Source organism: Silurus meridionalis, chromosome 2 (assembly GCF_014805685.1).
Source record: "Silurus meridionalis isolate SWU-2019-XX chromosome 2, ASM1480568v1, whole genome shotgun sequence".
NCBI classification, from domain to species: domain Eukaryota; kingdom Metazoa; phylum Chordata; class Actinopteri; order Siluriformes; family Siluridae; genus Silurus; species Silurus meridionalis.
In genome coordinates, this window is record NC_060885.1 from 12,275,734 (window position 1) to 12,564,091 (window position 288,358).

Below are 288,358 nucleotides of genomic sequence, written 5' to 3' on the forward strand. Positions count from 1 at the left end.
TTCCTCTATAACATTATCCTTGTCTTGAATACCAAAAGTGTTCTGTTTTTTTTTTTTTCCCACCCCACATTGGATTGTTGTTCAGCTGAATCCAAAAATTCAATGTTCCCATCAACTAAAGTTAATTTTAATTCTCTGTACTTGTATGCAAGGAGCTAGCTTTACCTGTATAGATCTCTCCATGTTAAACATTTCTGTTGTATTTATTCATCTTTGAAAAATGTCGCAAAGAAAGATACATTTTGTTACTTGTATTTATTTTATGAAGTCACAGTTTGGGCAGATTGCGATGGTGATTATTAATGGTAGCACCTAATTATTTATATGAATGTGATCACTGCGTTTTGCATGTCAGGTCCTACTCACACCTATACCTCTTTGATGCAAAAGCGTTTTCCTGAGTTTAAAAAGAATGCTTGGGGAAAAAAAAAAAAGAATATTCCCAAACAACAAAATACATGATCAAGTGCCTTTCGTTAAGACTCTGTAACATCCTGTGTTTTGTGCTGCGTGGAGCTGTGATGCTGTTTCAGTTACAAGAGAAAGAAATTGGACTCTGAAACGCTGTATGCTTTGAGTACAAATGCAAGTTTACAAACCTGTAACATGAGAAATGTATATACGTGTACACTAGAAATAAGGTCATTCCGTTTCCACTTCATCCCGAGCCTCAGTAAATAGATTGTAATTAAAAATGTTGCAAATTGTTTCAAAACTTTGATTGAATTGTTTTGTCTGGAGTTGAAAATACACTGTATAACAGAAGTGCATTAAATACAGCTTATGCATGAATACTTTACACACTTTTACAAGCCAGTTGTCAGTATAAGCAACACTTTGCTTTTTGATCAGTGTTAAATTTTTTCCCCTCCTTCTTCACCAGACTGACGGTGTGAAGAGTCGTGACAGGAAGTTGTTCAAATGGAATCGAGTCACGGCTTTATGGCGTGCTTCAGAGTAGTGGAGTCTTTTGTGTTGCTTTGCATGTCCACCAACACGAGCGTGTTTTTCTGATGGTTCTCGATGATTTCCGAGACAGTTTTAAACCGCTAAAAGAGAAGAAGCGAGGAGAGATTTCACTAATGGAATCTAAACAAAAGAACTTTCACGTCATTAAAAAGCTTAAAACGTGAGGAGGTGAATAACAGAGAAGGTGTATTGTGAGCAAATTGGTCACACTTATTAAAGTGTCTTACATAAAAAAAAAAAAAAAATCATACTTTACCTCTTCCCTGTTCTTCTGCTTGCCCAGTGCGTACTGTTTTGTGGCGAGAATGTAGCGCACTGGTATGTTGTAAACCCGCCCATTGTAGAACACAACTAAAGTGTAGGGCTGCAGGGCATCTACACCTGAGCTCTTTCTCACCATGTAGGAACCATCCTGAGGCACAACACACAACACCGAGGTGACATGAAAGGACGTCTTCACTGTTTCTTCACTGTATATGTGAAGACATATGCTTTATATATCTCTCTAAACTTTATGGTATGTTTTAGTAAAGAATACACATTTTTTAAATGTTTCTGAACATAAATAAAATCCAAAATGATAACGTTTGTACAACATACCAAAGCAAAAATGTCAAGTTAGATTCCAATTTTGGAAAGAGAAGATTTTGGGGCATTTTTTGTCTACAGCTTTTCATACATAAACATGCACAAATAAGCTACTGAGGGTTTCAACCTGATTTACAACACTTTCTCTTTAGAATCAGGGAATCTCTTTGGAATCTCTTTATAGTAAATGATATATTTTTAGAGTATATTTTAAAAACAATGGCAAAAATGTACAGTCATTTCCTTAGAAGACGTCATGCTGAAAGATGAACTGTTTCCTGGTATTCTGCTGGTTGCTTATACTACATTTACTAGCTTTTTAAAATGTATTAATCTTTCCTTATGAGCTAAATCATTATCCACAGAAGTAATATCATATATAATAAGATAAGTAGGTTAAATAGGCTCCTTTACGAATCTGAACATTGGTGATGAATTATCTGTAACTGCATGGATTTGACTCTGGGGCTCGATTCCATTTAAATGGCAGCTTTATATTGACAGCCTCCTTTTAATACTGTACTTTGTTTATCGTGTAAAAACAAATCGTTTACAGGAACTTGTATGGCAGATACGCCGTGCCGTTTAATCGTTGCTATGGAAGGAGTCTCCAGTGTCTGCGTTTTAACAACTGGTGAGGGGGGGGGAAAGCTGTTGTGACTGTTTATAGTCATTTAATGTTAAATATATAACTAATAAGATGAAAATTTTGGCAAATCTGTACCAGAGAAACAGTACATTTTGGGATGTAAACCACACCCATCGTGGACTATTGTTCTGTAGCAGCGTAGCCTGAACATTCCTTATTCCTTATACAAATAAGTTATTAGTGCTATTTAACACAGCTGAAGTCCCATTCTTTATATGAGTAAAGACACTGCAGCTTGCGATATATGGCCTTATTGCGTTCGGCTCTATTATTATCTTAAGGATTCATAAATAATCACTTTGACCTGACTAATAATATGACATGACATGCTAGAAAATACTCTTGTTATTAATATATAATATTAAATATTCGATTACTATATGTGGAATCAATGAGTTATTATATATTTAAAATAGATTTAATATATAACCATAAATTAAAAGTCAAAAACATGAGAATATAATTAATACAAGTTAATATAAAGTATTATGTGTGTGTGATAGAAAGGCTTTTGGGTTTTGCGTAAGCGTAACACACCTTGGCTGATCGGGTAAGTGTGTCCTCTGCTGTTTTACGGTCACAGTTACTGGCATACCATGGCTTCTTATACACACCAGCCTCCTGCACGAAACAATTATGTGATGTGATCTTCATAGAAAGAATTACAGTAAACACCTACACAATAGCTTACTGTAGACCTTCACTCTATAGACAAAGGTTTCTGGACACCTGACCTTAGAATTTGTGCGCTTTTTTTGAATGCTCATTCCATATTTACTTTGCATTTGCTATTATAACCTTCACTCTTCAGGGAAGATGTTTTATTAGATGTCTCTAGAGATTTGTATTCATTCAACCATAAGGGTTAATAAAGTCAGGTACTGATGTAGAGTGAGGAGACCTGGGGTGCAGTCAGTGTTTAATAGAACTGTCAGAGTTCTTTATCATTTGAATCTCTTCTACTTCAACCCATGTAAAGTATATCTTCCTGGAGCTCACTTAGAGCACAGGGGCAATGTCATGCTGGTGTGGTTTGGGTCTGTTTCAAGTGAAGGGAAATTTAAAGCTACCTCATCTGAAGACATCCTATACAATTGTGTGCCTCCTACAACTTTGTAGTAGCCGTTTGGAGACGAACTGCTGGAAAATTCAGGTGACCCAATACATTTGTCCATATATATTTTATATTTTTGCTTTTCTACTTAATAATGACATCAGCTGTAGTACTTTATTTGTGTATTGTTTTCAAAGCAAAATGAAAATGTGGAAACACTTAAATGAACAAGAGGATACATGAAGCAGTTAAAGGAAAGGTTAATGTAGGTTGATATATTGAAGAAGTACGAGCAGACATGTTTTTCACCTCCTCTTGCTGCCTAGTGGCACTGTCCTCCTGAGGTAAGCTTCCTCTCCCTGGTGGAGACATTGCACAAACACATAACTGACAAATTACCAAGAGAACCAATCGACAAAACTGAAGCAGAGAGTGAGAGAGAGTGAGTATGTGGGTGTGTGTGTGGGTGTTTGGGTGTGCCAAAAATCTATTTTAGATCTACTTACTCTTGCAGAGGTTGTCACGCTGCAGAGACCTGCTGAATTCCACCAGTAATGAAAAAGGATTTCAATCAGGAACTACACACAGTGAATATTTGCTGGATTTGACAATTGTGCTTGGTCTTTTTAATTACTTACTTTACAAGAAAAAAGGAAGAGGATGTAGTGGGGGGAGAGACCACAGCAGAAGCCGGATCCCGAACTGTAGAGCATCAGATACGTACAACAATATAAAGGTCAAGATCAAAGCAAACTTTACTTTTTCACTTGGAGCTAAAGGGCATTAGACTCATACACCATTGTTCAAACACATCACCGTGTACCTTTAAAGGTCCTGTTTGTAATGTTTAAATGTGTTTCTGGCCTTAAAGAGTCCTCTAACTTCAAAGATATGACATATTTCTATGATTTACATCAAATTTTGAAATTCTGCTAGTTTTCATCAGTTTAGTTCATTTTTGTTGACTTTTTTTTGATGACAAAAAAAATAAAAACAAGGTTTGGTGTTGGTTGGGGGAGTACAAGATAGCTTGATATTTAACTTTCTTTTGGCTTCTCCCATTAGGGGTCGCCACAGCGGATCATCCGCATGTTTGATTTGGCACGTTTTTACGCTGGATGCCCTGCCTAACACAACCCTCCCGGACCGGCACTAAGAGTGGCTGGGGTTGGTGCCCTGACCCGGGATCGAACCCGGGCCGCAGCGGGGAGCGTGCCGCATCCTAACCACTAGACCACCAGGGGTCCTACAGGATAGCTTGATATTGATTTATTTAAACACAACAGAGCAAAAAATTACACACCACTACATTAATATTATTATTGCTGCTGTTATTATATTTATAATCCCATAATGCACTTTGTTTAAATTATACCACAAACTGTTATATAATGATCATGATAGACAAATGTCAGAGTTTAAAAGTGAAATACAATGTGGTTCAGATTGTTCTAATAAATAATAACACTCATTAAACTAGACCAGCTGCCCACACATGACTATAGAATGATGCAGTATTATATACACCAATCAGGCATAACATCATGACCACCTGCCTAATATTGTGTTGGTCCCCCTTTTTTCTCCCAAAACATCCCTGACCCATCAAAGCATGGACTCCACTAGACCCTTGAAGGTGTGCTGTGGTATCTGGCACCAAGATGTTAGCAGCAGATCCTTTAAGTCCTGTAAGTTGCAAGGTGGGGCATCCATGTATTGTACTTATTTGTCCAACACATCCCCAGATGCTCGATTGGATTGAGATCTGGGAAATTTGGAGGCCAAGTCAACAGCTCAAACTTGTGCTCCTCAAACCGTCCCCAAACCATTTTTGCTTTTTGGCAGGGTGCATTATTCTGCTAAATGCGGCCACAGCCATCATGGAATACCGTTTCCATGAAAGGGTGTAGTTGGTTAGGTATTTGGTAGGTGTCAAAGTAACACTTAGTCAGGACTTAGTCAGGACTTGTTGATTGGACTTTAAGCCCAGATAATAGAAGTCAAATATTGTAAAAAAAATTTTTTTAGGAAAATTCTCAGATTGTGTTCCTACAAGAAACACATCTTACCCCAGTGGACCATGAAAAATTAAAAAGGAGGGGATTTTCAAAGGTGTATTATTCAGTGGACGTAGATGATGTGTAGCAATTTTAATATCGTGGACGTAGAAGATGTGTAGCAATTTTAATATCACAAAAAGTGATATTCAAACAACTTTCAGAGATCTCGGACAAGGATGGAAGATAGATAATAGTCTGAGGGAAAATAGATGACACAAACATAACAATATATATTGTCTATGTCCCACCTGGGAATGAGTTTTTGTTTTATAGGAAAATATTTTTGACTTCATGATAGAGGGTAAAGGAATTGTTATATGTGGTGGAGACTGGAATATTCGTCTTAACCCAAAAGTCGATTCATCAAAAACCCAGTAAAACAGTAAAATTCATGATCTAATGGTGGAGTTGGGCACACAAGATCTTTGGAGGGACTTTTATCCATCAGGTCATGATTACACATTTTATTCAAATTCTCATGACCTTTACTCAAGGATAGATTTTTAATTTTTAATTTTAAAGAGATATGGTCATAGAATACATAGTTGTGATATTGGATCTATAGACCTTTCTGATCATGCACCTCTCTCTCTTGCACCATACATATTCACAATATATTAAATATGCAATATGTTGAAAGCGATATACACAGATGGAACTCTCTCTCTTTCCTGGGTCTTAATCATAGAATTGAATTTGTAAGGATAAATATCCTTCCACGATATCTCTATCTAATTCGGGCAATCCCTGTAGAGATTACTTCAAAACAATGGTCTGAATAAAAAATTAAATAAATAAAAAACGGGAAAAAACCCAGGGTCAAATTTAAAACATTACATCTCCCAAGGGAGAAAGGAGGTATGGCATTACCCAATTTTAGGGATTACTTTGCAGCTCAAAGTAAACCTCTAATTAATGTATGTAATATAACCTAACCCTAACCCAACATATCTTGCTAGGTGGAAATATATTGAACTCTCAGTAATCAATGACCCCCCCAATTCAAGCAATATTAATACATAAACACTTAAGACAATTTAAAGATATGGTGCAAAACCCATGGATAAAAGCTCAATTACAAAACTGGAATATGATGAGAGAAGAATATAGACGGAGCCCTAAACTACACATATTTTCGATGGTATGAATACGACCCTGAATTCAAGCCTAACAAAATGGACTACAGATTAAAATCCTGGGTTTCAAAAGGAATAACTTTTTTCACTCTATTACAGAAAAGGGACACTTAAAAGACTTTGGCAGTTTGAAGGATTACTCACTTGAGAAATCTGACTTTTATAGATACCTTCGAATACATAATTATTTTGAACAAAACAGATCTTGACGACCCAGTAGCAAGGATATTTGTGGGCGCTTACCAAGATTATCTAAAAAAGGAGGTCATATCCAAATTTTATAAAGGCCTAAGAACAAATGAATCTCACTCTACAGACTATATTAGAAGATTATACAAGAGAAATGGGGAAAGGGGTAATTTCCTAATAATCACATGAGAAATCAACTCATATATGGTGGGAATTCACGTGGAAGTGCCTTGTTAGATTTTTTTATCACACCAGAAACAGAAAGCTCATATAGTTGGGGTGACACCAAATGTTGGAGACAGTGTGGGTTTCAGGAAACTGATCATTGGAATATACTTTGGGAATGCCCAGTGACCTTTTTTGGACAGAGATTCATAAAGCAGTGGAAAGCATATTTAACACAGTCTATCCTTTTTACTTTTCTACACTATTTCTAGTGAAAGCTGATTTTTTTTTAGGCAAGACGACCTGATGAATTTTTATTTGCCATTCTAATATCTGCAGGTAAAAAAGCACTCACAAGGTGCTGTTTGCTTCCTGAACCCCCCACAATACAAGATTGGATGAATATTGTAAACGACATCTATATAATGAAAAGGATTACTTTTTCCCTACGTCTTAAGAAAATGATTAAAATGTTTTTATTAAATTCTAAGTGGGTTGAATATGTAAGAAAACTTTGCCAAGATTTTATAGAAGTATAGAACAAATGGCCTTTACTTTTTGAATGGAAACTGTTTTTGCAAATGTCCTTGCTCACTTCTCCTCTATTACATATTGGAAATTAGTATGCTTTTTCCTAAAGACTATACTATATACTGAGAACCATTAATTAACTTTTATTAAGGAGTTGAAGTACAAAGAATATATCAGACCTCCCCCAAGTAGTAATTGTTCCTTTTTTTCTTCTTTTTTTAATTCCATTTGTATTATGTATACATTCTAGAATTTTTTAAATGCATTGAAAGTTATTAATAATAAAAAGTTCACTTGCTGCCTAATATATCCCACCTACTAACAGGTGCCATGATGAAGAGATCAGTTTTATTCACTTGGTCATAATGTTTTGCCTGATCACTGTATTACTGCCTAAATAAGAATGAGAGCAATATTTCACTGACCAAAGTTACCTTCATTGTCTCTAGATGGAATGCTCGGTTTCTGAAAACGAAGAATTGTCATTATAAAATACATATAAAACAAACAAAAAACAAGTCATGAAACATCTGATTTCATATTTTAGATTTACATACCTGTAAGGCTAGTGGTTTTGGGTTCTTCCTAATAATCATCAGATAAATGTATTTAGATACAATTTTGTGTTGTATATCTAACATTATTCACCGTAATCATACAGACATAGTAAACATAATGTTGTAGAAACGTACACTTCTCTTGGCAGAGGGACAGGTATAGATGGCCGTCTTTCTTCTACGCACTTCCTCTCCTCTCGATCTTCTTTTGAACCTGCAGGGGAAAAACCTGTTAGGTAGACATGAAGGCCATGATATCAGTAATGTTTAAAATGTGTACATGTGTTTTGGTGAATTATTATATTAGTTTATTACATTCATTACTAGTGAAGAAATAAAAGATATTACATAATATTAAATCATTAACATACCCAGTGTTCTCTTGTCCATTATATTTAACACAACCTATACTTTAAATATTGGTCATTATATAATAAAGTATTTTTTAATACTCACTGCCATCAAAATGAATATCATATCCATTCTTATCCTCTGGCTCCTGTAAATCACATGAAAATTACTATGATAATTGTTGCAATTCATATTTACACACAAACACAAGACACATTTCTGATCTTCTATTTTTACATTTTTTTACTTTCTTATAAAAAATAAAAAAAAATCTGAAATGCTTACTGGACAGATAGATGGTTTCTTCATATGAAGTCTGAAAGTATAAAATAGAAAGTATTATAACAATGTAATTACTCTTAAGTATAAATGAGTTCTATTGATTTAATAAATGGGAATGTTTTTTTCACAAAACCGTGACAGTACACTACATCGCCATATATACACACAGTTTAACCATAAGATTCATATGTGCTTTCTGAACATCCCATTCCACATTTAGTATCCATTTGCTGTTATTATATCTTCTGGGAAGGTGTTCCACTACATTTTGGAGTGTGATTGTGGAGATTTGGTCTCATTCAGCCACAAGGGCAGCGCTCCAATTCATCCTAAAGGTGTTCAATCACATTGAGGACTAAGCTCTATACCAGGCCACTCAAGATCTTCCACTCCAACTTATGTAAACCATATGTTCATGGAGCTGTGTGTGCACAGGTGCATTATCATGCTGGAACAGGTTTGGGTGAAGGGGAAGTTTAATGCTACTGCATTAAGGACATCCTACACAATTGTGTGCAACTTTGTGGTGACAATTTGTGGAAGAACCACATATGGCTGGAAAAATGAAGTTTCCCAATACTTTAGTTCACATAGTGTATCTTTTCTGGGGCTTTTTTTTATGTGTCAAATGATATAGACATGTTAATTGAAAAAATATGATAAAGTTCACTCTTTCTAGACCCAGTCTGATCCCATGAAAATTGTATAATAAATCTAATCAAAGTGTAAGGATGAAATGTTTTTTTACTATTACATAAATAAATTAAGACTTTAAGGGAATTTTTACAAAAGTATACAAATTTAAGTAGTCATTGCACGAAAACTATATAACATTTTCTCAAATTTAAGATTAATCTTAAATGATCTTAATAATCTTATTATGTTGTTCATTTTGTACACCACAGCAATGATAATCCTGATGATTCATTTTCTATAACAGCAGCTCAGACAGTAATTCGGGCTGCCAGGCAAATCGCAGGCTTATATTAATGTGCTCGGTCAAATACGTCCTCGTTTCTATAGTAACAGCTCATTCACAGGCCCTTGTATAATGGATGCTCTAAATAATCCAGAACCTAATAATAAGTGTGTTGTTATTAAATAGAGAAAACATGTCATTAATGACATGGTGATGAAGCTTTCCATAAGAAAACATTTATGTAACGTTTCTAAAATGAGTTTCGGTGGTCAGTGCTTGAAGGTCAGTAAGTTTTCTGACCCAGGAAAGTCTTCAGGGCAGAGGGCTTTGTGATTTCTTTGTAACACAATGAAGAGAGTAGGAGGGAGTAGGAGGTTGGTAAGAGGAATACAGGGATGCAGTATTAACAAGAACTAACTTGTTGCAGGTTCAACATATTGATATAATGTCTTTTTTAGGTTTAAACACAACTTTTCAGGTAGGTAGAGGTAATAGTAAGATAACTGATTATTTTCCTATAATTGCAAACCGTGTCATTTACTTATGTATATTTATTTTTGCTTTTTTTTTTATTGGTGCCAATACTTGTAGAGAATATGGTTAATTGGTGATACTTTTGCTTCAATTTTGAACTAGGCGTGTTATTTTTTCTTACTTGACACCATCTACATAAACATGCAGAGCAAATATGATAATCGTCATGATAATATATACGTTGCTATGTTTTGGGATGGTTTGAGGAGCATGCTCTCAACATAATCAAGTATCTTTGGGGAGCACACCTTCAGAGGTCTTCTGGGGTCCTTGATTTAACCAGACAGAGCAGGTTTGGTGGCACAAAAGGGACCTAAACTACATTAGGTAGGGGGGTTTACTGTTAGAGTAGACGTGATTCAATAAAATGTCTCTGTTGCCCTCTAGTGGCTGTATGCGTACCATATTTATCCTACATGTTGTTATGCTCTAGCAACACTACCTGGTACGTTATTTTCCGAGCCACACTCACTATTACATGCAAGTATAGCAGACTATAGTGAATCAGATGATACCACCATCCAAAATATGTAGAGGGTGGATTAGGTCATAAATCATTTCATGGTGATTGATACAGGTGATGCATTTGGTTTAAGACTTGATAAAATGTGAATACAAGGTAATAAAGTTGTCATTTATCTCCCTGTATATCACAATGTTCTTGTTCACAGTCGAAACATTTAGTTGCATGTGTATTATAATAGTTAGATATTAGGATGTAGCTAATGAGGTGATCCATTGGTAAAATGCGAACTGATAGTGCCAGAGAATAAGCTGTATACTTTATTGAAAGATTACTGAAAGACAGAGTGCCATCTTAGTGCTTCTGGCAAAAGTTATAAATAATAAAAAAATATATAACAAAACTAAAAAAACTTTCTACAACACATCTGACTTTAAAGTTTTGCATGAGTTTCTCTGTGTTCACCAGTTTCCTTGTATGTATTTTTGACTATGCTAATTATTCTTCCTCTAAAAGCACACCGAATAAATAATGATTAATTCAAAGACCAGCCACTAGAATCCTGACTAGTGCAAGAACAAGTGATCATTACTTCACTGTAGGTTTCAATCTGATTTAAAACAAGCTCATAACAGCTTGCAACCCAAGATAGAACCTCTTCTCAAGAAGTTTTTTGTTTGTCTGAGCTCAGACTCATTTACATTTCATGGGTGACTGGGCTTTCCTTTCTTCTGCTTCTGAACTATTCACTTTTAGGATTTAATTACATTTGTATTATTATTTATTATTCTTTTTTTGGCTTAGGCTTTACTTTACTGCTAAATACATGTTGATACATAAGCAATGGGGCCACTACAATCTTGACCAGGAGAAAGATCATACTAAAGATGAACCAGTCAATTAATCGGGCTTAAAAAGTTCCTCGGGCTCAAACTCTAGTTCTGATTTAATTTAATTTATTACCAATTATCCTGCTTTACTGTGAATGCAGGCACATGGTGGTGGGTTTAAATTTGGCCAAATGTAATTCATTGAGTCAGCAGCATCATGTCCCAGCAGAGGAGGGTAAAATTCTTAGGTCAGGACTTTTCTTAACATTTACCTGAAAGACAAAAACACACTGTTGTGTAAAACAGTGGTTTTGAAACTGGCAGGAGTAAAGTTTGCCATTCGCATTAAAACATGTTCAAAGTGTAATCTCATTTAACAACCGCAAACTTACACACAGTTCATATCTGAAAAACTTTGCCATGCCAACTAGTTCTCACTTTTTCAGGACCACATCATGATCAATGTCTTTATTTTCTCAGGTGTAAAAACATGCACACCTATTTGCTGCTTTAAAATATATCAAATATTGCATTAGTTTCTTCTTCATACAGTCCAACACTAATAAAAAGAGGATTATATAACTCACATTGTGTGGACACAAAGTCCAATATTTTCAGTTATTATCAGTGTAATACCTGGGACTTGGTTTAGGGGGCAGCTGTAGTGCTGGGGATTGGAGCTTTGAGCTGCACCTGTGGACCAGAAAGAGGAACCGTGACATATTTTGAAAAAATAGCACAAAAATATATTGATGAAGCTAAGAATTTGTGGTGTTTAGGAAAGTGGTAGATTTAGCAGGTGCAACAAAATTAATTTCACCAGACGCACATCAAAAATAACATGCGGAAATGAAAGTCAGAGTCCCCAAAACAATTCAGTTTTTTATATCTACAGATGCTCAGAGACAATGCTAGACTCACCTACTGATGGATGGAGAATTGTCCTTAAAAAAAAATAAAAAAATGACATTTATATATAAAGTATAAGTATATATATATATATATATATATATATATGCAAGTCATTACATAAACATGTGCAGTAAAAAATTGATTAAAGTCCTGCAAATTAAAAGCAGATTAGATCTGATCATTAAAACTCACCTGGTCAGGAACCTCATAGACATCTGAAAACAAGAGGAAAACATTAGCACAGTGCAGTACTCACAATATACCCTTTCTTTCTGTAAAATGATCATCTGATTGCAATTATTTTAACTGAATTGAGTCACATATCTACAAGTTTGACAAGGAAATCATGAGATCATGTATATGTATGTAATTGTAGAAGTAAATGGCAATAATTGCTCAATATAGTCAGATCAATGCCCCTTTATAGATTAATCAGAATTCTTGCTTATTGACCGATAAATGACCTATTAGTAACTGTGGATTTCATGCAACAGACAATATTTTATAGCATATCACAAAAACTTGCAAAACAATGGCAAATAATGACAATTACAAAAGCTAAAAATGTATTTTTAGTAACATTTTTGTATTATTTCATTAGTACTCTTTTTATATATATATTTATATTTAAGTATGTGCATTCATCTACTACTACTAACGTAAATACTGTATACTAAAGTATTAGAAAAGTGGCATAAAATCAACATTTGTTATTTCTAGTTGAATGTCCAAGGCAATCTGCTGTTTTATCTCAAATTGCTTCAAACAATGACCACAATTTTCTTATTTCATTTGTAATTCAAGTTTCAATTTGTCCACTTTGAATGTTTGGGCTAGTAATGATTACATTTGATGACCTTATGTATAGCGCTTCCATTTTACTGCACCTAATGTAACGAGTCTGTTTTAGAAAATCATAAGCAGAGTATAAATGTCTGAAGTCTGCACTTTGTAGCCCTTGAAAACAACCACTAAAACATTATTTAGATACATGCAGCTATGTGCTTTTGGCCATTTTCCATCTACGGAGGGTTTTTTTGTTCTACTGAATGGGGTGTCATTTGGCTCGATAAGAACATTAAAGTTGCTCATGAATCCACTTTTCTCCTGACACATCATCAATACACACAAGTAAATCAGTTCCACAAGCACATAAGTGCGTCAGCATGTTTTACAGTTGAGCTGTTCTGCTGTTTTTTTTTTTTTTTTATAATCCCCATTCTCCTTTTCAGTCTAGTGCAAGCTGATTTTCAACTCAAGTTTTTTCAGGAGACTTTTGTACCATAATGGTTGAACAGCCACCTGTTCTTCCTGATCATAATGCTTAGCACTGGTTTTTGATAAATCCTCTGAGGTCATGCTGTTTTTATCATTTTCTTAATGCTGACCACAACAAAATTAAAAGTGCAACTTGGAATAGCCAATGCTTCTGTAACGTCATTAACAGGCTGGTTTCCATTGCTAAGCACGATAGTGCATTCTTGCTTTCCCAACTCCTGGATTACAAATAACAGCATACCTGGACTGTATGAGCGTCCTGATTGCATTCCTTGGTGATCTATAAAGGAAAAGAAAAACAATGATTCATGTTTTTTGAAGTTGTATTATATGTACACCTTAATACACAGTATTTTGAGGTTGAATACTGTCATTATAAGCAAACTGGCTATTAAATCAATGAATTTACAGCAGTAAACTGTACCAACCAGCATGTCTAATGCCATTTAGTGGAAAAATCCATATTTTATATGTGATGAAATTGGAAAATATTTAGTATTCACTCTTCTGACTGTCCCATGTAGGCCAGAATTAGATGGTTTAGATGGAATTTAAATATGGGTGTATTTTGTAGATTTAGCAATTTTGTAGAATTCTGTAAAAAAAATTGACTTTTTATTGTTTCTGCTGATATATTAGTTGAAATATATGTTTTTTTGCAGAACCTTTTTCAGAAGGGTCAATATAGTTATCATCCATGTCTTCCTCAGGATCAATATAGTCCTCCTTCAAAGAAATAAAGATTAAAGATTTAAGCATTATTCCAGGATGAGTTAATATTACTACATACATAAGATCAGTGTCTGTAAACAGAACAAAAGTCAGCATTAATATTTTTACTTACATCATAATTTGCTGCTTGTTTAGGCTTTTCTGGAATTGGAGGTTTGTTTGGTAGGAAGGGCATCATCGGTTTAGTTTGCATTTGTCGACCAGGGCGTGCATCTGAAAGAAGCGACAGAAGGTTATTTTTTTTTGGTGACTGACTACATACTGATGATGGGGTTAATTTGTGATATGGCAACATTTGCATGCTAAAGTTCTTATAGCAAACAGCTGACTAAATCGATGTATATACAGCAACACAGGCGTTCACATGAGCAACAAGTGTATTCTGTATGTGTGTTCTGTGGTTTCAGGATTTGTATGTAAAAAAAGAAGCTCAACACTTTAACCAGATTAATATTTACCCTAAAAATACAGTTTTGTCTATGTTCCATTAACTGTATGATTCTATCAAGGAAGTTTGTTTTATTCCTGGTAGAATTGAAAGATGTTTGTACTTTCAAAGATCTACAGTTTCAACCTACCTACCAAAATACAATTTATACAATTATTATGCAGGGTTATTCAAAAAGAATGAACTGATATCATGACGCATTGCTTCAGTTCTCAAGCATAGTCATGGAATGATTCAGTGACCATTTAAAAGATTTTAGAAGATTGTCACTGCTCAGTTATGTTCCCACTTGCAAGAGAACAACATCTTTGAAAATATTTCAGTCAGGTTTTAGGCCCCATCATAGCACAGAAACTGCCCTAGTTAAAATCACTAATGACCTGTTTTTAGCTTCAGACCAAGGCTTTATCTTGCTGTTAGTTTTACTAGATCTTAGTGCTGCATTCTACACTATAGACCATGATCTCCTCCTAGATCGCTTACAGAATTACATCGGCATTCAGGGACAGGCATTAAGCTGGTTCAAATCCTACCTGTCCGATCGTTAAATGAAGAGCTACTCAGGCTAATGCTAGTAAATTATGGCATGCCACAAGGTTCAGTTCTAGACCCCTGCTCTTCACAATATACATGCTTCCCTTAGGAAATATTATTAGAAGGCATGGAATTAACTTCCATTGTTATGCTGATGATACCCAGCTATATATCTTAACAAAACCAGGTGATACAGCTCAATTAGCTCAAATAACTGAGTGTGTTAAAGAAATAAGAGATTGGATGACCCATAACTTTCTACTATTAAATTCTGATAAGATGGAGATTTTGCTCATCGGCCCAAAAACCAGTATACAGAAGCTCCAGCATCTCAACCTGCACTTAGACGGATGTTCTGTAACTACAACGTTTACGTTTACAACGTTTACCGTTGTAGTTCAACGGTAAAAGACCTGGGAGTTATTTTAGACAACAACTTGTATTTCAAAAATCATATCAACCAAGTTACAAAAACAGCCTTCTTTCACCTTAGAAATATTTCTAAGCTAAGAAACGTTATCTATATGTGATGCAGAGAAGCTCGTCCATGCGTTCATGACCTCCAGAATAGACTACTGTAATGCATTACTAGGTGGATGTCCTGCATCCTTAATAAACAGGCTTCAGTTATTTCAGAATGTGGCAGCACGAGTTCTTACAAGGTCAAGAAAATATGATCATATAACCCCAATCTTATCGTCTCTACACTGGCTTCCTGTTAAGTTTCGAATAGACTTTAAACTACTGCTTCTTACTTATAAAGCTCTAAATGGTTTAGCTCCCATGTATCTATCCAGTCTTTTAACATGCTACAATCAATCACGCTCCCTGAGATCTCAAAACTCTGGGCTTCTAGTAGTTCCTAGAATAGCATAGTCCACTAAAGGTGGTAGAGCATTTTCACATTTAGCTCCTAAACTTTGGAACAGTCTTCCTGACAGTGTTCTTGGCTCAGACACACTCTCCCAGTTTAAGTGTAGATTAAAAACATATCTTTTTAGCAAAGCCTACACATAACACGCGTCACATCATAACCTTGTGCTCCAGAACATATGATCACATGCACATTATCAACTTGTGCTGTTAATATCATGAACAACAGCTACGCTAATTTCTCTCCACTGCTTCTCTTTCTCTCCCCATCCCGAGGCATCCTGAGGTTTGGCCAGCTCCAGTCATGTCCCACCTCATGAAGATTATGGACTTTTGAAGAAGTAGATGCCAAACTCGCAAACATCTAAAAGCTGCTAGAGCTGAACACCTGAGCAAACTCATAGAAAACAACCAAAACAATCTTCAGTACAGTAGCTAAATTAACTACAAATCAGGTATCTGAAAAATGTGTTCCACCACAGTTTAGTAGTGAGGACTTTATGAATTTCTTCACTGAAAAAATAGATAACATTAGAAAAACAATTGTAGCGGTCCAACCTCTGACAGCATCTCCTGACATTATCTCGCCCACAACTCCACAACTCCACTGTTTTATATGTATAGGACAGGAAGAGCTTTATGATGTTATTATAAAAGCTAAATCAACAACATGTCAGTTAGATCCCATCCCAACTCATCTATTGAAGGAAGTGTTATATACAGCTGGTGAGGCTCTTCTCAATATCATTAACTCCTCACTATCGTTAGGTCACATCCCTAAATCCCTTAAATTAGCAGTTATTAAGCCCCTAGTTAAAAAACCTAATCTGGATCCAAACACGCTCTCAAATTACAGACCAATATCATATCCTCTATTTATGTCTAAGATTTTAGAAAAGATTGTCGCTGCCCAGTTATGTTCCCACTTGCAAGAGAACAATATCTTTGAAGAGTTTCAGTCAGGTTTTAGGCCCCATCATAGCACAGAAACTGCCCTAGTTTATATCACTAATGACCTGTTTTTAGCTTCAGACCAATGCTTCATCTTGCTGTTGGTTTTACTAGATCTTAGTGCTGCACTAGTGGTACTGTAACCACTAGTTCAACGGTAAAAGACCTGGGAATTATTTTAGACAACAACTTGTATTTCAAAAATCATATCAACCAAGTTACAAAAACAGCCTTCTTTCACCTTAGAAATATTTCTAAGTTAAGAAACGTGTTATCTATATCTGATGCAGAGAATCTCGTCCTTGCGTTCATGACCTCCAGAATAGACTATTGTATTGCATTACTAGGTGGATGTCCTGCATCATTAATAAACAAGCTTCAGTTAGTTCAGAATGCGGCAGCAAGAGTTCTTACAAGGTCAAGAAAATATGACCATATAACCCCAATCTTATCATCCCTGCACTGGCTTCCTGTTAAGTTTTGAATAGACTTTAAACTACTGCTTCTTACTTATAAAGCACTAAATGGTTTGGCTCCCATGTATCTCTCCAGTCTTTTAACACGCTACAATCCGCCACGCTCCCTGAGATCTCAAAACTCTGGGCTTTTAGTAGTTCCTAGAATAGCAAAATCCCCTAAAGGTGGTAGATCATTCTCACATTTAGCTCCTAAACTCTGGAATAGTCTTCCTGACAGTGTTCGGGGCTCAGACACACTCTTCCAGTTTAAGTGCAAATTAAAAACATATCTTTTTAGCAAAGCCTACACATAACACGCCTCACATCATAACCTTGTGCTCCAGAACATCTGATCACATGCACATTATCAACTTCCGCTTCAATCATGAACAGCAGCTACGCTAATTCCTCTCCACTGCTTCTCTTTCTCTCCCCATCCTGAGGTTTGGCCAGCTCCAGTCACATCCCACCTCATGAAGATTATGGACCTTTAAAGAAGTAGATGCCGAACTCGCAAACACCCTGAACCATCTAGAGACGTACCAGTGCCAAATAGATCCCACTTCATGTGTAGAGTTTTTACATTGGACCTTCGGGAGTGTTTAAAGGCTCTGGCATGGAGAAGCTGATGCTGGATCTGTGATGATCACAAATGTTGAGCTTAGTAGCTCCTAGTTTTATAACCATAAAGACTGTATAAGACTGCAGAAAGAACATTACTTATAATCTTATACTTCAGTACTCATGTTAGTTCTCACTCTCCAGTGTTCTGTATTGTTGAAAGATTTATGATCACACTCTTGATGTCACCCAAATGAGGATGGTTCCCCTTTTGAGTTTGGTTCCTCTCAAGGTTTCTTCCTCATAACATCTAAGGGAGTTTTTCCTTGCCACAGTCGCCATGGCTGCTCATCAGGGATAAATGCACACCATTCACCTTAACTGTTGATTTCTGTAAAGCTGCTTTGAGACAATGTCTGTTGTGAAAAGCGCTATACAAATAAACTTGACTTGACTCATCTACGTTTTGAATGGCTGCCACAGGGGCGATGTAGTCACGTCGTTGTTCCGGAAACGTTCAGTTGTTATATTGCGTAATGAAATATATTGCGTAATGAAATAATTATTTTTGAATAACCCTGTATAAAAAAAGCAATTGAGAGATTTAATACGAAATAAAGTGATGTACCATCTGGTGTAATGGTGTCATAACTTTAATTTATGATTGATCTGCATGCTCTCCTTTACAGATATTCTATATAGATACACAGTTTGCTGAAGACACTTAAAGTGAATGATGAATCATAACTTTAAGATTAAACTTACCCAGATAGTCTCCACCTGGGTAGTTGATCTTACGGGCAGGATTGAAGGATCGCTCACAAGGGGGAGGCTCATAGTTGTAATCACCTTGTGGATCTTCATACAGGTCATTGTCCTTCAATAAGAAATTATTTAAATTAAATTCTAATTGAAGTTGTATTTCTCACATATGCAACTGTACACAGTATATGATGTGAAATGATATCAGGGATGCATTAAAATAAGGAATGGGATACTCACAAAGTCTGAATCTGATGACTGTTCTGAGTCCTGGTTATCACCTAAATACAAAGTTCAGAGGATCTTATAAAGTGCTCATTCTTTTCCAATAGTAACTTTAGGTTAGTAATGAATTCATAGTGAATAATAGATTCTGCTGGGGCTTTTAATTATTCTTGAAGCATGTTCAATATACTCCAAGTTCATTAACTTACCTGGGTAGTCTCTTGCAGGTACTTTTGGAGGTTTATTGTTCGTTAGTCTGAAACAGAAAACAGCAATGCAGAACACAATGAAGTGTCGTGTCTCTTCATGCATCAACTTTTAAGTCACAGATTAATTAATAAAATAAAAATTCACAAGTTAATTATTTGAACACTTAACACAAATACTATGCAACTACTATATCAGATATTTACAAAGGAACATGAGTCTCTTTAACAACAAAACAGTTTTTCAGATGTATAAATATTAGCCAAGAAAATATATTGTGCTTTGAAAGAGAAGAAAATCTTTTTAGCTTCAGAATGATTTTGTGGCCTTTGGGTTTTTTGATCTTTCAATACCAATAATAAATTTGTTGAGCATGTGCCAAGTCATTCACAATGAAATGTGGGAAATGTATTAAGAAACAGTGGCATCTAGGTTAGTAGTCATTATGTGAGTTTGTGAATTATTGACTTTAAACAGGCAAAAGCCAAATTACTGTTGCATGGACCAATAAACCATAATTTTTCATCATACATTTTACGCGATAGCTTCTTGCCACATTATGTTGAACAGCTAACTCTTAGCATGAGCATGCTAAAACACAACTGATAGTTTTACGATGCAGAGCTTCTAATGTGATGCTGTGACCATTTTTAACACAAACTATGCTGAAAATTAGCTACCTATCTCCAGTTAATATCTGTTCTCATCATATTGCTGGTCATTGTGGCGGTACATTCCAAAGTGCACTCAATAAAATAGCCCACTCTTTTGTAGGATACAAAATGATAATAGTTATAAAAAAAAAAAAAAGGGAGACAATATATGTATATTGTATTAATGTACAGTATATTAATCTCAATTACCAAACCCTACCCATTATTACACACCAGGCTGTTTGGCTAATTTAGCTCTCAATTTATCAGTAGCTAAAGAGAGCAGTGCAGGAAATAGAGAATGACACCTTCCACCTATCTAAACTGATCCTTCATACCACTTGACCTATTTACATTTATAGTATGTCTCTTACTCCATCAGCTGCAAAAGACTGCTTACACACGTGTTTGCAAATTCATGCTTTTTGCATGGGGGCCAGGTTATTTTCGAACTTGCCAAGCCACACAGTTGCATAATTTAGAGGCTGACTATTCATTTAGCCAGTTGTTTTGTTTTGTGTTGACACAAAGACCTCTTATAAGATACATTGTGCATACGTTGTGGCACCTCAACTTTCATAAAACATATATTTTCTTTAATTAAAACATTATGTTTTTGGCTGGATTCATTCTGCTCAAATACAACTCCGAAAAAGTTGGAAACAATGTAAACTGTAAATAAGAACAGTAAATGTTTTTAAGGATAAAATAAGATGATTTTAAATTTGATGACTGCAACCTGTAACATCTATCAAAGATTTGGGAGATCGTCCCTGTGCCGAAGAAGTCTACTGTCTCCTGCCTCAATGATATAGCGCTTTAAGAGGCTCGTCATGAGGCACATCAAGACCCAGCTTCCACCCTCACTGGACCTCATGCAGTTTGCGTATCGTCCAAACCGTTCAATGTACGATGCCATCTCCATAACTCTAAATTGACAAAACCAAAGAGATGGTTGTGGACTTCAAAAAGGCACAAAGTGGCCATTCTCCACTGAGCATCAATGGATCCTCAGTGTAGATCATTAAGAGCACCAAATTTCTTGGTGTTCATCTGGCGGATAACCTCACCTGGTCACTCAACAGCAGCTCAATCACCAAGAAAGCCCAGCAGCGTCTCTAATTCCTGAGAAGGCTGAGGAAAGCTCCTCTCCCTCCCCCATCCTGACCATGTTCTATAAATGAACCATTGAGAGCATCCTGAGCAGCTGAATTACTGCCTGGTTTGGGAACTGCACCTTCTTGGATCGCAAGACCCTACAAAGGATATTGAGGACAGCTGAGAAGATCATCGGAGTCTCTCTCCCCTCCATCAGGGACATTTACACCAGACGCTGCATCCACAAAGCCAACAGCATTGTGGACGACCCCACACACCTCTCACACACACTCTTCACCCTTCTGCCATCAGGAAAGAGTTCCGAAGCATTCGGGCCGCCACATCCAGACTGTGTAACAGCTTTTTCCCGCAAGCCATCAGGCTCCTTAATACACAGAGCCACAGAACTCACACACACACACACACACACACACACACACACACACACACACACACACACACACTCAACTATGTGTTACTAAACTGTACAACCTGAATTTAACACGCACTCATTACTCATCTCAATCCATTCCGCCACCATTTATTTATTATTTATACTTAACCATATTATACCGTTTACATGCTGTTTTTTTGCACCTCTCAACTGCTGCTACTGCTGTTTTTGCACTGCATTGTGTTTAATTACATATACTCCTGGTTTTAGTCTTTATAGTCCTCTTTGCACAGTACTGTATATTTAGAGTATACAGTAGGTTTACTGGTCAGCGCTCTCTCGTGTTATGTGTATTGTCCCACACTGTGTTGTGTCCGTCCTTAACACAATCTACACAGTGCAGATGAAAAACAGACAACAGTAGAGACAGACAACAGTACAGACAGACAGACAACACAACACACTGTGTTGTGTTGTCTGTCTGTACAGTTGTCTGTCTGTCGGTCTGTCTGTCTGTACGTTCTGTTTTTCGTCTGCACTGTGTAGATTGTGATAAGGAAGGACACAACACCAAAACAGTTTGTGTAACAGAATGCGTTTTTATTTTCTCCTTCTTGTTTCTCTCTTCCTGTCTACTTCCGTCTATATCTCGAACCCTAACCCTAACCCCCGAAACACTGCCTACTCCTTAAAAGGCTATGCCACATTTAACCACTCTACACACTGTTTGCAATAGGTTGCACTCGATGCACTTTACGTAGCTTTATTTTATATAGATTTACGTTGTGTGTTGTGGCTCTATGTTGTTTAGTGTAGCACCAGGGTTCTGGAAGAATGTTGTCTCGTTATTACTGTGTACTGTGTACCACAGTGTATAGTAGAAATGACAATAAAAGCCTCTTAACTTTGAGAAAAAGAAATTCATTTGGGACACTGTGTACCTTCCCTCTTCTTTTAACATCAGTCTCTATACAGTATGTCTGGGAACTGAGCAGACCATTTGCTAGAGTTTTGGGAGACAAATGTTATCCAGTTTGTGTCTGATACAGGTTTCTACCTGCTCAACAGTCCTAAGTATATGGACCAATTGAAAGCTGTCCATTTTTTCAATTGGTGAAAGATCTGGACTGCAGGCAGGCCAGTTTAGCACACGGGCTCTTGTACTACAAAGCCATACTGTTGTAAGACATGTAGTATTAGAGTAAGCATTGTCTTGCTGAAATATGCAAAGCATTTCGTTAAAAATGAGTGATCTAGATGGAAGCATATGTTGCGCTAAAACCAGTATATACTTTTCAGCATTATAACCGCCTTCCAAGATTAAAACGGCACCCATTTCTAACAAACCCATATACCATAAGAGATGCAGGGGCTTTTAAACTGAGCACTGAGAACCAGACAGGTGGTCTGACTCAGAGGTTGAAATGCCAGTAATTCCAACATGGTCTGATAATAATGGCTCTGACAGTTCCTGTACTTCCGCTACAGCAGTCAAGTTGATTATTGGTCTCAACTATAGATTGAATTGTTTTTAGTGGTAATTTGCTTTAAATTATTATTATAACTCTTTTCCTTCATTTTTTCTTACTGCTTGCTTGTACCTGTCTGTGATGTTTAATAAATTTAGTTGGTTCAATTTCCCTGAAAATAAGGAAATTATTAACTCATCTGAAACCACTGCAACTCTGACAATGCAGTTACAGGATGCAGTAAGCTTCTCCTGCAGCATGTTAATAAAGGTGGTCTTTATTTGTCCTGCAATATTAATATTTAATCAATTGCTTACCCACAAAAAGAAACAACCCACACATTTGAAAAACTATTTTGAGGCCATGTGACATCTCCTTTCCTGGCTGGGCTAGTGATCTCTCAATTTGTATGTGTATATATAAATGTTTAGAACAAAAGCCAATTCCGAGTTATTTCTTTTTATGCTCGGTGGAATCTGTAACATATGCATTTCCAGATGGAGTTTTCCTTAAAGACATATTTTTTACATATATTAATACATTAACATTATAAAATACATCGACATTGATTGATTCTATGTCACATAAAATCCCTCTGCACTAATAAACACTGTATAAGTCTGGTTTCTTTTGACAAAGACGCAACCTCAATGCCACATGTAAGTATTCCCTTGAATAAATATATTTAAATAGAGCATGTTTGGTTTGTACATGTTTGGTTTTTTCCCCTTAACAGTCTTCATTTCCCATTATAGCACATAAAGCAACAGGTAGCCAAGTATAAATACCTAGCTGCTAACATATGACATTCACATTAAAAATATGACTTAATGCCCTAATTTCTTGCATCAGCAGATATGGCATTTCTTAAAAGTATTATTAGTGAATATTCTATTCCTTTTATAAAATACATCATCCTTTCACATGAAAAAAAAAAGAAGTTGTCCACCCCCCTCTATAGTCCACAGTTCACCACTTCTCCAATCAGACCAACAAAACCTACAAGGACATGTGATTAGTAAAGCATGTGGCAGTCTGGCAAAACCCTTCATGTGATGCCATTTGGACAATTTCTACTACATGTACATTTAAAATATATATATATACACATTACTTGGAAAAAATATTACACAATTATAACGCAAATATGCCTTCAGAAAATATGGACATTAAGTGGATCTGTATTTTAAAACACAATTAAGGACATGAAACAACATTCCTAAGTGCCATTAATGAAATTGGTACAGCTTTTTGTAAGATGAAAATCCTACAAAAGATATCACCTTGTGTCATGCATATCTCCTATGTTGCTGAGATTTTTCTGCTTAATGGTTAGCATACACTACAAAACATGCTGTTTGGTTAATAGTAGTGCAAGTGAAAGCAATGCAGCAGCATTTTAAGTGATCATCAACACTCTCCTCAAAACTTCATACTGTACCCAGCATGTGTGTGTATATATTCTTTAATATCTATATTAATGGGCAGGGTCAAATATGGACACTTTATGCAAATGTATGTTTGTTATTAATGAAACCATACTCAACATAGAGCATTAATACAAAATATACAGTACTTAAAATATTTTAAAGTAATTATGGTATTTTAATTTACGTAAATAATCACCAAACGGAACTAATTATTATTTTTTTGCCAGAAGGGTCAATGCAGATTTTGGTGCTTTATTTAAAACTTGGCGTATCAGTAACACAAATGCTTAGCGATTAAAAATGATTTTTCGCTGGAGTAAAATTTTTTTTTATATCTGAGTAAAGAAAGGACGTGTGTGTTGCGTTGCAGGTTTTTATTTTGCCTCGTTTATATTTATTTATTTATTTATTTCTATTTTTTATCAAATCGGTCAAACAGATTAATCACGTCAATAAAATTAGTGCGTTAAAATGATTTTGCGTTAACGCGTTATTAACAGGTTAATTTTCAGAGCCCCAATGTGTATATACTCACAATAATTAAATATTACTAACAGTTATTAATTCAATAAAAAATACAAAAAATACAATACAATACATGCTGGTAAATTTTAAGATTTGAATGAGTTTTTTCTAGGATTTTTGTTTTTCTTAACAAGAGAAGAAAATGTAGAAAAAAATCCACATCAGTCTCTATTTCGTCAGCATTTAGAGATGAGCCTAATCCTTTTTTTCCACTTGACCGAACATCACTATACACACATCAGTGTTGAAATAATCACTGATGAATTGAGTCATCTTTTTTGTTGGCTAAATTTAATTTTAGCTGTATAAACATTTTCTATTTTTGTCTGTACATGGACTTTTCTTTGTTTTGATGATGTAATGGAACAGAAGTGTTGTTGCAATTTTGATGGTCAATATCTGAATACAACGTAAACTGTTAAAAGTATGCCAGTTCCAATATTCCTTGTACCTATGGAATGACTATAAAAATTAGATTTAAGGCATGAGGAAATTACATAGCCTATTAAAATTTGAAATATCTTTAGACAGAGCTGGATTTAGCACGCCGTTTGTTAAACTGGTCAAATAAAAAAAACAACACAGTGTTTTGGAAGAATACATCCTATGGAAAAAAGTATTTGAACATCTGACTTTTCCAGATATAGCATATGTGGTTCTTTCCCCAAACTGCCACTACAAAGTTGGAGGCACACAACTGTATAGGATGATTTTGAATGCAGTAACATTAAAATGTCCCTTCACTTGAGCTATGAGACCCAAACCTGTTCCGTCATGACAATGCTGGAAGACAATGTTTTCTGAAATTAGAGGTGCCACAGTGTACGAAAGATTCCACAAGAAGACTATGCATTACTGAAACCTGAATAAAAATAGCAACTAGCAAAACAAAGAAAATCAACCTTTTTATAATGAAACAGTTGCTGATGCATTAACATTCATACTATAAATTTACCTTTATAAATTTAACCTTGTCAGTTAGGTTAAACTGTCAGATTGTAGCAAAACAGCCAAACAGTACATTGAATATCAGTCAGTTTTTCAGCTGAATGTGAATGAACACAAACTTTTCCATACCTGTCTATTGTATTTCTGCCAGTTTTAAGAATGTTGGCTGTCTGCTCAGTTTGGAACCTGAAAGAAAATCACCCACCCCCAAAAAACCCCACCACCACATCACATTATTATTTTATTTGTTCTTATTCCTTCTTATTTTAATTTTTTTTTCTAAGAAAAAAAGCCCCCATACTAATACATTACAACTGAATGGTTTATTTTTTTCTGTTCACTCAACCATGGTTCCTGTTGAGTGATAGAGGAACTGATACAGATCTCCCTGCAGATGTTTCCCTCAAAGTTTTATAGCTGTTTTTTTATCGAACAAATTTGATTTTCTGTTACTTTTATTGATCAAGAAATGGTTCCACACTGTTTTCTTTCCTCATACACAGCGTGTATTACAGGTTTGTAGTGCAGACATGGATATTTTAAACGGCTGTATATTATGTTGTAAAATATAAAAGAAAATTGTTGTTGTAGTTATGTATGCTGCAGAGCAGATGAAGATTTACCGTTTTAATCGATTGAAAATGCTGTCATCATTCTTTTTGATGTCCTGAACTATCTTCTGGATTTGCCTGGAATACAAATGAACAGTGCGATTAAACAGAGTCATCGTTTGCATATCTAACACATGGCCAAAGCAAAGATGTCTGCACTAAAGTTTAAGAAAAATCTGTAGCACGTGGGGGTTATGTGGAGCAACAATCATGCAGTAATATGTTACAAATATTTCATTCGATTATTTGGGAAAAAAGAGTATATCTACAGAGTATAAGCTGTTTAAATCCATGTTTTAGTTGGTGATTGTGGGGAGTCATGTCAGGGTTGTATTTTGGGTTAAACTAAAATGTTAACAACATAATTTCTTATCAGTTTGTAATGGACATTCAAAAGGTAGAATAAAAGGATTATGCATTTCATATACTTTTGCTTTCCAGAACCCCTTACTTACAAGTTTTACACAGCATATTGACACATGGTGGTCTGAAAGCATTGCCATTTGTGAGCACCAGTTCATTCGCTTAAGTGTTTAGGGTGTGCATTTTGTAGGAGTGGTAGTGGAGATGAGACTGTGGGCAAATTCAGACGTATAATTAATGAGATTATAGTTTTGCTTAGTCTGCTATCTCTTATCCTGCAGACTCACACGAACCCACTGACTGGTGCATAAAGTAATAAATTAAAAAAAACATTTCTTTTAAATACCATTTCTTAAAATGGTATTTCAAAAGAATGTGCTTAACCACAGTTATGCCATAGTCTTAATAAGAGAGATTTTGTTTTGATACCACGTTTCTCAACTGAAATCTTTTACCAAGATCAAAACCACACAACACACAGCCAACACTTCAGCTCTCTTCAGCTCTCTAACCTTAAGTGTGGAGTTACTGCTACTTGAAACCTTTTAAATCCTTTTATCAAAGCTACATTTATTTATACACCAAAAAGCAGCTCTAAGCGTTGAATCATTAACAATGGTTAAAGCTGATTAAATCATTATAAATTCTTTTTGTATCTTGATCCATTTTTGTAATATCAGAAAATACATTTCAAACAAGTTACAAGTGACGCCTACACCTAGGAAACCAGAGATTTAGTTAAAACTTTAAGCTCAACCTAAATTAAAAATGTTTTTTTTATTAAACTAACAAAGAACACATGAAAATAAGAAACAAGAATTAGACCAAAAACAATAAAAAAAGAAGAACAACAACAACAACAATAACAACACATTTCTTACCGAAGTTTCTCACTGGCCGGAACAGTGATCTTGCTTAGTTTCTCCATGCTGAGTGAGAGAATGAGGATGTGTGCTCTCTAAACTAGCTCTATGTGTGAACTTGGCAGAAAGCCAAGGGTTGGACATCTGGCTACTGTAGTGGGGATTTCTTTCTTCTCTTTAGTCTTAGCTTATTTTAAATATATATATATATATATATATATATATATATATATATATATATATATATATATATATATACACATATACATACACACATACATATACATACACACATACATATATATATATATATATAAATAATCAAACACATACTGTATATACATACATACACCTGATCATTCTACTATCTATCTATAGATAACTCAGCTGTTTAGAAGACAATAAACTCCATATTAAACTTTATTTGCCATTTCATTTCCGGTGTAGCAAAGAAAGTGGTTTGGTAAGAACTAGATCTCTCAAATAGCTGTAAGTCAAGAAAGAAAGTAAAGGTGTTCAATTAGCAATTATAGTTACATTTAAAAATAAATATCTGTTCTGTTCTGTGCACAAAGCTAGGGTTAATTAAGAAATCAGGATAGTTTAATGCAACCCAGTACAGACTGGAATTAACTCTACTCAACTCTACTACTCAAATATTTTTCTTTTCCAGCACACCCCAAAGTGTTTTAGTTTTCTTACATCATCAATCATGTAAACGATTGTAATTGTTAATTTAATAAAGATCAACATATTGTTTCAGTTGTTGTTGAACTTCTGTAAAAGAGGTTAGGCCCTGTGGTTACAGGGGCTACAGCAGTAAACAGTTGCTACATCATTTTCTTTTGAGGTGAAGAATGCATGTTTCTTATAGAACAAGAACCACAACATACCCTCATTTTACCTTCACATAAAATCTTTCAGAAAATGAATTACAAAATCTTAAAGGACAGCCTTGCTTTTAAGTGCAGGTGAAAATTTAATTATATCAATAGTTATTATTTTTTGTTTTTTTGTTTATAATGCTAGAATATGTGGAATGACATTATTATATCCACTACATAAACATTCATGTGTTATAGCAGCAAGGAGCAATTGCTGGGCCCAAGCACCTAGGGTGTAACAGTGTTTTATTAAGCAGAGTTGAATGTTATTATGCCACTTCCCTAAATAGAACACCTAAAGGTCTAAGACTACACTGAAAATCTGGGATATTTTAAATATAAAATTAGAAATAAAAGGACGGATTTAGTATTGAGAAACTTTCAAAATAAAGAAGGAAAAGGTTTAGGATTCTGCAGTTTTAAAAGATTTAAATATAATTTTTGATGGGGATAACAATGAGAGAATATTTCAGAGATTCTACTTTTTACACGTTATTGTCAATAATATAAACGTAAATAATCTTTATGATCAATTATTATAATGGAAAAAGTTTAAAATGTTCAGCCCATTACAATGTTGGTCATCAGTAGATCAACACTGCATCATAGCTATCTTAAATCTATGTAACCTCTGTAACAGTGGGTGAAATAATTATTTGATCCCCTGCTGATTTTTTACATTTACCCATTACAAAGTATGAACAATCTAGAATTTTTAATGGTAGGTTTATTTTAACAGAGAGAGAGAGAATAAAAAATTCATTAAAAAAAAAAAAACATTAAACAAAAGTTATACATTAATCTGAACCAGTGAAATAAGTATTTGATCCCGTACCAAACAGAAAGAATTCGGTCTCCCACAGACCCAAATTAGTCCTTTCCCTTTAAGAAAGTAGTCCTAATATCAACTCATTGTTTGTATAAAAGACACCCATCACAGAATCAAACTCTTTTATTCAAACCTCTCCACCACAATGGGAAAGACCAAAGAGCTGTCAAAGGAAGAAGTCAGAGACAAGATTGTAGACCTGCACAAGGCTGGAATGGGCTGGAAGACCATCAGATTGTTATCAAGTCAAGAAGCTTTTATTGTCATTTCAACCATATATAGCTGGCGCATTACACAGTGTAATGAAACAGTGTTCCTCCTGAACCCTGGTGCTCCATACATCAACAATCACAGAAAACACAGGGCTAAGGACCAGTAAGTGTCCTCACCACAAAGTGCATCGTGTGCAACCTGGTGCAAACAGTGCAAAGACAACACAAGACAAATACTCAAAACACAAAATAGGGTTAGGGTGGTAAAGAGAGGTAAAGTGAACATTTTAAGTAACAAAAAATTTAAACAAAATGTGCAAAAGAGCAATCCAGAAAAGATGTGCAAAAACAGCATGTAAAAAGTTTATGGTAATGAAGTGATGTAATGTAAGTGGTACTGAAGACATGGATGTGTGAAGTGAGTTCAAGTGTGTTGCTGAGTCCGGATCAGTCTCAGATCACACAGTCACACAATTTTTTTTGTGTGTGTGAGAAAGTTCAGTTCAGTTCTGTATTGAGGAGCCTGATGGCTTGAGGGAAGAAACTATTCCACAGCCTGGATGTGGCGGCCCGAATGCTTCGGAACCGCATCCCTGATGGCAGGAGGGTGAAGAGTGTGTGTGAGGGTGTATGGGGTCGTCCACAATGCTGTTGTCTTTGCGGCTGCAGCGTCTGGTGTAAATGTCCATGATAGAGGGGAGAGAGACTCCGATGATCTTCTCAGCTGTTCTCAATATCCTCTGTAAGGTCTTGTGATCCGAGAAGTTGCAGTTCCCAAACCAGGCAGTGATTCAGCTGTTTAGGATGCTCTCAATGGTCCCTCTGTAGAACGTGGTCAGGATGGGGGGAGGGAGATGAGCTTTCCTCAGCCTTCTCAGGAATTAGAGACACTGCTGGGCTTTTTTGGTGATGGAGCTGGTGTTGAGTGACCAGGTGAGGTTATCCGCCAGATGAACACCAAGAAATTTGGTGCTCATGACGATCTCCACAGACGATCCATCGATGTTTAGTGGAGAATGGTCGCTCTGTGCTCTCCTGAAGTCAACCACCATCTCTTTCAAGATTCTACAGTGCATGGCCCTGTTCATGTGATGGACTTTCTGTGCCCTTAACAGAGAAAACAGCCACTAAGCAGGATGTTTCCTGCTCCATGTTTGACAGTTTGGATGGTTTTCTTGGGTCATATTTTGCGAGTTGAGTTGATGCCAAAAGAGCTCAATGTTGGTCTCATCTGACCACATCACATTCTCCCAAGCCTTCCCTGAATCATTCAGGTGTTTATGTTCATTCTTGAGCAGAGATCTTGGTGTGTTACCAATAGCTGTGGTTCCAGCTCCCTTGAGAACAAACTCCCATGTAATTCTGGGCTGATCACTCACCTTTCTCAGAATCATCCTTACCCTATGAGGTGAGATTTTGCATGGAGCTCCAGAGCGATTGACGTATCTTGTATTTCTTCCATTTTCTAATTATCGCCAACAGTGGTCTCTTTTCTCACCAAGCTTCTTGCTGATGGTCTTGTAGCACATTCCAGCCTTGTGCAGGTCTACAATCTTGTCCCTGACGTTCTTTGGTCTTTCCCATAGTGGTAGAGAGGTTTAAAAGGAAGATGTTGATTCTGTGACTGTCTTTTATACCCACAATGAGTTGATATTAGTTATTAGATATCAAATAAAATGAATTTATAATCTTTCCATCTCTCTCTCTCTCTCTCTCTCTCTCTCTCTCTCTCTCTCTCTCTCTCTCTCTCTGTTAAAATAAATCTACTATAAAATTCTAGATTGTTAATTTCTTTGTAGGGGGTATATTTACAAAATCAGCAGGGGATCAAATAATTATCTCCCCTCTGTAAGTCATATACTGTACACATTCTGTCGCCAGCTGGTGGTGCTATGACAAAAAAGCACTTTCATGCAATTTTACCCAACACTGAATATGTTAACTTTGAGTCATTGCACAACCTACAGTAGAATTGTGCCACATTTCCTGTCTGCATAACATGACATTTATAGCCTTACCATGGAAACATTTAATGTTAACTTCCCTTTTTAATATAATGTGTATCTTCAAATCATTCTGAGCATAAACACCATAACTCCAATGAACCCTGTTATAGACTTCAGAAACTAAAAGAAAGCTTTGCTTTCTGTTGCCATTTAGTAATGCCTTGTGAACAGATTTATTGTCTGTGATTGTGCATAACTGTTTAACATAAATGTGAAGTTGAAACCATGATTTTTGCATGATACAAGGTGGTTTCAAAAAGTGTCAGCACTAGTTTTGTAAAACTCCAACAGATGGCAAAACAAGGCTGCATGCACAGTCCCAGGGAGTATAGACCTTCATAAGTCAGTCTGCCAAAAGACATCATTCTGTGTACATTGGTAGCTTTGCAACTGTGCTATTCTGTCCATGTGTGTTACCATGTCTGCAATTTCATTTCGGACAGCAAGTTAGAACAAAGAGCAAACGCCATGCGAAATTCTGTGTGAAACTGGGCAAATCTCCCACAGAGATGTTAGACATGATTCGACACGTTTATGGCGATGCTGCAAAGAGTAATTCAAGGTATTTTGTGTGGCACACACGCTTTAAGAGTGGAAAAACATTACTGGTAGACAATGAGAGATCAGGAAGACCTTCACCGAGCTCAACCCCTGAAAATGTCGAAACCATTAGGCAACTTGTGCATGATGATGATCAGAGAACAATCTACAACATTGCTGCTATTTTTGGTGCATCAGTTCTTCATGTCGAGAATCATTACAGGTTACGAAACTTGGGTGTAGGGGTACGACCCTAAGATGAAGCAACAGTCTTAAGAATGGATGACCCCATCTCCATAACTGAGGTGAAACTTTTTTGATACCACCGCATATACACTACCATTCAAAAGTTTGTACACACCTTTTATTTGTATTATTTTCAACATTGTACATTATGTTTGATTCTTTAAAGTAGCCCCCTTTAGCATTGATGATAGCTTTGCACACTTTTGGCATTTTTTCAAGCTGCTTTTTCTTTACTTTCTGGTCCAATCTCATCTCAAACCATCTCATCTTGATTTAGATCAGGTGATTATACAGGCCAGTTCATTTGATGCAGCAATCACTCTGCTTCTAGAACAAATAACTCTTACATAAACTAGAGGTGTGTTTGAAGTCATTGTCCTGTTGGAAAACAAATAATCGTAAACCAGATGGGATCGCATGTTGTTGCAAAATGCTGTGTGTCACTCTGGTTAAGTGTGCCCTTAATTTTGACTAAATCACCAACAGTGCTACCAAATCACACCTCACGTCTTCAGTATTCATTTAAAATGTTTTAAAAAAACAGACGAAAGAATGTGTCTCCAAACTTTTGACTAGTACTGTACTTTGATGATCGAAAAACTATCAAATATTCTAATACAATGTAAAATCAGAGATTGCTTGAGGTCATACTGACCAAAATTGACTCATAGAATTTCTCAGAATCTGGATTATCAAGACATTTCGCTCCTTTTTACAGCTAGTGGAGTTATGACAATGAATCAGTATTATCATGTCTGTGACTGCACACTATCATTTACATGAAGTTTGAGTCACATGGCTTGATGAACTGCAACTGCCATTCTTATCGTTTTTTAATGAATGACATGTTAATTGATCATTATTTAACATATCAAAAATGCTTAGGAAAGTAAGCATCATGCCAAACATATAAATCCCCAAAGATAAGGAGGCAAGGGACAATTAGTGAGCTTCAGAGACAGATCCAGTCTTTCAACAAGACCTGATGTTTTCAAGAATCTCAAATTTTGAAAAAGGATAACAACAATAAATATGAATTATAGTAGTAGTAGTAGTAGTAGTAATGAACAGATACAATAGAGTCCCTCACAGAGCTAAAAATACTACAGAAATAATCTTATCTTCTGAACAATCAAATCCAAGAATCCAAAAATATTTCTGGCAGAGAAAGCCGGGCATTATATCATTACAGCTGAGGAAAATAAATGTTCAATCCATTGTACACCCCAATGAAAAAACCTACATTTTAAAGCCAGGGCTCAGGAGGGTGGAAGGACAAAGGCATCAATATTAGCTTAACCACTCTCTGCCCCAGATTTCAGGGATGATGTTAAGACTACATAAAAACACAGCCATGAGGTTGGAATACCATGAATCAGTTTATAGGAGTAAACAAGACAATCCATAGGAAATCCATATGGTCATGGAGAGAACAGAAATAGAGTCTGTACACAGATAATAACCCAAGTTCAGGATTAAACTAAGGACCCTGGAACTGTGAGATGGCAATGTTGCCTTTACACCACTGTGATTCCTGAAATTATTCTTTATTTATATGTTCACAGGTTTTACTGAATATTATACACATGTTTATTTCTTCCTGTTGTGCTTCCAGTAGAACATAATTTAATGCATTATTATTCAAGTGCCATTTTGGGTATCAAATAAAGATTATGAGATACAAGCTAGAACCCTTCTAGACCGGCTTGTTGGCTGGACAGATAGAAAATGATGTGCATATGTTTTGTTTACATTTTTATTTCCATAATATGATTTCCATATTTTTTATTTTACACCAGTAAAAGTTCTATTTAGACAAACTAGTGTTTTTATAAATTCTATTTTCCAAAAAAAAAAAAAAGTAAAGATGTAAAGTATGTAAAGTTTAAACTGTAAAGTTGAATTAAAATTACAAATTTTAGACGATAGTTGGCCAGTGCACATTTCGGTAGCCACTTACTGGGCGTGCATGCAAACTAGGGAACAATAATACTCAGATTATATCTTTGCCATACAGAGCACAATGACAAAGAACAGGACTCTAATGCACTGCATACCTACTTATGAGGACTTTTTCCTGCTGAAGCAAGTATAAAACACAGCATATCACTGCTTCTTACACATATACTGTACACCATACAGATTAAAAACTTAATGAAGCATGCCTCTATTCAACACTGTCTTCAAAGTCACACAAGGTTCAAGACACCATGTAAAAATATGCATCCATCCATCTATTAACCAGTTTTCTGCTGGGGTTTTTTTTTCCACTCTGTTAAAAGTAAAGAACAAGCCTCACCCAGAAATCCTTCCAAACATATCTAACAATAGAGAATGTCCCATTTATTCTAACCTAGCTTTGATGTTTGAGGTTCAGACATCTTTTTTTATACTGCTTATACTGCACAGTGGGTCACAGGGTCATAGAGGATCCTATCCATTGGAATTCAAAGCACAAGACAGGGGACACCCTGAACCAATCACAGGGTAAACCATTAATCACACCATTAATTATAAAAAAAAAACTAATTATTTTTATACTTTTTATGCTGCATGAGCACGTTCTGTCTCTTTGCCGCGCCCTGTATTGCTGAAAAGTGTAATCATCACTATTATACTTGTATGACGACAACCAAAAAGCAAAATAGTTGGATTGTATTTGTAAAGTGTAAAATACTTTCTCATCTTATTTTCATTGAGGGAGTTTTAATCCCCCTGTGATATTGTGAGAGATATATATATATATATATATATATATATATATATAAATAAAAAATAAGGGACAGAAAACAAACCCTGCCTTTTAAACAGAAAATTATAATGTGATCAATTTGCCAACAAACAAATCATTAATATTAATATATAGTTTTTGAGGTATATAATGCAGACTAACATCTTACTAAATGTCTTTCATCAAGTAGTGCATATCCTGAAACCGTGAAGGGTGGAAACATGTCAGATTTTGGCGTACTATTCTGTCATTCTGCCCCTGTTGACCTTTTGTACGTTTCCCCATTATTACATTTTAATGCTTCCTGAAATCGCTATATTTAGTATTATGCTCATTTCTACACACACACACACACACACACACACATATATATATATATATATATATATATATATATATATATATATATATATATATATATATATATATATATATATATATATATATATATATATATATATATATATATATATATATATATATATATATATATATATATTACTTTCTGTCACATGGCTCCTTTCTCCATCCTTTTCGACTTTTACTGTTATGGTTTGGATAATACAAATCACTAAGCATTAAAGTTGCAGCTCAGTAGAACAGCTTGATCACTGGCTCTTGACCACTTAACAGTGATTTGACCTGTTTACTCTAGGATTGACATGGATGTTATAGTATATAGTATATTGATAAATACATGTTGGATTTAAAGTTCGTTCTAAAATTCAATCAGCTTCAGTGCAAAATGATAGAGACACATATGAGAGACAGATAATATGCAAATTAAAACAAATAGTCATAGCCTGCATGTTGCCATACTTCCTGTTGGATTTCAGGACTCTGTCAGGTTGGTATGGTAAGATTTAGTCTGCCTGTTTACAATTTAAATTCATTGTTACTTCATTATAGTCAAGGTGTATCTTAAAACTGTCCTAGAAACTGGATGTGTGGAAAAGCATGCTGGGGAGGATGAAAGCCCATCGCAAACACACCTGTGCAAAAACACATACATTCACCCCTTGTGGCTGTTTAGTGCAGCCAGTTTTGCCTCGTTATTGGCAGGTAGGAAGAAACCTAAAAAAGCAGAGGAAGCACACTAAGAACATAGGGAGAACATGTCAAGAAGCTCTACAAAACCTTTGAGCTGTGCATCAGCAATGTTGCCCACCATGTCACCTTATCATCATCACTTAAGCCTTCAATTTCTGAATAACTAAAAGCATTTTAGATTATAGCCACCGCGTGGAACGTTGCAACAAACCCACACACCACATTCCGCACATAGACAGCCTTTGATTTTGAGCAGTCATGCTAATTTCTATTGCAGGTCAAATTTTCTGAAGTATTATTACCTCTCAATGAACTGGCATAATAAAACATACTTTCAAAACAAGTTTGTTTATCACAAACTTAACATTTTTAGTTACAGTATGAATTTTTGCAATTGAGGCTTTTTTTGCTAGGTGGCACACAATACACTGATTTCCTTTTTTAGTGCACAATATATGAAAGTAAGCCGACAAACCAGTAGCAGCAAATAAACCAGGATCTAGACAGGAGTAAAAACAGCAACTGAAAGAGTTTATTTTAAAATCATTTGGTCTGAGTTTACATATAAGGTTAAGGGTTTTAGGTCACAGAGGTATTTCTAATTTAAGACTAGAAGGACAACATCTGTCTGCTATCCGTATAGTAAAAAAAAAAAAAAAAGTTAATACAAAGCACCCAAATTAATATAGATGAAGCACTTAAGTTTGGCATAGAGTACAACCTGCCTTTATTATCTAGCTACCTAATTTAGTTACCACACAAAAAGTCAAGCGCTATAATAAAAGTATTTTCAAAACCAAATAATGGCATGTCAACAAGACAGAAAACCAGCGCATGAACTGCAGCTGTTAGCTTTCTAATGTGTCAAAACCTTTAGTTTTTTTTAATTGACAATTTTCTCTGCTTGTGATGGTCCAAACAGATTAATCCAATTGGATCAATTATATAAATGATTTGAGAATTATTGTTTTACCACGTCTAATTCTTCCTCATTGTCATGCAATGAAGTCATAAGTGGATGCATGTGCAGTGATTTTCTTTTTAAAGAAGTGCACAAAATAAACACAGAAAACCAAACACAAAATTGACCAATTGAATTGAGACTATAAACCTGAACTGAAGAAAAACAGAAACAACAAAGAGCATGGGCAGACAATCAGCATAAAGGGACAAACAAGAGCCAAGGCGTGCTGTGAGTTTCTATGCTAATTAACAGACATTGTGTTTCAGGTGGAAAAACAATCTTACTTAGTGCAGTGGCTGATGGGAAGTGTAGTCTTTTGATATAGAAGACTAGAATAGCCTTTGTCACAAATACATCCAGATTGCTCGGAAGCTGCAACACTCTTTCCTCCCTCATTACTTTTGGACACCATTGTTAAAAATAGGCTTTTAGAAGCATGCAGTACATTGACAAGCATGATGTGCAATGTTTTTTGTTTTCTTGTATATCATTTATATTGATATAGTATTTGCTTTTTTTATTTGTGTTTCCTTTCATTGTCCTGTCATTGGTGTATTTCATTTTGCTCACATGTTCAATGTTCCAACTAGATCCTGTGCTAGAGTTTCTTTATGGATTAAACTGTAACTATGTTCCTTGGACTGGTCATAATAAAAGGTCATGCAGAGCACATACACGCATCTGTTATAAAGGCGCATTTCCCTTTACGCATTTCCCTTACCTGTTATAAAGGCACATTTCCATCCTTGATACTGCTGTTCTCTTGGAAATAGAGGAGCATGTTCACTTTCTGTGAACAAAGCTTCTCAGCTTAACAGGAAGTAGAATGAAAACCCTCTCACCTATTTCATATCTAAAGATATCTCAACCAAAAGGTGTACTTAGTGAACATTTTTAGAAGTTAGCTGAAGCTAGCTGTTTTAAATAAACCTAACAGAGTCTCTTTCTCTCTCTTTATTATTCTCTAGTCATACACTCATAACACAACTCTAGGCTAGAGGACATGAATGCTTGTGCATAAAGCAAAGCCTTCCATATTGACAACCAAGATAATTAACAGGCAAGTAGTGCCACTTTGTGCTAATTGCTAATTAGGCACAGATTCACATAATTTTGGCACAGCACAACCTGGGGTGCCTCTGAGACTGAGTTAAACTTCTGCACATATCTTTTTTGATATCTGTAAGGCTTTGTGAAACACCACCCCACACACACACACACACAAAACATCACAATTTTTTTTTACTATGGCTGATCCTGATTTTATTTGCTGAGCCATCAATACTTGTGATAACTTTTTTATAAAAGATAATGGTTTAGAGTTATAAATGCGGAAGTAGGTGTTTGTAGACTAGACCGAGTGAAAGTGTCTGAGCGTATTTGTTCTTTAAGGAAGTGGTTTGTTCATTCGTGAAGTTTAACATGTTAATGTGTAGCAGAAAGAAGGAAAGAAAACCATATCTTACGGTCGATGGATGAGGCTGAACTTGCTCAGATCATTGTCGGAGAGGTTCTGTAAAGGAAAGAAAATGCAAAAAATTAGTTTTATTTAAAATAAATCATGCCATTAAGCATTAGTTCAGTTTTTTATTCATTACTTTTGTGCATTTAAAGGAAAATCCTTCTCTTAAATACATTAAATATGCTAGATTTGAAATATTTGATGATAGGTTTAGTGATTCTGGTTCTGATATGTTGGGAACAGCTTTGCTATTTTCTTTTTAAAGTTGAGAAGAATAGTTGTGCTCTGATATAACTAACATTTCTAGTTCATTTAGAATGAAGTTTATTACTACCCCAATTCCAAAAAAGTTGAGATGCTGAGTAAAATGTAAATAAAAACATAATACTATGATTTACAAATCTCATAATAATATTTGATTTACAACAGAATATAGAAAATATAATAAATGTGTAAACTGGAAAAATGCACTATTGCAATGATAAAAATAGGGTCATATTGAATTTGATGGCTTTAACACATCCCCAAAAAAGTTGGGATGGGACAACAAAAGGCTGAAGAAGTTACTAAAAAGAAACAGCTGGAGGAACATTTTGCAACTAATTAGGTTAATTGGCAACAGGTCAGTAAAAAACTGCATCTTTATATTGTAGAAAAAGAATCAAGTTCCTCAAAATCAGATTATGAAGATGATATGAATATCGTATCATCTACAGAACATAATATCATCAAAAGTTTAAAAGAATCCAAAGAAATCTTTGTCTGTATGTTCCTTTTTGTTAATGTATGTTGTCTTATGTAGTACTTTGGGCCTGGGGGTATGTTGTTTCGTTTCACTGTGTACTGCACTGTATAAGGTTGGAATGACAATAAAAGCCGACTTGACTTAACTCGATAAGGGTGAAAATCAATATTGGATGTCTGTGATCTGGAGCTCCCAGGCAGCACTGCATTAAAAACAGGTATGATTCTGTAATGGAAATCACTGCATGGGCTTAGAAACACCTCTCGAAATTTCTGTGAACACAGTTTGCTGTGCCATTTCTGTGAACACAGTTTGCTGTGCCATAGATTCTGAGTTCTTGAGTTTTTATTGACAATTTACACAGCTTCACACCCTTTTTATGGAAACAGGGGTGTAAAATTCTAATGATCTTAAGTATTCTAAAACCTTTTCAAAATTTTTTTGGCTAATTAATAGGAAACCTAGTGAGAAAACAATGGAAACAGTATACATTGCACTCAGTGATCCAGAATGTACTATACAACACCGTTGTGCTGAGTTATGACTCAGCTCAGTCTACGAGATAACCAGCGTGCTGTCGGTGGTATTTGCATAAAACTTTAAACTCTGTGTACAGAGTGTACAGATGATGAGGTGAGAGCGGTGGACAGACTGAAGGGCTGTGTTATTCAAGTAGAGGTGAATTTAGAGCTAAATCGCACTAGCAGCAAATAGTGGATCGGCGTGTTGGTTATACATGAAATTGTTAAATGAAATAAACCAAGACCTATGTAGATAAGAGAAGTTTAAACAAACAAACAAAAAAATTTAATGTTATATATAAATATATTGTATGTAATCTCCAGCAGTCTCATGAAGCCTTGCTGCTGGTAAGCTGCATTGATGACTGCTCTGTCTTATGAACTGAGTTTGGATTGTTTTGGGGTGCAAAGCTGAACTTTATAATACACCCAAGTTTACTGTCAGCTCCCAGTCCTTTTAGTTGAGTTAAATATGCATTATTTGTGAATATAAAATAAGAAATGTGTGTATACGCCTGATTGTAAACTCTAAACCTCTGTTTATTTAATTTAAGACTGTCATGCATCATCAATGATCTGCAATCTAATCAACATATAGTCCTGTTTGTCCCAGGTATGTGTTTTATCCAGGTTTTGTTATGTTCTGTGTGTGAGCTAGCCATTAGCGATAGTACACGTGCTGCACGCTCGCACGTGCTGAACTATGTGTTTTGTCATTCGAGAGTTGTGTTTTTTTTTTTTTTTCTGTCTTCATTTTATACTAGAATATGTAAAATATTGGTCACTTGACTTTATAGTTTCACTGCATTAATGTGAATTAATGAGAATGAAAGAAGAAAATGTGCTGTTTTTTGAGAAAATTTTATTTGGCAGCAGTTTCACAAAGCCTTGCTGCTGACTGTCATGCATCATCAATGATCATCAATGATACTATTAATATATTCTCCCCCGCGCACACACACACACACACACACACACACACACACACACACACACACACACACACACATACATTTTATCTATTAGCACAGCTATGCTAGCAAAACGCGGAGTAATACATGAAGTAATTGTTGTTGCACAATTGTTTTTGTACTACTTACTTTCAGCGCTAGATGGCGCATGCACATAGCACATTTTAAAAACTGTTTCAGGCAACGATCTTTACAACAGGAAGTGGCTTCTTTACACTTTTTAGATTTCACTTTATTAGATTTACTAAGATTTCATCACATTTTTGTCACTGGGTCACAGCCAGACCTCCATTACTTTAATAAATTCTCATAAAGCCATCATCTATTTTCTTAATGGAGCATTTCTTAATTCCTGACCATGGATGGCTGGCACGATCAAAACTGTGTATTATAATAAGGATTTCAACTCTTAAATGTGTTCATGATGTGACACTTAAGATCCCATGAGTCTTTAAAATTATTTAATATTTATAATTTTCCCTCCCTGATCAATAGGACAAAATCATTTCACACTAATGCCTTTAAACTGATTAAGTCATTGATTACTTGGGGTCCTAAACAGCTAATCCCTGCTTCTGTCACCTTAGTGAACACTAATTCCTGCAACAGAAAAAAGTCCCTTTCACAAACTTAATGAGATTCTATTTATTTTTTACCTACTTAATAGTCCTGTCTGCTTGTGTGAGCATGTGTCTCCTTTTATCTTGATAAATCACAAGATAAATGTGTTACTTACAGTCTTACAGAATATAATCTCAGATCAATTACAGGAACAAGGGACAGAGTGATGTCATTTTGTGTAACGCCCTGAAACACAACACTGCATATTCCGCATATGTCTGCAGTACTTAGCTACCAGTAAATGTAATTCAAACTATAAGATAATACACTCATGCTGCTTTTAAAAATTATTGTCATGAGCATTTGTAGGTTGGTTGGAACTGTAGCACAGTTGCTCACTAGACACAGGGATCTCATTGTCAGTGATAATGTAGAGAGAAATGTAGAAGTTAGTTCTTTTCTCTGAATGTTTAGCTGCCCTGTGACACTGCATACAGAATGCAATAGTGCTAAAATGTGACATGCTTTACATGGTTTGGAGGAAGCTTTCATCTTTGATATTTGGAAGTTGTTGCATAATAGCGTAAACTTGATAGGGAATTGATAAATTACCAGTCTGGAGGGAAATGGGCTATAAAAATGACCTCACAATCCTGGCAATAAAGAAGACCAGCCTCTATCAGTAATAGTAAATGGAAATTGTAATCCTCCAGCATACTAAGACATTCTTTACACATTCTATTGAGATCAAATGGTGGTCAATTGTCCACAAACATTTGGGTTTGTATATCACAGTACACAATAGGGCCTGGAGCCTGTTGAGCATTTAACTATAATAATATAATATAGTCTTATAATTCCTTACGCATAACATCATAACTCAAAGAATACACCCATTTACACCATATGCTTTGATACCAGGTACTGCAATTATGTACTAATCTGCACAAAATAATACATAATGCTTGCATATCTGCCAGAAAGGTCTCTAATTATCTCTAAAAAAACAAAATCATATTCTCTATGCACCACAATTCTTTAGACAATTTGCAATTAACCCATTTAGAACCTTGTATTGTTACTCAAGGAATTTTCTTACAACATCTTTTTACAGCATGGAGCATCACAGTAAATTAAAGTAACTAATAAACTATCTAGTGTTATTTAAACGCATTTAGAAATGATCTGTATGTTATTAACGCAAACGGGAAACATTCGAAATAAGAATTATCCTTTCACTATCCCTCAGGATGACTCTGGAGTCTTTACAATGTATAGCTACAGCAGTTTAACGGCTGCAAAGAAACAGTAGGAAGAAAAAAAGTACTACTTATTTACTAAGTTTTCAATCCTTATAGGATTTGACAGAACCTGCCAAAAGAAATCCCCAACATCAAAATTGTACATTTTCAATGCGAGGCCACAGATGAATAATATTTGGAGTGTTTGTTATAAAAAAAGACTGGTGTACGCTAGAGCCAGAATGCTCTGATGCATTGTTTGCGTTTGATCCCAAGCTTAGCCTTTTGACTCAGAATAAAATATCAAATCTATTTCAGCTGAGTGCCTCCTCCGATACAGAATGAGTGAATTATTTATGTAGGCTTCTCGAAAAGCTCGAGTGAGACACAAGGCACCCCGGTGGCCTGGAAGACCAGCTGCATATTAAAAAGTGGAGCTCCCTCATAAACAGGGCATGAGAACATCATCCATGCTGTCAGTTTAAAGAACTCACACTAACACTGCCAGAAACAAGTTTAAGAAGTCAGCAACGAAAGACGGACCATGAGAGTTGATTTTGACCTCATGCTCCTCTATAAAGAAACACAGAGCTGCGGAAAAAACGAGCGCAATCCTGTTGAGAACAATGTAAATAACATCACAAGTATTTCTCATCTGTTGTTTTCTGTTTCACTGTGGATCCTCTGTGGTGTGATAGGTGTGGTTGCTTCACCTCAGCACCATATGTTTATCGTGGCAGCGTGAGCATAAGAGTAGTTTACCAAAGCTGTGAGAATATCTCATGTTTCATTTAGTACTCATCAATGGCTCGGCTCCAAACGAGCTGCTCAGTAAGGATTCACTTTTTCGTCTGTTTCTCACCTAGTCCCAGGCAATGTTATTATAATCTACTGACTAATTTCCTAGGCACCCCAGAATAGGAGCAGATGGTTAAATGCCTGAGCAGTGCTTGAATATGCAAAGTAATTCATTGCATACCCTTGGCACCCACTGAGCATGACAGCATGTACAGCATGGAGATTATTAGCGGGGATGTTTTGCTTCTGTTGACTGATACATGCCTTGATTCCTTCAAAGTTCAGAATTCTGCACTGTATTCTTTCCCATGCCCTGGCTTCAACTCCAGCGTATGCTAACACCAGAATGCAAATGTGACTAAGCACACACAAAAACACACACTGATGGAGCTAAGGGAAAACTTTCTGATCTGATGGGAATGCAGATAGACCCATGCCTGTCTGAGACCTCTGAACTGTTTTACACAAAGCGTAATCATTGACATATTAAAGTAATTCTGTTTAAGCTTTTATTACCCGTATTGATTTACATGTACATCACAATGAGCATATGAACTTTTTTTTTCTCTTTTGCAATGATGTAACTGAGGCCATGATACCTGAAAGAATGCAATGGAAACCAGCTTGAATATTTCTGTGTTCTTCTGCAATATACAACTACATGAACGCTAGAGGTAACTACATAAAAATGGTAAATACAACACAATACAATAAAACCTAAGCTTGGTAAGGATAAAAATTAGAATTACAAAGCCGCCGCAAATAAATGCGCAGACACCATAAATACCTCTGTTTACAGAAAGGCATTCCACTGCATCAAAGAACGGTTGCTACAGCAGAGAAGAGGATACAACTGCAGCTATAATTTTTAATTAGACAAAAAGAACAAAGAAAGGACCAACTAACAAAAGGGTCTGAAAGCATTATTTCACACTAAATTGTTTTTAGCAGCCACTATTTAGACTACAGCTCTTTCAGTTCACTGAAGAAGTGAAAACAATCTACTGTATGAGAATTTTGGAGTGCACTCACAATATACCACAGTAAATGGATGCTTGACCAGTTTTATTTTTCCTATTTTTTTTACTTAGAAAAAAACACCTGTTATTGTTTTTACATTTTAGTTGGTTTAAGCATGACAGACATTTTTGTATAATGACACACAACTAATTTTAGTTATGCAGCGTTTAATGGAAACTTTTTAACTTTGTTGTTCCAAACTCAAGAAAACATTAAGAACTCAAGAAAACACAAGGCACATGTTCAGCTATAAAGTATAAAATATTTTGCACATTCTTGTTTCTTAAACTTAGAACTTAGGTCATATTGTAATACTCAGTATTGTTTACAGTTCCACATTTAGGGTAAATATGGTACTTAGGTAAATATGGTGTGCATACGGAACATTTTATGATTGAGACATATGTTATTGTTTTATGCGGGCTGATAAAGGGCAATAAAACCCTACAATTTTGGGTGGTATATTTCTGGTGGGGGACCAGGAATGAACCTGAAATGTTCCCAGAAACAAGTTTTCCATAGTAAGCTACTACTGCAAATATATTATAAGTTTGAGGTTCTACTGGATATTCATGCATTTAGAGAAATGTACAGATGTTATATATGCAAAAAATTAACTTTGAAATTCAAAAGCTATATATTTATTTTTGTTTAAGGAATCACGGACCATCCTGAGGAAAGGTATTAAGGTTTAAGTTGGTTGTTATATCCTAAATGGGATAAAATAGTCTTAACTTATAATTCTATAAAAGCCAACAGACCTGAGCCATACATTAGTGCTTTAGCCATTCGGAACAACTGTTTAGATTGTAAGAGCTTTGGGACCACTGTGAAAGCTACTCTAATGACAGATATAATGCTGACTGTGGCGAGATAGTAAGGTATCTGGTAGTTGGTTGGGAGCTTTAACCTGTGACAAGATAAAGAAAGGAGCTGGTGTTGTGCCCAGGTTGTTTACTTTCCCTCACAGAGCTGCTGGAAATCCTCTCAACAAGCTTGTCAGTGGGTTCAGCGCTGCTGGTTTGTGCATAATAGATCTTTATATTGATGGAAACAAACAAGCAGGTTGGCAGAAAGATAGGTTACGTGTCAGTTTACGTTCACATATTCAATGAATCTGCCTTGATTTCTTTCGGTGTTATTTGCAGCAGTTCTCCAAAATGAAGGACATTTACTGTGGTCAAAAAACAGGATATACAGTATTTGACCAGGAAAAAAGAGGATATGTGACTTCCCTGTGAGATTGGGATGTTCTGCATATACAGTTAAAAAAACAGAGCACTGTTTGTGACCAGGTAATGCCAGTTCTTCTGGACATTGTGTTGCCAACAAACACCATGACTCTCTGTCAGTGTCATAATTCTGCTCTGCTGTCAAGTAAGTGGATTTTGAAGGATTCAACTTGTTGCTCCTTCTCCTTCTCAGAGTTATTCACTTGGAATACGACTAAGATAAATCAGAATGATAAAAAAGGGGTCTCAGTGTCAACCACTGTGTTAAGTTGCTGTAGTCTCTCTCTGCAGCTTTTTGGAGTGCAAATGGAGCATGAGAGTTGTATAAATTTTTGATAAATCCCTAGTCAAATGTAGAGAACCCTGGGAAGTTTCCAAATTATCTGACCAGGTCATTAAAAGTTGTACTTTTTATTTCTGTTATTTCAGTCTAGCAACCTTATGTAAACGTATGTAAAAATCCTGTTGATTTGTGTATACCTTGGTTTAGACAGCTCCTCTGTGAAAACGTATTCCAATATTAGCTGGAAGACCAGCATAGGGGTATTGCATGGATGACCTGAATTGTTGAAGATTTTGAACCTTTTTAAGATTCTAAACAACAGAAGCTACAGAAGCAAGTGATCTGGGTCGCACATGTGGTTTGTGAACACATTTCATTATGTTATCATTGAGTAAACTGTCCTAAACTTTGTTAATACATGATCCTTTACTACCTAATAATCAATCTTAGTTAAGAAGCAGGATTACAAATTAAAAGGTGAGCCATGAACCTAATTGTATTAATATGTAGGGCTAGTTTAGAAGTCTAAGAGGTCAAGGCCATATATATATCTTCAATAGTGCTTTTGTCCTGGTTATGGTTATGGAGGATCCTGACTCTCTCCTGGGAATACTGGCAAACACAGCTTTGATGGGATGCCAGATCTTTGCAGGGTACCATGCACAAACACACATTCATACACATTCACACCTAGAGGCAATTTATTGTAATTAATCTACCAGCATGTTTCTGGTAACTGGGAGGAAACTGAGAGAACCTGATATTTGAGAGAAAATAAGAAGAAATTTTGGTCCAGGATAAAACCATAGACCCCAGAATAGTAAATCAGCAAAATCTGTACAATAAATTGTTTAATAAACATAATTTACTTGCTAAAATTAGTACCCTTTATAATATATAGATTTTATTTAACCCCATCTATCTAAAACTTCATTCATTGGTGATTAAAGCTTTAGGTTACTGATGTTGGGGGGTCAAGCTGCCTCTCTTGGGCCCTTAAACAAGGCCCCTAAGCTTGTGCTTCAGGGGTGCTGTATCATGGCTGACCCTGTGCTCTGACCCCAGTTTCCTCAAATCAATGGGATATGGAAAGAAAAATTTCACAGTGCTGTAACAAACACGTGACAAGTTTACTTTTACCTTTACATATTCTGTGGCAAGACACTGACTGAAACAAATACATAAATAATAATTCTTAGTTGCATTTTATGGATGAAACATGTTGCAGTTTCTGCTGAAAGTAAGCGACTGAGCATTTCTACTGAACTAAATACTGAATGCCCTTTGTTGAGTAAACCCATGTGACAGGATGCTTACGTTGCCATGAAAAAAACACACATTTTGCACATTTTTAATAAAAGGAAGTAAATTGGCTGTGTTACATTCATTTTGTAATTTTGGAATTAGTGGTCTACTTGGTCTTATCTCATACTTAATCTCTTGGATATGAAAGTAAGTGAGAAGCACGTGCATTACAAAATCCATTCGAATACTCCAGAACATTATAGATTCACAATACACAAGATTGTTCCCCCTCAGGAACATCTTAGTGATATTGTATACTTATTCTACATAATATATGCCTTCTATGTCACACCCTATATTGTGGTATGATTCATATATTCATCTGAAAGGATGAGGACTATGGCACAGGTTTTTTTAACCTGTTTCAAGAAGTTCCAAGAAATAGAAATATTTGATGGAAGCACAAGGGTTAATCGTCATGTGACTTTAGGTGACAGTAAATATCATATGCTAATGCTATATACCATTGATAAAAGTTCATTCTTCTGATGACAATTAGTAGTTACTACTCGCCATAAAAACTGACTGTATGTAAGAACTGTATGTGCCACCTACCAGAAACCTCCGTCCATCAATCTTCATTCTCTGCACTGCTACTGCACAGTCTCGCATCTTGTTCTGTCGGTTACATGCACAATATTATACTTTCAACCATTGTGTATGAATGAACTGCTACATTATGGCCAGCACGGGTGTATGCTTTCCTATATAAACTGTTGCTAAGTTGCTTAGTTTCTTTTACACAAGTAACACTTTCCAGCAAAACAATGTCTTCTTTTTTTTAAATTATTGTTCATATTACACATACGCCTGGTGGAGATGATTACACTTAATGAGCTAAACACTGTATACTGACAGCCTTTCCCACATGCTAACAAGTAATTATTATCTTCACTTCTCTTAGTTGTGTGAAGATAATTTTACACAGTAACAGCAGAAATGTCTCCCTGCTGTGCCAGAGAGTTTTTCTACCCACTTACCTGAGACAAGAAGCAGGATACCTGGGTTGAACTCCACTCCTCAAACTGTTCTCTGGTTGGCAGACTCATTTCAGCTTCAACTAGTCCACATCCAACTAAGAGCTTTCTGACAGCAGCTCACTGATCTGAGGTGTTTACTGTAACTACACCGGCAACTGGACTTCACATAATGTGGAAAGTGTGGGAAGTTCCGCTTGTCACTGTAATGGTCTCTCTGACAGTATCTCTCTCTCTCTCTCTCTCTCTCTCTCTCTCTCTCTCTCTAACTCATGAAAAGCTGCCAGGTTGCACGCCTAATATTTCACAGAACTGTCACTAACCAGGTCAAACACAACACTTTGGCCTTGGTGAACGTATCATAGGGGTTAAGTTGCAAATTAGCACAAAGTCCCATTTCTAATAGCAATGCTTGCACAGCATTAGGAAGGGAAGGTAAAGGAAGCAGCACGATGGTGCACATTTCACTTTCAACACATTCATTTCATGTTTTATTGCAGGCCAAACAAATACATGTAGAGCATATAAGAGCTACAGGGTTAAAATAAACATCGTTTGACTTCTAAGAAGGTCTGTGTTTGTGCTTTCGCTTTAGATCAGGGGCCTGTAGACCACATTTGTAAACTGAATTGATGCTGCTTAATTTAGTAGTGTTGCTTTCAGTTCTAGACCCCACAGACAGACCAGCAATCAAATGAAATGTGAACACGAGTGGAATTTTAAGGAGTCTAACACGGCTGATATTTGAGTTGATGTTTTGCATTATCATTCTCAATTGAATGCTAAAACAAACAAGCAAAACAAACCAAAAACCTTCTAACAAGTAACCCTGAGACTTCTAGACAGATTTCAGGGATGAAATGCTACAAGAAAATCAATAAATATTGTAGATTTTGGCTAGAATGAGAATAGTTCTCATAATACAAACTATCATGCCAGTATCTCACAATACAAACTGGCTATTTAAAATGCAAGATATACAGTAATAGAAAATATGCACAGCAATAAATATCAGATTATATTTGTCTTAGTTGTATTTTTAGAATTGTTGAATGGCAAATGAAACAGATTAAGAACTATCTGCCTACCTGAATGTCCTCTAAAATAATCGCCTTTTTCATCTACAGCTGGATTGACGTTGATTAAATTATTTCATATTACTGAACTTTATCTCCATGCAGATTTCCTTAATCACACTACTGCTTTACATGTTGCTCTCTGTCAGTGTGTCTCCTTTTATGTTGGGAAACACTGCATACTGCCAAATGCAGAAAGAAATAATATTTTACATTTATAAGGAAATGTATCAAGAGCTATGTTAACCATCTGTTGTTGTCACATTTGTAAGAGTTACAGTACATTTGTTAGAAATTTGTTGCGTAATCAAATGCTTGATGCTGTCTGGTGCAAATAAAAAGGTATCTATTTTTTTAAAATAGAGATGTTTCCTTTAAAATGCAGTGAGACATATGTATCAAAAAAGCTAGAATTATTTGAATACTTAACTTCAGTTCAGTACCAAGGGTTTATACTAAAACATAAAAGTGTTTGTAATGAATAGGTTGAAGAATTCTATTTCAAACACTTGAATATTCAACATTTCCATTTGTTCTGGTTAGAAAGAGAGAAGTTCACCCTGGGTTATGTGTTTGGGTGATAGTGAATCCTTTCTTCTGTGTGCAGGTAAACCAGGTGTAATTCTGGATCAAAGCCAAAGCAGTGCACACATTAGCGGTTGGAAAAAAGCAGGCGAACAATTAAATAATAGAAACATTGTGGCATCAGTTAACATTTGAGCACTAAGATAATAATCTAAACACACACACACACATGCAAACACACATTGCACTGATTTTATTAAATAAATAAATACATTTTTATGATTATTTTATTCTTTGCTGGTCACCAAATTATAGACATTTTCATCCAATGTTAAAATCTATGGTAAGGGATAAAGAATTCTGGAATTGAATTTCTCAGCTTTTTGCAACTGTTACCCTGATCAGAAAAAGTAAAATAATTGAACGAAAAACCGAACAAAGATAACAACCGCTGTTTTTTTGTTTTGTTTTTTTTCAATAACAGTTCAACTTCTATTTCTATACACTTCATGGTAATCTAATGACCTTTGCCATTAAATGAAAATAAATTGGCATACAATGTGGTACTTTTGAATACTTTTTAAATGAATATGCACCATTGTGCATTGGAGTAGACTGTGTGTACAGTGGATTTATAGTGACTAGAGCTAATAACATGGTAAACCTTAAAATATATCCAGTCGTTTGCTCACTGTGAATTCAGAAAGAAGTATCAGTCATCTGATAAGTTTTGATGTACTGATAAGAATGTCAGATACTAGACATGATTAGAAAACTTTTGTTTAACTTCTGGAACCAGACGCTTTTTTGCTTTTGATTTAATGCTAATTGGTGAGTAGAATCATATGCAAATGAAGGTCAGTATACAATATTTGCTTCAAAATATATATATTTTTAAATGTAAATGTATGTTACATTTCAAAGTTAAACTCCCAGAATGTTTTGTGGCCATATGGAAAGCAGTGGTCAAACATTTAAAGAAAGAAATGCTACTTCGTGGCTGGGAAACATTAAAAGGAAGAGAAAGGGGATGAGGGAAGTGGTGCCAGTAAAAGAAGTTAAACATCATTAAAACATACAAGAGAGAAACACAACTAAACAAAGAACAGGAATGTGAAGACATGTGAAGGACTGGAATGTAGAATGCAAAAAAAAGCCCTAGCTGACCATCCCCACATATGCTGCTTTGTGGTTATTGGGTTGCTAATGAAGGGCTCCATCTTCACTAATGTGCTCATTTGCTGGCTCAAGCAGATGTACGAGTAGCAGGAACAGCATGGGCTGTGGATCTTCATATGGGTGGCGTGTGGGGGGGAAGCTTCTGGACAACACCGGACATCTGTGAGGGTCTATAATGGTAATGAGTTATCCTAAACCCTCTAGAGAAATAAAGAAAGAAAAGATAAGCACCACAACCTCTACTTCAGATAGCATTGTAGGGTTTTTAAACACTAAATAGTTTTATTCCTCATTGTTCCGATTGATTGGTAACATTTTTGAGAATTCCATAATTCTTATTTATTTATTTATTTATTTATTTATTTATGTTTGCTTGTTTGGTTGTTTATTCGTTTCTTTAGATTCTTATCAAATCTGTTAATTGTTCTTTGTATTGTCTTTATTAATTGTCAAAAATAAATTTGCATTAAAAATCTTGCAGTTCACCAACATCTCCATTCGATCTGACAGACCTTGAGCAATTTTGCCAAGAAGAATAGGCAAATAATATCAGGATCCAGATGTGCACTGCAAATAGAGACAAATCCCAGAAGTCATGCAACTGAAATTGGAGCCAAAGGTGATTCTACATAGTATTGTCTTGGGGGATAAATACTAAGGCAACCAACAAATGTTTGCTATTTTGTTCAATTAACCTTTGTCTTAGAATAAACATTTTTTTTTTTCAGGTTCAAATGTTAGACATATTGTGTAATTTAAATAGTCAAAATATCAATTCAGGTTTATGTTGTAACACTATAAACCCTACCGTAATAAAACCATAATACCGTCATTATGATTCCACTGCGTTTAAATCTATCACTATCAATATTATAAAGAAATGCACTCTAATGGATCATTGCATCACAGAAATGTATCTCATATAGTGAGAATGAATACCATTACTAAAGCATGAAAGTCTCCTTTCACTGCAGCCACAGCTGCACTGCAGACATCATCTTTAACGAAAGCATCAATATTATGAATTATGCTTTTCCTGCATTTTTGTGCATTATTTCTGTGCATTACGGTTTTCCTGGCAATTTGAAATTGTGTATTTTTGTGCAAATTCGACTGCAAATAAAACAGAAAAGTAGAAGACGTCCATGAAGAAGCTTAACGATGTCCAGCTTTTCTCTAAAGGTCCATCTTGTAAATGTCCTTGTAAGTGTATTTGAGACCAAATAAATTTCTTCTCTCTGTCGGCTATTGTGGAATGAAAAAATTTAAATATTTGAGCTTGTGCAGTTTGATACAGGTACAGTTTGGAACCTCTGACTAGTGCGTTCTCTGACCATCCGATCTAAGGATTTGAAAATACCGACATGATTGAATGCCTGTTAGAGAGGCCTCGGAGTGGTAAACTTGAAATCTGATTGATTTAAGCAACAGACTTCGAGAAACATGGATTTGAAGCTACAGAGTGCCTGCAGTGCTCATTGTGAAGGGCTTAGACCTTATCTAAGAGCTTATGGAAAACGTGATCTAATTGGATAAGGATTCTAACCTAATATTTTATTCTGTGAGAGAAATGCTATGAAATGATGAGAATAGACTATTGCGAATAATTTAATACATGTTCATGGACAACAATGTTTTAACACATAAGTCAGTGCTCCTGAAAGAGTTTAGGCCAGCAAAAAAGTCATAGATGTGGAATGGTTCAAGGGAGGTGAATACAGTACATTCTTTCAGCTTCAGATATCACTTTATCGTTATCTAAATCATACACAGAATCTTTTGAACGGCTCCTGAACAGCTTGTGATGAAAGGTATATTGTTAGCCCAGGTGAAGAGAGCGTTGTATGCTCTTGACTTTCTTTCTGTTGTTAGTCACTGATATCCTTGGCGAGGTCACTCCACATTTTACATAATAATTCTGTTTAATAATTTTAGTATTGTTTGCATCTTTGTTATCTTTTTTCTATCACTATCTTCTGGCCTTCAATTGACTTCAGTCAGCCCTGGTAGCTGAGTTTTTATTATTGGTAGCAAATAAAAAGCACCTGTTACACATCTCTCTGCCAAGTCACAAACACACACTCCACAACTTCAACTGCCAGCTCTCTCTGTCAAAGAAAAATAAGACATTGATACCATCACCACTGTTGAAGCAGAACCTTCTCTGGCTGTGCCATTCGACAAACCATAACAACGCCGTCACATTTCTGAAATTCCTTATGTCTAACTAATCATATTTAAAGTGCAAAGAATGTTTCAGACAACCCTCTCCAGTCTTTTGAGGAAACGTCGGCAACCTGAATTGACCTGTGCTCAGCCACAAAAGGAAATGAAGTTTGGAGAGGTGACGGTGTACCTGGTGGAGAGAAGAATGGGCAAAAGCAGGAGAAACTTCCTGACAAGTTTGGCCAGGTCAAAAGGCTTCTGTGTGGACAACAACTTAAGGTAAGTCAGTTGTAAAACACTTGTATTTACAAAACTGACACTGGGTATGACTGATGATCAAGTCACTGAAGGCCTGGTTATTCTGTGGTTTTAGCAGCAGCATTAAAGGAACAATGATTTGTTACATATTTGAATGACACGTTTGATTGCCTTTGCAAGGCGCACTATTCTGAGAATTCCTTTTACATAACTTTACACAGGCTGTCAATCTGATACACATCAATTTGTATGCAAATCATCATGATAATGTGACGATATGCTGCCTGATTTCTAAGAACACCGAAATGATGACAGGATAATGACAGAGAAGATGAAACTCTATCGGGTTCTGTCAGATAGAGACACTTGACTGCTACAATCAAGCTTTTCCTGCTTTAGAAACTGACACTTGTGAACTCTGTAAAGCTGAAAATTTGTATGTCGATTGTAACTTGGTACAATGACTAATTTTAGACTTTTTTTTTACTGCTGTTTGCACATTGATTAGCCTGTTAAAATAGAACTTTTTACCTTCAAGGTAATAAAATGTCACCATATATGGGCAAGGATTCCATCTCCTTGTTGCATTCAAGCTATGTACGTGTGTTCTTGGATGTCTTTGGATAGTAGAAGTAGAAGTAGTAGAATGTATAACAGTAGTTTGTGTGCCTGGGTAACACTGATACTTGCCTATTGCTGCCAGTTGGAGATGTGTGCCAGGTGTGCAGCTGGCTGTGGGCACCAGTGGGTGTTGTTTTGGGTAGGTTGGTGGCTGGCTGTGGTGTAGCGTGCCATGCACAGCTGAGGGGTGGCACCATTCCCAGAAATGCAGATTGAGCTTCTGCATCATACGGTTCCCGGGCACCCACTGAGCTATTGTATGAAGCTAACAGCAGGAAACAGACCGAAAGAGTTGCAAACTGACATTTTACAAGGCAGTGAGTGGTATACATTAGTGGTGGTGTTAAAATAAACTGGCCTAGTTTAAATCCCGTTGATAATACAATACAAGGCATGTGCGGTCTATGTATTATGTACACGATAAACATAAGAAACAACAGATGGGCTTTATGTTTGAAAATGATTGGTCTTAAAATTGCTTATAAGGATATGGCCACTGGTTTGTGGTCTTCTTAGGACATTCTAAAGATGCATGTAATGCTGACAGGTTTGGGCCTGGAACAAACATTTATTTCCATTGTACATGAATATAGTCCACTAGGCTGGTCTGTTTGCTCCTAAAAATAAAGTACACTTAAGTACATACAGTATACAAGTAAACATTATGTACATGCATGACAGAATAAGGGCGGTATACTACTACTACTACTTAAATTAATTAGATACACAAATTATTATGTTTTTCACTTACATGTAATCCACACATTTAATGTTGCCACATTTGTCATGGGTTGTAAAGTCAAAATGGAGTTTTTAATAATTTAAACACAAAATGCTTTATTTTAAATCCCAAAAAATAATTGATGCGCTCTCCCGGAAAGAACACATGGTCACAGAAAGATAAGCTGACCAAGCTTGTGTCACTTTTTTTCAAATTTAAATGATTTATTTGGATACTTGAGATAAGCAATGTCTGTCATTAAGATGCATTTCCTTTTTATGGCTTTTTGAGTATATTTATGTCAGAGATTATCCCCTTCAAGCATGGCATTCCAGATCACCATAAGCAATCCAACTTGTCTGTCATCAGGTTTGAATACAAATGTGGTTCTCACTATGCACTCAAATTTTATGTATTAATATTCTATCAATGTACTATATCAATGGACCATTTGAGATAAAAAAAATATACTTGTACATTGTAAAAATGTTTGGATTTTATTCTCTATAAAAATGATCTCTGAAGCATAATCCATATGCCTATTTTGGGAACCAGATGTTTCGGTTAAAGTCCCACTGAACGTGTTTTCGTTATATTTTTTTGTTTTAAAGGTTGACTAGAATTTGTGCTAGATTTCAGTTGCATACTGTAGCACTGTGCAGTTGGAAGTATTTGCTTTGTATGCCACAACCAGGCTTCATGTAATCAAGGAAGCCTCCCACCTCAATTTCAGTACTCTCTGTATTCTCTAGTACATGCCTCCGCTATGCAGTTAAATGAAGATGAAAGTGAAAGGTTAGAAATCAGAGAGGGATAGACGAACAGGTAGAAAAAGATGGAGAGATGAAGGGAGAGATTTCATTTATGTTGCATGAACACCACACTATGATCGGATTTGATATGGAAATGTCAGAAAGCTGACAGCCAGGCTGCAGGAGTGAACTTTTGATTCAGTTCACACTCTCAGCTGAGACTTGGCTTCATGCCTGTGGTTTGATTGACTGTGAAGGTACAAAATGAACCTTTCTTTAAGGCTTGGTTTCAACATTGCTAAAAGGGCTGCATAACATCTCTCAAACTCCATTGGGCTACATTAGTCTGTAAAACGGCAGGAATAATCATTGAATTATAAGTTGTTGTTCACTGACGTGATCTCAGTGAAAGCACAGTGCTATATGATTGCAGCCTGTTTTGAGGCACATCAAATGACTCTCTATTTTTCTCTGTTCAGCTTTCTTGCTTTTTCTGTACAGTCTCGATACAGAAATGGAGTTCCAACAAGAAACAAGACTTTTAAGCACTTCACATTTAAGCCTAAATATTAACAATATCAATACAGAGAATAATGTTTGGGCAGAAAACAGACTCTCTTTGCTCTTCAAAGATAATCACAGTACTCTAATTTTCAGTTTTGTGAAATGTCTTTAGAATAGCATTTCATTTGTAAATATTTATTCTGTTCTTTGTAGATCTAACCATTCACTAAATGTGAAATCATTTAAAATAAAAACTTGGACATAATATATGCTATACTAATAACCAGCAGTTTGTTTGCAATACAGCACACAGAAGAACATAATTCATAATTAAAGTACATTGACTTTTTCACATCTTCACACGTGTGTTTGTGCTGCACGCTTTACTGCCTGAATTTACAGTTTTATTAGCTTTACTATAGCCCTATCTGTATGGGATTAGTTTCAGCTGCTGAAACTCCTTACGTGTGATAAAACCCTTCTGTCTGGATGGCAATTAATTGAGCATCAGAGGGTGAATTTATGCTGGGTTGTTTTCTCTATGAACTCATGATTTTAACAGACTAGGCCATATCACATGAGGTATTATTTATTTGGCAGCATGTAAAGTTAAATGATTAAATAATTTTTATTTATTAATTTATATATATATAAAAAAAGAACTAAACAGAAGGGCAGATGTGTGACAAAGTCCTACCAATTTGAGTCTTGGAGTTTATACCAGTTATAAACAGATAGAATTCATAAAGTATATTTTGCTTAAACATTTACTGCCCTTAGACTACTATTTAGAAGTAACTGGTTTTCTGTTCTTTGATCACTACAAGGAAACACGTGGAATTGGTAGAATAGTAATCGCACATATGCAGAGATTTGCTCGAGTATTCATTTAAGGATATGCATGAATTAAGAAAAAACCTTATTTGTAGGCTTTCTGTTTTTTTATTATGCTGGGTTATTTTGTATGATACAAGAGAAAAATGTGAAGACCTTCTGCATCGGAGATTAGGCTCAACTGTGATTCAACAGATTACCCCACATCTCCTGCACGGGCGCGCACACACACACACACACACACACACACACACACACACACACACACACACACACACAAACACACACAAACACTTTTTTTTGTTTCTCTCTTCTCTCTAATTGTTAGTCTGGGTCTGTGACTGCACCGCTATTGTATCTCACTGGGAGCCATACACTCGGGGTAATTATGCATGGGTGACTGCTCACACTGGCACTGCAATTAAACAAAGCAACAACAGCATGGGACGCTGGCACACAGGTTGGCTGTGATGGATGTTTATGTGTGTTTATGTAGATGTGTGTGTGTTTGTGTGTGTGTGTGTGTGTGTGTGAGAAAGACAGAGAGAGAAAGAGAGAGATTCAAACACAGCTCTTGCTTTCAGTAATGGAAATTCTTTGATGCAACTCTTCATTTCCTGATACCTTAACAGCAATTAGGTTTACAGATTAAAAAAAAAAAAAAAAAGATAAAAGTTAAAAATAAAGATGAGTAGATTAGAGAGCTGAGAATTAAAATGCAGGTCTTTCCTAGTTTCTAACAGAAACCCAGTACACAGATTAACATTCAAACAGAAATGGGAAGTGATGAAGTACAAATACGTTGTTACTGTACTTACATAGATTTTCTGGTATCAGTACTTTACTTCACTATTTATTTTCACTTAAATTTTGACACAAATATCTGTACTTACTACTTCTTACATTTTCAAACTAGGCTCGTTAATTAAAGTAAAAAGATAAGAAATTATTTATTAGTACATCTTTCTGAGGTATACGAGAAAGTATTTGTGTTTAAAGGCTAAGACTTAAGAATGAATTAATAAAAAAAATAATAATAAAAATACCAAGCTGAATAGCATAACCTTAATCTGAATATGACCAATTTCCTCATGTAAATATCAACATACTTTTATAAATTAAGTAACCAATTCCACAACCAATATGATGTGCATTACGTCTCTGTACATCTTCCTATGAGTGACAAGATGTCTGTTTCTGATGTTTGCAGTAGTAACGTGACTCACATTGTGGCAGAGGACAATCCAGCACATGAGCTCTGGCCATGGTTACAGGAACAGGGCATTGAAAACCTGAGCAAAATGAATGTGCTGGACATCACCTGGTTTACACAGAGCATGAGAGCTGGCAGGCCCCTTCCTGTGGAGACAGAACATTGGATACAAGTGAGTACACTTTTGTGTGTGTGTGTGAAAGAGAAAAGGTCTGGGGACCACATTAGCATGATAATGGTACAGTTGTGAACTTGCATAGATAAACACTGGGTGGTGCTATAAGTCTAAATGGTTGTACTGAATATACATTTAACATCTGGTTCTGGCAATATAACAATAACATTGCAAAAGTGATAAATAAATAATACAGCATATGAAAAAAATGGGAAGAATGAGAGAGTCCTTTGTACATATTCTGCATGGTAATCATGAAGTTCATAATCATCCATTCTTTCCAAAGGACAGAACCATGAGCATAAATAATTGAACAGATGAATATTCTCAGTGCTGCCTCCTTGATATAAGATTAAATCATTTTGGATGATCAATTTGCATACAAAGCTCATAGTGAACAATTAGACTATACTGCATTATTCATTAACAACAATTTTGCTAAGGCTGTGTGGAGAAACGACCCTTTTTTCTTTAGTGCTCTTCACTCCTGCTTACCACTTAGACCTGGAGAACTCTGGGAGACTTGAAGTACCTGAATGGTTCAGTCATACTGTCAGATACTGTGTCGGAAAGCGGGTTTATCTGGGCTTTGGGAAATAAAAGGATGCATTTCCTGTGTTGGCTGTAACATCACGCCGCCTCATCTTTGCTACCTGACAGCTGTAGAGTGATGGGCAATATTGTGCCAAATAGACCCATCAGTGCAGAGCCTGGGCTCGTAGCACCTCACTAACTGATGCTAAAGATATTTATTAAAGACATTCCTCTGCTCTGGAAGGAACTTCTATGATCTGCTCAAAAAAATAAAGAAATATGCCACCTGATTCCGGAGACCAATCAATCTCACTTCTACCTTCAGCAGACAGTATATAAGCTTCATCTCACAGAAAAGCCTGAATCTTCTCTGGATCGCCATAAGGTTATACGTGGGGATATGGCCTTTGTCTTTTTTGCTATTTTAGCCTTTATAGATCGAAGGTATCTACAGTAGATGATGTGTTTTTTTTAGATTGAGAGACCACCATCATCATTACTAAGCATTTTATTCTCATCAGGGTCATCGTGTTGCCTGTTCTGATAACAGTGGATGTGAGGTAGGTATACACTCTGGATGCGACACCAGTTTATTGCAGCACATACATTAGCCCAGGTGGTTGATACACTAAAGTACAACCCCATTAAGGAAAGCTTAGGAAAAAAAGTTAAATGTAAATAAAAACACAAACCTATATTTTATTCAGAATATAACAAAGAAAACGTTTAACATGTGTTTAAACCGGTGTGTTTAAACCGGTGTGTTAAAGTGGCATTTAAAGGGGGAAAAAAGTAGATTTCGAATTTGCTTGCTGCGACACATTTAAAAAAATTGTGACATCTTCTCTATTGTTGTTACAGTTGTCCTATTTTTGTCTTATATAACATATAACTTTCATGATGTGCCAAATGTTTTTAAATGGTAAATGGTCTGTAATGTAGGCAGGCCAGTTCAGCACATGGCCTCTTCTATTACAAGGCTATGATGTTATACAAGATATAAAATGAAATCTGCAAGGCCTTCTCTGGAAAAGAATATGTTGCACTGAATCTTTTCAGCAATGATGGTGCCTTTCCAGATGTGCAAGCTGCCCATTCCATAAGCAGAAATGCACCTCATCAGAGATGCAGGCTTTTGAACCGACTGCTGATGATAACCTGTATGGTCTTTAGTCCAGAGGATGGAGTGCCTATGGTTTTCAAAAAGAATTTTGAGTTTTTTTGCCTGACCACAAAACAGTTTTTCATTTACTTCCGACTATTATAATGAGCTTTGGCTCAAAAAACACGGCAGTGTTTCTGGATCTTATTCACATATGTCAACTTTTTGCATGATAGAGTTTAACCTGCATTTGTGGATGATACAATGAACTGTGTTCACAGGCAATGGATTCTGGAGGTGGTTCTAAACCCATGCAGTGATTTCCATTACAGAATCATGCCTGTTTTTGAAGCCTGAGGGTTCGAAGATCATAGACATCCAGTACTGAATTTTGTCCGTGATCTTGCACACCGAGATTTCACCAGATTCTTTGCTTTAGATGATGAGATATTCAGGTCTTCACAGTTCGATGCTAAGGAACATTATTGTGAAATTGTTTCACAATTTGTAGATGCTGTTTTTTGTGCAGATTGGTAAACCTTTGCCCATCTTTACTTAAGAGAGATTCTGTTTCTTATATATTCTTCTCTGCTTCTCAGGTTACTGGCCTGTTGCCAATTAACCTAAATAGTTGCATAATAATTACTAAAATAAACTAAATAAATAATTACTCTATTTTAGTTATTACCCCTTACTTAAAGTTGTGTTTTTCTTTAGTTTAATATGATATGTTTTTCATGCTCTATTGTAAATAAAATATAGGCTTTTGTAATTTGCAAATTCTGTTTTTATTTACATCTTTTCCCAGTGTCCCAGTGTCTTGCATACCAAAGGTTATAAGCAATTTTGTACTTTCCAAAAAGGTATGCAAGAGATAGAGCAAGAGTAGCTGAGGGTACAAAGGCAAAGGCATCTGTACTCAAGTTTTTTTTTTTTACTTTTCATAAATTAAAGCCTAAAAAAAAAAAAAAGGAAAATTTTTTATCCTACATTGACATTCAGCCTTCGTGTCCACTTGGAGAAAAAGAGGGCAGAATATTATGCTGGGAAGTGGCAATGTGTATACTAGAAAGAAATGATCCCCAGCAGTGTGTCGAAGGCCTTTGGCTAAAGGTGCTCTTGGATATCACATTGTGAAGGGATCGCCAGAATTGTTTAGAACACTCTCCAAAGCTGCTATCATCATCTTTTTTTCGATCGGCCTCCAGTGAGTTTAGACAGTGCTGTGATGGCTCTTGCCTTCCTGAAGCGGTTGGTATCCCCTGCAGTGTTGTTGCTCCCTCAGCAGGCCATGGCATAAAGATAACACACAATGGACTGACAGTAGCCTGCTGCACACATTGAAAAACTGGAGACTTCTTAGAAAGAAAATTCTTCTTTGGCCTTTAGTGTACAGCGCATTAGTGTTGTCATTCCACTGCAGTCTGTTGTTCACCCTGGTACATAGACAATGTTTGGTATAACTTTATAACCGCACAAGGCACTCAGTATACCACAAGGCATTCGAAATACTGTAATACTCCACTCAATAAGCTCGAACAAACAACTAGGAAAATAATATCTAACCTTAAAGGACAACATGTTACTCACGTCTCAGCGCTTGAATGGAGCCAGTGTGTATTGTCTACTGCACTTCAGCAAAGAACTCAAATGTATCATGGACAGCAGTGCAGATATTTACAGTAGCTTATTATTTAAAGTTACTTTATTTAATAAGCCTTTAAATACAATAATATAGCTTATAAACTTGATAATCATGATATTGTGTAGCAGTTTAACATTTTTGTAGCAATTGAATACCATGCCATTTTATTCTGTGTATAATTAACTTTTGATTGGTTTTATTGGCAACAAAAGAAATGTATAATTACAATTAATTGTCAAATATAACTTCATTAAAAGTCCCACTTTAATCTAGTTTGCAAATGCATATATTCCAACTTCCTGTACAATTACTTTGAAATATTGGAGAGCTAGTTTGGAATCCTTGAATGCCCTGAATGAAAGAAAAAAATGAACATAAAATGTTTTAGTAAAGTGTTGCACATGTTCTACAATGTACTTTGATATAGCTTCTATGGCTTCCAAAAGTGCACTGGAGAGATTCAACTTAATTCAGTCGACATTGTACCAAAGCAGCTTTACAGAGATAAAGAAGTTATTAACTTATATATGAAATATATATGAAAAATATAGGCCTATAAGTAAGGGAACCCTGTAAGGGAATCTTACAGTACATAGAAAAACCTATAGTAAAAAATTATAAAATTGAAAATTTATATTTTGAATCTTTTTATTTCTGTAAAGCTGCTTTGTGACTGAACAAAAAATTAAATTAAATGAATCTATTCTCTAAGCCCTTAGGTGTGCTGTGGATAATTATTCAGAAATTGTGGAGTGACCACTCCTATAAGCATAGACACATTTTACCATAGGACAAAGATGACCTGTAAGAATAAGTTTGTCTTGATTTGTAATAACTTTTTTCTTTTTTAATTTGCCAAATGTATAAAAAATATATCAGCAAATGCAATAGCAGAAGAAAGCCACCGTTTTTTCATGTACCTGACCCTTTACAACAGAGGATTTCCTTTTTAAAAACAGTTCCATCTAAGTTTTTTAGACAGCTATAACTGTAGAACTGCCAAGAACTCTTGATCCATTTTTTTTCTTCCAGCAATTACTATAATGGCTTTAGGACTACAATTGCTATGAAGAATTTTGCACTCAAGTCTAAAAAAATTGAATTCATGTTTGAACTATAATTAATTTACTGCTTACACAATTGCCAATTTTTTTTTTTACATTTTGTACACTGTTATAGACGGGATAACATTTGCAATCAGGTGTCACCAAAATTAGAATAGGCTTCCATCGGAGTCTGGCTACTCTCAAGGTTTCTTCTACATGATGTCTCAGGGAATTATTTTCTTGCCACCAGTGCCCCTATCTCACTCATTAGGGATACTTTTGAGAAGGAAAATTTATGTATTTAAACAAGTAAATAAGTACATCATGAATCCATATATTTCTATAAAGCTATTTTGTAACAGTATTCATCGTTAATAGCACGTTAATAAAATTGTATTGGATTGAGGTGAATTTGTAAGAGTATAATTTTGCTTGTCAGTATTGAAAAAGTGTATGTCTCTGGTGAACCTTTAAACTTGTATGAGAAAGGAAAGATACTGTGACCTTACTACATAAAGCTCAAATTGTTTTATAAAGTGTGTCTAAAGTAAAAACAACCAAAATAACTATCTAGTTGAACCAGTATTTTGATATTTGTTAAGTTATATTTTAGTGTTAAATATTTAAGTATATATTTTTTAAACTGCTAATCCAAAAGAATCTTTTGTTGTGTTTTTGGGGCATAAAAAAATCACCTTTGTAGCAACTCTTGAAATGTTCAGTAAGCCAGTGATAATCCTTTCTGCTCTTCTAATGCCCAAGGAAGCAAAACTCAAACAAGCTATATAGAACAGTATTCACAGCTTTTATTTTTTCTATTATAGATTCTTCTCACTTTAAAGAAAAAAGCACAGTACACTAAGGCGTGAATAAGAACGGATAAAAAAAATACATTCAGTAAAATTGCCTGTGTGATCACAGCTGACTTTTCCCCAGGCGCTTATCCTGCTCTGCAAAATACCACAGTGTTCATTTACCTGCTCCGCTCTTCTCTTTGTGAAGTACAAGCTGTCTTTTTAACGAAGGATGTGTCTGTGGTATGGGCAAAGACTTGGATGTAGTGAGACCTGAAGGCCTACCTTGTGTGCCTTCCTTAGCTCCAATCAATCATGGTCTGAGAGAGACAGACGAAGGCAAGGTCAGACTCAGAAGGGATGTGACCCCATAACCCCGTCAGTCTGTGGGCTGTGATCTCATTAACCTAAATGGACACAGCTTACTCGTGTGTGTGTGTGTGTGTGTGTGTGTGTGTGTGTGTGTGTGTGTGTGTGTGTAGATTATTATCCTTGGCACGTGTTCTCCTAACCTGCATTTGGTACTCGAGCCCCACACACCTGTACACAAATGTGAGCATGACAGAAGACAAAAATATTTATCATACACTTTAAAGATATTATTATGGCAAGGTAAAAGTGACCCAGTTGCGATACCAGCAGCAAGTGTCAATTTAGAGTCAGCAAATATGCACACAATTATAGTATTTAATTCTTCTGCGAATGAAAGTGAACTCTATGGGTTATTAATGAATGTGGCTTTAATAATAATGCTTTTTGACAGGTTTTTCTGGTCTGAGGAAGTAATGGAAAACTTGATTACATGCAAGTCATCTCTAATAGGCAGCTGCAACATTCAATAAATTCTTACGCATATAACAAATAATGGATTTTTTTTTATTGCAGGACACTCTCTAAAACTGTATAATTTATAATTACTGAGACTTTTTAAATGAATGTTTGCTGTTATGCATCACCCACATACTGTAGCAGTGGCAGGCGGTCAGGGCCAGCAAAGCCTTCTCTGCTGGCCTAAACACTATCAGAAGCACTGACCTACATTTACAACCTTAATTCTAATATTTGTTCCATGAAATTTTATCAATTTATTTCCAACAGTTTATTCTCTTCATTTCGTAGCATTTCTCCCTGCTGCACTGCTTCCAGTACGTGTTTGTAAATGTTAGATTTTTTGTCCAATCAGATTTCAGCCTCTATGTGCTGCCATGTCAATTTAATCTGCCAAGGGCTGTCAAAGTTTGTACTGCTTGGCTTTTTACCCTAGTCTCCTTAAGAAATAGGTCTGTTTCTTTAACCAATCAGATTTCATATCGAAAGCTAGCTGGCCAAGAATAGCGTCAGCAATTTTCCATCCTCTGATTGGTTGGTCAGAGGGAAACTGTTACAGCCAAGTTCGACTGGCAAAACACGTCCGTAGCGCGCTGCAAACATCAATATAATAAAATTTACATTTACAATACTTGCATTATAACCAAACATAGAGTTGCTAAAAGGATGGAAATGGCAGTGGTGAACACTAATTTTAAGAAGAAGGAGGATCATAGTTTGACGTATAAGAGTGGAGGAAGGTGCACACAGGTGGACTATGTTCTATGTAGGAGATGCAACCTGAAGGAGATTGGAGACTGTAAGGTGTTGGCGGGGGACAGTGTTGCCAGACAGTATCAGATGGTGGTCTGTAGGATGGTTTTGGAGGTGAAGAAGAAGAGGAGGAGAGTGAAGACTGAACGAAGAATAAGATGGTGGAAACTGAAGGCGGAAGACTGTAGTGCGAGATTCAGGGAAGAGGTCAGACAGGGGCTCTGTGGTGGTGAAGAGGTGCTGGATGATTGGGCAAGTACTGCAGAAGTGATAAGGGAGACAGCTAGAAAGGTACTTGGTGTAACATTTGGAAATAGAAAGAAAGACAAAGAGATGGGCTAGTGGAATGAGTGTAGGAAAGCATAATGAGAAAGAGGTTGGCAAAACAGAATTGGGATCGACAGAGTGTATACAAAAGTAGACAGGAGTACAAGGAGATGCAGAAGCAGGTGAAGAAGGATGTGGCGAAAGCCAAGGAAGAGGCATATAAGGACCTTTATGGACACTAAGGAAGGAGAAAAGGATTTGTACCGGTTGGCCAGGCAGAGGGACCGAGCTGGGAAGGATGTGCTGCAAGTTAGAGCAATAAAGGATGGAGATGGAAATGTGTTGACTAGTGAGGAGTGTGTGTTAAGAAGATGGAGGGAGTATTTTGTGCAGCTGATGAAGGAGGAAAATGCGAGAGAGAAGGTTGGATGGTGTGGAGTTGGTGAAGCGAGAAGTGGATAGGATTAGTAAGGAGGAAATTCGAACTGCAATTAAGAGGTTGAAGAGTGGAAAGTCGGTTGGACCAGATAACATACCATTAGAAGCATGGAAATGTTTAGGTGAGATGGCAGTGGAGTTTTTAACAAGATTGTTTAACAGGATTTCGGAAGGTGAGAGGATGCCTGAGGAATGGAGAAGGAGTGTGCTGGTACTGATCTTTAAGCATAAGGGAGATGTGCAGACCTGCAGTAACTACAGGGGAATAAAGTTGATCAGTCACACCATGAAGTTATGGGAAAGAGTAGTGGAAGCTGAGAGAAAAGGTGACCATCTGTAAGCAACAGTATGGTTCTTTGCCAAGGAAGAGCACCACAGACACATTATTTGCTTTGAGAATGTTGATGGAGAAGTATAGAGAAGGTCAGAAGGAGTTGCATTGTGTGTTTGTGAATTTAGAGAAAGCGTATGACAGGGTGCCAAGAGAGGAGTTGTGGTATTTTATGAGGTCGTCAGGTGTGTCAGAGAAGTATGTGAGGGTGTTGCAGGACATGTATGAGGACAGTGTGACAGCAATTAAGTGTGCAGTAAGAACGACAGACTGGTTCAAGGTGAAGGTTGGACTGCATCAAGGATTGTCTCTGAGCCCTTTTCAGTTTGCAGTAGTGATGGACAGGTCAGACAGGAGTCTCCATGGACTATGATATTTGCAGATGATATTGTGATTTGTGGTGAGAGTAGGGAGCAGGTTGAGAAGAGCCTAGAGAGGTGGAGGTATGTGCTGGAGAGAAGAGGAATGAAAGTCAGTAGAAGTAAGACAGAGTACATGTGTGTGAATGAGGGGAGGGCAGTGGAGTGGTGCGGTTGCAGGGAGAAGAGGTGGAGAAGGTGGAGGAGTTCAGGTACCTGGGGTCAACAGTGCAAAATAATGGAGAGTGTTTTAGAGAAGTGAAGAAAAGTGTGCAGGCAGGGTGGAGTGGGTGAAGAAGAGTGATGGCAGAAGTGATTTGTGTTAGAAGAGTGTCTGCAAGAGTGAAAGGAAAGTTTATAGGATTGTGGTGAGACCTGAGATGTTGTATGGTTTAGAGACAGTGGCATTGAGTAAAAGACAGGAGGTGGAGTTGGAGGTAGCAGAGCTGAATATGTTGAGGTTTTCGTTGGGAGTGATGAGGATGGACAGGATTAGAAATTAGTTTATTAGAGGGACAGCGCATGTAGGACGTTTTGGAGACAAGGTGAGGAAGGCGAGATTGAGATGGTTTGGACATGTGCAGAGGCGGGACATTGAGTATATCGGTAGAAGAATGCTGAGAATGGAGCCACCAGGAAGGAGGAAAAGGCGAAGACCAAGGAGGCGGTTTATGGATGTGGTGAATGAAGACATGCAGGTAGTTGGGTTGAAAGAGGCAGATGTAAAGTTTAAGGCTCTTCTTATACTTCAAGGCTCTTCTCTGTTCTGGCACCGAGATGGTGGAATGAACTTCCCTAGATGTCCATACAGCGGAGTCCCTGGCTATCTTCAAGCGACGGTTGAAGACCTACCTGTTTCTGAAACACTTAAATTAGCACTTTCCAAGTTTGCTTTGTAGAATTCAAGAGTTATATTTATATTAAGTTTGTAAACTTGCGTACCAGTGTAGATTTATTCATTGCTAAAGACTCAAAGCACTTTTGTACGTCACTCTGAATAAGGGTGTCTGCAAAATGCCACAAATGTAAATGTAAATGTAGAGGACAGGGGAGGTATGGAAACGGATGATCCGCTGTGGCGACCCCTAATAGGAGGAGCCGAAAGAAGAAAAAGAAGAAGAGGAAGAGTTCAATTAAATAATAAGTATGATTGTTTTTATTTTAATCTTGCCAAAAAACACAAACGATTTCTTGTTTACAGCATATTCACTAGAGATTAAAAACACAAAAATTTAAACCTGAAACCTAGTAGAAATTATTGTGAGCTCTGTAAATTGTAAGTGATTTATAAGTACAAGCAATATCTTGCCCTAACACTATTAAGGATGAATTGAATAAAAAGCGCTCGAAAGAATCAGCCCAAGTATTTAGTCAACTGTTTACCAAACAAATCGTGCCACAGCTCTCACGGAAGAGCCGCACATCACCTTCAATCTGCGAGGGCACTGAGTGCATGGATAATGTGATAAAAGATTTATGGCAGGAAATGTGATTTTTCAATTTCAAAATGTATTCGATTAAAGTCAAGTGTTGTGTGGAGTTAGAGATAAGTAAGAGGAATTTCAAATAAATGACCATGTAACTGGTGCTCTCATAAGATAGCATGCTGCCTTATCTGCAAAAAAAAAGTGCAAAGTGATTGTCAGATTGTTATAGCAGGGGGATTTGAGTTGGTGGTTGCTGAGCTGAGCATGTATACAGCACAAAACATTTATTATTATGCACGCTCATAGTCTCAGCACCCATCAGTAACACTGTTTATTAGATAAGGCTGAGTCATTCAGTATCTTATAAGAACTGTAAGTATTGAATTGTATTTATCTAAATTTCTTCTTACGTATCTTGAAATCCCTTTGGCACTCCTGTAACCACATAATAATCCACAGTCATTTATTAAATGGGAAAACCAGGGGGTGGGATCATGTTTCGACTGTGATACACTACTAATAATTATCCAATTCCTTCTTTTCTTTATTGCTAGTGTCTTTTTTGCCCAGTTAAAATCCCTAAACCCTTATCCTTAAGTAATTTATAAGCTGTTAGGGATGCTAAAAACATTCCTCATATGCACAAACCTATTACAATACCAAATGGTGACAAACATGTATTTATTCATGCCAATCTCTTAAAGGAAACAGACATTTAAATTTTGCTAACTAGAAATGTACTTATCAGTGACATACAGTAGTTTTTTTTTTATACCTCTTTGGTTTACCACTGGAATCTATATACCACTTACAGTACCTTACACACTGTAAATAATTTAATTCAAAATATAGTAATTTAATAGCCAAAGAAAAAAAAACATATATTTATACATATTTATGTATACATTTTTATAAATATTTATTTATATTTATATGTATATTTATATATTAGATTACACAGTGGCGAGCCGTGTATTTGGTACCTGGGCCTTAATCCACCTCTTAATACCACCACTATCACGTCTCAATTATAGAAACTATCAATACTATACAAAAACACAATATAACAATGCGTGGCATTACAGAGAGAGAGGCATTTCACATGTGGAGGGTGAATACGATTTTACAAAGCAAGCTCCAAAACTCTACACTACATCTCCACCTGTGCCACCTACATCATCTGGAGCTGTTTAGAATCAATATTTGTCTAATAACATGACAAAAACATTAAGAATTTTAATAAAATACAACCTACTCACCAGAGATGCATACTCATAATGCATACTCATAATTTGCACACCGCTCCTCAGAGGCTGTAAGCCAATGGTACCACTCGTAGGCACTGGTCTGGAGGTGGCAAACAAACCATGTCCCGGGCTGAGACAAGCTAGCTAGCTTCAGGGTTGCCCGACTGCTCCTCACGATGTCTAGCTTTTCTTGAAAATGGATTTTTAAGAATGTCTGAGACCAAATCAATTTCTCCTCCTCCGTCAGCCATTATGGGCATAAAAAAGTCGAACTCAGATGTATTAATGTGTGCAGTGCACTACAGATGTGTTTTGCCAGTCGAACTTGCCTGTAACAGTTTCCCACTGACCAACCAATTAGAGGATGGAAAAATGTTGACGCTATTCTGGGCCAGTTGGAGGAGAATTTGAAATCTGATTGGTTTAAGAAACAGACCCATTGCTAAAATAGTTTAAGGTACAACGGCCAGCACTACTGATTGTGAAGGCTCTGGGCAGATTAGATTGACATGGCAGCACATAGAGGCTCAAATCTGATTGGACAAAAATCTAACACCCACATACACATACTGGAAGCAGTGCAGCCAAGAGAAACGCTACAAAATAAAGAGAATAGACTGTTGGGAATAAATGAATACAATTTCATGGAACAAATATTCGAATTAAGGTTGTAAATGTAGGTCAGTGCTTCTGATGTTTAGGGCAGCAGAAAAGGCTTTGCTGGCCCTGATGGCCCACCACTGAGATTACATAGCACTCTATGTAATGTAATGTATTTTAGGGCTTACATTGTAAACGAATGTATTGCTCTAATGGTTCAATGTTTTACAGTAAAATCTCTCTATGAATAATAATTATGTATTTTGCTGCAAACATACAAACAAACTTGCTCTTAAGGACTTAAACAAACCTGCTCTTAAAGGACTAGTCTTTATGCATATTTTAGTTCCAGTCGAACTTAATATACCTGATCTTAAACAATACCTTGATTAGCAGTAAGAGTATTATGTTGCATGTTGTTAAATTAATATTCTGTCTAAACTCTCTCTCTTCTTTTATCTATTGATCTTCAGTATGCACTTATGGTGGTCAGCGCAACACACTCATTCACACTTAAGAGTAGCTATTAAAATGGCTTGATTTGCTAGTAAGAAAAAAAGACTTTGATTCTAGCATTTGCACACATCCTGTACTAAGTTTGATGTATTTAAACTAAACTTGTTTTATTTGGTCTGCTAGTTACTGTTGATATTGGTGATAGTGGATGATAATTTTTGGCATGACTAAAATGTTGGTTAATACTAGAAAAACAAAGTAGCAAAAAAAATTGAACTAAACAAGAAAATATCACATGCATGCTCCATGCTGCTCGATGCGCACAACCTCCCCTCCCCCCCCAGCTGAAAAACAATTTTCTTTACATATAGTCATTTGAAGGTCAACCAGTCTATTACCCTTACTTTAGATGAATTTTCACCTCATGCAGTCTTCTGCATAAAGAAGAAAGATGTTGTCTTTGAATATGCTGCTGCATCCTTCAATATTGGCATCCTTCTTGTTGTTGGCACCTCTTTAAAAAAACCAGCTTTGTTGGCTCTGTAATGTTCTACACTATATGGACAAAGGTTTGTGGACACCTGACCGTAAGATTCACATGTGCTTTTTGAACATCCCATTTCACATTTAGTCCCTATTTTCTGTTGTAAATACCTTCATTCTTGTGTGAAGATTTTCCACTAAATTTTGGGAAATGGTTGTTGGGAATTGTGCTTATTTAGTCAAAAGGGGCATAAAGTCAGGTACAGATGTAGGGTGAGGAGGTCTGCGGTGCAGTCAGCATTCCAAATCAAACTAAAGCTGTTCAATAGTGTTAAGGTTAGAGCTCTATAAGAGGCCACTCAAGACCACCACTTTAAACTATTTGACCCATATGGTGCTTTATATAGTTTGCTTTGTGCACAAAGGCATTGTAATGATAGAACAGGTTTGGGTCTACTAATTCAAGTGAAGAGAAAATGTAAAGCTCTGTATCCTAAGACATCAGAAACATTTTTGTGCCTACAACTTTGTGTTAAGAGTTTGGAGAAGAACTACATATACCTGAAAAAGTAAGGTGTCCCAATACTTTTGTCTATATAGTGAATCTTTCTGGAAAGGAAAGGGGAAGTTTTTTAGGTTTAAGCTATACTTTCGTAAACTCACACTGGCATGGAAAACGACTTGAAACAATTTAGAGTGATTTTGCTTGTGTGTGTGGTTTTTCCAATTATATTCAGTGAACATTTTTGTTCCCCTCTAATCTTTCTAATCCCAAATGAGCACTGAGTCTCTTACACATTTAATTATATTATTTGTAGGGAAAATATTTGTGTTATGATGAGTTTTATTAGTCGATGCAGCAGGCAGTTGATATATAATGATTTATCCCACTGCTGCTATAGGAGACCAAAATATATGCAAATTTCCCCCACTCTAATAACTGACTAAATGCTTCTTTAATGACTGGTATTAAAGCATGATGATGTTTGCATTAGCACTTAATGTCGAAAAAAAGTCACAATGTGTCAAGAGCTTTGTACAGGCAATTTTCCTAGACGTTTTTATATCAGCTCCTGAGAACACTAATGTCACATACATAATCATTTTAAAACCTTATAAACGGGAGGGAAATGATTTCTGTGCTGAAATTAAAAGCCAATTTACAGGAAACAAATTCAATTAGGGCTTCCAGATTTCTTTGTAGAGCAGGCTGAAAAAAAAAATAATTGCCTCACTATCTTAACTCTGTGATGAGAAGAAGCTATTAATGTGTTGTTCTGATGCTTCCAATATCTCATATATTCTCATATAAATCATACCAATGACTTTAACAGGATGCAATAAGAGCCAGTATGAAAAGGACTGGGTGAGATTTCATTCCTGCTGGCGTATTGTCTGAAGTTATCTATGTGTGCTTTGCTTAATTAATTTACATGTAAAGCAGAACGGTGTGATATTATGGTTTGTGAGAACTGGTACTGAAGCTCTTTCTTTCTGAATGCACACATTCAGTCTTTCTCTTCTGTCTTTTGCTCTTTATTTCTCTCTCTGCAAGCAGAAGCCATCTGTGCAGCCAGAGCCAGAAGCAGTTCCACCAGACAGTCCTTGGTTTACTGTCTCTCAGTATGCATGCAAAAGACGGACCACACTGCATAATCATAACAAGATCCTCACTGTAAGTACACACACACACACACACACACACACACACACACACACACACACACACACACTCACACACACACACAAAACACTTGGTAAAGAAAAGGGTTTCTTCAGCTTGTCGATCACAACATGGTTATTTTTAACCATGACCCACTTTTTAAATAAAATAGGGCATTTGATAGTGAATACACACTTTTGCACTTTTACCCTGTCTGATAACACTTAGAAATAATCTGGAGCTAAAACTGGAAGATTATTATATCTTGAAAATGAATAAATGTGCTTAATCAAAAGGACATTTTATTCAGTGTACCCTGTCTATTAAGCAGTGATGTCTGGTTGTAATACAAGATGGAAGGCTAAAATTTATAATCTATGAATATCTTGACAATGGAACTATTAGGGCTGATCAAAGCATTATATCATTATGTCTCATCGATGGGGTAATGAAAATGGTGCAGTGCAAAATATTGCATATACACTTTAAAGACACATAGGCAGTTTCATTTTTGTTATTCCTTTTTTATTTGTAGGTTTCAGGTTTCAGGACTTGGCTGATGCTGTGTTCCTCTCATATCAAACATGGTTAAAAAATCTATTACTCTAACATTCTAAAGGAAATACAGTTCTGTCATCTTTTGTGTATTTCACCCATTAATTATATGACTTTTAGTTGCTATCGTGTCTATATCCTATCAGACATTGAGGCCTTCCAACATGGTCACCCTGGACTCCAACTACTAATACTCACTTGCATGTTGACCCTCATATTGGTTAGTCACACTGGTTTCCAAAAACACACATTCACTGACATCCAAAGTTAATTAATTCAGCTCAGTGCAAAAGTAATATGCTCAGTAGCATTATTGTCTATCGATAACCAATTAATATTACCTGTTTGCTGCTTTAACACATTTCTTTAGTGTATTCTTGATTATGTTTGACTATTTTGCCTGTCTGATGATTTTGAGCTTGTCTGCCAATTGTGATCTTTTGCCTACATATTTATATAATCTTTTAAAACCTCTATTTCATTTGTCCAGCATTTTTAAAAGGACAGATCCTCCAAAAGCATTTATGGGTGGACAAAAAATGCAGTAAATAATCAACCTTGTTGATGTTCATTATTTCACTGTGCTGCTGCCTCTGTCTCTGTACCTCCTCAGTCACTGCTAAAGGCAAGATAAAATATATGAGCAAACATATTAGCCTTTCATATCGTGCATTAACAGGATGTTGCCTGTCTTTGAGTCTACAACCTGGGCTTTGAAAGGAATCAGCCCTGGACTCACTTCTGTGGACATCCTATTCTGTGAATGGTCCTTACTGCTGTTGGTAGTGCTGTTTGGTTGCATATTTTAAAATAACTTTTAGACATTAGCTTTTGGACATCCATTATCAGCAAATAACCCAATGTTATATTCATGTCATTTTTGAAAGGCAGTGAGACTTACCCCTGCTAGTTCATTTATACCAGCTGTCTCTGCCTGTGAGGTCAATACAAGTATCATGGACACGGAGTGTTTCTGCCAATTGCATAGGCGCGTGATTAAAATCTTTCAGCATGAGGATTATGTTGCTTCACCTCCTGTGCTTATCTGATCTGTACCTGCTCAGCAAACATGATCAGATATTAATGAAAATGCAGAACCTGCACTGCTCAGTTGCCTGGAAAGCAAACACACTCACAAAGCAAACTGATTCAGGAGAATTTATTCAACCTGGTAAGAGCGAAAACGTAGATTATAAAGCGATTGTGGGTTTTTATTTTTTTCTGTGATAAAGACATGACTCTGACCTTGTCTTGCATGAGTGGATGGAAATTTTGTGTTCGCATCTCAATGTCTGAGTGCAGACTAGTGGATTTGTCTAAAACTGGAAAAAGAACATGAGGACCAAGTATATGGAGAGGTAAAGAGACAGGCGAGGAAAGGAAAAGAGGTGAGAGTACAGAAGACGTTGAAAAGAAAACCTGCACAGAGAGAGAGAGAGAGAGAGAGAGAGAGAGAGAGAGAGAGAGAGAGAGAGAGAGAGAGAGAGAGAGAGAGAGAGAGAACCAGGACAGGGAGTATGGGAAATAGGTACACAAGAGACTGCATAGAGACAGAAATGAAAGACAAAGACTAGGCAGGGAAGGACATGCACAGAAGGACATTCAAGGCCATTAGTGTAGAAAGCTTGGGGTGAGAGCTGATGTCACTCATAAATGGAAGCCATGGGTGTGACTTTCATTCTCATACACCACTCCTGAGCTGCCATTCAACAGACTGTTGATTTATTTACTTCCACTCTTTTATCCACACACATTGGGCTCTTCTGCATATTTTTTTTACACGAGAACACACTGACATGTACTATAAGCAGCTCATAGACATGCAATCTGCACAGGGGTGTTTATGTATGTGCGAATGTGAGCTGCAGAGGCAAAGAGTTGAATGCAGTTTGATGCTTGTTTTTTTGAGCATTAATGAGCTGGCAATAGGTAATGAGCTTCCATGTAGTTGACCTTAATCGTCAGGGCTGTGCTGGTGCGCTTGCTGCTAAGACTGCAGCTCTGTGATGGTTCTGTGCACATGACTTAGCAGCAACACGGCCGGATCGATCCTTTAACAATCCTGTGGGCTGAGCTCTCTCACACCTCAGCACTTAATCACAGCAAGTTTACTTACACACACACACACACACACACACACACACACACACACACACACACACACACATACATAAATGTTTGTCTTACTATCCCTGTGAGGACTGCCATAATTAGTAATACAGCTAATTAAACCTAACCTTAACCTCATTAACCAAAAGAAAACAATTTGTCTCTATTAATTTTTTTTATTTTATTAAAGCAGTTTCCTAATGTGACCAGGCATATGCCCCCACAAGGTCAAACCTGTCAGATGTTCCTCTAATTATGGACACATTCCAACTACCCCAAGATGTATAAAATGTGGCCACACACACACACACACACACACACACACACACACACACACACACACACACACACACACACACACACAACACCCAGACAGTATAGCTGAGCCATGTCTAAACTGTAGCCACTTTAATTTATTTGCTGTTCATTCCCATGGCTCTGAGTTACATAAGATTTACAGGCAACCAACTCTATATGATATTTTTCGCAATCTGTTTTGTTCACCAATTCCCCCATTTTAATATGCTGGTGTATGCATTATATTCCTGACTGAATATAAAGGTGCCATTTTTTTTTTTACGAAAAACAATAAACAAAAAAAAATTGTTGTTAACAGTATTTAATAGAAACCCTCCCTTGGTGACCCTGTAAAGTGTTACAGGGGAAACATTAAATATGAAAGATTACATAACTTCACTCCTCCTGTTATGGTTGAGCCCAAAAGACAGTCTGCAAATGTACTTTCAGGCTTGATCATGCTATGCATGCCGGGGGAAGGATGTTTTTTATTGGTACTGTTATGTAGAGGACACCGGAAATAGCTGAGTCCATTTAACTACCCAGCCAACAAACCTTGAGAGCATTCATCTCAACTCAGCCCTAAACTAACAGAGCTTTTATCCCTCTGTTGTTCAGGCATACAGCGGAAAACATGAATAGACAAACAAGACACTCAAGGCCATACTTTATCATTCTGAGATCTCTGCTTTACTGTGTATGAAATTTTTGGCTGGCAGGTTTCTTAAGGATTTCAATCATTTTACAGCAATGACAGATGAGAGATAGAAAAGCTATACAAATTCTAATAATACCTTTTATGGATAAATCAGTAATAGATAAGAGCAAGGCATTAGTTATTTTGAAAATGACAGCTAACACATGTATGCAGTACTGTTGGATCATTAAATACATTGAAATGTTCATAAAGGACAAATCATGCAGTTGCTTATAGGCATGCCATAATAATATGGTTATAATCAGTCATAAGCCTAGAGGAACATTTTTAGATAAAGATCAACTTTAGAATGTAATGAATATATACACAGTGCATTCGGAAAATATTCATACCCCCTTAAATATTTTCAATTGTTATGTTGGAGGTGTTCAAATAGATTTTTTGTCTTATGAATCTACACTCAGTAAGCCACAATGATAAAGTAAAAACTGAATTCTAGAAATGTTTTATGGACAAATTAACAGTTACAGCAAAACAAATGAATTATTACTTGGATTAAGTTTTTCAAGTTTCACATTAAATTTTTTGAAAAATATTTTTGTTTATTTTTTGTCATATTACTTATATAGCATGCAATTATTGAACATTAATGTACCCTGTTTTTAAAGCAATATTGCACAATTAAAGTGATTTTTAGTAAAAATAACAACAGTAAAATAGACAAATACAGTAAAAAGAATTATTGATTAAATTAACATGAAAACAGCAAGTGCTCCATAATTGTGCTCAAAGTGTGAACATTCACTCAGTCACTTTCAGTAACCGCTTATCCCTGACAGAGTTGTAGTGGATCTGATGCGTATCCTGGGAACACAAGGTGTATTGGATGCTTGCCCCTTAAAAAGAATCATGCATACACATTCAGTTACTGATTTGCACCTAGCCAATCCATCAACTGATGATTTATTTAAGAGGGAGGAGGCAACTGGAGAATTCACTAGAAATTTACAATTACAGGGTTGAACATAGATTAAAACTTAGATTTTAGTCAATAAATAAATCCCACATTTTTCAAAGTGTAGTTTGTGACAGCAACAGTTGAAAAACCTGAGTGAAAATTTGTCTAGGTTGTGTATGTAACCCTGGTTCCCAGAGGGAATGAGATGCTGCATTAACAACACTTTGGGAACACCTCTGCGTGACCACACTATGAATCATGTGTGTTATCTGTCCAATGGAAAGGACAGCAGGGTGACATCATGACTATGACTATGGGAAGCTATAAATGCACATGCAGTAGAGATAGCTTCAAAGAGGAAAGAAAGCACTCGCAGGGATGCAGGGAATGTGGCACCGAGATACAGCGTCTAATTCCCTTGGGGAAAAAGGTTTACATACCTAACCTAGATACATTCCCCTTGACTTCACTCCCCTCTCTCTGGAGTTGCAAACAGGTCTACGTGTGCTCTGTAAAACCTCCTCCGACAAAAGGGCGTCTGCTACCGGGTTTAAGTGCCCTGAGATGTACAGTATACTTCCCTTAGTGAGAGCAGCTTCCCTTGTGCCCACAGGAGGATCAGTTGTGCCAGCTTGTAAAGAAGGCGAGAGAGCAGACTGATGGTTGATGTAAGAAGCTGATGGTTGATGCTGGAAGCACGGCCAGCATCTTCAGGAAGTTGATGTGCCACAAAAGATGGGGCCCATTCCAGAAACCTAGGGCAGAGTGGCCACTCATGACCACCCCCCCAGCACATGAGGGAGTCATCTGTCATTAACGTTAAATGATGAAAAGGAGCTCTCAACATGGGACCTTTGACAGAAATCAAGTTTGGCAGGAGTTTTCAGGCTGCCAAATAGTCTGCTAAGGGGATCAGTTTCTCGAGACTGACCTCTGACGTGCCTAGAGCAGCTGGAGCAGTGTCCTGAAGCAGTTCTAGAGGCCCCATGGGAGGTAGTGAGCCCCCCAAATCTGCTACGTTCCCGGGCGGAAGCTGAGGTAGGCACTTGCTGGGGACCACTGTGCCCTGAAACAACAATCATGGCAGGGTTAATGAGATGATCTCCTAAGAGCACTGAGGAGAGGTAGGCACCGTGTACTGAGGTTTGTCCAATACGATGGCTCTCTCATCCCTCACCTTGGAGGAAGAGAGGTGGAGTGCCGCGCCCTCTCTGCGAAGGGGAAGAAACCGCCAAAGAGTGGGTTTCTGAACCCTGAGAGAAGGTACTGTATATGGCAGCTGGGGAAGGAGAACGGGACATGCCCATTCCCATTGCCAGATCCATTCGCAAACCCCACAACCTCAATCGGTGCTTCGCCTCAGCGGAAGCGGGCCAGAACCCTGAGGAATGCTCGCAAGAGCCCGCTTCTCGAAGAGCGTTCTTCAGGAGTGGAGCATATGCATAGCCATGCACACACAATGCGGGCAGTCAGCTCCCTCAAGAGTCGACCAAGCCTGCTCTGCTCAAAACAAGCGACCCACAAAACTGTGCCTACACCTCATGATAAAGCGGGGGCTAGGAGAGACACACAACCTGAAAGGTTGCGTTTTTCCTTTTTCTTTTTTTACCTTCTTACCAGCACTTACCTGTCCGAAGGAAAAACACAGAGACACACAGAGCACTTCCTGAACAACAGAAGCTAGCGCCGTCTCCACTGCATATGCGTTCATAGCTTCCTGGTCGTGAAGTCACCCCTCTGGTGACGTCAAGCCCTTCCATTGGACAGATATCACAGTGTGGTCATGCAGAGGCATTCCCGAAGCGTTGTTGACACAGCTCCAGTTCCTGAAGAAGAATCTTACTTTGGAAATATTCACCTATATAGTTTTTCAGGATGTGGTCTTCAATGGGGCCTTCAATTTTTGTCTTCTTTGTACAGTTCGAAAAGCAAGTGACAAATTACAGTTCAAGCTTGTATATCAGTTGTTCCCCTCAGTTTCATGTTTGACACAAATGGCAATACTATCACATTATTGTATAATTGATTTATTTCCTGAAAGATACAGTCATGATTGTATTGTGCTATATGCGGATATAAAATGTGAGGCTTTATAACAGCTGTGGCTCTTTATATCAGCCAACAATTGTACACTTTACTTTATTATTCTTTTTAAAAAGTTGTTTGAATGTTGTCTTAGGTTAATTATTCCTGTTGAAATGCAGAAATCTGGTGCTTTATTTGGATCTACTATATATACATCTGTATATACATTCTGCTGGTTCATGGGACATTATCTCCTATTGTGACAAGAGTGACATTGCATACACTTATGAATACTTCACCTTAGGGAAGTGTCCACGCACGACACCCTGGTGTGCTCGCAGATATGCACTTGTAGGAGGATAATCAGCCCTAAGCTGGTATCCACTTAGTCATGTCTCTACAGACCCCTGTGGTTCCCAGCACAGCAGGCCTTCGCTCTCTTATCCTCACCATTATCAGGCTCATACACTCATTACCCACCATAGGGGGGAGAGTGTGTGTGTGTGTGTGTGTGTGTGTGTGTGTGTGTGTGTGTGTGTGTGTGTGTGTGTTTGTGTGTTAGACAGACTGTATTTGAAGGTGACTGTTTATGCAAGAACAAGGCAATCTATGATGTGTGTGTGTGTGTGTGTGTGTGTGTGTGTGTGTGTGTCTAAGGCATGTCTTATTTGTGTGTATGGTTTGTGTCCATTTTTTCTTTGTTACTGTAGCTTTTGGGTGCATTTGATATTGTTATTAGAGACTAATGTAACAATTAAATACATGCTCCCAGTTAAATCCTTGTTTCGATGCATAGCTTCTAGCTTCGTTATCTTCTTAAATAATCAGCTGATAACTGTCACCCTTTCTTCCCCTGCATGATAGCTACATATTTAAACCACTATATACTGGGTGTAAGACACCACCAGTTTAACTATTATTAGAGACACTATATACATTTAGGCTGTTAAGACACACTGAATATACACTGCCTGTCCAAAAAAGTCACACAATAATATTTCGTTGGACCTCCTTAGCTTTGATTATGGCATGCATTCGCAATGGCATCAATTCAATAAGCTTCTGCAATGTCTCAACATTTTTCACGTCCAGAGTTGCAGGAATTTTTCACCAAAATCTTGTATTGATGATTCCTTGTACTGTACGCTAGGCACTAGGCATGATGGGTGCAACAGTTTATCCGCCTCCCTTCTTACCCTGATGTACCCATCACTCTGGAACAGGGTAAATCTGGGCTAATCAGACCACATGACCTTCTTCCATTGCTTCAGAGTCCAATCATTATGCTCCCTAGCAAATTGAAGCCTTTTTTCTGACTAGCCTCACTGACAAGTGGTTTTCTTAAGGCTACACAGCTGTTTAGTCTCAATCCCTTGAGTTTCCTTACATTGTGCATGTGTAGATGCTCTTATTTTCACTATTAAACATAGCTGTAAGTTCTACTGGTCTTTTTAAGATTTGATTTCACTAAATGTTCAAGTGATCACCGATCACGATCATTCAATATTTATTTCCGACCACATTTCTTCCTCCAATTTTTTAATAATGCGTTGGACAGATCTAAACCCAATTTAATGGTTTCAGCAATCTCCTTAGATGTTTTCTTTGCTTGATGCATGGCAATAATTTGACCCTTCTGAAACAGTTTTCACATATTTTCCATGACCACAGGATGTGTCTTCTGACATGGTTGTTTATGAAATGAGAAGCTACTCGCTGTATCAGTTAGGGGTAAATAACTTGTTGCCAGGTGTAACATAATCATCCATGCAGGCTCTTACCTATTTGCTTAGTTAAATACAGTTTTTTTTTTTTTGGATGGGCAGTGTATATCCATTTTCATTAATGAAAATGAATAAGGAAGCAAAGTCAATGTCTAAATATTGCTGAATAATAAATATCTGTTTTGATATTAAAATGACACAATCAAATCAAAAAATGTGAAATGTTTGTTTGTAAAAAGAGAATTAGGCTTAGGGAAAACATTAGCTATGTTCACCAGGAAATATCACAGACAGGCACTAAATAAATAAAATAAATATGTTTTTGAGACCAGTTCTGAATTATAAATACAAATAGTAGCATTTATTGATTTTATATATTTTTTACACCACTAATATACTATATATCTAAGTTAAAAAAGAGATTCATTTACAAAAATATTTTTAAGGTACATATGTACATGTAGCTATTTTCACAATTGAATATTTAAAATGGCTCAGTTTGAAGCTCCTTCTCCTCGCTCTGTACCTCAATGTCAACTTGTGTCTCATTTACATTTTAGGGTTACTAGTAAGCATTCCCTTCAGTCACTTATAAGTCTGCTTACTCAAATCTTCAAGCACTGAGAAAAGACATTTCTGACACTGTGAGTTGCCAGAAATAATTTAACACCTTGGCAGTTCTAAATGTGTTTGGCTCTCCAAAACTGCAGTCTGACATCCTTGATCTATCATATAGCATTATAGGACAACCTGAACTGAAGTTTGAGCTGAAAGTGTAGGAAAAGCATAATCCCTAAGCCCTCCTGCCACTCACACCGTCCGATCTTACAAATACACTGCTTATGTCATTTCAATTCACAGCCTTTCTGTCAGCTGCTGTCAGCAACTTCTTCCTATCAGTACATAGCAAGCGTCTTTTAAATAATCCCAGCACATTGCTGTCTTGCTGGATATCTAATTAGGCTAGCATGTTTTATTTCTGAGTACAAAGTGAATAATGCTGCCAGCAACGTTGTCATCACCTTACCATCACTTCCTTGTCACCATCTTTATGTCTTTTTGTAATCATTTCCATTGCTTGTCATGTTGATTACATTAAGTGAAGAGTGAAGTGTCTAGATATTTTAATGTGTTCTTCAAGTAGGAACGCATGGATATTACACAAATGTTGATTATCTTTAAGATTTTTTTCCAATACCAGCATATACCCCACAGTGACATTAATGCAAAATTCAACTAAACCCAAAACCTAACACAGATTTAAACAAGTTGGTAAGAAAAGAAAAGTGTGCATCTGACAATGCATGTGTGTGCTTTAGTGTGTGCTTGTGTGCTTACTGTATGATTTTTCACTGCCTTTAGGGAGAATCTTATAAACAAGTGGAAAATGACAGGTTCCCCTCCAGTACTCACTGTGCGGTCATCCAGAAGATGCCCAGGAAGAGCAGATTGAGATAGAGTGAGAGGGAGAAAGGGAAGAAGGGAGTTAAAAAGGGTAGACAGGAAGATGAAATGAGTGTGACCTGGTCTGTTCTTTGATCTCTGTCTGCCTGTAACCACAGATCAGAGCTTAAATACACACATGCAACTGACACAATTCTCTCTCTCTCTCTCTCTCTCTCTCTCTCTCTCTGCTTTCTCATTTGTCCTTTATACTGTTTACCATCTTACTCACTCACTCACTTACTCACATCTTACTCCATCTTACTTAACATTTGCTGCTTAATTCTGTGTTCAATAAACCACTTTACAGGAGCTCATTTTCAAGATGGAAAAATTCCAGCAAAAGCCTGAGATAAAGACTTGCCCATCCCATTGCATGAAAATATTGATGAGGTGATTATGTGTGGTACAGCACAGCCTGAAGCTATTACCACCTGATGTTGATTATTTTCCAATACCAACACATTCTGACGTATTACATTTTCTGTATAATAGCAATTTGCCACTAGTATCAAAATTAATACTCATCCTTTAATATAGGATATCATTAGAGATTACACAAAATAGTGTGAACAAACACACACAAAGTTAAACTGATTCCAGCTGCAAAGAAGGCTATGGTAACTGTAATAACGTCTCTTTAAAAACAGGGTGTGCAAAAAACGCATATCAGGAAGCACAGCATAGGCTATAACAGAAGAATATCACATCTGGTTTTATTCATGTCAGTCAGGAAAAATATTATGAGGCTATAGTAGGTACAGGTTTTATCAAAACTGTAATGTAGATGACAGTATATGGCATTTTGTTGCTAAGTACATGTATTGTGTTGTGCAAAAATAATAAACCTGCCTACCTACCTACATGCATACACACACAATATGGACATATTTTTGTTGACACCTGACCATAAGATTTGTGTGTGCATTTTGAACATCCCATTTCACATTTAGTCCTCATTTGCTGTACTATAAACTCCACTATTCTGGCAATATTTTGAAATGTGGCTTTGGAAATGTAGCAGTTAATGTATTCAAGAAGTTCATGTACATAGGTTATTACTATGCAAATGACAATGAAGTGGGATTAGAGTATTTCAACATGCTTTTTATTAAAATTGTCAATTTTTTAATTATATTTGTCAGTTACATGACCATGCACAGTATGACATGCAGTAATATGCTTTATAGAAAACATCTTCTAATTAACCATCATTGAGATTATTAAAACTATTCATGTCATGCTATAGGATGCTCTGGAAGTACTGGCAGAGAACTATGAGTTCATTGAGAGTATAGGTCCGTGTCTGGGCTTCCGGAGAGCTGCATCTGTACTGAAGAGTCTCCCTGTGCCTCTGCGCAACATCAGTGACATTGAGAGACTTCCCTGCCTAGGACCAGAGACCAAGGCAGTTATACAGGTAGGGGACTGTAAAGGTCTCTGCAGTTTTTCAAGTCACTCACATGTTTGTAGCCCATCTATGTGAACAATAACACCTTCGATTAAATATTCTCAAACATTTTTTATTTGTGGAATCTTTTCAGTAAAAAAAAAATCTATGAACACTTATATTATCACAGAATAATTATGTGAATATAATAACTACTCACATCCTGTTTTTCACATATCCGTGATTTTCAACTATTCTTGTTATATTGTTTAAAATATCTATATTAATTTATTAATATTACTAATACATTAATTTGATTTGATTTGTAGTAATAATTGGATGAATGAAAAGTTATAAAGTGTATATAACCTTAACATTACAGAAAGGTATCATTCAACACATTTAATTCAGCTTACCAAACCTCTTGGTTAATTAGTTTAATACTTTAATAACAAATAATAACTATGATTACAGCAGTTGATAGCACTTGAGACAGACTCTGATTTACACAATTATCTTGTCATTAAAATAATAATAAATCCCAGACCCTTACTTGAACATCACAGTCCCCTGGGGATCTCTGTGCCCCACCTTGCAAACTACTTGTTGGGGGATTTGTAATGATTCTGCATTGTTCTTCTTCTGATATTTTGCCTCCTCCTCCTCCTCCTCCTCCTTCTTTTTCTTCTTCTTCTTCTTCATCATCATCAGGAAGGTGGTAGTTTAGTGGTTAAGGCATTTGTATCTGAAGGTCCATGAGTTCAAATACCAGTCACACCAAGCTGCTACTTCTGGCCCCTGAGCCAGGCCCTTAACCCCATAGCTACTCAGTTGTCTAAATTATATAAATGTAAGGCGCTCTGGATAAGGGCATCTGCCAAATGCCATAAAATGTTGTCATAATTTAAACATTTTAATGCTGTGACCAAAAGGTCCCTGGTGGTCTAGTGGTTGGGATTCGGCGCGTTTACTGCTGCGGCCCGGGTTCGATCCCCGGTCAGGGAACCAACCTCAGCCATTAGGGTTGCACAAGCCAGTGCACGCTTAGTGCCGGTCCCAAGCCTGGATAAATGGGGAGGGTTGCGTTAGGAAGGGCATCCAGCGTAAAAACATGTGCCAAATCGAACATGCGGATCATGAATACGGATGATCCGCTGTGGCGACCCCTAATGGGAGAAGCCGAAAGAAAAGTAGTAATGCTGTGACCAAAATACTGATCGTGTGATAGAGGTAGAAATGACTTCTTAAATATTCCTTCCTGTATGCATTTTATGCATCCAAGACAAGTACAGTTTTTTTCTTATTTGATTAACTCTACATTTCAATATAACATACTCATATCTTGGCTAGAAAAACTGTTTTTATTAGTAATTCACAAATATAATATAAACAATATTGGATCGATATAAATTTCAAGAAACTAACAAACATGTCATAGTCATATCTTGAGCACTCTTTCCATTCCTGACTATCTTGATGTCTTATTGATTCTCTCCTACTCAAGCTTAGGGCTTCCAGCTGTAGCAAAAAAAAATCAATAAAAAATCAATTCACTGATCGGATCTGGGGTCAGCAGAATAGCCTTTTCTCATCGCCTGACTCTGCAGAGCTGCTAAAATCTCAGATACCCATTAACACTTGCTTGGAAATTCACACAAGTTACATAGAAATGGGTAAAGCCCACTTGAGAACAAATATAATCTAGTCTTAGACAAGGTCAGATAATGTACTGTATGTATGTTTGCATGTGTGCAGATGCTTACATACTACAGGTAGGATGGTGTCCATACATCTGAGACTACATAGAAAATCCAGGATATTTTTGAAATAAACAGTAGATTTTTAGAAAACAAAGAATGTTCAATATCTTTATATATGTATTATTTTATTTAATATTTAGGCTTCTGCACTATTTCTAGCTTCCTATTTAACTATAAACAAATTTGTTAATTAATTAATTAATTGATCACATTAACTGCATTGTATAAAAGGTTAGATATTCCTCATATTTAATCTCTTCTATTAGAGCTTGTGTAGAGATGTGACCAATAAGGATTTGATTTTAAATGAATCATAAGAATTTTCTTTGAAGTCCATTTAAGCTTAAGTGCAAACTCATTAAATCAAAATGTGGATGTAGCAGATACTATACATTTATTGCATTTGGCAGACAACCTTATCCAGAGTAACTTACAATTATCCCATTTATACAACTAAGAAGATAAGGGATTAGGGCACTGCTCAAGGGCCCGGCAGTGGCAGCTACTGGGATTTTATTCATGATTTTCTTATCAGTAGTCCAACATCTTAACCACCGAACTACTACTTTCCTTTCAAAAATCTCAAAGTTAAAAAATTAAAGTTTATATTTTATAAGTTTATATTTAAAAGTTTATTATTTGTAAAGGAAATTGCATAAAAAATACCTAAGAAAATATATTTTTTTCATATTTAGAGTCAAGAAGGTAGTTAATACATAGTTTTCCTATTTTCAATTGCAGGATATTTTTGAATGTGGATCATCCTCAAAAGTTGAAGAAGTATTAACAGATGAGAGATACAGAACTTTGAAGGTTAGTCTCTGAAAAGTGAAGGTAATAATTTCTTTAAGGAGAAAAAAAGAAAGACCGTACTTATAGGTGTTTTGATTCAGAAGCAGATGCTCTTGCAAAACATTTATAAAACAAAAGTTGAAGTTAAAGATTTTTTACTTCCTATTGCCTTATTAGATAAAAAAAGACAAGAATTGATTTTTTGGAACTCTATTACAAATGTCTCCTGCATGCCTCACTAATTTTAATATATAATACATTTTAATTATATTAAATTGTATGTCAGATTTCTGTGTGTGTGAGTTCATGAAACCTGACACAATCAAGTAGCAAAGCACTAAAGCTGTGCAGCCTGTGGGTAGTGGATATTAGTTAAGCAGCAGCATTCCTCTTAAGTAACAGCAGTGGCATGCATTGCTTGGACTGTATAAATAATATTTTTGTGTGTATAACAGATTTTCACCAGTGTGTTTGGAGTTGGACCTAAGACAGCAGAGAAATGGTATCGCAAAGGCCTGCGTAGACTGGAGCAGATCACCTTTGACACCAGCATTCACTTAAACAGGATGCAAGTAGCAGGTAGCACATTTACCTGTCATTATCACAAAGTAACAAAAATGGTCAAATAGTAAATGCTAGGATATCAAGTTAAAAGATATTTTTGTTGAAGTTATTTGATTCCTATTTTTTTGTATGTACTACATTTGAGTCTTGTAAAATTATTATCTTAATATATATTATAGATAGACATAGATTTTAAAATCATATTGCTATTCTTTTTTTTATTTTATTTTAAATCAATGTACATTTATTTTTTCCAATTAAAAAATGTTAACACCAAACTGGTAAACACAGTGAGAAACAGACCTTTGACATGACAGTACCGAAATTAAAACAAAAGCACACTAAAAATTAAGAGCAACCGAAAGAAAACTGTGCTGAGATGCATGCCAGGGAAGAGATTTTGTGACGCTAATCTTGATTTTAAATAACTATGAGAAGGCACGAATTCTTACATAAGGCCTAATCCGAACATGCATTTATTATATAACTTCACCGAGCTATGAATGAGGCAATATTCTGCAAGTTTTGCACTGCGTACCTATTATTTGTTGCTTTGTTTTAGAAATTTTGAAATGAAGCCGAATTACTCAAGCAAAAGTAAGTCTTGAAACCATGTCAGAAGAGTGATGAATGTCTCTATCAAAATGCCATTCATCATTTGGCTGTCACTGTGTTAATACTGGCTCTGCCATGTCTCTCTGTTTCTCTGCAGGCTGTTGTTTGTTCCTGCTTCGTTAAATTGCCCAAAGCTGTATTGTGTGACTTAATTTCCTTTGCAGTTTTCATCTGTACCAGTATATGCTTTTTTCTTCTCTGAGACATTTCAGTCTTCTCTTCGAAAGATGTGCACAATGCCCTGTATTAAGAGGCTTCACTGACAGACCATTGGCTGGCTGTATACACGCTCAACACACAGACCTGGCGCCACATGGGGTTCTCACTGATACAGATGGCTGTGGGTAGAAGATAGAGAGAGGAGCAAAATGCCAAGGCTTCGCAGCTCTCTAGCAGCAACACAATGAGAACACTCCGTCATCAGTCAGGCAGCTAAAAAGGCCAGCTGCCCAAAGGGCACGCTCGCTTCCGTTATGATGCTTTTCAGAGTTATGATCTGATCGTGTTATTGCAGTTATAAAAAATGTTAAATTGCCTGACCTGCTACAAACAGGTGGTAGATTTAAACACTGCATTCTAATTTGGATTTCTAATGGAGGGTTGTGTTGTTAATTGCTGATTGTTATGAAAATCTGTTGTGAGGTGAAAGTTTAATGAGGCTCAGGTTTTTACTGCCACTACACAACTGATGTTTAATAGGCAGCTGGGGTATTTTTTTCACACACACAAACACACCCACACACACACATACAAACACACATTCAGACACTCATTTGCAACCTGCTGGCCTATAAACAAGCTTGTTCCTAAACAATTATGCAAATTGAGTTGAGGAACTTTGTGGGAAATATACAGCGTGCCTCAGGTGTGCTGCACAGCACAATATATTGGGTGTTTGTTGAATAGATCAGAATTTTTCCCATCTCATTTTTTAGGCAGTGTGAGCATGCAGAATTTCTGCTGGAAATTAAATTAACTCCAGCCAGATATGATGAGACATCTGTAGTTAAAGTCATACCAGGACATCTTTCTACATGGAGCATGATATACTGAATGTTAATATTTATTCTGATAAATACAACACTAAATACATTTTAAGGGGCAAATTAGCTGCATAGTGTCTAATATTAATAATGAACTTGATACTGATGAGCAAATATATCTAGTGGCAATTCAGTACAAATGAATTTCATAATAAATGTTTTGCATAAAAAGAATGGTAAATCTACTGCTTGTTATTATGTGCAGAATGGATTTAGGTCCACAGAGTGTGTGTGTGTGTGTGTGTGTGTGTGTATATATATATATATATATATATATATATATATATATATATATATATATATATATATATATATATATATAATAAAGAAAGAAAGAGAGGGAGTGCATTAGAGAAGGAATAAATGGGTATAGATGATGGCTGGGATTAACTGGTCTTTGCTGTAATAGAGGTTAACAGCATTTCAGAGGCATTTTCAGCCACAGAAAATAAATAAATAAATAAAAGTACTCAACTACCAGATGGAGGAAATGAAAATGACTGGGCCTCACCCATAAACTATTATAGACTCAACTTTGTCAGTGATGCTTACATATGAAGACTTTAAAATGACTGTAGTGCTAATAGGAGATACATAATTAAGATAATTGCTTTTGCTAAGTGCTTTAGATTTGAAAACAAAAAACAGCGTGGAGGAGTAAAAGAGCTCAATTAGAGCTAGATCAATCTCTAAAGGAAACAAAGCAATAGACAATCCTGTATGTGGCTTAAATTTTGCTCATCTGAATCATTTCCCACTGATTCTGCTGATGATCATGGAGTACATACAGTATGCTGCCCATTACACTTCCATGGGAGCTTTTCTTTTTTCTGTTTCGGTGAGCAACACATTTTTCCACAGATATTCATAGTACAAGAGAAGTGCACACAAGCCGTACCACCCGCTGTTTTAGGATGGCTGCTGATCTAATTGTAGAGTTAGTGAATACTGCTGTTACTTAAATGCGTAATTAATTTTTTTGTTCCCAGGATTCCAGCATTATAAAGACATCTCAAAGCCAGTAAGCAAAGCTGAGGCTGAGGCAGTGGGTCGTATTATAAAGGAGATCGCCAGCAGTTTCAATGGTGATGTCACTATCACTCTGACTGGAGGCTTCCGCAGGTAAGTTACACAACGCATCAACTTACAGTAGAAAATCATTCCTCAGAAAATGATCGAGAATCAATCATAATTGTAGCTCTTTCTCTGCATTATCAATCCCAACCCCATTATGAATTTATTATCAGGTCTTTGATGGGCTGCATCACACGTGACAGAAAACCATGATTTTATCTATGCATGCAAGAAGACTATAGACGTGAATATCCTTTTTTTTTCTTTCTCCAAACAGTTCACTGCAGCAAAATTGAGAAAGCTAATAGTGGCACATCAGCTCTTAGGAGTGCATTTGTTTCATTATTGCTCATTTCCTGACCAGTGATTTATTGTTACAGTCACAAGCTTCATATATGCCATTTTAGGCTTTTTTTAGGGTTTTTGCCCAGGAGTGTATTTTACATACTTTATATCAACAGTTGTTTCTTTGGTTTGGGACTTATACTATGCACTGTTAAATACTGGAAGAAAAAGTGCTGGAAAAATGATGATTTAGCAATTTTTTAACAAAATTCGACAAAGAACTCTGATTACAACAAGTGAGTGTGAACAAAACACTAAGTGCATTGAACTAGAAAGCTTAAGTTAACAGTTGCGATCAGAACACTCTAAACTAATCTACAGTTACAGCTGATTTGGGTTCATAGGGTTTTTGAAATTTTTTGAGGGTACGTTTTTGAAATGAGATATATGTTTCGGTTCTGTATTATTCTGCTCTGGACCATTTAAAATGTCTTTTAGATGCAGGATTAGAGCAGTAGTACATATAATAGTATATAATGTCGACATTAACAATTTAGTGAAAATACATTTGTGTATACGTTTTGGAATATTATTCAAGGGCACTATTAGAAAACATATATGACATTTAAAATAAATTAATTGTACAAACTGTATAAACTATCATTTTATAACTCACATAATAAAACCCTGACAAATGTACATTGTCCACACACATTATGATTTCATAACCTGAGCTTTGGATCTTGTTGTCACATTAAGTTATGCACACGATTTTGACAGCACACGAAATAACAAAAGATATGAATAATTCATGACTGGTTCACGTCTGTGTTTTCACTTCTGTCTACACCTCATGCTTTCTTTCACTGTCAGTACATAATATAAGGTTATTTCTGGATTATTACACAGAAATTAAGATGTGCTCTATTAAGTAATGTGTAGGTTTGTAGCCATTTAATGTGGGTGGAATTCAATTTGTAAAACTGAGGACTTTGCATGATTCATTTAATTTATATGACCAGGATAATTTTTCCTATCATGATCATGACTTCATATATACTGTATATATTGTAGTATAGTATAGTATCAGTGTTATAGTATAGTATATGCTTACTTCACCTTTACATTCTGTCCATGCATATTATTATCTATTAGCATGAACTGTATTTTTTATAATAATACAAAATTGTTTTTAAAAGCAGTAATCTGAACGTAACTGAAAAAATAATAAACTCATGAACACTCCAGACAAGAAACCCTGGCAAATCCTGAAAAGCTCGGTCTGAATGTAGAGAATGCTTTCCATTGACACACTGGAATAAATTTTGAACTTAATTTGCTAGAATAAGAGCAGTGATAATCTGTAGAGAGGATGATAGTAGCTAGCACCTACCGAATTTGTTTTAGTGTATGATTAGCTTTTTTGTTTTTCCTAACCTAGGTAAAAACAAAAAAAAAAAAACAAAAAAAACTGTATTCCAGTAATCCTCCTATTTTGGGGCTGCCTGTGTGGATGTATTTGTGACGTCACACACCATTGTAATGGTTAATGGATCATATTATTTTTCATATATTTTTTTAAATGTAATTTTATTGTGCCATTATTTATATGATGCTTGATTAATCCATGTACCATGTTATTGTAGCGCAGTATGAAATGTTTGCCCAGCAGGGGGCTCACACTCCTTCTCTTTCTCTTTCTATATACAAAGAAACCTAACAATGTCCTGCTTAGACTTAAAGCAGGTTTGCAGCAGTAAAAAAAAAGAAATTTAGTTTATACTGATTGAAAATATCTGATAAGTTGCTTTACATTCCTCTGACATAAAGGGAACACCGGTGTAATATGAGAAAGGGTTAATTCGACACTATGTTACACCACTGTGTTACTCTGCTGCAATCTGCAGTTTTAAGTATTATTCCATTGCAATCTTCTTAGTAGATAACATCAATTAAATTAGCAACTTTTGGAAAGGATTTTAAAACAATATACTTAAACTGCAGTAAAGAGGATTATTTACTAAATCGTGGATTTAGAGCAAAGATGGTATTGATGACACTTTTCCTGTCAAAATCAAAGAATTTCTATTTCTTTCTGTTTCACTGGTTCTGGTTAGCGCTGTTATTTGAAAATATCATTGGATTGAGTCGGTGGGTGGGACAGAAAACAGAAAGATTTAAGAGGGGCACAGACACCCAAACTGGTAGTTACATTTCTTTCCTGAACTCTGGGTGTAGTCACATGTGTTTCAGCCAGCAGCTTACCTCTGATTGTATGCTATTAGTGAAAATGGAAAATAGGAAAGAGGTACAGGCAGTAAACAATCTAAAATACCTAATAGGCATTTGTGTGTATGCAAAATAATTAGAAACTAATTGAGACCAAATATGACACATTCACTGAGCACCTTATTAGGAGCACTCATGCTGCTCAAAAAATCTCAATTCCTTGTGACACGAATAACACAAGAAAATGGAACCTGTCCTTTGAGATTCTTTTTCTTTCTATGTTGAAATGATTCTATTGGATCCAGTAGGTTTCTATTCTATTAGTGTTCTATTGGATTCAGATCCAGTCAGGGCTAAGGCCACTGAAGAACATTTCATAAAATAACTTCAAACACTTTTAAATTGACTTAGAAGACTTTATATTTTGACATATTGGAAGATGGCAGAAAATTGTTGCAGTGAATGGATGCACATGGCCAACAATAAGAATATTCAGATGCAAGCAATGATTGATTTGTATTAATGTTGCTCAAAGACCACCAAGAAAACATTTCCCACACCATTTTACCATCTCCACCAGCCTGGATTGTTGGGTCCATGCATTCATGCTAATGCTACCATCTGTGTGTCACAGCATGAAATCAAGTTTAATCAGGCCAGACAACATTTTTTTTTTTTTCAGTTTTCAACTGCCCAGCGTTGGTGAGCCTGTTTCTGCTGGAGCTAAAGTTTTCTTTTCTTGGCAGACATGAAAACTCGTGATCTTCTTCTGTTGTAGTGATTCACCTTAAGGTCTATTGTGCATTCTGTGATGCTTTTCAGCTGATTACAATTGTACAGAATGGTTCTGAGATACTGCAGGCTTTTTGTCAGCTCAAACAAGTCTACCTATTCTCCATTTCTGTTCTGGCATCAACAAGGCAATTCCATCTTTACAACTGTTGCTCACCAGCAATTTTTTCATTATTATTCCTCCTTTCTGGGTAAACTCTAGTGACTGTTTTGCATGGAACTACCAGGAGGTGAGAATAAAAATATATTAATACTAATAAAAATTATCATAATAAATTTTTATACAAATATAAAAAAATACTCAAACCAAAATCGCACTAATAATCATGCCTAGGTCAAAATCTTTGAGATCACAGTTTACTCCATTCCAGCATTGAATTCACCTGAATTTCCTGGCCTTTACTTGCATGATTTTTTCATTGTCCTGCTGCCACCTGATTATCTGATAAGATAATTGCATAAATGAGCAAGTGGACGGTTAATTGTAATAAAATGGTCAGTGAGTGTATACTGTAAGTGTTAAATTCAGTGTATACTAGCTACTGATTGAGCCTATCTAACAGTGATGGGCTGTGTGCACTTCACATCTAGGCTCGATGTCCTACCTGAATCAATTTTGAATCAGCTTGTGCAGTTTGCTTCAGTAATTTGCGAGCTCTGACTAGTGCGCACTCTGACCATCCAATCAAAGGATGTGAACATTTTTTAGACACCTTCTAGAGGGCCTTGAAGTAAGCTTGATGCAACATGGATTGTTAGCAACAGAAAGCCTGCAGTGTTCACAGTAAAGACTCAAGGCAAACAGGTACCTTTGGCCCCAGCAACACGTGATGGTTTATATCTAATTGGCTAGAAACTCTAACCAAAATTTACACTAGGATTCACTGCTCCCAGAGGCAGTGCACATGGTAGAAACGCTATGAAATTAAGAGAATAGACTATTGTGAATAATTTAATACACATTCATGGACAAAAATACATTAAATGTAAGTTAGTTATTCTGATAGACTTTAGGCCAGCAGAAAAGTCCTTGTTGGCCCTTATGGCCTGCCACTGCTATCTAATTAGTTTGCTAAAATTGTTGCTCAGTTTAAAAGAGATAAATAGTAAAAGTCTCTACATAAAAAAGTCCTTAGGCAGAGCATTTATGTCGAATCATGAACATATAGTTTAAAAATATTTCTAAACAGGAAAACAAGAAGACAGAGGTGCAAACAACAACAGCTGCAAGCTTTGGCAACTCTAAATATGTTTTTCTCTTGCCATTCCTGAGAAAAAGAAAAGCATGTTTTTGTGTGATGCTAATGTGTGATCCCTAGTTGTTTGTGTGTGTTCCTCAGGTGTTTAATATTCGTTCCCCAATTTCTCAGTTGATAAAATTGTCTAAAAAGGAATGAATAAAATAAAACAAAAGAAGTGAAATTCTTTTAAGGTTGTACAAAGCTATAACATATTAATGTCTCTAATCTTCAAAAATGACAACTTAGAACTTAACATTACTGCAACTTTTAACTTCTACTCTAATTCTACACTGATGTGCATCAATACTTGAGAGACATATCAGATAATCTCTAGGGACTGAGCGAAGGTGGGCCATTTGTTTGACCATTTGTGTCAGTTAGAAAGTGGGAATAAACAACCACAAATGTACTATCTACATACTGATACTGATTTGTCTATTGGGCATAAAAAGAATCTACAAAATGTTTTTATATGTACAGTACAGACAAAAGTTTGGACACACCTTCTCATTCAAAGAGTTTTCTTTATTTTCATGACTATGAAAATTGTAGATTCACACTGAAGGCATCAAAACTATGAATTAACACATGTGGAATTATATATGGAATTATATACATAACAAAAAAGTGTGAAAAAACTGAAAAATGTCATATTCTAGGTTCTTCAAAGTAGCCACCTTTTGCTTTATTACTGCTTTGCACACTCTTGGCATTCTCTTGATGAGCTTCAAGAGGTAGTCACCTGAAATGGTCTTCCAACAGTCTTGAAGGAGTTCTCCGAGAGATGCTTGGCACTTGTTGGCCCTTTTGCCTTCACTCTGCGGTCCAGCTCACCCCTAAACCATCTCGATTGGGTTCAGGTCCGGTGACTGTGGAGGCCAGGTCATCTGGCGCAGCACCCCATCACTCTCCTTCTTGGTCAAATAGCCCTTGATGCCTTTAGTGTGACTCTACAATTTTCATAGTCATGAAAATAAAGAAAACTCTTTGAATGAGAAGGTGTGTCCAAACTTTTGGTCTGTACTGTTGATATTTACAGTATATATTTGGATAGGATTACCTCCACCTCACATTGCTAGTATAACCCTGTTACTAATCAGGAAAGTGCATCTCATTTAATAAAAAAGTAGCTTGCAGTCTGCTGTTGGTCAGGAAACACTAATCCACCTGACACTCATGTTTCTGGTATATGTTATGGGTATATGAGATCTGAATTATATGAGGTTTCACCTCTCATAAGCCCAGGAAGAAGAGCATCTAATGGTAAGATGCTCTAAAGCACGTTTCAAACTCAAGGCCCCAAGTTTAATTCAGTCTGCACAAACTAAATAAAATTATAATATTGAAATGGTCTCTAGGAAACTATTTTCACACTATCTAACATTCACAGCAGATATACACCTGCAGCGACTGCCTGTGTCCTGCACGCACCACTGTACCACACTATTTGATCTCAAACGACTGAAGCCTTGGTTAAAATCAACACCTATCTGCTGCATCTGATGCAAGACAGACCCTCGTCTAAAAACGATTTACACAAGTTGGATGTTGGTACTGGCCAGAAATTTATTTCAAAAGGTAGAAGAAAGTATAGTAAACAAAACCACTGTGTAATCTTTAAAATTCTGAAGAGAAATATAATGCAGTTGATTATGCATGATGGCACAAATATTGTTGTTCTAATCATTCAGCACATAAAATATTGTCAATAAATGTTTAAATACAAGTAAATAATTTTAGTAATTAATAGCAGAATATAAAATCAAAACATGTGCAGTTGAGTACAGAATGATTGAATGGACCTTTTGTATACATCACAGTGAAGCTAATGTGCAAAACAATGATATAAACAGTACACATACTGTATGCACAAGGCTCCCAAAAAAAAAAAAAAAAATGTTTTTAATGGTATTAACCAGCTGTTGTCAGAGCCTAGGCTGTGAATTTTAAGTCATAAAAGTCTGTGTGGTCTTAATCTGGCCTGTCTGAGAGTGGCTGAGGTACTCTGACTGTGAATAGTTAAAATAAGTGTTCCTGATTATTCACTGTGCTACTGATTATTCTATATACAGTTCATTATTTTTATTCGGTCCCATAAGGGATCACCTAAAATTTCTCTGTGCCAGCAAATTTGGTTTATTATGAACTGGCTGATCACTCAAGTGGAGTAAGTTAATAAACCTTAAGCTCGAAGCTGTTTAGCAAGATATTAAATCTAAGATGGGATTTGAATCACATCAGCATTATGATCAGTATCATAGACCACTTACAGGGTTTTAGCACAGGTCTAGCAGGAGTAACACTTTCTAAATTTATTTTCAAAACAGCAGAAACATTTAACACCTCCAATATAAGGTAAGAATATGCGAACTACAAGTCAGACAGCAGATTATGCAAATTAGAATGCTTTATTTCAAAACTGGCAAGAAAATGATCAATATTAAGCAAAATGTGATTTACAAAAAAGCCATGACTTCTGTTCTGGCACATACTGTAGGTGATTGAGTGAACCAAAGACTTCATGGAGTACATAAATTAGTGAAACACTAATGTGTTTTTTATACAATATTGCCTTCCCAACAGAGTTTTTGGATGAAAATTACTCTTAGTCCATGACCCAGCAAAACAATATAAGTATTCATTCATTGTAATGACTTTAAAGCACCTTTGTAATTCACTAAGCACATCTGCCATGTAAGGTAAATGAAGCCATGATGCACAGTGGATTGATGTTTGAGTTCCCATTAAAAGTATCATTTGAAATACCCTTTTTGTTATGTGAAAAGACTCATCTGACAGTGTTTTTAAATCTCTGCTCAATGCAACAAATGTAAAATGCAATTTGCTCCAACTAAAAGCTGAAATATTATTTATAATTTGAAGTATAATTTGTTTTCCACGCTTAAAAAAGCATGCAGATAAGTTGACGTTTTAAGTTCATTCCCCAGGCAGAATGCATTTCTTATTAAAAGTAATTTTATTTTATTTCTCTATATATTAAACTGAGAACGCAGTTTGTAAATAAATATATCAGCTGGCTGACCCCAAGGTCCAGGGTCCAACAGTTTTATTTCTGTCATTCTATTTTATTTAGAGACTTTAGTTTATTTATAATTTATGTACAAACATACTGTCCTTTAACTCTCATTCTACTCATGAAACATCCCCTAATTTTTATATCGCTGCTTGACATGGTGATTAATAAAAAACTGCATCAAGCTGTTTTTAAAATATTAATAAGATTTCTTCTGAATGTTGCATTTGTTCTGCTTGATAAAAAAACCTTGAATGTGTATGCACATGTTATCACCTCTCAGCTACATCAATCTATCACCCTGCTAAATGAGCTGGTTGAGTTACTATACTAGCTGTTGGGGCAGAGATACCACATTTTCTCCCTATAAAATGGTTTCGTCATGAGCCTTCGGCTGCTTTTTTATTGTCCAAGTACAAAATGGAGGAAGTGTTGAAGTTACAAGCCACAAAACGAAAGTGTCTAGCTTCCCCTCACAGGCTATTTGTCTTGTTTTTATCATGCTTTGCTGCTGCATGATATTATGATCTTTACTCCATTTTCTTTTCTTTTTTTTTTGCACAAATACATTTTTTTTTATTTTATTTCTCTGCTTATTCTCTGGTAGGTCTTTCTCATGGGGGGAGATGTTTAATGTTTTGGTGGCTTAGCTTTAAAAGAATTTTAGCTTTAACGGCTGTACTGTGTTGTAAATTATTCAGTAGCAAGCTGTCTTGAAGGACAGAATAACTTGCTCCACTGTGGGAGAGACAAGCCTGTTTATGCAGACACAGGTTCTCGAAGATCCTACAGTTACCTTCCCTTGGCTCTGGTGTAAATGGTTCAGGGAATAGAGCCACTTGACTGGCTTTATTTTATCTGCTGTTGCAGCCCAGTGACTAACCACAGACTCCCAGGAGCTTATGCTGACACACCCCGATCATGTTGCACTTCAAGATACGTCAGGTTTTAATGCTCTCCATGCCAAGTGGGGAAAGTAACCGAATAGCCTAGGGTATAAGTATAAAAGTGTGTCTTATGAATATGGCAGTGTTCCCAATGCTATAAACTGCAACTGCATCCTGAGGGACTGGTTTGTGGTCTGTTTCTGTTGCCTTTGGCAATGGTTCAGATGTAGAGGAGTATAAAGTCCAGAATTTAGTATCTGAGTCCTTACTAAATTCCTTATCTAGCATTTGTCGGGCCATCTGTAACTGGAAAATTAGGCAGTGATGAATTACCTGTATCATGAGATTTATTTGGAACAGCGACCACAGGGATCTAACAAGATATGCCATAAATAAATAATGGGAACTCCAAAAACACAGCATGTGCATGACATGTAGACCCAGGTTTAGAATTAAAGCTGTCTGCAGATATATTTTTATTTACAATACAAAAAGTAATTGCTGCAGTTATTATAGTTAGGTAAGTATACTGAGAAATTGCAAGAGTATATGATCTATAAGCCAGGCAGAGAAAATGGTGTTAGTGTCTGATACATAGACGTTCCTCTAATTCTTTTGTCTCTGTAATGCTAAACTGAGCTGATCAAACTTCCTATCACACAGCCATGTTACATTATTACCAGCTATACCGAGTTCTTCCAATCTGCCATTTTGTGCATTCTGGTGTCACTCGTTGTGTGGGGACAGCTATCAATGCTGCTGAGAAGTTTCTGACATTCCATTATTAGAGTGTAAAGGTAAGGTGCAGCATCCCCTAAAGGCCCTGAATCACACCTCATACATTTTATGCAGCAGCAGTGCTGGTCTGCCATTCACTGGTCATAGCCTTGCTTGTCTTATATTGTGTTTATGATTTGCAAACACTGAACACAGTGGCATTTACAAATGGAAATGTTTATTTCTTTCTAGTAAAAGTTAACAGGTTCAGGAGAATCTGAGACTTGAAGGAATCTAGTGACTTAGAAACACAACACTAGGTATGATATGTCTGAAGGGGTTTACTAGCTTAAGCTACAATTATAAATTTTTAAACAGGCTATTTGTTACAACTTTCCAGGTTCACTTCAACATTTTTAGAGCTTACTGAGGTTATATTGTACTGCACTCAATTCCCCTGTTTAATATTTAGGATCAAGCAATCCCACTGTCAATCAATGGCCCATTTATCAGTCTTTTACTTAAGCTGTTACTACTGACAATTCAGTGGTCCACTCTTTGGGACCATTTGATTACACTGCCCTCCCTTTAGAACCATCCAATTACATTGTTCTTTCTTTAGAACCACCAATTACATTGTCATCTCCTTAAGACCAACCAGTTACACTGTCCTGTCATTAACAAAAACAAAATACACTGTTCTCTTATTATCACTAACAAGTTACTCTGTCCTCCTTTTGGGACCAACAGATCACACAGTCATCTCTGTTGGACCAACAATTTTGTCATAATTTTTTATAGAAGTTATATACCATATACCAGTTATGTTGTCCTCTTTTTAGGATCACTCAATTATGCTGTCCTCTGTTTATGATCACTTACTTATACTGGCCTTCTCTTTAAAATCTCTCACTTATGATGCCCTTTCATTAGTATCACTTAATAACCCTCTCCTTCTTATTAAGACCACCCAAGTACAAAAGTCATTATTCATAGTAAAGTTATTACGATCACACAGTTACACTATTCTTCTCTTTAGCACAACTTAGTTACATCGTCCTCTCATTAGAACCACTCAATTACACTCTTGTGTATTTAGGATTACTCAATTACACTGTCCATTAATCATTCTTTAAAAGTTTTACATTAAAACTAAAGTTCAAGAACATTTGCTATAGTTAAACCACTGTTGCTGTATTGCTATTTCAGATCAAAATCCTGATGTTTGAAGTTCACAGTACCAATTTTTTCTTTCCTATTTTGAATGTCAAATGTCAAAAGGTGGTAAATGACGTTATTGCAAATTTACACTTACAAGACTTTACAAATGTGGCATCATTTCTACTATGGGTGTGAGACACACCAAGTTTTTAATTTCAGATTAATTTATAGAACTTTCAGCTCTACTGGCCCATTCATTACATCATTCACTGTTTAACATCTCCCAGTTTACACAGTCACAGTTTTAGGACCCTAAAATTACAATGATTTGTATTTTTATTTTTATTTTTGACTGACTCCAGGTCACGAATGTAACCATGGTTCCCTAAGGGGAATGAGACGCTGCATCAACAATGTTTTAGGAATGCTTCCGCATTGTCCACGCTCTGAATCACGTGTGTAATCAGTCAAATGGAAAAGCGCAGCTGCGGGGTAACGTCACGACCTGGAAGCTATAAAAGCACATGAAAGGGAAGGAAGCTAGCAGTGTGGCTTCGAGATGTAGTGTCTCGTTCCCTCTGGAAACCATGGTTACATTTGTAACCTGGAGACGTTCCTCTTCAGGAACTCAAGCTGCTTCAACAACACTTCGGGAATGAGTGTCTAATACTGCAATGCTGACCAGTCCCTGCTTAGTGTGGAAGAGCAAAGCTAGGTCAAAGGACAGAGGGACCAGGAGTGGCACTAAGGTCAAGGCTGTAAAACCTGACAAAGTTCAGCGTGGTGGACTAGCCTGTCTTGGAGGAAAACTCCAGAGGACAAAGACTTAGAGGCTGCCACACCCCGAGTTCTGACCCCGAAAGGAGCGGGGGTAACCAGAGGACTCTAGGAGGATGAAATAGCATCCACAATCCCTCTGCTCAACGTCTGCTTGTTCGCAGGGAGACCCTTCCTCAAAAACTGTGGAGGAAGTCAGAGCAGCTGTTTGTCTGCTATGGCTCAGCAGACAAACAGCTGCTCCGACTCCCTCTACAGTTTTTGTTCTGTGGACGTATATTGGTCCAACTACAAACCCCAGGTTCTAAAATAACACTTCGCCTCAGCGAAGCGGGGCTAGAATCGCAAGAAGCAAGAGCACCCTCCTCGAAGAGTGCTCTACATTCGCAAAGACATGCGAGCGCAATTTGTGTAGTCGGCTCCCTTGAGAACTGACCTAGCATGCTCCGCTCCCAAGCAAGCAACTCAGCCGAAGAGAATGCTTACTTTTAATTTTTTTTTATATATTTTTTCTGGACATTTACCACTTACCATTAGACAAAACACACATAGAGAGCTTCATGAACAAACAGAAGCTAGCGCCGGCTTCACTCCATGTGATTTTATAGCTTCCTGGTTATGAGGTCAGGCCGCAGGGGACTTCGACGCTTTTCCATTGGACTGATTACACACGTGGTTCAGAGCGTGGACAATTTGGAAGCATGATGCTGCACGAATTCCTGAAGGGGAACACAGTTTAACTGACTACATATTAGGACAAAGATTTATAGTGTGGAGTGTAAAGTATATTTACTCTGCTTTTAAATTATGTTTGTCAGTTAATACATTATACAATTACTGGCCATACTAATGTTTTGAAGAGGTACTAATCTGTTATCATTAGTATTGGCTGGCTAACTTGTTGCTAGCACTACTTGCTAATGTCCACTGGCTGGTTTGTTGCTAAGCGACTATTGTCCGCTACTGCAGTGCATTTTTATCTGAAAATGTAGCAGTGGCATGAATGTTCACAGAATCAGTATTAACAAAGACCTGTATCTGTTTTATGAGCATTACATGTTCTGACAGAGCAAACTGTGTTTTTGTTGCATTTTTCTTTACTTTTTCAGATTTTTCATGTTGAATGTCCTGAGGTGGCAAATGACTAAAACTATCACATATAAGGCACAAGAAATGCTGCATCATTTCTGTGAGATATGTCAAAAAAGATGCAAGGCATGTTGCTGAAGTCTTTAATCTCCAGTGGTACATTTTTCCAAAAACCACTGGGAATTGGAGCTAAACTAAAGAAATATGTAAAACGCATTTACTGTGTACCTTGTAAACCAAGTAAATATTCCTCCTTGGCAGATTTTAACAGTATTTGGATATAAAGATGTCAAAGGCCATGCAAGCTTCTAACTATCCCACTCCGAAGTGTTTGCTTGTCGCGCAATAAGCTCTGCATTCCTGTAATCTCACCACATGTCAGGGTATGTGTGTTTGTTTGTCAGGTGTGTGGTGTGCCAAGCCTCTGTTGACAGTACTGACATTACTCTTATTGAAGAAACATCTGTGCCAGAGCAGCTTGCAGACAAGCATAAAGAGGATTAAAAATAGCTATCAAACTGCCTCCATTGTCAGAATAATCTGAAAGGGTCACCAGGTATTAAAAAAAATCTGGACATTTAATTCTATTACAAAAATAAATAAAAAAAAACCTCCTTGTAACCCTTCATGCAGATGTTTTTGAAAAATGAAACATCTCGTCAGCCGTATTATTCATCCAGCACCTGTGTGAAACTGACAGGACGACTGGAGTGTGTTTTTGTAACTCAGCAGAAGTTTTAACTGTACAGTAATTATTCATGCCTGCAGGCGCTTTATTGCCTTGTCTTTGGCTGACATTTCTTAATACTGTATCTCTTTCTGGATGAATTACTACATGGCTAAGTCTACATCTTCATCTATTACTGCTGTCATAACATGGACAAATGTGCCATTAATGATCCATTTGCCAGTTGCTCAAAAGTATACATTGGATTACGTGAGATTCTAAAGATATAGAACATTAACCATGGCTTTTAGTATTGCCTTTGACCATCACACCTCTTTAAAAGCCTGGAGCTTTATATCTCAATAGTCAACATTGTCAAACATAATGTATATTGGTTTATAAAACAAGATGAGATGGGCTGTAATACGGAACTAAGCAACATAATTACTTATTGCATCCTATTCTAAAATATATTTGTGTTATGCCAGACCATTATCCCAACTAATCTTTTTTTCATTTAAGTACGACATATTTTATCAGTTTATAGTTATGCTTAAGATATGACATATAAATGTGTACCCCACCCCCTCTCTATTTTTCTCCTCTATCTCTTTTAAAGTTAAGACAGCATGTCATGTTATCATCCTGAAAACTTTCTTATTTTAGAAAACTTAATTTTAGTAATTACTTGCACTGGAGACTCCTTCCTACAAGTTCCTGTGCAATATGCTATAATAGAAGAGATAAAGTGGTAGAAAAAGCTCTTCAAAATGATCCTTTCATATAAACTGCTCTCATGTAGTGCTATAATTGAAAATGAATCGACATCTTCGGAACAAACGTTATTAAGTATTTAACAACACTGTGGTGCTACAAATATTAAAAGGGCACAACTCTCATTGTTTTGCATTATGAGCTGCCTAAAAGAATATTTTGTCACATATATCATAGAAATGTGGGATTACTTGGAATAAACACTAGTAGCATTTACAGTAGCACTGATAGTGTTGATGCTGATATTAAGGCAATAGGTGGTGTAACTGAATGTTGTAATTTATGTCTGTGGAAATAGTGCGCTCTCTGATTAAGTGCACAATTTACAATTAATGCTTATTGCATTTAGAATTGGTGTTCTAAATAATGCCACAAATCTCGTTTGGGACAATGCACAGAGTAGAAATGCACAACGATATGTGTGCTACTAATATCGGTGTAATTTCAACCGTAAAAATCAATTTCTCTAGGTAAGAAAGGAGATGAACTATGTGAGGAATAACAAGGAACAATGATCTCAATATTCCATGCAGGGTCTTTATTATTCATCTGTATTTTCACCTTGTCATGGCTTAGCTTGTAAATATGTATGTATATTTTATATGCAAGGTAGAGGAAATGCTGAATTATTTAAACCCCCCATGTGCAATGCTTATAAAACCCAACAGATGTGTGTCTTGAAGCTGAAAACAACATGAGTCAGGCTTTCTCGTATGTTTGCTGGTTTTTGACAAATCCTAATCTGCACCATGTTATTTTTTTTAAAACCATTTATGCTAAGGGCTTTGCATTGTAAAGATCAGAGCAATCACAGAGAAGGCAGATCAGGGGTTGAGGGGAGGGTGGTGGAAGATGCTTATTGAAGTCTTTCTGCTGATTAGGGCTGATTTTTTTAGGCGCACACAGCTTCCATTATAATTAAAACTGAACTTCAAGATGTAAGAGTTCAATCAGCACATTAATAAAAAGTAACATTAGCTAATGTTAATACTTCAGCAATGTTACAGAAATGACAATTAAGAGTTGATATGATATACTAAATACAAATAAATCATATGAATGATGTTCTTTTTTAATTGTTAGTATATTAAAGTAAAAAATTATGGAATGTCCACAGGATTACTTACTGTAGTTTCTTATTGCCATGCACTTAATTTTATACAATAATTAACACTCTTCCCTACACCTGCTTCTCTTTTTTCAATCTATTGTATTTAAAACAACAAAAAAGCAGTTTGTCATGTTACTAAGAAAACAGAACACATTCTGAAGACTCTCTAGTGGCAGAAAACTTACTGACCCCAATAAAGCTTAGACACTGGAGACTACTTCCATGAGTGTTAGATAAACATATCCTTACATAAATGACCCACTGAAGAAGCTGGAATAATAATAAATTACAATAAATACACTAATATAACCATATAATTTTTGTTAGAATTAAACTATTGCCAGCTCCATGCTGTTATAGAAAATCAATCCACCTTCATTTTTGAGAATTTTATACTGCTGTGGTATTAAAATGCTTTCAAAATGCCATTGTTTCCCCCTTGGTTGCTATTAAGACAATCTTTGTTATTAAGGGTAAAAAGATTTCCTTTCCCCTGGTTGCTGTTAAGGGCCGACATGGTGAGCACTTCAGTGAGTTTTGCCAGCACAGCAAAAGTCTGAGCAAGAGATTCTCAGCACGTTTGTTTTAGGACGGGGATCATGTGTTTGATCCTGCCATTGCATCATGGCACACTTAATTGGAAAAAGAAGAGAGTTTTGATACCCCAGCACTGAAAATGGAGCTTTCAAGCTGCTCTGTCTCAGGGCACATACCTCATACATTAAACATAAAGGTAAAAAGGTAAAACGCAGGTAAAAGGAAGGAAAAGTGCTAAGATTCAGGAAATGAAGACTAGATTTTTCCCCAGGGTCACTTCTTAGAGAGAGTACATTTTCAACTGAAATAGTTGGGACAACAGTCAACTTTAAGTGTGTACAGACTGAAAGGTGGTGGTGCTTTATACTTGTCACATTTACGGCACAGTAAATGTAAAATCCCAGCAAAGTTAGGAGCTGGAGTCAGAGCGCAGGGTCATCCATAATACTGTACCCCTGGAGCACTGAAGGTTAAGGGTCTTGCTCAGGGGCCCCAAGAGTGGCAGCCTGGCGATACCAGGGTTTGATACAGTGGCAAGAAAATGATAAATATGAATAACAAAAAAATTTTGGGTCATAAATTGTGATCTCATCCTCAAAGTCACAGGTTTAGACAAACACAATGTGCTTAAGCTAACAACAATTCTAATCTTTTGTCTTTATTAAACACCAAACATTAAATATTGACAGTCCTGCTGAAAATTTCATTCCAATGCTTTTTTAAGGGGTAATGACCTGGGTTGTGTCTGCTTCTTCTAAAAAAAAACGCTGTATTATAACTTCAGTGGTAAGAATCACTTTTCTGCTGCATCTTCCAACTTCTACTGAGCTGCAGCTGAGTAATATTATTGTGTAGGATATTTCAATAAAATTGGGAAAGTGTTTTATAGGTCAACGATGGCAAGTGGTTCACGCTCAAAAGCAATGAGTGTGTAGTGCTCTGTAGTGTTCTTCCATTTTTTCCAAACATTTTTGGAACACCGTTTTTGGTCTTTAAACACTATGTTTGTGTAATGTTGTCTGTATAGCAGACTCATCATCAGAGATGTTAACCAGTTTCACTGATTTCTTCAAATCTTTAACTGTCAGTCAAGGGTTTTTTACCTTATTGAGAATTCCGAGGTGTGCATTTTGAGTCATCTTAGCTGGATGGCCAATAAATCATCCCTATTTCTATAAATAGTTTGTCTAACAGTGGATAGATAAATATCTAAGCTTCGAAGGAACTTTATGCAACTCATCATTTCTTTCTTGTAAGTCTTCTGGGAAATCTTTTTAGTGAGGCATGGCTCACATCAGCAGATACAAAATGTTTGAGTGCTTTTTATAACTCAGATTAGCTCTAACCCACATGCCAGATTTGTCAAAATCCAATTTTACTTTTTATTGTTAAAACCATTAGCCTAGAGTTTTGAACAATTTCTTCAAACTGTACTTCTTCCTCTTCTTCTTCTTCTTCTTCTTCTTCTTTTGGCTTCTCCCATTCGGGGTCGCTATATCATCTGTCTCCATACCCCTCTGTCCTCTACTGCCTCTTTCAACCCAACTACCTACATGTCTTCCTTCACCACATCCATAAACCTTCTCCTTGTTTTTCCTCTTTTCCTTCTTCCTGGTGGCTCCATCCTCAGCATTCTTCTACCGATATACCCTATGTCCCTTCTCTGCACATGTCCAAACCATCTCAATCTCGCCTCCCTCACCTTGTCTCCAAAACGTCCAACATGCGCTGTCCCTCTAATAAACTCATTTCTAATCCTGTCCATCCTCATCACTCCCAACAAAAACCTCAACATCTTTAGCTCTGCTACCTCCAGCTCTACCTCCTGTCTTTTACTCAATGCCACTGTCTCTAAACCATACAACATCGCAGGTCTCATCACAGTCCTATAAACTTTCCTTTCACTCTCTCAGATACTCTTCTATCACAAATCACACCTGTCACTCTTCTCCACTCACTCCACCCTGCCTGCACTCTTTTCTTTACTTCTCTAACACACTCTCCATTACTTTGCACTGTTGAACCCAGGTACCTGAATTTTTTTTTACCTGCAACCGCACCACTCCACTGCCCTCCCTTCATTCACACACATGTACTCTGTCTTACTTCTACTGACTTTCATTCCTCTTCTCTCCAGCGCATACCTCCACCCCTCCAGGCTTTTCTCAACCTTCTCCCTACTCTCACCACAAATAATAATATCATCCGCAAACATCATAGTCCATGGAGACTCCTGTCTGACCTCGTCCATTCAACCCGTCCATTACCACTGCAAACAGGAAAGGGCTCAAAGCCGATTCTTGATGCAGTCTAACCTCCACCTCAAACCAGTCTGTCGTTCCTACTGCACACTCCACTGCTGTCACACTGTCCTCATACATGTCCTGCTCCACCCTCAGATACGTCTCTTACACACCTGACTTCCTCATACTGTACCACAACTCCTCTCTTGGCACCCTGTCGTACGCTTTCTCTAAATCCACAAACACACAATGCATCTCCTTCTGACCTTCTCTATACTGCAACATTCTCAAGCAAATAATACGTCTGTGGTGCTCTTCCATGGCATGAAACCATACTGTTGCTCACAGATGGTCACCTTTTCTCTCAGCCTGGCTTCCACTACTCTTTCCTATAACTTCATGGTGTGACTGATGAACTTTATTCCCCTGTAGTTACTGCAGGTCTGCACATCTCCCTTGTTCTTAAAGATCGGTACTAGCACATTCCTCCATTCCTTAGGCATCCTCTCACCTTCCAAAATCCTGTTAAACAATCTTGTTAAAAACTCCACTGCCATCTCACCTATACATCTCCATGCTTTTACCAAAATGTCATCTGGCCCAACCGACTTTTCACTTTTCATCCTTTTAATCGCTGCTTTCACTCCTTACTAATCCTATGCACTTCCTGCTTCACCAACTCTACACCATCCAAACTTCTCTCTCTCTCATTTTCCTCGTTCATCAGCTGCTTAAAATACTCCCTCCATCTTCTCAAGACACTGTCCTCACTAGTCAACACATCTCCATCCTTTATTGCTCTAACTTACAGCACATCCTTCCCAGCTCGGTCCCTCTGCCTGGCCAGTCGGTACAAATCCTTTTCTCCTTCCTTAGTGTCCAACTTCTCATACAGCTCCTCATATGCCTTTTCCTTGGCTTTCGCCACATCCCTCTTCACCTGCTGTTGTATCTCCTTGTACTCCTGCCTACTTTTCTCATCACTCTGTCGATCCCAATTCTGTTTTGCCAACCTCTTTTTCTTTATGCTGTCCTGCACTTCCTCATTCTACCACCACGTCTCTTTGTCTTCCTTTCTATTTCCAGATGTAACACCAAGTACCTTTCTATCTGTCTCCCTTATCACTTTTGCAGTAGTTGCCCAATCATCCAGCACCTCTTCACCACCACCGAGCCCCTGTCTGACCTCTTTCCTGAATCTCACACTACACTCTTCCTCATTCAGTTTCCACCATCTTATTCTTCTTTCAGTCCTCACTCTCCTCCTCTTATTCTTCACCTCCAAAACCATCCTACAGACCACCATCCAGTGTTGTCTAGCTACACTGTCCCCTGCCAACACCTTACAGTCTCTAATCTCCTTCAGGTTGCATACAACATAGAACATACTCCATATGTGTGCACCTTCCTGCACTTATGCTCCTCCTTCTTCTTAAAATAAGTATTTACCACTGCCATTTCCATCCTTTTAGCAAAATCTACCACCATCTGCCCTTCCACATTCCTCTTCTTAATGCCATACCTACCCATCACCTGTGTTCCTTTACCTACATGCCCATTAAAGTCTGCCCCAATCACCAATCTTTCATTTCTACCACTTCGTCTAATACATCAAATTTTTCCGTCTCCTTCATCTCACAACCCACTTGTGGAGCATTAGCACTGATGACATTTATCATCACCTCTTCCACTTCCAGCTTCACATTCATCACCTTATCAAAAATTCTCTTCACCTCCACTACACTCTTACTAAACTCTTCTTTCAGGATCACTTGTACACAATTTCTCTTTCCATCCACCTGTTTAAACCCACCTCTAATGTTCCTGTACCTGGCCTTACTCCCTTTTCACTTCTGTCTCTTGAACACACAACATACCGTAATTTCCGGACTTTTAAGCGCACCCAAATATAAGCCACACCCACTGGATTTTACAAAGATTTTTATTTTAAACATAAATACGCCGCACCTGTCTATAAGCCGCAGGTGTCTACACTGAAACTAATGAACTTTACACAGGCTTTAATGAAAGACAGTGTCTGTTACACAGCTTGTATCTAAACAGTAGCCTACCAAGAAAGTCATTGTTCACTGTCTTCTCCTTCCTTTCACAACAATTTCTCTCGGGAGTTTATCTTTTGGCATCGTTGTGCGTTTAAAAATCACCATCTGTGAAGCTTTTCTTCCGATGCAGTGCAGCTCAGAACACAGGTGAAGTGCGTTTTTCATGCCCGGTTGTTTTCAGCGTGACGAATGATTCGCATTTCCTGTTGACAGTCTGAGTGAGCAGCAGGTCAAACGTCAGAGGAACCTAATCCATATTTATGATGTGGTGCGGCCCGATTCAGTGGGAGCGCGATTTAATATAAAGAGTTTAATTTGTTCACCTGAACCCGTTCAGCAATTTTATTGGTCTAATGTTATGGGGCTCAGTTTTTTTGGCGGCATGAAGCTCGTGAAACCGGGAAAAACCCAGGAAAAATGCATAAATTTGCCGCGGGGTTCAAAATGTGGGAAAAAAGTAGCGGCTTATAGTCTGGAAAATACGGTATCTACCTTTCTCCTCTCCATCATATCAGCTACCTCTCTCCCCAACAGTAGCCAATGTGTATATACTATGTGTATCTTATTGCCAATTCTTTAAAAAATATCCTATGCTGGAATACTGGGTGCTCCTTGAATGTGATACCAGTCTATCTAACGGCACCGTACACATGCTGGGGAATAGCCTCCCCACAAATTGCAGTGTTTTTGAAAATTATGTTTAGAAATTTGTGAAATCTCTGTTAATAGTCAAATCAGAGAACAGACTAACTATTAAAAACTAAACACTGCCATCGAGTTGATGCTGACTCATGGTGACTCTGTATATATTTAGATTTTTTATCATAGCATGTTCATGGTATGATTTGGATTCAGATTGTCAGCCTTTTCTTCCATGTAGTTAATGCTGGTTTTGCCACTGTCATGTGACTCCACCATTAACATTGATCCATACAGCTGCTGCCCAGCATGCCATCCTAACTTTTGCCCTGAATCCACAATTTTGACATTAACAGTCTTTTTCAACTGGCTTTTTTTATATGGTGAATCATTGATTTTTGGTTCTGTTTCTGGCTGGTGGTCCAAAAACAATTGTGAAGATTGATAGCATATATAAAATATTTTAGCCAAAAAAACATCTTTGACTTTTCCGGGAAAATGAGACCTGCCGTAGATTGAGGAAAAAAAAAAAAAACACATTTAAAGCAAGATGGAAATTGCTACAGGAAAAATCGATGTTTTGCTATGGCCATTCCAGTCTCCAGACTGAAAGACAAAATCAAAAAGACAAACATTCACATGTAAAAATCTATAAATATATATAGAAGCTTAAAATGCTTTGAATAGAAGAGTAAAAAAAAGATTATTAATACTGCTCTCTAATATGTTTTAGCTCAATAAATTGAATGAAATTAACACTCTAATAAATGAATGTGTTATCAGTATTTATGCAATAATCACTGGGAATGTATTTTGTATATTATTTACACACAACTGACTTACATAATAGTATTTTAATGTGGATAAATAATCAAATTACTTTAGGCAACAGACTATCACAGAAAAGAAAACGTAAGACACCAACTAAGCATTTGAATAGAAGGAAACAGACATTTCCTTACATGTTGGTTAAAGATGTCTGCAGCAGTCTGATAATGATATCACTTGTACACTTTCAAGCCCTGTATTTTGTGTGTGTGTGTGTGTGTGTGTGTGTGTGTGTGTGTGTGTGTGTGTGTGTGTGTGTCAAACCTCTATTTCGAGCTTTATTTTCCAGGCTCTGGCAGAATTGTGGCAGGTTTGATGTAGCAATGCACAGACAGAAGGCATGTCAGCATTACACACTTCAAAAGGCTGTGTGGAAAAAAATAAATGCTTTCCTTAAATCCAATGTTATTTTGATATAATGCGTTTTCAAAATTCAGGAATCCAAGAATTAACAAGCAAAAATACATAAATGTAGTGTGATCATAATATTATATACTAGTTTAATGGTTTGTAAAGTTATACATTTTAATCAAATTATTTTTATAATATAGTACTGAAATAATATTTTATAATATTACTGATAATAAAAATGATTCTGGAACTACAGAAAAAGGCCTCAAATCAAATTGCTACACCTTCAGATGTTAGCATTCTGGTAGATTACACTCTTACATGTAGGTCCTTCTGGAACCTGCATTGATTTTATGGATTAAATAGTAAGGAATTGTTTAATAAAATGTAAGAAATGTTCATCAAAAGTATTACTATACCAGAGATTTAACCTACAGTTATATTTTACCCCAGTGTGTTAGTAAGTAAAAGCTGTGAAATTGTTGGCTTTTGCAACATGCTGAATAGAAACAAGTCACTTGATGCATTCCAGGATGTTTCCTCCTTGTCAATTCATTCAGGTGTTTGCTAGCGCTGCTGTGCTTTTTACAGGCTGAGGTACTTTAGCATGAGTCCATGCTCTATAAGCAACCAGAATTATATCATACAAAATAAAAGGATATAGCATTATATAGTAATCTGACCATCACCCTACACTGTATACAAATTACAAGATAAGATTTATATTTAAATCCAAAAGCACTTGAATTATGTGTACATATTTTCTATATGTGCACATAACTCAAGTATGTAACATTCTTGATCCCACTACTAGCTAGAGTTTTTCAACAGTAATAATAATAATAATAAATACTAAAAAACTTTCTAGTTACAATTACTTTGGATTTATACAATGCTCTCTTGAAAGCTTTACTTTTAAATTTCTTTCACTGTATTTCATATATTCTATATTATTTTTTATATATATTACACAACATTAAGGCATAAAACATATATATCTCCTAGTCGACACACTCTGGTATGCTTATTGGTACCTGAAAAGGTAAGTACACTGAGGGTACTGATGACACTCTTGTTTAAGACAAATAAGCCATCTCTAAGATAGGTTGTTGTAATATATACAAACCAACCAATTCACAAATTGAATACATAGACAACTGGGATGTACGTTATTGTTCTTATAAAGCCTAATGTTAAAGTGTGGATAGATCTGGTATTTTTAATATGCTGACTATGAACTCATCCATATATTGATATTTCACTCTCACAAGTCATCCCTGCTAAGCTGACCCCTTTACTGTAGCTTTCTGTCTACTTTCACCTCTCACTTTTACACTCTTGCTGTTAGCCTGTCAGGGGTTGGTGAATTCGAGCATATAAGCAAGACATGTGAGACACTGCACCCATTTACTCTTATTTTTCAGCTTATTAACTGTGAAATACATGCCTGTGCTTCTGTTCATCCTACACATCATTATCAAAGGGCACATTGCAGCATATTTGGCGTGCTCTAGGCTACAAAGATCATTGGATTTAAGTGGATTTCACCACAAATATTCTACATTAGGAATCCAAAGTTTCATGCCATTCTTTTGAATCCTTTACACTCCTAGGCTCAGGGCAGTTTTGGGTGTAAGAGCCCAAAGATGGCTCCAGATATCCAGTACAATCATAGTATGTTGTCATTAACTTTGCTCATTAAAATTTACCAAGTTATGTTGTCTTTCTTGCAATGTCTTTGCAAGGCCAATTCTTTTTGCTACAATTTACACTTAAAACATATGGTATAGGATTAAAGGATGCACATTATCAGGATCAGAGGATCAGAATTTCAGCTTTCATTTCCTGATATACATTATCTTACAAATGTGAGTACACTCCTCACATTTCAGCAACCATTTTAGCATATCTTTCAAAAGATATTTTAGAGTAGTCTATGCGCACCTTGTAAAGCAGATTTATTGTCTAAAAATAACTTAACATATAGCCATTATTGTCTAAATAACTGGCAACAAAATTGATACAATGAAACAACAAGTTATAACAGCTGTATGTCATGTTACCATGCAAAGCGACATGTCCTATTCATCATGTTCTTGTGTGTATCTTGCATTAGAGCAGTTAACATTTGGTGCTTTGAGTACAATTTTCTTATAATGACTGGACACTGGATATTCAACATGGCACCTCATGGCAAAGAACTCTCTTTGAATCCTCTTTGAGGATTTGAGAATTAGAATTGTTGCTCTCCACAAAGATGGCCTAGGCTAGAAGAAGTCTGTAACACCCTGAAACTGAGTTACTGTACAGTGGCTAGTGTAATACAGAAGTTTTCAAAGATGGGTTCCACTAGGCATGAGTGCTGCAACATTGATTTAGAGGTTGCAGAAGCGGAAGGTCCGCTAGTCACTGCTCAGATCATATGCTGCACACTGCAACAAGACGGTTTGCATGGCTGTCATCCCAGAAGGAAAACTCTTTTGAAGCTGGCTCACAAGAAAGCCTGCTAACGGTTTTGCTGAAACAAACCTGTCCAAGTGCATGAATTATTGGAACCATGCCTTGTGGTCTGATGAGAAAAAAAAAACTTGTTTGGCTCAGATGGCTTGTTTGGATTAGCAGGTGTGGTGATAACCTGGTAAGGAGTACCAAGAAAATTGTCTCTTGGTGATGGACTGACCAAGTATGTCTCCAGAACTGAGCACCTGTGGGGAATCCTCAAGTGGAAGATCGAGAAGCGCCATGTGTTTAACATCCAGCATGTGTCTAACATTCAGCAGCAACAACCGTGATGTCATTATTGAAGAGTGGGAGAGGATCCCAGCAACAACCTGAGACCAGCAACAGCTCAGGTGAATTCCATGCCCAAGAGGAATAAGACAGTGCTAGATAACAATTGTGCACACAAATAATGACACTTTGACAGTTTTGACACATTCACTTAGTACTCACTTTTGTTGCCAGTTATTTAGACAATAATGGCTGTATGTTGAGTAACTTTTTTAGAAGACAGTATATTTGTACTGCTATACAAGCTGCACATTGACTACTCTAAAATATATCCATATATATTTTCATTTCTATAGTATCTCTTGAGAACATAATAAAATAGTTGCTAAAATGTGATGGGTGTACTCACTTTTGTGAGATACTGTATAACCTAGATGTGATAAATAGTGCAGAATATGGCACCTCTTGTTTGAACCCACCCAATTTTCAAGTGATCAAAAATATTAAAATATGTGACTGAACGACTAGATTGATTGTTTAAATAATTAATAGCTCTGCATGTTTTTTGGTTTTATTGGTTAATTTGACCGCTCATTAACTAAAATCATTTAAATTGTTTTACAGTTTAAAGGGTTCTTATCAAATTATGTGAGAAACCCTGGTTTATAGCACCAATAGTACTTTTGCTCAGCTAGAATTGTTCATATTTGCTATCAAGATTTAGAAACAATTGGGAAGAACTCAGCTATAGTCTATTATATTTATAATACACCATTAAACTGCATAGTTTAATCAGAGATTTATTAAACAGCTCATTACACCAAGTTCTATTTAGAAAACAGTTCAGTTCAAAATACAAAAATAAATCAGAACTACAGATGAACAAATTAACAAGGGCAGACAAAACCGCCAATAATGAAAAGTCTAAGTTTTAGATTACCAGGATGTCTAAAACGAATAAACAAACAGGTCAGAATAGCAGATGGCGAAGTAGGCAAAACTTCACAAAGATTAATTAAGTTGACCAGGTAAGCTATGTGAACCCTAAAGGTAGGATAGTACTGAAAGACTTTTGGTGGTGTGGAGTGAGATTATCAGAGAAACATGTCACAATATTCAACAAAACATTTATATATTGACTTTGGCTATTGCTTGTAATACAACTAGCATAGTAGCTAGCAAACAAATTGACTAATATAAGAACATTGAAATGCTCAATGAAATAAAAAGCCACTTAATGCTGTTTTAACATAACATTTAATATTTAGTGCTACAATTAAACTAAACAGTTTACTAGCTATTAACCTAATTATACAAGATTTATTCAAACCAAGGTAGCCCTACATTTCTTAGATAAACTTCGGAATTAAATATACATAAAGACTCAAGTCAAATAGTTAGTTAGTTACTATTTATTTTTCAGCTCCAGATGAAGAGAATGTTCTGCTGATTATGATCATATCACAATCGCTAACTTGGGAAGCTTTCTAGTTGCAGTCTTTGTTCTTTTCAGACCACAAGGGGTGCCTTGCAACTACCAGAAGCATGGACTTGCTTTTTGCTGAAGAAATTCAATAAACTTCATACACACATGGCTCCCTTATGGTTTAGCAGCTGCCTGTACTACTTATAGCAAGAAATGGCTCTGCTGAGACTGGGGAAAAAAGAAATCAGAAAATTTAGTCAGCACCTTGCAAAACACACATTTCACTTGCTCACAAGGTTAGAGAAGTTGGACTTCTGAATTATAGCCAGAAAAAGTTGAAACAAATATTGGAATCACTGCAACTCACAAAAGCTTGTAATGAAAATGAGAGTTCTTTTATAGTGTGTTGAAAGACAGGATGTGATCTCAAGCCATGCTTTTTAATTTACACAAAACTTTGCTGAGAGTAAGAGTAAAAAGAGGCAAAAAAAGCAAGGTTAGAATTCTGAGAAGCAGCTTATCCATTTCTACTGCTAGTTCTGGTGTTTTTCACACCTTACTTCTTTTCTCTGTGAGGTGTTTAAAGACATATTTTCAGAAAGTTTTCAAGGCTTAGAGAGTATACTGTGAAGGCTGCACATGTTTTCCATGGTGTGGTATAAAATCTTTATTTAGACGGTCGAACTGTGGTTAAAGAAACTCATCAAAATAATTTATTTGTCAGATACAAATTACATACATGAACGAACATAGTAAAATGTAATGTAGTTAAACAAACCAATAACATACTCAGATATGATCAAGTAATATAATAATAAAAATGAATGAAGCTGACTAGTGTGGCAACTTATGAATGTTAATAAAGGAATACACATGAACAATGATACATCCTGTTGCTATTATGCCATCATTATGTGGTCAAAAACTGTGTGTATGTGTGTGTGTGTGTGTGTGTGTGTGTGTGTGTGTGTGTGTGTGTGTGTGTGTGTTTATATATATACAGAGGAAAAGAATTTGGGCATGATGTTGATTTTCTCCTTACTGTACCTGGGCATGGTAAAGAAGATGGACTTCTTCCTGCAGTGATTGATCAACTCAGGAGTCAGGTACTTTAACATTGTTCGGCTTTTAACCGCAAACATAAGGTTTAACATTTTATATTTACAATATTTTTGCACAAACCTTCAGAGAGAACAACATGCAGTACTTTGAAGGCTATCAATAAATCCATTGTGACACTGGTTCACTAACTCAAGAATACCTCCATCTATATTTTGGAGAGGTAATATATTAAAATAAGCAATGGAAATGTATATTTTTGCTGCTTAAAGATGTATGTCGTTAGTCGTAGTTTGAAGACTGCTAGTGACTGCTGCTCTGACATCTTGGGAAATTCATTTCACCATCTACATGCTAGAAAAGAAGTGTCTTGATTCATTATACCCTGGGGAATGGTGGGACCAGCTGAATAGTGTTACGGGATCAGGTGGCATGTGGCATTAGTGTGTGGTAAATGCTTTGAGGTAGGAGGGTGTTGGTCCAGTTTTGGCTTTGTGGCAGGTTTCAGTGTTGAACGGTGCTCAGAAGCAGACCTGCCAGAAGAAAGTTGTGTAATGTAAAAATAACGAGGGGTTGAACAAGCACCCAAGTGGCCTGGGTAAAGGAAACAAATTCTTCTAATGTTTTAAAGCAGAAATTTGTGCCACATTAGCAATGTGAGAGGGACGGTATAGTTAATTGTTTATTGTTGCTACAACATTACACAAAGTGACCGAAGGTTATATCTGAGAGTTGCCCATGGAGGTCACAAGATCCTGATGTGAATGAATCACATGGGATGAACATCTTAAAGCACTTTCAATGTGCTTTATTTCAAAGTGTTGTGTGTTGTTACATGCTTTTCTTGCAGAAAATGAAGAAAAGTGTCAAGTCCAGTTTTACTGTCCCTTCAAACAATTCTTTCTTTTCTAGAAGTTTATGATATTTAACATATTTTCTTGCTATCAGTAAAAAAAACTAACACGTCTTACTAATATGTGCCAATTTATAGACTCAGTGCTAAGACAGTAACCATACTTAAAGCTTTTCATGTGTTTTCGTTTTTGCTGCTTGTTTGTTTGGCCAATTATTTCGGGTGTGAATAAAAGTACATTACACTGAGAGAACAGCATTCCAAGTGTAAAGCGACTCTTTGATTAATGAGTAAAAGAGCCCATCTGTTCCAGTTTTAAAAAATTCATTTATTTACCCTTTCTTTGTGTGAGTGAAATGAAAAAAGTGTTGTGTAGTTGGCAAAGACTGGATTTGAGCTTTCCCTCTGAATAACAAAAGATCATTTCTCTTATGCCTTATATAAATGGCTGAAGGCTTCAAACTAATGGGTTTCTAAAGAGTTAGATCCAGGGGTTCCACTCCCACTTGAGAAACTTGGAACAGAAAAAAGAACAAATCAACACTTTAGCCTCCTAAGACACAAAAAAAATCTCAGTCTCTCCAGTACTATGAGAATTTTCACTTCTCTTCTCAGGAATTTGGCAGAGTTCCTCAGCAGATTTTTTCTCTGCAAAACTGTTTAACTACTGTGGCAAATTTCAGGCTTCTCACATTTTATGGTTTATCTCCCACAGACAGAATTCATCTATCTATCCACTCATCCACTTATCCACTTATCCAATAATCCATCCATCCATCCATCCATCCATCCATCCATCCATCCATCCATCCATCTATCTATCTATCTATCTATCTATCTATCTATCTATCTATCTATCTATCTATCTATCTATCTATCTATCTATCTATCTATCCATCCATCCATCCATCCTTCCATCCATCCATCCATCCATCTATCCATCTATCTATAATGGATGGCATATGTAATATGATTAAAATATCATGGTGTCTTAATATAACATTATCTCTTTAAAAAGTTTCACTAGTGTGATTATGGGTAGTGATCTCTCAAGCACAGGGATTTGCCCTTCCTATTGTTAGTGAGTAGCTCTTTGTATCTATGTGTTTTTCAATTCTGCATTCTTCTACTTCTGAGTATGAAATTCTAAAAAAAACCTAACCCTAACTTTATCCAACAGTAATTTCTTACACCTGGATTGAACCTGCAGGGAAAGTGAGAGATAATAGACTGCAAAAGAAAAACATTCTCAACCCCTTGTAACCTCTTTTGATTTTAAATTAAAAGGAAGCTACTTTACAGGCATGATTTTGTCTAAATGTTCTATCTATCTTTCTATCTATTTCAGAGTATACTGAATTACAGGCACGTATGCACTCCGAATGTGTAAATGGCATTGCCAATATTTAATAGAATGATGGACAGATTGTTGAATGGTTGATGAATGCATGATGGACAGATTGATAGATGGATATTTCTGGACAAAGCCCAGGGAATAGACAAGGACCATAGCTGAATACATACTCACTTAATGATGCAAGTTAATTGACTGATTAGGGAATTTGATGACAGTGGGTGAAACATATCTGTCAAACACTTCCCTAGAACAACTTTCAATTGTTGATTTCTGAAAACTCTTGAGAAGAAACATGGTAGAACAGAAGGAGAGTTGAATAAGGTGTTTTGCAGGATCAAAATATTTCTAAATCTGGACAATTTTTTTGGGAACTTGGATGAAGGAGGAAAAACAGATCTGAGGAAAGAGATTGTAAATGTGACAGTGGAGTGTCTTTGTCTTTGGAGTTTGCATTGAAAACCTCAGTCCTAAATAGCATGGAAGGATAGCAAGTGTGGGAAAGCATACGGAAAGGGTATGAACGAATACAAATGGAGCAGAAATGTCAGAGAAAAACAGCAAACAAAAGTGGGGAAAATTTAGCAGCAGCTACATAGGGAGCAAGCAGGGTGAAAAGGAATGATGGAGAGAAAGACTTGTCAGCAACTAGCTCCTCTGAGAAGAGAGTAGTATACGAGGGGATAATGAGTGGGAGGCGTTTGATAAAATGCAGTCAGTGGCAGAAGCTGCACTGGTAATGCTGTTGCCTACTGCCCCCCTCTCTCTGTCATCTCAGAGTTTAAAAATCTCAGAGTTTAAAAATAACCCAGCACCCACCCACCTCTCTTTCCTTGTACTTTATGACTCTCTCTCTCTTACACTCTCTCACTCACTCTCTTGCCTCCTCTACCTGTAGTCCCTGCTGGTAATTAGCCCTGTTAACTTTACTTGGCAGAAACTATTCTTTTATACATGAAGTTTGCCTCCGCAGGTCTCCCAGGGGCAGACGAGTCTGGTAGGGAGCCGCTGATTAAGTGGAGGTAGTGGAGGTCGTCATACGTCGTGTAACCTTGTCATAGCTTATCTGGGCCCCTGTGGTGCTCACAGCATCGCTCAGGCTCAGTATCACATGCGAGGCTCTCAATCTTTTAGCCAGAGAGGAAGTAAAAATATATCCAAAGAGAAAAAAGAACACCTGACCTTGTAAAGATGGGTTTCATCGTCTTTCTTTTTTTTTTTTCTCTCGGCAGCTGGATATAAAAGCATAACTGTGGGCCAGTGGAAAGGGCAGCAAGTCACTAACACAGAGACAAATGAGAGGAAGTTCTGGCCTAGAATCAGGATACACGGTGAACCTTTGTGCCACTTGCTTTTGTGCTGCTCAGAATTTCTGTTAGTTATTTTGATTGTGAGGTGAGGTAGTTAAGGTTCAGAATAGTTTGTTTAAAATGAAAGTGTTGCAGTGAGGTTGACCTCCTAAACTCTATAAAGTCAGTGAACTATGTTGTTGTATGTGTATGGGTGTAGGGAAGGTTTGGCTGGCCAGTTGTAGCTGGCTACACTGGCTACACTGGCTTGGTTATACCCATTGCCCCTATTTTCTAATCAGAGACATTTCAGTCTTTGTGTGTTTATATTACATTTTTTTGCAGATATCATTTTTTTTGTTTTTGTTTTTTTGGGGGGGGGAAGTCCTTTGTTTATTATTGTTTATTATTAGCTTGTCACTGTTGTTAGAAGGTCATATTTCAACGTTTCTAACAGGGTATGTCACATGACATTCGCAACTCCAGTAATTAACTCAAACTACACCCACAGGAAATAACCAACACACAAGACCCATTCTCATGGACCATTAATTCTATTTAAATTAAAAGGAACTACTTGGAATCTCAGTCTCAGTGTTCTGGGGGCTGGTTCTGGATCCATCACAATGTTGATTTGGAGAAAACAGTTAATGAAGATTTGCTTATGTCTATATCTTATTGTAAAAAAGATTACAATTTATAGTTACATTAAAACATGACAGATGCAATGTTAGTCCAGTGCATGATTCATCTTTTTCTTTAAAAATAATAATAGAAATAATAATAATAATTATAATATGAAATAAGAACCTCTCATTTTTTTAGAATGACAACTTGGCTCACTTATACAGTGGCCAAGAAGTGCAAAACACATTAACAAATCAGAAAACAAATTAACAAATTAGAAATCACTAACAAATCCGAAAACAAAATAACAAATGCAAAAACAAAATAAAAAAATCTGAAAACACAACGACAATTCAAACAAACTTTCTACTTGTATATGGACTTAAACAGCTTAATAAGAACCAGAACAAACATCCATAACTATCTTTGTATTTGCAGTGGCCTCAGAGGAAATCACTATATAGTGTATAAGTGGGTGTGATAAGAAATGTCACATAAGAGAAGTGTGATTGCATATATGTGCTGGAGAGAGAACCACACGTTTTATTTTTAGTTAGATAGATTAGTTGGATGGAGTGCAGTTAGATTTTATCATGATTTTGGTATAAACTTGTTAAACTATAAACATTAAAATGTTTATTCGGCCATGACATCTGGTGGAATGAAGATTTGCTTCACTGCTGCTGAGCAAGCCTGTGGCCTACTTTGTTGATCATGTTCAAAAATTGACATGTTAAGAATCATACTGATGCTGCAAGAGGTGGTGTAAGAGCATATGTACACACGTGTGCTGAGAAGATTCCAGGCTAGTTAATATACTATAAATCTAAATATGAGATGTGTGTGTACTTACAATGCACTGTATAATATAGTAAACTGGGAAATTGTGTAATGAATAACAGTGACTATGTACAATGTATTTACATTACACTTAACATGTAACCCTGTCTTTTATAGGTGTAACAAAGCTATGTTTAAAACATTTCAGGCAAAATCTAAGGTTGTATATGTTTATACCTGTTTATGGTACCTGTGTATTAGAAAACTGGTTCTCTTCTAGCAAAAGACAATAATCTGCTATATTATAACCACAATGTGAAAAGAGCATATCCCTCTCCTACCTGACTTACCCCTTTTCACATGCTGGGGGGGAAAATGTTTGCAATTACCAGCTCTGTTGGATATGATATAAAATTAATTACCTTCACAAAATAAATGCCCTACAGTCCTTTAAGATAAAAATGTTACTGTGCCTGTTAAATAAGGTCTTTGAGGGTTTTGCTATTTATATACGTTTATATATTATATTAAACCCTCACGCATCCATTGTTTTTTATACAAGATCCCAACTCTTGTGTTCTTGGTAATCTTGACCACCAGAATCAATAGTTCCCTGCACAGCTTTAAAATCAAAGGTGAGAACGGTCCAAACATGTACTGCTAACCCAGTCTATTCTTACTCTAAAGACTGAAATCTTTTGCTCTGACTAACTGCAGTCAAGATATCGTGTCAGTTTGGCTGAAATCCTTTGGGCCTATTGGTCAGAATTGGGCAGCTGCTTGTGGTTCACTTAAAAGAGAGAGTGAAATATAGAATCAAAAGCTGGAAATTGACCTTTCTAATAGCGTTTCTAAAATGTGGCAACACCCTAGTGATTTTGGCTGCACTGTTACATGTCACCCGTTCAGAGATTAACAGGGACCAAATTTTCTCACGTGTGTGATTCACAATTCTGGTCAGGGCTGTACCAGTCCATGGAAAGCAATGTGAGGAATCAATCACTGTTCAAAGCACAGAGGGTTTCCTAAAGTTCATTGAGAATCAAGCAAAGATGGTGACAACAATAGGGATTTAGAATGATGTGGAGACACTTTGAAGTCATTACAAGAAGAAAAACGATACCATACATGAAGTCTCTAAAGACACTGGCAAGATCAATCCTAATCTGTTTGAACCTAAGCAAGACATTATAATGAAAACAAGAAAGACAAGACAATAATGATCAGAATAAAATTAGCAAGCAGAAAAATGCACATGTACATTCATGGTCAGGCTGTAGAGTTTGACGGAGCCAAACATAACATGTAAAACAACCCAGAATTTGGATCAACCTCACAAAGCTTTCCTATTTCACAAGCCAGTCTTTTAGTCTAGCTAGACAGTCTGGTACACTTTTACAAGTAAATGTGTCCAAGAGCAAACTACTTTGACAGAAAGACGCAATATCACTAATATTTAAGCCTGAGAGTAAATTGTTTACTCAAAAGCTTAGTTTTCCATTTAAAACTAGTGTACAGTGATGAATACCAATAAGAACCAAGAGATCAGATTGTGAAAACCTGCTTTTCAGTTAGTTTCATTAGACTTTCTGTTGACTCATCGAATGTTTATTCAGCCTATACCCTATTTCAGTTACCTGATTCTACATTTTAGTAGCCACAAACAAAATCAGTCCAGGGACACACAATCCTGACTATTTCACAGCTTTCCATTAACAAGAGCTCTAGGGAATGGTAAGATTAATCGTATTATGCTTTCTCCTCTGTCAGAGTGAAACTATCCAATTATGGTTATCTATGAGCTCATGTATGTGGAAGAGGGTAGATAGAATCTTCCTCTAAGTGTTTATTTTCCTGGGATGTTTAAAAACACCAAATAGAGGAAGCAAATGCTAGTAGTCCCTACTTTGTAGTTCTTGTTAGACACTACTACAACAATCTTTTATAATAATATAAATAATAATAATAATAATTCAGCCAGACACTATTGAATTAAAATTAAGTTACCATGTTTAAGTTTAAGTTCAAATATATTTCTATAAGGCTTATCACAATGGACATTGTCTCAAAGCAACTTTACAGAACATTAGAATTATATAACAATTTTATTTTTATATAAGTGAATTATGTGTGTTTATCCCTGATGAGCAGCCTGGGGCAACTCTGGCAAGAATAAACTCTTTTAGACGATATGAGGAAGAAACCTTGAGAGGAACCAGAATCAAAAGGGGAACCCATCCTCATTCGGGTGATATCAAGCATGTGATTATACTGTAAATCTTAAAACAATACAAAACACTGGAGAGAGAGAGAGAGAGAACTAACATAAGCACCAGAGTGTGTGATTATGAAAAATGTCCTTTCTACAGTCTTATATAGTCAGTTGATGTTGTGGAAGCAAGAGAAATTGAGCAACTTATAAAACATCTGAACATCTGAGATCATCATAGATCCAACACCAACTCCTCCATGCCAGAGCCTTTAAATGTTTAAAGAAGTCCAATGTCAAAAATCTACATGAAGTGGGATCCAAATTGCGTTGGTACGTTTTTAGATGGTTCAGGATGTTTGTGGGGTCAGCACCTTTGCTTTGAAGGGCCATATTCATGAAGTGGGACACAGCTGGAGCTGGTGCAACCTCAGGATAGCTCGGGATGGGTAGAGAAAGAGAAGCAGTGGAGAGGAATTAGCGTAGCTGCTGTTCATAATATTACAAGCATCAGTTGATAATGTGTTTGATCAGATGTACTAGAGCACTGGATTATGATTTATGATATGTGATAATGCGTTGTGTGTTATGTGTAAAGTGTCTGTGATCTGTGCAGAAAGACAGTGTGTCTGAGTCCTGAATACTGTCAGAAAGGCAATTCCAAAGTTTAGGAGCTAAATGTGAAAATGCTCTACCAACTTTAGTGGATTTTGCTATTCTAGGAACTACTAGAAGCCCAGAGTTTTGAGATCTCAAAGAGCATGACGGATTGTAGAACGTTAGAAGACTGGATAGATACATGGGAGCCAAACCATTTAGGGCTTTGTAAGTAAATAGTTTGTACTCGATTCAAAACTTGAGGTAGTCAGTGTAGGTGATAAGATTGGAGTTATATGATCATAATTTCTCAACCTTGTGAGAACATTGGCTGGTGAATTCTAGACTAACTGTAGCTTGTTTATTAATGATGCAGGACAACCACCTAGAAATGTATTACAATAGACTTCTCTGCATCAGATATAGACAGCATTTCTTAGCTTAGCAATATTTCTAATGTGGAAGAAGGCTGTTTTTGTAATATGGATGATATGATTTGCATAGACAAGTTGCTGTCTAATATAATTCACAGGTCTTTTACTGTTGAAATAGTAGTTACAGTTCATCCTTCTAATTGTAAGTTAAATTGCTGCAGCTTGTGTGTACTGGTTCTTGGCCCGAAGAGAAATATCTCTGTCTCTGTTATGCGTCATCCAATCTTTTAATTATTCGACACACTCAGTTAACCTGATCAATTGAGATGTTTCGTCTGGTTTTGATGAGATATATAGCTAAGTATCATCGGTGGAAGCCATGCCTTCTAATAATATTTCCTAAGGGAAGCATGTACATTGTAAATAACAGGGGTCCTAGAACTGAGCCTTGCATTAGCCTGGATAGTTCTCCATGTAAATCTATAAAATGGTAACAATCAGACAGGTAGGATTTAAACCAACCTAATGCCTGAAAATCCTGAATAGTGATGTAGGCAGTGAATAGGCAGTTAACTGGATCCAATAAGTGCTGATCACACCATACACTGAACAGGCGCCATCTAGCGGCATACAACCTTCTTGTGTAGGGAGCTCTGGATTGGAAAATGGTCTCTACAGATTCCACAACTCTGAATTATTGCACCCACTGCCTGAGATAGAAGATCTTTTCTGAGTCGATTTTCCCAGGGAGGGTGTTTGAGAAGGGCTACCAGGTCCTCAAACCATGGTCTGCCCAGCCACCGCGGGGCCACCAGGAGGAGACGGACTCCATCTGGATAAATTTTCTCCAGAACTCCTGGAAGCAGCATGATGGGGGCAAGGTGTACAGGCGTCCAGCCCTAGAGGGGCTGGAGATGTATGGGAGAAGCAGAGCGGACAGTGCAACATTTCTTGAGTCACGAACAGGTCTACTTGAGCCCTGCCCAATCGAACCAGGGCAGATGAATCCCGAACTAAATCATATAGCCTTTGTCTACAGTATGCAGGACCCACCAAGACACGTCTGGCAAAGCTTCCCAGGCTGCCAGGTAGTCTCTTAAGGGTATCAGCCTCTTGAGACTCGAGTTCTCCAGGCCCGCTATATTTTAGGTGGAAATCGAGGAGGATGCTTGCTGGAGTTGGCTGTGCATTGAAGCACTGGTTGTGGCATGGTTGGACCAGGTCCATGGTGGTGCCGGCACGATGCAACACTCGGGGAGAGATAGCTAGCCAGCGTCTCTTTAACCCGGGGCATAGACCCTAACCATGCAAGGATAGTTGTTAGCCGTTTTGTCAAGGTCATGCAACTAAAAACATTTATACAGTAGATCATAAGTCTAGCATCTCATCCTGGATGTAAACAACGACTTGATTATAAATGCATGCTTTTTTCTTTCTCCTCCAATTCTGTATTCTCACCATTTTTTATGTATTAACTATACAAGCCTGTATCTTACTCAGTTTAAATCTACCTCTCTCCTGCCACATCCACTATAGCACTGCTACACCTATGAGCCTTAGAGCAAAAATAACTGGCTGAAACGGACTAAAAATTTGATCTACACCCAACTGCCTTGTTCATCACTAAGATTTGTGGACACATAAAAAAAGTCCCAAACCAGTGTTAGATCTCCTGGAATCGATTCCAGGTTTCAAATGAAGCCGGTAATGAACTTCTTGTAAATCTAACACCAAAGACGTGTGAGAAGTGGGATTTACTGACTGTCTGCTTTGTGCAAAGTGGTTAATTAGATTAGATTGGCTTATCTCAGTTTTTAGAAAGTTTTACCAAACCCAAAAAATCCTTGAAGAAGTCAGGAAGCCTTGGGCTAGTTAAAACAAATCAACCTTTTGTGTCAAATTACCTTAATATCTTAGAACTATGGAGCTTTATTTGGTTGATCGTCATTGGGATTCAGAGCTGGTGGTGAGTTGATGGGAAAGCAGCCAGTTTTAGCTTTAGCTGATTAGAGTTTTGGCTTCTTTCATGGCTTTGTGTTGATGAGAAGTGAAATGCTCCATATAATTACATACGGAATCAGCTCCTCACCTCAGAGCAGCAATTTCATCTTCACTTCTGCTGAGGTTCAGTTGTGCCCAGAGGGCTCATTACGCGTGTGTGTGTGTGTGTGTGTGTGTGTGTGTGTGTGTGTGTGTGTGTGTGTGTGTGTAAGTCAGTGTGTGTACAGGGATGAAAGACGGAAAGGTCAGAAGGGCACTGAAGTAGAAAAGGAGGGCAGAAATGAATGGAGACTTTCATCCCCACCCTAGTTGTAAATGTCCGCTTCTCCGCAGTCTCAATCACCTCCTACTTCATAGGCTGAGTGTGTGGTCACTTTATCTTACACTGCAAGATGGAGAGGACCTTTTAGATGAAGGAAGAGTGATATGCTGGGTCTGACACATTGAGCCAGAAATTACATTGTCACTTTTAACCAGAAGAGACACTGAATGTGTGATGTGTGTGTGTGTGTGTGTGTGTGTGTGTGTGAGAGAGAGAGAGAGAGAGAGAGAGAGAGAGAAAGATAGACATTTGTGACATTATAATATTATGTGGTATACTGTATATCTAAGAGAGAAAGAGGAAGAGAGAGACAGAGAGGGTATCTGAGGTTTGACCAGTAGAGTGTGTGTGTGTGTGTGTGTGTGTGTGTGTGTGTGTGTGTGTGTGTGTGTGTGTATGAGAGTGATATCAAAAACGCTGTTGCTCCTCTAGCAATGATTGCTCTTTAGTAAGATTGCTGAAGATTTATAGGCTGCAAGAGGGTTATAGTAACTCAACAATTATTGCAGGCATTGGAATTAAACTGACAATTTGTAATCTTAATCGCCTTAGTGCTGTTCCCATCAGGAACTGAATAATCAGACCGGGCGCAGGCCCAGAGGAAATCAATTTACAGCTTCCATCCTCAGCCAGCCCTGACCACCACTCTTTCACTTTGCAACCCGCCCCCCATCTTCTGTCTCTTTATCGTTCATTCTCTCTTTCAGTATTTCTTCCCAGTATTACCCTTAAACCCAATTACTTTTTGTGTGTATTTGATTTTATCACTTTTTCTTTGTACATTTTATTTCTTCGTTTTTTTTTTTTTCCACTTCACCCCTCCCCTGAGTATTTGTTCTCGCTCTGTCTTACTCTGCATACCTATTCTGCTTCCTGCTTGCCTGCATGTGCTCTGTGGTAAAGTCTGGAATTGATTTCATTTCCTATGGAGTGGAACCATTTAGCACAGACTGAGAATGGCATCCCGCTGTTGTCAACACGTTAAGAGTTACAATTTAGCAGCAACAGTATACTGAAAAAAGTGCAATTTTGCAGTCTGTAATGAAATATTACTTTCATGTATTCACTGGTTGTGCTAGAATTCCAAGATGCATATGTAAGGTACTGTGGCTATTGAGCCATTAAATCCTAAAAATAAATTCTACCAATATCAGGACCCTGGACAATGCCCTTAACGCATATCTGTTCTTCAATTAGATTGTAAATATAAGACTATAGAAAGACAATATTAGAAAGTTATTCCAAAAGTGTTCATGTGTAAAAAGGATAAACCTTAACCTGTGATGATTATTATAAATAAATAAATAAATAAATAAATAAATAAATAAATAAATAAATAAATAATTCAGGCAGACAGTATTCAGTTACTATTTAGGATTCTAACTAGTTAGGGGCCCTGATCAACAGTCCAACAGTGGCATGTTGGTGGTGCTGAGATTTAATCTTACAACCCTCGGGTAAGCAACCTGTCTTTTAGTATTTGAGGTACTACTACTGAGCCAAGGCTACTGTGGATTGTTATAGATTACTAATAAAAATGATAGGGCTTTTTAAAAATACAAACATTGTCCAATGATAGTTATCTTGTCTCACTTTTCAGGGAATTCTCCTTTACTCAGACTTCCAAGAGTCAACCTTTGACCTAAGCAAGTTGCCAAGTTGCCGGTTTGAAGCCATGGATCATTTCCAGAAATGTTTTCTGATCGTGAAATTGAAGAATGAGCAGGTGGATGGCCAGCAGGCAGAGCAGACATGTGGGAGAGACTGGAAGGCAGTGAGGGTGGATCTGGTAGCACCTCCGGCTGAGCGATATGCTTTCGCCCTGCTGGGCTGGAGTGGATCCACGGTAAGAAGCAAACAGTCTAATGGGTGTGTACCATGCAACACCAAACCTCCATATCCTCCTTGCTCAAATAATGCTTGGAAATGTATTTTCTATATTCTTTGGTATTAGGATTGAGGTGATTATGGTTGCCATTGCCATCACATATTAAACTGAATGTCATTTGGCTAAAAACAATAATAATCCTTGTTCTTTCATTTATTTCTAAAGGTCTAATCCACAATGTTAAATGGATTGCCTGGAATTTTTTATATTTTAACATAAAACATTGTATTATACAAGATTTCTTTAATAGAAATGTGGTTTAAATTAGATTTCAGCTATTTTATGCAATCTTAATTCTTACTCTCGTGTTAAGATTTTGTAGCCAGGCTAATTACATTGTCAGAGTCAGCAATGGGTGATTATGCTGTCATTAGGCTAAATGCCAAAAAAAAAAAACAAGACAAGAAGGAGAAGGAGAAAGGTAGGGCAGCTAGCTAGACATAAAGTTAAAGCAAAGAAAAGCAAAAAACTGAAGCAGGCATTAAACAATTTGTGCACAAGCAGATTGTGCACAAAAAGTTTAAAATCCAATTTTAAATTTTCATTTCGGTGGCCAATGAAATTAGTATGATTGTGTATTTAAAAAAAAAAAAGGCAATTTATTTTAGATATTCTATCAGGCTTTCTGGCTTGGGACTGGAAGCTTATAGAATGTGATTTAAGTAAAAAAAAAAAAAAAAAAGGAAGGAAGAAAAGAGGGATAGGAAAAAGAAAGAACATTTGACAGAAAAAATACACAATTAAAGGAACAAACGAATGAATAAACGAAAAAGGAACAAACAACATGTAAGTGGTAAAGGTAGTGGTAGTTCAAGCATTATAATGTAGACTTCTGATCCCACTCTGCCAATCTGCCACTCTTGGGCCCTTGAACAAGGCCCTTAACATCCAACTGCTCACTTGTATAAATTAGATAATCGTAAGCCTCTCTAGAAAAGGATATCTGGCAAATGTAAATGTAAAGAAGAAAAAACAGAATGAAAGCAAGAAGAGAGGTTAAGGGAAAGAAAGAGAGTCATATAATACTGGTAAGTAGAATATCAATTTTGGGGATTTATTTCTTTATTTTTCTCAATTCCAATTCCAACCAAACTGCAGTTCTCTGCTATCAAAGGCCAGCTCACAACTGGGGAAGCTAAGACTCGGAGAGTAAGCAATCTCTCTGTTCAGGCATAGGGTATGGGTCAAACCTGGGAGTCTGGCCATTTTTTTGAGAGAATGAATACATTAAACCATTTAAATTTCATTTGATTTCATTTCTTTTTTAATAGAATGATACTATTATGTAATCAGTATTATATCATCACTATTAAGCCATGTTATGCTACATAGGATTAACCACAGGTGCTAAACTTCTGCTCTCTGTGCATGGTAAAAGTGAAAACAAAGGGAAATGTAGAACTAAATATATTTTATATGTCGCATTAAGGTTGGGCCACTGACTTCCATATGTTAAATTCATCTTGTGTCATATTATACAAGATTAAAATGTGTTATTTTCTTTATCCATTAATTCAGTGTCATTTTTCTTGTTGGTGTCACCTGATAAAAATGCTTATTTGTTCCAACGTTCTCTGCTTTATCACATAGCTTTGTTCGTTTGTGAGCCCTGCAGTGTCATGCGGTCTCCACTTACAGTGTTTTGTTGATAAACAGTGCTAAACTGGCCATGACCTTTGGGAAATTAGCATAATGCAGAAAGCATTAGTGATTAGATGAGATTAATAGAGAGGAATTTAAATAGGCCTGCTGACCATGATAAGGCTTTCTAAACAGATTAATGTCAAATAGTGCATTTAATTCAACCTGCAGATTGGCACAAAACTGCATTTAGATGGTAAATGCAGATTAGAATCGTGACTGAGGTGCTAATCTAGTCTAGACTAACTAGTCTTTTATTTTCCTCATCATCAATATAAAAGACTAGTTAGTCTAGACTAGATTAGTTTTGTAGCTTCTACATATAACTAGGCCAGCATCCAATGTGTGATTTTATTGTGTTTTTTACTTTACAGTATTACATTCAACATCTCTCTCTCTCTCTTTCTCATAATATATATATATATATATATATATATATATATATATATATATATATATATATATATATATATATATATATAATTGTTTTATACGCAACAATTTTATTATATGTTCTCTAGGGGAAATATACGGTATACCTACCTTTTCTGGTTTGTCTGAATTTTGTCGCTGTGTTTTCGGATTTGTTAATTTGTTTTTGGATTTGTTGTTTTGTTTTTTGGGTTTGTTGATATGTTTTGCTCTTCTCGGCCACCGTAATACTATAGAAATCTAAATTGGATATATTTTAAAGTCGTCAATGTGCAGCTTGTATAGCAGTAGAGATTTAATGTCCTCTAAAATAACTCAACATACAGCCATTACTGTCAAAATAACGGGCAACAAAAGTGAGTACACCCTAATTAAACATGTCAAAACTGTCAATATTTTGTATGATATCTAGTGCTGTCTTGATTCTCATGGGCATGGAATTCACCAGAGCTGCACAGGTTGTTGCTGGGATCCTCTTTCACTCCTCCATATTGACATCATGGCATTGCTGGATTTTAGACACATGTCACTTCTCCACCTTCCGCTTGAGGATGCCCATCAGGTGTTCAATAGGTTTCAGGTCTGGAGACATACTTGGCCACTCCATCATCTTCAGCTTCTTCAGCAAAGCAGTTGTCATCTTGGGGTCATGTTTGGGGACGTTATTATGTTATAAAACTGTGGTAGGCCCAGTTTCTGAAGCAAGGGGGCATCATGTTCTGCTTCAGAATGTCACACTACAAGCTGGAATTCATGTTTCCCTTAATGGAACCGCAGCTCCTCAGAACCAGCAGCACTTATGCAGCCCCAGACCATGATGCTACCACCACAATGCTTGACTGTAGGCAAGACACAATTTTCTTGGTACTCCTCACCAGGGCGTCGCCACACATCTGACACCATCTGAGCTAAACAAGTTTATCTTAGTCTCCTCAGACCACAAGGCGTGGTTCCAGTAATTCATGCTCTCAGTGGCGGGCCTTACATTTGGTACCTGGGCCTTCAGTGGGTACTTACCCGACTAAATCCTCCTCCTAATACCACCGCTATCATGTCGCATTATAGAAACCATCAATACAATACAAGAATGCAATATAACAACATGTGGCATTACAGAGAGAGAGGCATTTCACATATGGAGGGTGAATACCATTTTACCAAAGCAAGAAACCCAGTTAAGACAACACCAAACCTCTACACTACAATCACAACTGTGCCACCTACAACACAAAAATTGTAACAAAATAGAACCTACTCACCAGAGATGCATAGTCATAATTTGTACCGCTCTTCAGAGACTGTAGTCCAGTGGTACCGGTCTTATTCACTGGTCTGGAAGTGGCGAACAAACCCTTTCCCGGGCTGAGAAAAGCTAGCTAGCTTTGGGGTTGGCTGACCTCTCCTCACATTGTCTAGCTTTTCTGGAAAATTGATTTTTAGGTATGTCCGAAAGCAAATAAATTTAGCTTTCTCCGTAGGCATAGAAAAGTCTAACTCAGATGTATTAATTGTGTGCAGATCACTGCAGATGTGTTTTGCCAGTCAAACTTGGCTGTAACAGTTTCCCTCTGACCAACCAATCAGAGGATGGAAAAATGCTGGCGCTATTCTGGGGCAGCTACCTGGCCCTGTGAGGCGAATATGAAATCTGATTGGTTAAAGAAACAGACACATTGATAATATTCTCTATGGTAAAAAGGCCAGCAGTTTAGATTGACATGGCAGCACATAGAGGCTGAAATCTGATTGGACAAAAAATGTAACATCCACATACACTTACTGGAAGCAGTGCAGCCAAGAGAAACACTATGAAATGAAGAGAATAAACTGTTGTTAATAAATTAATAAAATTTCACGAAACAAATATTAGAATTTATGTTGTAAATGTAGGGCAGTGCTTCTAATAGTGTTTAGGCCAGCAGAGAATTCTTTGCTGGCCCTGACCGCCTGCCACTGCATGCACTTGGATAGGTTGTTTTCAGCAAACTGTATGCAGGCTTCTTGTGAGCCAGCTTCAGAAGAGGCTTTCTTTTGGGATGACAACCATGCAAACCGACTTGTTGCAGTGTGCAGCGTATGGTCTGAGCACTGACAAGCGGACCTTCCGCTTCTGCAACCTGTAAAGCAATGCTGCAGCACTCATGCGTCTGTTTTTTGAAGTAGATTCTGCACCTGAAACACAGCATGAGGACTCAACTTCTTTGAACGACCCTTGTGCGGACTGTTCCTAGTGGAAAACCTCTGTATGACCCTGGCCACTGTACTGTAGCTCAGTTTCAGAGTGTTATCGATCTTCTTATAGTCTAGGCCATCTTTGTGGACTGCAACAATTCTAATTCACAAATCCTCAGAGAGTTATTTGTCATGATGTGCCATGTTGAACATTCAGTGGTGGGTATGTCAAGCAGACAAAATCATGAATATGATGAATAGGACATGTGGCTTTGCACAGTTAAACAACGTACAGCTGTTATCTTTTAGGGTGTACTCACTTTTGTTGCCAGCTATTTTGACAATAATGGCAGTATGTTGAGTTATTTTCAGAGGTCAGTAAATCTGTACTTCTATACAAGCTGCACATTGATAGTGACTAAAATATATCCAATTTTTATTTCCATTGTATTGTCCCTTGAGAACATATAATAATATACAATTATATAATATTTTTGTGAGATACTGTGTGATTCAATACAAAAAGTGAAACTCGTATATTAATCAAACACAGACTGATATAATGGCTTATAGCTAATGAAAACCCAAAAATCAGTATCAGTATTAAATTACTATATATATATACACACACACACACACACACACACACACACACACACACACACACACACACACACACACACAGTACAGACCAAAAGTTTGGACACACCTTCTCATTCAAAGAGTTTTCTTTATTTTCATGACTATGAAAATTGTAGATTCACACTGAAGGCATCAAAACTATGAATTAACACATGTGGAATTATATATGGAATTATATACGTAACATAAAAGTGTGAAACAACTGAAAAATGTCATATTCTAGGTTCTTCAAAGTAGCCACCTTTTGCTTTGATTACTGCTTTGCACACTCTTGGCATTCTCTTGATGAGCTTCAAGAGGTAGTCACCTGAAATGGTCTTCCAACAGTCTTGAAGGAGTTCCCCGAGAGATGCTTGGCACTTGTTGGCCCTTTTGCCTTCACTCTGCGGTCCAGCTCACCCCTAAACCATCTCGATTGGGTTCAGGTCCGGTGACTGTGGATGCCAGGTCATCTGGCGCAGCACCCCATCACTCTCCTTCTTGGTCAAATAGCCCTTGATGCCTTCAGTGTGACTCTACAATTTTCATAGTCATGAAAATATAGAAATGGTACAGACCTTTGGTCTGTACTGTATATATACAGTACAGACCAAAAGTTTGGACACACCTTCTCATTCAAAGAGTTTTCTTTATTTTCATGACTATGAAAATTGTAGAGTCACACTGAAGGCATCAAAACTATGAGTAGCCACCTTTTGCTTAGATTACTGCTTTGCACACTCTTGGCATTCTCTTGATGCCTACTTTGAAGAACCTACAATATGACATATTTTCAGTTCACTTTTTTGTTATGTATATAATTCCACGTGTTAATTCATAGTTTTGATGCCTTCAGTGTGAATCTACAATTTTCATAGTCATGAAAATAAAGAAAACTCTTTGAATGAGCAGGTGTGTCCAAACTTTTGGTCTGTACTGTATATTTGTTTTTACACAAGACTATATCTCTTCTGCAGCAGTTTGAAAGAGACCTGAGGAGATTTGCCCGACTGGAGCGAAACATGATGCTGGACAATCATGCCCTCTTTGATAAAACAACAGTATGTAATACACATAACACACACACTCACACCTTTCGATATTTAGATACTAATATTTGCAATTTACAAGCAACAATAGAAAAGCATGTAGCACATATAATAGTGCACTCATTCTATGTCTAGGTGCATGTGAATGTTTTTGTTTTTACCACATGTGGCACACATCTAAGGCATATTTGCTGTAATGTTACAGTATATCACAAATGTCACAAATCTCTGTTCTGTTTTGTAAAAGGAATGGTGGCACAGAATCAGCCTGGGTCCTCTATATTTTGTCTTTTTAACTGTAAAAATAACTTTTCCCACTGAGCCTCTCAGATGTGCTGTATAAGGAAAAAACTGTGATGCAGCTGTGAGCTTAGTTGCGTTATAGTGCTTTCTAGCTTTCTGTGGAAACTCTGTATGAATGCATCACACTGCTCTTGCTATCCTGATATGCTGATGTTTCATGAGTTGTGTTTTATTCAAATAGAAAAAGCGCAAAACATGTCAGGCTTTCACTGAGGATGTATGTTTTTTTTTTGTGTCAACTGTTCTTAAGATGGCTAATTGATCAAGGGGGCACAAAACAGATTATTGTTTTGCAATATTTATTTTTATGCCAAATCAATTGCCTCTCTGAGTTAGCTTACTTGACATCATTTACTAATTCAGCTCAAGTAAATAATATATATACATGCAAAGCCTTTATACACACGTTTACCAGTTAAAAAATAAACATTCTCATCAGATTTTACTTCCCACCAACACTGGCAGGAATTTAGCCTGATTGTGGCCAACATTAACATATAATGACTGGCACACTTTTTTTTCTGAAACACAGTAATCCATCAACGTCGTGTCGCAGTGACTTGCTGTGACAGAACAGCCTCAGTCATGCTGACAGCCAATCAGGACTGACACCTTGGGAGGTTTCCTCCAATGGGCCTGCAAATCATATAATGCGTGCTGTCATATTTGTCACATGTGCTGGCAGCTCAGATGAGTCGATTTATGATTCAGGATGAATGACAAAAGTAGGCTATAATGATTGAACTACTGTATACTGCCTTCTGGGTCTTGTTCAGATGTCCTTGTTTACTTCTAGTTTCCATCTGTCTCACCGTGTGAGTTCTCATTTATGCATGTCAGCGCAAGCTGTAACAAAATAATAATAATGTATCTGATGTTTTCAGTAATGCAGGTCACTTTGAATGTCTAGATATAATAAGTACAATATATAATAAGACTATAAGTCTTTTTATTCATGTGTTTTTTGCCTATTTCAACACCTACTAACAAAATGCTCATGACAAACTCTTGTTTACTCACGCCTCTGTTAGATAAATACCCCATTGTGTGTTTGACGGGTTCTGCAGATAACCTTTACATGGTGTTCTATTATTCATCATTTGTTCATTCGTATTCTGTAGCTGCTTTATCCTGGTTAGGGTTATGTTGAATTCTGAGCCTATCTCAGGAACACTAAGGTGGGAATGCAGCATAGATGGGAGGTCAATCCATTGCAGGGCAGGATACACTCACATTAACATAGGACATTTCAGATGCACCAGTCCCCCAATGATATATTTGTGGGAGTCTGAAGGAGATCAATTCAACTCAACTCAACCTATGCAAATTCAGTATTCCAGCAGTTTTTCTGTGGCAATAAGTGTGAATACAGCATGAGATATTGTTTGCTAACTGGTTACTGATATGTTCCCTCCTTTATATTACATGCATTATATTCTCAGTTCTCAGTAATTCAGATAATATCCTTTTAATATCCTACTAATAGAATGCAAGGTTGGGGCAAAACACTTTCAGGAGTCTAGTGATCTTTATTTCCTATTGTAGGGCCTAAAATAAGAAGAACTATAGGGGCCATATAGTTAAATACCACACACCAATAGGAACCATATATAATTCTGTTTTATAAAAGATGTTGGGATGCCAGATTGTAGACTAAGTGCTGAGTCAGTGTGTATATGTTTGCCATTCGTGACTTCAGGTCCTGCCCCATGGACTCATTTGCATTGTGTGGTTGACGTGAAGTCAAGCAGCCAGTGATGTCAGGATTTCAAACATGCCACACCAGTGACAGAAAGGGAAATGACCTGTCTCTCTCCATCTACAAGGTGAAAAGAGGGTCTGTATGCAGGCAGATATCGAAGACAAAATGACATTCAAGAGTTCATTTTAAATCAGAGATGGCTTTGGGAGCACTGATGCTTGGAAGAAGTGGAGATGGCACTGACAAAGTTTATTCAGAGACAGAGAATGGACTGGAACTGAAGAGGGTACAAATGTACACACACTGTCAAACTGAAACAATCCTCAGGAAATGTCTTGAGTGAAGGTCAGTCTTTATCATGGTAAGAGATGTAGGAGAAGAAATCAGTGGACAGTGTACTATTAAAGCTTCGAACTAATGAAGATCAATTAGATAGCTTTTTGTCTGGGGGGCTTGCATACTTAGAACCCTCCTTTTATTCCTCTGCCTAAGACCAATGCCAATGGTGTGACGTTGGCTGCTGTGAACACTTAATTAACCGGAAGAAAGTATAGCTGACACAGCCGAGTTAATGGCACTTTTATCTTTGTGAAGTGCTCTAATTGACCCTCTGGTGATGGAATGAACTATGTCTTGTTCTTGTCTAATGGATATATACTGAGAAAGGGCGTAGCTTGATGAAGTTGCATAATTATCACATGGTGCAGTCTTGACAAGGTCATTCTGAGCAATTTTTTTTTGTATAAAGATGAATGTTATTGGGTATTCTAGTTAAGACCATGGTTGAACATGCTTAAATTACACTAATTAGAAGCTAGCACTTACGCAAATAACCTCAGCACTCTACAGGAGATGTAACAGCTTTTGGAAGGTGGTAATTATTGACTAATAGAGTCTGTAAAATGGTAATTCTTAACTGCTGTCTTCAGAGTGCCATGCCATCTTACAGGTTTACATAGATCTCAAAGTGTTGTTGAAATGTGCTTCCATGAGTCCAGTGTGCAAGTTTGCAGGGTTTCAGTGGTTTTTTGTTTGTTTTTTTTGACTAGTGTGACTTTGAAAGTCATTGGATAGGCAACTTTGGCTTGAGGCAATTTTATGTCTTTGCGGGAATAACAGATTTAGATGTAAATCAATGTTTTGTATGGGCTTGACATTTACGTCATCTATCATTCTCTAAGCAATGTAAATGTGAAGGCAGAAGTGTATGTTTGGTTGGCAAAAGTAAGTGTGTGTGTGTGTTGGGGGGGTGTCCTCTACTGTAAGGCTGAAGGTGGAGGATAATTAATATGTGGTCTGGGCTTTGATGAATGAGGACATTGGAAGATTTCATCAGCAACAGACAATTCTGCTCCCTCCCCAAACAGGAGGTTTGTGTGACCCTGCTAACACCTCCTAAAATAGTCTCCTTACTTTAGCGGTCACTGGATATGGATGTGTTCTTTAAAGACATTTGTCAAAATTTAGCATTGTGAATATTGTATTTCCTTTCTTATTATTCTTCACTGTTCTTATGTGCTGCATGAAATTTAGTTATTCCATATTTTAATGGTGTATTTTAATGTGTGTGTGTGTGTGTGTGTGTGTGTGTGTGTGTGTGTGTGTGTGTGTGTGTGTGTGTGTGTGTGTATTGTTTCTGGTAGGGTAATTACTCAAAGCCAGATGTAAGAGTATGATTAATAACCCAGTGGAGTGCATACTCCGAAGCCGGATGTCCTGGTGTAGGGATAGCTGTACCTGTCATATAACATGGCATAATTAATATCCCCTTTATCTACATGAGATCCACTCTAATTGTCTGAAGAACTCATATCACTTACTGAATACTTTACTATACAGCCAAGTCCACTGACTTTAAGTTGTCAAACCTACAAACAGGATGGACTGCTTTATTTCCTTCCTCTATTCAATTATTAATTTCTACCAACAACTTTACATAAAACACACAGCAGCCTATCACAGCACAGAACTATGATAATTGGTTAAACTTTGTGAATATATCAAAATAGAACTGGTTTGGTTTTTCTAAATATAATGGTGAATAAGAACTACCATTCTTTCTTCCCAATGATTTGTCTCAAAGGAAACGAGGTCTGTATTTTCCCAAGAGAGTCTTTTCAGCCCAGATCGCTCAGTGAGAATAATGCTGGACTAAAAATGGGACCCTTCTTCATAATGGGTTGAATTAAATGGATACAAAACACAAGAAAGGGCACTTACACGCAGCATGCTGCAGCTTTAACGCTTCTGTGAAATTATCATTTCTAAAAAAGGAAACATTTATTTCAGGCATTTAAAAAAACTTTTAGATGTGTTAATTTTTAGACATTTAATCCATACAAAATGACAAGTATGCGTCTTGTTTGAAAAGCGAATTTAATTAGAGATTACTTTGTTAGTGGGATGTGGTGATTTTTATATTTGTTCTTAACATACGAAGTGTCCAGGATCCAGGACTTTCAGAAATAACCAAAAAAATTTCTTATTTTGCTAATTCATTAATGTATTTATTTTATATATTAATACAATAAAAAAAAAATATGTATTTTTTTATGTACTACTTTCCCTTCTATATTTATGTCCTCAATACGATGGCACGAGGTAAGCATTCTTGTCTAAGGTGTCAGTTGCTTTGCTCAGCATGTTTACTATCAAATTGCCTAAAATAAACCTTTTGGAAATTTTGTCTTCTTTGCAAGAAGCAGGGGGAATTGCTGATTCAAAAAAAGGATTCTTCATTGGACACTTAAGAAGATATAGACAAGAGTCTTTCACCTGAGCAGCAGAAAATGCAAAGACAAACAAATTATAAAAGCTTTAAGACTATAGTTTTGCCCACAGGTGCCTATATGTGTAATTTTTTTTCACCTTAGCATTATGAATTTAGCAATAAGGTGCAATCTATAAACTATGATTAAGTAATTTTTACATAAAATCTATTTTGGTTCACAGGCTTTAAAGTAATTTCTTTTTTTTTTGCTTCTTTAAATGGCTGCTTGTTACACACTTTCAATGGTTTTCCTGAGCTTTATTAACCATGTTTGTCTGTTTCTCAGTATATATGTTTGCATCTTCTGTTTTGTGGTTGGATTCTATTGGTTAGTATGAAACAAACTTTTCATATCTTGCTGTGCCTGTAAGACTTATTAACATTAATGGCCTTGGTTGCTGTTCTCGCTAACTGTTCTGTATGTGTCGTGACACACTGTGTTCTGCAAGTGACATGGTGCTCTGAAGTGAAAACTTTGCTCTCACAAATACTGCGAAATGTGTTACAATCCATCCAGAGTCACATCCCAGATCTCAGAGAATAATGAAGCAGCTCACCATCTACATAACAGAATACAGCTTGCTTCACTAAATATCAGTTAGATCATTATCACTCTGCAATATCATCTATTTCAACTTAAATGAAAAAAATATTTAACATTTTTAGACAATGTTTATAATCAAGAAGCACTTCCAATTTCCATTTCACCCTTGGCAATGCAAATTAGAATGCTTAGCTTATGTCATAGTGTTAGACAGGGCTGTGCAAGAAATCTGTTTTTCTATATAGACAAAAACAACAAAATGACTCCCAACACATATGTATTATTTAAACTTATTCATGGTTTACTGATTGGAAAGTACTTAAATGTGAATACAAGCCAGAATTAAACCCCCAGACGACTATAGTTGACTAAGCTGAACCTTCAACTACACGTTACAGAACATTATCCAGAAGGCTCATGCTTGAATAAACAACCAGGAAAGTGAATGTCATTTGGATGTCTTGTTATCCTAAGCCCTGACATGTTTTTAAAACACATTTTAACATAGAAACCAGAATGTATGCATGTGAACGTAAACATAGGCAAATAACAAGTTATGGCACATGGTTATTTTTTTATCACATACTGGTGTGTTTCAGGAAGGTGGTGTAGGTGTATATGCTAAATATAAATTTCACCAAATGTATAATTTTGGATTTGTTATTTTATGATGTGTGGAACTGGGTTATGGTAGATATGAATTTGTACATGTACAACAATAACAAATAACATGCAACAACATAACAATTATTATTATAATAATAACCATTAACATACATACTTTGTAGATATATGTCTTAATATTGTCATCTGTGAAGTGATCAGGTCAGTGCAGTAATCGTAAATTATTGGAAGTGTAAAAATGACAATATTCTAAAGGAATGGGTCATGCTTAATAGTATATTAGTTTGTGTAATTGTATTTATGTTTATGGTGTCATAATTGTTGAGAAGTTTGAATAATTTGTAAAGCTTAGTTTATTCATATGCACTGTAATTAGTGTATTCCCAATGTATAAATTTCCTGCATTCCAATTTCAATCCTGGGATTGAGTTACCACCTGTACAGAGTTTTGCATGCTTTCCCAATGTTTGCATGGGTTTCCTCTAGGTTTTCTGGTTTCTTTCACACTTTAACAATGTTTTACATGTTATTAGGTAGAATGGCTTGAATATGCTGTCCCGAGTTGTAAATGTGTGAGTGTATGGGGGAATGTTTTTATACACTATATGTTGACATTAAAAAAAAAATCACATTGCCAGCATAATAACCTTCATTCTTTTGAGAAATTTTTTTACTAGACTTTGCAGCATGGAAGTGGGGATTTTCCCACTAGTCAACAAAAGTGCAAGAGGTTTGGCATTGATGTTCAGTGAGAATACTGGTGTACAGTCAGTTTTCTAGTTTATATGAAAGTTGTTGAGTGGGTTTGCAGTCAGGGCTCTGTGCAGGCCACTTGGGTTCTTCTACAACAATCTTGCCAAAATATATCTTTATAGACCTTTGTACACACAGGATTCTGATACAGCAACAATTTTTGGTCCCTTGGTTCCAGTAAATGATTATTAATGATAGAGCATATAGACATCTTATACAATGGAGGTATACATAGTGTATCTCGGTGGGGACCAAATAGGAATATTTCAAACAAATTCGATTAAGTAAAAAAAAAAAAAAAGATCCAAAAAGAGTTCTTTTGGTTTATGAAGTTAGCGTTAAAATTCAGATTAAAGAATTTGAATTGTTTTATCAGTGGAAGTTCTTCACGAGCAGTGTCAACTTATCCATATGAACAAAATACTGACTATCTCTTTTGAGTGATTAATGATTAAATGAATGAGAAATGATAGATGATTATAATATATTGAATATTTGACATAGAGTATACGGAATAAGCCAATGTTCCACTAGGTTGCTCATCTTACTTGATGTTTCACCATCTAGAGTTATTACTGTACATATTGGATAGAAATGACACTGTTCCAGGCTTGAGCACTTTTATAAAATTCTGTGCAGCCACCAAGATCTTGTGTTATAGAAAATTATCAGTATTAGATCTAATAAAGTGCAGAGAATGAGTCAGTAATGTACAGAGCCAGTTTTATTGTAAGATATACTGCAGAGAATAGTGGAGGAAAAGTTGGATTATGGAGTGGATAATGTCTGTTCAGCCAAAGGATGTTGCATCACAGTCGCTTGCTTGGCCTGTGAAGACGTGTTGATTTTGAGGCAAAGGTAGGCTGGAAATGTAGGTTTATCATCCCCTGGTTTATGATATTAGCTTTTGCATATAGAGTACCTCACACTTGGGAAGCATTAAAGCTGTATTAAAAACAATACAAATATTTTAGATTAAACCATGTTGCTAGCCTGTATGGTGGATGACTGCACATCATTGATGCTCAGCCTATTGCATGAATCAAATGGAAGAGGCTCTTTACATAATTTTATTTGAAGCTATGCTGTTATTAATGTCCTGTGCAAGCAAATTCTTTGGTCATGAACCATTGCTACTCACAAAGATAGTAAGTCAAATGTGTATGTGTGTGTTTCCACTCATATACAGTATGTGGTGCCATGTAATTGACTAGCAGTGTACCAAGATAAGGTAATTTCTGGAGGTGTATAAATAGAATTTAGCAAGAAAAATCACATTATCTAAAAGGTTTAATGACTAGAACTTTCTTTTTGTCATGCTGTACTTTAGACAGTCCACCAAAAGCATTCCCAATTTGGAAGATTATTTTCATGGCAGTGGTGCCACACCATGCAAGATCCAACACCTTGTGCATTTACATTTTTTTGCCTCAACATTCAAATAGAATTTCTATAATGATTTTGAGGCACACTGCAATAAGGCCTTTTTGTTATTAAACATGCATCAGTCAAGCAGAGCACTAGATAGTGGTTATAAATAGACATAGTCATCAATCTGAGATATTTAGACACCTGCTGTTGTCACGATTTAAGGCAGCCTTTGTACTCAAACACTCTAGGATGCACAATGTTGCATGCAGATTCAGTGCAATGAGATGCCAAACTTTTCTGGCATACCAAAAAGGTATAAACTTTGTGCATGCACGTATTCTTTCTAATAAATCCTGGCACATGTGCCTCTTTGTTAAAATCAAACACACACACATGCGCGCACACACACACACACACCTGAAAAGTGAGCAGTGGATGAGTGGACAATAACAGGGCAATTGCATTGGGCTTTTGGGAGTAGCGCTTTTGAAAACCCCCAGCTGGTGTGCGTGTGTGTGCGTGTGTGTGTGTGTGTGTGTGTGTGTGTGTGTGTGTGTGTGTGTGTGTGTGTGTGTGTGTGTGTGTGTGTGTGTATGTGTGTGTGTTCTGGTGTGGATCATGAAAAGGTAGGTCTACCATAAGGGGAAAAAATGGTGGGTGGTATAATGGTTTAATTTAGTCTCAATTTACATCTATCCAGCATCATATAAACACTAATGCACACACACACACACACACACACACACACACATTGTGCATTCCGTATGCCAGTTACACAATAAAGTGCTGGAAAGTAGACATGTATCATCATCCTTAATTAGGCCCTACTGACGTATGTGATAGAGAAAAATGTCTTGCCACCTTCGCCTCTTCTCCCTCTGTGGAGAGCTTTGACTCACTGCTTGATTATGAGTGTGTGAAGAGTGTGTGTGTGTGTGTGTGTGTGTGTGTGTGTGTGTGTGTGTGCATGTGTGATACACTTCTGGTGCCTAGGTCATGCTAGAGGAGATTGCAGATCCTCTTTGTTCTAGCGAATGATCACTGAAGCTTTCTCAGAGAACACAGTGGAGATAAAAGATGAAGCTCCACTGGCCACGGAGGACTGCACAGCCTCTTTGGTCAGTGTTTTAGCAGTCAAGGTCAGCTTCTCTGACACATGCTTGGCTTTTAGAGTAAAATTCATCTGATAAATGGTTGAGTTTGTTCATAGCGATTACACAAAACAGAAAGCTTTTGAGTGTTCAAACCTACCAAATCCTGCCAGTTGGGCATGTGATCAAAGAGTTTTTTCTTCGCTGTAAATCAGAAAGGTTGTGTGGGTGAACCAAACATCAAGAAAAACAACATTTACATATACTCGCAGCTGAATGAGTATTCAAATGTCCAAATGTCAAAATCTGAATCTCATTCAACTCCACCATTTATTATGTAATTATATATTTTTTTATTATTCCCTTTGAATTGAGCTCTCTCTCTCTCTCTCTCTCTCTCTCTCTCTCTCTATCTCTTTCACTGTACATTAAAAAATATTGATGCCAATTCTCATGCACATACTCAATGTCATGCGTTGTAAATCAAATTTTATCCAACATATTCATCTAATTAATGGGAACAAGCACTTGAACATGGTTCTGATTGATTAAAAAAAAAAAAATGTATGTTACTTCTTGATTAAATTTTAATGAACCTTGTTGAATTGCTTAATATCCATTAACTAATTAAGCCAAAATCTGCTTCAAAATGGCAACAGATGTTTGCGTGGCTGTGACACACGCCAGTGAAATGACTGTCATCTTGAATCTCTAGTCTATAATAATCTAGCAATGAATAAACGTTAGTCACCCGTTATTTTTAGGGTTCATTTGACTAGTCTCAAATCAAATATCTTTTATATACTGTTGTAGATCATTTTGCTTTTGTCTGAAATAGCAGAACAAAAGGTATTAGAAACAAAACAACATATGGCACTATATGCTTTAGAGTATGGAGTATAATAATAATAATAATAATTTAAAAAGATGTAATTGTAACCACTGAGTAGCTATAAAAATCTGGAATTTGAATAATCAATGGCCAAACAAGAGATAGAGATCTAGAGTTCCAACTATTTCTTTAGGTAAATATATACATTTTCAGGAATGTTTTTTCCATACATTTTATTCTCCTTACTTCTAGATAGCAGGACAAAGGCGATACTGCTTTATTCCACAAAGGTTGTAACCAGAATTTCTGGGAAGTAAAGTAATGCAGTATTTAAAGAGCAAAAGTCTTACTTGGACTATTTCTACTAAACTAAAGGTTATCTATATTTGAACTGAACAGCCAGCATATTGTTTGCTCTTTTTTTTAACAACATTTACATTTACATTTACATTTACAATATATTACATTAACAAGCCACTTGAGTTCAAATCTATGTTTGAAGATTCTTAAATTTACTTTTGTCATTCTTTTGTAAACCGTTGTATAGAAGCAATATTACACTGGAGGTTGTATGCTATTGAGAACAACATTATGTAGGGTTTGGTTTACAGTACTTGAAACATTTAGCTTGTTCTTTGTCGTTCTAATTGTCGTGTTTTTTTGGAAAATAATTTATGCAAATACTTTTATAGCCTTTCGTATGTGTTTAATGTAGTCGTTATTAAAATGGCAAATATTTCCTTGTCCAAAAAAAATATAAAAAATATATAGTTTGATGTTCTTGTTTCGTGTATTGTAGACACTAGCAAATAATATTAAGATAAATTTTTTTTTTTACTAAATCACTGCATGATTCAACCAACAAAGTATATTTTTTTACCAACTTGGTGTACAAACCTGTGAAAAGGAAGGAATAAGACAACAAAACTAATGGACATTAAGCATTTGGGATTTTTGCCCACTCTTTATCTAATGTTTATTAGTTCTTGTGTAATGATGAGTAATCATAGCCATCGTATCAGTGAGCTTTGGGTGCCCAGGCCCGTGTTGTTAATTCACTGGGTGTCCTTATTTGGATCACTTTTTGTAGGTACTAGGAGACATTATACCAGAAACATTATTCCTAATTAATAATCAATCATTTCTAATAACTATTATAAGATATTTTGGATATACTCTCACTCAGTCATCAAGCCATCACAATTTAGGCCCGCTTGCCCACTTTTTCTCTTTCCAACACATCGACTTTGAGAACTGACTGTTGACTACCACAGTAATGTAAACCATGCCACCTGTCAATTATTTTATTCTATCGCTGATCTGTGTATTTAGACAAAAAATGACAAGCCTGCTAGACCTAATCCTACTTATAAAATAACTTAAACATAGTTAGTCTGCAAAATAGCTTGATTTCTCAAAGCAGTCTTGAGTGAATGAATGTAATGTTTCACAGCAGGAGGTGTGCTGCTTTTCTGCTCCTGTCTTCAGATCATCCTGTAAAGTGGAGCAAGGCCAGAGATCATTGTCAGACTTTATGTGGTGTGCCATCCACTTTCTCGTGGCGCTAATAGTAAATCTGAGGCATGAAGATGAGATCTCAGTGTGTGGTCAGCCTAGAGGCAGAACATGATTGATCTTTAGATCTGTACTTTCTAAGGGGGCCATGTCCTAAACAGTGCTTTCATAGTGCTGGATTATTATTGTATGTTTTTTGCATCACTGTTACTGAGACACTACACATGTGAATGTGTAATTGAATATTCATAGCTGGCTGCAAATTGTATCTGTAATCAGACAAAAGAACAGTAGGTATAAAGAAATCAGGGTGTCTTTCAAATATAAATCCCAGTAGTACCATATGTATGTCAGGGATCCACCATACACCTCCACTAGAACCACACATTCCTCTTAGCAGCTCCACATCCTACTAATTACAAACACCTGACACTCATCAGCTCACCCACTATATAAGCACACACATCCAAGCACTCCCCGTATGTGCTACCGTTTAGTCTGGTGAACATCTCAGGACCTTACTGACTACCATTCCTATGGACTTATCTCGTTGTGGATTTACCCTGTGGATTTGCTACTCTGTGACCTACTCTGTGGATTTATCTCATGAACTACTCTTTGTTGGTGTATATCTGTGTTACCATGTCTACAGCTGGTTTTGTTTCTCTACTTACCTTAATTTCAATAAAGAACCTCCGTTCTGTCGAACTTCGGCTTCTGCTTGTTCTTCCAGTCTAACAGTGTACCATCAAAAACCAATGTGTATTTCTTCATGACAGCTTTGTTTTTAACACATTAAGAGTATGCAACCAATCATAACTAGTGACAATTAATGTACATTTTCATGGTATTCAGAGTTGATTCATGCACAGTGGTGCAAAGTATACTAACCATGTACTTGTGTTAAAGTAGAGATACACTTGGTAAAATATTACTCCAGTAAAAATAAAAATGCGGCAATCAAAACGAGTCTCCCCAAATGGAAACAAAGTACAGATATGCGAAAAAAGCTACTTAGGTAAAGGAACAAATTACATTTTCTTCATAACTGTCAACCACTGGTTTATGCATACATACTGAGGACTTAATACCAAAATTGCACACATCAGTATTCAGAGCTCAGACATGTTATTTGTATAGATGTGCAGGAGCTGAAAGTAAAGGCATGTCTCAGGGATGCGTCATCCTGTCCTTGAACTTAAGTCGATTTTTCTGCTGTGATATTGGCTTGAGAGAGGAACAGTATTAAGTACAGCTTCAATGTCTGACAGTTTGATGCAACCTCAGTATGTCACCCTGAAATTCATGTTTTGGGCCGTAAACACACTGAAAAAAACATTTAAGTCCAAAGTGATGAAAAAGGCTTATTATATCTATCTTTTATTTTAGTTCGAAACCTTTTGACAGTTTACAAACTATCCTGAACTATCCTGAACAAATAATTTAACCACTGGAAAGTGCTAATTAAATAAATAGCCCACACACTGTGCACAAGTTATGTTTTTATGACATGTGATTTATTGTGTGCCCACTGTTAATTGTGTGCCCACAAATTATTGTGGCTATGATTTAGCATTTCAGGGTCACATTATATTGCATGCACAAGTAACTATTGCCATATAATAAATATAATTTATTTGAAAAATGTTTTTGTTTGTCCAGTCACTTGTTCTAAATTTGATTAGCATTTTCAACCCTTACTAAAACCTGTAAAAAAAACAAAAAACAGAGTGCTATTTAGAAGCTAGCAAATAATGAGGGTGAAAGCCAAATATATGATAAATAATAATAATTATAGATAAGAACATTATTATTATACACATCATAAATAAGAACAATTAGATTTTTATTTAAACGCTTTCAATTCAGTTATATTATAGTATACTATATTTTGTAATTGTTACATTTTATTGTGTTTAGCTTTTCCTCGTATTGCATTTAACAGCAAAAAAAACATTTCTTCTTTTTTATTAGAAACAATCTGGGCTTGTATTTATAAGCAGTTGTCTGGATGCTAATACAGAACTCCCTCCACCAAAGAAACATCTCTGCAGTATGAACTAATACAGGAAACTTTATTAATTAGAACTGGCAGCCCAAAGAATCAACTTAATTATGTGGTTGTGGTTTGAGCAATTTCTGCACTTGGAGTAAAAATATTGATGTACCATATATATTGAACCTACAGCCCCTATTTAAGTTTCCAACTCTGAATACAGCCAATAAGGACTACTTGACAAAATGTCAAAGATTATTTGACAAGTTTGATATCAAGCAGATATAACATGTCAAATGACATTTGTGTTGACATAATGTAGTGTTATGACAGTTTCTGGGCTGCCTCAGATTAGAATGTCATGACTAACGTAGTAGGTCTGTGTATTTTTGGGAAGTCATGGTGGAAATGATGCGACACAGCCTGCCAAGTGAGCTTAATTGGAAAAATGAAGGTGAGAACTTTCAGTGTAGTGTCTCCTGAACTCGGCACTTAGCTCAGAAAGTGTCACTTGACTCTGTTGGAATAAGTTTTGAAATTTCTATGCAGGTTTATATTATGGCTTATAGGTATCATGCTGTCTTATTAGCAATAGCTTTAAGTGAAGCATTACCATATATCTTTATACATTAATATATATTATTTTCACATTATTGTCTTTGTACTGATAGCTTTGTTTGAACTGATAAGAATTTTTTTTTTAAACATCTTAAATACAAGATTTAAGGAGATAAAAACTAAATTCAGAAGACACTGTCCTCTCCATTTGCTCATGCACTTTTTGGATTGTAACCTGAAATTGTATAGTGCTAATAGTTTTCTAGGTTTATGAGCTATGCTACTGACTGGATATTACAACACACAAACACACACAGACACACACAAAATGCCAAGCCCTGACAAATGACTCCCCATATCCAATTCACATTTTCTTCGAAATGGAATTATAAAGAGAGAAATTGGACTTTCATTTCAAGCCCCAGTCATTTTGTAGGGATTTATTCCATGGAGGTCAGCAAAACAATTAAGGAAGGTGTAATAGGAGTGTAAGAAGTAGAGGAGAGAATGTTAAACTTGATGGTGCATGAGCAGTGCGTGACGGATGGAGCGTTAAACTGGTATGACACAGGGTGGTGGTGTGTGGGTGTGAAATAATGCGTGGGTATGAAATCTCTATTTCTTGCATGTGTAAAACGAGCATCTCTTTCACGGCTATGAAAGACATTGTAGATGCATGTTTTTTCCTTTGTCTTGTAGGACTGAGGGGCATAAAATATAAATATGATCTCTCCAGTGCTAAATCATATCATTTTATTTGATGTATCCAATTATTTTTTTATTGCTTTCAGATTTATCTTTTAATTGAATATCCTCTGTTACTCACTGTTTTACTTTGGAAGGGGTTTTTGTTGATCATTTCCCGAAGTCTTTTTGATTGCATTGCTGAGTTTATCTTACCTGTTCTCTTGTAGGTTAGAATGTCCTGCACTCTTAGAACAATGGATAGATGTAGATCCCATAATTGTTCTTCTTTTATGTGGAAAAGGCTTCTTTGATGAACTGCCTGAAACACGAAAATACTACACAAAGAACCCATTGGGAATAGAAAATGTTGACTGAGTAAACAGATGGCAATTTATTTCTTTATATATAATTGTTTTTTTTATATGGGTGTAACGGTACATGTATTTTTACAAAATCTTTCGCTACAGGGCTTTCCGTTCAGTGCACACGTGTACCGAATGCAATTATTTTTGCGTACAGAACGTCTACACATCTGTATTAACCAAATAGGGTCTAACAAATGTAAAATATTTAATTTATTTTATTTTATTCAAATCAATTAAATTTATGCCCATGTAATAAAAAGTGTATTGCAGAATTAGATTTTTTTTGTGAATAAAATATAATAAAATATTATTTCATATATTATTTATGAGCCTCAACATTTTACTTAAAATTGTTTTACAAATGTAAAATGTTGAGGCTCATAAATGTCATTAATAATAAACTAAGTTAATTAAAGGCAACAAGCAATTTTATGTTTTGCATTTCTTCCCTCTATCTGTAATAAAATTGTACTGAAACATTTTGTGTTTACCGTTACACCCTTACTATATATATATATATATATATATATATATATATATATATATATATATATATATATATATATATATATATATAAATTCAGTTCTTTAAGGATTGTGGGCTTTTGTTTATGCCACAGCATTTCAGTCAGGTTGAGGTCTGGACTTTGATTGGGCCATTGTAACACCTTGATTGTTTTCTTTATCAGCCATTCTGTTTTAGATTTTCTGGTGTGCTTAAGATAATTGTTCTGTTTCATGACCTAATTTTAGCCAAGCTTTAGCTGTGGGACAGATGGCCCCGCAATTGACTTTAGAATATCAATTTGTAAACAGAGGAGCTAATGGTCAACTCAATGACTGCGAGGTGCCCAGATCCTGTGTCTGCAAAAAGCTCAAATTATCACCTTACCCCTATTGTGCTTGACATTTGGAATGAGGTGTTTGTGTTAATATGCTGTGCACTATGGCCAAACAGCTCCAAAGGACATTGTTCCAGATGTTGATTTGATGGTTTTTCAGATGCCTTTGCAAACATTATCTGTGCTGCTGATCATGTTCTTTATGGAGTGAAGAGGCTTCCCCATGGCAACTCTTCCAAACAAATCATACTTGTTCAGTCTTTGTCTAATTGTACTGTCAATACCTTTTACATTTAACATGCTATCTTGAGTTTTCTGCAATTTCTCTAAGCATTGCATCGCCTGCCTTGGGGTGAATTTGCTGGGACGTCTGTTCTGAGAAGATTGGCAACTGCCTTAAATGTTGTCCACTCATGAATATTCTTCCTCTATGTAGAATGATGAGATTTAATTGTCTGAAAATGGCCTTATAACCCATTTCATATTGATAGCCAGCAACAATCGCTTTACTAAGATCATTGCTGGTGCGTTTACACAGGTGGCCAATCAATTAATCAAAGGCATTTCACTATCAGCACCTGGCTGCTATTAATTCCTATGGAAACATATCCTATGTATAATTTTTTCACACATGGTTTTAATTTTTTATTTAATTTGGATTTTTTTGACACAGCGTAATATGTCGTTTTGTTGTTCGTCATTGTTTTATTTTTCTACTTCTAAGACTTAATAAAGAACCAGATGATTTTTATGTCCAAACTTTGTTATTATATAAAGCTGGCAACAGTAAAATTGACAATTAGTGCTCTGCTGCATAGTCCTGAATAGTCATAGTCGTAACTAATACATTACCCACACACAATACACACTTACCCAGAAACACACAAAGAGAAGAGGAACAATCCTGAAAAACTGTAAAAGGGTCTGAAAAGAAGAAAAAAAAGGAATTGCAATATTTATAAGAGCTAGCACTTCTTTTTGTCACTCAAACTGGATGTAATGCCTTTCCTTTGTGCCTCCTAATTCCACACGCACAATCTCTCCAAGCAGTTATCATGAAATTCAAAATAAAAATGGACAAAAAAGGAAATACTGCAAGATGGAATAAAAAAGTACAAAATGCTGAGAGAGGATAGTTAAAGGTCTAGTCTGGGCATGTGCATTTGTCATGTTGTATTAAAGTATGCAGTGATTGCAGTGACAGGACTGAGACATACTGTATCTGGAGATCCGGTTTAACTAAAGGCCATGATTAATTCACGTCAGTCTCTCTACATGTGTGTCCCAGGTCAGGAAATGACTCATATTTTAAGGGAGTCTCAGAAGCGCAAAAGTAAACAAGATGTCTTGTGTAGCCCCGTCTGTCACAGCAGAGTGCAATCAAATGCAGACTTTGTAAATCTCTTGAGATTAAAAGGTTATGATTTTGTACCAAGCTTACATTATATTTTGGTTCTTGCTGTTCAAATATTTGTTGGATCCAGTTATTTGTGTTGAAAAAAAAAAAAAAAAAAAAAAAATTATATATATATATATATTTACCTGCAAGTTTATCAATATTTATCAATATTTGGCTTTACAAATATTTTTGTGTCTAGATGGACTTCATTATGTAGTGTCCTTTTTTTTTGTATGGAGTGGACATGCCTGTAGAATTAGATTTGTAGCTGGCATTAAACGGAATGGCTTAATTAGATCTCTCTCTCTCTCTCTCTCTCTCTCTCTCTCTCTCTCTCTCATTACTGCGACTCATACATTTATCAACCCCACACTCTCTTAGTGAAGATATTACTATTATCATTACTGTCCTCATTATCTCTTTCGATGTTTCTCTTGCTCTCGCTCTCTCCAAGCTCTCCAAACTCCCTCTGTCTCCATCTCTTACTCTCATCTTCTCACTCTCTTTTTCCTTTTGCCCATGCACTCTATCTCTCATAATTACTTGTCACACATGTTTATCGGCTAGACAGTCTTTAGAAGAGGAAATTACTACTGTCATTACCATATTCACTGTCTTTCTCATCCTGTTGCTTCCATCTTTTTCTTGCTGCGCGTCTCCCTCGCTCAGTGTCTCCTGCTGCCTTCTGTACCACATACACACATAGTCTGGCTTTCATAATAGCCTGTCACACATTTATCTACCAGTCCTGTCTTACAGATATTAGTATAATCATTACCATCCACCCTCCCTCCTCTTCCTTTCCACTATGCCTGCCCCAATTTTTCTTCACCCCTCTGTCTCTAAGGCAGACTTGTGCTTTCTGTTCTCTTATCTACCATTTCTTTGTCCACACCTTTAGTATTTCAACTCCCTCTGTTTCTCACACTTGGCAAAAGTTTAGCACAGTGCATAATAAGAGCCAAATCTGTGCAGCCAGCATTTATTGCATTGCTCAGTGTCAAAATGGTGAAGGCAGTACTACTCAAAGCCCACGTCTGGGGCAGTTGGGAGAATTTGTCATGCAAAACCAGCTACTTTGGAAACAAACCAATTAATTATTTACAGGCTTCAGCAGAGCAAGAGAAACTTAATTTGCTGTTATCATAAGAGGCCTGTGCTTTCTGCAAACATTGTGCAAGGGACTCCTATCTCTCTTAAGGAAAGCCTGGTCTCTACACAATAATAGTGAAGGATGAATGTGCTAACTGAGGACCATCATTAATAAAATCCTGAAGGGGGTTCTAAAAGAAATAATGAAATGCTGCTTTGTGTCGCATGGCCAGTATGGTGCATTGGTGCTGCCATTTCAAGTAATCAGCCATGTTTTTTTTGTCAGTCTCCTCAGTAGCTATTTTTATTCATCATTTTCCATTTATAAGGAGCATATGTATTATCAAGTGCTGTCAATTTCTTGAATATTGATCAGATACTGGTCAGTATAAAAGTTTCAAACACCTTACAATATTTTTAAATACAGTGAGAGCTGTAATTCAAAATATTGTAAGGTGTTTTAAACTTTTTGCTACACACTGATTTATAGAGACTAATATGAAAGTTTGTATGCCTAGAGAAAACATATTTGTTAGAGATTTGTAATGTAAGTAGGTTTTCTGCCACGAAAAAAACTTTTAGAAAAAGTACTTCGCAATTTTTTGCAGAGATGCTGGTAAGAGAATGACTGCTTATAGCTGTTGGAAAGTGATAACAGTACAGTATAAAGTGAACACAGTTGGCATCTTGTGGATAAAATATAAGTGCAAAAAAGTAAGTAAAAACATTGTATTTGCAAAAAAATTAGAAATGGAATTATAACGAAATTAACACACATTTTAGCACTGATGAATATTTTCCTGTTATTATCCTATTTACCAGTTGGGCTTTATTCCATAAACAGTTTTATTTTGAAGTCAAATGACTTTTTCCTTTTTGCCACATCTGTATTGATTTGTATTTGTCTCCTTCATTCTTCCTTTCCACTGGCAGAAATATCAGCACTAATCAGTACATTCTTTTAAATTCACTATTTTTTAGAGCAGAGCAAGTGGGCTGCAACATTGCAAGTGCAGGATTAGGAGGTAAACACCTGGTATTAAATTCATTTGGAATTCAACAAGCTCACATCACAATAACCTAATAACATAGAAGTATCAATGTGCATATAAAGTGAGGGCCATCGTTAATGGAAGCCAGCAGGGTGTTCAAAAAAATAATAAAAGACAGCTTCGCTGCCTCTACTGCTGACAGACTCTTACATGTTTTAATTAAAAAGGTGAAAATACACACTCATAGACTCCATAGCATCACCCAGCACTTTGAAGTGTTTTCAGTCCCTTTCCCTACAAGAGTTTGAGCTCAAAAGTCTAATATGAGACGTCAGATCAGAATTTCAGCTTTCATTTTCTGGTATCTCAATATTTTAAAGAGCAGATAATCTTAAAACAAATTCAAATAAATAACAATATTTGGTTGCATAACCCTGAAATAAGACAGAGACCCAATATCAAACTGCATTCTTCATCCTTCTGCTTTTTTGGTCACAGCTTCTTTCAGTTCTTTTGTTTTGTTTTGAGGTTTTTCTCCCAATATGAGTTTCAATAAAGATTAGTCATGCAAGCCCACGCCATGACACTACCACCACCGTGCTGATCCTTTCTTTCTCCACCAAGGTTAACCCTGGAAATCTTTACCAGTGTCTCCAAGAACAAGCTTCACATTTGATATGACTCTGACTCGGATAAAGCACTTCCTGAAGATAAATGAATGAAATAGCCTAGTCACACTGTGCAGTAAATAGTAGCATGTTTTTTCACTCCATGAATAAAAAAAAAAATACAGAAATAATTAATGAGGCTGCCAAATAAACCATGGCTGATAATTTGGCATGGAAGAAATAATGCATCACTACTGGTCATATGAAGGAAAGGTGCATTTCAATTTTTGGCTCCAAACACCACGCTGAATTTATTAATGATGGCTTTTGCTTAGCAAGTTAATTGTTCTCCATTACTGTGTCGAGACCGGGTCAGGAAATGTATTTATATATTTATAGAATTACAGTATATATTCAGCACACAGTCTTTCAGTGGAATTTAATACCATTCATTCACCTCCTAATACCAAGAGGAAATCCACTTGCAAATCCACTTGCAAAGTTGCAGACCACCTATAATAGCAAAAAGATGAAAAAAGTAAATATTGATGTTTCTGTGAGCGTGAATGAGGAATAATTGAGACCAGACCTACGAAACACATATAGTGTTTGGCTGAGAGGAAACGTCATGGGCATGTGTGCGTGTCATGTTTTATTAGCAAGCTCTGTGATTGTGCCGAGAACATGACTTCAAAGTGATGGGTGATACTATGGAGTGTGTAATAGTGTGTATTTCAGCTCATGAATTAAAAATACATATAACTAATGAAGAGTCTGTCAGATAATATTCCCTTTAAAAGTATTGAAATGTCAAGGCCTATTCTCTTGTTTTTGCTATATACTCAATACATTACAGTTTGAGATATAAAAATAATGAACCCAACAGAACACAACAGAATTCCAGCTTTTTATTTCCTGATATGTACATCTAGATGTGTTAAATAATTTAGAACATGGCACTTTTGGATGCAGACCACCCAATTTGTGGTGAGCAAAAGTATTGGAACAACAGTATTTTGTTGCATATCTATTGCTTGCAATAACGGCACCAAACTGACAATTGAATGACCCAGGAAATATACCAAGATGGGAATCCAATGTGGGTGGTATCACAGCACAAAATATACACACGTTTAAACCTAGGGGTAGTTAATCTATAGCCTATATCTAGTGGGGGGTTTTGGCAGAAAAATAAGGAGAACAGAAACTCTATGCAGACAGTAACCTTAGCTCAGGATTGATCATGCAATCAACTGTGCCGAAATACCTGGAATAGCTATTTGCAGAAATACCTTAAAAAAAATAAAAAGCTCCAAACATATTTTCTATTTAGAACCCTACAGAAGATTGTTTCCCTATCCATTTTCTTACAGAGATGTGTTTCTTAAAATGAGATGTTTTAACTTACACTTGGAAACAATAAATCCATATGTCAAAAGTTATCAATCTATATTTTCTGCTGGCTAGAATAAAATCATTTAGATGAGAAGTGTCAGTCGAAGCAGTACACATCCATCAAAGGGTGGTAGTAATACTGTGTGATATTTTCTTCCTCTGTGATTTCAATGTGTGATCTGCCATCTGCAATTCCTCTAATCTCTCAGATGTTGTCTAATCTCAAAATAACACAATCTTTGAGTTTCTAAACATTATTTATATAAACATATGAAGTTGCTAGAAAAGATATGACCTTAAACTACAAAATAGGTTGAAACTTTGACTTTTATAAAAAAATGTACAAAACCAATTGTGTGAAAGTTAAAAGTGAGCATGAGAACACATTGCGGTATGGTTACAGGCCAGTACTTTTGAACACTCAACTCCATCCAAAACCCTCTGTTCTTTTGATCATAACTACCATGCATTAATGATCAGAGTGGATGAATGATCTAGAGAAGGAGGAGGCCATGGTGTAGCAACTGAAGAGAGCAACTGAAGAGAGCAAACCACTGGCCTGATTTTATAGCTGTGACTATTTTTTTTCATGCTGCCTGTAATCATGTAATCATAGGGTTGATTAGTAAGGGAACTGTTTTTTTTTCCCTATGTGTGTGTGTGTATATATATATATATATATATATATATATATATATATATATATATATATATGTGTGTGTGTGTGTGTGTGTGTGTGTGTGTGTGTGTGTGTGTGTGTGTGTGTGTAGGAAGCTGTTCAATCACAGAGAACAGTGAGACTGAGTGTCTAATCGACTTTCCCCTGCTTTCTGCCTTCATCAGCTTTTCCATGTCTGCCAGCAATATAGACAAATTAGCTTAAAGGCAATCAAAAGACAATTCAATTTATCACTTCCCTGCACCCAACATCCAGTTTCTTTGCCTGGCAATAAAACTATAAGGAAGAAAGCAGCAGTGGAAAGCAACAATACATGTAATAATTTCAGTAGCAATATTGTATTATTGTATTGCTAAAGAAGAGTTGATCTGTAGTAACTGTGCATGTGGGTGCTGATTTGTAATCCACTCCACATTACTTTCCTTTGGATTAAAAGGCCAAATCTCCAAATAAATAGGCCTTCGTCGTAAATAATCAGGAACAAACAAGTCAGCGCATAGATTACTACTTTATTTCAGTGATTTACCACAGACTCGTTTCATCTCACACAAATGAGGAGTTACGATTCAGAGGAGTTTCATTTCATCGCAAGCCATTCTGATTATTTCTTTTTATGCGAGTGAACCAAGAGTGCATTCAATAGACTGGAGCTTTATCATTAGGCATTTTGGCATCTTTTTAATTGGAGCTTTTTCCTGCCTGTTTTTGTTCTCTCTCTTTTCATTATGTCTGTGGTATGAAAGGCAGCAGCCAGCAGCTTTTCAGTTCAGAGTCTAGACTTACACACGAACTCAGCTTTGATGAAAGCCTCATTTTTTTTTTACCATTCTGCTGGTGAGAGCTGTATAGTGCAGTATGATGGAGCTCGTAACAACTTCCAAAAAAGTCTTAGAGTTCACACACCTCTTGTCTAGAGCTTTTGCAGAAAGTTTTTCAGTAACAGTGCAACTTCCATTGTCCTAACATACAGTAGCCTTGAGGTCCAAGAGCATTGCTTTTGTAAGAAGAAAAATCTTTGTTCCAATAACAGCAGCATCGAAGCACATATGAAAAGCACCTCGGGTTCAGCTGACTTTGAATCTCTGAAACTTTTATAAAACTGTTCTTTATATAAGTATTCACCCTCTGTTAACTCTTCTAAGGTGGACTTGCAATAGACTGAGGATTGAGCTGGAACTGGGATTTGTACCATTTGAGGTAGCAAATATTTCTTTTATTGAGGTTCAATGCAAAAATAACAGAAATTTGATGCTTATATAAGAATTCACACTCTTGAGCCACGTTTGGCTGCAAAATTGCTCAAGTGATGTTAAAATAGATTGGCAGGCAGGAATTTTCACATCTTGCCATTAATTTTCAATTATATCATGGTCTGGGTTTTGACTATGTCATGACACAGAGATCAAATAGTACTTCATTTAAACACAGGCTGACTCCATGTCATTTCTATTGGCATTGATTGGTTTTTAGAGGGGCAAAAACTTTTGCAACTACAATTTATATTATATTTTATACATACTCTTTATCATTCTCTTATTCCCATTATATTATTGGTATTATATTTTTTCTTTGCAGTTGATTATGCAACTGATAATAAAATGGTTCTTCTCAGGTTCTTTTTTTTATCTTTTATCTGACTGGTTGCTGAATCTAATAGCACTTATATTTCCAATAAATCTGTAATTTATTGAATAGATATATTATGGAGGTTTTTTTATTACATATATTTATTTTATGAATCATTACAAAGGAAAAATGCAAAATGGCCCCATTGACGCATCTTTTTCTTCTCCAGTAGTAAGCCAAGGACATATCTATGAAAAATATTAGTGCTTGTGTGCGCTAAGTGTGCAGTTCATTGAGCCAATCCTTTTCGAAGGTTATGGACACGGATGACTGTCTGGTGGCTGGAGCCAGTTCTGAATGTGTATTTTGATTTCTCAGTTCAGCTTGTCGTCTGTCCTTGAGACGTGCCTAACAAATCTTATTAGTTTCTGAACATCTGTTTTTGAGATGCATTTCACCGAAAAGAGAAACTTTTCATATAAATATAATTACATGACAATAATGGGGTAGTTGAATTTCAAAGTTCAGTGCATACAGGAGTGTAACTATAGTGAGTCTATCACCTACAGTGTCATCTAGTTTCTGGCAATTATATACACATCCATGCATTAAAATATCTTTCTTCTTGTAAATAATTATGGTTGAATTAAAAATTATGTAAATAAAAACAGCTACACACCATTATTAGTATCATAACAGAATATTCATTTATATCTACACAAGTGACTATTCAAAAGTACAGTATTCTCATTTGTACTATTTATTTTTTATTTGTATTTGGGCAGGGGTCAGAAAAATAAAGCTGCAAGAAAACATTTGTGTTTGATGGTCCTAGAAATATATCCTACTAATATACAGTAGCACAGGGAGCTAATTTCACACTCAAGCCAGTGACCACAGCGTACTTTACGTCTTTGGTTTTATGGATTCAAAATTGTCGTAAAAGAAACTATGCACCACATTTTGAAAATTCCAAGGTCAGAATACTGTACAATAAACTGTTTTAATTATGTATTTCATTTATTTATTTATTTATTTTTATGTTTTATTCTCAATTATTACCTAAAAATAAAATAACATCTTCCCCTAGCACATGTCAGCTAACAATCCAGAAAGTTAAAGATACTTCCTGTGAGACACATCAAGCCAAACAACCTGCTGCCTTATAGTGTAGAGGAATGCTCTATCTTCCACAGAAGCCTGCGATTAGTTAGTGTCTCTGTGATTGACAGGACGGAGAAGGAAAGTGAGAATGCATCCCTAACCACATATAACAGCCAATTTTGCACAATTGGTTCCTGACCACAGATGTCTGTAGCATTATCTAGATTGGGAAGCATGGATAAGCCTCTTCTGATAGATGCAATAATGGATAGTGTGTATAGGCAAATCTTGTAAATGTGGTAGCCCTGATTATAGTATGTCATGATTCCTCTGCTAGACAGTTGGCTTAAGTCAGTGTACATTTTATTGGTTCTTACAACATAAATGTTAAGAACAAGTGCCCCTCTACACACTAAACAAAACTCAGTGAACTTCATCCTGAGTAACCTGACAGTTGCCTTTGATACATTTGAACCTTATCTGTACTTTTGATGCTGTAGCACTATGCTCTTAACCTTTCAGTTTACATTTTTGGCAGTTTACATGCTTGATCCTACCACATAGCACAGACAGGTTCGTTTTTTTTTTTACCTCACTATTTTTACAGAAATTCATTCATCTTCAGATTGTGCACATGGACATGCTGGGCTTTTTTCAAAAGTTATACTTCATCTGATGGAATATTTTTATTCAAGTTGTCTTATGTAACTCTTTAACTGGCTTCCTGTTCCAGTAATAACCTTCCATTGAGCATGTTCATTCGGTGCAATTTCATTGTTTCAGTGACTTGGCTACTTTATAGGGATTTGTGCTTCCCATTCTCAGTTATTTTAATGTCTTTATTCTTTTTTTTTTTTTTTTTACAAAGGTCTAGGATCAGACTTCTCTGATTTTTTATAATAATGATATATTCTGCATTTGTAATACTTGCTGCATCTATTTTACATTGTTTTACATCCTTGTAGGGATGTAACCATATATGAAAACATTATCCAGAATTAACAGATTCCCATAACAGCTTTCTGAACTAATCTTTAAATCATCTTTCTTTTTTCTGTCACATTGTTAATCCTGCACACTAATTTTGGTTTAAGATTTTCAACATTTGAAAAAAAATGTGTCCAGTTCCATCCACACAGACTACTGAGATGATTATTCAGTCTCTGGGTATCTCTAGACTAGACTATTGTAAATTATTGCAAGTCAAAAATGGGCCAGCTTCCACCTACCTTAAAGCACATGTCACACCCTGCACTGCACTGCACCACACTTCCTCTGATCCTCTACCACTACCTGACTGGTCACATCACTTAATGTACAGATTTTCTTTTCTCTTCTGGCATCTAGGTGGTGAAACGAACTAGAAATGAACACCTGAGTCACTGTCTGTATTCAAACATCGATAAAAGACCTTCTTCTTCCATAAGTACTTAAATTAGCGCTTAAAAATGCTTTTTAAATATTATCTCCTCAACAAAGTTTCCAGATTGATGTTTTTCTTAGTGTGTAACCTTGTGAAACAGTACCTGGATGTATTTATTGATAAAGACATCAGAGCACTCCTGTAAGTCATTCTGAATAAGGGCATCTACCAAATGACATGAATATAAACAGATATTGTGTTCTTGATAGACACTTTTACAGATAACAATAGAACATACATTGCTCATTTTTTAGAAGCTTGCTAAGAATTTCACATTTCTACCACTTTTGAATTTAGGCAAATATCAGGTTTGGGGTCCTGCATAATACCAAAATGTCAAATATACAGTGATACTGTAAGGCTTGTAATGGATGTGCTGTGCTGCTTGATGCATTTACAACATGTGTCTGTTGACAGTCTGGACAAGGTCATGGTGATAAAAAAATGTATTTAAGTTTTTTTTTTTTTTTTTGAATGTTAAGAAAAAGTTAAGAAAATCTGCAAAAATGTCTAATCCTGACCAATTACTTACTATGTTTTAAGTATAGTGGGTAAGTGCTGTAACGAAGGTTGAGACTGATCAGTCTTTGTTAAAATTCATTGCTGATGGTGTTAACATTTCCTCAGACTTAAAAAAAAAAAAATTCTGTAATAAGAATATTTAAAAAATATTTTACAAAGTATAGGCTATACATACAAGTGTAAAATATGAGATTTCATTTTGTACATATACAAAGTATATCCATAGTATATACATTATAACAAATAATATTAGTAACATAATAATCATAAATTCGCCTCCCAGGGCTAATAGTAGTAAGGTCCATATTTAGTTTACAAAATCTTTCCGTTTAGAGCACACACACCTCAGGCTAAAATCTAAATGCAAATACAGATATGGATATTTGGAGCACTTGTTTTCTTGATTGGATTTACTGTTTACACTTGGGTATTGGGTATATTTTTGTATGTATATTTTGAAATTGTCCTTTATTAAATGACTAGATCAGTGGAAAAGAATCACCACCAACAGTGGATTGCTCTTTGTCTGAGTTGCTCTGTATAAGAGCAGGTACAAATAAATAAATATGAATGCAAATGTATCAGGTTTTATGCCATATTTTAAACACATTTAGTGTGCTTGAGTAATTGCTGAATTCACATTATGTTCTTTTCCCCCGAGCTGTTTTTATCCGTTTCTTAATTTCCCTAATTAGCCCTCTCTCACTCTCTCTATAAGATTACTAGTGACATCATGTTCATTCCTAATGTTCCATGCCTTGTGCCTTGTTTCTTCTTTATTTGATTAGTAAGTAAAGCACTGAAATCTAATGAACATCTTTAAAGAAACTGTGTCCAACATGGGAAACTATTTTGTTTTACACTGGGGTTTAATTTCTTTAACCTTTAATCCTGCGAGCTAAACAGATCTCAATAAATTCTTTCTGCAAATTAAAAGTGATTTTGAAATATTATGGCTTAGGAGTACTGCTTCTGACTGACTGATCTATCTGATTCTTCTATGGTAATTTAAGATAGAGTAATTACCTTTATGATCCCATTTATAGAGATTAATAGAACAGAGGGAAAGTGCATTGCAGCACCACAAATCCTCATATAATGTCGGTGGAGTGTTGTTCAAAGTCTAATTGGATAAAGCCAATGTAACTCTTATTGTTAAGAAATTTATCAACTGTATCAGAGAATCAAGTCTTATATGTTATGTGTAGCAGAACTCAATGGGAAGGTTGATTTTTCAGTATAGAGGTTTAGGAAACCCTTTATATACTAAGCTGGAGATTTGGATACGATGTTTAAATAATTGAAACAATTGTTCTGCATCGTTACAGTGTCTGTGATGCACATTCACTGATAAAGAGCAGTAGTATATATATATATATATAGAGAGACAATGAGTGTAGTGCAAGGTGTATATATATATATATATATATATATATATATATATATATATATATATATATATATATATATACACCTTGCACTACACTCATTGTCTCTTATTCGTCTCCAGTGGTTATAGTTGTATGTCGCTTGCTTAAACCAGGTTATGTTTACTTTATTCCCATGTTAATTCCTTATAAAACTCTATGCACTCTTTGCATCATTATGAAATCTATGAAAACAAATATTCACAAATCTCTTCCCAGAAGTGATTTACATTTCTGTTGGGTTTTTACGTCATTAAGCTGTAAGTAAATTAAACGATTGGACATTTAAAGCACATAATAAGAAGTTATTAGCAGGTTTATACTGGATATTGATAATTATAGAATAATGATATGGTTTCGGTGATCTGTTAATAAAATGCTATGATATAGCCAGTGCATGAAGCAAACTACAAACCCCTTGCTATAAATGTAGAGCAAAACTTCAGAATCCTGCTATCTGCCCTTTAATTCCTCCACTATGCCGCTTTAATCTTCAAAGCCCCGCCTCTTTCAAGACGTCCGCTTCCGCCATGGGTGTGGCAGATCAAACATAATGCCCCAATGAAAGCAACTGGCACCTGCATTTTAGGAAAAGCATGATGACAGGAGACAGAGGGCAAAAAAAGAATAAAAAATATACAAACACATACGTGCTTTTGTGGCAGTTTTTAAGTGTGTGACAATTCTATTCTGTCTTCCAGAAGTTAGTTTCTTTAGAGGTAGATCTTTAGAGGTAAAGGCCTCCATTTAAATATGGTGTAATTAAAAACATTTAGAGAGGAGCATACATACAGTCACTTTTATTATCTTTCAGACTGAGTTTCTCTTTTAGCAGCATTTTGTTTTCTCTGATCTCTTAAACAAGGCTCAAAGAGCAAAAAGACTGTGAAGAAAATAATCTCATTTTCTTCTATTAAATGAGAAATTTAAATAACAGCATTGTTGAGTCTCTTTTGGGTACTCGAAATCAAACACTTCACCTGCAGCTACTGCTAAAATGGCTCTGTGGAAAAAATAGAAAAGGATAAAACAGATGATAGAAAATTAACTAGATGTCTAGGAGTGAACTGGTTCAGTGCAAGATACTTAATTAAATAGAAATTAGTGACTGTGCCACTGGTAAAAAAAAAATGTAACTTGGCTAAGATTTCCAGTTTGAATCATGCCATTTCCCTGCAGATAAAACTGCTGCTATTTTCTATTGAAGGGTGCGTTGGCCTTGTCAATCTCTCTCCTGTCAAAATTTCAGGCATTTGGCTGTTTGCATAGTTGGCAACAACTGATATCCTCCACTGAGTATGTTTAGACAGCCAGTGATGTTATATAGCCCAAATGATGAGATATCTTAAAATGGTCAATAATTTTTGAAGGACTTCAAAAATATGGGCAGGGCATCTTAATGGCTTTTAAGCTATCACAATAAAAACATATATAATAGGCAATTTAATTAAAATAAAAGTAACAAAAATACTCTTTTTGGCTCTTCTCTTGATACAGCAAGGGCAAAGAACTTGTTACTAGCATCCATTTTGTGTAATGACTTTCTCTCCTTGTCCTTCAATCTAAAGTGCAGTCTAAAGTATTCTTTCCTATAACCACTTACAAGTTTGCCAACGACATATCCTTTTTTGGGAAACTGTGAAAAGCAACACCTTGATGCAGAGCTCTGAAGAGGTGTTGGGTTTTGGTGTAGTAAAATGCATTAAATCATGAGCAGTAATTTGTTGAAAGTGGCTACATGAACTAAACTGAGGTCATGAAATTGTGGCTGTAGACAATTTACCCTTTTAAAGCTCTCAGTTTGCTCTTGGTGATTTCTGAATTAATAACATCGTGCTCACTTTTTGTGCTCTCCTTTAAAAATAAAACATGCCCAAACATGCTCGGCAGGGATACAGCCTGGTGTAGATCACAAGTATTTGTTGGATTCTTTAATTATAGAAAATGTTATCATTGGGATATGACAGTCAGAAACATAAGCTTAGAGTCCTCTAGCTCACAATAATACCACAAAAGGCAGGCGCTCTAACAAGATATTTGCATTGGTACATGTTCTTTTTTGTTATCAATAAATGTTGTCATCATAAAGTTCTAAATAATGTGCTCAACAGTGCTCAAAAGATGTAATGAAATTCAATTCATTGTTAGGCACCCTATTCCTGATAACCTTCCAGAGCTCTGTGTAGGCATCTTTGAAGGAAAGCACAAATGAAAGAAAAATGTGGGCACAATATTGTTAATTTATGCCAACTATAATAATTATAACCAAAATTGAGAGCATGATTAATGTAAATTGTGAACATGAAAAAATGCTTGGTCTCTCCATGGTTTTGCATTTTTTATATGCTATTTTCAAAACTAATTGTTTTCTTTTATCCTTACATGTATAAAAATCCATTAGAGAGTAGAAGATGTCAATATATGAAGTATAGGCAAAGGAGAGAATCTATTTAACATGTTAATTCTAGCAACCATTCAACATTTATGGAGGTGATAAAAGCTTTATAGTTTTATTCTAGTGTCTCTTTGGTTGTTTTTTTGACTCCATGTTACACAGTTCAGCAGATACTGTGACATTAAGTCTGTTTCACTGCAGACCCCAGAAGAAGCCTTGTGACTCATTGTAGGCAGACATCAGCAGGGTGAGCACCAAAGGTCCAGCTGTAGCCTCAATTGATTCAGCATCTCTAGTGTTCAGGGACAAGACCTTATGACTCACTGTGCACAGTTATTCAGTGGAATTCACACTAATGTTTCTCATGCATCTTTGTCAGTAGATATAGACTGACATCAAAGAAGAATCACCCAGAACAAAGAGTCACAGTGTAGTCTTCGAAGTTGATAATCAGAGATGCAGTTGTATGGAAATCTAGTTGACTCACTCACAGATGTTTGTGAATTTCTGGGTATTATTCTAAGGTGTGATGAGGTGGATCAGTGCTCCTGTCTCTCCTCATTCAGTGTTGCTCGTAGGTTGCTGTTCAAAGGGAAGTCCTGGGGTAGAATTCCTATTCACACTCCCTTCAAGAACGGCAATTTGTGAACATACAACTTTTTTCATGGTTATAAAATGCCTTTGATCAGAACCCTGTAACATTATGCATACACAGAACTCATTTTAAAGTTCCAGGCATGATTTTACAATGTGTTTGGCACAGAACATGACCTAGTTGTTAAGTTCCCTGTACGTTTGTGTAAGACAGATAGATCACAAATGTATGAAGCATGCAGTTGTCACAGAAATAACACAGTATGTGGAAAAAAAGAAGGCTCCGAATGTCTTTAAAAGATTTCTGATGTCTTGAAAATTAAAATGTTTTTGGTGATACACAACCAGAGACTTGGATAACCCCACTGTCTTTCTGGAGAGAGTTACATTTTTGATGGATCTACTACCACTTGAAGTCAAATGGCCTGGAGTCTTGTCTGTTTTGGCCATTCATGTTCAGTGTTATTTTGCAAATAACCTTCAACTAACTTAACAGGCCAGTTTATGAAAGCCAAAAAGAAGAGTTTATGAATAGAATCGGTGTCTTTCAAAGCCTTGGTTGAACTACCATGATATGGTTTATGGCTTTATACTAAAGGTCATATTTTAGTTGTTATATGGCAACATTCCTAAATTCTGGCAAATATGAGAAGTGAGAAACTTCATTTCACATTCTATTAAGACTAGTTTGATGGTTGCTGATTTGCAGTTTTAAACATTTTTTTAACTAAAATACTCTATGGCCTGTTAGTGGGGGACAATATTTATCCAATTCTGCATGATTCTGCTCTCATTTCCCTTCTTATAGTCTCAAACCTAGTTATTATTTGACTCTCCAGAATAAACTGAGAGCAAGGACTGAGAGCAGACAAGTAGAATAAACAGACTTCCTACAAACTGCTTTCGTCACTCAGGTTCTGCCACATTGAGACTGTGTCTGTTCCCTCAGCTTAAGAACCATAAACAAAAGAAAAAAAAAAGGTTGTAACCTAATTAGAATTCATTTAGGCCATTTCAAATGCACAGCTAGCACTTTTGATCTTAGTTGAGCTGTTTTATATTAGATCTCCTACATCTAAAGTGCCTTTTGTTAGTTAATATTATTAATCAGAAATGAAATGTTTACTGATATTAATTATTTGTTAACAGTTTGTTGACAAGTTTTATTGTTTTTTAAAGATAAGTTGGATTTACCAATCTCTCTCATGGTAATACTTCATGTCTTTATATTTAGTAAAAGCTTGTAGTAAAAGGTTGGTTTTTGGTGTGCTTCAAATAGACATTCCAAATAAAGTAGAGATTTGTGAGTTTGGACCAGTGTTCCAGAGAGCAAAGTTTTTACCCAACAATAGCCATAGATACAGTTTACATCCAAGCAACATTAAATAATAATACAAAATAAATAAAGTCATAGAAATCATATACACAAAAGGAACACACATGGTTTGGATGCAAACTTAAATCTATGTCAAACTAAGTTACTGAAAGCACCACTATGATAAAATGTAAACCACCTGTAAACAAACAGAACATAGAGTCTAAGGATCAGTCACCATGGTGACAAACTAAGACCAATGGGCTGTTTATTGGAACAACAGGGCTGAAAAAGGCAGGTGTACATATTCAGGTACAGCTGCAAAAGTAGCAGAGACAAATACCTGTTCTTCACATGATCTTTAAGGAACTAAAATCAACTTAATGTATATTCTTAAATTGTTTATTATATACTTTTTAATCAGGAATCTATTGGACATGCTATTGTGTGGTCATTTGCATATTGCATATGATCGGCTCAAGCCTAATGAGAACACTTCTTTTAAATGAAACATTGTGCAATTACACTCCTTCTGCAGTTTAGCAGTTGCAGTGGTCCTGAATCAGCTTGAAAGACACGGATCTAGACAGGATCAGGATACAAGAAAATGGTAAAACCATGTGGAATTTCATAACCAACGCTAAGGAATAAAGACTACCTGCTGTGCTATTATCCTGCATAATGTGATAACATCTTCTTCTTCTTCTTCTTCTTCTTCTTCTTCTTCTCCTTTTTCTTTCGGCTTCTTCCATTAGGGGTAGCCACAGCGGATTATCCTTCTCCATACCACTCTGTCCTGTATATCTCCCTCTTTTACCCCAACCACCTGCATGTCTTTCCTCACCACATTCATAAACCTCCTCTTTGGCCTTCCTCTTTTCCGCCTTCCTGGTGGCTCCATCCTCAGCATTCTTCTAGCGATATACCCCATGTCCCTCCTTTGCACATGTCCAAACCATCTCAATCAAGCCTCCTTCACCTTGTCTCCAAAACGTCCTACATGCGCTGTCCCTCTAATAAACTTGTTTCTAATCCTGTCCATCCTCGTCACTCACAACGAAAACCTCAACATCTTCAGCTCTGCTACCTCCAGCTCCACGTCCTGTCTTTTACTCAATGCCACTGTCTCTAAACCATACAACATTGCACCACAGTCTCACCACAGTCCTATAAACTTTACCTTTCACTCTTGCAGACACTCTTCTATCACAAATCACTCCTGCCACTCTACTTCACCCACTCCACCTTGCCTGCACTCTTTTCTTCACTTCTCTAACACACTCTCCATTACTTTGCACTGTTGATCCCAGGTTCTTCCTGCAACTTTACCACTCCACTGCCCTCCCTCTCATTCACACACGTCTTCTGTCTTACTCCTACTGACTTTCATTCCCCTTCTCTCCTCTCCAGGCTCTTCTCAAACTGCTCCCTACTCTCACCACAAATAACAATATCATCCGCAAACATCATGGTCCACGGAGACTCCAGTCTGACCTCGTCCAACAACCTGTCCATTACCACTGCAAACAGGAAAGGGCTCAGAGCCGATCCTTAATGCAAGCCAACCTCCACCTTAAACCAGTCTGTCATTCCTATTGCACACTTTACTGCTGTCACACTGTCCTCATACATGTCTTGCAACACCCTTACATACTTCTCTGACACACCTGACATCCTCATATAATACCCCAATCGGTACAAATCCTTTTCTCCTTCCTTAGTGTCCAGCTACTCATATGCCTTTTCCTTGGCTTTTGCCACATTTCTCTTTACCTGCTGCCACATCTCCTTGTACTCCTGCCTACTTTTCATATCACTCTGTCGATCCCAATTCTGTTTTGCCAACCTTTTTCTTCTTATGCTCTCCTGCACTTCCTCAAAGGTACTTGATATCACACCAAGTACCTTTCTAGCTGTCTCCCTTATCACTTCTGCAGTAGTCGCCCAATCATCCAGCACCTCTTCACCACCACCAAGCCCCTGTCTGACCTCTTCCCTGAATCTCATACTATACTCTTCCTCCTTCAGTTTCCACCATCTTTTTCTTCTTTCAGTCTTCACTCTCCTTCTCTTCTATTTAACCTCCAAAATCGTCCTACAGACCACTATCTGATGCTGTCTAGCTACACTGTCCCCTGCCAACACCTTACAGTCTCCAATCTCTTTCAGGTTGCATTTCCAATCTTATACATCACCCTATAATCCTCCTTCTTCTTAAAATAAGTATTCACCACTGTCATTTCCATCATTTTAGCAAGATCTACCACCATCTGCCCTTCCACATTCCTCTCCTTAAGGCCATAGCTACCCATCACCTCATAATCACCTCTGTTCCCATCACCTACATGCCCTTTAAAGTCTGCCTCAATCACCAATCGTTCATTCCTAGGTACACCTTCTACCACTCCATCTAACACACTTCAGAATTTTTCCTTCCCACAACCCACTTGTGGAGCATAAGCACTGATGACATTTATTATCACCCCTTCAACTTCCAGCTTCATGTTCATCAACCTATCAGAAACTCTCTTCACCTCCACTACACTCTTACTGTACTCTTCCTTCAGAATCACCCTACACCATTTCTCTTTCCATCCACACCATGATGGAGCAGTTTAAACCCACCTCCAATGTTCCTGGCGTTACTCCCTTTCCACTTGGTCTCCTGAACACAACATATCTACCTTTCTCTGCTCCATCATATCAGCTACCTCCCTCCCTTTACCAGTCATTGTACCAACATTTAAAGTACCAACCCAAACCTCCACCCTCCTACACTTCTTCTTTCCTGCTGTCTCTGTGGACGTCTTCCTCCTCTCCTTCTCCTCCTTCGGCCAACAGTAGCCCAATTTCCACCGGTACCCTTTTGGCTAATGATACCTTTGGCAGTCGTTCGTAACTCGGGCTCCGACTGATCCGGTATGAAATTCTGATTCGTGATCCGCATATTTGATTTGGCACGTTTTACGCTGGATGCCCTTCCTAACCTAACGAAATCCTTGCTTGGGACCAGCACCAAGAGTGCATTGGCTTATGCAACCCTAATAGCTGGGTTGCATAATGTGCTAACATAATTAACCCAAATATGGATTCTTCCAATCAGAATTAACCTTCTAAAAGATATCAGCTAAGAAAACTAAGATTTTAGCTACAAGACTACTTTGAAGATAACTAATGGAAGTGTGAGAAGGTCAAGATGCAAGCTATGTACATATTAATCTAAAAAAAAACATTTAAATATTTTTACAAATGCAACATTTATGATGAAAAATCTCCAGTTAAGAAGAGTGTATCAGCACTTCTTGAAAGGTCACTGTGTCTGCATTGGAGAATAGGGAAAAAAAAAAACATTTTGATGATGTGAAAGACTTGGATCTGTTTTAAATTGACCCAAAGGTCCCAGTGGTAGTTCATTTATGCAGAACAATGCAAAGCGTAGTATATACTACAGTAATGTAACTGTTTTCAACCCATACTAAATATAAAGACTTAATTAAAAGAATACATTATCCATGGAGTAGCTCTGGATATTGAATATCTCAATGATTGATTGATTGATTGATTGATTGATTGATAGATAGATAGATAGATAGATAGATAGATAGATAGATAGATAGATAGATAGATAGATAGATAGATAGATAGATAGATGTCATCTCTTCCAGAATTGTTTGGCATTTTTAAAGAACCCAAACATAGTGAGAATGTCACAGGTAACTTTTTAGCGTTGGCTGGCTATGAAGCACCAACATGAAATTCAGTTGGGAAAAAATGCTATATCAGATGATTTATATTGGACATTCAGTCAGCAAAGAGGGACTGAAACCCAACCAAGTTTCAGAAGAAAGTGCATAATAACATCACTTTAGGAAGATGTCCAAAGTCTAAGGATGAAAAGAGCTCTGAGAAGCTTCTACAGAGTCAAAGCAAAGCCACAAAGGAATACTTACCTGGTTCAGAAGCCAAGGCAGAATCTATTAGCATTGAGGAAGGATTTATAACAGTGAGTGCACCAGCCCTAGAGTCCTAACAGTGGAGCAGCAAAAAAGAAGAGCTGAACAACAAAGAGAGTACCACAAACCAAGACCTGTCAGAGTACAAAGACAGCGCTAAGAGTGAAAAAAGGACTTAATGTTTAGACATAATGAAAAGTTACTTTGGTGTTACATTGAACATAACAAGCTTAGTAGGTAACAGTTGTTTTAAATAAAAGGAAACTAAAATATTTGCTTATGGGAGCATAAAAACAACACCTTCTACTGATAGCACAGTTTATTTCATGCATGGGATGAAATAAGACACACTTTATGCTTAAGGAAATCTCTGATGAGGATATGTTTGGTCTTTCTTAGGGAAAGTATGGAAAAAATCCCTTTTAATTATTTAACTTTAATGATTATTTGGTCACAAACTATACTACATAAATTCTGACCACATGGTTTCTGCGCTGAAGCTGATGATGTGAGCTGAACACTGGGCTTATTTATGTGATGATGTTTTATTGAGAGTTACAGTGAAAAAGAGTTTGCCCCTCTCCTGATTTCTTATTTTTTTGCATGTTTGCCACACTTTAATGTTTCAGATCATTAAACTAATTTAAATATTAGTAAAGATTACACAAGTGAACACAACATGCAGTTTTTAAAAGAAGTTTTTTTTTATTTAGGGAAAACAAAATCCAAAACTACATGGCCCTGTGTGATAAAGTGTTTGCCCCTTAAACCTAATAACTAATGTTTGCCCCCTAAAACCTAACCTGGATCATTGTCCTGCTGCAGAACCCAAGTTCGCCTCAGCTTGAGGTCACGAACAGATGGCCAGACATTCTCCTTCAGGAATTTTTGGTAAAAAGCAGAATTCATGGTTTAATATATCACAGCAAGTCTTCCAGTTCCTGAAGCAGCAAAACAGCCCCAGACCATCATGGTACCACCACCATATTTTACTGATGGTATGATGTTCTTTTCTGAAATGCTGTGTTACTTTTATGCAAGATGTAATGGGACACACATCTTCTAAAATGTTTAATTTTTGTCTTGTCAGTCCACAGAGTATTTACCCAAAAGTCTTGGGGATCATCAAGATGTTTTCTGGCAAAACTAAGATGAGCCTTTATGTTATTTTAGCTCAGTGGCGGTTTTCATCTTAGAACTCTGTCATGCAGACCATTTTTGCCCAGTCTCTTTCTTATGGTGGAGTCATGAGCACTGACCTTAACTGAGACAAGTGAGGCCTGCAGTTCTTTGGATGTTGTTGTGGGGTCTTTTGTGACCTCTTGGATGAGTCGTCGCTGTGCCCTTGGGGTAATTTTGGTCGGCTGGCTCCTGGGAAGGTTCTCCACTGTTCCATGTTTTTGCTATTTGTGAATAATGGCTCTCACTGTTGTTCGCTGGAGTCCCAAAGCCTTAGAAATTTCTTTGGATCTCGGCATGATGTTTAGCTTTTGAGGATCTTTTGGTTTACTTCACTTTGTCAGGCAGGTCCTATTTAAGAGATTTCTTGATTGTGAACAGGTGTGGCAGTAATCAGGTCTGGGTGTGGCTAGAGAAATTGAACTCAAGTGTGATAAACCACAGTTTTAACAGGGGGGCAAACACTTTTTTACACAGGGCCATGAAGTTTTGGATTTTGTTTTCCCTCAATAATAAAAAGCTTCATTTAAAAACTGCATGTTGTGTTCACTTGTGTTATCTTTTACTAATATTTAAATTAGTTTGATGATGTGAAACTTTAAAGTGTGACAAACATGCCAAAAAATAAGAAATCAGGAAGGGGGCAAACACTTTTTCACTCTAACTCCCAATGAAACAAGCATGCATTTGGATCCATCGGAACATCATCACATAAATAATCCCAATGTTCAGCTCAAGTCAACAGCTTCAGCGCAGTGTGGTCAGAATTTGTGTAGTATAATTTGTGTCTAGATAATCATTACGATTAAATAATTAAAAGGGATTTTTTCCCCACTTTCCCTAAGAAAGACCAAACAAATCCTCATCAGAGATTTTCTTAAGCGTAAAGTGTGTCTTATTTTATCCCATGCATGAAATAAGCTGTGCTATCAGTGGAAGGTGTTGTTTTTATGCTCCCATAAACAAATATTTTAGTTTCCTTTTATTCAAAACAACTGTTTAATAAGAAATCAGGGCCACTGTATTCACACCACTGTATTCAGTCAGTCATTCTTTTTTTTTTTTAATTCTTACATTTACATTACATTTATGGTATTTTGGAAGAAACACAAATGTATTAGTTGAGGGTTAAGGGCTTTGCTAAAGAGCCCAGGTGAGCAGCTTGGCCACTGCTGGAATATAAACTCACAGCAATCTTAGCAACTGAGCTACCACTTTCTGTATGCACACAGTTATTCATTAATTCATTTATTCAATGATTAATTCATGCAATCATTAAGTAATTCAGTCATTTAGTCAGTCCATCAGTCAGTCAATGGAGGTGAGGATTTTAGGTATGCATCCTGCCAAAAACTTGGTTGCTATGTATTTCTTATGAATTGTTATGTATTTAAACAAACTTAGAAAACAGAAATACAAATAAACTTGGTACAGATCTCTGTGGACACAGATGTGTTTGGATTGTTTTTTCTGTAGCACGTATTTTGCCCAGTAACTAATTCAAATCTTTTCCAAAGCTTAGTATTATCCAGATTGTTGGAGGATTTTAGAGAATGGGCTTCTCTCAGTTCAGCTGCCCAGTTGAGCTCTGGTCCACAATCAGGCTTAATTTGACTGCTGCTTAAATCAGTTCCAAGAAATTGCTCTCTGTTTGCCTGTTAATTGGGCCGGGTAGTACTCTGCTCAACTGTGGGTGCTCTGTGTCTTGTCTGTCAAGTCTTGACACATGCTTTTCAGATCTCATCAAATCTTGTTGAATCGAAAATAACTTGTCTCCTTTATATGTTGATATTTCAATTTTGACAAATATTTTGCATGGTTGCAGGGCTTTTGGCTTGAATTTCCTGAATGTGTGTCATGTGCCATGCTCTCACACCACCTCAAAACATCCTGCATAGCCAAGTGTGGTTAAAGAAATAGATGCATGGAGGGAGGATGGTTAAAAAACAAATAACCCAGCAATAATAAACAGTTGATATAATAGGAGGAATAAGTCAATGTTTGGATGAGATGGGGGTCTTTTTGTCCTCAGGGTAATTTACCCAGCTCTTAGCCCAGATCTTTTGATTTATAAAGAAGGACAAATAACCATTAAATGATATTTACACAGTCAGAGTCCAGGTGTCCTCTGCCTATGCTCATTCACCACACAGACCATTGTAAACACACACACACACACACACACACACACACACACACACACACACACACACACACACACACACACGCACGCACACCATTGTAAACACATACCCAGCACAAACATGAATCTTTGACCATTCTGTACCTGATTTGCATTTTAAACAACCATTCAATAGAAAATATAAGCCAAATGCCTTCTCTCACAGAGGTTGCTTATTTTTCTTCTTCTTTTCTTCATCGTTTGCCTTATTTTGACATACAACTTCCAGCTTAACACTTCGAGGCAGTACAAGTCAGATTAATAGCTTCCTCTTGGCCTCATCAGCCTTGCCTTGGGCCAACAGATAGCATGTCTGTATATGGCATAAGAGCCTTATGCAGAGAGCTCAGCTTTCCATCCTTTTAATGATGTGTAAACTTGATTATTATATTTGCAAGCTAAATACAATAATAATTCTCTTTATTTTTTTATTCAGTGCGTTTCAATGATGCCATTTCCACTAACAAAACCAGTCAGACATTGGTTGACATTGTTTATAGGCACACATGTTTTGAAGCTATTCAAGCAACCAGTTGAAGAGTCTATTCAATTCAAAAACTTAGTAGTAAATATAACAAATGTAAAAATATAACCTATGTAACAAATGTAACATATAACAATAAAGGCTGGTTGTAATTAAGCAGTGTAATAACATAAAAAAATCATCATTAAGCACTTTGATTTACTCTCATTTATAATCTTCTATCAATTTTTTAAGGCATACACAATGACATTAAATGTATTTGGAGTGTCTCTGGAGAGAAGTTTAAAAAATGTTTCCCTCCTTGTTTATCATGATCACGCAAACTGTAGCTTTGTTCCAGATTTTATTAGTTCATATCAGGATTCCCTTGCAGCACAGTGTTGCAGCTGGTAGCAATTGTATCTCACAATTCCAGAGTAATCAGTTTGATCCAGAGCTCAGATTACTGTTTTGGATGTTCTCCCTGTGTTTGTGTCCGTTTCCTCTCTGGATTTTCCCCTTCCACACACAGTTAAGTGTATTTTCTATGCTAAATTGCCCCATGTTGAAAAAAAGTGTACACGTTGTGCCATGTTATTAACTAGTATCCCAAACCAGGCTGAATTCTTCCACCTTCCACAAAATGTTCCCACACTAAAGCACTTACAGGGACAAATAAATCATTTCTGAACACCTTAAATGAGCCTGAAGTGAAATCATCCTGGGAAATATACATAAATCTTCTAGTCAACCTAAATGTGTTTCATCATAATTGTGGCTCAAATCTTTGTGTCTAATTAGACTCTCTACAATTATGAAAATGCAATAAAAAAGGTTGTGGGTGTTGCAATAAATGCTGCAAAGACAGAAGTCCTATAGGGAAAAGTAGTTATGCTTATTTAAAGCACTTGGCTTGCCTGATCCACACCAGTGGCAGCCACTCACATTTTTACACATTCCTCCCTTCAGATAACATTTTCAATACAGTACGTTATCCTGTTAGAGCTTCCCAACCCCGTCTGACCTAATGAAGAACAGCAGCATCATTGCTGTGACTCTTTGTCAATGTCAGTTCCTCAGAGAAATATCATTGGTCAGATGCAACCAATATTCACACAACATGCCAGCTCCTCTCTGTCCTCATCCTTCTTTAACATTTCTTGTAGCGTTTTAGGCCTATTGTTAAACCGCCTCATGTCACGGGCATTTTGCTTTTTTCCCCCTCCTCTATTATCTCTAGAATACCTTCCTGCAGGCTAAGACAGAGGAGGACATCTTCACCCATTTGGGATTGGACTATATTGAGCCTTGGCAGAGGAATGCTTAGACCTCATCCTATTCATCAAATGTGAGCACATTCCCGCAGCTAATCTTCCCTCATAGTGTGTTGCTAGACTGCACAGACTCAATGCCTTCAATGATTTATTTCACATATAAGCCAAATCTGTAATACTTTGCCATTAGCAAATCCTTTCACCTTTTAACACTTAAATTCAATTCAATATATTGCTGGGTATATAATGTTATAATCAAATTCTATATTTGGGTGGTATGTGCTAGAAAAGCTACAAATTTACAAATATATGTAATATACTGTATATCTCTGCTATACAGGAAGAAGAGTGCAAAGAAAACGAATTGCTGTAATTACCAGAATATACATCAAACCAGATGTGACCAGACTGTCTAGGACATCATGTGGTGATAATAAGCACAGGTGGAGTTTAACAGCAGTAGAAGTGATATTGGATTCCACCTTCAGTGAGCATCATTTACTGAAGTCCTGGCTCTTCATTACTGTAGAATAACAATGCTAGAGGAACTGTATACTCTCATTTTAAAAGATCACATGTATTTAAGTATAATGTTTTTTACATGTATGTAGAGCTTTCATCATGCAATATCACTTGTCTCTTCTGTCTTACCTTCAGGCTTGAATTTTCATAGTAATATGACCATAGTGACTGCATCTATGTTATATCTTGGAAGGGTATAAAATGTCTCTGTAGGATAGCTTAATGGTGCATGTTTGTCTGTTAGTATAAATTACTAAGTGCTTATTTTAGAGGATAGGATTACATACTCTCACATGGAGCTGTTATTACACGATAAAAAATCGAGGGTTATCCAGCATGTAGCCATTGATGCAATTTTGGTGTTATGTTGCTCAGTTTTTACTCAAATAAATCAAATAAATTCCATTGTGAAGATTTTACTAAATGTGTGAAACAATAAATGTTTTATTTGGCACATGTGTAACACTAATGGCTGGGTTAGCTATCACTCATATGTAATATATACATATATATATATATATATATATATATATATATATATATATATATATATATATATATATATAAAATCTATTTATAATAGGTTTATAATCTATCTATTTAATCTATCATGTTTTTTTTTTTTTTCACATGAAGACTTTTGTCTTTTAGCAGTTTTATAAAGTGCTTTTAATTCTATAACCTATATTACTATATTAAATGCAAGTAATGCATTGTTTCAGGTTTACTCTGATATGTCCACTTCCAAATCTTTTGTCCATTCTGCATGGATTTTGTTCAGATTCATATTTGTTTGGATTAGATGAAGAACTTGAAAATATCTAAGCAAGTGTGATCTTGGCAGATTTATTTTGAAGAGATAGTTGAGCATGAGGCAAAAAACATTATCAATAAAAAGATCACTGAATTTGACAAGACCTGACTGTTGCCACTGACTGAAGACTAAGTCCTGACCAGGAAGGAATAGGTGGTTCTAAAGCCACTAAAATACTTTTGAAATATTTGCAGCCCAATAATAATACCTGAAATTAGGAAGTGCTAATCCACCTTGAACTTTTTGTCTTTGAAGAAATTCCTTCCAAATCCTATGTGTTTTTCCACCCCATACAATCGATGAGATTAGACTGTCTAAATTCTGAAAAAAGGATTATGTAGAAAGACTGGGATACACTGAAACAAATACAAGACACTTGGTAAAATGTAAATTTTTACACAATTAATTCTTCCTGCAAGGGAAAGAAACAGCAAGTTTCATTTTTGGAGATCTAGTTTTAACTTGTTAAATAAAGAAGCAAAGTTCTCTTTGTAAAAGTTAGTGTGATATTTATCTCTAAATATTTAACACCTGATACAGACAACTGAAAGGGTATATCATTCTTCGAAATATGGAGGCCTTATTTGTTAATGCGGACACAAACACTTGCATTTATAACCTGAGAATGTTCCAAATTGATTCAGTATCTTAACTACTTGTGGAATACTTACGATCAGATCCGAAAGGTACAACATATCATCACCATATAAAGATACTCTATGTTCTATGGCCCTACTGTTAATCCTAGTAAAATGCTGTGAGTATCTTAACGCTATGGATAGGGGTTCGATTGCTAAAGTAAAAAGTAAAGGGCTAAGGGGCACCTTGTCTTGTACCCATTGATAGTGGAAAAGACTTTGAATGTACTCTATTTGTAATTACTGATGCCTTAGGGGAAAAGTACAATAACTTATGCAGTGAGAAAAAATGTGTTTCAAATCTTTCCAGCACATAAATATTTCCACTCAGCTCTGTCGAATGCTTTTTCAGCGTCTAGTGAGATGACTAGTTGAGGGACAGGAGCCTGGAAAAAATTAGATAAGTGGATTAACCCTAGCAATCTAATTAGATATCACTAAAAGAATGTCGATCTCTGACGAAACCTGTTTGGTCTTTTAAAATTAAATTATCTATTACTGTATCTAAATGTGAAGCAAGGATTTTTGCCTGGATTTTAATATTGAGATTAGAAGAGATTGGTATGTAAGAATTACATTTCAAGAGATCTTTGTCAGGTTTTAACAAAATAATTATGTTGGCTTAATTTAAGGTTTGTGGCAAGCATTCCATTATAAAAGAGTCCTCAAACATATAAAAAAGAATAGAGGCTAATTTATCTGCAAATAATAATAAAAAAAATGTATTGGGTAGTTACCTGGGCCAGAAGTTTTATTTTTCTGCATTAATGTGGTTGCATTTAGAATTTCTTCTATTTGTACATGCTTAGCCAAATAGGTTTTTTGCATTGAATCTAGATTGGGTATATCAAAAAATCCATAATTTAAGAGTGTGATTTAGATCTTTCAGAAGTATATCAATCTAAAAAGTAGTTTTTAAAAGTTTTATAAATATAATTGGGATTAAATAATCATTATCACTGTTGAGAATTTGAGGTATAATTTGAGAGGCAGCTTTAGATTTTACCTGGTAGGCTAAAAGTCAAACTGTTTTTTCTCTGTGTTCATATACAGTATATATCCTCTAGAACATAATAAGCAACATTCTGTTTTATTTGTTGATAGCAGGTTATACTGAACTTGAAGGTTTAACCTTTCCTTATAAGTTCAGGTGAGGGAGACATGGAATAGAGGCAATCTAATCTTATAATAGAATCATTTAAATTGTCTAGTTGTTGTTTAAGTTTTTTATTCGGAGGTAAAGTATATGAGATTATATTTCCACTGATAACTACTTTAAGTGACTCCCACAATGTAGATGCTGATATAGATTCTGATCTGTTATGTAGTAGGTAATTATCTACAGTATATCTGTATTTACGAAATGTACAGAATGCAGGATCTGATAACAAGAACATATTTAGTCTCCACAGAGGCATTGTACCTCTGATCACAAATAAGATCTAATTGCATGGGAGCATGTTCTGATTTCACAGTAGGTAAATAATCGATTTGTTCAACAGAAGGAAGGAGAGATTTATCTATAAAGAAGTAATCAATTCTTGAAAAGGAGTGGTGCACTTGTGACGAATAGGATTATGCTCTGCTGTGTGGAAACAGAAATCGCTAAGGATCAACGGCCCCTACTTGATCTATGAACAAATATAAGGTGTGGCCTTATCTTAGAACGGGATAAAGACTTGGAATTAGAACGGTTAAGGGTTGGCTCCAAAGCAGAATTTATTTCACCACCAAATATCATGAGGTAGTAGTTAATGTCTGGCAATAAATAAACATGCTTATTAATAAAACTCACATCATCCCAGTTGGGGGGAAAACATGTTAACTAATAAGACAGGGGCATGATATAAACTCCCAGAGACTATGACATATATTCCCTGAGGATCTGCAGTAGAAACAGAGGCCGTTAATTGGATGTTTTTGTGTATCAAAATGGCAGTGCCCATGCCTTGAGAGTTAAAATTAAAGTAAAAAATGTGTCCCACCCATGATTTCCTAAGTCTAAATTGATCACTAATGCATAGGTGGGTTTCCTGTAGATATATTATAATAATTATAATATGTAAAAAATTCTGCCTCTTTTGTTTAGGCCATTTAGGCTTTGAACATTCCAGCTAACAAATCTAACTTTCGATCCCCCAAGGAAATGTAGTTAAATTGGCCATATTCCAAGGTTTGAAGAAACAAATACTTTGTTACTGTACTTTACTGTACAGTTATTTTTCTGGTATCAATACTTTACTTTTACTATTTATTTTTCAGCCAACTTTTTACTTTTACTCATTACATTTTTTACACAAATATCTGTACTTTCTACTGATTACATTTTCAAAACAGATTCGTTACTTAGTTTAAATCTATTTGGTGGAATGTCAATATACTTTCTTTTCATTTTAGGCCCGTTTTCGGCACATTGACTAATTTCCTGTCATTGCACAATTTGACAATCAGCGATGTAAACATGACTGAGAAAAGAGACATTCCTGATCGCCTGATCGTCATCATTTTTTTCTCTGCTTGTGTTCTATATGGTGGATATTCAGCCTGGATACATTCATTAGGTAATAAAATTTTGAATTTGTTTTGTATTAATATATTAATTAAGGCTGTCAAATTCAAATTCTTTTTAACTGCACATTTTTTAATTAATTTCAGCACGCATTTCTTTTTGACCATTTCTATAAAAAATATAAATAAATATAAAAGAGGTCAAATTAAAACCTTCTGCGCAACACACGTTTATTCACGGCATCCTTTCTTTACTCATATATATAAAAAAATTTACAAAGACCGTATTTTTTAATCAGTAAACATTTGTTTTACTGATGCGCCAGCACTAAATCCGCCATGATGTGCACTTCCGACAATTTACCCTCCGACAAACGTGTGTTTTAGGGCATTTTTTCTTCATAACCTCAAAACAAACTTAAATTACTTTTGTCTTTTTTGAGCATACAGATAGAAGCAAAACATCATTCAGTCTGTAAAGGGTCTACTTTTATTTGTACACACTCATAATAACAAAAAAATGCTGTGCTTTTGTAAAATAAAGCAAACAGCCAGATTGTGCTTTCTTCCGTTCCCTCTCTTCACAGACACACAAACAAAACAGCCTGAATCTCAGTAAATATTTGCCTCACAGACATAATAAATATATGTGTAGAAAGCTCGAAAAGTCTAATTTTAAATAAATCAATTCACATCGAAACCAAATATTCTCTGATTATTTAATCTGTATGAAAGTTATTAGAGGTGCAGCTTCTCCGGTATCATCCCATTAACCATCTGTGTAGAAACATAGCGAATGTCTGTTTGGTGTCCTAATAATTTACGTTAATTAAGACACCATATTTACTTTAAAACGTTTGTAAGAATATTTTGTCTTCATGCTCTATGTTGAGTCTGGTTCCACAAATAATAAACACATATGTGTAAAGCATCAATATTTGCCTATGTTAAATTCTAATGTATTAATTTAAGGTACATTTAGAACAGATAAAAATGTGCAATTGAGTTGCGATTAATAGTGAGTTAATTCATGACAATCATACTGTCACGCTTTAATCAAGAGTCGGAAACCAGAATATGAATAGGACGTTTATTAACCTTGGGAAACAACCAAAGGCTAGGAAGAAGCATGTGTCAGAAAATATTCCAAAACACAGGTAGTCCAAGGATGATCGCCAGAATGAACCGTTACCAGTATGACACTAAAACAGTTAGTAGTAATGACTACTTTTTGCTTAAGTACATGTCAGAGCCCAAACTTCTTTACTTTAACGTGAGTAAAAAAAAAGTGTAGTCAGTACTTACCCGAGTATTTTAAAAAATGAGTATTTTTACTTCTACCTAAGTGAAGGATGTGTGTACTTTTGCCACCTCTGGCTATATTATACATGGGCACGTATAAATTCAAACAGGCAATCACAGCACAGAGATGCAATCAGCAATATACACGTTTACACACTGTTAAGTTCTTCTGAAAACCTAGCATAAAACAAAACTTCCTGGCTATTTTTTGATAGATGTAACACAAAACCAACATACTCCCTATGCTTGTTTCCCCAAATGAAACAAGCCACAAAAACCTGTTTAGCTCTCATGGCTCCTGGTTATTCAGTCTTTACCACTCAAACAGGATCCCCAAGCCACTATATATATATATATATATATATATATATATATATATATATATATATACACACACACACACACACACACACACACACACACACACACTGAGTACACCCACTTAAACTGCAAGGCATTAAACAGAAACAAAAACAAACATTACAACTTTTTGACATTATTATTTACCTTTACAGACAATGTAGTATATTACATCTAAAGCTAGTTTTAAGTCTTTTAGTCAAGAATGCATCGTTTGTTAAAAAAAAATAATAATTCTCGGCAGCCATAGGTGAATTAAAGGTGTGGATGTTCACTCGGAGACAGGCAGGATAAAGAAATTGAAACTTTATGCCTTTCTGATAGAGGGAATGTTTGACTTTTTTTAATCTGGCACGTTTCATCACTTGTATCCAGGTATAGCCTCAGTGACATTTTGTTGTATTTAATATCATGTCGCCTGACCCAGTGCAGTGCCTTTTAAATTTTTCCTGAAAACGGTGGAAGCAGACAATGGATGGTCTTGGTGATCACCAGGTTTGGGGTGAATCGCACAATGTGCACACGCAAGTTCAGGAGGACTGTCAAACACGCTCTTCATGGTATCTTTAAGCAACCCAGATACGAATCTGACGGGGTCTTATCTTTACTGACTTCCGGATGTTAATAATATTCAGGATCTATGCATCAATATGAATCTGTTTTCAAGATCATCAAGTTGGTCATGAAGAGATTAATTGTGTGCTTTCAAGGCTTTGTCACTTCTGTGCTTCTTACTGTCTCACGTCACGTGTCAAGAGAGTTTTGCAACGGCTTGATTGAATCTTGATTTAAGCTTGCCATGTCCTCTTTTAAACTGGCCCGCTGTTTTGCCAGTTTGGACATTAGCTGACTCATCGACAAATTGTCAGTTGTTCATGTTTTTAGCCGTATCATTGGATGCCATGATTGCTAATTTAGGATAGCACCTGATCGTGTTGCTGGTGCAGTACTCTACATCTGCTTTAAGTTGCTAATTTCTCTTTCTGAATTAAGTAAATATGCTATTTTTTATGTTGTTAAGCAATTATATAAAAAAAAGACACTTTAATAGGTCTGAAAGGAGTGTGGCTGGGAGGTTCCTAGTCTCCGCTGCTCTCTCGCCAAAAACAGAACAATCGCCACCTATTTCAGGAATTATTTTAAGCACATATGAATCATGCCTTTCAGTAGCTTTTTGTATAACCCAAATTGGTCTGCTAACTTTTGATTAATTCCCAAATAATAAAAACAGGCATGTTGTAACTTTATGTGCTTTTTCCTCTTAGCACTCAATGTCCCTTTTAATTGTACCACAGAGTGAGAGGCCATTGTGTTCCAGCCAAAAAAGGTGCCCTCTTAATACACACAAGGATATGTATCCTGTTATGTCTAAGAACGCAGATGCTCCTACTTACAGAGTCTTAAATAGAGCAGTCCAGGCATTTCCAGGACTCGACCCCAGGGTCTTCTCACTTTGTCTGTCCAGAAAACCATACTCTTTTTGGTGTTTAAACTAGGTTATCTAATGTTGCTTTAATTTCAAATTCCTTTATGTCAAACTCCAAAGTTTCATATCAGAATTCACTGTTTGTCAGAAAGACAGTCCTGAAGCCAAAAATCTGAACAGAAAATGTGTTGCCAAATCTAAGTGGTATAAGAGAAATGTAAACCTCTCTCTACCTCTCTTCTACCAACAATTTGACCTCAGGAGATGAGTTCATAAATTCGAATAACACAACCATCTGTGGCCAGGATTCCAGGAGAGCAAATTTGGCTGTGGTTCTATAATTTCTGGGTGAGAGGGATGGCCCTATTTTTTTTCCCTGTCAATCAGAGTGATGTGTTGGCAGAAATAAAAAAAGCTCACGTATAGATAAAAACGTGTTAGTGTTATTTTTAAGTTTCTTGTGAGGCTGCAGAAAAGATTTGGTGGCGGACTTTTTGTGTTCATAAGAAACCACATGATAGCCTTTAATCCGCCTAGTTCTTATGCCTTAGGGGAGAACTAGGTAAAGGGTGTGAATTGGCAAAGACTCCCATTGTGAAGAAATGTTCTGACCTGAAAATTAAGCAAACCTGTTATTTTGTTTTTTTGTGGTTTGAGAAAAGAAAACAAGTTACATGGCTGTTTTGATCAATGTGATTTCTTATAGATTCTTGCATGAGACATAAGCGAAAAGACAATAAAGGTTTTTATTGAAATATGTGTAATGTGTTAGGTAGTGTTTCTGGTGCAAGTTTTTGGCTGTTGCTTTATTTTCATTAATCCTCTGACAAGTTAACACTTGTTAGTTAGTGTCCTTCTCTTAATAGAAGAAAATATTTTAACAAGAATAAAGGACAACAGCTGGATTCTGCTGTTAGATCAGAGACATAAAATATCATGTAGATTGTGGAGACTGCAAATGATGGACAGAGATCTAAAATACAATAAAAAAAAAAATCTGTCCCACTTGGACCACTATGATTACATAGTCAAATGACACTGTGGCTAATGTGGAAACATTTAATCAGTAACAAATGGGCCAAAATGTTAATGAATGATGGTTAAAAAAGCAAAAAAAATCCAACTTATCAGAAAATAAATTATGGATGCACTAAAACTTGTTAATTGTAACGATTTGAAGGCAAAAAAAAGGAAAGGATTTTTTCCCTTTAAGCATCTGAATACATTTTATTGACTCTCCAGTGCATTAATAAAAAAGACCAATTAGCAGATTCTCTGAAACATGCTGAGTCCTATGCTTTACGGCAGTGATAGTTGAAGTTTTCTAAAAATACACCAGTGATCCATAATCCATTTAAAAAAAGAACAGACTGGGGATGTTTCCGACACATATTCAATAAGCCACAGAAAAGTATAACTTCCTGTAAGCACAAAAACACATCAGCACTAATAAGTCTGTCTGCTATCAAATGAACCCAAAGAGCTGAGTTTGATCTCAGGGTCTCAGGAGAGCTGTGCAAAGTTCAAACCTGATATTTATTTTTGCCTCGTAGTTATTTGAATAAACTGACTGTGCATGTTAACTCTGAAAATAATTACAACATTTGGATAAGAAGCTTATAATTGTATACTATTAAACAACATTTTATATACAATCGCATGCAATTAGCATAAATTTTATTAGCACAAAACTCTCTATATAGCAATAATCATCAAAGCTTCTTGTTGTTTTTAAAATGACTATGGCTCACATATTGAAAAATGTTTAGCATTCTGGCTGCATCAGTCAAACTTTCTTTCTTTTTTTGAGTTTGTTTGTTTGTAAGTTTTCAGCAATAGGCTATGCTATTTTTAAGCATCTGGCCTGACTTCCACTCAAACTGAATAATGTTGAGCCATGCACTTTGGGACAGAGAACGATCTGTTGGTGTCATTAAAAGTGATCTTTGTTCAGCACTTGTAATGGGCCTCTGCAGTGGGAACGGGAAGGTCATTTAGCTACATGCTCATTTGTCTGTCTGGAGGTTAACGGTGTGATGGAGGAGACTGATGCTATCAGGAGGTGTTCCTGAGCCTTAGTGTGCAATAAAAGGCAAGACTGTTTTTTGATTTCTTGTATCAGGATGCTTATAGAGGGAGCACACGTTAGTGTCGATAGAGTAATATAAATCCTTTGTTGGCAAGTAACAATAAGAGATACAACCTTACAATTGAGTGACATCTCCAGGTCAATGGTTTGATCCAGATACGGCACTGAGTTCCAAGATGGAAGGTCTGCCATCATTGAGCATTGTCACTGGGGCATCGACATTAGCTGTGCTAGCCTCACTTGGACTGCTTACACTTGTTCACAAAGTTTCTGCAGTCAAGCTAGCTTAAAGAGTTGTAAAATGAATATTTTCAGACAAGGTCAACTCTAGAAAAAACCTGGCAATGATTACTGCACTAAACTATTCAATCTTTTACGCAATACTTTACTGACATAACAGCAGCATGTATGTAATTGGCTGACTATGCTAGGACTACATTGTATATTTTTTATCTTCCACTTATTCTTATTAAATCAATGTTTAGTATTACTTGTTCATTAAGTAAATGAATTTGTAAAATTGTTTTAAAAAATTATTTAGTTGGTTATTATATTTAAAAGTAAGGGGGGCACATTAATTCAAATGGCCAGGCCATGCCCTTCAGAAACTGCCTGTGGTCCCAAACACTGGTTGAGCTGTACGTATACATGTTTTCCCCTTTGTTTGAATGCATTACTTTACTTCTCCAATTACTTAAAATGTTTAAAGGTCACTATGAATTGCTCCTAGGTGAGAATAAGTGTGTAATCATGTAGGTTTCCATTGCTCTGTGATGGACTGATTGCCTTTAGTATTCCAAGAGATAGGCTCTGGATCCTACATGACCCCAATAATGCAGTTACTGAAGATGAATAAAAGATGAAATAATTATGCGGCTAAATACTGAATAACATTTGGATTATTAATGTGTTTGGTCAAGCAGTGTGGATTGATCTTGAGGTAAGATAATTGTTCTTGTGGGTTTCTGTTTTTCCCTGTGTCCACGTTGGCTTTCTTTGGGTTCTCTAATTTCTTTCTACCTTTCAAAAAAAAAAATTTTTGAATGTGTGTGAAAGTCTTTGTACACACGTATGTTGCCGTTTAATGGACTGGCACCTCATGGACTGGCAGAATGTATTTCTGCCCATGACTGAGCAGTATAAAGTATCCACTGAAAGAGTTTAAGTATTCATCTGCATTCATATAACAATCCAAGCATTTACCTGAACAGTTTAACAAGCTCATTATTCAGCTACCCACCTTATGCATATCATTCAGCAACTACTATGAATTATTCAGTAACTGTACTGAATCTAAAAGCTATGCACTTTTGACAGTGAGAAATGTAAGTCTTACTTTTAAAGAGCTACATGGTTTTGGTTAAAGACCCAACAGTAGTTTGCTTGGAATCCCCTGACTAGCATATCACTCTACCAACCACAAACTTTTTCAAATATCACATCACATGGGTGTGTGTGTGGGGGGGTGAGGCATAAATAAAAGTGTAGATCAGTGTGTAGGCAGCCTGTATCATGATTAAGAGAGCAAACTTTTTTTTTTTGCATTGTACTCTTGGACATGATTTATTAGTTGTGCTGTACTGGCTGCACTGTGTGTCCAAGAAGTTAAAGGCAATGGAAGTGGATGACAGAATAAGGGCACTGTGTATCCTCTCTTTGCCACTTGCATCCTGTCACTGTCAGCCACTCTGAAAGAGACATATAAACCGATTTAGTCAGTGCAGAGGAAAAGCAAAGGGAAGCCAAGGATGGAGAGGAAGAGTAGACAGATTAGAATAGATACAGCGAAGCACTTAGATGAGGAGTGACAGGGCGTCATTTGGCACTCGCACATGGAGAGAATGACAGGGAGAGGTCTCTCTCCGGTTAAGTAGTCATTAATTTGTCAGACAGGTTTGCCGATGACTCGCCCGTTTAGTGGCCATGTTAAATGAGTGATGTTACTGCCAAATGACTTAATTAAAGGAGCTTGATTGGAGTGGCAGCCTTAGGTTGTTGATTCCAACCGATTCTCACTTCAACTTGTATTGATGTATTCTGAGATTTAGCCAAAATAATATTGCTGAAGTCACAACCATGTAATCAGAATCAATTCATTCAACTCACATTAGTTTGTAATGACCAGTTGATAAGGACCCATAGTGACAAGAGTTTGCTAGGTTTTTAAGATCGAAATCACAAAAATAGATGTTTTATTTCTTGCTCAGAGTACTCCCATGAGGCTGTAGTAGAAGACGATGATTGATAGCATTGGTTATGGGGTGTGTAAGTGCATGTGCATGGTTCATGGCCATATAGATCAAGGGTTCTCAAACTTCATTACAGTCAAAAATCCCATTCTGTAAAATGTAAAAACAAGGGTACATTTTAACAATAGGAACAGCTGTACACCTGCTCATTTATGCTGTTAGCTAATCAGTCAATCAGGTGGCAGTAGCACAATACATAAAAAGTCAAGCAGGAATTCGTAAAGAGCTTCAGTTAATGTTTACGTCGAACATCAACATGAAGAAAACGTGTGTTATTCTAGGAACTACATAAGACAAAGGTGTTACATAAGACAATGCAGAGTCATACAAGACAACACACAACTAACTACTACATAAGCAAACAGAACTCATGCAAACACCACATTATCGGAAACCAACAGTCACACCACATATAAAGTCACAGAGATTACACTTTTTCTTTATGTTGATGGTTTGTGTGAACTGAAGCTCTTGACGTATTCCTGTATGACTTTTTATGTTTTCGCTGATTAGATAACAGCATAAATGAGCAGGTGTACAGATGTTCCTATTGTTAAAATGTACTCTTTTTTTATTACATTTTACAAAATGGGTTTTGTGCAGGTGTACAGCTGTCTATTCAGATACTAGCTTTATTATTTGAATGCATAAAAAATATTATGTCTATCTCTGTCTAAAGAGACTTTTTACTGACTTCCCATAGATTATTGTCATAAAATTTCAAATGACATTGGTGGGTTGACTTTTATACCACTGTAACAACAATAACAACCCCCAGTGATGTATCACAGACCCCACTTTGAGAATCATGTCTCTAATTTTGGGTATACAGTATATCAATTCAGGTTCAGGTCAAATAGGTGGCATGACAGCCTCTGTTTTTAAGTATACTTATGTGTGTAAAAGTTCTGAATGTTTCTTGGCCCTATCAATTAAATAGAAGTTTCCTTTTTTTTTTTATAATCGACTTCATGACCCTTTTTTTTTTTGGCATGGTAGCCTCTGATTGTGGTTTTGTGTGTGAATGTTCCAATTCATGACCCTATAGATGGCATGGTAGCCTTTGTTTTTTGGTATACATGCGTTGATGTTCTCTAGTACATATTTGCTCAGAAAGGAGCAGGACATTTCCCTGTCTTATTTGCCTGGCAAATCGAGATATGCAAAATCAGAAAGTCCCCCCTCCCCCTTTGGTGTACTCAGAGTTATGTGGGTAAAACAGAGAAGCTAATGCACTGATTTTATAGGTCACTAGATTTAAGACCAGCCTGAAAGTACACTTTTTATAGATGTTACCTCATTTTACAGTGAGTATTCTTATAGACTGTTTGACTAGTAAAATACAGAGAATAAAAATGCATGAATAATTTGTGCACACTAGCTTTTTAGGTTTCTTTCAGTTTGCCATAATCCGATGTGACACTTTTATTATTCTCACATGTTTTTAAAGGCTATCTTCCAGACATTAACCTGGATTGTTTTTACATCGTCTATGTCACCCAAAATTTACATATAAGAAACAGCTAGTGAAACAATTTGCAACTTATTAGGTCAATTGGCAAAATGATTAAAAAGAGATATAGAAAAGAGCCTCTCAGAGTGGCAGTGTCTCTCAGAGGTCAAGATGGGCAGAGGATCACCAATTCCCCCAATGCTGCAGCAAAAAATGGTGGAGCAATTTCAGAAAGGAGTTTCTCAGAGAAAAAAATGCAGAGTTTGAAGTTATCATCATCTACAGTGCATAATATCATCCAAAGATTCAGAGAATCTGGAACAATCTCTGTGCGTAAGGGTCAATGCCGGAAAACCATACTGGATCCCCGTGATCTTCGGGCCTTACACGGCTCTGCATCACACACAGGAATGCTACTGTAATGGAAATCACAACATGGGCCGGGAATACTTCCAGAAAACATTGTCGGTGAACAACCGAGCCAATCCACCGTGCCATTCGCCGTTGCCAGCTAAAACTCTATAGGTCAAAGAAGAAGCCATATCTAAACATGTTTTAGAAGCACAGGCATTTTCTCTGGGCCAGGGCTCTGAATGGACTGTGGCAAAGTGGAAAACTGTTCTGTGGTCAGACGAATCAAAATTTAAAGTTCTTTTTGGAAAACTGGGATGCCATGTCATCCGGACAAAAGAGGACAAGGACAACCCAAGTTGTTATCAGTGCTCAGTTCAGAAGCCTTCATCTCTGATGGTATGGGGTTGCATGAGTGCGTGTGGCATGGGCAGCTTACACACCTGGAAAGGCACCATCAATGCTGAAAGCTATATTCAAGTTCTAGAACAACATATGCTCCCATCCAGACGTCGTCTCTTTCGGGAAAGACCTTTCCAGACCACATACTGCATCAATTACAACATCATGGCTGTGTAGAAGAAGGATCCGGGTAATGAAATGGCCAGCCTGCAGTCCAGATCTTTCACCCATAGGAAACATTTGGCACATCATAAAGAAGAAGATGTGACAAAGAAGACCTAAGACAGTTGAGCAACTAGAAGCCTGTATTAGACAAGAATGGGACAACATTCCTATTCCTAGAGCAACTTGCCTTCTCAGTCCCCATCATTTGCAGACTGTTATAAAAATAAAAGGGGATGCCACACAGTGGTAAACATGGCCTTGTCCCAACTTTTTTGAGAGGTATTGATGCGCATAAAATTTAAAAAAAAGATTACTTATTTTTCTCTTAAAAGATTCATTTTCTCATTTAAACATTTTATTTGTCATCTATGTTGTATTCTGAATAAAATATTGAAACTTCCACATCATTGCATTCTGTTTTTATTCACAATTTGTACAGTGTCCGAACTTTTATATATGTATATATGATATTAGATAAATGGCCAAATGTTTCATTTTGAACATTTATTCTTGGTTTATTGTTGCTTCCAGAGTCAAAAAAGGCAAGCAGCAGGACATAACAGTACTTAAATTAAAGCAATAGTTTTAAACCTGTGTGCTAACAAGTAATAGGGATCAACAAGGAACCAAATCTAACATTAAACATAATGTAAAAAAAAACTGTAAAATAGCATCATTAAACATTATTTTTACATTTTCAAAGTAACATTGTGATTATGATATATAATACATAATTTTCCTAAACCGCAGTCAAAAATATTGGAATAATGTCACTCTAAAAACTCACAAATCTAAAAGTTAAAAAAAAAAAAAAAGAGAGGGAAAACAAGACACATCAACCCTTTTACAAAGAAATTACATGAGTAAAGTTAATATAATAGGTAGATTTTTTTAAGTAATTAAGTTACAACTCTTCAAAACTCTTCAAATCTTTATGTACTAAATTTGTTTTACCATGAAATCAATCCTTTAACTGTAAATTACTTATATGCAATCATATTCATTCATATGCAGTCGATTAAGTGTGTTTGTGCAATGTTTTGGCATATTTGCAAAGGATATTTCTAGTAAAGTAAAATAAACATCAAGATGACAAAACATACATACATAATTTGCTTAAATATGATGCTTAAAAGTGACAGTATCTTACGATGAATTTCTTTTTCTTTTCTTTTTTTCTTTTTTATTCTTTTTCTTTAACGACGGCGGGAAATAGTAAATTCACCTATAACTGCAGTCATGGCAAAACTAAGATATTTATAATAAAGACAGATTAAATTATAAAAATAGTTCATGTTGAAGTGTAATTATTTTTTTCATTCAAATCTTCCTTTGTCCCTTAGTCAGTATTGCAGGAAGTATTCAGCCCAGATTTGCCCCATTACGTTTTTTGGGTTTTTTTGCGACTGTAAGGCGCATGAGCAACATCTACATTTGCAATACTTACGGCAGCAGATCAGCTATAGTTTATGTAATTTTATCAGGTTGGTTTCGGATCCATTACTTTCATGTTATTAAAGAGTAATTTGGAACAATAATAGTTATTTTATAGCATTTTAAATATATCTTATTTGAATTGTTTGTTTCTATTCGAAGAAGGGCTTGAATAGTTTAATTCCCATGCTTTTACATTTATGCATTTGGTGGACCTACATCCAACAGCAGAGATAAGAAAAAGACTGACCTCTCAAATTACAGTGTATCAGTACTAAACAATCCTATGAACAAATTCCACATTAACATCTATGTGACACTATTTTCACATAGTAACTTAATTCTATTACTCAACATTCAGTATCTCATATACTGTATCATCTTATACTTTATTGTATCATTAATAGTGTTACACAATATATTAGGTATATGTATCCTGCATATGTATAGAAACATAAGAACATAAAAAACATGTAAAAAAACCCCAAGTTTTAGTTATGTACATATACTTTATATGTCTCAAGCAACCAATGGAAGTACAAATATGTTCATATATGTTCACATAAATTATGTAGCATTTTATATATATCCATATATCAGATTTCTGTATGGGCATCCTGTCACCTTAATCCAGTTTAGTCACTGTGTAAACTTATGTGAAAATCCCAGGAGATTCTAAAATTCAGACTTTCTAGCCATGACACAGATAAACTCAGAGATCACACAGGCGTTACCCTGGAATGTTGGCACTGTTGTATGTCAGCCAAATTTTAAAAGGTTTATCAATTTGCTTGAATTCTACATTTGTAAGCAAATAGACACAAGACTGGATGCCTATACAGCTTAGGTTGAGGGCTGCCCTCCATATTGGAGAATGTCTTTATGCAAAAGAAGGACATGGTGTCTTCTCCCTCTTTTTTCAATGACAAACTTTTTTTCCTGTAGCATCCTTTTTAAATTCATTAAGGTATGCTCTGCTTCTCCCCACTCACTTCTCACCAGATGGTCCACTGTAAAGCTAAATGAATGACTTGACTCCCTCCAGAGCATGCATACTATGTTAGCACCAAACACACAGATCCTAGGTCAGAGAGAACAGTAAAGTTTCTACAATTAAAGTTAACACTGGCCTTGAGAGAGTAAATCCTAAAGCTGTCTCTTAATACATTACATCCCTAAACGTCATCCCATTTCTGATTCTTTTGAGTTGCTCAGATAGAGCAGGTGTAAGAAAATCTTTTTTCCCCCTTTCAGGAATGTACTTTACCCAGATGTCCTAGAAAAGTAATTACAAATTGTACACTTCTTGCATGGGCATGACTCAAACCTTAGGCAATAGACCATAATATTATGCTAACAATTACCTCATATGTCAAGCAAAAAAAAAAAAAAAAGTTTCCAAATGGAAGTATTCAGAAAGTTTCGCTCTGTCTGCCTGCAAACTTATTATTCTGAACTGCACGAACATGAACAGGGATCCAGCAGTATTCGATATACGAGCTGTAATTTGAGATTGTTATAGTCTATTTGTTACACAATGTAATCAGTAATCATTAATGTCTATGACATCAGTCTGAAATTTGAGCATGATTCATGTAATTGGGACATAATTGAAAACAACTGTAAACATCACAGCTAATATGAGCTAATCAATCTGGCATCATTTCAGTCGTTGATTTAATGTGATTGCAGCCTCGGTTCCTCATGTCCCTCTTCCATGCTCTTAGATGGAGAGAAAGTTGAATTCACTTAGACTTTCAAACCTCTTTTCAAACTTCTGAATAGAAAAAAGTGTGTGTGTGTGTGTGTGTGTGTGTGTGTGTGTGTGTGTGTGTGTGTGTGTGTGTGTATTTAAGTGTAAGTGTACAGTAGAAAATCAGCCAGGCTAAAGCAATTTCTAAAGAAAGGCATCACACACACACACACACACACACACACACACATGCATTGAAAAACACAGAAGAAAAGATATAATGTTTTGAGAGAGTAATAATGTTGTGTGGCTGATCTACAAAGACCTGAAAAAAAAAATTATCAAATATATAATCTACAAAAAAAAAGAAAAATCCGACTTCTTTGGATGAATTGTGAAATTCTGACAGGAGATTAAAAAAAAAAAAAACACTTCAAGTGAACGTTCATTATCTGCTTGATGTACAAAATGTCAGGATGCTTCTCTTCTGTAAATCCTGGGTGATTAGCACTGAAGTGGCCAGTGTGACATTTTGTGAGCAATGATAAGCCTTCAGAATAAAAGTGCATTTCCTCACTTCCTCTTCATATAATGGAGCATGCACTAATATGTGGGATTCTTTTCAATGTCCCTGACCTTACTTTTTTTTCCATATCTCCATTATCTGTGTACTTGATCCTCAAAATGGCACTAGAACCCGAACTTCATATGCCTGGAGTGCTGCCACGTGCTTGTCTCTCATCGGCCGGCGCCTGGTACGTAGTCGGCACCTGCTAACAAGTGCTGCTAATAATTCATGCCGGGTAATCAGAGGCTCTTTGTGTAGAGACGGGCTATGGGTTTTTTTGGCCTGTAGGAGAAGTGTCGTTCCTCTCTTTACAGGCTGTATTGTTGGAGCACAGAGTGCTTGATGAGAAGTGATAGCATTACTTGCAGGGACATAAAGCAGCTTTCTACACAAAATGAGAAATCGAGCCAATCCACAATCGCAGCCAAGACTATATGTTTGACTGCAGAGAGGTTTGTATCACCCTCCTGAGAGAACATGCGAATATGCGCGTATAACCTTCGGAGCCATGCTTATATAACACCTCGCTCTCCAGCTCTGTTCATGGCTCATAATCAAACATATTACTATTTTTCCCCGGCATAAGCATCCATTATTTTCTGTTTGTTACTCAAGGCTATGTAGGCATCAGCTGGTAGCTTTGTTCTTCTTTTATTCCACCCCAGAGCCAAGCATGCGAAGGTTTCGGAGTGTAAGTGCAGGTTGTATTAGTGCTGTCAACACTGATCTTGGTGTGAATGGCTCCTCGCTGGGCTTGCAAAGGAGAGTGGAGGAGCCAATGCAATAGTGGCTTCGGCTAATATCTGCTGGGAGCAGAGCTGTCTGGAAAATAAAACCGCATCGCCTCGCTAGATGTTACAAAGATCCATCCACATTTCAAGGCAGGTAATAGAAATGATATCAAGATCAAATTTTTTTTTTTTTTTTGCAGCACCCACACAGACAGAGAGATGGACTTACACATGGGTGCAGAGGTGATGATCTAATTGGTATGATTTTTTTTTTTTTTGCGTGTGTGTGTGTGTGTGCGTGTCTCGTATTTCCACCCAACCTCCTGCTGTAGTAAATTGAAGCATTCGGCAGGGAGGACCTGAGCCAGACTGACATGGTGTATAAATAACAGTCACGGTGACAAGAAAACAAGTGTAACATACACCATCTGGCTCTCCACTGGTGTCTGGAGCACAGAGGGAGGCTCTACTTGTGCGAGTGCGAAGAGGTTTACAATATAAACAGCCATTTGTAACCCAAGCAAACACATGTGGCTTGACATCACCACTTTCTTGGATGCATTAACTGCCGCAGTTCACTTAGCTGGAACTCGATTCCTTGTTTGTGATAGCCGATCGTTCAACTGTGCGATTGCTGGAGGCATCGTGACAGATGCCGTTATCTTAAAACCATATATATCAAGAAGATATACAACATTACCATAGTCTTTATTCAGTGGACACATTCCACGAAAAGAAAAGTTCTTCTTGAAAGGTCAGATAAGTGCAATCTTGACTGTATTGATCAACCTTAGTGTAATCAAGCTAGTTATATTGGGGGAAAAAATGATAAGAAAAAGATTTCCCCCACTCTGCTCCCATTACAAATCGATTCTGTGGCTAAAATGAGAATTATTAAACTGTGAACGGGAGAAAAGCAGATATTAATCAATATAACCTTTGCAACTAACAACCTTGTTATTCCTCAAAGCCAAACAAAATGAGATTTGGTCCGCACGCAGGTCTTGTTATTATGACTAGTAGCTAACGGACGTTATACAGCTGACTATTGATCATGACGTGAGGACAGGCGAACCTTGCCAAGGCATAATGAGATGAAAAATGAAAATGATTTTTTTCCTCATAACTGTGTCCCTGCCGAGAAACTCATAAGAACGCTGGTCTCTTCTCATTTCTCTTTCTCTCTACCTCGCTCCTCTCTTTTTCTCCATCAATATCTCTGTCCCCTCCACTCTCTCATTCTGTCTCTCTTTCTCTATATATCTTTCTGTATCGTCTTTCCTTTTCCTGTTTTCCTGTCTCTTATTCTCTATCTTCCTGTATTCCTCTCAGTTTCTCTTGAACTTTCTTTCTCCCTCCCTCCATTTCTGTCTCTCTATATATAATTCTGTATGTCCATGTTTTTCTGTTTCACTCTATTTCTTTCCCTCTCTCTACTGTGGAGAAATTTACTTTATTCCAGCATTATTTTAGCAGCATAATACTCAGGTTAACAATACTTGGCACTAACCTGGCAATAGATACACTTATTATTCATTTTAGGCATTGAGAATAGAGAATCCTACATATAAAGTGTGTAGAAATAATCGTTTTGAAACGATAAGTTAAGAATTAAAGCACTTTACTGGGAAATTGTGACTACGAGAGAAAATATTTTAAAAAATCTTATAAAAGGAAAACATGCCGTTATTGTACTTATGTAAGCAAAAATTAGGGGGTTAAACTCTGAGTAGACATAAAGCTGAAAAACAGGAAGTGTTTCCAGAAAAGGGAAATGGAAAATAATATTATTTAGAGTCAAAGCATTAAAAGAAGAAGATTCTGACAAGGCTACTTTTAAGAGGATAAAAATTGGGGAAAAGTTCACTTGAGGCGCACTCTCTTGCTACTGCTGGGGTGTGCCATTGCTGTTGGGAAGTGCCTTTTGAGCGCTTTTCTGAGATATGCTGACTGACTGCAGTTAAAACAAGTTTCTTTATTTTGGTCAAGTTAAATTGTTAATACTAAGCATTTGTAAAGATAATGTATAGTGAGATTGGTTTAGTAAACTAATTTGCTTTCTACTTGAATATTTGTAAATTCAATTTAAACCGTTTTGGTTTGAAGACTAAACTAAAAATGAATTAAACAACTCAAGACATTATTTGTTAATTCGAAATATTTGTGAGAACAATTTATTATAATCATTTATTAATTGCATTGAGATTAACAATTTGAGCCTCAGGAACAGAGAAGCATGAGCCACCCTTTGAATGTCCCCTTGGAGACGGGCACTACCCATTCTCAATTTCTATCCATTCCTCTATTTCAGTCTCTTTCACATATCTTTCTACATATTCTCTCTCTCTCTCTCTCTCTCTCTCTCTCTCTCTCTCTCTCTCTCTCTATCTGTCCATCTCTTTCTCTCTACCATCTGTCGTTTGTTCTTATTCTCTCTCTTACTGTGTATCCCTCTTTGTTTCTCTTTCACTCTACCTCTCTCTTTTACTATCTCTACTCTCTTTTTCTCTCTACTCCTTTCAATCTCCATATTCTTTTATGTTTCACATTCTGTCAGTCTTTCTCTTCTACCCTCCTTTTGTATCCCCTAGTCTCTCTTTATCAATATCCCTATATCTTTTTACCACTCATCAATTTCCTCTCTCTCTCTCTCTCTCTCTCTCTCTCTCTCTCTCTGTCTCTGTCTTTCTTTATCTATCCCTATCGCAGTCTATATTCACTTCTTTTTGGCCATCTTTCTTTTTCTCTCCATCCATATCCCTATCCTTCCCAACCCCACCTCCTTTTTCCCAAACTCCCATAAGCATTAGATTCTCTTAGCTCCTGGACACTGGAGTTGCTCTGTCCCTTGCCTCTCATTTCACCTCCTGCTCTTTAGTGATTCTGACTCGTCTAATTGCTTGCACAGGGAGAAGAGAGAGTCGCTGCTGTCGCTGATCAGAACAGAACTCAGCACGCCCCCAGCCATTCAAAACTCTCTCAGTACAATGTGGCATTCAGAGTAAAATTTCCAATAAGTATGTGCACCCGGGGTTATGAATGTTTGCTGACAGACTGTGAGGTTGTCTCAAAATAAGATATAGCCATACTGGAGTGTCAACACAAAGGAAATTAAAGCTGAAATCTTGCACTGGACTAAAGGCATCTGTGTTATTTAATAGAAGCACAACCAATTTTTCACAGCCATCAAAGTTCAATTTCAACAATCTGATACTCGCTGTGTGTGCACAGGTTTATAAAAGATTTCCTGGAGACTTGTTATGAAAAACCCTCTCTTTTTTCTTTTTCTTATGTCAACAAGGAGGTTGTTCCTTATACATTTACATATTTGTGCTTTATTAAATGTATTGATATCAATCTTAATTAGTTTCATGTTGATTTCTCTGTTGACCCTATATTATATATATATATATATATATATATATATATATATATATATATATATATATATATATATATATATATATATATATATATATATATATATATATATATACACACACACACACACACACACACACACACACACACACTGGGCATGTTTGTTGCTGTCCAAATTTAAAAGTGATTTGGTCAGGGCTTTTATTGAACCCCAGTGCATTAGCATTCATCTTGCATCAGCACAAATATGCATGGAGGACATCATTTGGTTTATGTCGCTAACAGGCAAAACACCTGCATTTAATAAAACACATAGTTTACTTCCAAAACAAGTATGCACACCTCCGTAACAATTTTTCATGCAAACTGTTTTCTGTATCAGACTGCACTGCACATCCACCCTGCACACTGAAATTAGCCATGTGTATTCTCTATTTGCTTTATTATGAAACACTATGCTCATGTAGAATATCACAAAACTGATAGCATACTAGACTTTTGAAAAAAATCAACAAAGAAAGACTTTGCTTTTTGATACCTACAAGCTAACTGTCCTCTATCACATGCCAAATACTATCCACTCAGAACTAAGGCTAACACCAAGGAATGTAAAGCCAGCCAAACAAATGATTAAATAAAATGTTCCATCACCTGGCAGTGTTACACATTCAGAGAAAAATTGCTTTCTACCATCTTACACATTCATGAGACAGAAGATACCGACAGGTGGCTAGTGTTTCTGTGATTGACAAGGGAGAGGGAGAGTATGCCGTCCTACCCACCCAGGCAGCATGTTCAATTTTACTCCCTTGGCACCCAGCAACAGTGAAGTTGAGGTATCTGCAGATTTCTCCTCATGAGCTTCCAAAAATTTTAATTTCTGGTGTCCTATTCAGAAGCATTACTTTCTTCTCTCAATGTGTTACACCGAATTAATTTGTGTTCGGGCAAAACATTTCTCTTTGGGTACTCTGTTACTTTGTTTACCTTGCATGTCAGTGTGCAGTACCTTCATGAGATTATAACTCCTTGATTACAATAACCCTTGGTTGCTTGGAAACATGTGAAGATTAAAAAACAGCCCAAGGAAATGAGAGAAAGAGAGGGAGAGAAAAAGAGAGAGATAGAGAGAGAGAGAGAGAGAGAGAGAGAGAGAGATCTCATCTTCCTTACTGCTCATAAACCAAAGTCAACCATGTAAACAGATCAAAGGTAAGTATTTACTCTCCGTGTCGCTTTGCTGACTGCTCAATGCCACGTACAAATTGCCTCCCAACATCCCAGACACTGGGCTATTACAAGCAGGGGTCAGTTTATATTCGGTATCAACAGTCAGCCTCTCTGAAATAGAAGGCAAACACATGCTGTGGCCTCAGAGACATGGCGCTAGAAGCTGGGCATTTGTCTGGCCCATAGCCTCTGATAACTGTCTTTGATACCTGCAGGAAGCATATGGAGGGAACTGGGCTGGGCAGGAGATAGCTTGCTAGCCTGAGGAATCACTTTTGAACAGCAGGCAAATGTGTCCTGTCAGAGAGTCGCATTCACTGGGAGACATGGAGCTTATCGCTGAACATCACTCTGCCTGCTCTCGCAGTGATAAATTAGCCATTAAAGGCATGGCATCAGTATTAAGCAACAGATGATTCATTTTGCTCTGGTACATGACCTTTCCTGAAAATCTCTTGACAGCAAAAGAAGAAGAGAGATGGAGATATCTGTAAAGACTGGAATGCCTGAAGATGATGTCTAACTGCATATGAAAAAACAAAAACAGGTCAGAATAGGACTTTACCTTATTGAGGAAATGAAAGCATCACTGTAATCAAGTCATCAAAGCCCATACAATTGTATGTAAAAATGTTTTAAAGTTTTAAAATGACAGTTATTGTGAAATTACACAGACATAGCCGCACATGGTGCAGCATGTAGCACTTTGGTTTTTCGTTTGATCCTAAGCTTGTAATACTGTCTCTGCAGAGTTTCACATGTTCTTCTTGTGTCTGTGTAGGTTTCATACTACAGTCTATAAATGTGCGTATTTGCTACGCTAAATGTATGTATTGCTGAATGTATTCCTGTCTTGCTAGTGTCCTGACCAAAACACAGAGTTACAGAAGATGAATAAATGAACACAAATACACAAATTTGTCTTGATTTGCTTGTCTTGAGTTATGATACCACAAAACAATACCACAATCTGTTTTTCTTTTGTCCCACATATCTATATATGTATTCAGATTTAAAGCAAATGTGCATGTGGCCTAACCTGGAAGTTGTATTGCTTTATTTATTTATATTTAAATTAATTGAATGAATATTTATGATTTATTATGAACCATATGACCCTAACAAGTTTATTTGTTTTTCAAAATACTTGATCTAGTAGCATAAATAAAACCAATGTGACCCTGACCAGGCAGATACTAAGGATGAATAAACAAATGCTGTAAATGCAAATAAAAAAAATGTGCTTCTTTGTCCTGCAAAGTTCATAACTGACCCCTCAATGGTGTCCACATGAAAGTAACAAACCTCACAGTATCCTACTAAACTTGTCACAGATACTGTGTGAATGTTTCTGATAAGATTTTCAAAAGAAAAAGAACAGCTGTGTGCCACTTATTTGTATCTGTATATGTTTTGAAGATATTAACCAGAATACTTTATTGATCCCATAGGGAAAATATATGGTCGCAGTTGCGTAAAAGATCAAAGTAAAGATTAAAGTAAAAAAGAAGATAAGAAATATCAAAGTGTTCATTTTTAATAATGTGTACATATTTGTTTCATTCCCAATCTTCAGTGAATGCATTTTGTTAAACCAAGAAATACTGCAAAGTATTGTACAGGAAAATACTGCATCGGTGCATACAAGTGTCACATGACTGAATTTTCATTACACATTTCTTGTGTAACGAACAATCAAGCGAGAATAATGAAATCTTCCTGCTCTCCTCATGAATGTGCAGTTTACACTCCCCCTAACAGCTGTTCTCCCTAATAACGCCTGTTTCTAAAGAGAGAAACAGTTAAAATTTGATTTTTAAGATGACTAGTTTCTGTGTACTGACTAAAATATTCTGGCAGTGCATCCCCATATTTTACTGCTCTCTTAATGCCAATGTATATAAAGATGACATATTATACTTAAAATGTATTAATATTTGGCTAGATAATTACTGTTTAAATCACAACCTGGAAAAAGTTTGAGATGAGTCATCCAAATGTTCATCTTTTAATGAGATCTGAGTAAAATGAATGTGTTGAATCTGTACTGTACTTCATCATGTCAACAGTTTAGTCAGAATATGCTTTCACATAAATGCTTTCAGTAAGGAACAGGAGTTAATATACAGAGAGTTGAAAGTACTGGAAATGGAAGATGATGGCATCTCAACTCAAGATTCAGCACTATGGCAACAGCAGCAGCAAGCAGATCAAGAAAATGACGTGAGCTTCTCTTCATTACAAATGCAGAAATAATGGCACCTTGATTTGTTAAGAAACTAAAGAACATTTAGAGGGCAGTTTCTTGTAGTTTATTTCTTCATCTCTGTGCTGCTGACTGCAGATTATCTATACAAACTGACTAATATCAATCAGACATCTAAGGACTTTTATCAGCCATTGAAGAAAAGGTCAGAAACTAAACAAAAGAACACACTTTGTAAAATACATGAAATTCCTAATGATTTTCAATGCAATTCCAGTTTGGTATAGCTTTTTGGAATTATGAGTATTGTACATCTTTCCTAGTTTGCTTGTTTGGTCCTTGTGGCTAGCCACTTTTTCCTAAGATTATTGCTTCTTTCTTCAATAGCTTCATATTCTCATTTGTCAAACACTTAAAAAAAAACATGCTGATCTTTTCTCAGCTGACATTGCTTATTTTTTCAGAGAGTACTGTAGTTCAGTCTCACACAGCAGCAGCAGCAGTCTAGCAGCTCATTTGAAGTGGTTTTAAATGTAGTCTTGTTCAACTTTGTTCAGTAGAGCAGGTGTAATTTCCATCACCTTTGTCACAGTGTGTGTGAGGCCTTAACTAGTGTTAGAAAGTTTCAGCTAAACACAAAAAAAGTTTTGAAAATGGCTCCAAATCATTTAGACAATGGAAATCAGCCTGTGTGAGAAACAAACTTACTGTGGAACACACACATTTCCAGAGGTGGCAAAAGTACACACATCCTTCACTTAAGCAGAAGTTCAGATAGTCATGTTTTAAAATACTCGTGTGAAAGTTAAAGTACTGACTATACTTTTCTAAGTAAAGAAGTTTGGTACCTTAATTGTACCTTAAATGAATACTTTCCAATTTTTAATACTCTAATCAACATGGGCGTGGACAAATATTGATGCTTTATGCAAATGTTTCAAATCATGAAACCAGACTTAACATAGTGCATGAAGACAAAATATTCTTCTGAATCTTTTAAAGTAATTGTGGTGTTTTAAATTATGTAAATTATCAGTACACCAATTGGAACCTTTGATATGTTTCCACACGGATAGTTAATGAGGTAAAACTTCCCTAAACTTCTTATTGCCTTTTGTCTTGCTCACTGTTAGCTTTATAAACTAGCAACATCTGTGGTGTATAAGAGCCAGAAAATGATACACCAGTGGTAGATTGACAAAAGCTGCACAATGACAGGAAATCGTTTGATGGGCTGAAAACGCAGCGAAATGAGAAGAATATTGACATTTCACCAAATTAAAAGTAATGTAAGAAATGTAAGTAGAAAGTACAGATATTTGTGTAAAAATGTAATAAGTAAAGTTAAATGTTGTCCAAAAAATTAATAATAAATTATTGATACCAGAAAAATTTACTTTAGTACAGTAACAAAGTATTTGTACTTCATCACTTCCCACCACAGCACATTTCTGATGGATGGACATTACTTACTCTACCCATTTACCTTTCCCTAGCCAAATTTTTCCAGTGTATCTCACTGTATGCACTTACACTTGTCTACATTGGTGAAAATGTATTACATTTAATTCTAAATATTTGCTATAAAACAACAAGTTTTTATAATTAGTGGTGTTATATGCTGCTTCTCACCTGAGCATGGGGCAGCATGTTTATTTCCCCCATGGGCCTTAATTGCAGTAAAATCTTTTGGCCACAATAAACTCTGAACAAAAGGAATGTCCGTCTTGTATCTCTTAAATAGCACATTGTTGTTGATTTAAAAGTAATAATTAGTAGTTCAATAAATGTAACATATGTGGAGTTGTGAATAAGCAATTTATGAGCATAAACATTTGTTGAATGGCAGATATACACAGTTGTATATAAAGTATATGGCTGCCCACACGAGGTTTAGGTAGTTGTGCATAAATTGCTTGAATAGGATGTGAAATGTATTGTTTTTATTATCCAAATGATGTTAATTATTTAGCAAACTTCAGAAGAACTGAACCATGGATACCCTTCCCTCAGGAATGAAGCGCTACATAGCTGGTCCAAAGCTATTATCATCAAAGAGTGTAAAGTAAAGTTGGCTGAAGCACCATTTCTCACATGGAGCACTACTTTTTCGTATGAGACATTGTGCGGCCATGAAGTGAGCGTAACTTGCTATTCAACCAATTGCTCAAATTAATCTTAATTGAATTTCTGTCTGAGGTCATTAAAAAGCCCCAGAGTAATTGTATCTTTGTGGGAAAGAATTATTAATGTACACGTATGGCTAAAATGCATGCTCAGCACAGAAAATCCACACTGGTCAGATCAGCTCACTCTATTATACAGGAACATTGGGAAATTCCTAAAACCATAAGAAAAGAGGATGTGAAATTCTATACTCTACACAGTGCACTGATAATGCTTATTAAGTTGAATTCACTGGTTTTGGTTCTATTTAAATCATTCGAGTGTCAGTTATTGATTGATTTTGAATAACAGTAGCTCTGACAGTGGTACCAGCTAGTTTCCAACACACAAATTCATATTAATGTGTAATTTCATATAGTCAGTAATAGGTTTTTTTACTATAGTCACAAAATAGACAGAAGTAGGAAGTAATGAAGTACAAATACTTTGTTACCATCCTGGTGATTTATGTCATTTAAAATACCTCAATTACTATAAAACATTTACAAGAATATTTTGCCTTAATGCTCTATATTGGGTCTGGTTTCACTAATAATAAACATATTTGCATTAAGCATCAATATTTGTCCATGCTCTCGTTGATTACAGTATTAAATTTAAGGTACATTTAGAACAGATAAAACTGTGCGATTAAGTTGCTATTAATCATTAAATATTTTATTTGATTGACAGCCCTAATATTAATAAGATGTGATGTCCAGTTACCAGTGTGACACTAAAACAGGTAGCAGTAATGGCTACTTTTTTGCATAAGTACATGTTTAAGTACTTCTTTTACTTCAGTACTACTTCTACCAGAGTCTTTTAAAACATAAGTATCTGTACATCTACTTGAATAAATGATGTGTGTACTTTTGCCACCTCTTCTAATAGGTATTAAACTATAACTAAATCAAAAGGATTTGTATATTGGACACACTTCCTCTAGGTACTGGACAAGTAGTATAGACTTAATAAGAAACAAAAAATCATTTAACGAAATACTTGAAATAGTGAAGCTTTTTTCAAGGTGATGTTTATATTATATTTTTGAAATAAGTCTCTGGTGTCAGCACTTTTTGCCTTTTCACTCTGTACTGATTTTTCAGTAGCTGCCTGTTTTCAAAAAAAAAAATTTTTTATAAGGAGTAAAAAATAAAAAAATGCCTTGCAGACATTCAGCATTAAATGGTTAAAAAGCATGATTCATTAATAAAATAAACTTTCCAAATAAAAAAAAAAGATTGTTGCAGTAACACTTTCTACTGAGCTGTATATATGTCTTTGATTATTTCCCTCTAACGTCATGCCTCAAATGTACTTAATGATTACATTGTGAGAGAGCAGTTTTATGGTGTAGAATTAGCAGAATATTATACATACATACCTCCATGGGTAATCAAAGCATGAACTCTGCCCCATATAAATGTATTTAAACCAACTGAATGATTTAATAAGAGTTTGCCTAAAAGGGAAGGCAGATCTGCAGTACTGGTCCTCTATCCAATTCTACATTTAATAAGAAAAAAATAATAATAATAATAATAATCCGGAAAATTCTTGTCATATGTAAATCAGTATCAGAGTGAGTGATGCATGTCTTCCTTCACCACATCCATGAACCTCCTCCTTTGTCTTCCTCTTTTCCTCCTTCCTGGTATCTACATCCTCAGATTCTCCTACCGATATAAGAGTGAGTGATACTGTAAGTATTAATAATGATTAACCTTTTTTTTGTCACTGAAGTACTTTTTTACATACGTACACCTTTGTCTGGGTATCCTTCTAAGGACCTTTCATTGACATTAATGCAGCTAATTAATGCTATACATGTTCAACATAAATCTACTCCTAACCTTTACATCGGTAACCAAAACCTTTGTTTCTCTCTCTCTCTCATTCTTTTATTTTATTTTTCCTCACCTCATGTTCCACAATTTGGTACTATAAAGTTCAAACTGTTAATTCTAATCTTTTATGGCCCCCAGGAAGAAATTAAAACATGTCTCTGAAACACACACAAACACACATTTCTTTCCTTCTTGACACAACACTCCTCATTCACTCCTCATTGCCTGTAAATAATTCAGTGATGTCACTCAAATGTTATTGATCCAGCTGGTAATTGTCTTTATTAACACGCATCTATCAAACACACAGTTTTCTGTTGCCTACAGCAGGCCCTGAGGATAAACAATTCCACTGTCTGTTGTCTTTTTAAATGCTGAAAGAACAATGCTTTTTTCCTGGTGAAGTGGGGTGCCATCAAAAACCCTGGTGAAAACTTTTAATTAGGTTTCTGCTTTCCCCAAAGAATTTTATACCTCATTACACAGACTGGTATACTGTTGGAACCAAGTGCTTCCTTAATGACCATGAAATGACTGATTATGTCAAGGCAGATTGTGTTATCACTCTGCATATGTGAATCCTTCTTTAGCTGTTACAATTTGGACTGTAAGATGAAAGTGTCATTATATGTTATATTACACTTTGGTGTCATATGTTCTTTCATATGTAAATCTGTAGGAAATCTAAAGTCAAGCTCATTTATGCATACGCATCAGCGGGCCACTTATCTAAACCCTGCTGTCTTTAAACCAGTGATTCATGCTTGTTAATTTCTAATGAATGCATGCCCCTGGTCACCGGAACATCCAAGTGCAGAGACTTCTTGCTGAGAAGGCAGGTTGGATAGGTCCAGAAATCCCCTCACGTCCTTTAAAGAATCTTAAGGGCAGTATTTAATCAGCATCAGAGTATCTCTCTTCTTTTGGGTTTCACTTAGTTTCCCACTAAGACATAAATCCAGCTGTGCATAAATAACACTTTCTTGAACCGGTAGGAAACAAACAATTTTTCATAAAAATTGCTTCAAGACAGATGCATTCAATATTTGAAGTTTTTTTTCTTAAGTTATTAAGACTATTTAATGTCTCCTCAGAGCCAACTTTTACACATGGCAGCTGCAACGGAGCATAATTAACGCCAGAGTGTTTCATTTCTTGCGGCACATCTCACAGACCAGTCAATAAGGATGTATTTTGTTGGCTGTGCCTGGAACATTCAGGTTTCTGCAAGTTTATCTATCTGACCTGTCCTCTCAGGAGCTTTGTTTGGAATTCCACTGCTGTCTCTTGAATAGTTGACATGCCCCATTGGACCCTTCAGCTTGTCCAGGGGATTGCTAACTCTCCATCTTTACTATGCACAAATTATTAAAGCTTCAGCAATTATAATTTATTCAGCTATGCATGTGTATATGTGTCTAGAGTATAGCACAGTAATGCATATGGATGCTTCACTATGGAAGTGTAAAAAAAAAAACCATATAAAATCACTGTATAGTGAAAGACTTTATTTCATGTAATATGGAAGAAACAGTGTTTAATCTCTAGCTGTCAGAAAAGCAGGGGACATGAGTGCATGGCTAGATTATACCATCAGGAATAACGGGTGACTAGGTAAGTGGATGGGGGGACCAAGATGCAGGATGTGAACAGGAGTTAATAAGAAGCAATAGGAGCAATAGGGCAAAGGCAAAAACAAAGTCCAAAAACAGTCCAGGTTCAAAAACAGAGGCAAACAGGGTGATGCAGGGAAGACAAAACCCAACTCCAAAAACAGTCCAAAAGAGCCAGCAAACAAAACAATGATGACAGGGCAGAAACACAAACCAAACAGTCCATCGGTCAAAACCAAAACATAGCAGAACAGGGGTCAGGAACAGGGTCAGGAACAGGAGCAGGAGCAAGAGCAGGAACAGGAGCAGGAGCAAGAACAGGAACAGAAACAGGAGCATGGACAGGAGCAGGGACAGTAGCAGGAGCAGGCACAGGCTGGCAAGAAAAATCCTAAAGGGATTTTGGAAGCCAGTGAGATAATCTGGCCTTTAGCTCCAGTCTTGTGTGTGTCCTTAAATACCGGCAGGCGCGGGAAAAAACGGCAAGATGGCCGCCAACGCAAACGTGCCCGGAAGGAACTGGAAGTGCGCAACGTGTGCCTGGAAGATCCTGACACTAGCACATATTCGCTGACATTTCATCTATTCATAATCATGATAATTTATAATGCATTCTGATACATAATTGACATGAATATTGCTAAAGGCGGGAAAGGTATCCAACTTGTTTATTGTAGCAAAAGTAAAACTACTGATCTAAATAAATACTAGTAAGAAAGATGAAGTATAGAAATAATTTCTTTAATTAAGCAAAAAGTAGTGTAGAATTAAATAGCTGTTTTAGAAATGAATTACAGCAGCAGCAGCTTTTTCCCACAAGCTCTAAAATGCAAAACTGAATGTTGCTTATTAAATCCCACCCCTTTTGAGGTGTAAATGTATCAAGAAAATCAGGTGATGTAAAGTTATTTACATCACCTGGTACTGGATTTAATGTTATGGGTAAACCTGCAGTATATACACACAGTACATATCAACAAACAGAAAGATAAATGATTAAAAACTTCACAAAGCAATATACCCTGGCACATATTAAACAAATGATCAAGCATTTAGCTTTTTAGCTGTACAGTTTTAACCCTTTTCTTGGTCCTATTCCTGTCTAGTTGCTTTCTTCTCTGCTGCTTTTTAAAACCGTTTTGTACAATCCACTGTTGGCAGCAGTGCAAACATTTGGTCAAGTGTCAGTATATCAATAGCTGTATTCCTCAGCTTATCTTTTCCTCCACTAAGCTAGCACTTTGCTTTCAGTTGATCTATGGCTTAGCCTTGTATGGTCTGGGCTGCTCCTGATTCGTTAATGGTGTCAAATGTGTACATTTTTAGTTTCTTTTTGCAGTGCCAATAGCAGTAACTGAGAGATATTTTGCTCAGAGCTTCAGCTTCAGCTTCAGACTAACAGTAGTTTAAATATTTATATATGGCTGACATCTTGACAATGTGTGTTGCAGATAAATGACCAACCAAGATATTTTTCTAAATGTCTGTCAGAATGTCAAATAATTATTATTTTGATGTACCAATAAGAAAAATGCATTACCATCAGTGTTGTAGAAGTTTCATATTTAAAGATTTTAAATAACAAAATCAGATACACATCCACACTTATTTACACAATGTAGACAGTTTAAAAATACCAATTGGCATACAATATGTAATTGAACCGGAGGAAGAAACCGGACTACCCCGGATGAAACCCACAAAGCACCGGAAGAACATGCAAACTCCAGGTAGATGGGGTCCCTCAGAGGAAAGGAGGGACCCAAACTATTTATAATAATTATAGTTATTCAACAAATTAATACTCTGATCATCCTTGCATTTTAATTAGTTCGATAATCAGCAACAACCTTAGAAGATAATTATCTAATTGTTATACGCATACTTAAAATATTCTTAAAGTTTTGGATTTCAGGACTTTTTTGTATCCTTTTAACATGAAAAGGATACAAAAAAGAAATGATTATAAATATTGATATTAGAAGCCATGGTTTATTGTTAGTTGTGTGTTGATCATTAGAAGAATAAATAATTACAAAAAATATATTTTATTTGAATAGGAAATGCTCTTGGTATCCTTTTGCTCTGTTATACTACCACATGTTGAAAAAAGTTTAAGAAAAAGCTGCATTATTAAAATAAAATTTACATTTTAAGATAAAATGGGTGTAATGGTATCACTAACTAACATTGACTATTTTGTTATATGTAATAATTGTACATTTATATTTATATACAGTATTGTATTCATCTATTTTTTTTTTTAATCAAGTGTGCATGAACATTACACTGTCATGTTTAGACCTATTTTAGAGGTGGTATGCAGTATAACAAACCTGAAACAGCTTCTTACAATTCGGAAACATCAAAGTCACAATTTCTTGGTTTCAATCTTCTTTTAAAAGTTACACATTTCAGCTTTCCTGATAGGGTGACATTTTCAGTCATCATGTTCTGGCTATAAATCCGTGTACCCTCTTACTTGTTTTTCCACTGGAACAGCTAGTGTGATGTTCCCTTTCTTTTGTAGGGAAAAAGAAAAAGAAAAAAAAAAAAAAAACACGTGATAAACTCCATTTAGCACCCAGCTCAGAAATGCCATCAGTCTCCGCAACACCCACGTGACATAATCAACTACGTGTTTAACAGCAACAATCAGAGCTGACCAGCTGAAAATCAATACCAGATTTGTCAAGGCATGAATAAAGCACTATGCCTGCAAATTGCTAATGGTTAAATGACTCAAAGGATTCAGGACTATTTTAGTGGGATTTCTTGGTGAAATTACTATAGTCATAAAGGATCAAAAAGCAATCCCTTATCACATAAGTGAATCTGCATAAAGCATATCTACAAACCAAAAAGTACGATACATAATTCTGGGAAAAGGATGATATTAAGGCATGATATGACACCAGGGTTCCATTTTACTTCACATTAAAGGAGTAAAAAAAAAGTCTATTTTTATTTAATAGGAGGCAAAGATGAGGAGCTTTAGTTTTTATCTTCTTTATACCATGTTGAATTCAGACTCAGGGGGGAGTCAGGATAAATAAATAAGATGGATGATGAGTATGCAGTGAGGACTAAGGATGGATATGAATAAGCCTTGTGAAATAGTGTAATTGAGAACAAAATGCATGCTATTTATCTGGGCTTTTTCTGCTAACAGACAGTCTTTTTTACTTTCCTCTAAATGGGTTGGCTAACAGGCTTATGGTTTAAAATTAGTATGTTGAGGAGCACTTGAGGCACATCAGTAGTAAATGATGAGCAGGTGAGCAAGGTGTAGGTTTATACATTTAAATAGAACCATAATTCTGACTCAGAGTCATGCCTCAGATTGTTAATGGATTTCTTCAGATTCTCTCAAAAATGATCGAAAAAGAGCTAGAGGTAAGGTGTATGCAAGTGAAAACAGAAATCCGCTGTCGCTTCTGTCTACACACTTTTTAATCAGTACATTACTTGAGGCTAATAGTTTTTTTTTTATATTCTCAAAGTTTTGAAAATGTAGAAAAAGTATGATCAGTTGTAATAGGAATCCATGTCTTTTTTGGCTCCTTTTCCCCTAGAGGTGCCATATATATAAAAGGCAGTAGACAGTAGCAATAAAGCATTTATCCAGTAGTTAGAAAGTCAATCAAGTTAATGAGTAGTGCCTGCACTGCAGATCTTTCTGGTAACAAAAAAGTTGTGACATCTTTCTTTTCCCTTGCTGGTAGACTGCGAATGCACGGCATGCTAATTGTCACGTCACGAAGGAGGAGAGCTAAAGACGGTGATTAAGCCTGCAGACGAAGAGACGCAAGCACTGCGTTCTGTACATAGTGAGTCAGCCTGGAGGTTTTTCTGCCGTCATCTATTCTATTCACAAACCAAATTGCAGGCCAGAACAGAAATAGTTTTGCAAGACAAGATAACAGTCAATTACAGCCGAGAACAATCAGCCCCTGTGAGAAAGAACAGGAGGGGAGGAAGAAGCGAAGGACAGAAGGGGAAAAAGCAAAAGACAGTGCTCTGATGCCTAGACAGTTGGAGTTTATCTGTCTGTAATTTATATTTGCTGTGGGCTAAATGGACTGTGAAGGAAGCCTTCATCTGGGGTTGTGGATCGTTTCCCGATTTATGGAGGACGATTGCGGTGTGGTGTTCATTGCTACATATGTAGAGCAAGTGGGAGGTGGTTTTGCAGAAGGAGACAGGTGGACGATGCCTTCTGGCCTCATTGATGTGTCTCCTTGCCTTACATTCTGTCATACACACACCAATAACTGCAACCTAAGCCTCTGAAATGCATATGCAACAAAGTGAAGCAAATTCACTGTTTATTAGAGCATAATGGATTATGCAGTATCATAAGGAAATGGCTTTTGTCTAGAGTTTACTTTATTTTTTTTTTGTTCCATAAATCGATTCAAAGCCACCACAGGATATCATTTAAGAGAGAGCTTAGAGTTTGTCGTCTGGGATTATATGTGATTTGGTTATCTGATAATAGAGCTATTTGATGCAGCTTCCTATGGCCATTGATTAGTCTGTCTGCACACATGCCATATCCATTCCCAATTACTGTAAAGCCCTTGGGTGGTGTAATTTTTTGTTTTGTAATAGTTTAGCATGAATGGAAGCTGAAACAAGCTAATAAGGGAAGCTTTTCAGAATCTAGGGAATTTCCGAGTGTTTTTTGCTCAGACATAAAAAAAAAAAAAAACAAGTAGGTTTTTGATTTAATAAATAAATAAATAAATCATTAAAAGGTTAGGTATGATAAAAACAGGATGCCTGAATGTATGATAAAAATTTTGCAGAAGCTGCATGATATGTAACATAGATTGGCAATCGTATTGTGAATACCCTATGTAGTGTGAGGTATGAGTGGACTGATAGTCACTGGGCTATTCAAAATGCAGAACAAAAGCCATGCAAGCAGGCCAGGTGGAAGATTTGTCCCAGTTTGGTTTCCAGCTAACAATTTTTTTGGCGCTTTGCTGAACATATTTACACTTTAGTGTTAGGAGAGATAAGAGCCTCTGCTACACAATAAACTCTTTTTTTGAAAAATAAAATTTTTTTATCGTTATTAGTCTTTTTTTCAGTCTCTGAATGATGTTAGGGATTTTGTGATGTATATAACTGGGTCAGTGATTTGGATTATTCTGTCTGTTCATGTGAATTGAAAAAAAAATCTCTTTTTTAAAATAATATTATGAAGTGGAATATACGAACAACGCTAGTGTGGTAAAGTTTTATTGAATTTCATATGAATGTGGTCTTTGCTAACTCCACTGTTAACTTGTACTTGTTACAGCATGTAATATATATTGAATTGTGCAAATTATAAAGGCGACAATAGCAACAATTTAATCATTCATTCATTCATTCATTCAACTGCTTTATCCTGGTCATGAACCTGAGGAATCCAGGAACCTTGGATGGAACACTAGTCCATCTCAGGACTCCATGCATACACACACACTTTCCCACACTCATTCAAACATAGGGGAATTTAGAGTAGCCAGCATGTACCAGCATGTTTTTAAGAGGTGTGAGGAAACCAACGAAGTCGCTGTCCACATGGACAGAGAGAGAGCATGTGAAACTCCACACATGATGTAACTCAAGATCTAGATGCGAAAAGGGTCTCTCGAGCTGTAAGGTGTCGTTACGCACTGCACCTTTGCAGCAGAAAAAGGCAAATTCACAGGCTGTGTGAATTTGTTTTCTCAGCATCTGTTCTTTTACCATTATTTGAATAATTCAAAGCAGATGAATTGCAGAGGGAGACACTCCCAATAGCTTTCCCAGTCCCATGTTCACATATAATCTGAACAGGCTTCTGCTGGACCCATACTGCAAAATGATTTATATTAGATCATTATATTAACCATACTGTTAAAATAATATCTATATTACCAGCTTTATTAAAATGTAGACTCTATAAAATATTTTCATGTATTTCTTAATTTCTTAGTATTTGGTCTGTTCCCTTTTTGCTTTAATAAAATTGTGGCAGAAATTGTGAAAGCTGACACAGACTCCACAAAAATGTATAAAACCTGATGGTCCAATTTAGATAATATACTCTTGTAACTTGTGTATTGTTTAAACACATGATTTAATGAAAGGGATAAGACATGTGGAAAATCTGGCCTTTTGTACATAAGAGTTAACATGGTTAATATTTCCGTAGGGATATTTATATATATATATATATATATATATATATATATATATATATATATATATATATATATATATATATATATCAGTGCCGGGTGTCAGGGCCAGCAAAGCCTTCTCTGCTGGCCTAAACACTATCAGAAGCACTGACCTACATTTACAATCTAAATTCTAATATTTGTTCCATGTAATTGTATTAATTTATTGCCAACAGTTTATTCTGTTCATTTCATAGTGTTTCTCTTGGCTGCACTGCTTCCAGTATGTGTATGTGGATGTTACATTTTTTTGTCCAATCAGATTTCAGCCTCTATGTGCTGCCATGTCAATCTAATTTGCACAGAGACTTCAAAATCTGTACTGCTGGCGTTTTACTATAGAGAATTATATCAATGAGTGTTTTTTTAACCAGTCAGATTTCATATTCACCTAGCTGGCCCAGAATAGAGTCAGCATTTTTCCGTCAACTGATTGGTTGGTCAGGGGAAAACAGTTACAGCCAAGTTCGACTGGCAAAACACAACTGTAGCGCTCTGCACAATGAATACATCAGAGTGAGACTTTTTTATGCCTACGGAGGAAGAGAAATGTATTTGGTCTTGTACATACTTAAAAATCCATTTTCAAGAAAAGCTAGACATTGTGAGGAGAGGTCAGCCAACCCCAAAGCTAGCTAGCTTGTCTCAGCCCTGGACATGGTTTGTTCGCTGCTTCCAGACCAACGAATACGAGCATCATCACTGGCTTACAACCTCTAAGGAGCGGTGCAAATTATGAGTCTGCATCTCTGGTGAGTAGGTTGGATTTTATTTACATTTTTAATGTTTTTGTCATGTTATTAGACAAATATTGATTCTGAACTGCTCCAGATGATGTACGTGGCCCAGTTGCGGTGGTAGTGTAGAGGTTGTCTTAACTGGGTATCTTGCTTTAGTAAAATGATATTCACCCTCCAAATGTGTAATGCATCTCTATGTTGCAGCCCCAAACTTGCAAGGAATCTACACCATAACTCACTGTTGCCTGCAGACACTCATTATTGTACCTCTTTCCAGTTCCTTGGTGAACAATCTGCATCCTGCTACAGCTAAATATTTCAATTTTAATTCATCAGCCCAGAGCACTTGCTGCTATTTTTCTGGAACCCCGTTCCCATGTTTTCTTGCATAGTTGAGATGATTGGCCTTTTTTCTATGTCAGAAGTATGGCTTTTTGGCTGCAATTCTTTCATGAAAACCACTACTGGCAAGACTTCTCCAGATAGTAAATAGGTATACCTGGGTCCAACGAGTTTCTGTCAGTTCTTTGCTGATGGCACTGCTGGGCATCTGCTGCATTAGGTTTACTTGGCTGACCACTGTGTCTACAGTCCTCAACATTACCTGTTTATTTGTGCTTGTTCAAAATAGCTTGAAAAGCACATCTTGAAATCCCAGTCTGCTTTAAAATCTTTGCTTGAGAGAGACTTTGTAGATGCAGTATGACTACCTTGTGTCTTGTTGCTGTGCTCAGTCTCACCATAGTGTATGACCTATGACAAGAAACTTTCTTCACATCCTCACCTCTGTAGCAGAGTTTGGCTGTTCCTCACCCAGTTTAAAGCCTCCTACAAAGTAGTTGTTTCTGATTCAGTTAATGACTGTGTTTCAATCTACATATGAAATTGCTGATGATTAGCACTTGTGTGGTATAATTGGTAAATCATACATCTGACTCTGATCCTACAAAATCCCTGACTTTGTGCAAGTGTACAAAGTGGGCGAGAGTAAGAACTGAAAGTGTAGTAACACCAAATATTGATCTAGTTTATTAATGTTTGCTCATTTTTGTAAATTTGTAAACTGTAAACTAATAAAATATATATTTTTGAAAGAATTACAGTACAGCATTCATTCACATCTGCTTAAAACATTTGCACAGTACTGTACACACACACACACACACACAGATGGATAGTCAAAAGTTGACACCTTCTTATTCAGGGTTTTTTCTTTATTTTTATTGTTTTCAACATGATATATTAATATTGAATATTACAAACATTAGAACATTAAAATTATGACAGAACAAACATGGACCTATTTAATTAACAGAAATATGTTAATTAACCCAGATTGTTTTTTAATTTAGATTTTTTAAAGTAGACACCTTTTGCTTTGGTGATATCACTTGCCATTCTCTCGGTCAGCCTCATGAAGTAGTCATCTGTAATGGTTCTCCAGCAATCTTGAAGTTGTTCCCATAGGTGTTGAGTGCTTGTTGGCTGCTTTTCCTGCACTCTTCGGTTTAACTAATCTCAAACCATCACAAATGTATTTAGATGAGGAGGTTGTGGAGGCCAGGACATCTCTTGGCATTCTCTCGGTCAGCCTCATGAAATAGTCATCTGTAATGGTTCTCCAGCAATCTTGAAGGAGTTCCCAAAGGTGTTGAGTGCTTGTTGGCTGCTTTTCCTTCACTCTCCGGTTTAACTAATCTCAAACCATCACAAATGTATTTAGATGAGGAGATTATGGAGGACAGAACATCTTATGCAGCGCTCTCCTTCTTGGACAAATAGCTCTTACATAAACTAGAGGTGTGTTTAGGGTCATTGACTTGTTTAAAAACAAATGATGGTCCCACTAAGCAAACCAGATGAGATGGCATGTCGTTGACTCTTAAAACTCTTGAAAAGGCATCGAAAACAATTCTTGTAAATCAAATGAGAGAATGCAATGAGTGTGCCAAGCTTTCATCTAAGCTAAATGTAGCTACTTTGGATAATCTAAACTATAAATCTGGAGAAATATATATATATATATATATATATGCATGCACACACACACACACGCACACACACACACACACACACACACACACACACACACACACACACACACACACAATATGTGGCAAAGGTTTTTCTCAAGCTGTCATTCCTGTAGTGTAAAATAGAAACTTTCAGATCAGAGATTTATTAAAAAAAATGTATACAAAAGCAAATGCAATACCTATCCTTATCCTGAGTTTAAAGGAAACAGAAAACAGGAAGGAGAAGGGATTTTATTTCTATTTTCTCATGGATCTCGTTCTATTTCAACAGCTGAATGATGCTGTTCAGATCTCCCTTTCTCTCTGTGAGGTCACGATGAACACTGAATGGAGATTGTCACTGTGTGGCACCAGAAAAGTTTTTTTGGAAAGTCCCTTTTTAGGGGATGGTAAACCTTAAAGTTTCCTCAAGAAAGAATATAGTAGAAAATAAAAGGATGGTGATAGAAATGATCTGTTTTCTTTGGGGATATATCAGTTTAACAGAATATCCAGATCAACTAAGCACTGATTAAAGCCCATCTGGATGAGAACAAGCTTTGACAAGATAATAATTTGTCTGCAAGAAAGTACATCTTTTTTTTGTGTAAGTGCTCGTGTAGTTTGCACACTAGGCATTGAGGCTGATCTTGTTTTTTCTACTTGTGGAATAGCAAATTTTCTGTCTCACCACAGTTAAAACCCTCTATCCACTACGAGGACAGTAATAGCTAAACATAAGCAGATCTTTAGGCCTACATCATTTGTGTTCATCTTTACTTTCCTATATGTAGCTGCTCTTTAACACTGTGTAATCACAATATCATTATAAGTCACTGTTATTTGTTGAACAAATGTTCCCATTTTAAGCACAGATTGATTTCTAGTCTGATACCAGAGCTTACTGAACTTTCTAACGATTGAACCAGCAACAGTCAGCCAACAGTCATTTCAATGTCTTGATCAAGAAATGCTTTAATATATTATGAAAAGAGGAAACATTTTATACAAGTATGTGGACCTCAAGCTCAATTATTTATCAATTAATGTGCTGAAATGATTCAGAATCATAAATTGTTGGCATTTAACCAAAGTTTAATTAATTATTTAATTCTAACCCGATTTGTAATTTTTCTTTTGAAAGCTACTACATCTTCACAGCTTTTGTCAAAATGGACTTTTTTTTTATCTCCAATGTAAGTTTATTGCCAATCTTCTATCTGCTCTACTGCACAATAACCAAGAACCTACAGAGCTTGTAGTTATAATACTCTTGTTCACTAACACTACAAATATAGCATCCTCCTGCTAGAGATGATAAGAGATTGTGTTGTAGTAGGCTTTAGAGATATGAGGATCTAATAAAAGATACAGCTGGACCCAGTCCTGACATTAGAGAAAATAAAAAAATAAAAAAACAGAAAGCGCTAACCCAGGTCAGATAAAGTGTAAAGAAACAGCGACCGCTGATAAGACCTGAAAATGCTGAAACAAAGAAAACAAATATAGATACAATACTGATACAGAAACTGCCCAAACAGATGATAGCATCAAACAAACCAAAAAGTGTGTGCTCAGAAAATAGACACAGCATACAAAACATCAAGCAGGCAGAATGCAGCGGGAGATGTGGGAAACTTCTTTAAAATGCAAGAAATGTTTGACCAGCCAGAGAGACTGAGTGCAGAAAAAAATAGGATGATTCTCAGTAGCATGTCAATCAGTACAAAAAGTGAATATGAAAAGTAAATTACTAAAAGTACCCTGAAATTTGTGGAATAGCTGCAATGCAGAGGCAAGAAAAGAAAAGATGGCTGGAAGGAAGGTAGGTAGGTACAAGAGGGGAAGAGGGACAGATGGAAAAATGCAACCAATCCCTAATATCTGAAAATATCATATTTTTAGATAGTGAAAAGCTCTTTGTTCTGGAGTTATATAAATGTTCAACATAATTCTGCAGAGAGACAAAGATACACTTTTAAGTCGCTGAGGGGATTAGTAAATTTGGTCATAAACAGTAGATCTCTGTGTTGTCAGAGATTTTTTAATGTACTCTGTTCTCTTATTCTGTAACAGCACAGACCTATACGTTCTAAGGCTCCCCTATATGTTAAATTTTTGACTTCATCTTGTAATGCTGCTAATAATACTAAATGCACTCAATGAGTAAAGTAATGCACTAAAGTCTATCTCAAGTCTAGTTTACATTATTCAAGAAACAAGAAACTTTGCCACCTATGTCGAGCATCACATGATGCCGTTCAGGATCCCAGGTGCCTCTCTGTGAAGTACTGTAATAAAAGAGCTCTGATGCAAAACTGCACTTCAGATGGAGCTGTCAACTCAATTTTCTGCTCAGCATTAAACAAGTAGACATGAAATTGGTTTTACTTTAATTTAATATACTAGAAGAACAGTTGCACATATTTGAGGCAGGAATCAGCTTTTGTACAGCTTTATCCCTGGTTATGATAGATAGATAGATAGATAGATAGATAGATAGATAGATAGATAGATAGATAGATAGATAGATAGATAGATAGATAGATAGATAGATAGATAGATAGATAGATAGATAGCACTGCAGTACCATGATAAGTATATTATAAGCTCAGCTGTGCTACTGGTAGTAATACCTATCTTACGTAGAGTGTTTTATATATATATATATATATATATATATATATATATATATATATATATATATATATATATATATATATATATATATATATATATATATATATATATATATATATATATATATATATATATATAGTAATGCACTATAATTTTGTTCAGAACAATGTTCTGCATGCTGCTAGGTTCAAATGTGGGATCTGATATGATGGATTCAAACGTTAACTTTCCTAATTACACAGCCAGACTGAAGTTCTGATGATAAAAGGTTTGCGATACAGTATCTGTGTGCTAGAGCACAGCCTGACCGGTAAGTAAGTTCAGTGTTTAATAGCCAATCCATATAAAAAATACTGACTTGCTAAACAAGCAGTGACAATGACAAATGAGATGTTTGCTGTATTGAAGATATATGAGAAGTAGAAGCCTCTCTTACCTCTACATTTTATACACGAATTTCATTCTGGACAAAAGCAAGCATCAATGCAACAAACCGAGTACAGTAATTGGTATGCATTAGCCTTGCTATCTGCTAAGATTTTACCTTTAATTTGTAGGCATATGCATTGCCACATTTCTGCCTCATTATTTATGCAAATAGAAAAAGCTGTTTATGCAACTTGCAGGATTTCCCTATTTGAATGTCTACTTGTTCATGACCCAGACTAAATATATGTAACAAAGAGCTATATCAAATATTCAAGTTGGAATTCACAAAATACATCTGCAATTTTTAGAGATGGTGAAAAATATTCAATATAAACTCACCCTCCAGTATTGACAGCTGTATTATACTGTATATAAATAACACTGGAAAAGATATGTAAAAGATATGTGAAAAATGCTCTGTATGCATTATAAGGTGAAGAGGAGAAAGTAGATGCCTTAAGGCTTAGCATTGGACGAGACAACCAGATGGAACAAGCCTGGTTTATAAGAATTGAGTTCCAGGGTTGAGATTGCTGAGTCACCTTCCACACAAAAGAGTTAAACATTTGAATTGACTGTCTCTTAAGGCATCTAACAGCCTAAGGTTCTCTTATAATGATTATGCTATTCTGAACTTCTCTATGGTAGGGGTGCATGTTTCTGGGATGGGGATAGTGATAGTAGAAGATGGGTGCCTAGGGGCAATAAAAAATAGAGAATGAAAGTAATATAATTGGGAATAGATGTTGGGAAGCACTTTTCTATGGTGAGCCTATTTGAAGCAACTGATTTGAGGGTCACCAAGTTATCAAAGGCCAGAATGGAATGCTTTTGAAATCTGTTCTCTTGTTGCCCAAGATGAGCCATTAGAGTACATGGTGGAGTTGCAAATTTGTAGATTTCTCTGATAAAAGGAAAATCTTAGTAGAAAAAAATTAAATGTTGGCAAGGATGAGACCATTCCAAAACTATCTGTTGAAGGAAACCAAGGACAAAGCAGAGTAGTAAGCCCTAAGAACTATGCCATAGGCAAAGTGTATCAAGGGGTCTAGTAATTCTGTTCATGTCCCTGAGAATGCCCAATGGCACTTGTATTATAAGATTGTCTCCAAATATTCTTGTAGAATGAAAGCAGAAAGTTTGAAAACAAAGCTGGAAAAAAGTAGGTGTGCAGAATTTTTGGATTCCTGCTGTTGATGTACATCCAGTGTCTGTTTGCAAGGTGTGTGTTATTGTAAAACAGCAAGGGAGAATAGATTGTTGTTTTTAGTATACATGTGTAGTGATTTTTGTTGCATCCAATTCAGATCAAATACCGACAGACAGGTAACAAAACACTTAGCAAAGAGAAATACAACACAGTTCCTGTTTCTCTTCTCAGAAATATGAGGCTTGCTACAAAACTGATTTGTGTCAACTTAATGGTATCAGCCTGCCTGAGCCTGATTCTCTACCCACAGATCACAGAACATCTTATATCAATCATATATTCTGGCCACAAGAATCAGGACCTGGTCCTGATTCAGGTTGCAGTCTGATTGACTATCCACACTTCAGTGTATATGCACCATTGCACACCACTTTCCAGTGAAAAAATACATTTTCTTGTTGTGACAAATTGAGCTTTTCAAAGCAAGATACAGTATAATTGCAAGACTAAAAAAAGTTCATGGCTTCCCAGCTTTAAAACCTATTTGAGACTTTTGCCTGAAAAAATTAGTGCCAAGTAAACCAAATATACATGCATGGTTGGCACTGGGATATGAAATATGTCAGTAGACGACATTTGCAGTCAGTACTATAGCCTTTTGTGGCAAAAATTATCTATTGGAGGTATTTGATTGTAAACGTCACACTGTGTTGCTAAATCTACAGGGTTGGCTTGCGAGAATAGGTATTGAGGGGCTCCCTGTGTCTGGTGTATATCTATAGTATAATTTAAGTAAGCACTTTCTAAGCTGTATGCAGCACCAGGATATTTGACAGTTGTTTTTTCCAATAACTTTGACCCATCAGTCCATGCTGAAATGGCCAAAATCTTCTATATTGTTCAAGCTATTCAGTAAATTTGTTCCTATTTGAATAAGAACAAGCTTAAATACTTACTTAGCACCTTACTGCTAAATGCCTTTTCACCCCTGTCATTACACATTAAGCTTTTGTGCTGTCTCTTGTCCTCTGACTCTGTGCTCTTAAATACAGGATTGTCTGGCGTATTGTCTAAAACAAAGAACACTGATGTGCATCTCCCTGGGTAAAAAAGGAAAATCTAATTCCTATTGGGTGTGAATGTGAGCAGTTGTGGGCAAATTAAAAAGACATAAGAATACCAGTTTTGCGAGCTATTTTTAGTGAGATGCTGCTCAGCTGGACTGGCTTGCCAATGGCAATGTTATCCAGCCATTCATCACAGAGGAGGTGGATTACTTAAAGGCCCGATCAGGTTTTATAAAAGTGTCATAATTTTCAATCTGTGTTTTGTGTGGGAGTGTTATTTACTGTTAATTTTGCTCATCAGAGACAGTGGGAAGAAATCTATGTCTCAGAAGACTGCCCTTTCTTATTATAACAAATGGCTTTTATTATGTGTATGAACTTTTAGAAATTGGTATGCTACCATAGTCTATGGAATGGGATGTTCAAAAAGCACATGAATTACTATTATGAATTAGAGTGAGGGAAAAATAGAATAGCCAACCCTTTTAGAAGACAGTTGGTCCCCTAAAACAGGGTGTACATTTTCTGCTCTGCTTTACAATATTTTTTCTTATTTCTCACAGTCGAGGCATTGACTTTACTACTAGATGACATGACCTGATGCTGAGCAAGCATTTGGCTGCATTCTTTTTGTCCCCTAAGTAAATGATGTTTAAGGTGTAGAGAGATGTATGGGTCTGTCATTGGCCAATCTCGACAGATTAAAAGTCCTTGTTTGTGGCCATTGTTGTTGCAGACTCTTTCTTGCTGATACAAATCTCCAATATAATTTTTTCCACGTGTTAGAGTGTTAGCTATTTTCAAATCTCTTCTTCGGGCTCTTTTATATTCCTAGCAAGTATCCAATGCTACTGTACATTTAGCTCATCTGATTTGTCTAACTGATGCTTGAATCAGATGTGCTAATAATAATATTGAACAAATAATTGGAATAACTTTTGTTGAGAGGTTTAAAAAATGCAAGAAGCCTTATGTTTATTGCAATAACATTAAGCTGCATTTACTCTAATGCTATGCAGTGTCTTAATGCTCTAAATGTGATTTATTATGAAAGGTATAAGATCCTAACTGTAGGTTAGAATAAGGATTTTTTTTTTAAGAATAAACAATTACAGCTTGAAAATATGGTCTTGCTTTGATATTATGCCAAGACTGTCAGTAAGTTACAACTAACTAGCCTGTTACTTGAAAGCAGAAAACAAGTACAAGAATTAATTGGCAATTAGTGCAGAATTCAGCAGAAGAAAAGCATCCTGGAAAGAAAAACTTAATTAAGGCAAGCTAAAAATTTTAATAATGTTATTATACAGGATTCTGTGTGCTTGATTGTTAGACTATCAAACAAATATTCACCAAAGGGTACAGTGATAACACCCTGCGCTTTAGAACCAAAGTTAAGTGCACACAGTCCCATAAGGCCTTGTTTACTCTTTCTGAAGCAAGTGGGTGAACTCAACTTCAGTGCATTTACATATATTTGCATATTTGGCATGCTTTTCACTTCTGCTGTGCCTCTTCTCCACATATGAATTTCAATTTTTGAAGCATACTTAAGGAGCTTAACACTCTATCCACATTTCTTGATCCTGACCCACTTTCTAAAATGCTAATACTTAAAGCTGCCATAAGCAGGGTTGGTTTACAAATGCCAAATTTGAATCCTCAGGTTGATTGATTCAAGGAAATTTTTAGGGATGCTTATGGGCAATCAGAAGTTGACACACTAAAGGAAAAAAAAAGTGTGGCATTTTAACATGACTCAAGTGTACAGGTTGATGGATGGTAGCGTGATGGATCAGGAAACAGTAGGATCATGCCAGAGATAATGATGTGTCTTATGGAAGCAATGGCTTAAAAATTGCCAACAGTGAGCTTCAACCCAGAGAAGGTCCAGAAATGAATGTGGGAATGCTATAAAGAACTTTGCCAGCATTTACATCTGCAGTGGAGAATTTTGGGCCAAGCATCTGATAATGACAAAATCTATATTTAGGCATCATCAACTAAACAACCTGCTAAACTGTTTTGGAAAGGAAAGAGAGGAATTTATACCAAGCTTAGGTATTAAATTCATTCATTCATTAATTTTTAGTAACTGGTTTATTCTGGTCACAGTCAAAGTGGCTGTGGAGCCAAATAATGGTACACTGGATTCGCAGACATACACCCCAAATTCCAGGCCAGTCTAATTCAGGGTTCTATGCACACTCATTACCACACACATTCATATCTAGGGCCAATTTAGCATCACCAATCTTTCTACCAGCAAACTTTGAAAAGGTGGGAGGAAGCCTATGCTCTTGAAAACTCTACGCAGATATTCACCTGAGTTTAGAATTAAACCATGTAGTTTGGAGCAATGAGATGGAAATACAAGCGAAGACATACCAGTGAAGACATATCACTAGACTGTTTAAACTAAAATTAGACCTGGGATCACAGTGCTCAGAAGCATAACCATCAAGCATATGCCAGTGCAGCTAATGGCCATAATAATCAGTGGAGACCTAGAGGAGTGGTTTAAGGCTGCACTAAAAGCTTAATTCAACATGATACATTTTTATTGTAAAAGTGTACAGTATTTGTGGATTTATGTTTGACTGTAAAAATTGACTTGTAAATTGCTCATAAATATTTATTTAGCATTTGGCTGCAAGCCAGTAGTTAATTGAGTTTGCAAACTTCTTTTGAACCAGGTCTGCATCTTATTTCAGCCAGATATTAAAATAACATTTGGACTTGCTCCAGCTTGGGACCAGATGTAACACGATTCATTGTTAACCTGTGTTTGTTATTAATCAGTTGGCTACAGATCTATATAAATGGATTGTTTTAGGTTTTGGACCATTGTGTGCAAAGACATTTGGCTGGATCTGGAGTGGATGCAACAATACATTTGTCTCTAATTTGATGCAGCATACATTTGTTGCCTAGGAAGGAGAGACCTGACACGTTTTAAGCACTTGGAAATGAGGCTAAGGTATAGCTTTGCTTCTGTTTAACAGGTAATTATTCCTGACATCAGGAAATCTCTGCTGTTTTTAGAACATTGCTGTTTCCCATGTGTTTGAACAATAGGGATGCATTTTTTTTTTGTTTGTTTTTAAAGATACTGAGGTGATTAATAAGGTAACATACAGCAGTTATTTCTCAATTTCTGTCAACAGATTGATTTCTAATGTTTTGTGAATAGAATATTTTCCATCCTTTTTTTTTGTCCAGATATACTCTGACAAATAGGCTTTTTGTTGCTCTGATTAAAATTTGTATGCCATTTAAAAATAAGGGGAATGGTAGCTCAGTGGTTAAGGTGCTGGATTACTGATCAGATGGTCGTGGGTTGAAGCCCTTGTATCGCCAAGCTGCCACTCTTGGGCCCTTGAGCAAGGCCCTTAATCCTCTGTGCTCCAGGGGCACCGTATCATGGCTGACCTTGCGCTCTGACCCCAGCATCGTAGCAAGCTGGGATATGTAAAGAATGAATTTTACTGTGCTGTAATGTATATGTGACAAATAAAGGCCATTCTTCTTTCATTCTAAAATCTGTAACTCACAGGCCTTCTATTCATGCTTGTGTTTAGCTGTGATTGGGGTTAATGCAGAGTGATGCTTTGTAAGGAGATTCTGCAAGAGTTATGAAATTTAAGTGCAGGGTAAGGAAGGTAGCAAAACTGCTACCATCACATGCATCTAGTTAAAAGATGTAACATTACTTAGTACATGTATTTATGTTTTGTGAAGACCGGATTAATTAGTTTTTTTCTTCATCGTATTTTCCTCAAGAATCATAAACTCAAAGAATAATAAAGCTGCTTGTGTTCATAAATGTTCCCCCTCACACTATGGTTTGAATGCACTGTGAATGCTCAAATGCCAACTGCAACAGGAAGAGATAAAAAGAATAATGAATCAACTTATAACAGAGCGAAAGAAAGTGGTGGGCACTGCTAAAAGGAAGGGGGCATAGCCTCTCTTTTATTCAAGAGGACAATTCTCTGAGGCTGAGCTTGGAGAGAATGCGGTAAATGAGTCTCTAGAGAGAGAGAAGCCATTTCTGAACAAAATGACCCTTATCCAGAGCTTAAGGGCTCTGAAAACAAGAAAGCGAGAGCTGGAATTCACACAGGCTCCATTTGGAATGTTTCACACAGTGTTTGCTGGATTGTCCCCGCCACATTTTTTGGTCTGTTTTTTTTTTTTTTGTTATTCTCAGCTTTCATCAAACAGGTATTCTTAATATGTATCAATATATTGATCAATGCATACTGTTGGATATTGGTTTTGATGGTTTGGCAGCCTATAAATGTGTGGCAGTGGTGCCACTGGACTTCGAATATGTAGTATGCATTATGGGATGCCAAACAAGTAGTCTTGAGAAGATAATTATATTCTCAGACTTGAAGAATATCATTATCATCCTCTCCTCTGTGTTACATAGGCATAATGAGGATGAGAAACATTACTGAGCATCAAGCCAGTACCAGTTTAAAGAGCAAACTGTCTTTCCTACAGCAATAGCTGAGAGTTATGTCCTGACCTGTAGCACACTGTTCACACAGAATCAAACCTGAGCCTGACCTGTGCTTCCTTTGAGGGATCAAAAAAAGCTAGTCAGGTACTTTTAGCTATATAGCTACAGTTTTTTAATGCAAAAAAAGAGTTTTATTCTTATCCCTTAGTGCTATGCTCATACACAGCCTCTGATATAAATGTACTTATTCTCTATAGTACTTGTGCAGCTCTGCAGATGGTTACAGACAGCTAGGCAGGTAATATTATCGATCTACCGACAGAGCCTTATTTTTGGACACATTTTGGATGTTTCTTATTGTCTATGTGTATTTTTATTACTGTACATTTTGCTTTCTATGTTTTATGTGAATCTTCTGTCTGATCTATGCAATTTCAAATTCAGTCCTATTTGTGTGCTGTCCAGCTATCACTCATAACTACAACAGCTAATGTTGTGTAGTCACAACTCATTTTTGCCCAAGTTGAAGCATGATGATGCATAACTAATCTGTGATGGTGTGTGACAAATACCCATGAAAAAAATTGCCTTCAAGCTGTGTGACTGTGTAAGAGCTTGTAGCAGCTTGTAGTACTTTTCCTTCCCTGACCCTCTATCATTAAACTTGGTTATTAATAGACAAACATAATTAACAAAAGAATGAAAAACACTCAAATTAAAAATAATCTTTAATTAAGACTATCTTTTGTAACCTAGTATGCAGCAGGTAAAGCAAAAAATATATAATATATTTATAGAATTTATTACCTGTTTTAAATAGTGCACAATCACCATTAAATAGATAAACCCAAAGTAAAACAAAAAAAAACAAGTTCAAATAAATCCAGCAAAACATATAAAGAAAATATAGATGTTTTTCATCATACCAGTTTGCCACATGCTTAAATAAAGTAAAACTCGTCAGTGGATGAAGAAATGTTTCATTGGAGGGGAAAATTTACTTTCAGGAGTGTCTTATGCCAGCAAACTGCTCTGACAAAATATAAAGATTAAAAGAAATTGAGATAGTGAGCTGGAAGCCAACCTGTCACTCTCTTACTTCAGGAGGCTGCACAAATATGCATGTGGAGAAGTCTATTTTAGGTGTTCTCTACTCTGTCCCAGAATTGTCATGGACTTCGACACTGTCAACTTAATCTGGATCTGAATTTAATCTGCTTGCCAGTATGTTAGGCAGCCTCAGTAGCCAGTTCCTCAGATCCACCATCCATACACAGTAGCTGCTAATTCTTAGGTATACAATTATGACTTTTTTTTTAGCAACACAGGACTAACATAAACTATAGCTAAACCCATACCAGTATGCTGTGAACCTATAAAGTATAAAGTATACCTATATAGTACTTATAATTTGTGTTTCATACAATAAAACCACTGCAATAGACACTCATGTCTTGTACATGTAGATGTTTAGTTAGACTTTTCCTCTGCATATATCATCATATCATATATCTTTAACTTTTCATCAGTGTCACTTTTTGACATCCGTACAAGTGTTAGCAATGACATTTATCTAGTATCTGTATCAGTTTAATGCTACAAATAAGGTTAGGCATTATTATAATTAGGCATGGCACAAACTTAGCTGCACCCTTTCTTTCTACCTATTTCTATAAATATGAACCATAAATGAACTATAAACCAGAACTAAATGAAATATTTACTCTCAACATGATCACCTACATCACTCAAATCACTAGTCTCAAATAAAGATTCAGAAATAATTCTGTTTTTTTCAAATCCACCCATCAATTATATTTTTTTTTTATAAATTTTAATTTCTTGCTTGAATTTTGCTCCTTACATTTAGATTTAGATTTACATTTATGGTATTTAGCAGGTTCCCTTATCCAGAGTGAAGGTACAAAAGTGCTTTGAGTCTCTATCAATGAATAAATCAACACTGGTTTGCTAGATTACAAACTTAAGATTCAGCCTACAACTCAGAGAATTTTTTTTTTAAACAAAGCAAACCAGGAAAAGTACTAGTTTAAATGTTTCTGGAAGAGGTGGTCTTCACCCTTCACTTGAAGATAGAAAGTGACTCCGCTGTTCAGACATATAGGGGAAGTTAATTTCACCACCTCGGTGCCAGAACAGAGAAGAGCCTTGAAGTATACTTACTTCTTACCCTGAGAGAAGGTGGGACCAGTTGAGCAGTGTTAGAAGGTCTCAGGCAGCATGGTGCAGTGCGAGGAGTGATTAGGTTTCTGAGGTAAGAAGGTGCTGGTCCATTTTTGGCTTTGTAGGCAAGCATCAGTGTTTTAAATCTGGATGCCGGAGGAGGGAGCACAGCAGTAGGGTGGTGTGGGGGAACTTGGGCAGGTGGACGAATAGCATTCAAAGATAGACCTGCCAGCGATGAATTGCAGTGTTCCAGCCTCGAAATGACAAGAGACAACAAGCACCTGAGCAGCCTGTGTGCATAGAATTGGTTGAATCGATCTGATGTTGTAAAGAAGGAACCGACAAGAGGGAGTCACATTAGCAACATGTGAGGAAAAGGACAGTTCATTATCCATGGTTACCCCAAGGTTGCGAGCAGTGGCTGAAGGGGGCATCAGAGAGTTGTGAAGAGTTATTCTGAGATCCTGACCTCCAGATGAATCACCTGTGTACGGATGGTCAGATCTCTTCATGAGGTCAGACCCCGAGAACTGCCATGCAACAAAACAATAAACTTTCTTATCTGAGAAGAGGATCTCTTTAATCTGAGGAGAGAAAGCCATTTGTTCACATGCCCTTTCACCCATCCTTAAGCCCCCCTTTTGAGGATATGACCGGGTCTTGGAAAGGTGACTTAGAATTCAAACCCGGAATACAAACTACTATACTTGCATACTGTAATAGTTACATTATAGGATTGTATAAATTTAACCTTTACATGTTTGGTATCAATTTAAAGGTCTTATATGATTTTAGCCCCATATCAATAGAACAGACCACAAAAAAGATCTCAGGTTTGGGGAAAATTCTGTCCTACTGATGTGAGGGTTGTCTCAGAGATAATCTTTATCAGGTGTTGGTTTTTACTCTAGGTTGTATTTGGTTTTAGGTCACCTCCTGCCCCAACAAAGGGTTTGCAAAGCTTTTATTACTTAGAATTTACAAGTGTTTATGATGGTTTGGGTATTTAAGGAGATTTGGCGAAACACTAAGGGAAGCATTCTGTAGTCAGAATGTCCTACACAGTCTCTGTGTGTCTCTATTGCTAGGTACAGTGACTCTTTACAATCTCTTTACATCTTTTGTAAACTGCATTGCTAATCTATTTGGTTTTATGCTGATCATGTCGTGGTGGCCTGTTGGTTAGGATGCGGAGCTCTCACCGCTGCGGCCCGGGTTCGATCCCTGGTCAGGGAACCAACCCCAGTCATTAGGGTTGCAAAAGCCTTAGTGCCGGTCCCAAGCCCGGATACCCCGGAGGGTTGCGTTAGGAAGGGCATCCAGCGTAAAAACATGTGCCAAATCAAACATGCGGATGGTCCACTGTGGCGAGCCCTAATGGGAGAAGCCGAAAGAAAGTTTTAAGGTTCCCTGGTGGTCTAGTGGTTAGGATGCAGCGCTCTCACCGCTGCAGCCCGGGTTCGATCCCCGGTCAGGGAATCGACCCCAGCCATTAGGGTTGCACAAGCCAGTGAACTCTTTCCCAAGCCCGGATAAATGGGAAGGGTTGCGTTAGGAAGGGCATCCAGCGTAAAAACATGTGCCAAATCGAACATGCGGATAACAAATATGGATGATCCGCTGTGGTGACCCCTAATGGGAGAAGCCGAAAGAAAGTTTATGTCGTGTAACTTTCTTCTATTATTTGTTTTAGATTTTGCATTTGTATATTGATTATTGCCTGGTAAATAAATGCAGAAATCTTGATTAACTCTGAAATTCCCTGAAATGATTTATATCTAGTAAAGTATGTAGATAGTACATAGAGAAGGCTCATAAACAACTGAAACATAGAGCACAACGTCTGGGACCTTCTGATTATCACTGACTTAGCAAGTTATGACAAAGTGACTAAATGAACTATTCTTTATGCATGAGCAAGCATTGAGCGGCCTACTTAAAGAATATTAGTTGACGGTTATATTCTCTGACTAAGTATTAGACTGGGCAATTTGCCTCTATGAGCAGGTATAGTTAGCCAAGCACAAGGCTCTAAGTGACTCCTGGTCCATAATGAATGATTAATTGAAAAATAATTTAAATAATGTATTAAAATGAAAGAAGAATTACAACCAATTTTTGCAAGTATTTCTTGTATTTATGTCTATTTAGAAGACAAAGTGTCTAAGTATGCAAACAAACTACATTTCCCACAATTCCAAGATTCTTAATGTATTCATGGTCAAGGTCATCAGATTGATTACACTCACCTGCAACTTGTCAAAGGCTTATCTACATAAATTATTCTGTGGGTGTTTTGGGGTCTTAGTTCAACTGTGGATGTAACGGATGTAATGGAGTCTTTGTTTTTTGCTCTTATCTAATGTGATTTGTGAGATAAGAAATTGAGCTATTTGGATAATGCTTGGTTACTGCCCTGACCTTTTACTTAGTTTATGTTTTTGATTATGGCTTAGCAGTTTGGTTTAGCTTTCTCTTCCTGTTTCTGCTCTATCTCAAGTCTGCATTTCTGATATAACTACACTCCTGGGTAAAATAAATGAGCCAAGACTAAAACAACCAAATATTAAGCTTTTAATGGCCTCAACAAATCATTGGTCAGGAAATTAGCAAGAATTGGATAAATACGCTCCGGAGACCTGTGCCACTATTTGTGAATTCAATTTTTTTCACAGTGAACTGTTGGGAAATGGGGAGCGCTAGAAACACTTGTTCTTGTACTACTTTCACAAAAAGAATAGAATTAACTATGTGTTGTCAACAGATGATTTACCCACAAGACAAACATTTAAAGAAATCACATTTAAACTCTTTGTATATTTCTTGCAAACTTCCTGACCAATGATTTGTCATTAGATTCATGTTTGCCATTTTGGATTTGAAAATAAATTAGAATAAAATCTACTCCTTATATAAATTTTATTTATTTATAATTATATATATATATATATATATATATATATATATATATATATATATATATATATACACACACACACACACACACACACACACACACACACACACACACAGTATATTGGTCTGACACCTAAGCTTTTATAAAAGTAGCATTTTATAATGTCCATGTAATTCCTGAACAGTGACTTGATTGTGCATTGTTAACTGTGAATCTCTAGTTGGAGAGAATGAAAGCTTGAGATTAAGCTGCTACCCAAGGAGTCAAAGAAAAAAATCTCAACTCTTGCTAAAAAGGAAATGTTTCAGCAGTTGGACACTATGTTGGCATGGTGATTGGGTGATTTTCATCTAATCTCTGAACTTGATGAATCTTTCTAATCAATATGGACATATGCCGTAAAAAAGCAAGACTTGCTTTTGGGTGAAAAAACACACATAATTGAGTCAAACACAGCACACAGATTCTGGAATTTGTACTAAAATAAATTTAGATTATAGTATTGATTCATATAATGGAAATTACTGTGAAAATAGATATGATAAAAAGTAAATAGAGTTCAGTTCGATGCTAGCATGTCACTGGTAACCATTCACTGTTTGGCAACAAAAAAATAAAAAAACTGCATAATTTTTGTCCATTACAGTTACATTGTTATCAAGCCTGAAGGAATGGTAATATCCCTCTTTTTCAATATCGAGAGCTTTCAGTTTGCTGCAGCAGGGATAAACTGAAGCACAGGAAGATCTCTCTGTGGTACTTTGAACTCCAAATATAATCCATTAAATAAACATTAAACGCCAACTGTTATATGTGAAGACCCTCAAGATAAAAGTTCACCATGGTCATATGCTGCATCTATTTTTAATTGCCTTTTAATTGGACACATATTTTAAAGCAGATTTGCTGCTCACAAACTAATAAAGAATGGGAATTTTAGGAATTACAAGCATTCCCTCAATCCTAATCACATTTTAAGGCAGCCAAGAGGGTAAGATTGTCTACTTATATTTATAAGCTCTAGCTGAACAGACTGTTCTGCAGTTATTATACACTGTGTGTGTGTGTGTGTGTGTGTGTGTGTGTGTGTGTGTGTGTGTGTGTGTGTGTGTAATACCTGACTGCAAAAATATAAAGACATTTCTAGAAAATACACTCATATATATTTAAATGGCTGTAGGCTTTGCATTGCCATTATTGATGCTGCTGTTAACGATACAGCCTCAGATCTGAAGTAGTGCCTCTGAGCAGTTATTGCCCACAAAAGATCTATGATAGATGCTAACTTAATTGTTTGGTGGGATTTTTGTTCTTTTTTACAGTGGATGTGAAAATATGAGAAGATAACTTTTTAGGCTGCTAAGAGACCTATGGCAAGGAGTTAAATGTAGCTATCTGGCCAGTTATGTTATTTATCTGGCAAGTACATTGCTACTCCCTGCATGTGACAATCTCTCAAAGCTCTTTATGCAGACTGTGGGGTAGTTTAGACAGATGGAAGCCCTTTCTGGAAAAAAAAAATACATCAAAGCCTACTTAAAACTTCGCAAACCGTGAGACAAAATGTTAGACCAGTGTAGACATTTTTAGGAAAAAGAAATTCTAAAAGATTAAATTTAGTGAAAAACTCAAGTACTCATGGTAAAGCATGGAGGTGGCAGCATGCAAATATTCAAGTGAACAAAGGATTGGCTTCAGATGAAGTATAGCAAAGTTTTGCAAATGTTCAGTCAGAGTTCTGATACTAACTAGATTAAAAACTTGTAGAATGACTTGAAAGTTGACTGACTTGACTTTTGAAATGACTTGAAAGCTGTTGTAATGGGATCATAGGAGATCCCATTACAACCTGATGGATTTTGGAGCATTATTGCAAGTGTGGAAAATTGGCAAATCAAAATGTACTAATTAGGTGGACTATTATCCTAAAAGACCAAGTGATGGATTACAATGTGCTTTAACAATTGTTTTATTAATGCCTTTTTAAAATTATTTACAATTATTATAAAATTATTAGGTTAGTATATGTTGATTTAATATATTTTTCAGATTAAAATAGATTGAGATTGAGATATTTAATTGAAATAAACCCTGCCATTTGAACTGAGGTTTGTATACTTTTTTATATCCACTTTACATTTAGTCATTCGTGTTGGCCTTTCATGGTGAAATTTAAATAAATATTATTAATCATTGTTTATTAATCATTAATTTAAAAAGCAAGCTGTAACTGAACAGGTAATTGCCAGTCCAAAAGCAGATACAATATAACTATAATTCCTTGTGTTGCTTTCGTCTTTTTCATACATCATGAGTCACTCTTGAATCATCAACACAGATATAAAACACCCATGCCATTCTCAAAGTAAAGTCTGTGAAGAAATGTCACACTTTCCATTATTCTTTAATTTTATAACAGTACTGGGAATTATAAACCACCATTATTAAAGTTCTTATATTTATCATTGAAATGGTCCCTTAAATCAAATGGATTTAATACAGACCTTATAGTAACTCTATAAAATAACATCAAGTTGAACCTGGGTTTTTGTGAGCAGAAAGTTCATAAATATAAAGCTCTGTGCTTCTAATAAAGAACAGTGTGATAAAATGGACTGTTGTTCAGACATCTACTCCTGCTGGGTCCACAGGGCAAGGCAGAGATTACGTCTGAATATCGTTAACTGCATCTACAGATATCTTTGAAAGCAGACTGAGCCAAAGACAAAGAAGAGAGAGACAGCAATATATAAAGAAATAAAACAGAACCACTTATCTAACATCACACACTGTTTCTGTAATCAAAGGTGCAAAGCCATGGCAGGGTAATTTTGCAAATGCTTGCTTAATAAGTGTGGGTATTCACAAGGACATTAGGCATGGGGTTTGGCATTAGCTTATGGTTTGGTGAACATTTTGTGGCTACTGGTGGGCAATTGAATCTTATCACTCCCTGCATAATACTGTGCTGCACGAATAGCACTTTAGTTATTAGAAGTAAACTGAGGCATGATTCATTATTTGATTTGACCCCTAAAACGTTTTGTGGCTTAATGCACACAGCCTTTAAATGTCACATTGTAAGTGTATTTTATTATTACACATTTTGGTTTTTAGAGTTCTGTACATTTTTAACCTGAAATACTGAATATCATAGTCCTTGTGTTAGAATATCTTACCAAATTAAGTCGAAACATCACAACATATTTACACCTATTTTGCTTTTGGCAGCAGTATGAAGTGGCATGTTTATTCTGTTAAAAACAAAGCATGGCTTTTCAACCTGACAAATCTGTGAGCTGCTTTTCTCCCTTAAAAGAGGACAAAAATAACAGTGTCCATATATATACTGTATATATATATATATATATATATATATATGTATTTCTTTCGGCTGCTCCCGTTAGGGGTCGCCACAGCGGATCCTCCGCACGTTTTGATTTGGCACATGTTTTACGCTGGATGCCCTTCCTAACGCAACCCTCCCCAATTATATATATATATATATATATATATATATATATATATATATATATATATATATATATATATATATTGAAATTTTGTGTCAATAGCCCACTTAGAAATCCTTACTGATAAAAATGCTGATGTCAAATACTTATTTTCTGCGCTGTAGTCCATGGAGACTCCTGTCTGACCTCGTCCATCAACCTGTCCATTACCACTGCAAACAGGAAAGGGCTCAGAGGCAATCCTTGATGCAATCCAACCTCCACCTTAAACCAGTCGTTTCTTCTGCACACTTCACTGCTGTCACACTGTCCTTATACATGTCCTGCACCACCTCAAATACTTCTCTGACACACCTGACTTCCTCATACTATACAACAACTCCTCTCTCGGCATCCTGTAGTACGCTTTCTCTAAATCCACAAACACACAAGGCAACTCCTTCTGACCTTCTCTATACTTTTTCATCAACATCCTCAAAGCAAATATTGCATCTGTGGTGCTCTTTTTTGGCATGAAACCATACCGTTTGCTCACAGATGGTCACCCTTTTTTCTCAGCCTGGCTTCCACTACTCTTTCCCATAACTTCATGGTGTAACTGATCAACTTTATTCCCCTGTAGTTACTGCAGGTCTGCACATCTCCCTTGTTCTTAAAGATCGCTACCAGCACACTCCTTCTCCATTCCTCTCACCTTCCAAAGTCTTGTTGAACAACCTGATTAAAAACTCCACTGCCATCTCTCCTAAACATCTCCGTTCTACTGGTATGTCATCTGGTCCAACTGACTTTCCACTCTTCATCCTCCTAATCGCTGCTCTCAATTCCTCCTTACTAATCCTATACACTTCCTGCTTCACCATCTCCACACCATCCCACCTCTCTCTCTCTCTCTCTCTCTCTCTCTCTCTCTCTCTCTCTCAGTTTCCTTCATTATTCATCAGCTGCTCAAAATACTTCCTCCATCTTCTCAATTCACTTTCCTCAACACATTTCCATCTCCATCCTTTATTGCTTTAACTTGCAGCACATCCTTACCAGCTCGTTCCCTCTGCTTGGCCAATCGGTACAAATCCTTTTCTCCTTCCTTGGTGTCCAACTTCACATACGCCTCCTCATATGCCTTTTCCTTGGCTTTTGCCACATCCCTCTTTACCTGCTGCCGCATCTCCTTGTACTTCTGCCCACCTTTCTCATCACTCTGTTGATCCCAATTCTGTTTTGCCAACCTCTTTCTCCTTATGCCCCAAGAACTTCTGAACTTCCTCGTTCCACCACCACGTCTCTTTGTCTTCCTTTCTATTTCCAGATGTCACACCAAGTACCTTTCTAGCTGCCTACCATATCACTTCTGCAGTAGTTGCTCAATCATCCAGCACCTCCTCACCGCCACCGAGCCCCTGTCTGACCTCTTCCCTGACTCTCACACTAAAGTCTTCCTCCTTCAGTTTCCACTATCTTATTTTTCTTTCAGTCCTCACTCGCCTTCTCTTCTGTTGATGCAGTTCTAAACTGCAGTCATTGAATCTGTCCTGTGCTCATCAGTCACCATCTGGTTTGGAGCAGCAACAAAACAGGACAGAAATAGACTGCACACACAGTTAAAACAGCAGAAAAAATCATTGGTGCTCCCCTGCCCACTTTACAGGACTTGTACCATACAAGAACTAGAAACCGGGCAGGAAAAATTAGTACTGAACCTTCGCACCGTGGTTTTAGCTCCTCCCTTCTGGCAGGCACTACAGAACTTTGTTCACCAAAACTGCCAGGCACAGGAACAGTTTCTTTCCCAGGCTATCACCCTCATTAATAACTCACCTTAATTACATTTCCTGCTTCAAATCTATATGTACTGCCTTATCAGAACTGTCAGTCATCACATCATCCGTATATGTTACACACACTATTACTGCTATATATTGTACAAAGTTCTAAAGTAAACTCGTTATATACCTGATGCACAATACTGTTATATCACACTTTATGTACATTACTGATCTGTTATTTAATTTGTACCCCTATACAATACTCATATTGTCTATATTGTCTCACTTTGTCTGTATTGTCTTGTATAGTCTGGGTTTGTCTTGTTTTGTCTGTCTTGTATAGTCCAAGCTGAATGTATAGTTTTATTTATGCGTACTTTGAGAGTCACTAACAGCTGGAACCAAATTCCTTGTGTGTGTCTACACACTTGGCCAAGAAACCTGATTCTGATTCTTCTTCACCTCCAAAATCATCCTACAGACCACCAGTGTCTAGCAACACTGTCCCGCGCCAACACCTTACAGTCTCCAATCTCTTTCAGGTTGATTCTCCTACATAGAACATAGTCCACCTGTGTGCACCTTTCTCCACTCTTATACATCACCCTATGAACCTCCTTCTTAAAATAAGTGTTCACCACTTCCATTTCCATCCTTTTAGCAAAATATACCAAAATCTGCCCTTCCACATTCCTCTCCTTACATACCTACCCATCACCTCCTCATCACCTCTGTTCCCTTCACCTACATGCCAATTAAAGTCTGCCCCAATCACCAATCTTTCATTCCTAGGTTCAACATCTACCACTTCATCTAACTCACTTCAGAATTTTTCCTTCTCCTCCATCTCACAACCCACTTGTTGAGCATAAGCACAAACATGTGCCAAATCTAAACTTCAGAATCACCCCTACACTATTTCTCTTTCCATCCACACCATTAAAGAACAGTTTAAACCCACCTCCAATGTTCTTGGCCTTACTCCCTTTCCACTTGGTCTCCTGAACACAAAACATATCTACCTTTCTCCTCTCCATCATATCAGCTACCGCTCTCCCTTTACCAGTCATAGTACCAGCATTTAAAGTACCAACTGGAACCTCCACTCTCCTCCACTTCTCCTTTCCCTGCTGTCTCTGTAGACATCTTTCCCCTCTCCTCTCCTTCTTCTCCTTCGGCCAACAGTAGCCCAATTTCCACTGGTATCCTGTTGGCTAACAATACTCGTGGCGGTCATTGGTAACCCGGGCCTCAACCGATCCGGTATGATTTTCTGATTTGTGATCCGCATATTAGATTTGGCACATGTTTGCCCTTCCTAACACAATCCTCCCCATTTATCTGGACTTGGGACCGGCACTAAGAGTGCACTGGCTTGTGAAACCGCGATGGCTGGGTTATATTGATAAAATTAAGTCATTAATTAAATTGGCAGCAATTACATTTGATTAATTCTTCCATTTATATCATTTGATTTACATTTGTTTTTTTAATTATTATTATTATTTTTAATGATTAAATAATGGATTAAATATATAATCTACTTAACTGTTTTACTTATTTTAGCATACTTTAAGTGGGAGGTTGTAGCTCAGTGGTTAGGGCATTGGACTTTGGCTTGGAAGGTCACAAGTTCAAATACCACCACCAAGCTGCCACTGTTGGGCCCTTGAGCAAGGCCCTTAACCCTCCCCGACTCAGTTGTAAGTCGCTCTGGATTAGGGCATCTGCCAAATGATCTAAATGTAAACAAATGTCTTCATTCCTTCATTCAATATGTGGAATTGTCAGGATTTTCTCCTTTTAAGAGAAATTCTTTAAGCTGTTTATATTCTTGAAGCTATATTTTAAATATATATTGGAATATTGGATTCTGAAGGTTGTGTAAATGAGAAAAAAAAAAGAAAGAAAGAGGCTAATATTTGACTGAGTTCAATCAACAGTAATGAAAAAGAAATTATACACTGTGGATGTTAATATAAACATAAAAGAGAACTGACCAGCTTTATTGATTTTGTTAATAATATAGGCTTTGTGATCTATTATAGCCAGGTGATGAAGTTTATAGGGCTATAGCCACAGTTGAAGAGACATTTAAGTATTGATTTAAGGGAATATATTTTTATTAGTGAGTCAGCGGCAGTGCCATATAGTAAGAGTTTAAGAACCTGGTGTCTGGGCTTCATGTCTTCTTCTGATGAACTATTGATCATTGAGCTTAGCTGCAAAACACTACAATTTTCTAGTATTGGCAATTGTGTTGAATTGCTAACTAGCTAGCCAATATGATGCTAATATGATAATAACTATTTTCCATCTTGGCACTTAAGTGGGGTTTCCAAAAACAGGCTACAACATACATTATATTGCACAGTGATTTACCCAAAGCCACAAATAGTGATGTTAATCAAATTAGTTGGCTACAAATCAGATTATATAATGATCATTTATAAAAGTATTTATTTGTATAATTTTTCTAGAGATTTGAGAGAAATTTTTACCACAATGTAAAAAAATATATATATAAGTTTTTTTGGCTACATTGTCTAAAATTTTATCTCTTAAATTTAGTAACTAGACACCATTGATAGAAAAATTCCACAGATGTGATTTAGTCCAGTCCAGCTTTTAAATCCAAATGATATCCTCTAGTATAAAAACTGACCCAAAATAGCTATAGAGATAGCTATAGGACTAATGTGTGTAGGTAATATTTATAATTGTATAGGTTTTGCATTGTACTGTAGTACACTGCATTGTAATATACCACAAAAGAACTTAAAGAATAACCTTAAAATGATGTTCTCTGGAGACTACATTATGTCTCACGAAGATCCACCTTTTCTTTTAATGCCATCGCACCACCTTGATTTCCTGACTAGCAGGTGAAAGGCTGTGAAAATGAAATAGGCTTGGATTGCACTTTCAAATCTTTTTTACCACAGATGCAGGGAAAAAGAAAAGTGTTGTTTTCCATTTTATACTGAAATTGTGTTATCTTCTTAGGGGGAAAACATTTCCTAGTGGAGAAACATCAACCGTTTTTCAACAGTTTCCAACTTTAAATAAAAGATAAATGGTAATTGTATTGCAGTGCAGTAGAAAGCAGTTATCCATACTGTTTATACACAGCCTGTCTAAAAGTTTGGAAACATCTAGTCGTTTATCAAATTTTGAGACACATGCATGCTCCTTTAGTTGTATGCAAAAAAACTAGGTGAAATGCAAAAAAAATACAAGGATTGGACAGTGAATAACTAGAACAAGTTTCTGTGGACAGATCAGTCCAAATCTGACAATTGTGACTCTAACAGAAAAACTTATGTAAGACAGAAAACAGGAGAGAAGATGTTGGCAAACCTCCCACGGTCATGATTTAATAATTTAACACATGCATTAAATGCATTACAGTCTGGACTGCAGCAAATTGGTCAAACTTCACCATGCAACTACTGTATATGGAATGGCCTGCCCAGTCACCGTACCCACATCCTATTGAACTGCTCTGATGAACTGGATTGAAAGGTCAGAAAAAAATTATCCAGCTAATGAAGAACACCGTTGACAAGTTTTACAAGAGGTGTTGCAACATATTTCAGGAAAATGTTTGGAGAAACTAACTGTCTAGATGCCCAAAGTGTAAAAAGCTTGTATTCATGCTTCAATAAAAATAAATATCTGTACATTTAGACATAGACTTGGTGTATCCAAACTTTTGACAGGCACTGAAAGAAACAGTATCTCAAAATTCTTCAGTGATTCATGCTTATACAGGATACAAGCATGTGGGTCAAACCAGAGCTTGGGTTAGTTTCTATCCCAGTCTTCCCTTTCCGCTTATCTATGAAAAAGATGCTACCAGGGAATTGGTTACTTTTATTTACCTCTAGGTGTGAATTTGTTTGCAACCCTGCACAGTTGCCATTAAGGGTGTATACCCTGTATCCTGTATAAAAAGGATAGTGCTTAGTGAACATAAATGGATTTCACATAATGCGGATGCAAATTTTATACAGTATTTTTATGCATAAAGTCTTAATTTCACTGTATTATTTCTTGTTGTTTATTATTAGAATTTCTTGAAATAATAAGTGAGATAAGCAACATGTTGCCATTTATGTAAATATAGACTGTCTTACCTAAATGTATTGACCATAAATGCAGTCTCTGCTTGCTGTAACTTTCTTCTAAGCTTCAAGGAAGTAGATGCCTGCCTGCCTGCCTGTCTGCCTGTCTGTCTGTCTGTCTGTCTGTCTGCCTGTCTGTCTCTCTCTCTCTCTCTCTCTCTCAGACAAGATGTTACTAATCAATGTCAATGGTGCAATGTCAAATATGTCCTATGGAAGGACAGTTTACTAGTAGTAATGGCAACCTAGTGGTCTCTTGCCTGGGGGTCTGACAGCAGCTCAGCATCAGTCTATTTGTTTTCTACTGGGCATGTTCGTGTCTGTTGTTTTTTTGTCATTTTTTTTTTTTACTTGTTTCACTGCATGCTAGAGGTGTAGCATAGCAAGATGCCACATTCCCTTTGAGCCTTGAAAACACTCAACTGGATCCTCCATTTCTCAAAATACAAGCAAAGCAAAGCATCAAGCAGCTGTCCTTAAACAGGCAGGTAGGGGCATGCACTTTTACTGGCTAAACAAATGAGTCACTGGCTATCTTCTAATGAAGACTAAAGGCCTATCTTTTTAGCAAGGCCTGTGATGAACATTTCAATGAAAAAAAAACCCGACAAAACTTTTTTCTCTTTTCAGGTTTGAACCAGCCTCCCATTGGGGTTTTAGCACAATGGTATATTCTCAATCCCTGACTAAGTCCCTGATTCCTTCCACATTCTACTTACTGTAATACTGCTCTTGTGTATCTTGTTCATTCACTACACATACAATGGAAATATGGGGAGTGTTAGATTTGAAAAGAAATGCAAACCAACACTACTCTCCTAAGCAAGGCACTTAACCTCCAACCTCTCAGTTTAGCAAGTACTATTGTAAGTCGCTCTGGCTAAGAATATCTGCCAACTGCTGTAAATCACATTTTTATAATCTGTAACACAACTATGTCATACTTACAGTATACAACTATAAAGATAATAAAAAATACCTAATTCATGTATGACTTACATAAATACCTTATATATGGATATACCTTATAAGAATAATATACGAAAATTGACCTGAAAGTTAAAACTCTGAATTACTGATCGAAAGGTTTCTGGCAGTGGTGTCCAATCTTTTCCACAAAGGGCAGGTGTGGGTGCAGGTTTTCATTCCAACCAATCAAGGGAGCACCTGATAGTCAATGAAAATGAAAATCATTAGATTTAAACAGGTAGACATTTGGTGTTGCTCTTGCTTGGTTGGAATGAAAACTTGCACCCATACCGGCTTTTTGTGGAAAAGATTGGACACCCCTGGTTTAGGGTATGAACCCCAGCACTTAAGCAAGCCCTTTAACCCTCTCTGTCCCTCTGTATTGTAGCTGAACCTGTGCTCTGATGCCAGCTCTGAAATAGCTCGGGTGTGCAAAGAAAAAAGAAATCACTGCGCTCTAACGTGATAAAAACTTCTCCTTTTCTTTGTTCGTATGTAAACGATGCTGCCAGAAAGCATGGCAGATGCTGTTGTGGCATTTCACGACAGAAACTTTCTATAGCACTAAATGCAAATAGCACATTAGGTCTGTGACTCACATCAGACCAGAAACTTATGAACAATTTTCAATGATTTTTCTCTATTCTTTTTTTATAATTATTTAATCACATAGTAAGTTATAGCATTCACACAGGGTCATTAACAGAACCCACCCAACACTTCTATTATAGCCGTCACATAGAGGCCTTATTATTATTATTATTATTATTATTATTATTATTATTATTATTATTATGGGTTATAATACCACAAAATATCTTGAGGCAATAATTGCTATTAATAATCTGGGTTTAAATGGCTCTTTTTTATAATATAGGATTTCCTTTCTTTTCCTGTGTGGACCCTCACTGGCACTCCTACCTCTAGCACGCTTCCAGCTTTATCTGATCACCTGACGCGCCTCCTCCTCCTCCTCTTCCTCCTCTCGTGCCGTTTCTGCGCGCCCTCTGCCAGACACGCAGCTCAGCTCAGCGCGCGCTCATACACGCGCACACGCACACGCACAGCAACACACACTTCCGCGCAGTGCCACAGCGGGAAGTGTGTCCAAGCGAGCACTCTGTGGTGGGGTGTGTGTGTGTGTGTGTTGAGGAATAAAGCACCACGACGCTGCTTCCTCCCGCGCGTGCGTTTATTCGTCCACACTCTCTCTCTCTCTCTCTCTCTCTCTCTCTCTCACACACACTCACACACATGCACAGTCCAAATAAGTGATGAGATTGAGAGAAACAGATGCCGCCGCACTTTTCCTGCACGTTCAGGTGGAAGCAGAGCTGAGAGCGCGCGCCGTGTTTTCCTGCGGTTCTCCGACTGTGACTCACGGTGCTCCTCTTAACCGCGCGTGCTGAAGGTGCAGCGATGATTCCGGCTCCCAACGCCAACTGCATGCAAGGTATTGAACGTGTGTGTGTGTGATGGAAAGAGAAAGAGACGGAGAGTGTGTTCGTGCCATGGCATTGTTTCGCGTTCGTCTTTTGTTTTGTTCGCAGCCTAGACCTGTTTATTAAATCACACTCCTACATTAGAGCGCGTTTTCAACATACATGCATTGATTTGATTTATTTTAAGGAAGTGATTGACGTGTGTGTGTAGTACGTAGTCCGTTTTAAAATGCAACACGGTTTCACCCCTGGATTAGGATAGACAAACGTGTAATAGAATTGGCAAACTTTCCCTGGCATTGCACGGATTATCCTAAGGGATTTGTAGGCAGTAAACCTGTGCTCGGGGCGCTATCGAAATTCTTTCAGTTACAGTGCGTTGCGTGGGATTTCCACTATCAGCAAGTCTGGTGTTAAAAGGTTTATTGGCGAGAGACTGCAATACTTACTATCAAGACTAAAAGTGCGATTTAAAAACTGGGGAAGTCCTACTTCCATGGCTTTTCAGCAATGATCAGTGCACTTTGATCTCCAGGTTTGATGATGTTTCCAAAATAATATTTATGAAAATGAAACGTAATTAGGATTTCTATAGTCCTTATCTACGTGTAAGTCATTTAATATAACCAATAATGATCCGTATATCATTTGCTGACAAAGATCCAAACCTTCAAACAAGCAAACGAAACATATCACTTTAATGACCAGATCTACATCATATGTTTGTGTGAACACTGCAGGCATGTACACAGGTGCCTCTTTGTGAATCTATGCAAATCTGTATGTGTCATACTTTGATTTGTAACTTAGTAAAATTAAAATACTTGCGCTCAGATCTACAAATTGTTCAAACACACCTAGGTGCAGCAACCCCCTCAATTTAACCCCTGATGTGCATTCCCCCCCATGGTCTGTAGTATAATGGAAATAAACAGACATCATGATTTTTGGGTTATTTTGGTTTTTCTTTAGGCTGGCGGCTTTGTACTGGTGGTCTTTCCCGGTTGTGAATACACCCTTATTTTAGACCTGAATTCTACTCATTGAGCGATTTCTTGATTTAAAAAAAGCTTTAATCCTAGTTTGGGAGCACTTGGTCGAACATCTGGTGGATGCCACACTCTTGACTTTCCTTGGTTTCAAGTGCCTGCTAAGCTCTCGTAGAGGGGCTTCCTGCCTGATTCTTCTTATTAGCGGTGCACAAGTTAATGAGCGTGTAATTGAAACAGCACTGTGTGCTGCGGGTGATACGAACAGATCCAGGCTCATGCTTCAGTGAGTCTAAGCTACTTAAGTGTAGAAAGGTCCAGAGTCCAGTAAATCTCTAAATATGTGACTTCCCTCTTAATTCTCCTCTCAGTCTGGGCACAAATTCAATAGTTAAGTCGAGTATGGCAGGAAATGAAATCAGTATAAAGTCCTGGACTCTATGTCCACAGTTGGCAAATGTTGTCTTAAGGTATCTAGCATTATAGATGAATAGAGCAATGCAGGTCAGGTTACATGAGGCTCGAGGGATACACACACCTGTGCTGACCCAGTCCTTTAGCACCTGCCAGTTCATTATCGTAACTAAACCATTTGTTATCACATCAATATCCATTTGGAGTTCCTTTCAGTGAGGTCAGAGCTTTTATTTGTCCTAGCTAAGTAGATTAGCCTGCTGTAGGTGTAAATCAGCTAAAACATTTAAACTTTGGGGGTGGATTTCAAGATTAGCTTTTTGAAGAAGTAGCAGTATCAGTGTGGCTTAACGAAGCAGAACTGCAGCAGTCGTGTAGGACTTGATGCCAGCTTGAATTAAGCTAGCTGCTTCTGAGCAGCCGATCTGTTCAGAGTAGAATCTTTTTTGACATGGTCTTAATGATTCACATTTCATTAAAAAGATGTGTGTAGGTGGTGTGTTTTTTAATTTTATTTTTTACTTACACATTTTGCTGTGAGTCAAAGAAAACATTAATGCTCTGTTTTGTAAACAGGAGTATTATCTGTTAATAGCATATCATTTATTTTAATGAATCTGTTTTGCATGTGATATCGCTAGCTATTGAGTGGAACTGTTCAATGAAGTACTAAGACTTTAGTACCAGAACACTGTTTTTTTTTAAAATAAATCCTCCTGTTTATAGCTATAACACTTGTGGGAGTTTGTTCGTATACGTTTAAAAATCAAGGTGCCAGAAAAGTGATTGAATAAATTTAGCATTTTTTTTAAAAGTTATTTTTCAGCTTTTTGATGCATGAGCCTTTACCCGGTTTTTGGAGGTTTCTCGTTGAACTAAAGAATTATTTCCTGCTGCAAATGCCTAAAATTGTAAAGAATATTCTTTATGGCTAGAAATGTAGTTTCAGTTCTTTAACAGAAAATTGTTTAACTCAACTTTTATATGAAATACAGTCTGTGTTTTAAGGCGTTCTCTCTTGTTTTTGCCCGTCATGGGAAATAGAGGACTGAGAGAACTGCTGCGATGTAAAATAAATCCTCATCAGTTCTACACATATTAATTAAACAAGGCTAAAAAGGTCAAGCATTTTATTTTTTAGAAAACCATTTATCACCATTCCAAAGACCCAAATTACTTTTTAAATTTAAACACAGAAGTATACACTATAAAACATAATGAACACTAATAATTTGCAGCTTCCAGGTGTGGGCATGTCACAGCTCATTTAAATACACACACTCCTGCAATAACAATGTATTATATTTCAGCTTATAGCTTCAAATGGCTCCCAATAAAAGGAGTGTAATGTTTTGTTTATTATGGTTATTATGTCATGGTCAGCTAAAACCAAGCCCACACACATTCACACACTCATTTGCATCTAGGGGCAAATAAGCATAGCTAGTCCACCTACTGGAATGTTTATAGAAGGTGGCAGGAAACCAGAGAACTGAAGAATCCACACAGACTCTCAGAGAAAATTCTAAACACCACACAGTCTATAACCCGAGCTCAGGAGCCAACTCGGGTCACAGAAGCTACCCTGAAGTGGCAATAAAAATGCACACAAAAGAAATGTGTACTAAAGCAGAGGTTTTGATCAGTGTCCAGGTATTAAACTGTTTTTATGTCTTCCATGTTTTTAATGTTTAATATTGAACACAAACAAATGCATTCACACCTGCTGACTGTTTATGGGACTTAACTGAATAAAGCTGAATTCATCAATTTGATGACTTTAACAAGTAGTCAGTTTATTGACATCTAGGAAAATTTGCAATTGCTTGAATGCTCTGCATTGTATACTATGTGGACAAGTTTGTGGGCACTTAACAATATGATTTGTATGTGCGCTTTTTTTTTTTTTTTTTTTTGCTTATCCTATTCCCAACCATCACATTTAGCCCCTACCTGCAGTTACAATAACCTCCACCCTTCTGGAAAGATGTTCCACTAGAGTGTGGTTATGGAGATTTTTGCTCATTCAACCACAAGGGTGTTAGTAAAATCAGGATTTGATGTAGGTTGAGGAGGCCTGGGGTACAGTCAGGATTCCAGATCATTCCAATTGCATTCAAAAGGGTTGAGGTCAGAGCTCTCTAGCAGGTCACTTAATTTTTTTTTTACTCCTAACCAATATACATCATATCTTCAGAGCTTGCTTTATGCACATGGACAATGTCATGATGGAACAGGCTTGGGTCTCCTAGTTCAAGAGAAGGGGAAATTTAATGGTACCGCATCCAAAGATGTCCTATACAATTGTGTGCTCTCAGCTTTGTGGTAACAGTTTTAGGAAGAACCACATATGGCTGGAAAAATCAGGTGTCCATATACTTTTATACATATAATGTATGTGTGTGTTGCAATAGGGAAATTGGATTGGTTTGGCTATTTGTGACATTCAGCTTTGCACGCACACTGCACGTTGATGATTATTAGGAAATATTCCCAGTATCTGTCTGAAATGTGCCTGCAGCCAAAACACTATATTGGAAGAACTAGGACCTTGGAGTGTATTTGAAAGCCCTTGGTTTCCTTTCCAAGCTGGCTCACAAATGTGACTGAAATATTAATAAAAGTGTATTAGTAGCATTTAGGGAATGGTTAAATTCGAACAAATAGAAGTGCCACAATGCACAACAAAACAAAACAAGTCGTATTTATTTGAATCACATGCCGACGCTTTGTGTGGGTGTAACCACAAATTGAAAAGTAAAAAATATAATTTATTTATAATTAAACATGCTTCAAGTATGTTTGGAAATTGAGTAAATGTATGCACTAATCTAAGCGTGTGTTTAATTCAATATATTTTCTTTTGAATTTGCAGGCATTTATGTAGACACATTAGTAAATAAATGAGATAGATGAGAGCCCAGGTCTTCATGTCTTGCAGTGACATATCAATAAATGTGTTTTTTTTTTTTTTCTCGGGCTGATGCTAGCTAATTTGTTCATGTTAATGAAGTCTTCTCTGTTAAGTTGTTCTTCATTTGCAGTAGAAAACACACATCACCTGTTGACCCATGCAGGGTTTAATTTGAATCAAAAGGAGAAACAGTGTAGTTATTGAGTTTTCTAAGACCGCGAGATGGCTGCTAACTAAGATGTAGCTAAAACACACATTTTTAACCTTTTAATCTGTGATCAGACTTGGGCTCAGGTAGGAAACAAGTGTGTTGCACACCACTCTGGAACCATGGTGATTACCTTCTCAGATTCTGGCATCCCGAACTCAATCTTGATTAGATAGCCTTGGATAAAGTTTGAAATGCTCCACATGCATTAGACATGGCTGGCTGTGTTTTGGCTAAAAGTGGTATAATAAATTCTTCATTTATATATATATATATATATATATATATATATACACACACACATATATATATATATATATATATATATATATATATATATATATATATATATATATTGTGTGTGTATATATATATATATATATATATATATATATATATATATATATATATATATATATATATATATATATATATATATATATATATATATATATATATATATATAATTTTTTTTTTTTTTTTAATAAACCCAGAATACACTCTTAGGCATTTATGACTGACTCATACATGTCTAATTTCAAACATATTCAGGTATCTGTGTAAGTTTATGTTAACTCTAATGTCCTTTTTGTCCTCTACCCATTGCCAATGAACTGTATAGTCCACAGGGTGGCAGAATTTTGACTTTAACTGACTGAAACTGATGGTGCAACTGTCAATCAATCCTCAACAAAATGTTTCACTGGGTGTTTGTTTTAGACAAAAGATACATTGGACGCTTACAGAATGCTAGAGATAGTACTTCAGAGAAACCCTTAAAATGATTTATGTAGAACATCACACAACAGAGAGTTTTAGTGTTACAAAATCTTTTAAGCAAAAATGCTTTAAAATTCATAACTGTCTATCAATAGTGAAAAAACTTGAGGAACTCGCTTAGTTGTACCGAAGATCTTGTACCTTTAAATTTTATTCTATAAAGAAGACATTTTATGTAAGAAAACTAGTTTCCATGTGGTCCATTTGAATTAAAAGTGAATTACACTTGAATGTTTCACTCCTGTTTACTGCCCTATTCCATTTACTAGATTATGTGCTGTGTAAATATAGGAATGAAAAAACAAAGGTAAAAATCTTGTAAAGCTTTAAGTTATGTTTCTTTTCTTTAAAAATCCCTGATATCAGCAGTTTGATGTCCATCATCACAAAATAAATCCTTTACAAGCTCCTGATATCATCATCAACAGTGGAGCCCTTGAGACAGTGCACTATGAGAAAGGAAAACATTCCTTCACAGGGGTTTTGCACTGAAGGAGACAAAGCTTTGTATTCAAAGTGCATGACTCCCCAATCTTTTGTCAAGTATCTTGAATCTTCAAGACTTCAATTACAGAAAACATGGGGAAGCTATTATATCAATATTTTATGTTCTTAAAATAAGAAAAAAGAGCTAGGAATGGAATGGCACATTTTTATATATGGAAATGTATTCTTTTTTTTGTGTGTGTGTTGGTGGGGTAGTAGACGATTTTTCCCTCAGGCTGTTAAGAAACTATCATGAAAGCTCTGACACGTTCAGCTCTAATGTGTGCCAGATTCAATCTTCTGCTCGTAATATCTACAGTTAATTAATATTCTCCTGCTGGTGACGAGAATTAGGGGTCGGCTTTAGCAAGTACACCGATAAGAACTGAAACTCTGCATGAGCCAGAAATGAAAAGTGTTCCTATGTAAATGCATTAGTGTCATATTAATACTGTAATTGTAATGTTCTACATTGAGCAAGAGTAAACTAGCTCGTAAAACATTGTATGGCCTGAAAAGAGCTTTCTGTTGAAATTGACATCTTTTAGAAGTTCAAGAAAATAAATGTTGCTTTGTCTTTTGTAGCCTTATCGCTACTTTAGGTAAGTAAAGTCAGGGATATCGGACAATTGCTTAACGGAAACATTGGATCTCAACAGGCAGTAGACCTTACACTGCACTAGATCTCCAAGTCTGATAAGTCAGTGTTGCCAACATGTTAGGTTAAAGAACACTTATTTGAGGTGGATTTAAATGGTATTATATGTAATCTGCATTCAGTGCTAATTCCTCTGGTCAGTTATAGTACATCTAGCTGGAAAGTTGACGTTTGTTATAAGGACTTGTTTGTGAAAGGTATTATGTTGAGTGTTACTATAAGTTAACATCCTGTATAATTCCAGCTTTGAGGGGAAACAATGTACTGCACTGATTCAAATGAACAGATAAGGGTGTGGTTGGTTTGTTCTACTACCAATACGAGAAGTGCACAGGTCTAAATATTTTAACAACTGTGGTAGTAAGGTATAGACAAATATATGGAAAGTACATATAGACGTACTGAACCCACCCTCTAGTTAGGAGTCATGCTGTGTATCTAATCTTTGATTAAAGTGGTCATGTGTCATAGGCGTTTGCACCAGCTCAAGTAATTTTTCCTCACAGTGAGTGACTCAGACTTCCCAAGGCTACAATTATTATGTTGCCCTCATTTGATCTTTGCACTTTAACTTCAGATCTGCAGAACAGTAAGACCACAATGATAAATTACTAAGCATGTATAGCAGAAGGTGTGAAGTTTTTTTATATACAGGTAGTCGTCGACTTACGACCACAATTGGGACCGACAAATTGGTCGTAAGTAGAGTAGGCTATATGTACAGTACTGTGAAATGATGCTGGAAGCTGGTAAAAAAATAACGTACGCCATACTAGCGATTGTGGTCGTACAGTCGAATGGTCGTAAGTTGCACAGGTTGTAAATCGACGACTACCTGTGTGTGTGTGTGTGTGTGTGTGTGTGTGTGTGTGTGTGTGTGTGTAAAAAAAAAAAAAATATATATATATATATATATATATATATATATATATATATATATATATATATATATATAATATTAATTATAAAATAAAAATAAAAACATTGCACTACAACTAGGGTTGAATGGTGCTGATGTGATTGAAGGTTTAAGTCTTGCCTCTATTTTATTATTAATACAGTACAAACAAACGAACTAGTCAAGCAAGAACAATAGCACCACCATCTGTGTAAAAAATTTATATATAAAACAAACAAAAAAAAAAAAAAAAAAAATATATATATATATATATATATATATATATATATATATATATATATATATATATATATATATATATATATACACAAAAGAATTAGAATCTGGGGGCTGACTTTTTCCTAGCTTGGTCTGTATAGTAACACAGCATTCACTCATGTCAAGCAATGATCTGTGCATTGTGAGTAATTTGTTTTTGATCATTTAAATGACAAATCCAAAATATGCATGATCACATATAAGGTGGATTTTTTTTTTTCTCCATCCCATCTTTTTTAATGCATTTGGAGCAGAAACTAGACTTATAATAGAATAATCTTTGTCCAATCCCAGTACAGGTTGTACAAAGTTGTTGCAGAATTGTAAATAATGTGATTTAACCAAATGTGCTGGTTAACTGCAAGCACAGCTTGTTTTTCTTGCTTATTGTTCAGAAAAGACACAGCATGAATACAGACTTGAAACAATTGATTTTGAAGAAAAATCTTGAAAAAATAGCAATCCGTCTTCTTGTGTGTAGTGAAGTGTATGCTCAACCTTCCATTCTTTCACAGTTGTGATTAGCCATCACCGAAGATACCAACATCAAATCCAAGGTGTACTCCCACCTCAGATCCAATCTTCCCAGGACATGCCATGGACTTACTAAAAATAAATGTGTATGTTGGGTAGATGTTTTTATTCTCCTCAAAGACTGGCCTAGATTTATAAATATTTGTGCCCGTCGAGATTTCTGATGAGCTGCTTCTATTAAATTAACTCAGCTTTGGATTGATGGGATCAAACTGACCAAATTTCTGATGAGCCCTTTTAAGAAAGTAAGTAGATTAGCTGCAGTGCATTGGCTCGATTCTGTCAATCTCACACACCGGCCAAACGTAGATATCAGCCTTCTTAATAGCTTGGAGCTCTAAATGAGAACCCGTAGCTAATTCGGTAAGTCTCCCGAGATCCCATTTATTAGCATCGCCAGCGTTAGCATTTTGAAGCTACTCCCCCTCATCCTCCCAGAACCTCTTTAGTGGTATGAAGTGTATAAAGTTAGTACCCAGAGCCTCATTTTATTGTCACACAAGCCAATCTACTAGAGCTAATAGATAAGTCATTGTAACTTACAAAACAGGGGCAGAGATTTTGCATGTTTATGTAACATTGCTCATATTATTTAAGCAGTGTTTTTCTCTAATCCTATCAACCTATGCATTAAAAGCACTCATCTTTGCCTTGAGAAAAGGAAAAAGACTCATTGCAAAGCCATGAATTCTGATCAGGTTCAGTTTGTGCACACAACATGACTGGCTGTTCTGTTCAGTTTGCTGTCATTTTTGCAATAATAGGATGGTTGAGGAGTTTGGGAGAAGCAGGGAGAAGAGTGGTGATAGTGTAGTGACAAGGAGCCTTCTGACACTTAATTTGAGAAATTTCAAAGCATGTTCCTCCTCCTTAATTACGGATTCTGAGGTAGCAAATGCCATCATTTCAGAAAATTACCAGGCAAATTCTTTCATTCTGCTTAATGAATGGCAAGTTATTTATTCACGGGTTTTGTTTCCTTTAAATTTTAGCCAAAGAGCCTATCTAAGGATGATTGCTGTCTTACTTCACACTCTGTGTCTCCATGCAGGCCTTTCCGTGTGTGTTTCTTTTGTCTTTTATTCCTTTTGGGCAGCATTCTGGGTGTATGCATTCTTCTTTCTGTCATTCATTTTTCTTACAGCATTTCATCTGAAGGCAGTTGGATCCTTTCTATTTTCCCCTGAAACCTTACTGATGTCTAGTTTCATGTTTATGGTAATATGCCATATTCTCTTTTAAGGACCTCACAATTAATTTTTTTGTGTGAAATAATTCATGAACTTATTTGAATTCAAATGTATTCTATTGCAAAGAGAATATTCACAAACACTTTAAAAAAAAAAAAAAAAAAAACCTCCAAGGAGATATTAAGATAATGAGGGCAGTCATTTGTCTGGCACCTTGACGAGGTGATGAGGAAGTGGCCCTGGACTGCTTTTATGTGCACACATTATGCATATCAAATGGTGTCATAGCAACCAGTGAAAGCCTTCATTAAATGCCGATCAAGCCTTTTGTATACTAATAAAGAGGCAAAAGCATAGACCTAAATTGTTTTAAATGCTGATTGGTAGCTTCAACATCACAGGTACAAAATTTTGAATAATTTATAAATTAGAGTCAAACTGTGAAATGAAATGACACTTTTTTTTCCTCTGACAAGAAGATAGCACTGAGAATGTATTTTGAGGCACTTCATTAGAGTTCAATACCAAATATAATCTAATGCATGAGTGCTGTAGAGCAGGTCTGTGTCATTGTTTTTTGTCTTTTTATTATTTAAAAAATGAGATCACATTGAGTAGGGGCACTTTCTTCTCGTAGTTACACAACAGAGCTCTATTTTGTCTTTCACACAGTTTTTGTTCCCTTCACACATATTACAATGCTGAGCACAAGCATCATTGCCAAATCGGAGACACTCGCATGCACTATTCATCAGCTGGAAATCTGAAAACCACGGAGAAATTAGATATTCGGCTTCTGCTAGATCTACTATTGTGAAATCAGTGTTGTGCAGTAGCATCACTTAAATTGATTTTCTTACGTATATGCATTGCAGCTTAATAGCATTCAAGTACCGTAGTACAACTGCTGTCATGTTACATTTTTTAAGTCGGATTCATCAGATGATTTTAATTTTCTGTAGCAACAGCTCTGACAGTAGTTTTAGTTGAAAGGCTTACAATATTGCTCTCATTTCAATGTGTTATCTTTACTATAGTAACAACTTACACTTATGGAAGCTCCCTTGGGGAAATGGATTATTTAGCATTTTTTGAAAGAGGCTTTAATGTTGGCACTTTGTAACAGACATACAGTGCCCTCCACAATTATTGGCACCCCTGTTTAAGATGTGGTCGTGGACTTCAAAAAATTCTCCTTTTTTTTTTAAAACAACATAGAACCCAAATGCGAAAAAAGAGAAAAATCCAACCTTTTATATAAGTACATTACTTTGGTGGTAAAAAAATCACACATTTAGAAGAAAAAAAAAACTTGAAATCATGTGTGCCACAATTATTGGCACCCCTGATGTTAATACTTTGTACAACCTCCTTTTGCCAACAAGACAGCACTTAATCTCCTCCTATAACATTTCACAAGATTGGAGAACACAGAGAGAGGGATTTTTGACCATTCTTCTTTGCACAATCTTTCTAGATCATCCAGTGTCCTGGGTCCTCTCTTATGCACTCTTCTCTTTAGCTCGCCCCACAGGTTTTCGATTGGGTTGAGGTCTGGGGACTGAGATGGCCATGGGAGGACCTTGAGTTTGTGACTGCTGAACCACTTTTGTGTAGATTTTGCCACATGTTTTGGATCATTATCCTGCTGAAAGACCCAATGACGACCCATCTTCAGCTTTCTGGCAGAGGCCATCAGGTTTTTATTTAAAATATCCTGGTACTTCAAAGCGTTCATAATGCCATGCACCCTAACAAGGTTCCCAGGGCCTTTGAAGAGAAACAGGCCCACAGCATCACAGATCCTCCACCATACTTCACGGTGGGCATGAGGTGCTTTTCGGCATACTCATCTTTTGTTTTACGCCAGACCCACTTAGAGTGTTTGTTGCCAAAAAGCTCAATCTTAGTCTCATCTGACCAAAGCACACGATCCCAGTTGAAGTCCCAGTACCGCTTAGCAAACTCCAGGCGTTTACGTTTGTGAGTGTTAGTGAGAAAAGGCTTTTTCCTTGCATGCCTCCCAAACAGCTTGTTGGCATGTAGAGAGCGTCTGATGGTTGTTTTGGAGACTCTGTGACCCCAAGATGCCACTCTTTGATACAATTCTGTGACGGTGAGCTTGGGAAATTTTTACTTCTCTTACCATCCTCCTCACTGTGCGTTGTGGCAAGATAAACTTGGGACCTCTTCCAGCCTTGTTTGTCACTGTTCCAGTTGTTTTAAACTTCTTAATGATTCCTCTGACTGTAGATACCGGCAAGTTAAGGCGAGTGGCTATTTTCTTGTAGCCATTGCCTGACTTATGAAGGTCGACACACATCTGCCTTACTTGAATGGTGTGTTCTCTTGTCTTTGCCAAGTTGACAAATGGGTAAGAGAATTAGGCCTCTGTGTCACGTCATATTTATACCCCAGGGAAACAGGAAATCATGAATTACTAATTAAAAGTCCCTAGATACCCTGACCAACCTTAGCAACTACAGAAAAATATATAAAAAAAAAATAATTAAATTTTTCAGAGGAATTGTTAGGGGTGGCAATAATTGTGGGACACATGATTTCAAGTTTTTTTTTTTTTCCTAAATGTATGATTTTTTTTTTTACCACCAAAGTTATGTACTTAAATGAAAGGTTGGATTTTTCTCTTTTTTTGCATTTGGGTTCTATGTTGTTTTAAAAAAAAAAAAGGAGAATTTTTTGAAGTCCACGACCACATCTTAAACAGGGGTGCCAATAATTGTGGAGGGCACTGTATATTTATTTAAGCATTTACATATGTTTGTCTTATTAATATCTAAATAGAGGCTGGTGTAAAACAAATAATAATAATTGTATACCTGTTGTAACATCAGTGAAAAACAGGAGCTGACTTGCTTTTACAGTCTTTTTGTAAAATAACTTTTAATAGCAAATTCATATAAAAAGGTAATTCTAGTAATACATAGATATATTTTTGTTCACAAATTGCTGCAGAAAAAAATAAAAAAATCAAAGTACATGCTGGTGTAAAAAAAATAAAAATAATAATAAAAGCGACCCCTAATAGGATAAGCCGAAAGAAGAAGAATAAAATAAATAAAACCTTTTTCAGATGCCAATAGCAAATGTTATGTGCATTATCACACCAAATTTTTTTATGATTGCATATACCATTTTGCTTTATTAGTTACTTCTCTGAGTAACATTGCTAAACATTACACTACATGGTCCATGTTCATTAGACGGTATTCATTACAGGTACATGTAAAAACAAACCAACAAAGCTAAAGATGGAAATGGACCAATACTACTTTTAATATTATCTGAAATGCAAGTAAGTGAATCCGTGCCCTCACCAGTCCAGGTTGTTTACGTCAGGAATTCTTATCACATTCAAACATTCCCTCTGCAAGATTTGCCTTCCCCTGTAATTGTAACATGCCAGAGGGAGATGAAGAGACGCTGTGGGCGAACCTCTGTATAGCACAGCCACAGAAAGAGCTGGCATCTCTCTATGTTTTTCACTCAGTCAACACAATAGAATTTTATTTTTATTTTTTTAAAGGGAAGCAGCTTTCACAATGTTGAATCAGAGTCAGCACTTGCACACAGCCAAGTCATGGCAAAATATTTGTTATCTTTTAGAATGTGAGCTTTATGAATACCATAATGCAGTATTGTTTTACATGGATGTAGTATTTTGCATTGCTTTATGCAAAATACGATGTGTTTTTGAACATTCAAGGTCATTGAGAAAGAGAGGATGTGAACTTCTAGGATAATGATCTCCTGAACAGAGGGTAATTGGAGTCATGCATTTCAGTCGTTTTAGCAATTCAGTGCTTTCTGATCCCTGGTGGATCTCAAGTAGACTGCTCAAGCAAGACATGGAAAACATATAAATGAAGTGAAATGGTTTTGTGTAGAGAAACTGTACAGTGGTGAAGCAGGTAGCCTTGGAGTTGCGCAGCTCCAGGGATCCTGAATTGATCCTGTCACATGCTGTGTGGAGTTTCCTCCAACCTCCAAAAATATTAGGAGTAGGAGAATCAGCTATGATAAATTGACACTAAGTGTGAATGAGTGTGCGAATTGTGCCCTGAGATGAACTCCTCTTTCATCCAAGCTATATTCTCACCCATATGCTCCGAGTTACGATGATAGACTCTGGACCCATTGTGACCCTGACCAGAATATAGTGGTTACAGAAGATTAAGCAGTCAATCATGTGTGTACATTGCTGTTATTTTTAAAGAGTTTCAAGAATCCTAAAATTGCTCTAGTTAGAACCTTTGATTTTGATTCGGCGAACAATTTATTGTATAGTTCTACCTAGTAACGTTAAGGATTTATCCAGAACGATTGAGTAATCGAATAATTCAAATTGTCGTAAATCATAATACAGTTCAACATTCAAAAAGTTCAACATTTTAAAAAGTGCCTCCGCAGTGGTCGCGTACAGTAGGTTATGGGAAACTATTATTTGAATGAAACTCATAAATATTTTCACTCATGTATTTAATAAATCTTGCACAGTATCACTGTGTTGTATTCTTGCCTTCGCAAAAGCTGCTTGGAATTTTCCATGCACTAAATCCGTATATTTATCGCCAGCATTAAAAACGTGCTCCGCTATTTACTCTACGTGGCCACTGCGGAGGGACATTTTGACTGCTCTGTATATAAATAAAAAATTTTAAATTAATTCCAAATTACTTTGAAAACGGTAACCGCACTGTATGGTGTTTTGTTTTAGTTTGAAATAGTCTCAAAGTTACACCATTTTTTTTTTTATTCTGCAATGTCTTCTGTGTTACCCATCCAGAGCATTCCAGAGTTAAGCAGGTGGTGGTGCGTCAGTAATAATGGTCCGTAGGAAACACAGTGCTCCGTGTTTAGTTAAATAGACTAGAATAATCGCATTTTTGTAATCAAACTACTCAAGTTACTCAAAGAATCATTACAGCCTTACTTTGTCAAGTGTTTTAAGTATACACAGTATCAAGTAGGTGCTGAGTATAAAGAGTAATTGTTGTAAAGGATAATGCTTTTTCATCAGTTTAATTATGTTATTTTTCCTAAATACAGTCAGGTGAATAAGTGATAACAAAAAAACAAAAACAAAACAAACATTTTGCTTTCTGCACTGGACATTTGATTTAAAGACTCATTCCCTGTAGTGCTTTATACTAATATAAATGTCGTTCTGTTTTCAGCAAGACCTCGGTTTGTTAAAAAATCATTGCTTGAAAATGACTTCTGGCTTGTTAATATTACTGACAAGGAGAGCCAGAACGTTCCTATCTGTTTAATTTGTAGTGACTTCAACTGCACTTGCAGAATTTTAAGCAACACACACTTAAAATTCATTGGGCAGCAAATTAAACCATCAGCTCCTCGGTCTGAGTTAAATGCACAGAAATGACTCATTAACTGTCCGATTATCCTATAATGCCACATCATAAACAATGGCTTATGCTCATCACCAGATGTTGCTCCGTTTTTTTAGGGAGATAACAGGTTCAATCATAGGCAGAAGATGGCCTGCGACGCATGCGTACCCAGACGGATTTGATTAAAACATGCAATTCCAGAAAAGTCTTGCTCTCCGACTCATTATTTAAAAGCTCTCTCAATTCTAGAGCTGCGTCTTCATTATGATAGCAGCTGTTTAGCACCGATAATGCTTGCTCATTTGCCAGCAAGTCCCCCAATTTCCCTGCACCGATAATGGGTATCTTTCACAGAGGCGTGGATGGTGGGGTGCACTGTTCTCCGAATGCTCAAGGGATTACAAAGGTTAATCGCTAATTTGCGGCTTATTGTTGTTAAATAGTTAAGGACCCACAGCAACTGCTTTTGCTGGATATAAGCATGAAAAAGCCTGGCTGTGGATGGGATTTTCAGGTTTTGATTGACAGGTTTGATGCCTCCAACTTTCCTCCTATGTTCAGAAATGCTGAGAACTAGCAACATTTGCACAGAAAACCATGGAAATGTTAGCATAAACAAAGTAATGTGGAAATTCCTTCAGGTATGAACAGTTGTTTGTTTTTGTTTTTTATTAACTCAGCATTTGGCAGACACCTTATCCAAAGCAACGTACAAAAGTGTTTTGAGGCCTCGATCAAGAAAATACATTCTGATACTGGTTTATTAGGTCACCGGCTAAGAATACTTGGCTTAAACAGCCTACAAAATCAAACGATTTTTGGATCTGGTGCTTTTCATGAGCTGCAATTGATGTGGCAATCATTAAATGCTATGAAAAATGGCCTTGTTTATCCTAGGAGATGAATTGGCACTAAAATCTTAGCACTTTGTTTCGCAGGTTGTCACATTCTATGTTCCAATACATAGCAAAGCTTGTTATAACACCAGTCCAGCACTTTCACATCTGTCTCTATAATGTGTGACCAAAGAAAAGCATTGATGTGTCCTGTCTGGGTGTTGATTAGTGTAATCTGATAGATTGCAGCCTGGTAATAGCAGCCTGTGCCGTGTTTAGCAGTAAGCCTTAGCATTAATGTAGAATGTTGAGAGCCTACAGCTGAACCGGAGCACTTGTACTGTTCGATGAGGCTTATTTTTTTATAGTATAAGAGCTGCTGCCAGTTCTGTAGAGATGGAGGAAGAGTGGATGCAGATGTTTGCCAGCTGGTGCCGTTCAGTGAGTTGGTTCTACATCGAGAAGAAGTTCTCAGTAGTGCAGCCTGCTTTTCAGCAGTGTTTGAATGCCATCTGACCATATATTCAGATAGTAAGCATAATCAATATTTCAGGTTTATTATTTTATGAACTCAGTGTAAATGTATAAAGTACTAAAGTTTCATCCATACACGTAGTCCACACTCTTAAATATTTGAATTTGTTTGACCGGTTTTCGGTTAAAGATGTTTGTTATAGATAAAAAGAGCAAGAAAGTGTATTTCTGCACATACACTGCAATATACTAAAAGAAATTCAAACTTTTTGTACAGTATGTCATGGTTTGAATTACCGTGAAGTAATTGAACCAAATTTACTAGCATTTTCAGAGCACACTAATAGCATAAGAATATGAAAAATATATTTAATCACGTACTGTACACGTAAACCTCTATTCCTCTATAATAATAATAATAATAATAATAATAATATTGAATGATGTGTTATAGTTATTTATAATTAACATTTAGATTAGTTTAGTTTTCAGTTTAGTTTTTAACACGCATATTCTGTTATAAAAAAATCCTAAATATTTGAAAAAAAGAAATTGTGGCACCAAATGTAACAAAGAATAGATTTTTCAGTTATAATTTCCCAAATATGCAGGTGGCACTAGTCTTCAAACAGCAGGTAACAATTTTCCATTTCAGCATTCCATTAGAGGTCAAGTTTGCAAGACCTCAATATCCGCTCTTAAAAATGAGTTCCGTGTAGAATCCTTTTAGAAAGCCACAGTAGAACCAGTAACCATTCGAATAACCTTTTTGAGGGACCTTTTTTGTAAGCGTGTTTGATGCTAATGTAAAGTTATTTGGAACTTCAAACTTTGTTGAGTTTTTAATCAAGTTATGCTTTGCAGTTGTGCAGAAACCTTACCACGGTATTTTTTTTCCATAATTGAGCAATATAGCAATTGCACTGTGACTGAATAAGTGAAATAAGATTAGCACTGCTCAGCTGCTTGTGTGGTGGGGATGATGTACAGGCTGACTGCTTTACTGCTTGACCTCATCTCACACCAGTACACTGTGACCCACGACCACAGATGGCTCATTCTGTAGCTTACTATAGTCCTTCACACAGCTGTTCAGTTTCACTTCCAATCTCATGCTTGTGATTTCAGAGAAGGCATTGGGAAAATATGAGGCTTGAATGCGATTTAATAAAAAAGTGCCAAGAAGGAGAGCAGGGCCATCATGGAGGTATCTGTTTGCTTCTTTTTGAGTTAATTACAGGCTCATTTTTGATTAACTGAAACTTTTTGTTCTGAACTTATCCATCAATAGAATATTAAAGATTATAATTCACTGTGTATATAACTGCTGCATTAAAAATGTGTTTAGGGAGACGTTTAAAAAAAAGATTTGGCCATGGTTTCTGGTTGGAGGGGATGACTTTGTCTCTCCATTGTCAAGCACATTGAGACTAGCTGATCTTCAGCTCATGCATGTGGAAGAGTTTAGACAGTGCTTTCCTCAGTGTGTGTTGCTTTGTCACAGAGCAGTGTATGAGCAGCAGTGTGTGACCAAGCTTTAAGCGGTGGCTTTAGCATTAGCCTTATGTTTATTAACATTTTTACATATCCTTTTTAATTTTTTTTATTATACTTTCTATTTTTTGTTGCCCACTTCTTTTATTACATAATCCTTTGTACCCTTTTTTGAATTCACTTTCTGCTTGCTTCTTTTAAAAAAAATCCACCTTTTGATCTTTTTCTTCTCAGTGTTCACTTTGTAAAAGCACTTTGAGCTGCATTTTGTATGAAATGTGCTATATACGTAAGGGATAATCCCTGGCTTGGTGAGTGTTATGCAGTTTTAATGCATGATGCAGACTTGAAGAACGACTTAGCGACAAGCAAAGGGTGGTCGCATCTGTGGAGTGCATTAAAATTGTGTAACATAATGTTATGGTTATGTTTATAAGGCAGAGCATTAATTTAGTAGTGGTTGGTAAACAGTCCGAAACGAGTAATTTGAACGCACGTCTTCCTGCCAATCGGAATCAGGTATTCAGACAAAACATGGTATCATGTTATATAATATTTATTAGTGTTCATACTATTGCTGGTATTATTAATACTAATGGTAATACTATTGTTATCATACTGTTATTTGTTCACCAATCTATTACAGGAAGCCATAAATATGAAATGACTTGACTTTATTGAAAAAAGGCATCGGTCTGCAGAGAGCAATGCTCCAATCAATTTACTCTTACCATGAGAACAGACTGAGCACCAGGCAAGGCTGAGGCAATCCCAGGCTCTGTGTGTTTTGTGGTCAGAGCTGTAGACGACTAGGCTGCTCCTGGCAGACCTGCATGAGTCATCTGAGTCGAGCCTGAATCACAGCTACAGTGTTTTTCTACTTCAGACGTGCACATGACTGAGTGCAGACTAATCTACCATCATTACAAGATTTATCAGGGATTGACAAGAATTTAAAAATGACTTTGTCAACTTAGATTTATGCCGTGGGAAATAGTGTTGCTTAATGTGGATTTGACTGCTGGAGTGTTTTGTATTCTTAAATGCATTTCATGCATCAGCAGCAGTCCAGATCATCTCTGCTGGACAACAAAGAAATAAATAATGTAAGTTGGAGGACATGAAGTCATAAAGAATAATGGAGGAAATCATTTATTTTTTAAACCTTGAATTCCTCATAGCCTTTGATTTCAACACAATTGATTTTGAGTGTTGAAGAATTCACTTTGTTTCAGTAGCACAATTTTTCTTTGGATTGTTTTAATGGAAAAAGTAAAGGTTGCTGACGTTTTGGATTTGGGAAAAAAAAAACGAAATGACTAATGGGCATGGAACTCCTAGCTATTGAAAGAGCAGCATGGGGGACTGTTCATGTGTATATGACTAATAACCTTTTAGCTCAGTTGTTTTTGGTCTTACTATTTCTAGCGTCCTGCTTTGCTCTTAGCGTTGCCTTTTGCACAATTTCATGAGGTGGGAGATGCTAAGTAGTTTAAATTGAAGTTTCTTTGGGCCGGGGTTGCAGTTGGTGAAATGAATGATGAACAATTTATTAAGAAGCCAAGCTTAAGAGTAAATAGATGAATCGATAGTAAATGAAGCGTAACCCACTGCATGCGGTTCATCAGGCTGTGGTTGTGGTTTCGAAATACAGGCCTGTCTCAAAAGTGCACTTGATTCTCACCTTAGACAGAATCACTCATCCACACCGACAAACAAGATTCGGGAAAAGCTTGCATATAATAGCTGTATAATGAAAAGGTCATGGCTATGAATAGCATGAAAGGGAGCGTAAGAGCATAAAAGGCTATTTTGCAGAAGATAAAAAGTAAATGGCATAAATGTCACCATTTAAAAGTATGCAAATGAAATTGTTCTAGCAGTTTGGAGTTCTTCACACTTGAATATTTATATTCGTGTTGAGAAATAATGTTTGTGATGGGAATCACTTGGTGTTTCTGTTTTAATAGCTAATTAAATTAACAATTAAAATGCAAAGGGATCTAGGAGATTCAATTGATAATTAATGAAGGCAGTTAGGTGGCACGCACATTATTATACAGTGAATTAAACTAGCAAGTTAATTGAAGTACATGTAGCCTTATATTATTAGTGTTAAGTCCTTTATTACATTTTAATGTCACTACAGATCACACTTGTTCTTCCATTCATTTTACACTTATTTTGTTAGAAGTCTCGGTCAAATTGCTTGTTTTAGACAGTTCAGATATGGTAAAGTTGGTTTCAATATGGTGCATTCGAGGTGGAATTGCGTGGCGTTGAAGTATGGAATGGTAGCCATGTTGGTTCAGTATTCCATTCACCCAAAACAGGTTTTTAACCTTCTCTGCTCTAAAACAATCCCAACCATTAAGCTTCCACCTACATGTTTGACTGGGGTGTGAGGCAGTCTGCTAACACCATCTTTCCTGTTCTCTGTCTTACATAAGTTCTTCTGTTAGAGCCAAAAATTTCACAATTGGAAAAATTTTTCCACAGAATTTTATTCCAGTCATCCATTGTCAAAGTTGTCTGTGTTTTTTCTTTTTTGCCATTTACCTAGTTTGTTGCATATAAACCAAAGGGACATGCATGTGTTTTGACAGGCACTATATATATCTAATAAACATCAAGTATATATTACATATAGTTTTTCTCTTTCTATATCTTTATTTTGTAAATCTGTTATTGCCTCTGAGTTTTGGATGCATTCTGATAGCTTGTAATATGTTCATTCCTTGATTATTGAAATTTGCTCCCTCCACCATGCTTCACAGCAAAAAAAATTTTAATATTTATTTTTTGCAAACATACTAATGTGTGCATTTAAGTGTTTGAGTGTTGCATATTAATGCATGTAAGCTCAGAGGTTAAGGTGCTGGGTCACTAATCGGAATGTCGGGGGTTCAAGCCCCAGTATCGCCATGCACTTAAGCGCCATGCACCTCATTGGCCTTTGAGCAAGGCCCTTAACCCTCTGTGCTCCAGGGGGGCCATATAATGGCTGACCCTGCGCTCTGACTCCAGCTTCCAAGTAAGCTGGGATATACGAAGAAAGATTTTCACTGTGCTGTAATGTATTTGTGACAAATATAGGCTCCTCTTCTAAAACTTGCTAATTGCAGCACTGATTTTTTTTATAGTAATTTTATGGCTACTGACTACTGTTTTTATTTAAAGATGTATTGTTTCTCCATGTGCTAATAATTGTATAACACTCACTATTTGGACACGTCAGGGTCTAGAATTTTTTCAATTTTTCCATTCTTGCATGTTTTCACTTGTGAATGTGAAAGAAATGTAAGCAGGAGCACATTTTTAGTTTCAGACTGTAAAGCTGCAGTGGGTAGTATTTGTTTTTCTTTCTCTAAAGAGCATAGAGTAAACTCATATGGGCCTGAAAGAACATGCAAAACTCTGTACATATGGTAACCTGAGCTAGAATCGAGCTGTGGAGTCTTGAAACTGAATCGAAAATAAAAATTTTCTTATTATACTTGTGCAACAAAGCAGTGTGTGTATATAAATATATAAATATTTAGTTTTAGACATTAACGCTTTATCGTATAAAACGTCATTTGGCTGTGTGAACCAAAATTCAGTTGTAAGTTTACAGGTTAAGTGTTTAGATCTGTCCAAAAAAAAAAAAGTTCAGTTTAAGATAGGTGAAGCTGTGATAGCACCCTAAAACTTTAGTTCACCTTATTACCAAGTAAATATAAAAAATTTGAGAAAACAGCAGAAATCGGAATAGTTTTTGGATATATGGTTTTTATAATTGGTATTAATTTGAAAATCCTGCTCAAGTGCATTTGTGAAACTGCTATATGCATGTATTCGAGTAGTCCATGGCGTCGATGCCCGATTCAAATCCCCTGCTCTCTACGGTTGTCTTCACTCTGACAATCACACAAGGATGTCTGACCTCCTAAAGTAATTGTCACAGCTCATTTAACAAAGTACAGTTACGATGACTTTAGTATTTGTATTTTAATTAATTTTTAAAGTGTAAATTATGCAATCAAGGGAAATGAGTAATTAACTGTGTCAGCCTCTTTATCTGTCTGTTTCTTTTTCCTCTTCTACTCTCTCTTGCCCACACACACACACACACACACACACACACACACACACACATTCACTGAGGCCAGGGTGGGATCCCATTATCATTGAGGCTTTTACAAACGGCATAGTTAATTAAAAGTTGAACCGATTTGACTTCCTACATTGGAGCCAATTAACTGTCCAGAAGCAGTAACTATTTCATGGATCTCCGAGGAAACATCTTCACTCTCACCTTTCATTACAAGAGGTAGAAGTAGAGAAACGAATGTCAGTGCATGTGCAGCACTTTCTAAAAGCATGGAATGAAGAATCTGCTCGCGAAAAAAAGTTATATAGGCTTGATAATTCGATTTTAGAAAATAATCTTCCTCCGTGGCGCATCCCTACACTCAGAGTTGCAAACATTTCGACCTGCACTGCTACCGCTAATTGTGGCTGATGCAGGAGCTGTAATGAAATAATGCCTTTTCCCAAGGAACAAGATTGGGTTGCTGTAGGAAGATTAAAAAAGAAAAGAACACATTAAGGGAAATGCAATTGTTATACAATTTCTTTCGAAAGAAGTTTGAACTCCACTGATTTAACAGGTTGAGAATAGTTTAAGCTAAAAGTGGTATTTGTTTTGCTATATTATGCTGTCTGGGCACCAGGAAAGCTTAATTATAAGTGCATCACCAGGAAGGAAACAGGAAGCCCAGAGTGGAGAAATATGCAAAAATAATGATATGGTTAGGAAAGAAAGAGGGTAGGAGAATGAGAGGGTTTGGAGAATAAAAGCTGGGGAGGGTGTATACAGTATAAATAGCAGTAATGTCTAGTTTTCACAATACAAAGTGACATTATCTGTCAGTATAACCCAGATTAAGCTCACTATTTAAAACTGAGGTCTCCAGGATCTAAAACGGTACAAGAACCAGAATACATCATAGGCAATGGACCAATTACTCTTTTTTTTTTTCCTTTTCTTCTTTTTTCTACCTCTTACGGTTGATCTTGATATGTTCCGATCACAGGGTACTGGTTGTGTTGTTTGATTTATGTATCTTTTGTTTGAGGTTCAGCGGTCAAGACCGTACCCAGCACTAAAAGGATCGATTGTTGGACTGACAGGAAATGATTGGTAAAGCCCTCACAGATCAATGCGGTGTCTCGGGTTTCCGCTCCTTCTCCGCTTCCTCCTCCTCCTGCAGCTTTGTTGAACACATTTTGGGATCAAGAGCTGAAATTAAATACAGCTTCTTTTTTACTCCAAGTATTCTTGACACAGCTGCTTATGTTTGGAGCTGCATATAAAAAACCCAGTGTGTCCCAAAGTGACCCCCTTGTCAATGGAATTAAAGAAGAGTCTAAGCAGAAGTTTGCATATATCTTTGTTTTTTAACTCTACCTGTCATTCAAACAATGCCGGCTTTTTTTGCTTCTCTAATTAGCTATTGGACCGAGTTGAATTGTTCTCATCATAAAGTGTCCAGAGAAGAGAAAGGGTAATAAAAGTGTGCTATTGGGAAAGCAACCTCTTTTGCTCTTATCTCCCATAAAAACTTCAGTCACTTTTACAGGGCCATGAAAATGGTTTGCACTGCTGGAAGGGGTAAAATGGCATGACTTATTCATGCAGATACTGAAACAAGTGTGATATAAGAAGGGAACAGGGATTTAAATTAGTCAAATAAGCTCTTGTTGTGTCTAGAATATTTGATTTTAAAGCCTGCGATAGGATTTACAATTCTCACATTGTGAATTATTTTTTTCTTTATGGAGTCAAAACGAGACTGAATTTATTTCCTTCACTCATCACTGTGATCGGAGGAAAAGTTGATATTTTCTGCATTGTTAGTTTAATAGAGTAGTACAGTTGATTTTGCAGATACATCTTGCAACAAGTAATGAAACATAACTTGGCATTATGAAATCTAGATTGGATATGAGGCCTAGACCTGTGCAAGCGCCTTTTGAAACATAATTCAGACCCTTGTGTATGGTAAATCAAGCTGTTTCATTAAATTGAATAGCTACATTTGTCAGATTGAATTGCTTAAAATGAAACATATGCCCACTTAGTAGGAACATTTGTGCAATTTCCAATTAGCCAATCACATGGCAGCAACACATAGCATCATGCAGATGTTAATGCTAATGTTGAGGTTAATGTCCACATCAAACATAGGAATGTGGGGAGAAATTTGATTTCGGTGACTTTGACCATGACACAGTTGTTGGTGTCAGATGCCCTGGTTTAAATATTTTAGAAGCAATTGATTTCCTGGAACTTTCTCACACAACAGTCTACAGTTTACACAAAATGGTACATATCACACACTCTCGGAAAAAAAAAAAATTATCAATAAAAATCCAATGTTGCACACACTATTGCTTCTATATACTATTGCTTCTATATACTGTACAAAGTTTTATAGTAAACTCTCTCATCATACCTGGCACACAATACTGTCATTTGCACTACCATGCACTCCCACACTTTATGTGCATTACTGGTCTGTATCCCTATTTATTACCCACACTGTCTATACTGTCTCATATTGTCTGTATTGTCTTGTATAGTCTGTTTTTGTCTTGTATAGGTTTTTATTTATGTCTGTACTTTTGAGAGTAACAAACAGCTGGAACCAAATTCCTTGTGTGTGTCAACACACTTGGTCAATAAACCTGATTCTGATTCTGATGAGCCCCAGTGCTCAATCCAATCTGCTAACTCTAGTAATCACCTAGTAGATGAGAGGTCAGGGGAAGATGGTCACACTGGTACAGGTTAACAGGAAGTCTACAGTAACATTAAAGAACAGTATTTACAATGGTTAGCAGAAACATATCAACATATCAAACCTTGCAGTGGAAGTTTTACAACTGCAATAACATCAGGTTCCACTCCTGTCAGCCAGTTGAGGACAGGCTCACTTAAAATGGACAGCTTGTTTTGCAAAAGACAGATGCTTAGGTTTGATCAGCAGCATTCATTCAAGTGCCTGGTGCCAACAGTTTTGATCTAGTGATGTATAATTTTTTATTTGCACACATTTGGTCTCTTAATATCAGCTTAGCATAGTTTAAATGTCACAGCTTATTTGAGTTCTTTTGCTGACCATGTGCATCTCTTTATGGATAATTTTACCCATCATATATCATGGCTATTTATGTTGCATCAGGTTCCATGATCTGTGAAATCAGTGTTCCTCAGTTAGATCAGATTCAAGCAAAACATATTTTGGATGTGGTAAAATAGGTGATTTGCAGGATATGTTTGCAGCTAACAAATCTGTAGCACTTTTGTGGTTGAGTCATATTAGTAGTATAGTAAAAATTTCAACTAAATTTAACAAGCTGGAATAATCAGCTAAAACTCATCATTACTTCCTGTCTTATGATGGTGATGCAAGCAGAGTACATCATTTGTAGCCTCAATAAAATAAAGCTTTTACATAGAATAATGCATTCACTAAACTGGGCATTGAGCTGGTTTATTCGCAGGCAGCAAAGTCTGGAGTGTAAAAGCTGCTGTCTTGAGTGACTCTGGCATCACTGCACTGTTCCAGACATTTATGTAAATGTACAACAGCAGCACCATGCACTAACAGACTGTTAAGCAGACGCAACCACTCATTCTCCACTGTCTTTGACACTTCCTCTCGGACTCCCCATCCACCCCCTCCACTTTTCGATCCCCTCTCTCTCTATCTCTCTCACTTGCTCTCTCAGGCTCTGACTCTTCTTTCTGTCTTTCCTTTGCATCCCTCTCTCTGTCGAAAGTTATTTCATTCTTCCACACTCTTTCACAACTCCAGCCAGGATGGAGAAATAGAATGCTGTAGATCGTCATTATAGATAAAAGCCGTTGGTGTGATCTGCTTCTCTATCAGGAGTGAGATTACAGGTCTGCTGCAGGAAGTTTAGCTCTGATTGCTCTCTCCGCTTGGCGTGTGATGTTTCAAAGTAAACAGCCCTGAATAACACAGGTGCTGCTGGCATCTGACCTCTCGCTGAATATTTCTGTCCTACACACAGACGGATGCACATGGCATGCTTTATAAGATTACTATTCACTGCAGTTGAAGCAAATGTGTTAACAACAACAGACAGGTTCAGTGAAATTCAAGTAGTCATAGTTGGCCTTTTAATTAAGACTTTGCGTTAGAAGTAAGGACAAAAAAAACTATAAGCACTCAGGTGAAAGTTGGACTGTATATTGTGAGGTCTAACGTGTTAGCAAAATTATTACTACCCAGAAATAAATATGAAGTTGGGGCTTTTCTTATCTGTGCATAATGCATGTTTGATTTCACATCACATAACTGTGAATGTAGGAGGCTCCCAGATTTTAGGTGGTATACATAGTGCAGTACTTTAATTCATGACACTTTACTATTCATTTAACATAAGTTTACATACAACCTTTTACTCAATTTCTACCCATACACCCAAATACAGCCTGTTTTTCAATTTACTTTACTAAAAAAACAATATTGTCTATGTGCACACCATACCAGTGTCAAAACCGTAGCAAAATATCAAATGTCTTCTACACAATTCACAAAGGCATGATATGGGGTTTTCAGTTCTTCAAAGGGAAGACATTTGGGATATTTGGAATGTTTTTGGGTTTTTTTACTAGGGTGAAATTGGCAATACAAAAACTGTAAAGAAAACAAAGTAAATGTAAAACATTGCTGTTTAAAAGTTTTATATACCAGGAAAATAGGCCCCTGGTTTGATCTTGAACTATATAACTATATTTTACTATATAACAACTTTAGCTATATTTTCTACATTACTTTTTTTTATGTCTCTGTGGGCATTTTGGGGGTTACCTAGTTTCTTCCTGTTTTTTCCTGGTTGGTTTTACTTTAGGTAGCTAGCTCGCTTAGCCAGTTCCTAAGTAATAACAAGGTGTATCGGTTTTGTTACATACATATGTACATGAAGTTTTGATTTTTGTTTCCAGTGCTCATTTTCACCCTGGTGCAGAGGAAGACACGCTGTTATAAGAAAGTACATTCTTTCCATGTTTATGTTGTGAGCTGCTTAGCAACTGTAGCTCTAATATAGCTAGAGTCCAGTATTTTTCTCTGCCAAAATATGTACTCTTGGAAATGTATGGGATTTATCTCCAGCTGTATTAATAGAGCGATTGCAGTGCTTGACAGTTAGTATCTCTAACAGATGGTTTCATGTAAATGCAGTCTGTTCTCAAGCACATTTTACCGCCATTGCTTGAAGTCTCACTAAACCTCAACTGATATTTTGTTGCATATTGTGTTCCATCATCTTTTACAGTAAAAAAAACCGTTTCTTTCGGTTCCTCCCATTAGGGGTCGCCACAGCGGATCATCCATATTCATGATCCGCATGGTCGATTTGGCACGTTTTTTTACGCTGGATGCCCTTCCTAACGCAACCCTCCCCATTTATACGGGCTTGGGACCGGCACTAAGAGCGCACTGGCTTGTGCAACCCTAATGGCTGGGGTTGGTTCGAACCCGGGTCGCAGCGGTGAGAGCAGTGCATCCTAACCACTAGACCACCAGGGAACCTTCCATCTTCTTTTACAGTCATGTGCAAAAAATAATAAATAAATAAATAAAAAATGGGTCAAACCTTGTATGCAAATGTAAAATCATGACGATTAAATGTTTAAAGCAAAACTTACACAAAACGTACAACAGTACAAATGTTGTATTATAAATATATTTTAAATATCCTCATTATTTATTTTGTCATTTTTGGTTATCTGCTATACCTAATGCAGCCCATCATTGGCCTAATGAGAAGTTCTTAAATGGAGCGAGGATTAATTGAGCATAAAGAGACACCATTTGTTTAATTCTCACTAATTTCCTGATTAGTTTATTGTTGTTAAGAACTTTTCTTTTTCGACCAAGATTGTAGAAAGTGAACAAACCACATTTTAATGCTAAACTTTTCAAGTGATGCTTTTACTGAAGCACTGATTTAAATTTGTGATGTATGGAACTTAACTTGTATTCATTTCATTTTCCTACACACAGAGCCCCCCGAATCCAGCCTGCACTTGTGTGGTTTGTGCTGCTCTAAGAGTCCTTGAGTCAGCAATAAAGAGGCAAAGTTATAGTACCTCACTAAACGATCGGATAGATCCCATCAAACATTTAATGTCTCCCTATCCATACGGCACAAAAAAAAGAGCTGGTTTTAGTTGAGAAAGAATTCATATATTATGAATGTGCTGGTGCCTAAGAGGGGGAAAGACGGTGGATAGGTAGAGGGAGCAGTGCACCGGGTCTATTTTAATTATAGATAGAGAGATGAATACCATAGTCTGCTGTGTAATTGCCTATTGATGTGCAAAAAAAAAATCTCATTACTTACTTGTGCGGAGTTCAGCATTACAAATTAAGTCGTTTTTTTTTTTCTTTTCTTAAAGGGAGGGAAAAACCTCCATGATCCAAATGAAGCCATAACAACCTATGCAAAATGTCTGGTTGCAGTGAACCATGATTTGCATGTTTTCCACACTGGTACTGGAGCCACTGTGGAGAACTTCCCCAATTTCTGTTTCTATTAAAAGGCTTTATCACCAAAAGACAATTCACTGACTTAATGCATTGAAGGAGTACACCGTAGCACTATGCATAAGGGTTCCATATGCTTTTGCTATTGTTATTGTCTTCTACAAGTCTCTGTCAATCATACAGCTTCTGATCCAATGGAACATGTTCAATGTAACCCTCTCGACAACACTGCGTTAGCGTCTGATCCCTTTGATCTGATCACTGTGCTCGGCACACAATCTAATCAAAAAGATTTGTGTGCTCATTTTAATGCAGCTACAACATCCGAATTCTCTTTGGAGATTTCTTTCTAAAGGATGATACGTCTGCTGCATACATCAGGACTGTGTTTATCCTACAGAGAGATCTAATTCGATTGCCAGCTTGTCCACCAAGTGAAAGGACAGTAAAAGCTAAGCAAACACAGATGTTTTTGTGCACGTTCATATACATTTTTTTTCCCCCCTAGCCTGATCCCACAGGAAGCTTGTGAAATTCATATGCTAGACACATTTCAGTGCCAGGTGTGAAACAGGCCTGATGTTTCTCAATTAAAAACACTTCCTGATTAATTGCATGAAATTCTTTGAGTCACATGGTATGAGTTATGAAGGAGAGATGTGCGTCTGCTATTCTTGTGCACCAAGAATGACTATTAATGTGGGGTTTACAGTGCATTTAATTGTATTAAAAATGGTCCCTAATTTCACTGGCAGAAATGTATCCTAAAATATAGCAAAATACCTCTACCTTATATGTCTAACGTTACTTATTCCGTCAAAAGAAAACAGCTTTTAAAACATAATTTGTATTATTAGTATTTGTTCAGATGCAGATGCCATCCTATACCACATACCAGCACTCAGATACTCCATACACCATTAGGGGCTTTGTTATGGAAATCATGTGAGGAGGTTAATAATTGAATATGAAGTTTGCTGATCAGCATTTATATTTAATGTTGTATCAGAGCTAGCATTGACAACGCAGAATAATGTGTAGACATGTCTAAGTCTGTTAATCATAATGTGCCTCAACTGTCCACTTGTCTTAACAGCTGACTTTGTCTCCTTCGTCACATTAGGCATCCTAACATTTCTAATAATGGCTTCTTTTTTATTTTATTTTATTTTATTTTTTTTATGTAAAAGAGTATGATGGGAATCATAAAATGAATACAGTCAAATAACACAATGGGCATTGATGTACAATGTGTTTTTGTGTGAGTGTGTGTTTGTGTGTGTGCGTGTATATAGAAGCAAATTAGAAGTCTTCAATAACCATGCAAATGTTTTCAGTCAGAAGATGCACTAAAAAGATTCGTTTGCATAAAGTCTTCAAGTGGCCGCAATCCTCATTGGAAATCTGCATTATCTACGATGCTCACATCGCTGACATCAATATACACTTACTGGGCCTGTTAGCCAAGTTAGTATCGGCACTGACAGTGATGAATTGCAAGCAGCTAGTCACTCCACATTTAGGAGTCTTTGCTGATGTGCAAGTATGTATAATGACAAATTAAAATTATTGTGTATCTTTTTGCATGGGTCTTCATTGTGTGTGTCTGTGTGTGCAGTGGACCATGGTTATAGTTATTTAATAATTGTGTGCCTGCTCGTGTGTTTCATTAGAGAGAAATTTAGCATCATATTCTGCAATATAAGAAATTGGTTTGAAACTCCCACCCCAACACCAACACATTTTTTATTTATCACATTCTCTAAATAACTAATACAAGTGGCCAGTCGTGACTGTTTGCTGATATCTGGGTCACTGGATTCTGAGAACAATAGGGTGCATGAACACGCTGTGAAGGGCGAGTGTGAATCAGGGCAAACACACACACACCACATTTAGTGAGGAAATCATCTTTGTGAGCCTTTATTGTTTTTGAGATCAGCCAAATCACTGGGAAAAAAAATAAAAATAACCCAAGCCATTTCAAATGGTGTCCATGGTAACCACAACCCAGAATGGCAACTTTTATATTGGCTTTTGTTTTCTTGACAGTTACTTTAATATTATTTTAAGTGTTAAAAACCGATTGATTTGATCAAAATTCTCTGTTTCATGCAAACGTTTCTCCCTTGTAACACTGGACTACTCATCTGATTTGGGTTTGAAGTGCTGCCTGGGTTCTGATTTATAATAAATGTAGGCAGAATTTGGGCAGACACAGAATTGCATACTACATACTGCAGATTGCTATCTTTAAACCCTTGTATATCTAAATTACAACATGACCCCACTATTAAGGGACAACTAATAATCCTATTCTTGAAGTAGTTTTTGCATTGTTTTTCCCCCAACTGTATGCCCTTTAATAATTGATCTATTTGTAGTAATTGTCATCATAAGGTTTTAAAAAAAAATTCTGAAAACAAAAACAAGCATATCAGTTTTTAACCCTTTTATAGTTTTATGTCTGCCTTTCTCTTTATAATGCTGCATAAAAAACATTTTGATATTGTGTAGGATATATCTTTACTCGTGCATTCCAGAAATAGCTTAATTTTAATCTATTTGTCGTTGCCACCAACTGTTCCATGCTTTTTGCAGCCAAAAAACAAAGAGCTAGCCTTCTGCGTGGTTCAACATTTCTTTCTAGGGCTATATTGCTTTGTTCAGGAGCCATTAAACATCACTCAGCTTCAGTTTTAAAGGTTTTTATTTTTTATTTTTTGTCAAGGTTAACAATGATTAGTGTGCAAGGACACAGGACTAGAAGTAAATTTGTCATTTTCTCATTATAATTCAGTAAACACTGCACTCTAATTTAGTGTTTAATGTTTTCTTTCCAGGAACCAATCAGTGTCTTCATTAGAATTACCCAGTAGTAAGATGAACTTTAAAGACCTGAAGAAAAATATTATGAGTGTGAAATAAATTTGTTTATTTATTTATTAATTGCTTAGTGCAGAGATCAGGGGTTGAACTGTTTTAGGATGGGGAAAAGGTTAAATCAACACCCACCAGGTGGTGCTACAGCTGTAAACTTCCTCCCAAGAGAATAATATGTGATTAAAACTAGTGTTTAAGTACAGAGTGTTTTCACACCTGCCTCATAGACCCTTATACATAATCAAACACACTCATGTGCACCTTTTGTCTGACAGTGTTGAGTGTAATTGAAGTGGTGTTTTATAGCCCTACTTGCACTTTTTCTTAAATTAGGAAAAAAAAGTAATTACCTGCTATAAAAAAGATGCATGCAAAATATAATCAGAAATGCAGATTTGTTTGGGAACAGTGGTTAAGATTCTATGCCATTCTCCAATGTAAATATTCGGGGGTTTGGATCTCGGTGTCGTTTCAGATTGGTTTCTTAGAAGAACCTTTCTTTCTGTAGCTCTGCAAGTTGGTAGCATGTGTGTAATATTAAATCAATTTGACAACTCGCAATATAAACCAAACTTAGAGCTGACTAGGCTGGTGCGATATAAGTATTTAAATGTTTTTACATGATACTATATTGCCATGATACACAGTGAAATTCAGTGTATTATTAGATTGCACTATTACCTTTTATTACTGCCAACTAGGGATGCACCGAAATGAAATTCTTGGCCGAAACCGAAAACCGAAAAAGAGAAAAACAAGGCCGAAAACCAAAACACCGAAAGAAATTATGCCAATTATTATTACCATTGCATTTATGGCTATGACTGTGTACTAACCTTACTAAAATCAAGGCATTTCAATTGCATAAATTAATATTAAAGTTTCAAAGAATAAATCAATTACAAATTATAAATATATTTATTTATAGCACATTGCAACAATGCACAGGATAAAATAAATTAAAATTTAGTCTTAAATGTTTAACTTTAATGCACTCATGTGTACATTAAATAATAATGTACAGGCCCTCTGGCCTGCTGAAAGGTTGTAAAATTAAATATGTTCTTTCATAAAAACAAAGTCCATTCAGAACAAGTGCAACTGCTTAAAGATACAATACAACAATATCACTGGGAAACTTCCTGCCTTTTCAAAAACGTCCGCCACAGATGGAGTGCGCATGCTTGGATGGGGTTTTGCTTTTCTGTGCCGCGTTCCTCTCATATTCAGCATAGCGATCGGGATGTTTGGATTTCAGGTGATAAATTAAACCCGACGTGGAGAAAGTTTTTGCAGACCAAATTTCCGCATTACATGTTTTGCAAATCGCTATCCGTGGGTCTTTCTCAGATATACTGAAATACGTCCACACCGCAGACATGTTGTTTTAGACAAGCACGTGCAGGCCGCGGTTTCTGTTTGCGTCATCACAACAAACTGTTTTTTTTGGGTGATCAAAGACTTTCGGCCGAAAATTTCCGGTGGCCGAATATTCGGTGCATCCCTAATACCAACCTTTACTCATTTTACACAGGCGCTCTGGAATTTAGCGTCGGCATATGTTAGAATAATTTATGACTTAAAAATGTGCCAAAAGTATAGCGTAACCCCCAGTTAAACAGGGAATGACCAACATGTTACTCTGGATTTGCATTCATGTTATTTCCCAGACATGCCTTGCCAGAGAGACTTATGTTTATTTTATTTTAAACAGTTAAACAATAGCTAGATAAGGGCCTTGCTCAAGGGCCTTGCAAAAGGCGAATTCAGTTAAATGTATTAGCGCATTAATACATCTGTATTCATTTTCTAATGCCTTTGTCTAATCTCTTATTTGGTCAAGATTAATGAAAAATGATTTGGGTTTATTATAAAATCAATGTATGTTTGACTTGTTAAGGACATGTATATATTTAACATTAGTCAACTGTAATTATTCGGAATGTTTGATAACCCATTATATATATTATGTAATGGTGCTGATTAGAATGGTTGAATGTCATTTTTATGCTTTGACTCGGTGAGCATTACAAATGATTCGAGCTGTAGATAAAGTGAAAAATGTTGACACTGGACAACCAATTTGTCATCCGGCTTAGTTTTCATGGCAAGCAAGCAGCTCCTGACTACACCTCTACTAATATTCTTTACTCTGCTTAAACCTGAAGTGGCTTAGGGCCACATTATTGAATTTGAGTACAACATATAGTTTAATTAATTAATATTTCACAAGTCTACAGCTATTTAGTGAGATGAGTGTGATATTGAAAGAACCATTGAGATGAGAGGTTACTTTATTCACAAACCTTAAATCATCAAAATGCAAACAACCCATATTAGAATAGTAATATGAAAGTAAATTAAACAACTTTGATGAAAACTAATAACTTAAGTAAAGAAAGTTTGTGAATAAGTCTAGATACAGACTTCCTCTAAGGACAAAAGCCAAGTTCTTTGAGAAGAGCCTTTTTTGGAGGTTGTGGGGAAAGAGAAGCGGAGAGAAAAAGAATGTTATCACTGACGAGTAGGTGGTGAAGCTTCAATGGTCGCATTGTATGCTTTTGTCAAGGGCGTGAACTTGATGGGATCAGCTAGAGGGAGCAGTGAAGCGATTTAGAGTGAGGCCTCTGTTTAAGTGTGCACTGCATCATAAAGGTGTGCGTATGCAGGAAATTAAGGGTATGACATGGATATGTGGGAAAAAATGATCATTTTATCAAAGCATTGAAATATTCTGTAAGTGATAACATAATTATAGTCCTGTTTGTCACTGGAAAAACACCAAAGCTTTTTTTTTAAATACAGTTAATTTTTAACTGCTTTTGGAAAAAAGGTCTTTTGATCCCTGCCTGGGTGCAATTAGATTTTAATAGGGAGCTGTAGTAATTATTTTATTTCCATCTACATCAGCTATGTATGTATTCTTTCTTGCTCCCCTGAGTAAATTAGAACAAATTTCATCAGCTAAAATTAGATGCTGACAAGTAAATATGATTGTAAATAGTCAACTGATGCAAAACTCTCTATACATTCATACATGCCATTGTGTACTAATTAGCATTTGTGTAACACACCATTCATGTTTGTGTTATCTAAACGAAGATTTGTTTTTTCGTTTTAATCATGTCAACATTTAATTCAAGATGTCACATAGAGACCCTAATCCTGTCTAATTTACTATGTTGTCATGTAGATGTACTGTTATATTAGGCTTATAATAATGACTGACTTTGGCTTGGCTTTTTTTTTTGTGTTTGTATAAATAGTATTTATATGGTATAAGGAAAGATATCAGAGTAAACAAATATAGCTTTATATCTGATAATCGATTTTAGCATGCTGTTCACTAGAGAAATAGAAAATAAAGAGCTTTATCCATGATGCTGGTAAATGCTAAATTTATTAAAAGAGATGTTTGTTTGGCTCCTAAAGCTGAAGGAGTAAGGATAAGGTGTTAAGGAGAGGGGATATTTTAAAAATGATGGCATTAAACATGTGAGTGCACTCTGAGCGCCCCGGTAAAATCAACTTAAAAAGTGAGCTCAGCCGAAAAAGTAAATGTGCATGAGATTTCTCTGGATTGAAGGGCACATGTCAAGCAGAAATGGTTGAGGCAGGGTGGGGAGAGAAAGAGATGAAAGAGTGCACAAGAAAATGTCAGAGAGGACAGAGAAGGACAAAATGTTATGATGGAGGAATAAATGTCGAAAGGATTAAAGATGTGTGCGCTGTCTAGCTTAACTACATAATGTACCATTTGTGTAATGAGAAGAGTTCTGAGTTGATTTCAGTAGATTTCCAGCCATCTGTGGTCATAACTCAATGAGTGCAGTTTAGAGCAGCCTCAGTAGGTGGGTAGGATTCTTTAGTTCCTTCCTCTCTGGCTGTTCATACAGTGCAAGAAAAACTACAGGAATCATTCAGAGGAAAAAAAGTATTTTAGGGGGAGGACAGTAAACGAAAGGTCTTGAGAGTGTGCATTGTTATGAGCATAAGTAATGAGGGGCAAAACAGGATCAGGGAGGTGTGAGCTCCCAAAATCATGTTTTAGTTGGACATTACTAGAATTCTTGTCAGAAACAAACAAAAAAACTGATGGTGTTTGGGATATTTCTATATTGTATTCTATACTGTGTGAATTTTACTTATTATTATTCTTTTTTATTTTTAATGATCGCATGATTACTGTCCTGTACAGTGTTCAGCAGAACATTATTATTATTTCCTCTTTGTCCATTATATGAATAATGGTCGCTAAACTGTAGTGCAGACATTAATATTCTGATAAAGCCTCCTGCTCTAAAGTTGACTGTTAGGGAAAGTTCAGTGTATTACTCACTGAATTTATGTTTTATGCCAACAGCCTTTAAATGAGGCCTAATTTGGCTCTTCTCTAGAGGTGGGGATCTCTAAGGGTCTTAATATTTTAATTCCAACACACTAATCAGCTTCTTTATATATACACTACTGCATTATAATTTATAATATGACTGCTTTATACTAATAAAAATGTTCAAAACTAAAATTATGCCAACCACTAAAGCCATTTAAGTTTGCGATCAAACGTGAAAGTGGATAGATCCAAATTTTATCTTTTATTTACTAATATTTATATATACATATGTTTTAATCAAATAAGCATATGCGTTATATTTTCTGCCAGATTGCTATAATTTAAGTGAACAAAAGTATAGGAACAGATGTTTTAAAGCATCACCTTATTTTTGGTTGCATATTGATTGGTTGCATATCGTTAGGTTGCAGTAACCACATCAAGCCAGTATCCCACTGACATCCCCAAACTGTTGCATTATTCTTTTCATTATTGCTTTTCCAGGTTTATTCTGGAAAATAGTCTTTTTTGTAGTTGATCTAAACGACAAAATTCTGATCCATCATCTCATAATTGTATAACAGTGTTTACTTAACTATAACAGTATTATAAAAGTGGTATTTCATGTAATTAATCATTTATTTACAACAGACGATCATGGGTATTATTGTATTGGTATACAAAACCATTATGTTATACTCCATGTAGTGCACACACAAACACAGACTATTGTCAGAAGCGATTTTGGAATTTGGACCAACTAAATACCTGCACACTTATTTATGGTTCAATGAAGAAAATGTAAAATCTAGTGACATTTACAGTGACATCATTATATAAGTGCATGATTCAAAGTAAATAGTCATAAGTAAACGCTTAATCATTATCTTAAGCGTTGTCATTTATCTTTCTCAAAATACAGGCCACTGCTTATGAATTTATTATTTTTTCTTTTTCTTTTTGGCATCACTGAAAAAATTAAATCTGCTATTTTCCCTCTTTTCTCAGTGTAGTGACTTTCAACTAACACGTACACCTTTGCTAATTCATTACTCACTATTACACACCAGTTAGACCATCTGTAGTAGCAGATACCAGGATTTATTAAGCTTAATATCTTTAATTTGCTGGCCTGCTCCCTTTATGGAGAGAATGATTAGCTAATTATGTTCTTTGGGAGCAGATGTGACACAAATATAGATTTTTAAAGAGAGAAAATTAACTGGTGATTTTGCTGTAGTTCAGACTGATATCTGCAAGACGAACCCTGCAATTAATCCCCTGATTCACAACTCGCTTTTTTGCCTATGCAAGTACGCTTACCATATCATTTCTAAAGTGACAAATAGTACAGACTGAAATAAATATCTTGACATGAATAAGTGTACAGGGCCATGGTGAAGTGTTTTAAAATAGACGGAGAACTCATCTCTACTTCTGGCTGTTAGTATTGGGACTGGCAGTTCCTTTGCCATTGTATCACTGACAAGTTGGCAGCCATGTCACTGTGCGTCACCCTAGCATCACTTCTTCTCGCACATCTCTTCCAGTTCTCCTCCTCAGACACAGCTGAGTGTAGCCCGGGCTGAGGCAGGTGTCGATAACATTGCACTGAAAGACATGCTTAAGGCAGTGAAGAGTCTAACCTCTTCAAAACAGCCGTGTGTGCCATTGAACAGATAATTAACTTAATTGTCGGTTTATTTGAGTTGGGGTGTAATGATCCAGCGTGCAATAACTGATGAAAGTGAGAACGGAACATCTGGTATGCCTAGGACTGAGGCAGCCTGCCGCTGTTGCTCAAAGTTGAAATCAAGGCATTTCTATGGGAAAACAAAGCTGCTCAGTATTAGTGTGCACTAGAACCGTGATGTTTAATCAGCTTTGAGTGTGGAATAAAAATACCATGAAAGTGACCTTTAACTAGGGGAATATTTTGACTTGGAGGTGCTGACTGTTTAGTCTAAACAGAAAAACTGTTGCATTTTTTTCTGTTTAGTCTAAACAGAAAAACTGTTGCTTTTTTTTTTTCATTGTACAGGATTTGATAAAGCATAAAAAAGCAGATGTGGTAAATCCATATATTTGCATGCAAATGCTTGATTGTTAAACCGGTGAGCAGGCATTTTTCTTTAAGCTTATTTGCTCTCCCACTCTTGAATCTTTTTTTTTTCTTTTGGCCACAGTTCAGGCTTTGATTCAGCCCTGTCTTGAACTGTTTTGAATAAAAACCCGTTTAAGAGAGTAAGAAAAAAAATAGGTTGCTCTGGTTGGAGCATAGGGTTAAAAGTTTTTTTTTTCTCCCTCTCTTTTAAAACTGTTTATAAATGTATTTCAGGACAAACGTAAAGTGTATTGATCTGAGAGAAAACCACAACAAGGTAATGTCATCTGGGGTGCTTTGGCCTTGTTGCTTTGGAAGTACTCCATGTTTTTATTTTATTTTATTTTTTTTTTTTCCCTGGCATTTTCTATCAAGAACTGATTGTAACTGCTCCAGTAAATTTTCAGCCAAATATTTTCATTCAGTAAAAACATGAAGAAAGGCTTTTGTATGCCTCCCATGGAACCTGTGCTTCTGTTATCTTGCTGATAACTTGTGAAAACACTGCTCTGATGGCCTTGTCTGCCAGATCAAAATGTATTTCTAATGTCTCCTTTCATTTTTTTTCTCCTCTTACTTTGGCAGATTTCTTGCAGACCTGAGGTTACCCATCCTCCTCTTTCTCCTGCCCATCCAAGATGGCTTGCCATGAGTGCCACTCCAAACTGCCAGCCTGACTCTGCCCTGACTCTGTGATCTCCCTGAGAATTTTCCCCTGTGCACTGCTACAACGCCGCCAATTACCATTCCCATCTGTTGGCTGCCCTTCTCCCTGCTGCTCTCCCTGTCCATGGCTGCCTTGTTGGGATCTGTGTTCCTCTTGGTCCTACAGACATATGCTGCCCCTCCAGATTTTATCCAGATGTGGCCAAGTGTGCCAACCTCAGGCCCTGGATATCTGGCTAATGAGACAGTCACACCCTCTCTAGTGCCCCCACCTGGCACTAGCAAGCACCTCCCTCACAGCATCATTATCGGTGTCCGTAAAGGTGGCACACGTGCTCTTCTGGAGATGCTGGACATTCACCCTGAAGTAGCAGCAGCAGCTACTGAAGTTCACTTCTTTGACTGGGATGAAAACTACGGCAAGGGCCTGGAGTGGTACCGTGACCTTATGCCATATTCATACCCTCACCAGATCACCATTGAAAAGACACCAGGCTACTTCACCTCACCCTCAGCTCCAGCCCGTATCCGTGCCATGAGCTCCTCCATCAAGCTCCTGCTCATCTTGAGAGACCCAGTTGAAAGAGTCATCTCTGATTACACTCAGGTGTACTTCAACCGGCTGGAGAATCACAAGCCTGTGCATGCCATAGAGGACATGTTGCTCAGGAACGGGGCTCTTAACACACGGTACAAGGCCATTCAGCGTAGTCTCTATGATGTGTATATGAGAAACTGGCTCCTGCACTTCCCGCTGGACCAGATCCACATTGTGGATGGGGACACGCTGATTCATAACCCCTTGTTAGAGCTACAGAAGGTGGAGCATTTCCTGGAGCTGCCGCCACGGATAGTGGCCTCCAACTTTTACTTCAACCAGACCAAGGGCTTCTACTGTATCCGCAGCGATGGACGAGAAAGGTGCCTGCACGAATCCAAAGGGCGACCTCACCCTCCTGTGAACAGCACCGTTCTGGAGCAGCTTCGATCCTACTTCCGCCAGCACAACCACAATTTCTACCAGCTGGTCGGGCGCACTTTTAACTGGGGCTAGTGCAAGGGGAATAGCTGAGCCTCTCCCAGGTTCCTTGCCAGTAGAAAAAAAGTTCCTTGCCAACTAATAAAGTTATTGGCTGATTATCAGTAATATGTTGAGCAAGGGTGCAGATGGATGCCTTTGAAGTCATATAGTGACTGGAGAATAACTTTGCAATGAGAAAATTGTAATCGTTAATAAAATACTTCAACTAAAGATTTATAAAATGAATATATACAGTGGAAGCACCCCAGAGCTTTGATCCTCTATACTATAAACAAGTAACTAAAGGAAGACTGAAGCAAGCATTTTTGTGAACTCATTGGGGCTTTTCTTTTTCTTCATTTAATATTCTTGTACTTGATAATAAATGGTTTTGTTTCCAAAATTGGAACTCTGATATTCAGTGTTCTTTTTAGCTTCTTCAGCTACCTACTTTATCCGCAGGTGTTTTTTGTGTGTGCTGTGTGTGTGTGGGTGGGGGCAAGACAAAGATAGAGACACGCTATGGTATACGTTTGAAAAATACCAGGGAAGGAGATGAATATTATTCTCCAAAGCAGGTAGCCTGGAGCAATGCTTTAGAGGAACAGGAACCCTTAATAGGCTGAGACGTGGAAGTCAGTGCCTGCAGCCTCAAAATATGAATCATGAGAGTCAGCACAGATGTGCTTGCTGCACACATGATAAGGTACAAGGCTAGCTTGTTGCTATATGATATCAGACAGCTCTTTCTGAGCAGCAGTAAGTGAAGATGTTATTAACAACACTGAATTCATCCTTACACCTGAACGACTGACTCACTGAAACAGCCATTTTTGGATTCAAAAGCAGAGAAACTATTGTGTTTCTGTTTCAGGCCATCCATCATGCATAATGGGTTAAAAAGCACATCTTGCTGTTGTAATTGAAAAAAGCATTTTGATGAAATGTAGCCATCGTGATTCAAATGTGTGAATAAAAGTACGACAAATGGTGTGAGCTATTTTTAGCTCTGCAGGCTTGTGAACTTGTGAGCGCATGCTGTCTCGTGAAAGACGTTTGCTACGGCACCTTTTCTAACACCTCAGATTCTAGGAAGAATTTATCACTACGTTTGTATATACGTACACCACTGTTATGCTGTATGGCACTAACTTGTTATACTCTAGAAGACATCATGTAATTGAGTGCAAAGTCACAATGCACATTGCCTTTTTAGAAACCAATATCAGCTGATGGCCTAGAATGATGCAATGTGATCTGACCACTCCACAGGTTGAGCACTCACCTAGAAAAGAGCATCCATTTCTTGCATTGACCTCTGTGATTTTGCAGTCGAGAGAGCCCTTTGGAAAACAGTAGGTATGACCAGAGGTGCAGTGGAGTCCACCTTTCACCAATCCATGTTGGTGATAGACACTCATTAAAGAGCATGCATGCTATTACCTAAATTTGAAATGGTGAAATATCGAACCATGTGGCAACCCTGTGCACCCTGTGTAATAATATGTAAATTCTAAATTGCAGCTGTATAATATTTGTAATTATATATTGATTGTTTTAATTCACCAATGTCAGGAAAAGATTTTAAACTTTGAATCATGACCAACATGCCCTAAACTGTTACCTCTATAACCATGGTCTTTTATTCATTGTCAGATAACCCCTTTAAAATGCACTTATTGTAAAGGAAAATGCTGGCTGGGTTATCAGGGTCAATGGAACTTGTAAACACACATTTCCTGTACCAAAAATATTTGTGAAGCAACCCCTGTGAAGATGTAGCCTATGATGAAAGATTGCCCTAGTCACTAAATTGGGAATAGGCGTGGTTAAAAATTTTACTGTAGCAAGCCACTAGGGGTCCTCATGGATATGTTGGCATGACGTCTGATTCGCTGTTTTGACCCTTCTATACAGTCATTGGCTGGGCGTTTGACTGCCATTTTGCCTCCGCTACCACTTCCACCACTATTAGCACACACACACACACACACACACATTGTTTTTTTGTGCTGAATGTTTTTGAAAGTGGATTTGCCATTTGTTTTTGCAGTGTAACAGGTAGAAATATCCTCCCTGGTCAAACGAATCACTCACCTGACATAGGGGAACTGCTTTATTCGAAGAGTCAGGACTGGGCTCACACTGGACCCAACACACATACTAGTCACATATTAGGCTTCTGGGGCAGGAAAAGACCACATCAGTTAACACTGAGGCAGATTGGACACAGTATGACACATTTACTGCAGTCATTTATCTTTGCTAAGTAGTTTACTTTGGGTTCTGGGTTGCTGTGGTCTGAATTTATAATGTGGTATAAATAGTGTTCATATTTTGAAGTTTTTAGAAAATTGTTAATAAATTGCCTGTATTCATGGCAGTCCCATAGTGACTATTACCACCTGCTTGTTTGTGGTTCCCCCCCCTCATCCTCAGAATTTAATAAGTGTACAAGTTTAGTCAGAATTCCAGAAGTAGTATATGTAGGATTGGTCAAAATTCCTAAAGGCACAGCTAAAATCTATCAGAATTTCTTTAGGGGAAGGCAGTATTGGCTAGAATACATTGGATTCATCAGAATTAATTCTAGAGCAAGCAAGATTGGGCAGAATTTTGTCGGAAGCAGCTGGAATTGGTTCAATTTATTTCAGGTGAGGGCAGGACTGGTCAGAAGTTACTAAGGAACACTTAATATTGCTCATAACTTCTGCAGACACTGGTGGAACTGGTTACAATTCCTTCAGGGGAGGAAATCAAAGTCAAATCTCTCATACTTTAAACATGAAGCAAAAATATAGACACATTACAGTTTATCATTTGTTCATAAGTCAATAGAATTGTTAGTCTATCCACATTTGGATAGACTTGTAGACAAGCACAGTGTTCCTGTTGCAAAACAGAATGGATGGATAGCAGTGCTCAGTGATTTTACCTTTGAACAACATAGTAAGGAGGCCTGTGAAACTGGTTTACATAAATTATTGATTTTGTTGATTTATTTTTAATCGTGTGTAGCTCAGAGGGCAGGCTTTTGATCTGGGATATGTGCATGTGTGAGGGTTGGGGGTGGGATTCACTTATTTAGGCCAGTTAAAGGGTCAGATACTGATCCCTTTTTACCTTATATCTTTCTATAATAGCACGGTTATGTTTAGCTATGTCATGTTCCCGACAAGAAAAGATGCAAAGACTGATCACCTAAAACAATATTGTGCAGAAAGGTGATGTTGCCATTATGCTTGAAAGATTTATTTTACATGTGTGTGCATGTAATATATGATTTGCCATTATTGGATTTCTATAAGCAACTTACTGCCTGCCACTGTCACTGACAGATAATACATCATGTAGCATAGACCAAACTGCGAAAGCATTAGAGCGAGGGATAAAAAGTATACTCTCGAATACAAGTCTATGAGTTTAATCATTATGTTAAAAAGAAAACAAAACTAGGAAGAAAAAAAAAATCATAACATAGTGATGGATGGAGTGCTACTTACCACCCACAGCAGAATCTAAAATGTTTCGCTTCAGTGGCGATTTTCATCATCAATCCAAGTCTGTTTTAATAAATATCCCCCTTCATACCAGTGGCAGATGCAAAGCAGAGATTGGCTTTATGTTCAGCTTCAGGTCTGTTTTCTGAAGTGTTGCAGCACTAGAGCTTTTCACATAAATCTGATTACTTGCATTGTAGCTAATTTTTGCCTTTGCTGATTGTTGAAAACTATAAATCAAGGTATGCTTATTTTGTGCACATATCATACAGTCTGTTTTTTGACAAGCTAAAAGAATAGATGTAAAACAATTTCAGGACTTTACCTTGAACCTAATATGCACAAAACATTAAAAAACACTTTAAACCCATCAAATCGTGTTTTCCTGACAATTTGCATTAAATCATTTACCATTCCTGGGTAATTGTCATAACAGCTTGTCGCGTGCTAAGCTAATATCTTGCTAGGTGTCTAGTTAGCATATGTTTTGTGACAGATGTCATGATGTGTACTAAATAGAAAATCTCAAATTTTATATCATGGCAACAGAAGCTATTTCTTTCTAACAGGCCTTCAAATGTTGATGATAATCTTGTTTATATTAAATCCCTCACAGTGTCATTACCAAAAATATTAGAATGCATTTTTGGACTTAATCCAATAAGTTCTATTTTCTGTCATTTTTTTTATTTTGTTAAACATTGTAACAGTTAACATGAAGTACATGACAATGACTATTGTATACCAAGTACAGTACTAAAATATACAAACTGCAGTATACCGAAAATTATCATCAGCACCAACTCAAGTGTAATGAGATTTTATTTGCATAGTGCTTCTAAAAGTGTTCGTGGTCACAAAGACACAGAAATAAATAGATTAGAATTTAAAAGTAAAAAACAAATTGTCTTCAATTAATTTTGTCCCCACTGAGCAAGCCAGAGGCAACAGTGGCAAGGAAAACTCACTGATAATTTGCTTTTGTGTACTATATGGTCAAAATGCACAATCGTTAATTGATTAATTAATCTTTTTGTTTTTTTTGTTTGTTTGTTTTTTTAAGTTGGAAGTATGGAAAACTCAAGTTTTCGAGAAGTTGGCGACTGCTGGAGACTTGAGTGCAAAACTCTTTTGAGGAAGTTGTGGCCTAACCCATTGTAGCAAAAATTTTTCATATTATCTGTAGTCGAGAGACATCTTTGTGGTTTTTAAGAGGCACCATCCACAATAATGTCATGTATCTTTAGGTTGTCCAGATAAGCAATCTTCACAGTATGGTTTCTAATGGATGAGAATTTAAAAGAGAAGTAGGGCAGGTCTGAAGAGCAGAAGGGGTCAAGATCACTGGTATTTTAGAAGAAGCATGTGCAGCTTTAGAGAGAGACACACACACACATCATTATGTAAAAGTATGCGTGTAATAATAATCAAGGGCAATGTACAATTTTGATCAAAGTGCAAGCATGGACTCCAGCAAGACTAGCTATGAACAACAGTGGATTATAGTCCAATGTGGATTCTTTTCTTATAACAGCAAAATCCAAAAAAAAATTATTTAAAGAACTTCTGCAAATATCATGAAAGGTTTAAAACTTATGTGTTTAAGGATATTTTATCATTATTTGTTTGTCATTGATTCTGTGTTTCAGGTTTTTTAATTTTTTTTTATCAATAGCAAAGGCCAAGTGTATATGAAGTTGATTTCATCAACTATAGAACAAAAGGATGTTTGTGGAATCTGCTTTTTCTCTGGCATGGGTTAAGCCTTCAATTCATCCTGAAACCTGTCACCCCCCCTCACCCCACCCTCTTCTCTGTTTGTGCACTGGCAGCCTGGAATATTTGTCTACACTTGGGGCTGAAATGTGTGTGATTCCTCTTGCTGAGAATCGATGAGCCTTCTGTAAAGCCTGTTCTTGGGCTCCGATTATATTTATCCTCCACAAGCTTCCTGTACATCCTGTACTCCCTTTGTTTCAGTGTGCGTCTGTTCTCAAAGTCTCTTTCTCCCTGTCTTCTTTTCTTCTCTCTCCCCCTCCCACATAAACACACCTTCTTTTTCTCTCTCTCGCACACACACACTTTCTTTCTGTTTCTCCCTCTCGGCTTATCCCCACATACACTGAACACACAGTAGCAGGTTTAATGAACTGCTCTCTGTGGTCTGCTGCTTTTCCCACAAACATAGTGATAAAGCACTGAAAGCCTCCCCAGCTTTCCATCTGCTATCTGAGCTGTGGCTACAATACCTTGTTAAAAAGTTGGTTAAAAGAAAACAAAGACTGCATGAATATTATTCCTTTCACCGCTTGCTTAGTGGAGTGGAGCAAGACTAAATGAGCAGGGCCTAAGTCATAAATTGCACAGTGATTGTAGAAAATAAGTTTCGGGGGAAAGTCTCACGCAGCCACCACACATCAAAGTAATATTCAATAAAAGACGAAAACAAAAGGGTTTGAAACAGTAGGCTTTTGTTACCCTGCAAAGATTTGCTGAGACTTCAGATATGGAAAGAGTACTGTGGTGAAGCACAGTGGAAAAGTTTTTCATTTGGAAACAAATGTGATGGAATGTTACAGCTGGAGGTCTTTCCTGTGTTGCTTATTTATAATATAAAAAGCTGTTTTATTTGTTTAAATGTATCACTGTTTTCTAATGCTGCTGTAATGTCAGTGTGTCCATTACCAGCTTGTATGTCAGGATGCATCATCATCAGTTGTCTTTATGCTCCTATTATCTGTCGTCCCAGGTCAGTGTTTCTAAAGCAGGATAGCCATGGGGTCCCACAGCCAGAGTGCCACGTCAGTGCAAAGACATTTGAGTGACAGTTCATTACCTTCACTTTAATAGGTATAATGACCTTGAAAGTCCTTTAATTTTTTTTACTAGAGTTAGAAGAAGGTCACAATACCTTGATACCTTGGAGGTGTGCCTGTGTGTCTCACAGTGAACGTAATTAAGGTTTGTACTATGAATTAAGCATCAATACTTATCACTGAGCAATAATACCTCAAACCATTTCATTATCCTCTCGTCTGAATCGCTCTCATATACACAGTGAGACCTTGTGTAGGGCAGGGCCACGGTACTCCATGTCTATAGCACATGTCGATTGCAGAATAGTTTACACGTGTATCCTGAGATGACACTGTTGTCGTCGAGCAGATGTTGGAGCTCATTTAAATTCTGTTTATTTATTCACAAATGTCAGATGCTTGAATGATTTGCATGTCATTTTTCTTAGAAATGAAATGTGGTTTAATGGAACTATAGAACTTTAAGAAATGGTCATTTGCTTGCACAGAAATGTGTTGTTAAATTAAATGCAATTACTTTTTGTTGCTATTTTATTATTTTTGTAGTGCAAACCATGATGCACTGCTTCTGATGCTTTATAGCTGTTCTAATGAAGGACCTTAAACACCAAGTTATTCTAAAACAATCGAGTCCCACACATGAGCAGTCCAAGAC

General features: G+C 36.6%; 3 protein-coding genes and 1 long non-coding RNA gene across 14 annotated transcripts; 3 read left to right on the top strand and 1 right to left on the bottom strand.

Annotated features, from left to right (window-relative positions):
- Positions 1–569: 569 nt before the first annotated feature.
- blnk (B cell linker) lies at positions 570–48,311 on the bottom strand. Of its 10 annotated transcripts, none has more exons than XM_046867026.1 (25): positions 48,154–48,311; positions 47,729–47,791; positions 38,501–38,547; positions 26,359–26,424; positions 25,865–25,921; positions 19,221–19,267; positions 19,027–19,067; positions 18,790–18,901; positions 14,312–14,412; positions 14,133–14,193; positions 13,709–13,747; positions 12,382–12,404; positions 12,199–12,221; positions 11,914–11,970; positions 8,535–8,565; positions 8,355–8,397; positions 8,034–8,112; positions 7,899–7,926; positions 7,767–7,806; positions 3,899–3,962; positions 3,767–3,798; positions 3,570–3,619; positions 2,744–2,827; positions 1,226–1,381; positions 570–1,049 (listed from the first exon to the last, which is right to left on the bottom strand). In XM_046867026.1, the coding sequence occupies exons 1-25, from the start codon at positions 48,220–48,222 to the stop codon at positions 933–935; spliced, it is 1,530 nt and encodes a 509-aa protein (XP_046722982.1). In that variant the 5' UTR covers positions 48,223–48,311; the 3' UTR covers positions 570–932. The 10 variants fall into 10 exon arrangements, with proteins under 10 accessions (XP_046722982.1, XP_046722971.1, XP_046722966.1 ...); XM_046867015.1 differs by having other exon boundaries at positions 3,767–3,795; positions 7,776–7,806; positions 8,034–8,127; XM_046867010.1 differs by having other exon boundaries at positions 3,767–3,795; positions 8,034–8,127.
- Positions 48,312–52,827: 4,516 nt separating this feature from the next.
- On the top strand, positions 52,828–176,465 carry dntt (deoxynucleotidyltransferase, terminal). 2 transcript variants are annotated; one of them, XM_046863732.1, is made up of 13 exons: positions 52,828–53,375; positions 57,997–58,171; positions 59,230–59,268; positions 72,043–72,159; positions 83,166–83,336; positions 85,808–85,879; positions 86,314–86,437; positions 89,070–89,202; positions 115,739–115,841; positions 127,801–128,046; positions 133,932–134,015; positions 175,485–175,592; positions 175,859–176,465. In XM_046863732.1, the coding sequence occupies exons 1-12, from the start codon at positions 53,182–53,184 to the stop codon at positions 175,569–175,571; spliced, it is 1,545 nt and encodes a 514-aa protein (XP_046719688.1). In that variant the 5' UTR covers positions 52,828–53,181; the 3' UTR covers positions 175,572–175,592; positions 175,859–176,465. The 2 variants fall into 2 exon arrangements, with proteins under 2 accessions (XP_046719688.1, XP_046719689.1); XM_046863733.1 differs by lacking the exon at positions 59,230–59,268 and having other exon boundaries at positions 52,829–53,375.
- A 17,033-nt stretch (positions 176,466–193,498) lies between these two features.
- LOC124403670 lies at positions 193,499–199,557 on the top strand. Its single transcript, XR_006928924.1, has 3 exons — positions 193,499–193,679; positions 194,424–194,481; positions 199,297–199,557. It is a non-coding gene; the product is annotated as an uncharacterized LOC124403670 (long non-coding RNA).
- A 42,277-nt stretch (positions 199,558–241,834) lies between these two features.
- On the top strand, positions 241,835–281,796 carry hs3st1l1 (heparan sulfate (glucosamine) 3-O-sulfotransferase 1-like1). Its single transcript, XM_046837865.1, has 2 exons — positions 241,835–242,294; positions 280,286–281,796. Exon 2 carries the CDS (start codon positions 280,491–280,493, stop codon positions 281,418–281,420), a length of 930 nt encoding a protein of 309 aa, XP_046693821.1. The 5' UTR covers positions 241,835–242,294; positions 280,286–280,490; the 3' UTR covers positions 281,421–281,796.
- The last annotated feature ends 6,562 nt before the right edge of the window (positions 281,797–288,358 follow it).

Coding starts and splice junctions, on each gene's coding strand:
- blnk (XM_046867009.1), bottom strand. CDS start 48,222: ATGAGTCTGCCAACCAGAGAACAGTTTGAGGAGTGGAGTTCAACCCAG. Junction 26,425..38,500: donor TTCAGCCTCATCCATCGACC/GTAAGATATGGT, acceptor TTTGTATTCCAG/GCAAATCCAGAAGATAGTTC. Junction 13,748..14,132: donor TATTGACCCTTCTGAAAAAG/GTTCTGCAAAAA, acceptor TTTCCTTTATAG/ATCACCAAGGAATGCAATCA.
- hs3st1l1 (XM_046837865.1), top strand. CDS start 280,491: ATGGCTGCCTTGTTGGGATCTGTGTTCCTCTTGGTCCTACAGACATAT.
- dntt (XM_046863732.1), top strand. CDS start 53,182: ATGTTTCAGACAACCCTCTCCAGTCTTTTGAGGAAACGTCGGCAACCT. Junction 53,376..57,996: donor TGTGTGGACAACAACTTAAG/GTAAGTCAGTTG, acceptor TGATGTTTGCAG/TAGTAACGTGACTCACATTG. Junction 115,842..127,800: donor TTGATCAACTCAGGAGTCAG/GTACTTTAACAT, acceptor CTCACTTTTCAG/GGAATTCTCCTTTACTCAGA.